Source organism: Sceloporus occidentalis, unplaced genomic scaffold (assembly GCF_023333645.1).
Source record: "Sceloporus occidentalis isolate IW3139 unplaced genomic scaffold, rSceOcc1.0.p SCAF_6, whole genome shotgun sequence".
Taxonomy (NCBI): domain Eukaryota; kingdom Metazoa; phylum Chordata; class Lepidosauria; order Squamata; family Phrynosomatidae; genus Sceloporus; species Sceloporus occidentalis.
The window spans coordinates 105,382,774-105,624,639 of NW_028316986.1; the positions used below are offsets into that span (position 1 = coordinate 105,382,774).

The 241,866-nt window shown below is 40.4% G+C and overlaps 2 protein-coding genes across 6 annotated transcripts; one reads left to right on the forward strand and one right to left on the reverse strand.

Moving 5' to 3' along the window:
• Positions 1–54,192: 54,192 nt before the first annotated feature.
• Positions 54,193–148,168, reverse strand: FIG4 (FIG4 phosphoinositide 5-phosphatase). The gene is made up of 23 exons (XM_089530592.1): positions 148,012–148,168; positions 134,353–134,451; positions 132,231–132,354; positions 130,091–130,247; positions 127,653–127,703; positions 126,458–126,606; positions 123,639–123,767; positions 120,486–120,586; positions 119,363–119,525; positions 116,514–116,611; positions 103,022–103,155; positions 102,303–102,419; positions 98,041–98,086; positions 96,575–96,723; positions 94,940–95,106; positions 83,811–83,949; positions 79,089–79,147; positions 76,224–76,371; positions 74,175–74,258; positions 71,375–71,570; positions 60,967–61,049; positions 59,293–59,379; positions 54,193–56,422 (listed from the first exon to the last, which is right to left on the reverse strand). The coding sequence occupies exons 1-23, from the start codon at positions 148,072–148,074 to the stop codon at positions 56,245–56,247; spliced, it is 2,721 nt and encodes a 906-aa protein (XP_089386718.1). The 5' UTR covers positions 148,075–148,168; the 3' UTR covers positions 54,193–56,244.
• A 32-nt stretch (positions 148,169–148,200) lies between these two features.
• Positions 148,201–240,045, forward strand: AK9 (adenylate kinase 9). Of its 5 annotated transcripts, none has more exons than XM_089530589.1 (41): positions 148,201–148,280; positions 150,656–150,780; positions 152,681–152,744; positions 156,460–156,512; positions 157,060–157,156; positions 159,076–159,188; positions 160,226–160,417; positions 162,866–162,991; positions 163,447–163,521; positions 165,193–165,291; positions 165,754–165,893; positions 165,973–166,153; positions 171,206–171,350; positions 181,027–181,140; positions 184,026–184,094; positions 185,677–185,837; positions 187,455–187,611; positions 189,152–189,266; positions 189,875–189,930; positions 193,247–193,375; positions 194,974–195,048; positions 201,315–201,392; positions 202,735–202,941; positions 206,242–206,387; positions 207,170–207,382; positions 212,124–212,411; positions 218,272–218,393; positions 220,829–221,048; positions 222,342–222,401; positions 223,371–223,583; positions 225,900–226,118; positions 226,864–227,077; positions 228,177–228,378; positions 231,133–231,279; positions 232,898–233,118; positions 234,078–234,274; positions 235,151–235,320; positions 236,099–236,197; positions 236,299–236,401; positions 238,302–238,416; positions 238,899–240,045. In XM_089530589.1, the coding sequence occupies exons 2-41, from the start codon at positions 150,664–150,666 to the stop codon at positions 239,105–239,107; spliced, it is 5,721 nt and encodes a 1,906-aa protein (XP_089386715.1). In that variant the 5' UTR covers positions 148,201–148,280; positions 150,656–150,663; the 3' UTR covers positions 239,108–240,045. The 5 variants fall into 5 exon arrangements, with proteins under 5 accessions (XP_089386715.1, XP_089386713.1, XP_089386717.1 ...); XM_089530587.1 differs by lacking the exon at positions 148,201–148,280 and adding an exon at positions 148,310–148,392; XM_089530588.1 differs by lacking the exon at positions 148,201–148,280 and adding an exon at positions 149,575–149,709.
• The last annotated feature ends 1,821 nt before the right edge of the window (positions 240,046–241,866 follow it).

Below are 241,866 nucleotides of genomic sequence, written 5' to 3' on the forward strand. Positions count from 1 at the left end.
AGGAATTGGCCCCAGGAGGAGAAATTTAAAAGGATGAGAAGTTGTTGGAAAGACATAATACTAAAACTAATACTAATATCTAATATTTTAATAAAACAACAAAAATGCATTTGGAAATAATTTCATGGAATGTAAATGTACTGAAATCACTCCAGAAAGGGTGGGGGCAACATTTTAAAAACCCCAAAATGAAATTATTTATCTCCAAGTGATTCATAGAAGAAAAAGAGATTGCAGGTTTTTGAAGAATAGAAATGTGGGTCTAGAGTTTCTATCTGCAAACAAGGATAAATGAAATGGAGTAGTCTTTTATATGAAGCAAACATTTCAGTCTAAACTGATTTTTGAAGATGGACAAAACAGATGTATAACAGTGGAAATCAACTGGAATGGCAAAGCAATGGGTATTCGTACATTTATACATTTAATGGACATTATAGCTCCAATAGTGAGAAATCATCATTCAATTAAAATTTATTAAGGAACACACCTGAACTAGACCTATAAAATCTGGTTTGCATGGGCAACTGGAATGTGTTGCTGATCCTAACAAAGATAAATATTCCAGTAAAGGTGTTAAGCAAGATCAAGGGAAACTACTTAGAATTTTCTTTAAGTATACAGAATAATTTGGATTAATAGACTGTTGGAGATATTTACAGCCAAACTGTAGAAGTTATTTTGTCAGAGCATGACTCCTTTTCTGTAATAGATATGTTCTGGATTTTTCAGAATGTGGCTAATAGATTGTTAAAGTTGCTGAGTTAACCCAAATGATCAAATTAACATGGATTCTAAAGGCTAAGCCAACTGAAGACTTTTTGAAGAACTGAAAAAAGTTTATGGATCTTTTGAGCAATTAAAAATGTAATAATCTGTGGTTATTTGTTATTTCAATAGGATTATTTAGTTGGATCTGCAATGGCAGAATAATGTTTTCTCTTTTTATTTATTTTCTCATTACAATCTGAATTGGATCAAAGCCTCAATGTGTATTAGTTGTATATCTCCCCCCTTCTTCTTTTTTCTTTTTTCTTTTTATTCCTTTCTGTTTTTTATCTTTGAATGTATATTATTTTGATTGTAAGTTAGACCATTTGTACTAAAAGATAAAAATTCATCTCCAGGGGGAAAAAGGTGACATTGTCAAGTACACAAAAGGACAAGCCCTACTGGAATAATGATCGATATGGCTTCTGAAGAGGCAAGTTCTTTCTCCCTAACCTTGTAGAGCTCTTTTAAAATGTCACTCAATACGTGAAGAGAGTGATCTGATAGACATTGTTAATCTGAACGTTTCAAAGATTTTTGACAAAGGCCCTCACCACAGACTCTTGAGAAAACGTAGCAGTAATCTGACCAGAAGAGAAGTACTTATACATTGGAAATTTCACTGAACATGATCCAGAGCAAATATAAAAGTGATGAATCTTGGGGCTAAGAAATCTTAACGTCACATATACATTGAAGTGATCTGAATGGACAACCAACCCCCCTCCCCAAAGGATCGTGAAATTGTGGTGGATAGGTCAATGAAAATGTCAAGCAAATGTGTTTAGCTGATGTAAGAAAGAAAAATCTCATGTTAGGCAAAAACAGAAAAGGAATAAAAAATAAATCTGCCATGTCATATTGCCATTATATAAATCTAAGGTGTGACTGCACTTGGAATACTATATTCTAGTCACCACACTTAAAATAAAAACCTTGTAGAAGGGGGAAAGTGGTGCACAAAAAGGCAACTAAGAACAAGAGCAGCTCCCTTGCAAAGAAGGGCCATAACATGAGGGCTGTTTAGCTTAGAGACATGACAGAGTGATATAACATTATACATAGTGAAGAGAAAGTGGATGGAGAGATGCTTTTCTCTCTTTCTTACAATACTAGACCCTAGGATTATCCACTGACTATCAAGTGGTAGATTCAGATAAATAAATGGAAATATGTCTTCTCACAAAGCACAGTTACTGTGGAGTTCACTACCACAATGTGCAGTGATAGCTACCAACATTCATAGTGGGACTGGTTGGATTCAAGGTGGTTGAAGGTATCAGTATACTTGTTGTGATGACCCACATATTCCCTCCAGCATCAATGGGGATGAATCATTGCATATTAGTTACTTGGGAGCATGAAGAAGAAGGTGTGGTTACAGACACATCTTGCCTGTGGGCTTCTCATAGGCATCTTGTTGGTCAGTGTATGAGCAGAATAATGGACTGAATGGGCATTCAGTCTGAATCCACATGGCTGTTCTTAAGTTCTAAGATTCAAGAGTGAAATCTACTACTTGTAATGGTAGTGGCAGTAAAAGTTATTTGTCTCAGTGCATTCATTGTGTTACATGTGTTTACATTAAGCTAAATTTGCCATTTTAATGCCACTCCCTCAGTCTGCCATCGTTTGGGGTCCTTCTTGCTTAGTGAGTCATGGCTGAGCATAGTTCAGGACCAGGGACAGCTCTCTTGCTTAGCCAAGCAATGCAGCACAGCTCCCCCCCACCAATATACTATTTTCTTCACTGAGTGAAGAGTTTATAATAGACACTTCAGGCTGAAAAAAAGACAGCAGGTCCCCACCCTCCCACCTGGAACATCTTGAAATATGAATAATAGTGGTATGCACAACCATCCCACTTTCACCTCTGGTTGGCAGGTTTTGGAAGCTTTCGTGTTGGTTCAAAGACTTTCTTTACAGTAAAAGAAAAAAGAAATACAATAAAAGAAAAGACATTTCTCTCAAACCATTTTTAGCTGTCTTTTCAAGTTTTCACCAGAACTAGCTAAAGAGAGCTGTGCTCTTAGGCAAAGCAGAAGTGTGCACTGCTTACCTCCCTTTAAAAGACATTATCTATGCATTTTCATTATTCCATTATTGACACTCTGGATGTTTAGCTTGTCAAGTAAAATCTCATCTAGCTGTTATCTTGATACTTCTCTCTCTCTCTCTCTCTCTCTCTCTCTCTCTCGTTCTCCATCTAGTCACTCCTGGTTTGTTTTTGTCATTGCTGGTTTTTTAAAAAGGCCTTTTGGGCCTCAGTCTCCATGGAGAAATCAGTTCAATGGGTGTTCTCTAATTTCTATTAACTATGAGATTTGGCTGTGGCCCTGCCTATGATGGGAATAAATATCTCTCTTAAATTTGACCAGTTCAGAATTTCATTTGGGTTATTTTCATATGAATCTACCAACATTCTGGTGATATAGACTTCAATCAATTGATTCAGACTCAAGTTGCTTCAGTGACTCAGCTTGGACTCACCTTGGCAATAAATGATAAACTAACCAGACCTGATACACTGTAATAAATGATATACTAACCAGAGGTGCAAGCAGAGCAAAGGCACTAGAGACCACATTGCAAACCTGCAATGGATAATAGAGCACAACAAGGAACTCCAAAAGAAAATCAGTACATGTTTTATTGACTACAGCAAAGTGTTTGACTGCATAGACCATGAAAAGCTATGGAATGCTCTTAAACACACAGGAGTACCAACACACCTAATAGTACTATGTGTTTACTATGTGTTCTGACAGTAGCCTCTTGTCCTGAGTACTGCTGTCAGAACAGAGCATGGGGAGGGCAGCTATGAAAGAACTAGAAAAGGCCCTCAAGAGCAAAGATATATAACTCAGCACAAAAGTCAGAAATGTACAAGCAATTGTGTTCTCCATTGCCATGTATGGATACAAGAGCTGGGCAATTAAGAAAACAAACAAAAAGAAAATAAATTCATTTGAGATGTAGTCCTGGAGAAGAATGCTGAGGATATTGTGGCCAGCAAAAAAGACAAACAAATGGGTCATAAAACAGATTAGGCCTGAGAGCTCCATGGAAGCCAAGATGGTTAAACTGAGACTGACCACATCATGAGAAGAAAAGGCACATTAGAAAAGATCAATATGCTAGGAAAGATGGAAGGAAAGAGAAAGCAAGGAAGACTCATCTACAGAGCAGCCATGAGTCGAGATCAACTCGAGGGCAGTTATAACAACAGAACCAGACTTGACTTGCCACTTGTATATTTTTAGTGACCAGCTCGCTGGTGTCATTCACTTTGAGCAGCAGACAAAACCTGCCCTCCCCCAGAGTGTGGGACATGTTTTTAGAGAAGAACACAAATATGTTAGACAATGGGCTTGAAGTGGAAAGTTCCTTCCAAAGCTTCTCAAAAGCTTTAGAAGGCTCCTCCAGTGTGTGGTGGTGACCACTTCTAAGAACACTTCAACCTCCACCTCTAGCCCATTGCCTTACACATTTGTTGTTTCCCTCTGAGAAACATGCTCTGCCTCTTTTTTTCCCCTGCTAACACGTGGCTCTCAGGCTTGAAACTTGACTTGAGAGCATCTTGCAAGGACTTGGGACTTGATATGAGACTTGGAATAAAAGACATGAATATATCACTGCAAAATTCATGTATCTTTATGATTGTGATAGAAAGAACTAAATGTTTTAAAAATTCAGATGTGGGAGAAAACAGAACAAATAGGTGGCCCACCTGTGTGATCCTGGTGATACACTTACTGTAGGACTGGGCGGCATCTGGTTTGGCTGATAAATAAATTTGTTGCAGGGGAAGAATATAGCACTGACTTGTATTATTTTTCAATGAAAGTAGGTAAAAGAGGGATTAGGCCACAACAGTGATTCCTTCTCTTTGCACTGTGGTTAATAGCTTTCATTTTTGCACCTGCTTGATTCAATAACTTCTTGTAGAAGTTTGTTGCCCTCTTGTTACCTCAGCATCTCTTGAAGTGGGCAGGCACAATTGGTACCCAAGCACTCTCTGTCTCTACAAGTCCCAGAAATAGAGTAGGCATTAGAACTGCAAGGGCTCTTGGCCTTGTAACAGTTTGTTCTGGGGATGAGACAGAGCAAGAATGAGTAGTGGTCAAGTTGCTGACAGAAATGTGTCAAAAAGGGGTTGCATCCAAGAAATAACTACATGCACTTGCCCATGGATGGGATTTTGTAAGGAAGAGATGACTAAAAAAATGCTGTTTTGTTCCATGAGATCATCCAGCCTCCCCCTTTCAATTAAGTTTTCCCTATGGACTCCATTAAGGCAATATTTATTTTACCTTTCAGATGAAACAATTATGTTTTTAAGTGAGAAGATAGTGCCCACTGATGATGAACAAGACAGGGCTAGCTTTATCATTAGGCAGAGTTAAACAGGAGCCTGAGGAAGCAGATACTGTCTATCATTAAAGGGCAGCAAATGTGTAGTTGTCTAACAGGTTGTTATAATTGTTTTATTATTGTTAGGAAGGAGGAGAAGTGTCTTTGGATTATTTGATTTATCGGCCAAAATAACTTGGCTGCTTTTAGGTACTATGTACCTTGAGTTAGGTTAGTCTGCCCTTTGCTGCTCCACCTTAGGCAAATAATGTCTTAGGCCATCCTTTGCCTGAGAATTTTGATGCTTGCTATACTGAGGCAGAAAAGATGATATCAGTAATGAATGACAGAGTGGGTATGCAAGAGGGAAAAGTAGCACATAGTTTAGGAAGGAGTACTGTCCATCCTGCTTTCTATTCAAGTCAAACCTCCTAGGACTTCAGCTAGTCCAGACAAAGTGACTGTTTTGAGATAGGGTTCAGCACTTGGACAGGCCCTTTAACGTCTGCATGAGAACCACTCGCTGCCACTGGCAGATGGGTACTTAATCTCAAAAGATCACCAAAGCTTGGAAGAGTTATTTTTTTGGGGTCCCAGTCCAAAACCATTTGGATTTTTGAAGTCCTGGAGATTACTAGATACATGCCCATAGATTTTGTAGCATGTGTGGGCAACTGCTAGAGATTGACACATTGGAGAACTGCATCTTTCCAGCTTGCCCTCACCCCCATTTCTTGGTGGATTGGGGTTTTTTTCCTTCTCCAAAATGCCTAATGAGCATGAGGGCAATGCTGGATTTTTTTTTTTAGGGAAGAGGCAAACCACTTAGGCCCAGGACAAGCCTCTTTTGCACAGGGGGTCAAGCAGAAGTCAACCAAACTTCCTGATGACTCCCCCTACGAGCCGCCCCGCACACTCAGAACATCCGGGAAGAACTTATTGGAAACCCCATCGTCCAAATACATCTCCTCTTGCCAAAGGGCCTTTACAATAATGGCCCCACAGATCTGGAACAGCCTTCCGGAGGAGCTCCGCCTCATGATCTCTTTGGAAACATTCAAAAAGAGATTGAAAACCATACTCTTTTGCCAAGCGTTCCCCCCCCCCCCGAGGAGTGATGTCTGAATGACCAGTATGCCTGCCGACAATGATATTCTGTCTTACCCCTGGATGTTGAATGCTGTTGGATTGTTGTATTTTACTGATGTTTGTATAGATGTACCATTTTGTGTTTTTATAGTGTATTGTATTGCATTGTATGTATTGATTTTAGTAGTCTGTAACCCCACTTCGATCCTTTGGGAGAGGCGGGGGAACACAAATAAATTATTATTATTATTATTATTATTATTATTATTATTAAATATTGTGAGTTGCCCTGGGTCTCATGCTGTGAGATATTTGAGATAATGAAAAAATCAATAAATTTCTTTACTGGCCCTGAAGGAGCCAGGAATTTGGATGATGATGATTTGGGAAAGGAAGAGAAGGGAAGGAGGGAGGGAGGGAGGGAGGGAGGGAGGATGGATTTAAAAAACTGAAATTTCAGGAAGGGAATGATTGGGTCCAAAGGTCCTCAAAAATAGCCTTGAAGGCTGCATGAAGCCCATAGCATGCATGACACTTTCCCCACCTCTGTTTTATCTGTTATGAAGCTAGCTTTAGAATCGGGTTGTAGTGGTACTTGGTTCTTGGAACTCACCAAGAATATTCATTCTTAGATGGCCAGAGGAGGTTACTGTCTTTAGTTTATCTTTTCCTGACTTGATAGATGGCACAAAAAATGCATGTGTAAGTGGACCGCTCCTCTGTACCTTTCCTGCTTATTGCAAAAGGTGTTGGGCAGCAGACCTGAAGGGGTCTTATTGGCTGCTCAAAACAGTGGAATCCACAAGAGTGTTGTTTAGAATGGACAAAATGACACACTTGAGTTGGGCAATTGGGAATCTGCCAGAGACTGGCTCAGTTGAACTTTTGAAGCTGCCTTACAGTGAATCAGAGCATTGGTAAATCTCGCCTATACCATCTTCTCTGGCTGACTAGAGCTTGACAGATGTTTTATAGACCTGTTATTTGGAAATCTCTTAAATGGCAAGGGCATATACTGAACTTGCAACTTGCTAATATTTAAGCTATGACACTTTCCAGAAAAAGAGATCATGTCCCTCAAAGTAGTATTAACTGTCTACATTTGGAGCCCTATGGGACTACATGGGTGGGGCAGGCAGGGAATGAAGGAATAGAAACAGGCTTCCCTTGCTAGTCCAGAGATATTAGAGCCTGTTAGCAGAGGACCTGTTACACTAGTATCCAATATTGTTCTCTTTTCTGTTGCTTGGATACTGCAATGATTCACTTTCATAGGTATTTCAGAACACAGACAGACAGGTAAAGAATGATCTGCGATGGAGGTGACTAACTTCAGAAAACCAGCACGTTGTGGCAGTGAGGTGTGCAAATCAAGCAGAGTGCAAGAAAGTGGCAGAGGCTGGATCTTTTTTGAACATACAATTCTTCCTCTCTGCTTGACTTACAGACAAATTCTGCAAAATGTTGCATAGCTTCTTTGTGTGACCAAAGCCAGCTCTGGCTTGCTATGGTGGCTGGAGAACTGAGAGAGTCTATTTCCTTTCATGCTGTGCACCACTTGTATTCTGTAGAAAAGGAAGCTAACATGACACAGCATATTAAGCTGTATGTCACTTCCATGGAAAATAAGTGTGAAGGCTGTCAGGCAGATGGTAGCCTCTGGCAAAAAAAAATGCAATGAAATAAAGAAAACAAATAGACCAAATTTCCCAGCAATCAGGAAATATGTGTTCAGATAAGTGCATGATGTTTCATACAGGAATGGAATGTGAAATGAAATGACAGGAACTCAGAGTGTATAGCGTCTCCCACCACAGGTGTCATAAACAGCTGAGCAAGTCTCCAAATAAGAAAATTGTTTTTAATTTGTAAAAGCAACTGAAATATGCAGGACTAGTTATATTTATATATTACAGAAATTTCAGACATAACAGTCCTTTCATTCTTGTGTATCTGATTTCTCTAAAAACAGGACTTGGAATATTATATTATATTAATTTGGTTCCATTACAATGCCCAGGGCATTATTGTACCACTGCTCAGTTATGGATGGTTTCAGCATGTCATTATATCAAGAAATATCCCGACAGAGTAAATGTTGCTGCTGGTTACCGTAGTTCTTGGGTGACTTTAAAATATTCAAATTATACTTCTATTGTCCTAGAGCAATGCATGGTAATTTCTAGCACCAACATTTTATTCCCACTCAGAGAATACTTTGTTTTCTTTAAAAACACTCCAGGACATATTACAGCATGGTGTAGTGGTCTGCGTTTTGAACTATGACTCTGGAGACAAGGACTGAAATCCTTACTCAGCCTTGGGTGACCTCAGACAAGTCACAGTCTCTCAGCCTCAGAAATTCCTTCTGAACCCTTTGTATATTTTTGCCAGCTTTGTTGGGGTCAGATACCAATGAAATTGCATCTTATGTAATTTTCCCTCAGAATATAACTAGTTGTGTACTTCATTCTTATCCTCCAATTTTTTTCCCATTGAACCAACGGTAATGTGTGTTGAATGTCTTGTGCCCATCTAGACATTGCTACTTTAATATATTCTTCCTCCATCTCTTGGGTTAACAATAATTTATAAAATTTAGCTATTTTGTGAGGCTTTTTTGAGAGGAGTATCTCATTGAATTTGGATTTGTTGACATCAAAACCAGGATCTGCTTTATCTAAACCAAATCTTTCTTTTAGCTGCCTATAAGTAAACCAGCTTATGTTCAGTCCTTCCTTAATAAGTGTTTCATGAGGTTTCAGATTTACATTATTTGTTGCCTTATCTATTGTCAGAAGATGATAGTAATTAACCCATGTCCTTGGCAGAATATTTTGGTTTGGGTGGAATGCTTCGTTGGTGGAAACCCATAAAGGGATTTCAGCTAACAATCTAGATTTATATTTTTGCCATGTTATTATCAAGGCTTTCCTTATACAGTGATTCTTAAAGTCCTGGTTTGCCTTTAATTTCACGTAAAAAAGATAAGCGTGCCACCCAAAAAGATTGTTATATCCCTCCAGCTGAAGTAACAATTTATTTTCCAAAGTACACCAATCGCTTAACCATTCCAAGCAACACGCGTGAAAATAAAGTTTAAGATTAGGAATTGCCAAACCTCCGTTATTGACACTATCCTGCATTTCCTTCAGTCTAACTCTTGCTTTTTTTCCTCCCCAGATAAATTTGGAAATATCTTTATGTCATAATTTAAAGGGTTTTTCACTGGTTAGGATGGGAATATTTTGGAACAGATACATATACAAAGGGTATGATCCTAAATGCTGGAAATGTAGGGAAGCGCCTGGTTCCTTCTTCCACCTTTGGTGGAACTGTAATCACACACACACAAAAAAAAAAAATTGGAAACAGATTCACGAATGGATACAGCAAATAGTGGACTACAAATTTCGGCAGGAACCAGAATTTTATCTTTTAGGAATGATATCTGACGATAACTTAGATAAAAAATATGGGAAGTTATTATTTTATTTAATTACAGCATCAAGATTAGTTTATGCCGTAAATTGGAAGAGTAGGGAGAACATAGATTGTAACAATTGGATACTAAAGGTGTTAGATATGGCAGAAATGGACAAACTTACCTGTTTGGCACAAAGAAAAGAAACTGCAGAACAATCTGGAATCCCTTCCTTGAGTTCCTGAAAAAAAAGAAAAATATTAAATGTGATTTAGATTAGATTAGAGTTTGTTTGAATTACGCTAAAACCTTGTATAGATGTAGATTGCACAGATAATGTTTATGAACTAATATTCTGTTTCTTTATTTTATATTAGAAGATGTACCCTTTTAACAGAGGAAATGAAGAAATAAAGGAAATTATATATAATTTTCTGAATATATAATGTTTATTTTATTATAAATACATATCTCTGTATTTAGATTTTGGAAGCATTTCAGTTGTACTAATCGTAAATGAAAATTTCCGATTCAAAAGGCGGAAGACAGTTCCTTTGAAGATAAGAAAGATGAGTGCTTAAATTGTCTTTAATTTTCATATACAGACAAGAAACAGTGTATTAGTAAACTTCAGGAAGTCAATTTTATATGTTTTATAGTAGATGTTTAGGTGTTTATGTTTGTTTGTCAGTGTTTAGGTTAGGGGTTAGTATATTGTATCAAGTTATGTATGTATGCATGTATGTATGTATGTTATATCATGTGTATTGTATGCAACCATATACTGAACTGTATGTATATTGTATTTTTAATTTCATAAATAAAGTTATAATAGTAATAATAATAATAATAATAATAATAATAATGAAATTCCTTCTGAACCAATCTTGCCAAGAAGCCCATGATAGGTTTACCATAATTGGAAATTTTGAAGGGACACAACAAAAACTATCAAGAAAATGCAACTTGACTTTGCAACTACATTATAGGAACAAACCTGTACTTCAAAGTATATGCGTAGCATTGATAGGAATAGCACAATGTATGATGGGCACAGGAAAAAAGTGCCTCACCCTTAGTCCATGTACCTCATATCCTGTAGAACATCCTCTCTCAACCTGGTACCCTCCCAATATTTTGGACTACAGCTTCTATCATTCCAGCCAATTTGCTGGAGGTGTGATCAAGGCTGTGCAGACTTTAAACACATTTGTAAAAATATACAAGAATGGCTGCTTAGTTAATGAGATGTAACTGCGGCCTGAGACAGACGGGCTGAAAGGGGCATGGCGGTGGCGATACTAGGGTTCAGAAGTGCGCAGTAACTACACACTCCCAAACCCTAGCGCATGTGGGTGCTGCCATGATGGTGTGACCCCGCCCACACAGGCTGCTCATCCATGATGCGTCCTATGCGATTTGTTTAAACGGCGTGTCACACAAGACACATCACTACACCGCTGGAGGGCATTTATTGTGCCCTACCAGCAGCGCGAAAAGGAGTTCCATTTCAGAGCTCCTTTTGGGCGTACCCATCGTTGGCACGGCAACCAAACAGCCGTGCCAATGATGCAGAGGAGAAAGGGGTGGCCCCTTTCTCCTCCTTAGTGCAGGGGTGTCCAGGGGAATGAAGCCCCAAGGACATCCCTTTTCCAGGCCATGGAATTTTGCTGCTTCTCCGTGGCCCAGAAAAACACCGGATTGGTGCCACAGGGTTGCCAGTGAGGCTGCCCTGGCCCCAATCCAGCGTGAAAAGGGGCGGATGCAGGCCACCCTTTGGGGTGGTCTGTACCAGGCGTACGTAACATCTCCTGCTCTGAATGCCCTGCCAGCCCACCCTAAGAGAAGCAGCCACATCAGGAGGAGGTAAATTTAACCTCTGATTGGAACTCATGGAAGACAATGTTTCCTCTCCTTCCAACAAGCAAGGCTGCAACAAGGACTTGCAACAGGGAGCCTGCTTCTGATGGTCATAGCCTCAATTGATAGTGGTGTGTGTGTGTGAAAATATTATCTTTCTTGTGCTCCATTTGGAAGCTCAGTGGACCTTCTTTGTACAATCTGGCTTCTGGTTGTTAAAGTGGGCTGGGGTGGCATTTTTATAGTCATACAACAATACTATAGTTTCTTCCTGAATAGAGAACAATTGTGAAACTGTAACTCTAGCAGTTACAAGTCTGTAACTGCAATTCTAAATACAAGCCATAAAATATTTTTGGTTTCAGATGTTTCACACTTAACAATAATAATAATCCTTGTTATACATTACATGCAAATCCAATGGATAGGGATGATAGGACTTTCAGTCCATACATGTAGAGGGTGACAGGTGGGGGGGCTGCTGCTGCTGCTGTGGAACCACTTGAGAAGGTGGAGATAAGTTGCTGCTCGTGTTTTTAAGTGTGTAAAGGTGTTTACAAGCCCATTTTGCCTTTGAATGCCTCAGCACATCAATGTTGGCACAATTACTGAATGAGCAAAACAGAAAATGTAACAAATTAACTTCATGTAAGCATAAGCCGGAAGACTGCATTGCAAGTCACATTTTAAAGAGAGTGATGACAACATAAAACAGCTGAGAACAAAATCATTGCTTTGATACAGATTGAAAATGCCTAGCACAATTGCAGTGATAATTCCTCAAATTACCATTTCACTACTAGCTAGGGATGGGTAAGGATTTTGTTTGATTCATTTTTTGATAAGAACTTGTTAAAATCTTGACATTTCTTGGAGCTTGGAAAGAGCTTGTTAAAGTAATAGTTGTTACCAGCAATAGATCACTTTCAACAATTGCCCCCTCCCCACAAATACAATGATGTTGTGGTTGGGTGTTCTTTTGTTTTTGAACAATTTATAAAATGTTATGCTTTCTTTGGGGGGCTGGGAGATTTGTTGTATCGTTACAGATGAAAGGAATTACCTCCTATTCTTTACATTTTAAACTAGGGTTCTGCACATGACCTAGCTGTTTCCTTCCACTTGAAAATAATCACTAGCAGAAAAGCATGACCCAGAAAGTGTGGACAGCTGCCAGTCCTGGAGAGGGGCAATCTCTGAGAATCTGGCTAGGATCTTGATGGAAGAAATGTCTCCTGCTTTCTCCTTCCTCCCAGCACCCTGTGTCCCATTCACATTGTTCTGGAAAGAAGAGAGTTACAGGGGACTTCTTTGGCCTTGTCAATACAAATCCCTATCGAACCTCAGCTTGGTGGCACTGGAGCACACCTCCATAGCCAACATTTTTGCACATGGGGGACTCCAAGCTGTAATCATACAACGGAGAAAAAAAGAACAGAGGACAGAGAATTTGCCCAAGCCCTGGACAACATCAGCGACTGAACTGGGTTAAGATGTACTAATGGCTAAATTCCTTTCCTTCCTTTCACAAATCATAAGAGCTGAAAAAATATCAGTCATAAGAAGAATAGTTACATTTTTAAAGCAGTATCAACAGCTACCAGGCCTGTCTGGTTTTTGTTTTTTGTTTTTACATTTACCAATTTTTATATCTATATCTATATATAAATCTATATCTCTATATATTTAGATACTGTATATGATATTAGGTTTGGATTTGGTCTTAATTATATTTAGAGTAGACCTGCAAAAATATATGGGCCTGAAGTCAGTGATTTGATTTCAGTGGGTCTGCTCTAAGTGTAAAGAAATTTGGATCTAACCCATAGTACAGCCATGGACAAATTGTGACTCTTCGAATGTTGGACTCTCTTCATCCCTAGCAGACATAAGCAGTGATGAGAAATCGTATGAGTTGCAGTCAAACAACAGCTGGAAGCCCACAAATTGCCCACTATTTAATATTTATATCACATTTCAAATCAGTTATGGTTGTACTCCTTTCAGTCCTGGTGCATTATACAAGTTGTAGTCCTTTCACTGATGGTGGAAAATCTCAGGTCCTTGGGCTGAATCTAGCTCTCTGTGGTTCCAAAAGTGACATGCCCTCTTCCTTACAAAACCACCTCTCAGTGGTTTTCACCTTTGATACAGGTTCTATGCGCCAAAGTATGTTCAACAGTTCTGTGTCCCACACAGACATTCTACTTTATCTTTCTTGCGCCAGTCAGTAATCAAGGCAAAAGCACAAGACCAAGCTACCTTGCTATAGCAACTTCCATAAGTCTCCTGAGGACTCTATCATATGAGGCTTGAAAAGTGGAATTAGAGTAAGATAGCAGCATCTGTGATGGTACCTTACCACATTACATTGTGGCTGTTCAGTAGCCTGTCTGTGGCCCATCCATTGCTGGAGCACTCCTTCTTACTTATGGGCAAAATCCATCAGTGCCTCCCAATCGCATTGCTTTTGCACTGCTGAGTCATGTGTGATAAGTTCATTCCGAAGCAGTTCCAATATGCTTGCTGTCACGTGGTGCTCCTCTCCCCTTCTCCCCCTTCCCCCTCACTATTCCCAAGCAAGCTGTATTGTTTTCTTTTAAAAAATGTTTTAACTTAATGGATTACCATGATTGCACAATTGCATTTTAAAAATAAATAAATATAAATATAGACCAAAAGGCTTGGCTATGGTGGCTGGCATGAAAAAGTCAGAGGCCAGGACAGAAACAGCACCATGATGATTTGGAAGAGCTATGTAGTAAGAGTGTCCCCTGCCCAGTGGCGTCACTAAGGGGGTGAAGACCATGCTTGGTGACACCCTAATGAGGAGTGACACCACTACTCCTCAAGCACTACCTTTTGGCAGAAATGGGCTGTGACATACATCTGCTTCTGTTTAAAATGCTGTAGGAGATGGTGGGAGTAGAGTGAAGCTCAGTGGGAGGAGAAAGGAGAGGACCTAGAATTTTTAAAGATGAAAATTTCAAATTTCAAAATTTTAATTTAATTTTCTTTAAAAATTAAAATTTGAATTTTAAAATTCTTTTTAAATTTTCTTTAAAAACATCACATTTTAACCAACTCTTCACTATGTATATGTAAATACATTTAGGTTGTATGTATGATATTGTAATTTGAAGGTATAATTTTAATTCTGCTAGTTGTTTATGTCACAACTGTTTACATTTAGTGGTATATGGGAATTACGATTTACAAGTAACATTAGTGCAAAAAGCACTACTAAGGATTCTGTTTGGTGTAGTATGGGAAGAGATCAATCGAGGAGGGTGACACCATGAGTTACCAGGTGACACCAACCCTACTGATGCCATTGCCCCCGTCAGTATGTTTGCATTTGCTAGACTAATGCAGTTGAGGCACCTTACAAGCCTAGTATGATAAAATCCTGAGTTGCTATATAAAACAGAGCAGAGAAGTCTCAGCTGTGTATACACTTAGAAGTGAGCCCCATTGAGGTCAATTGGGCTTGCTCCTAGGTGAGCAGATATTGGATTGCTGTTTCTCATGCCCATTTAGAAATGTAACATCTGCTACTTCTTATAAAAGAGAAAGGAAACAGGAGGAGGGGGAAGGAATGTAGCAGCACCTTTAAGACTAACTGGTTTTTACTTTTGCATGAGCTTTTGAGGATATAAATCCACTTCTTTGTATGCAGTACAGAGTGATAATAAATGCTCAGGTATAAAAGTCACCAGGTAATTTGAGGACACATCCACACACACACAAAGCATATTTACACAGTTGTGGGAGTGGGGTGGAATGTAATAGGACCCAGAAGGATGCAAATCATGATCCTTTACGCTAAATTTTCAAAAGGCTGCATAAGGTGATATGGGTCCTTCATATCTTTAGAGTGGTCAGTTAGTGCAGATGTGTGCAAGCAATAAATCTACAGTGCGCCCACACCATACACAGGCGTTCTATATGCGGCTTCCTGCTTACATGGAAGCTGCACAACAATATAAACAATGGGGTGCACGTGTGCACCGTGCTGCCACTGCATGCACGTGCCCCATTGTTTCCTATAGGGCGCGAGCATACGTGGATTTTTCCTTATGCGGGGGGGGGGGAGTCCAGAACAGATCTCCAACATAAGGGGAGGGCCCACTGTACTTTCTCCAGGACCATCTATCCTCCACTGCTCTGTTTAGGACCTGTAGATTCATAAATTATGTTGATATATTGTTCAGATCATATTTTGGTATCATGACTCTTTTTCTTTTCCACTTCAGCTTTACTCTTGATTTTGATTAAACAGTTCTTGATCTGTTCCACTGTCAGCACCTGGTCTATTTTTGACCACAAGAATAGAGCTTACCAAAATTCAGTTTCCTTGAGTTCAAAACCTTCTTTGAGAAGATTTCTTTTGTTACAGTAGCAAAGACTTTTGTATGCATATATGTATATGTAGTGTACCATGAAGCCATTGCCTTTGTTCATACATGTTAATGAACTGGAATTTGTAAATATAAAGCAATTCAGCTGGTTCTCTTTGTAGTCTTCCTATGTAATTTCCTTGTTCAAGGAAATTGCTTGGTCAAGTGATTCCTTTAAATTCCTGTATGTGAAGGAAGATTGAAATGTTCTGCAATTGTTTTTGGGCTACTACCATTTGTGTCCATTCTCTTGTAGGGAGACTGTCCTGTTTGTTTGTATGTAGAGTGTAGAGAGGCGCTGCTGACATAGAATGGCATATATCACATTGGAGGAAGAGCATGTCTGATATTGTGGGTGATGTTATTAGCCCCTATAATATCACTCCCAGAGTAGATGTGTGGAAAGAGTTAACATCTGAGTTTGTGGCAGAGTCTTGTCCCTGTATTACCATCCATGTTATGTGTCCTATTGCAAGTTAGTAGATGTTTAAGATTCAGAGGCTGTCTGAAAGCCAATAAAGGCCTGCCTCCCAGAGCTTATGAGAGAATTGTATTATCCTCCACAACTGGTCGTAGGTTGTTGATAATGTGTTTGAGTGGTCTCAGCTGAACGCTGTAGGTAACCACTAGAATTGTTCTGTCATTTTATGTTTTTGTCTGTCCTGTAACAGATTACAAAACTGAGGCTGTTGTGCTTCGGACACATCATGAGAAGGCACAGCTCACTGGAAAAAATAATAATACTAGGAAAGGTGGAGGGAAGCAGAAAGAGAGGAAGGGCACATGCTACGCTGGGGCGTAGAGAGATGAGCTGTGTCCACTATGACCACATGCAGAGTTGATCCACCTAGACAGGATGTCCAGAAAAAGTTCTCTGTGAGAAGTCTACAAAGACTTCGAGCTGCAAGGAAAAATTTCTTCCGACACAGGCTTCAGCTTTGAGCTCCCAGCTTGTTTGTTTTTTGAAGGAACAAACCTTGGACAACAGGGCTTTAATCTTTGTTGCATAAACTATGTACAAAGACTGCACAGAGTATCAGACAACCGTCTTGAATACTCACAGCTATACTAACAAAGTGCTTTGCCAGCCACCGAGCATAACAACACAACAATCCAACAATGGAGATAGTCACCTTCTCCCTTTTATAGGTGGCCTTCTGTGAAGTCATGATGTGACAGTCAAGCGACCAATGAAACCTTGCTGGTTTCATACCCAGTCCCTGTTGCATCAAAACATTGCCCATGATGCATTGCTGGCTGACTTCACCTACTTTGCATGTTGCATCAGACTTCCCATGATGCACAGCTCACCAAGTGCTGACTCATGCACCTGCCACTTGAACTGTAATAACTTCAGCTCCAGTTCCTCCCAGTGGTCACATCCATGTCATTTTCACAGGCCAGTGTGGAACATGGTCCGGACAGGCTAGATGACTTTGCAGGAACTAAGCAGAGCAGTGGGGGACAGGGAGTTTTGGAGATGTCTCATACACAGCATCAGCATGGGTCAAGATCAACACACGAGCAGTTAACAACAGAAACACAACAAATAGCATATTACCCATGAGTATTAATCTTGCTTTGTTGTTTTGTTTCTTCACCTTAGGGGGTGCTATAAGTTGGAAATTATTTCAAGGTACACAACAATAACAAATCATATCTATTTAGAAATCATCCAGAGTAGAGGCCTTGTTGAAAACTAGCATTCTTGACATGCCCTTTTATCAATGAATCTCTCAATCTGGACTTCCAAGAATTTATAACTGGATTTGTGTTCCCAAATGCTACGATTTTAGGCAGGATGATTTTGTTTGCTGAACAACAACCATGCAGCTCAATACCAACAGCACAAACTCATGCATACTTAGTCAAAAGTAAGCCAAAGGGTCTTCAGTCAAGCTCACTCCCTAGCAAACATGTATAGTATTACAATTCTAAAATTTTAAGTTTCATATCTACATTGGTGAGCTGACATGGTTTAGTAATTTGAATGTTGGACTACAACTGTGGGAGATCAAAGTTCACTGGGCATTTTAGGTGACTCACTCTCCCCTGGCCTAAAAGGAAGGCAATGGCAAACCCTCCTGAACATATCTTGTAATAAGTTCTGCTTACGATCAACATAAGACAGAAATGCCTTGAAGGTGCACAACAACAGCAAATTCAGAATAGTTGTGCATCAGAGTGTGGTCTGTGGAAAATCTGTGCCACAATGAATAACTTTATTGATCTTTAACATTCCATGGAACTCTTTGCTATAACAGAGTAATGTTGCACATATTTTACTAGAGGTGTTTCTTTTGAAAGAGGGAGCTGTTTTTGGAACAGCTCCAATGTCCCAACTATATAAATCAGATCTTGACCTTCCTTGCCTTGCAAGAAAAGGTAAGCCAGTTTTATTATCTGTAAGGTAACTCATTTTTACTATCTGCCATATTGCAAATGGTATTGAAGCTAAGAGTGACTTGCCCAAGCATGTCTAGTAGTGGGTTCATAGCATCAGTGAGATTCACATCAGGAGCCTTTTAATCTGTATTGCGGTAAAGCATGTCAGTCTTTTAATAGCTATCCTATGTCAACTTCCTTTTTATATACCTTGTCTCTGTAGGGTAAAGACAGAAAATGAAGAATTCTATCCTGCTAGCAACTGTATAATTTCAGGTCTGGCTCAAGACAAGAGTATTGGGATGATAATCAGTTTGTCTTATATGATCTTAAAGGGAAGCAACAGTCTATTTACCTAAGTCACCTTTGAGTGCCTACAATTGCTCCACAATTTTTCAAAATTACAGTGTCTTGAAACAGAAACCTTGGCAACATACACTCTAGAAACTCAAGTCAGATGAATAAGAAAAACACCACTGCTGTTTCTTTTTGCAGTACAATTTTATATATCCTGTTCTTTACCAATTAACATGTCTGCAGTTCACAAGTGTATAATGCAACATGTTTATCATGAAGCTATGAGGAGACTAAGGAGATTATCGCATGGCAAAAAAAGAGAGACTTACCCCTACTGGGAGCAAAGTCAGGGCATGCATCATGTAGATGCCACTCCCGACTCCAGCCCCAGGCCAGCCAAAGATGCTGGTTTGCACAGCACCTTAGTCTCTGGAGCAGCAGAAAACATGGTTAATATTTCTTCCTCCTATTTTCACCCCTGCTTCTATGTCCGAGCCTGCTTGGGATATAGTTGGTTATGGAATACAGTCGGTAATTTTTGCATTAAAAATGCCACCAATGCCATCAGACAACTGCATCCTGGCTGCATCTCAGTTCCCAGCTGCACTCAGCTGGCCAATTTGCAATCATGGGAGCTGGCTGAGTGCGGCTAGGAGCTGGAATGCAGCTGAGATGCAGTCACCTGGTGGCATTGGTGGCATTTTTAAAGCGATAATTCTGGCAAGGGTAAATCGCACATTTTTGCCATGTGATAATCTCCTAATTTTGCCACTCAATATATGGACATTTGGAAAAACACTGATAATTTTTAGTGGATAATGAATCAACCAAACAATATGCTGCAAAGCATTTATTTATTTATTTAATAAAATGTATTACATGTTAAAAAGCATATATTTAGTCAAGTTTGTTTTCACCATTTTGATTGCCTTTTTAAATGCATGGTGCAACTGTGAATTCTGGATTGTCTTCAACCTCATTTGCAGTAATTATTAATCCCTGTTCTGCCTCAGCCAGAAACCTTTCCTTTTACCGATACTTTCAACAATGACTTCTATTTGCTACCAGCTAAATCAGTAACCGCAGCCAGGCTCTTTCTTGCCTGCATTCCTGAGAATTATTTGTAAAACCTCCCATCAGCCTCACTCTCCCTATGATACCAGCTTGGCTAAGAGGCACATTAATCTAAGCATATCAATGTTTGGCTCTTTTGCAAGCCTATAATGAGATGCAACACACTTCATTTCAGATAAATAATGTCCTTACTATGAACAAGGTTAATATCAGAGACCTATGCTCAGTTTTATTGATTTCCCTTCTCTTAAAAGAGCAAGACTTGGAAAGGAAGTATCCAAATGTAGTTTTCTCCCCTTTCCAGAATAAAACAAATATTTCTTTATGCTATTCTCCACATGTCCAAACATCTCAAAGTGTTGTGGAGGAATTATTCTACTGAAAAAAATATCCCCCCCCCCCCCCCCCCCAGAAAACAGACTTTCTGCAAGGGATTTTCTGCAAAGGAAACCCATTTCCCATGTAGAAAACAGGGCAGGGGCTTGTGCACAGATACACACACACACACAGAAAACCCATGCATTTTTCTCTGCAGAACAATTATTGCAGAACATTTTGGCATGTTCAAAGAGTAGTAGAAAATTGTGCAAAATGCTCACTAGTCCATTATTCTTCTGATGTAGTTTCCTAATAGTAGAAAATCCTGTTTTTTAACTTAGAAATAAATAATTACAAATATTCTTTCCATTTCTCTGTGTGTATTCGACTTACTGAGCCAGTGTGGCATAGTAGTTTGAATATTGCATTAAGACTCTGGAGACCAGGGTGCAATTCCCAGCTCAGTCATGAAACCCACTGGACGATTTTGGGCAAATCACACACTCTCAGCCTCAGGGGAAGGCAATGGCAAATCTCTGAACAAATCTTGCCAAGAAAACCCCAGGATACGTTTGCCTTAGGATTGCCATATGTCAGGAACAACTTGAAGGCACACAACAACAACAACAACAACAACAACAACTCAACTTATTAACGAACAGAACATATAGTCCATTAATAAGCAAAACATTTGGCTTCTGCCTTTGTCAGTTGTTTAAAATAAAAGTGAGTGAGTTTTTTGAATATAGTAACAAAAATTCAAAAATGTTAGCAAGATTAACACAAAAGAAGAAAGAGAAAAAGTTGATAGGGGTTATAAAGGATAAAACAGGAAAAAATGTATGTTGATGAAAGAAAAGATAAGGATATTTGAAGAATACTATAAAGATCTATATACAGCAGGGGATAGTTCAATGGATAAAATTGAGGAATATATAGAGAAATATTGGAGAATAAAAATAGAAGAAGTGGATAAAGAAATAATGGAACAACCGGTTTCGAAAAAAGAAATAGAAGAAGTGATAGATAAGGTTTTTTTAATTAATAAATTTTATTTCTTAAAAACCAGCAATGCATTAAATAAACATAACACCATTTTTGTACATTTACAACCAAATACCATAGTACATAGAAACAATACAATACATACATTTAACATCACCCCTTCCCAATATTATCCCCTCCCCCCCCCTTACACAGAAGAAACAAAAAAAAACCCCAACAAAATATCACATACATCAAAACAAACTCATCAGTCATTGACAAACACAAATAAAATTTCCTTCCTGGATTCTACTACGTGCTTTCTTGAGCTATGATATCTTTTTCCTCCTGCTAATTCCAAATATCATTTTAAGTACTAGTTACGTAACTTGATAAGTTACGTAACTTGAAGTGATAGGTAAGTTAAAAGGAGGGAAATCACCAGGAATGGATGGATTGGGGCCAGAATATTATAAAACTTTTTAAAAGGTTTTAATACCTAAATTAGAAGTGTTATACAATAAAATTTTAAATGGAGAAAGGATCCCACCATCATGGGACCATTCAATGATAATATTGATTCCAAAACCACATAAAGATTTGTCAGACCCAGGCTCATATAGACCTATATCCCTTATAAATCAGGACGCTAAAATATTAACAGCCATAATGGCAAAAAGAATGAATAAGTTTATATATAAATATATTCAAAATGATCAATGTGGATTTGTACAAGGAAGACAAATGTCAAATTTAATAGGAAGAGTATTGAATAAAATAAATATAATAGAAAAAAAATCAGAAAGCAGGAATAATGGCATTAGATATTTATAAAGCTTTTGATTGTGTGGAATGGCCAGCATTAAAAATAACGTTAAAGAAATTAGGTATGGGAGAAAAGTTTAGAGGATTGATAGATCAGTTATATCTAAATAATACAGCAGTAGTAACAATAAATGATGGAATAACAGAACAAATTTCAATTTCTAGAGGTACAAGGCAAGGATGCCCTCTTTCCCCAGTTTTATTTGCAATAATTATTGAAATACTGTATTAGCAAATATTATTAGGGAGGATGAAAATCTGGAAGAAATTGGGATGAGAAAACTGAATAAGATAAGTTTATTTGCAGATGACACCTTATTAACAATTAGAGACCCCTTGGAAAAAATGAATAATGTGAAAAACCATTTAAAGGAGTTTGGAGAAATGACAGGATTACGAGTTAATTGGAATAAATCAGAGCTAATGTTGTTTAATTATTCAAAAATGGAAGAACAGAAATATTTAAAGGATGAAAAGATAGATGTAAAGGTAAAAGATACAATTAAATATCTAGGAATAAAAATTACAAAAAATTTACAAAAATTAGAGGATCAGAATTATAAAAAATTAAGAATAGAAATTAAAAGGAAATTAGAAGAATATAAAAATATAAAATTATCATGGTTCGGTAGAATCGCATTAATAAAAATGAAAATTCTGCCTAAGATCAACTTTTTGTTCAGGATGTTGCCAATACAAATATCAGATGTTGAAATTAAAAATTGGCAAGTATTAGTGAATAATTATTGTAACGGGAATAAAAAAGTAAGGATTAATAAAAGATATTGGTATAAACCCCAAAAAGAAGGAGGTTTGGGTCTCCCAAATTTAAAACTGTACTATAATGCAAACCAAATAAGACAGGGGTAGGCAACCTTTTTGAGCCGGGGGCCAGGTTGCTGTCCCTCAGACAACTGGGGGGCCGAAGCCGGGGGTGGAGCTTCCAACCCCCAGGGGCGGAGCCACACGCTGGGGGTGGAACTTTCACCCTCCAGGGGCGGAGCCGCATGCCGGGGTGGAGCTTCCACCCTCCAGGGGCGGAGCTTCCACCGAAGCGTCATCATCATCATCACCACCTCCACTACTATCATTGTTACAGCAGACCTTTCAGCAATAAATGCACCAAAAATACACAGAAATGCACTTTGGAAAGTCACACTCCTCCTCCTCCTCTTTCTCATTGAGAGGGGATTTTGCACATAGAACACCAAGGGCAAGTAAATAATAATAATAATCATAATAATATTAAAGTTACAGGCACGGAAATTGCTAAAATGCAATTCAAAATTAAAGGCAGCAAGCATGCACTGGCTCAACCCAGAAAGGCAAAAGTAGTTGGTGTAGCTTCAGCTAACCCCCTCCCCATGAACCAACTTCTCTTGCCTCGCTGTGGCTGTGGCTCCCTAGCTCCCTTTCTCCCTGGCTCTGCACTCCTGCCTCCTCCTCCTTTTCCTGCTCTTAGGGAGGAGGAGGAGGGCGGAGGGCGAGGTGGAGCCTGCTGCAGGCCCATTGCAGCCCCTGGAGCCCTGTTTGAGTGCTCCAGGGGCTGCACCGGGCCTCCTAGATGGGCGCCGCCATTTTGTTTTTCAAAATGGCGACGAAGTCTCGCGTGACCTTTGCCATCCTGAGATCACGTGAGACTTCGGCCGCCATTTTGAAAAACAAAATGGCGCCCAGAGCGGCGGAAAAACGGGGCGATCGGCGGCAATCGGCAGCAGGACTGCGCAGGGGCTGGTGGGAAGGCCTTGGCGGGCCGGATCTGGCCCGCAGGCTGCAGGTTGCCTACTCCTGAAATAAGATATATTATAGATGGAATTATAGAGAAAGGGGACTTAGATTGGTTAGAGATGGAAACAACAGGAATAGAGGAAAAATTGGAAAATATATTTTTTAAAGAATTTACTATGTGTCCGGGAAAGCAGCCAAAGAGCTGATAAGGCAGCTAGTTCTCAAACAAACAAACCCCCTCCCAGCACAGCAAAGTCAGTGTAAGCTACACAGTCTTGGAGATTCACAGTAGTTCTACCAAAAGGGATTACCAAGAGAATTGTCAGACGGTCCGAGGTTCAGGGCAACAGATAGGCAGGTCGATAAAGCAGTCCAAGGTCAAGGTTTCCGGGTAGTCAAGACAAGAAGCCAAAGGAGCCAGAGACAGAGTCTTTCCTCTAAAAGAGTCAGATATCCACTGGCAAAGAACCACACATGCTCTAGGTGCTTAAGAAGGCAAGGAGCCGGCCTTCAGCTGTGTCTGATTACGAAGACGCTTCTGATAAAGCCTCCGAGATCTTCGAAGGCCCTCTCTTTCTGCTCGACGCTCATTGAAGGTAGGCACACTGCCCAGATCCTCCTCCATGTCCACAGCCTCGGCACCAGGCAAACTTGACTGCTGAACCTCTGGAGGGGCCATAGACTCTGCTCCAGCAGAACTAGGGCCAGCCTCTGGCTCCTCCATTACAGGTTCAAGCCCCAGGGGCTCTGGCTCCTCAATTACAGGTTCAGGTCCCAGGGGCTCTAGCTCATCCTCTGAGTCCTCCAAGCCGTCCTCCAGGCTGGGCATGACACTATGAAAGAAATGAAGGAAATAGAAAACCCCTTTTTAAAGAATATACTAGAAATTTGGGGGGGGGGGGGGAATAAAGAAAAATTAATGCCAGCCATCTCACCATTAACACTAGTTATAATGCTAAAATAATTTCCAATAAATTTAAAGGAAGAATTAGGGAAATTGGTAAAAGGTCAAGAAATATATAGGATAAAAGAATGGATGAAGATAATGAGGGAGAAAGAGAAAATAAAGGAGAAATTGCAAGGATCAAAATTAACTTGGTATAATTTTATTCAGTTGAAACAATGGACAAAAATTATGAGGAAAATATTGGAGAGATTAGAGAATATACAAAATTTGATCAGGCAAAGAGAAAGTATAGAGGCAAATGAAACTTTGAAAGGGGTCACAAGTGAAATATATAAATTATTATTAAAATATAATGAGAAAGAAGATTATCTTAGGACAACATGGGAGGAGGACTTGGCACAAAAAATAAACGTCCACGAATGGGGGGGAAATTTGGAATCAACGCCATTTAAAATTTTATTCTATACGAATAAAGGAGAATTATTATAAAATAATTTGGAAATGGTATTTAACGCCTGTAAGGTTAAGTTATATAAATAAGAATTATTCAAGGTTATGTTGGAGAGGGTGTCAAGAGATAGGCACTTATATGCATATATGGTGGGGTTGTAGAACTGTAAGGAAATTTTGGCAAATGGTATTTGAAGAGATAAAAGAAATAACAAAAATTGATTTAGAATTTTGTCCAAAGATAGCTTTATTATCTTTATATGATAAAACTAACTGCACCCAAGTTGTAAAGGATTTAATCACAAATTTATTAACAGCGGCGAGATTAATGATAGCAAAAAAGTGGAAAGACCAGGGAGATTTACAAATCGAAGATTGGTATAGAGAGATATGGCAAACAGCAATTAATGATAAGTTAACTAGTGGAATTAAGTTTAGAAGAGGAATAATCAAGAGAAATGATTTTGAAGCAATATGGAAAACATTTGTACAAAAGGTTTTAGTAAAAGAAGGAGGTGTCTTACCACCAGAAGAAGAGCTACAATTCTGGAGGTAGAGTAATAAGAAGATATTAGGCTCTGGTGATGGGGAGCACTTGGGGGAAGGGGGAAACGGGGGGGGGGAATTATGAAAAGTATATGATGAAAAGAAATATGAATTAGATTTAGATAAAGTAGTAAAGAATGGAATATAAAGGGATATATTATATGTATGGGGGATATTATGTAAAAGTCTTTATATATTATTGTAAGGCGAATTAACCAATATTTTGTTTTATCAATTTATTATAATAACATTTATTAATTTCATTCTACCAATAAATATTTTAAAATGGCAAAATAAATAAATAAATAAATAAATAAATAAATAAATGTGAGTTTGTAACCAAGGTGGCACTTTAGGAACTCCATCAATAACAGTCTTAAATGGATGATGTATTGTCCTCTAAGTTGAAAACATGTGGTGTTAAAGTGCTGAATCTATGTAGCCAGAATTTTCCCCTTTTGCCTAAAATCCTTGAATAGATGGCACCCTGGTTCCAGACAGTGACAAATCAGAGAGGCTGTGGTGTTCTGAGTTGGCATTTTTGGTCAGTAGGTGCTCAAACTTCCTGGTCAGGAGGACTGCAGACTTGTGATTCCTAAAGGATGTACCTAGCTCTATGGTTGTTTAAGCCATGTACTGAAGATGGCATCTTGTACTTCTCATACAACTTAAATAAGATTACAGAACCAGTATTTAGTTGATATAGTTGTCCTGCCAGTTACTGTGCTCCTAAAAGTGATTGCCTCCTTAAGGTACATAGAGGTGATGCAAAAGTTGGAATCACAAGGGTGTGATTCAGAAGTCAGATTGATAGCTATTGAAAATTATAACAGGAGGCATGCGGTATAGAAATGTACTTGTTATTGCTATTGTAGACCAGGATCCAAAACAAACTTCTACTTGCCATATAAGACAGGAATGGACAACAATTTGTTTATTTGTTTAATTTATGTCCCCCTTTCTCTCATCATGGGATTCAAGGTGGTATACAGTATCTAAAAAACACAGTACAACTGTTACAGTTCTTAATGCAAAAGTTAAAAAAAAATTAAACTGAATCTGATGCTAAAAACACAAGTTAAAATTACAAATAAAAGACTGCATTAAAAAAATTAAAACAGAATGAAATAATAATAATAGTAATAGTAATAGTAAAAGCTCTATCTGTTGCAACATACTAAGAACAGAATACCTCCTTAAATAAAATGGTCTTTCCCTGCTGGCAGAAAGACTACAGGCCAACCAGATGCCCTAGGAAAGGGAGAGCAGCCACCGAGAAGGCTCTCTCTTGTCCTCACCAGACATACCCGGGATGGTGGTGGGACTGAGATCCTTCATAGATCTTAAGAGTACAGGCAGGCTCATATAAGGAAATATGGTTTTTCAAATAGTCTAGACCTAAGTTTGTAGGGCTTTAAAGGTCATAGATAACACTTTGAATTCTTTTAAGATACAGATCAGCAGCCAGTGGAGTAATTTCAGCAAGAGGGGTTATATGTTCCCTATAACCTGCAACCTGGCTGTAGCATTTTGGATCCACTCGAGTTTTGGAACAGTTTCCAAAAATCCCATGTACAGTGTGTTACAGTAATCCAAATGGGATGTAGTAAGGACATATGTCACTGTAGTCAGTTCTGACGTCTCAAGAAATAAGCAGACTTTCACTCCCACCTCTTAGCACTGCCCTATATTCCCTAAAGCCTTGCATACTTGTGAACGTGGCCATCTTCAGGTCTCAGGAAGAAATCCTAGAAGTCGATTCTTTATTAATAAAAATGAGATTGCAACCTTATTTTGAATAAATGTAAGAGTGAATCTAGGGAACAACAAAATAGATCAGTACCAACTCATTCAGACTACCTGGCTACATTTTCCAGGAACTGAGAGAACTTCAGTGTTTGACTAAAATTTAATCTAATCCCCTTTTAAAGCTTTTTAGCTTTAAGGGGGGATTAGATACAGTTGTAAAGGCCAACAATATGAAAAGGGGATTAGAACAATTCAAGATGAAGTTCACAACAGCTATTGGTTACAGTGGCTATATATATCTTTCAGGATCAGAGACAAAGCACTACCCAGCCCCTGGGGAACATCAGTAGAGGAATGCCAGTGCCCTCATGGCCTGCTAGTGGGCTTCCCAAAAGACATCTGGTTATCTGCTGTGGGAAAGAGGATGCTGGGCTAGACAGGCCTTTCATTTGATCCAGCAGGGTTCTTATTTTCTTAAGACTCATTCCTTTGTTATATGCCATGCCTGGCCTTTCACTGTGCACATGCAACACACAGAGAGAGCATAAAAATTCATTTGCTGTATCATTTGAAAAGCACCATGCCTACACTATTTTCCACCTGTGGTCCAAAATTAACCACTTTCTCAACACAACTGGATACTGGGTGTGCACTTAAAGTGCTCTGATCTAAGTCAGTGTAAAATACACATAAAACCTTTCCAGATTAATCAGTATGTTTAGTAACATGCTGACATTTGCTCTGCCTTCAATTTTATCTTCCTTACAAATATTCTATAACACCGAAACAGTACTTTTATTGGTGACACTAGGATTTCTATATTATCATTTACTGCATATTTTCAAAGAAGTTTGCTTGTGGTCTAGTTAATACAGGATTTTGTATAACTACTTCTGGTTTGGTTAATACAGAATTTTCTCCAGACACCACCTCCAATTTCATGTTAGAGAGCAAAAACCTCAACTGAGTACCATGTAGGTTTTCCTGCCTGCTGAAGACACTTTTTGCCTCCTAGAGCCTAAATACCTGAAAGGCACCAGACCTTGACTGATCTTAGAACCTAAACAGGGCCAGCCCTGGTTAGTACTTGGATGGGGGATCACCAGTGAATACCATGTGCTGTAGGCTATATTTCAGAGGAAGTAACTGGCAAAACCACCTCTGAGTATTCCCTTCCCAAGAAAACCCTGTGAAACTCATAAGGCATGTGAAGGCACATATACACACAATGCAGAATAATAAATAATGCTCCACATAAATTTAGGTTAAAGTGCATAGTATACCCAAAGCCAGACAAATTTGTTTGGCACAAGAATTCCATAAAGCAGCTCTTCCCTTCTCTAGCAATAATAGCAAATTCAATAGCTAACAATTTGCTTTCCTTCCCTGCCATCCAAAACCTAACTGGTTGCCTTGCTTTGTCTTATGATAGGGCCAACCTTTCCTGTTAAGGAAAATGCAACATGGGACATACAGTAGAAGAAATAAAACATGTATGTGAGAGTCACTATGACTAAGCAAAAGCAATTAAGAAGCCACACAGGTGTAAAACCTAATGTAATTTAGAAGTCCTAAATGCCAAGGACAGAAATGTAGAGTGTACAATTGAAAACACCTGAGAATCATTAAGTGTACAAGGTGAGATGATGAAATCCTTAAGTATGGGTTGAACTATGAGAACCAATCAAAATGGATGTACACGCCCACTGGGTGGAAACTGACTAAGTGGGTGGTGTTTGACAATGGCTATAATAATTGCTATGTTTGCCAATGTATTTTGTGGGTAGTTGTGAGTAGTTTGGAGTATTGGAGATTGTGATTTGTGAGGGCATTAGTATTTGTTTATAGTAGAATAAAGTAGATCTTTTATATAAGACTACTGAGTTGTCTGGTGTCTTGAGTGAAGATACAAGAGCCAGCAGGATCCTGGAGAAGTGTGAAGACTTCTGTGGAAGAAGAGTGAGAAGGCTTGGAGAGTTTGTCAGGGTCTTCAGCCTATTCTCTGAAACTCTGCTGCTTTGGAGAAAAGCATTAACCACTGGCCAATCTGGTCAGCGCCGGTGCATAACAAGGTGGTGAGTTAGAGCCAGAGGTGAAGAGCTACAACTCCCATCATCCCTGACATTTCCTGCTCTTACTGCTGTCCCCAGGCTTGTATGAGTATAGGCACATGTGAGCTGCGAAAACTGGACATACTGTATGCACAAACATATTTTCATGGAAATCAAGGATACCTGTATAGGTTAGATACAAGTTAGAATTTGGCTGGGGCTGATGCTCCCAAAGAGACTATTTTCAGAGAAATTTATTTTGTGGATTGTGTGTTTTTGTTGACTGGACAAAGAACTGAAAAGCAGAACGTGTGCAAGGTTTCCTGTCATATTGTAAATGATGGTACAGTACTTTTGTTAAAAGGAAAAATATTTTACAGTTCAGTTTTCAGCATCGGTTCAGTTTTCAGATTTTGCTGAAAGCTTCTCTGTGGTTAAACAGTTACTAGTGCAAATGATAATGCCTCTATTGATGGTGCAATGAACAAAAAAAAAATTACACACATAAACTGCCACCTTGGCTACAAACTCACTTCTGTTTTTATCTTCAGATGAAGCACAAGCTAGTTATATCAGGACAGATAAAAAATGGATTTATACCTAGTAATTTAGTAGGTTAGATCCAGGTTTAGTCATACATAGACAGGACCCACTGAAGGCTGTGTCCTAAATTCAGGATGGGCTTTAACTGGTATGCTGGTTCGGGCTGCTGGGAGTTTCAATCCAACAACATCTGGTCTTTTCTAACCCCTGGCCTAAAGGAAAGGTTGCTTACCTGTAACTGTAGTTCTTTTGAGTAGTCATCTGTGAACTCACACAAATGGATCATCTGCACCTGCACAATTCATTATTTGGAACCTTCTTGCACTATTATATAAACATTTTGGCAGTAGCCCTGCCCTCTGACCAGCCACTTTGAGAAGCACTGTAAAGAAACAGACAGTCCTTTCTTCTTTGAAGAGTAGCCATACAAAATGTCTCTGAGACTTGCAGAATTCTGCACTCTTGTTAACATAAAAGGTCAGGGCCCTTCTCATGTCAAGGCAATGAAGAGTCCATTCCAAATAAGATGTAGTATGCTGTATGAAAGCAGTCAACACAGTGTTCTGATGGCTCCTGCCAGCATTTTTGCATTGCAATTGACCATATATCTTATGGGCTTTGGTTTGTAGAGTCCCTGCTAACTGCTTATCTTTCTTAGGGATCTTAGCCAGTAGGTGAGTCATCTTCTCCCAGAGACATTCCTGATATTCCCCCATAGGGACCTCATAATGAGCAATTCTGAAAGAGAGGGCAGAGGTGGAATAAGACTTCTTACCCATGACTTCTATCATCTTTCTCAGATGGAGTGGTGTCATTGTGTTTCTTCTGTACAGACTTAAAGTGGGTTGCCTCTACAACAATGGAGTTTGGCTTCGGATGGTGTAGAAACCAATCTGAACCCAATTAAAAGACATGTTTGTTGTTGCTGTTGTTGTTGTTGTTGTTGTTGTTGTTGCTGTGTCCCTTCAAGTTGTTTCCAACTTATGGCGACCCTAAGGCAAACCTACATGGGGTTTTCTTGGCAAGATTTGTTCAGAGGAGGTTTACCATTGCCTTCCCATGAGGTTGAGAGGATATGAGTTGCCCGAGGTCACCCAGTGGGTTTCATGGCTGAGCTGGGAATCATACCCTGGTTTCCAGTGTTGTAGTCCAACACTCAAACCACTATGCCACACTGGCTCTTAGGACATGATACAGTCCATCAGTTTTCTTAGAGGTGAACTGTATGGTGGAAGGGGTAGTCCAATGACTTTATCACACCAGGCTCTTCTGCTAAAACAGTGTTGTTTCTAAAAACACTATGTAGTTGGGATTGCTTTTTTCCTGTCACACCATGGCAACCTTTTCCGGGATTGCAACCTTTGTTTCAAAAGTTTATCACATGCATCATTTGGGACTGCCCATGCAGTACTACCTAGTACATCCTTCATGACATCATCCCCACTCATTTTCTTAGTTTGGCATATGTGCGCATGCTCTCGCGTGCACACACACAGATGTACTTCACAGAAATATAATTTTAAAAATATATTTTTAAAAATCCTGGTGGGGACTTCCTGAGATAGATCAGACTAAACTAGCTGCTGGTTTTTATCTACCAGAGAAAGCTGTAAGCAACAAGAGCAGCCAAAACAGGGTTAAGGAAATCAATGCATTCTAAACTTAAGACTCTTTTCCACTAACATTTCTAGGTGTGTGTGTGTGTGTGAGAGAGAGAGAGAGAGAGAGAGAGAGAGACTCCAGAATTGTGCTATACTGGCTGCAAAAGGAGGTGGTGTGAAGTGGGGCAATGATCAAAAAATTGCCTCCTTGGATTCTCTCAAAAGCACCAGTTGGGGGAGCACAGTCATTTGCCAATGGATTGTTTTCTATAGGGGAAAAATGGTTTAAAATTTCTCTATTACTTAGTTAATTGTAAGGAAATCAGATTGAATTTTCAACTCCTCCTCCTTCTCACATGGTCAATAGGGCACCTAAGTCACACTATGAACCACTCAAAATTGCAGTTAAAGCAGAATTGAACTATTACGTTGGAAATCATAGCAGAACAGTAGCAGGAAAGGAGGTCATTAACGGATTTTTGCGTTAATAAAAAGAAAGTTTCCAAATGGTCTCCCAATGAGAGAACAACAGAAGAACATGATGTGATAAGTGCCAACTGAAGATCCTATTATCTTGATGTAATTGCAATTTTCTTGCTTCATGTGACAAAGTCCCAAGACCTATAAGCAGCCTTCAGAAGGGAGGGAAGTGACAAAATCAATGCCAGTTTAGATAGTTTGTTCTGAATCTATCTGTAAACTGGGTCAGATGGTCCACTCTCTGATTGCTTAACCTCCAGTTCCAAGGCCTGTGCCATCCGCAACACCTGCTCTGTGAGGTAGATCTGTGTAGAGTCATGTCCAGATAAAACCAGCTAAATGTAAGCTAACTATGGCACAGTACAGACTGCTGAAAAATGGTGGCCTGACGGTGCCTGTTTTTCTTCCGGAGGGAAACCGCAGCCGCCAAACCAAGCAGCTTCCCTCTGGTGGAAAAAGAACCCGGGAAAAAGAACCACAGGCGCAGCGTAAAAAGAGTGCCACTCGCGCACTCGTTACATAAGCGCACGTGGCAACATGCAGACACCATATGGTGCTTATGTAACAATGGCGGTGTCAGTGTACACAGGGCGCCACCATTGTTACGCTGTCAATACGAACTAGGGTTAGGGACCGTGTGGTTGCCATGCGGACCCTAACCCTAGTATCCACCCTAGCACGCCGCTTATTGGTGGTATGTACCGGGCCTCTAGCAACAGTTTTACAGTCTTATAATTTTAGTATTATTAATTAAAAAAACATACAAATATGAAAGCCAATATTCTTTTACCATTTACCATTAATTTTTGAATTAATAATACTAAAATTGCAAGAATGTTGCTATAGTTAGCTTATATTTGATGACTATTGAGTAAATAGGTATATTTCTGTCCCCCATGCTATTTAACATTTACATGAAACCGCTGGGAGAGATCATCCGGAGACACGGGGCGCGGTGTTATCAGTATTTTTTTTGTTTTTTTATTTATATACCGCTACTCCAAAGATCATAGCGGTAAACAGCAAGTAAGCTAATTAGCAAGTAAGCTAATTTGCCCCCAACAGTCTGGGTACTCATTTTAGTGACCTCGGAAGGATGCAAGCCTGAGTCGAGCTTGGGCCCTTTTGCTGGTCTTGAACTCGCAACCTTGTGGTTTTGAGTGAATGGCTGCAGTACAGGCATTTAACCACTGCGCCACCAGGGCTCCTTAACCCAAATATGTTTCTCTGTGTCTTCGACTGATGCAGTGACCAGGGATGGCATCTCTCCTCTAGATGCCTGTCTGGAGTCAGTAATGGGCTGGATGAGGGAAAACAGACTCAGACTGAATCCAGAGAAAACAGAAGTACTCGTGATAGGTTCCCCGGGTCCAGGGTTGGAGATTTGTCCACCAGTCCTGAATGGGGTCACGCTTCCCCTGAAGGACTCTGTTCGCAGCCTGGGGGTGCTCCTGGACTCGTCGCTCCACCTTACATCTCAGGTGGACTCGACAGTCAGGAGTACTTGTTATCAGCTTCGGCTGACACGCCAGCTGCGACCCTACCTGGGCCGGGGGGACCTTGAAACGGTGGTACACGCTCTGGTAGCCTCTCGGTTGGATTTCTGTAATGCACTCTACATGGAGCAACTCTTGTACCAAACCCGGAAGCTTCACCTAGTGCAGAATATGGCAGCCAGGCTGGTCACTGGATGTTCCAGGACCAGCCATATAACACCTGTCCTTCAAAATCTACATTGGCTGCCTATTCGCTTCCGGGTGCAATACAAGGTGTCGGTTATAACCTATAAAGCCCTAAATGGCTTGGGCCCAGGGTACTTGGAGGACCGCCTCTCTCCATATAATCCGCCCTGCACACTCAGGTCAGGCTGGAAGCAACTCTTGAGGGTTCCAGATACAAAACATTCTATGACTGCACAGAGGGCGTTTTCTATCTCAGCCCCGCAGCTCTGGAACTCTCTTCCCAATGAGCTCCACTCGACCACCTCCCTCGACCTATTTTGGAAGAGATTAAAAACCTTTCTCTTCCACCAAGCTTTCCCTCAGATGTTGTAATGCTTCCTCTCCCTCCCTCTTTTGCACTTGTACTTCAGCTAGGTTTTTGTTTTTTTTGGTATGGTTTTTTAATCTGTATTTTCATTATACTGTTTTTATCTTGTATTTTATCTGTTTCCTTTTGTATATTTTATCATTATGTAACCCGCCTTGATCTCCAAGGAAAGGCGGGATATAAATAAATGATTTATTATTTTTATTATGATGATTATTATTATTATTTCAACTTAACATGTCTGGGGTTCATTTATTCTATTTGTATGCTCATTACACTGGGGAGTGGGGTTTTATGTTGTAATCTTGTGAAGTATGCTGCTGCTGTATGCATATCCAGTATAATAATGTGCAGAAACCCATAATGGATTAGGAGATACACAGGGCAGAACCACAGCTAGAAGCCTGTTAGATGTTGTTTCCTTCAATCTTTTGATTCACTTGACTGAGGCAAGGAAGTGTAAAATAATAAAAGTTTTTCATACTTTGTTGATATTGAACAAGTTTGATGCATTTTTCAAAGGAAAAAAAACAAGCTAAAAATGTACATTTCTCACCTGCAGCCCTGTGACAGCCTAACTTTTTGCAGACACTGAAAAAGAAAAAAACAGAAACACACACATTTCTAATCAGTTTGTGACCTACTGTGCAATAAATGGAAGTGAGGTATATTCTGTCAAGCACAAACAAGGAACAAACATTTTCAACTACATTATATCACTAGTAGAATGTTTCAAAGTGCCTCTTGAAACTATGGGAGAAAGAATTCCAAGACAGGGTTCATGTAGTGGACATTATCAATATAGAAGAATGCCAGCAGTGAGGGATATCAGTGAATGAAAAGGAAAGAAAAAGGAAATCAAAAGTCTGGACTTGGGATTGTGAGACTAGACACATTTATAAAGCCACAGATTTTGATGTGGCACCAAAGAAATGGTGGTGGAGATTGGATATCATACAGAATAATTTTTCACGTGCCCTCCTAAAAACGCAATATAAATAATAATAATAATAATAATTTATTTATTTATTTATTTATTTATTTATTTATTTATATCCTGCCTCTGTGGTGGAAATTCCTTGTTGAAATAAAAAAGCTATAGAAAGATGGAGTCACCTTTGTCAGCCAGAGAGATGGTTTTTGAAATAAATGCTTGGAGTTTAGAAAAACTAGAGCAAAGGAATAATGAGTGCATCTTGACCTGGATGGAAGCTGGCACCAGTAAAAAAGACATAACATAAACTACTGAGATAAGGATACATTGTTGATGTTCAGAAGCAAGGTTAGGAGGAAAGCTACTAAATTCCTACAGGAGGGGGTAAGGAGTGATGATGCAGTTTTAATGTATGCATGTATTTCTGTTCTGATTGTAAGAATTCTGTATGTTTAAATTGTAATTAGCCAATCAGGTGTATTGAAGAAGCTTCTTTGTCTTGAATAATATAAAAAGAGCCATTTTGTCTTGTTCGGGGCCTCAGCTTTTTGGAACTTGAATTCCACTGAGTTCAATGTTTTCCTTTGTCAACAATTGGAAATAAACTTATGGATTTTCAATTACTAGGTCCTCTTGCCAATTCTATTGCTCTGTCAATCCTAGATTTTTAAGTTTCCTGAAATTTCTGTTACACCTCTCCCTATGGATCGAAGCGGGAGAACAACACAAGTATAAAATTACAATTAGTTAAAATACATTCTCAAAATAAAAAGAAAAATGTAAAACACATCAAAAACCTATACATGTGCAATATCAATATCTGATTCCCCATACATGTTCCGAGTGGAATGTCGTCTTAAAACTGTTATAGCAGGTATGGGGGATAGGCTCGCCGGAAGAGATCTGTCTTAAGTGCCTTCTTGAAGGCATCTAAGGTGGTAATAAGATGGATCTCCTCCGGCAAGCCATTCCACAATCTGGGAGCCACCACAGTGAATGCCCTGTGGGAAGTAGATCTTAATCTGGTCCTCGGGTAATCCGATAGATTCTTCCCTGTTGTTCTGAGAGTGTGGGGCAAATTGTGTAACTTGGGCTCAAGCCATGTAGGGCTTTAAAGGTAATAACCAACACTTTGTAGTGGGACCCGATATTGACAAAGTGCAGGTATAGACAATAAAGGGTGCAGATTACAATATGGCAAACACATCTTAAGCAATTTTACATTTGACCAGACTTTAATTAGTAATATACTTCGAGGTAACAAGAAAACAGTGAACAAGGGAAAAAAGAGAAGTGTGACAAAACAATGTACAGAGTTGAGAGTTGATTTCAAGGTAACTATGGAAGCATTTGTTCTGTTTTACGATGTATTCTCTGAAACCATGAAAGGGTATATATCTCTAACATGGTGAAACGGAAACTTGCTTTTTAGCTTTATGTAAATAAAAATAATTTTTTTAAAAAAAAATAACCAACACTTTGTACTGCGCCTGGAAACTAACTGGAAGCCAGTGAAGAGATCTTAAAACTGGTGTTATATGGTCAGACCTAGGTGTACCGGTGACCAATCTGGTTGCCGCATTTTGTACCAATTGAAGTTTCCGAACTTGATACAAAGGTAGCTCCATGTAGAACGCGTTACAGAAATCAAGACGAGAGATTACCAGTGCAAGGTCCTTTCGGTCCAAAATCATCATCAACATCAGCATCAACAACATAAAGCCCTATATGGCTTGGGCCCAAGTTACTTGAGGGAACGCCTCTCCTTACATAATCCGCCCCGCACTCTCAGAACAACAGGCAAATACTTATTTGAATATCCTAGGGTGAGATTGTCTGTAACTCACCAACAAGCATTTGCAGCTACAGCTCCTGCATACTGGAATAAACTCCCTGAAGAGATTTGTCTCAGTTCCTCCCTAGATGTCTTCAAGAAAGTGTTGAAAACTCATCTGTTCCGCTTGGCATACCCTCCTGACCCTTTATAGAGAAAGATATCCTCCTATCCTCTAATTTGAATTGCACTTCAAGATGTTTCATCTGTGATGGTTAGATTTTAAACTGTTTTTATATGACGTTCCAATGAAATGTATTTCTGATTGTATTTTATATTGTAATATGCTGTAATGTACATCTGTCTTGAACTTGTAAACCGCTTCGATCTTCCAGGAAAAGCGGTATAGAAATAAAGATTTTATTATTATTATTTATTATCTCACCTTTCTCCCAATAATGGGACAAAGGCAGCTAACAACATTTTGAAACAATACAGATTAAATGTTACCATGTAATAACTCAACATATGTTTAGGCAGCTGATCAGTCAATTTGTATTGGCTTCCCAGCATGCAGAGCCTGGGTTATGTCAATACAGGCTTCAAATAATATAATGTGTTAAGATGCTATTAATGTTTTTTCCCCTTCTTTTCCTTTTATATATTATATTATACATACTCACGTCAGCAAGAATGGTTTATGCAAAACAATTAAAACAAAAAGAAGCACCAAATTTGGATGATTGGTTAAAAAAAGTTTAGAGATGATTGAACTAGATAAATTATCTCTGCTATTAAAATGAAGGTGGTCCGAAGGGTGGAAGAAAGACTGGGAATTAATCAAATTCTGTAAAGGTTATTGGCTCTAATTATTTCAAGTGACATAATCTTATGTAAAGAAATTATAAAATTGACTAAGAATATATATATGTAACATCATTGTTAATGGATGAGAATTGTTTTGAAGATTTTGGTAATTATTATATGAGAAGGTATAAATGATGTAGAAAGCTAAAAGATATTTTGATATTAAAAATATGGATAAGAATATTAAGATGTAACTTATAATAGTAAGAATAAGGTCAGAAATTTGCTCAAATAAGAACCAAACAGTAAGAAAAGAAAGCAGGGGGGAGGGAAGGGGGGGAAGGGGGGAATGAAGTTATGCAACACAAGAAAATGGTAATAATAACTAGAGATAACAATGAAGATAAAATTCTGAAAAATCAGTTTCTGTATTTTGATGATGATGTTGAATTCAATATATATATATATATATATATATATATATATATATATATTAACTAAGATGTAAATTGAACAGTATAACAATAAATAAAAAGGAAAAAATAAATAAAATACTATTAATGGTAAGATCATGTGAACTAAGGGGCTCAACAGACCAGCCATTAAAGCTGGCCTGGGGGTGGAGTTGGGGTGAGGTGTCCACATGATGCATACCCTGACTCTGCCCCAGGCTAGGATGATGCCACGTGACGTGCCTCTCCACATGGCATGCAGCATCACAGCAGTTCTCTGGCTACATGATGCAGTGCCAAAGGAGTACAGAAAAGCCAATGTCAGTAGCTATGGCGCCCTTTCCAGGGTGCAAAATGAACCCGCTTTTTGCAGCTCCTTTTTGCGCTGTGGAAAGGAGAAATCAGTTGCCACAGCCCCAATCTGGCGCAGATAGAAGTGGCTGCAGGTCGCTCCTTAGGGACAGTCTGTACAGCCTCTCAACCTTTCTCTCATCTTTATTATAATCTTTTGTCCTCTCTTTTGTCAGCTAAATACTTTTAAAAGAATTCTAAGTAGGGATACATTTAAACAAATAGAATTCTAAGTAGGGACACATTTTAGTATTGGGCACCTCCAGTTGTTTTTACAGTGTCTGGGTTTCTCAACTCGTAAGTGAAATTTGGATCACCACTGCTTAACTGAAAGAAAATATTTGGCAACTAGGATCTTAAGGATAGGTGGAGAGTGTAGCAGTTAAAAAGCATTACCAGTAACAAGCTTAAAGATACAATGTAACTGTTACTACCAAGTTGTAGTGAGTCTGCTTGCCTGGTGCAATGAGCCAAAGAATCACACATGAGTAGAAAACACCACCAGTTCAATCCAACTGCGTAGCTGAGGCCAGTCAGGTGAACATTTTTTGTTACAAGCAAGTAAGCATTTACACAGCACTCTACTGGTTAGCTACTAATCCTCAAGACCCATCTTGTTTTCTCCCAAGTTCCTCTGAGCTGACTGCAACTATATCTACCACTGTGCATGTGACACCCTGTGCCACGCTTCATTAAAATATTTAGGGGTATAGTTTTCACCTTTGTGATGTCAATAGGTCAACAAAGTTTACTTGAAACTGCAGTCTCATACTAGTCTTGGCTGGTTTTAACTGTTCCAGGCTTGCTCTAGCCTACAGCAATGGGAGGTACAGCATGCCTGCGCCATACACAGAATCACCATACGCGGACTTGACATCACACGGATGGTGAGCCCCCACTAAATGAATGGCATGTGTGCCTGTGGCACATGCACAGCACGGTGCATGGGAGCATGCCGCCATTGAAAACAACAGGATTTTAGGTCTTGCAGTATTTCTTTTAGGGGGGGGGGGGGGCAGAACGGATACCCCATGTAAATCGAGGGTCCACTGTACTACCCTGCAGCAATGGGAGGATCTGGTCCCTCATCTGCACCTGGCATTCTTCCTCTCAAGATGGGCATCATAAGTGCAGTGATTAGTAGCTGTAGTAGTAGTAGTAATAGTAGTAGTATTTCTGTACTGCCTCCCAGCCTACAGGGGTTCTCAAGGAGATAAACAAATAAAAAACAATTAAAATACAGTGGGCCCTTCCCTTATGCGAGGGATCCGTTCATGACACACCCACCCCGTGTAAGCATAATACTGTGTATGCGGGGGAAATACCATTGCCTTTTCTGGTGTGTGGCTTCAGTGTAAGCCTACGTATGTTGCAGGCGCACTGTAATACCAAATTTTTTTTAAAACACATTAAAATAGTCTTTAAAAACACCTAAAAGCAGTCTGAAAACAATCCTAGAATCCAGTTTTGACTGGATTTAAAACATTTAAAACAGAAATTTCAAACACTGAATACCATGCAGAACAGCACTGTTTTGGCTGCCGATTGAAGCTTAAAAGAGATGGGGCCAGACTCAGGGGCTGTACAGACTGCCCCAAAGGGGAAGCCTGCAACCACCCCTTTTAGAGCCAGATTGGGGCTTTGGCAAGCGCACACCATGGCCCTGATCTTGCCTTTCCGCAGTGCAAAAAGGAGCCACAAAAAGCAGCTCCTTTCTGCACCATGGAAAGGGCTCCATAGCTGCTGGCATCACAGCTTTCGGTGTTCCTTTGATGCTGCATCACTCTGGCCTGGGAATGGAGTTGGGGCATGTGTCATGAAGATGCCAAAGATGCCAGTCTGTACAGCCTGTAACTTCCTTGAGAAAGAAGTTCCACAGTCAAGGCACTGCTGCAGAAAAAGCCCTGTTATGTATACTTGTCAACCTAACTTCATGAGGTGTTGGGAAATGCAATCGGGGCTCCTCTGAAGATCAAAAATTTCTGGCAGCTCATAGGGAAGAGGCAGTCATTCAGATATCAAGGTCCCAAGTCATTTTGGGCTTTGTAGGTCAACACCAGCATCTTGAATTCAGCTGGGAATCAATCTGGAAGCCAGTGAAGTTCTTGTAAGACTGGTATTATATGTATACCTGACACCAGTCTAGCTGCTGCATTTTACACTAGCTGAAGCCTCTGAACACTTTTCAAAGGCAGACCCAGTCTAACTGGGAGGTAACTAAGACATGGACCATTGTGTCCAGTTCTGCCTTCCTGTGGCCAGATCTGTCTAATAGACAAATGTTTGGCCTCACCTCTCCAAGAAACCTCTCCACATCATCATGTTGAACAAACTGAAACTCATCCATCAAAACCAGACAAGTATATGCTCCAGTTTCCTCCTGAGACTCTACCTTCAACATGGAGTCCAGGTCAGAACGAATACAAACAATTTTCTCCACCACGCATTTTGAAAATTCATCACTGCATTTATCTGAGATAAATGCATTTATCTGCACTTGATCAGCAGCCTGATGTCTAGGATGTAATAGCTCTTTAACTACCTGGAAAAGCTGCTCTGAAAAAGATTGAGCTGGTGTAATAGAGGCAGCAAAGAATCTTTTTTTTTCCTGCCCAGACTATTGCAAAGTAGGTTTTAAAACACCCATGTTTAGCCAGATAATCCTAAATCTTTCTTCACTATTGCTCTCATCATCTATTGAAGTGCTTCATTGCCACAAGCTCCTCAGAAAACCAAGAAGTCCATACAGACTGTACAGAGTGGCCATAAAGGTCAGCATGGGGACGGAGTGGGAGACTGGTTTGCATGGCCCACGCCCCAACTCTGCCCCCATGCTGGCTTGATGCTGCACACCCCACCACATGGCGGGCAGCGTCATGGCGCTCCTCTGGCGCTGTGTCCAGACTGATCATTATGATTCCTCTTCCCCACCAATTAGATCTTGACTGCTGCTGAATCTGAAAATTTGGTGGGTGTAACTGTGTCAAGGCGACACTCTCCTCTTCAGTTAACCAGACTTCAGTTATACATGCAAGGTCAGCTTGCTTGTCTGGGATCAAATCATGGATCATACAGCTCTTCCCAGTCACTGACCTGGCCGTATGCAGTAGCACTTTGTGACTGTGACACTTTGAGAGGTTAAGGTAGGCACCTAATGATGTCATAGCATCATTTTAAATGAATTTGTTTCTGATTTATAGGGAAGTAATAGGTGGCAGAAATTATCAATGGAAGTACAATTACTTTCTATTGAAAGTGACAAAAACTCAATTTCAGGTAAAGCTTTTGGTGTAGAAAACACATTCAGGGGTAACTGTCTTGGCCATGTAGCAATGTATAATAACATCCCAAACCACAAATATTTTTATTGGGCCAACCAAAATGCACAAAATACATGTTGCAAAGTACAGGTTAAGAGCAGACAGTGAAGGTTTGCCATTTGTCTTTGGGACAAAGTTGGCATCATGGGGCACCTGCTGAGCCCATGTCCTAGGGCAAAGTGCCTGTTCCTTTAGCATCCTAATGCCATTGGCATTCCTCCAAGGTATTGCTGCCAGCCCACCTGCCCTCTGTGAGTGAGCAAGGGAAGACTGAGAGGGAGGATGATGAGCAGTAACAAAATAGACTCCAGAGGAAGAGGCAACCCAATGTGCAGTGGAAATCATGGCAAGAAAGAGGAGATTGACTCAGAGAGAGCATTTTCACAGCACATAAAGTTGCTTAATCCCAACTCAGACCACTGGATGATCCCCTTCAATATTGTTTGCATTGATTAGTAAACAACCCACAGACATAGCTATGGGGGGAGGGCAAAACAAGAGCATTGCCACCCAAAATAAAAATAAGAATTTCCTTCAGTTACCAAATTTCTAGCATTTCAGAGAGTGAGGCACTGAAAATCATTCACACCTAGAATTCATATTTGCTGTGTTCACATTATCTTAATAACTTTGCTCTTTTTCATTGGATACCTAAAATGTATTTCTAAATGCCCAGCTGAAATGTTAGGTTACTGCAGTCTTGGAAATGTAAAGATTGAAGGAAACTTTCATTTGGGCTGACAAAATTCTTAAGAGGGAAAACACCCTCATGCTTCCCCTACCCCCAAGTGGGCCACCAGGTTTCAGGTGGCAGTCTTTTGCAGCCCTACATGGAGATGCTGAAGAATGAACATGGCATCTTTTGTATGCATTTTTGTGCTTCCCCACCTCTTAAGATCAGCCTTGGAGGCGCACTTTCCCTTCCTCAATTTAGGCCAAGTAGAATGGTTTTAGAGGATGACAATATAAATGGTCCACAAAACAGAAAACGGGTCCTATGAGGAAAGGCTCAAGGCACCAGGCATACTTATTTCAGAGGGAAAAAAAGATTATGGAAAATCAAGGTAGAAAAGTAGAAAAGTATCCAACTCATAGGCTACATGCAGTTCTGTGGCCAGTTTTGCAGTTCCCAGAAGCATTACTATCAAATGGATAAATAGATGGGTGGGTAGGTGGACAAATGGACATAGTCAAAGGAGAACTGAGTTGATTCTCCTTCACAATAAGTTGTGTTCCCAGTGACATTTTCTAAAATGCCCCCTCCTTTTCTCTTCAACAGACTTTTCCGGTTCTGGCAGAGCCACTAGCTGGGCCAGAGAGGGAAGGGGCTCTCTTTACCATCTGGCCAGCAGAACCAGAAGGCAGCCGCTTCCCACCAGCACTCCCCCCACTCTGAGGTATCACCCAGTGCAGTCTGAACCCACCGCAACCTCCTAGTGACATCATGTGTGCTGTCCCTGCAATTTGTGAAAGCAAAGAACAAACTTTTTAGTATGCTGGAAATAGATGGGTCCAGTTTTGATTTGGGGGTTTCGTCGATGGGATGGCTCAGTTTCATGAGGTATATAGATTTGGATTAAATTCAGTCTTAATACTCTTTATCATATTTTATATTAAAGGCTGAAAATCCAGGCTATTATGAATGCTATAGTTAGGAAATTAAATCCAAGAATGCAACATTATTCTTTGCTAAATATGTATGACATTATTGCACAAAATATGCTGCAAAGAAATCAAAAATTGTTCTGATGTTGTAGATTGACAATAGGCTTATTTGTAGAAATCAAGGTGAAACAATTGTTGTTTTATTCCGGTAAAACTATTATTTCAATTAGAAAAAGAATCCTTGAGCTATATTTTAATTTCCTGGCAGTTAGAGAGAAGTTTCAGTTTGATTGGCAAATAGTAGTTTATCTGTGCTTAATTATTCCTGCCCACCCCACAGGTTAGTTTCCTTACTAATTGTAGTAAGTAATGTAGAAACATTTTTCCTATATGGACCCAATATGTTGGGGTCTATATTGGCGACTAAAGTCTTATTTTTAGTCACCTTTATATTCCACCTTTCTTCCAATGTGCTCATGTTGGTACACATGATTCTTGTTGTCCTTACAACAACGCTATTAGCTAGGTCAGGCTGAGAAGGAATGATTAACCCAGGGCCACCTAGGCTGCATCCACACTGGAGAAATAATCCAGTTGGACACCACTTTAACAGGCATGGCTCAATACATGGAATTTTGAGAATGGTAGTTTGTTGTGGCACCAGAGCAGAGCTCTACCTTTCCCGGAATTTCATAGCATTGAGCCATGGCTGTTAAAGTGGTGTCAAACTGGACTGTTTATCCAGTGCAGATGCAGCCCCAGTGAAAACAAGAAGAGCCATACTGGACCAAACCATAGGGCTATCTAGTTCAACATTTTGTTCACACAGTGGCCAAATAGTTGCCTAGGTGAAGCCTATCAATGAGACATGAGTGCAATAGTGAAATTTGCAGCTCATTGGAGAGTAGAAAGTGGATCTCTCAAGCCCTAATAATCCAACACTGGAACTACTTCTCTACATTGTTAGTCTTTCCGTTTGTTGCTCATCCACCTCTCTGTAGACATGCCACTTATTGAATAAAATCTATGCTTTCCTTCCTTGAATTTTTGGTTAGCTTGTGATGCCATTCATAATACTTCAGTTCTCCTTCTCCTTAAGAAAGCCTTTGGTTTAACATGATAACTTGGCTTTTCTAAACAAAATTCAAAGTATAGGTATTAATCTTTAAAATACATGCATTAATCTTTATGATCTAGGTATGCAGAGGACCAGTCCACTCACCTATAAAGGCGGGGACAGACAAAATGGTGTGCACGCCCAAGGTGTGCCCTGTGAAACACAATGTCCGGATACTTTCACCTTCATAGGCAAGGCAGCTGGTGACCAGGGAGGGGACATCCCTGTGCTAGGAATGGCCATTTAGGAAATAAGCCTCTTTCCCCATGCTTCCAGAGAAGCAGCCATGCCAATCTTGTTTTGCCTCAACATACTAAAATGGCTACTTTTCTGGAAGATATCACATGAAAGGCATCAGATTTAGCTGTTTCCCTCCATTTAATAAGAAACTTGCCTAGAAATAAAGTGACACTATATTTATCTACAACAGAACGAAGATGAAAATTCCAGAATTGTCTGTAAGAGATGTTACATTCTTTCCAAGATGCTGATTTAATGCATCTTTTAATGCTTCTGTTTGGTCTGGATCTGGCTACAAGCAGCCAGACTAGAACAGGTAGTTAATATAAAGAGCTAAATCTCAGGCAGGGCATCCTTCACTGACCTAAAGGAACACAAAATAATTTTCTATGTGTTTCTCAAAACTGGGGTTTAAGAATTTAGGACATGTCTAATTTCTGACTTAATAATGGAAACTTTTTCCAAACAGACTGAAGAGGGACCTCAGAAGAACTGAGACTTCATGTTTCCCAAATACCTCTCTTCGGTTAATATAGTATGTATTCCATTCTCATTAGAGAGATGTATCTAGACAGATTTTTTTTTCTTTTCAGAGCTCAAATTGCAGTATTATTTTGCTGCAATGATACTTTCAGTCAAAAATGGTTCATGTAGTTTTGCCCCAGGATGCTCTCTGTTCAATTGTCATGCTGGCACCACTGCTTTTTCCCCCCATTACATCACTGACAACCTCACATGACTTCTCATAGGAGAGGAATGGCCATTGATACCAAAAGTTTAGTTCTTTCATAGTCTACATTTATAGAGAGTAGCAGAAACTGCAGGGAAGATGTTTAGCAGGGGAGGAGAAATAGGCAAGCTTGGTAGGGATGTGTGGCAGTAGGGGTGTCTGGACTGTTCAATTTAATTTTCACATTACAACTTTTTAAAATCACCTAGTTTAATACAACTTTTCCATTATTTGAATTTTTGAATTGTCCCCAAACTACTGATTTTGGATTTGCCTTTTCATTAATAAAAGCCTTGCCAGTCTAATAGACCATATAGGATCATAACTTTCAGAATATGTTTTTAAAATATTCCCCCCACCGAAAAAAAACCAGCCTTTTTCAGGGAACTGAGCTAAATTTTATCTTTTTATTATGATGGAGAAATATCACAATGTATTCCACCACTGCATATTTTAATAGTAAGGGCCTAAATACCCTAAAAGCACCATATTCTGCCTGATCTTGGAAGCTAAGCAGGACCAATCCTGATTAGTGCTTGGATGGGAGCGTTCCAATGAATACCAGGTGCTGAAGGCTATATCGCAGAAGAAGGTACTGGCAAAACTACCTCTGAGTATTCCTTGCCCAAGAAAATCCTATGAAATTCATAAGGACACCATGAGTCCACAGGCAACTTGAAGGCACATAAACACACAAGGGAAAACTGAATCAAAATCATCTTTTGGCAGCTCTCATTTTACAATGAACACTTTGATGTACATTAACATTTTTGTTACACAATAAATCCAAATTTATCACTTGTTCAGTGGCGTGTCTAGAACGAGTATCAGTAATAGACTATTATGGGCAATCTGTCTGTTTTGGATTCATCTGGTTATGGTTCTGCAAAAAAATTCTGCAGCTGCATAATCTTCCCTATTAAAAGAAACAATTTAAATGATTTTGATTACATAGCTTAGACACAAAAGATAACAAAGCGGGAGGATGAGTAAAGTTCTTTTAAAGAAAGACATTGCATAAGACCTATCAAGGAATATTATGCACATTCTTTCAGAATCAAACGCAGTCATTTTCTAAGCTATGCAGGCAACAGCAGCTCAAAATAGCTGCAATGGCATGGTGCTTTGGATAGTTTTATAACATATTAGTGTATCAATTATGAATGTAACTTTCTCAAATACTGTCCAGGACAAACCAACATTGCTATTTTAAGAAATTATGGTTTCCTGTTAAATTGTTAACTAAATGTACTTTCCACTGAAATGCTTGGGTAAACTATAATGATGGACAAAAACATCCTAAAGCAGGATCATTGCCTCTCAGGTCTTGGGCACAGTGAAGTGGCTGCCTTGAGAGGCACATCCTCTGAACTGGAAACAAGGTGTGGAATGGGAAAGCTGTGAGCAAAGTGGCTGTTCAGCCATTTCAGAAGGGCTGGAGAGCTGGTACAAAAGCTGGCAAATCACCAAATGATGGTGTCATGGAAGAAGAGGTTATGGCTTTCTGGGAAACTGATGAGGGACATCATAGATTGGGACTCCAGAAGGCTGGATTTAGCCCAAAGGCCTTGAGGTTTCTCACTGCTAATTTTGCTCAACCTGCTTCTCAATGAATGTACCGTGGTACAGGATTCAGCTAAAGCAAGTTAAAGACCTGCCACCCAATGCAGTTTGTCCCATTGTTAAATAGCTCTCTGTTGGAAATATGTATTTATGAGACTTCAAGTCTTGTTGATTTATGGTGATCCATGAATTTTACAGATGTTTGAAATGGAAGAAATACTTAAAGGTAGATTTCTCTGAATATAGCTTACAGAACTTGGTGGTTCACCCAAATGAGTACTTAACGTGTCTGATCCTGCTTACCTTCCAAGATCAGATGGGATTTGGTCCCTTCAAGCTTTCCTCCAATATTCACCCAGTGGCTTCTAATTCTTCCCTTGGGAGCAACCAAGTAAGTCCCTCCTCCATCCCCACTGCAGCTGCTATGGTCCCAGAGGGAGAGAAAAACAGGCAGTGTCTCCTGGACGTCATTCCCTCTCCAACCGTCTCTTCCTTTTCCTTATGTGTCATGTTTTAGTTAGATTGTAAGTCTCAGGGCAGGGAACTGTACCATTAAGTTTGTAAGCCACTCTAGGAGTCTTTTTGGCTGAAGAATGGGATGCAAGCACTCATAAATGAATAAACAAACTAAAAACAGGTTTGTCCCACAGCATTTGAGAATTTGAAAATGACTCTCAATCTCTTTGTCTCTAGGCTGAACATATTTCTCTCTTCCAACCATTCTGGTTTCCAGACCACAGACCACTCAACATTTTGTTTACTTTTCTTTGTGTGTGTGTTGTGTGTGTTCAAGTCATTTCCAATTTTTCAACCTCCTTCTTAATGTGGCCTCTCAATGTGGCCAGACTCAACGTAGAAAGAGTGGAACTCTTATATCTCATGACCTAAGGCGCATTCAAATTATGCAGTTAGAGCACTTTGATTTCACTCCTGTGGCAATGTCCTATGAATGTTGAGATTTAAGGTCTAGGAAGGGGTATTTAGAATTTTCAGCCAGATAGCTCTACTGTGTCACCAAACTACAAACTCCAGGATTCAATGGTTAAAGTGGAATCATGCTGCTCTAATTGCAAAAGGCTCCTGGAAATCATGCTTCTATTAATGTGACCCCAAAATGTACAATTTCTCCCCTTGCTTTTTTTTTAAAGCAGCTGCATGACTCTGGAGATTCTTGCTTGGCCATGAAACCCACTATGTGACCTTGAGCAAGTCCCATGCTCTCAGCCTCAGGGGAAGGCAATGACAAACCCCCTCTGAACAAATCATTGTCAAGAAAACCCCATGATATGTTTGCTATTGGTTCGCCATAAGTTAGAAATGACTTGAAGTCACACAACAGAGAGAGACACATACACTACACTACTGGCAGTTTCTCCACGTACATGGTCCAAGACAGATCCTACATTTGTGTCTTGCTTTGTTTCTTTGACCCAAAAGCATGACTTTACATTTGTCTCTGTTAAATCCTGTTAGTGTCAGCACATTGTTCCAGCCTGTCTAGGCCCTCTTGAATCATGATCTGGTCTTCTGGGGTGTTGTCTATGTCCTTTAGATTTGTGCCATCTGCAAATTTGAAAATTAACACTTCTATGCCCTATCCAGTTGACTTATTAACATGCTGAAGAACACAGGATCCAGTAAAGAAAATGAGGAGAAATAAGTTTTGTGCTGAAGCTATATTGATATTGGCAAAGTATACAATAAGAGTTAAAATGTGATTGTGATTATTTGTTGTGTGGCAAATAATCATAGTGAAGCAAAGCTATGGCAGTACAGAAATTATGTATATATTTTAAAGGACTAGAAAAATACCAGTTCCCAAATATATGTGTAGAGACTTGCACACTGGTAGCTATTGTTCTTTTGAACCCCTGCCCCTTGCTTGTTGATTAGTACATCCAGTTTCTGTTCCAGCTTTATTACATTATCTCATCAAGGCTTCCCAGGCTGACAAAGCTGGAAAATGAAATTTAAATGTTATTTTTACATCTTGGGTCAGGTAAGGCAATGATCACATGTCCCTTCAAGAGAATATAATCATGTTAAAATGTCAGTTTTCACGGCTCTTCAGAATACTTTGGCTGAATCTACAAGGTAGATTAAAAGGGTTAATTCCTCTCCATTCCTCCCTGATCAATTGTAGAAACGTAAGATCTACAATATATGCAACTGCAAAATAATAAATATCTTTAATTATTTAAACTCATTCTATAAAATCATTTTGTTCAGGAATCACTTGCAGAAGAAATAAACTACCTCTAATTTTGAAAAGGCACTTGTAACAGGCAGCTTCTACCTCATTATATGTTTTGAACTCATTGATGGTAATATGTAGATGAGGTCACACATGGGCAGCCACTTTCTACTTCTGTCCTCTGTTTCCTTATATTTTTTACCCAGGACTTATTAGAAATCCAAAATGGTAATGGCTTCAGGCATCAATGTATAAAATACGTGATGAATACAGTTCTTCAAAGCATTCATCTAGACACCTTTTCTCTCACAGACGGGAGATGAAAAGTGGCATTTCTGAGAAGGTTGCCCTGCTTCTCAAAGAAATAATGGAGTTCAACACCTGTTTAACTATCATAGCTCCATGCTATGGAATCCTGGGATTTATAGTTTGTTGTGGCACCATGGTGCTCTGGCAGAGTAAGCTAAATTTCTCACAAAACTGACACAAAACAGATGCAGCCACAGAGTTTCCAATCATATGTGTTGTGCTAGTTAAACAGATTCAGCAGGTTTTTGAGTACTACATTTACCTGTAAGCTTGCAATTTATTTATTGTATTTGTTTATTATTATTATTATTGTAGTTTTTATACAACATAAGTCAGTAATTAACAATTAGTCATACATCATACATAATCTATATACTCTCTATCTATACAACATTTTCTTTCTTAAATTTATTTTACATCTGCTCTCTTAGCAGCATTTACCTTCCATTCTAACTCATTATTCATAACGTTTTTAAATGCTAAATTATTTTTCCATTCTGCAGTGCGCCCGTGTTTTACGTGGGCACACCATACATACGCAGCTTTCAGCATATGCTGAAAGCTGCGCCAGAAGAGCCTGTTGCGCATCCCGGAATAATTAATGGGGTGTGTGCCCATGGCGCACATGCGCTGCCATGCTACCACATGCCAAGGCACAAGCCCCATTAGTTCCTATGGCGCGTCAGCATACATTCATTTCCCCTTACGTGGAGGGATCCAGAATGGATCCCTGTGTAAGGGGAGGGCGCACTGTATTCCCATTCTTCAATATAATCTTCATCTCTTATCCAGACGGTATAGGATTACTATGTTTGTTTCCTTCATTTTATATACTCTCTCTCTCTATATATATATATATATGCATATTTATTTTGAAATATATATATATATATATATATATATTTACATTTCATAATTTCTTCTTATCCTTTTTCCCCACAATGTGGATACTTTCTTCCATTTCTCCTCATTTTGTTGGGTTGTCTTTCCATTATCATACATGGATAAACTATTCATAACTATATTTATTATATTTGAGAATAATTATTGCTCTACTCATTTTTTTTCTCCCTCCCTTCCCATAACTTTCAGGTTTTCTTGTGGATTGAAAACAGAAGTGATCCAACAAGTAAACTAGCACATGCTACCTGTTCTCTTCTACTTGGCTCTTTTAACACATAAGAAGGGGCAAACTAGCCACATATCTTCCCATACCTTCTACTGTCCTGATTTGTCAGGGACATACCTGATGAGTCTTCTCTGGAACCACTCTTTCAGCTGCTTTTAAAATATCTGTTTCCATCTCCTCCCCAACTTTTCCTCTTCGCCTCCAGCTTACTTACATTGCTGCAAACTGAGCACCCTTCTCAGCAGGCATAGGCAAAAGCAAACTGCTGCAGCCTCTCCTGGCTTGTGTGTTCTTCCTGATTAATAATTTTTGCCATCCTGACCACACTCTGATGTTGCTTGGTCACATTTGTCCTTGTGAAATGTTGGAGACTATACCTTCCATCCATGGTGCATTTATTGTTACATGCAAATCAGAACTCCTGGTTTGTCTCTCCTCAGAGTCCAGAAGTCCAGAAGAGATCATGGTTTATGGTTCTGGCTTATCTGGGCAAAGGCAAGCTGGAGTTTCTGATTTTTACATGATAAACTTCCCATAACTGGGGCATTTATTTGTCTTCTCCTACTTGCAGGAATAGCCAAGCTGCAGACCTCAATATACGACTAGAGCACAATAAACCAAGGTTTTCTGGGAACCCTATGTTAATTTTACATTTAACCTGGCCCTTTATTGTGCATCATCCTGCAACTTACAAGGTCCTGAAATTTTGCAGGCATGAACTGAATACAGGAAATATAGGATGGGAGTAGCCAAATAATGTTATTCACTCAGTTCAAGTCTGAGAGATAGCCATTAAAATTAAACGTAGGTAGAGGCAGATAACAAACTGATTTACATTAACCCAAGTATCTTAGGATTTATGGGAGAACAGTAACTACTGTGCCACAAAATGCTAATTTGTATGACTGTAGGGAAGAAGCAGTTGTTTAATCAAAATAAAAATCACCACTATGCTAAATTGCTGCTTAATAGCAACTACACCAGACAAGTCAATTGCTGAGACCAAAATTGGCCAGTATTGGAACAAATGGTAATTGCCTATGCAAGCAGGTAGAACAGCCAAAGGCATGGCAGAACAGAGATCATTCCAATCACAGCCTTTTCAAATGCAGCTAAGAGGAAAAGATTCTGTACTATGGCAAAATGAACATTTGTCAAATGAACAGTAATAGCTGTATTCAATTTACTGGGAGGAAACACAATCATGTATACTGATATTTTCGGAAGCTAATAATGGTTAACACATACTTGTAGAGATCTTCAATTTCCACAGAAAAACTAAACAAAAACCCCTAACCCATACTCAGTATTCTGAGAAGTTTATACTTGATGATGATAAAGATATAAAACCTACATAAATTGTATTTTTACTGCCGTATTTTTCATTTTTATCAGTTGAACTATTATACTATTATTCTGAGTTTCAGTGCTTTTCCAGGGCAAATATACACATTCTTTTACAATTTCTTACATTGATTCCCTATGTAGGAAACCACTCAGTCTGTACCTTTTAAAATAGCATTCCACTACCACATCTCTTAAAATGTTTAAGTGCATGTTTTAAAATGTAGATTAATTTCATAGTGCACAGAATGAATCAATGTGAGGAATGGGGTTCTATTGACTTTCTTCATCATGTTAATAAACTAACTGTATGTTTACAGAAAATTAACCTAGCAATTAGCCACCAATTTGCTAGCACATCCCCTTGCCACCTGGGGTACCAAATTATGAACTAATTTTGCAGTTTTAATGCAGCAAGCTGGACTCTCCTCAAAACGGAGGCTTCTGCAACCTTGCCTTACAGATGAATCCATGCGCTAAGATTTTTTGCTTCCTCCTTGAATCGACTAGCATAGTTTCTTTCACGTAAAAGCACACATTAAAATATGGTAAAGAAATGGGACAAATAAAGCACTCTGGTGCTTATTAACAAAGCAGTGAGTATGGTGTAAAAAAGTATGCCTCCCCGATTTATTAAGAACGCCAATTTGTGGATTGTGACTGCAGACAAAGCAAGCTGTTATTTTCCAAGCACAGGGACTGTTGCTGTCCCAGAAACCTACTTGGTTTTCCTGGGAAGGAGTAGGAAGTCCAGAAGGGAAATCAGGTTGGCTAGTGGAGGGTTGGGCTCAGCAGGAAGTGAAGTCTTCACTCTGGTCCACTCCTGCCCTATATAAGCAGCATCACCCACACCAGTAGTCAGCTTCAACTATTGCTTCTAGCCCTTCTCTCTGTTTTGAGGGTTTTATATAGACAATTGTCAGAGGTGTCACACTGCTAATATTGTCACAGCTTTGGGCAGTTTTGGAATGAAGGCACAGATCCAGTTTGGTAGAAAATACAGCCCATGCATTTCCATCTCTATCCCTTACTCTTTTTGATCTTTAAAGAAGTCTTTAATTAGAGTCCTATAATGTAGCCAATTTATACTTATTCCTTGTTGCTGCAATTGTTCTATTGGGTTTATTTGTACTTTATTATTGCTTGTTGTTAGGCATTCTTCATATTTAATCCAACTGTAGTTCCCCTGGAATTCATTTTTGTGATGAGCCTCCTGGGGGAGGTCCATCTCGGGATTTTAGTCTAAAAAAACTTTTTGTAACTTTTCCAAACTCTAAATATAGCTTTCCTTAGCATGTGGGCATTAAATTCTTTATCCTTCTGGTCATAACATAAATGTGCATGCCATCCAAGTTTCATGTTTGCACCCTCTAGGTTTAATAATTTTTGGTCATCTAATACAATCCAATCTCTGGCCCATAGGAGTAAACATGCGTTGTAATATAGTTCCAAATTAGGAAGTCCCAATCCTCCATTCTCTTTTCTGTCCTGCAACACCTTAGTTTTTATTCTTGGTTTCTTCCCTTTCCATAAGTAATTGTTTATATCTTTATTCCATTTCCTAAATACAGTTTTGTTCAATAATATGGGAAGGGTTTGAAATAAAAATAAAATCTTTGGTAGGACGCACATTTGGACTGTTGCTATTCTTCCTAATAGTGATAGGTGTTTATTATTCCAATTATCTAACTAAAGAGGAGTCTCTTTCAAGGGACCTGGGAATGTAGGTAGTGTAGGAGCATGGGTAAATAAAAGCTTGGATTCAGATCCATGCTGTGATCCAAGCCTATTCAGTGGTAACCAATAAAGTTATGACTTTTTCCATTCCAGCAAAATGCAATCTGTGCTCATTGTTGCTAAATGCAAAACCTCACAGTCATCATTGGCTCTGAAAAACACAAAAACTGTCAGCAAAAATAGTCAATGGACTTCAAATTCTGAGTATTGATGACTTACTGCTATGAGCAACCAGATCCCTCCTTTATTAAGATCTTGAATAACTCTTTTTTTTCTCAGGACCCAATAGTGATTTAAGTTAATGTAATAATTCTGGGCTTTGATCAGTTCAGTACCCTTCTTGTTGTTATCTGTCATGAGATCACCAATGTTGGCTGAGCATTGTAGGACAACAGGCTTCTCATTTTCTTCTTTGAGTAGGAAATATACACAGATAGACTAGGAAAATGCTCTTGGTTTTAGAGAAAAGATTAGAATGGTCTGAACATTTGGAGCTCATTTGTTGCCCCATTTGCAAGGTATTGATTTCAAATGTGCTTAGCAGGCTTCAAACCCTTATTAACAAACAGCATAACATCACTGCGCTGCAGAATTTGTTTCAGCAAATAATTAAATGGGGAAATCTATCTACCTGTAGCTTTACAAAGATCTCTAATTCTATGAAACAACATTTATACATTTCCATTTTCTTTGTATAAGCAGTTTGATATGTTGCACTTTATTTTTGTTCGACTGGTACATCTATTAAATTATTTACAGAAACAAAATGTAATGTATAGAAAGGGCCAACTCTTAGAAGTCAGCCCTATATATGACTTTTTAAAAAAATTTAAAGAAGCATTTTTGACAAATACAGAAAGAACAATGATATTTTTACATTACAGTACGGAGTAGAAAAAGGTAAATTACACGTAACATCTTTCCTTTTTGTTAGCAATCACTCCTGTGCTTATGGAATCTGTCTCTACCATTTACAACTAGGCAGAGTTTTGTAAAGAGAAATGGAGATCATAGATAGACAAGTATCAGAGCATGTATACTCCTTTAAAGTAATTCACCATTCTTTTTTCTTTATAAAGTAAATGTTTGGTTACACTGTGTTTGGCTTTTCAAAATTTAAAATACTGCTATATGCTCTCTAAATGAAACTCAGGAACATCAGGAATCTTTGGAATGGGCAGATTCAACTGAGATCTAAAATATCTTAAATGAAGTGATACGGGGTTCTTGAAGAAATAATCAGCTGAATACCCCCACAATCGCAAAATTGTTCCTGTACTACCTGCTTCCTACTAGGATATTATTTATAGCATCATATACGGTGCTTCTCAAAGCAAGTGCCTATTGACATGCCACTTGTTGCTTGCCCTTGAAAACACAATCTGGCTGTTACCCCACATGAAATAGGTAGTAGCTTACTAGAGGCTACACCTGGTTGCCACCTATGAAATCCTGTCCCAATGAGGACATGGGAAGGCTTGTGGGAAGTCCTTCAACCAACCTATTGGTCTCTTTCCATGATGCTTCTGCTGTAGCAATAAATCCCTGCTACTACACTTCACAATGTTTTCCTACAAAATGCCATTTGAGGTCAAGATCATTCTTGTGGCAAAAATCTAATTAGTAGGTGGCAGCCTCCTTAAAAGAAAGAGATTCTGCAGGTGTAAGTAGTGGCTTGTGGAGAATCAGACTAATTTGGCTTAAGAGTAGAGTGTAATTTAACTGCTTAATGTCAAAGTAAGACACCCATTAACAGGAGGAAACAGAAATCCAAATATAGAGTGTTTCCCAAAGAACAGGAAGCTTATGGGGAAGAAAGAAACTCTTTACGTCAGGTGATAGATATGCTGATTCTCTTATTCCTTGATCTACTATTAACATAATTTACATATGGGGCAAGAAAACACTTATATTCTAGAATTACAGCCTTTCCACAGACAAACAGGCACATAAATGCAGTAATCCATCTCTCTCTAGCCACAGCATGTTCTCAGCTTTATTACCTAATCACAAAACACATCACTGCTTTATCAAATGAAATTTTAATGACACTCAGCTCTGACAGGGAAGCTTTAGAAATTACTTGGCAGCATGCAATAATGTTTCTAGAGAGGCCTCTGGGAGGCTGCCCACAGCGGCTAGTGGGAGAGGAATGGGCCAAACACCAAGTGCCATTTCTATTCTCAGTATGAATACTTAACCTGCTGGCTCTTCTTCGTTTCCTGCTATCAAGGAAAATTCACCACACAAGTTTTTTCAAATGTCCTCAAATCAGGCCTTACAAACATCTTGCTGCAAGTATCTCATACCTGCTCTTTTCTCTCAAAGTATTCTGGCTGAAACAAATACTGGATACATAAGTTCCTAATTAGACAAATTCAAAAAGGCTAAAAACTTCAGAATAATAGAAAAGGAATTGCAACCATGCCCACTGAATGTGTACCTATTTTCTTCACTGTTCATTTAAGCTGACTCACACAATATACACAACTGAGAATAACGTAATGTGGGCACTTTCCAGACCATGTCAACATCCATCCTCTTTGTCATTTCAAAATGTTGGATTCTGTGTTTTAATATACACTTAATTCACATAAGAAAATACAACAGTGCTGCAAAGTCATACACAACCCTTGATATGAGAAAACTATATACACAAGAGGCATCCATGGTGCATTCCTGCTGACAGCCTTTTCAAGGCATTTTGGGGACTGAGTGATACAGTGTCCAGGGGAACTGAGCATAGCCATTTGTTCACATATATCTGTTTCTAATATATTCTCGATACAGAAGGATGTCATCTTTTCCCAGAGGCTGCATGATGCCCTTTGCCGCCTGGATATGAGCATGAAAGATCTCAATAGATTTTCTGTCGACTTTAGGAGGCTGGACTTCATAAATGTTGTCCTGGGAGAAAGCAGAGATGTGTGTTCTGGAAAAGCAACAAATACATAAACAAACAAAAACAAAGAAACAGAAAAACAAACAGAGATAGCATTAAATTAAAATGACAAGTCAGATATTCTACCTATGTATATACAAGGTGGGTGAGTGATACAGCTTATATGTTTTAGGGATTTTTGTGGTGGGACATGTTTATGCAGCAATTCAGAAGACACTTTCCTGATTAAAGTGTATTGCACTGAACTCTGGTGCCCCAAAAAACTCAATATATAGGACTGAACACTGGGAAGTAATGAGGAGGGCTGAAATAATTTCCTGGGTCTTAATGGATTTGCATCCATATTTTTCAGGCTCCATCTTCCTACTGTGGCACCTCATAGTCTCCAAAAATGTCTCACTGAAAGTGAAGAACACATTTGAGAGGTATCCAGTGCCATATGATGGGAACTCTGTATGCTGGAATGCTTTAGATGGGTGTTTAGAATCTCTGTATCTCTGTAAATAAGGTTTACATTTTCAGAGTTATTGTAACAATTCTCTTTATGTTATAAATTAACAGATGAGAAACTACATTTACTTTTCAATGGTTTTAGTCCATTTATTTCCTTCAACTTTATTTAGCTATTAAAATGTGTTGCAATTTGCATACTGTATGTTTTACTGCAAGAAAATGTGAAATATTTTATCTGATGGTATCTTAGAAACAATAGCTACATCTAAGCAGAAAAAAAGTCATGTTTTGGCAATAAAAATTACATCACACGTACTGTTCTAATAGAACTCTGTAACTGTATTTTGCTCTTTCAAGACTTTCCTTAAAATATAAATTGTCATGCTGCATGAAGACAGGAGAGGGGAAGGTTTATATTGTGTGTGAAGATTATCTATCTCCCTTAAGGGAAGATCCTATTTTTTCTCATAATGGCCAACCAGCTGTTAATGGAAAGGCCACACACGGATTATACAATGAAAATGAAATATTCACTGACATTATCAACTCCCAGTCACACTGGCTTAGTGCAATCCACAGCCTCTATGACCAAAGAGGACAAAGCATGCATGCAACCTCAACTGAACCTGAGTGGCTCAGATGAGAAGCTGCTTCGAATCTTCTCATATCTGTCCACAAGGAGAAGAGAAACACTTTGATCACTGATTGTTGGTAACAATGGAGATACTCTCTGTTTAATTCTGAGAGGGGCTAGGGCTGCTGAAAGAAACCTCTAAGGACTGGATGTGGAAATGTCACAGGCTGGAGTCAGCATGAGAATTCCCCACCTCTTGTACTAAGGATGACATAAAATACTGCAGTAAGCTTATAGCTTGTGTGTGTGTGTGTGTGAACACAGCAACTTAGGTACAAAAGGAACAGACTGGGAAACCTTGAAGAAAAGTGAACATACTTTGAAAAAGAGCTGTCTTGCTTGTGACATGTATACTCTTGTGTGAGAAATGAGTTTGTAACTTCAAAATCTTGGCTATGTCTTTCATTCCTTTCTTTCCTTTATCCTCCAAATTCAGTCAACTGTCAAATCATGTCATTTCCTTTACAGCACTGCAAAAATACTGCCCTCTTTCTATCCCCTTAGCAAAAACTTTGGTCATGCTTCAGTCAGCTTTTAAAACTGCTCCTTCTGGTCTCACATTCTCTAAGCTTTGTCCCCTCATATCTATCCAGCACTCTTTTCCCTTGCTGACATCTCTGCTTAAAACCCTAGTGACTTCCTCTTTGCTCTCCTTTATAACTGATGCCAAGAATGCTGTAGTAGCACTGAATCATTGTCTGGGTGCAATAAAGGACTGGATGCAGGTGAACAGACTGAAGCTTAATTCAGACATGACAAAAGTGATATTGGTCAGTAAGAAAAGAAACCTGGGACTTGTTCTGGATGGGGTTGCTCTCTCTCTGAAAGATCAGGTTCATAACTTGGGGGTGCATGGGGACTCAGCACTGTTCCTGGAAAGCCAGGCTACTGCAAGGCCAGGAGTCCCTTTAACTTGCTTTGGCTGGTGTACCAGCTGTGTCCTTTCTTGGGGAAGGCAGATCTAGCCATGATGGTTCAAGTCTGAATGGGCTAGTGCAGCAGTTCTTAACCTGTGGTTTGTGTATCCCCACAAGGGGTCTGCAAAGGTTTGAAGGCAACAACATGACAGGAGCCAAGGCAAAGGCTGGCTGAGCCTGCAAATTACCTGTCACCTGGCCACTCGTCTGCAGGAAGGAGGTGGGCTGAGAGCAGCCAAGCTGGCAGCCAGCCAGCCAGGCTTGCCCCTCTCTACATCTCTCCTCCTTTCCATCCTGAAGCAGTCCAGTCTCCTATCAGAAATGCTTCAACATCTTTCACAGAATCTTAGAGCTGAAAGTTTTTGGCTTTCACATGTCACATTAGATTTTACCAGCTGTTTTATGCCACGCATAGAAACAGAGCAGTCCTGGAAACTGCAGGGTCCCATTAAAATACAGTGGAACCTTATTATACGCGGGGGATCCGTTCCGGATCCCTCCGCGTATAAAAAAATCCGCCTATGCTCGAGCCCCATTGTTTCCAATGGGGCTTGTGTGCGGTGGCGCGGCGGCGCGCAAGGCGCAACGGGTGCGCGCGCCCATTCAATTGAATGGGACGCGCCGCCCCTTCCGCCCCGTGCGCGCCGGCGGCTTTGAGCGCCTATGCTCAAAGCCACCTATAAAAAGACCGCGTATGCGGAGGCGCCACTGTATATTGATTGATTGATTGATTGAAATTTTATTTATATACTGCCGTTCCTATGATCACGGTGGTTTACAAAACAGAATACAGAATGAATATGAATACTCCACTGAACAATAGTTAACCCAAGAGAGAAGGAGATTGGGAAAGACACTTTAGAACAATGTGAATACATAGAATGACCAGTACTTACAAATTTATAACCCCATCTAAGTGTCTAGAACAAAGAGATTGATGACTCTTGTCTTGCTTGTGTTGACTCTGCCCCAATTGAACAAACCTAGGAATAGAAGCAGAAAAAACACAATGGGAAAAGAACTTTCTGAAATAATGAAGATAACATGTCTCTTGCAGACTCTGTAAGAGCCATGCAGTTTTTAGTAAGGGACATCAAGTTCCATTAAGGACAGCTGGAACATACATACCCTTTCCCTGAAAATAATATTATTGGTGAGTAATGCTGAAGTTCTGTACTATTTTTTTTTTAAATGCTGACTTTAGTGTAGGTAATTTGAAAACTTTTAAGGCTTCTTTTTTTAATGAAGGTCACTGAAAGCAAATAAGATGGAGGACAGTATCACTATAGTTAATTGGTGGTTGTTAATTGGTCATTGTATTTACATCGTGACTCTGACCAAGGACAATATCACACCACACTGTTATTGAGCTTTTGTTCCACTTTAATGCTATATGTGCCTCCATTGGAATTCTGGAGTTTGTAGTTTTATGAGGCCTAAAAGCTCTCTGGTTGAGAATGCTAAAGGCTTCTCACTAGAGTGCAAATCTCCGGATTTCACAGGAGGCATTCATACTTGTAAAAGTGAAATAATAGTGTTGTAACAGAGTAGTGTGATAGTGTCCTTAGCCAGAGTCACAGATTGAACAACCAAACAACTTATCATGGCACACATATAACCATTCTGTGAGCTCTACATTTCTAATGTCCTAACAAAGGGTGAGGAAAATTTGACATCTAATTTTCCTCCTCTTTCATGAGATGAGAATCAAAGAATGCAAGGGAATCTTACATGTGTATAGTCTATCACCCTGTTTCATAAAGGAAAGACAAAGCTAGAATTTCCCCAAGAAGACAACCACCCAAGTCTGTGCTTGAAATTCTTGAGAGTGCAAAATATACACATATCTATTAATTTATTGTAGAAAAAGTGTGATATAATACTCCTCACCATACAACAGGGCAATAGAGTCAAATGGCAAGTTTAATAGCTTGCTACATTTTATCTGGAAAAAAGGCCGGCCTTGGCCTAAAACAGACCAGTGGAACCTAAAACCCTAATGAAATTATGTTCATGGACCACAGAAAGCACTGGGGGAGGGGAGCTCTCAGTAGATTTTAAAAGCCACCAATATGGGGCATGAAGGAGGTATGGTCCTCCTAGGTCCAGGAGGATTATGTAGAAGTTGTCCACCTCTGTCCTAAGAGGCAATATACAACAGTGGCTAGGAAGCAGGACTGGGAAAATCTGGCCAGAAATCCTTATTGTAACCTGAGGCCAACTGCTGTCTCTCATTTTATCTGTCTCACAGGATTGCTTTAAATATAAAAATAGTGTTGGTGGGAGACCTGAGCTCCTTGGAGAGAGAACAGGATCTCTTTTTTTAAAATTAAAGGGTGCTGCACAACTTTTCACACACACACACACGCACACACACACACACACACACACACACACTTATACACAGCTGCTGCGCACAATGCAGCTAAAAGGTAAAGATCTTTATAAATCCATTGATTTTAATGGCAAAGATGTTAACACATTTATAGACAGTCCCCCTGAAAAAAATAAACTTAAATAAGCACAAACATTCTCTGTCAGCATCAGCAACTTAACTGGAAACATATTACCTTGTGTATATGCTGAGATCATCTTCTGAAGGGGATTCTGAGAGATTAATCCCGTATACATCTTTTGTAGGCTGTACTACATTCTGATGCAAAAACAAAACAAAACAAAATGTGTAAAAAGCTGGGAAGGAGAAATCCTAGTAGCAATCAGGTTTGGACTTCTTGGATTATTTAAACTTTTATACTTTGTTTCTCCTAAATGCAAGGTGGTTTCCAAAATAGTAATATTAAACGTTAGCATTAAAACATACACTGGGCCATTGATATCCATGAGGTTTGGTTCCAGGACTCCCCTGAATACCAAAATCCATGGATACTCAAATCCTATTATATACCATGACATGATTAAATTGTGTCCCTTATATAAAATGGTAAAAGGGTTGCTGTTTGAAATTTTCGAGGAATATTTTTGAGCTGAAGATGGTTGAATCCATAGATGAGGAGGGCTGAATGTATTAACGTATTACGTGGTAACGACCATGTAACGCAATAGATTCAGCAGCAACAAACAACCACAAATTCCTCTTCAGCAACTGCTGCCTTTTCAGAGTATGCCAGTTTTATATCTTAAAAGTTGCTAAAATGACTTCACTGTCTTCTCAAATTATTGCATAAACTATCTTCCATGAATCAAAAATTCTACAAAGAATGAGTAAGTTTTTCAAAATGTTATATTTCTAACTACATTGAAACAATTTTTGATGAAGTTCAGAACTTGTCCTCATCATATTGCAAATCGGAATGGGAATCATGAGGCCCTCCAGATGTTGTTTCTGTAGGCATTCAAGTCATTTCCGATTTGCCTTTGCCTTCCTCCACGGCTGAGAGTATGTGACTTCCCCAAGGTCACGAGTGGGTTTCTATGGCTGAGTCGCAGTCCAATGTTCAAACCTACACCATGCTGGATCTCCTCTGGATGTTGTTGGACTGCAGCTGCCAGCAGTCCCAGCCAATGATGAAGAATACTTATTTAATACTTAATAATAATAATAACAACAACAACAAGAACAATTTATTTATACCCCACTCTTCAGCCAAGGCTATCAGAGCTGCTTACAATTTGTTAATTAGACATTTCCCTGCCCTCAGGCTTACAATCTAAAAAAGATAAGACACAAAAGGAGAAGGGAATGGCGGTAGGGAAGGGTAAAAGTCCAGCAGATCTGCTCTCCCTCGGAAGCCTGTTAGAGCTGGCTTGCCTTCCTCTCCCTCAAGATGGTGGATGAAGGGAGGGACTTCTTCCTTTCAGGCAAGGCCTGTTGGAGCTGGCTTGCCTTCCATTCCCTCAAGATGGTGGCTAGAGGGAGGGCTGCATGATAACCACCCATAAGGCTTTCTTAATCTTTTTACCCCAGACAAACCTTTGAAATAATTCTCAAGCCCCAGGGGAACCCCTGCATGAAAAATATTGTATCGCTAGCTAAAAGACATTGCTTTTTCAGTCATGATCTCTCTTGCAGAATCCTGGACTTCCAGGGAACCTTGGTTGAGAATCCCTAGTTGAGATTCTTCCATAGGTACATGATAATTTCTCATTTTAAATTTTGTGCCTGATAAATTAGGCTGTTACATACAAAAACTCAGGGGCACAATTCACCAGTAAGGCTCCAAGGATTGATTAGCATTTCTGGTTCAGTCTTTATTAGCTTATACACAGAGATTTTTGCTTATACACACAGATGTCCATCAGATATTATATTGTATCTTGAAGTATATGGATAGACAGAAATGGAGTTCATTTTGATGCCTGAGGTGAAAGATATGATTCGAACACTCCTGTTTCAGACAGTGAACAGTATAAAGACCAAGCATGCCCAGTCATACTGGCCTCTTGTGAGAAGTGAGAAATTAGAGTATTTTGGAATAACGCACAGCTAGTTTACTACAATTGTAGTTAGGAGCACTCCACACTGAAACATTTTGTTGGGAATTCAACTTGTAAAAATTGTGTAGTCCTCAAACTATCGTGCTGTCACATTCCAGCAAAGTCTTCATTTTGCATTTCTAAATGCCTGACATAAAAAGGTGCTTTTCATTGAATCAGGTGGTGCTTTAAAATGTTTTATTAATCTGTGATATGTCAGTCAATTAGTATAATGGAGAAAGATGGGGTATATATCTAATAAAAGAAAAAGAAATAAAATGCCTGTCACAAATAAATTTTGAAGTCTCTGAGATGAAAATGTTTATAGATGCTATATCATCCAGTGGAATATTTTATGCTCTTTCAGTTTAGGTCTTGAACTGAAACAAATCCCAGCATATTGGAGGACAAATATTGTCTCCATCTTCATAAAGGGGAAAGAAGAGGATCAAAATAATTACCGTATATACTCATCTGTAAGTCGAAAAATGTAAGCCCAAAAAGGGCTCCAAAATCCAAGGTAGATGTATATGCAGATCAATACAGTAATAATCTCCGTGAGCCTTGGGAAAGCTGTAGAGAATGGAGGGAGGAGATAAATCGGAGGTCTGTGTCCCCCTTTTTGCAAGCCATCAGCCTTGGGGAAAGTTGTGGGAAAGGGAGGGAAATCTGTGTCTCCTTTTTTTGCAAGCCATCAGCCTTGGGGAATGTTGTGGGGAAAGGAGGGAAATCGGAAACCTGTGTCCCCCTTTTTGCAAGCCAGCAGCCTTGGAGAAAGTTGTGGGGAAGGGATGGAAAATGGAGGTTTGTGTCCACATTTTGCATGCCCAGATGGTGACTCTTGGGAGAGGTCCAGAGAGGGAGGAGAGAGAGTGAAGTGGTGTTTCCCCCCCTCCATTTAGATTCTTTGTTACATGCCCCTGAGCTTGACCCTCAGCTTATCCATGGGTCATATCAAAATCCATGATTTTGCCCCCAGAACCTGCCCTCGACTTATACACAAGTATATACAGTACCATTCAGTCAGCCTAACATCAATACCAAGCAGGAATCTAGAGCAGATGATGAAACAGACAGCCTGTAGATACTCAGAAAGGATGTGATCAATCAGAATGGAACCTGATCCAATGTGGACCTATGCCAGCTTCCACCCTATCACTGATCACCTTGTCAACTGGTTATAGAAGGTGATATTAAGGTGATTTAACTTGTAGCAATGAAGACTTACCACTCTGAAAGAGGGATGTTAATGTCTGACCACCAACTAATATTTCAGAACAATGTGCAGTTCTTTACTGGAATATCTGTGCACCTGTGTAAAATAAGACTAATTCCATGGTTAGGCAAGTGGGAGAGTGGGTTAACCTTTATCTCGCAGACATCAGTAAGTCTATGCAGATGTGGGGGTCTTTTCTACTGGGAAATGTCATGATCACTAACTGTCTAATGGGCTTCTCAAAAAGAAGTCAGGCCAGGGTAACCTTATTTCTTTTTCTGACAGAGTTACAAGCTTGGTAGATGAAGGGAATGCTGTGGATATAATGTATCTTGATTTCAGTATGACCTTTGACAGGGTCCTTTATGATATCCTTGCAAAAAAGTTAGTAAAGAGTGGGCCAGAAAATGCAACTGTTAGGTTGATTTGTATTTGGGTTGACTGACTGAACCCAAAGGGTGTTCACCAATGGCCCCTCTTCATCCTGGATAGAACTGACTGGCAGGGTGCCACAGGTTCTGTTCTGGGTCTTGTGCTATTCACCTTCTTTATCAATAACTTGGATGATAGAATCATGCTTATCAAATTCGCATCTGTAGGCTTATCGAATTTGCAGATGACACCAAATTAGGAGGGCTAGCTAACAACCCAAAGGACAGGATCAAAATTCAAAATGATTTTAATAGTTTAGGGAGCTGCACCAGAACTAACAAAATGAATTTTAACATGCAAGGTACTATACTTAGGCAGAAAAAAAATGAAATGCACAGATATAGAATGGGTGACACCTGGCTTGACAACAAACAGTACATGTAAAAAGGATCTCAGAATCTTAACAGACCACAAGCTAAACATGAGTCAACAGTGTGATGCAGCAGCTAAAATAATCAATATGATTTTAGACTGCATTAACAGAAGTGTAGTGTCTGAACTGGGGAAAGTAATAGTGCCATTTATTCTGTTTGGTCAGGCCTCACCTGGAATATTGTGTCCAGTTCTGGGTTCCACAATTCAAAAGGAGAAAGGCTACCAAAATGGTGAAAGGTCTAAAAACCATGCCCTATTAGGAATGGTTTAGGGAGTTGGGTATGTTTAGCCTGAAAAAGAGAAGGGTAAGAGGTGACATGAAAGCCCTGTTTAAATATTTAAAGAGATGTCATACTGAGGATGGAACAAGCTTGTTTTGTATTGCTCCAGAGAATACGACTTGGAGCAATGAATTCAAACTACAGGAAAAGAAATTCCACCTCAACATTAGGAAGAACTTCCTTACAGTAAGAACTGTTTGACAGTGTCATACGCTGCCTGGCATGTGGTGAAATCTCCTTCTTTGGTGGTTTTTAAACAGAGGCTGGATGGCCATCTGTTGGCAGTGTTTTGATTGTCTCTTCATGCATGGAAATGGGTTGGACTGGATGGCCCTTGTGGTCTCTTCCAACTTTATCATTCTATGCAATGTATCTTTGGTCTTTTGTGAAGTACAGTACACTAGAATAAAACAACAGTCTCCTGAATTTTGTAATGATTGTATTGCCCTTCACGAGAAATTGCAGAACTGCAAAATAAGCATAAATTAGTTGCCAACATTAAATTCCAGTTCAGTGTTGAATGTATCAGTGTAAAAAGCCTTCATGCTCTAATTTCATCCTGCCAAAAAGTTTGTTGTTGTTTTTTTCTTTTAAATTATTGGAACAATTTTTATTTTACTGTATCTTCTGTATGTTCCTGTCTACTACCTGTGACTCATTTTCCCCACTCAATCACAGTTTGTGAAGGAGGACAATGTGAGCTTGCCAGGTAATGGCTCAAGATAATTTGTGCCATATTGTCAGAAACAGATCAGAAGCTTACACAAGTAAGAAAAGGCCAGAGATCATATCAAGTCAACTGCCAAGTAGACAGAAGAGCAACACAGATTAACAGACATCCAACTGAGCTCAGGATGCACCAAAAGAAAAGATTACAATTTCAAAAACCAGTTGGTTCAGCTTCCAAGATCCCACTACATAACCTGATTATTTAGTGGGTGAGAAGAGGACTATTGCTTGATTTCTCAACAAGCATTCTCAGGGGGACCATTCATGGTGCTTTTTAGGAGAATAGAGGTTAACTGGGATGATGTATATGTGCAAAGAAATGCCCTTCTAGAGGACAGCAGGGATTTGTATCCAATTCGCTGCTCTTTTAAAAATCAAATTATCTAAAGATAATTTATTTTTTATTTAATAAAACTAATCTAAACATAAAATATCTACTAAATCTACCAGCAACAGAAATTCCTATTAGAATCTTACATGCCACTTTCTGTCACAAATAAACTGCCAATTCAGTACTAGCTTTTGATATGTTTTGGTTATAAATATTATTGTAGGGACTGATGAATGTACACTCAAAATCATTCATACCAACATTTCAGTTGATCACAAGACTTCAGTCACGACAAGAGAATAGTAATTGTTTCTATTTCTAGAACTGAGTGCCTGTGATCTTCTGTGGGGGGAGGATATTGTTGTGTTTATTAGCTAAGTTGTGGTAAAGTGTTGTAATACATGTGATGTATAGTAGAGGTGATAAATGAAGGAGCAGTAGAGAGAAAGTGAGAGCTGGGTCTGTCAAGGTTAGGGATAAGAGTCTGTCAGGGTCAGGAAGAGGCGCCAGCAGAGTTATCAAGAGTCAACAATAGGGATTAGTTAGGCCAGTCAATCAGGATATGAGTTAGAGAGAATGTGAGAGATAGGAGAGTCAAAGTTAAGAATACAATGTGAGGGATGTCAGTTGGAGTTAGATCGTTAGGGCCACACAGGTTTAGATGTTTTAAACAAGTAACAGTTACTTGTTTAAAACATCTAAACCTGTGTGGCCCTAACGATCTAACTCCAACTATGTTGAATTTCTGTTTAATCAATTATTTTTTAATTATACACTTGTGCCCCTAAGAATGCTACATAAGAGTTATTGAAATTCAGGAGTTCAGACACAGTGTTTGTAGAGGCAGCAGTTATTCAAATATAGTGGCGTCTGGTGATAGCATTAGACAAATAAAATCGCACACATTATCCATGAAGGCATCTGAACAGTCCTCACATTTGATGCCATAGCAGTGGGGCAGGAGAAGGTCCTCACATTTGGTGGCAGTGATGGAATAGACAATAGCCCACAGTGTTCTCGACCCTTTGACTAGAAATCTCATGAACGATGACAACTGATGGTCCTTTTTTAAATCTTTGCCAGATGGTTCAAGAACTCACCAAATGAACAATATAAAACACAGTATGGCCGACGGCATATTATTTTTTATCAGAGTAACTTGTACATGAAATAACCACTTCACCTAAACCTAATATTCACAGTATCAAGTAACCAAGAAAAAGATGAATTATGGATTAGACATCTTTTAGACATCTCAGTGGCTTTCGATACCATCGACCATGGTATCCTTCTGGAACGCCTGAAAGAGTTGGGAATTGGGGGCACAGCGCTTCAGTGGTTCCGTTCTTACCTCTCGGGTAGATTCCAGATGGTGCAGCTGGGGGACTGTCATTCCGATAAGAGGGAACTAACATCTGGTGTCCCTCAAGGAGCAATTTTGTCTCCCATGCTATTTAACATTTACATGAAACCGCTGGGCGAGATCATCCGGAGACACGGGGCGCGGTGTTATCAGTACGCTGATGACACTCAAATATGTTTCTCTGTGCCTCCGACTGAAGCAGTGACTAGGGATGGCATCTCTCCTCTAAATGCCTGTCTAGAGTCGGTAATGGGCTGGATGAGGGAAAACAGACACAGTCTGAATCCAGAGAAAATGGAAGTACTCGTGATTGGTTCCCCTGGCCCGGGGAAGGAAATTTGTCCATCTGTCCTGAATGGGGTCACGCTTCCCCTGAAGGACTCAGTTCGCAGTCTGGGGGTGCTTCTGGACTCGTCGTTCCGCCTGACATCTCAGGTGGATGCGACGGTCAGAGGCGCCTGTTACCAGCTTTGGCTGATACGCCAGCTGCGACCCTACCTGGGCCGGAGGGCCCTTGAAACGGTTGTACATGCTCTGGTAACCTCTCGGTTGGATTTCTGTAATGCGCTCTACATGGGGCAACCCTTGTACCAAACCCAGAAGCTTCAGTTAGTAGAGAATATGGCAGCAAGGTTGGTTACTGGATGTTCCAGGACTAGCCATATAACACCTATTTTACAAGACCTACATTGGCTGCCTATTCGCTTCCGGGTGCAATACAAGGTTTTGGTTATTACCTATAAAGCCCTAAATGGCTTGGGCCCAGGGTACTTAGAGGACCGCCTCTCCCCATATAATCCGCTCCGCACTCTCAGATCAGTCGGGAAGCATTTGTTGAGGGTTCCGAAGACAAGATACTCCTCGTCTTCACATAGGGCATTTTCTACCTTGGCCCCGCAGATCTGGAACTCCCTTCCTGACGAGCTCCGCTCTGTCTCCTCCCTTGACATGTTTAAGAAGAATCTTAAGACCTTTCTTTTTCGACAAGCTTTCCCCCATGTGTCTTAATTCCATTCTGTTCTCCCCTTGATATGCAATTGGGTGATCCAGCTAGTTTGTTTTTCTGGGTTTTAATATTTGTAAACTTTTTTATATAATTTTAATTGATGATATGTGTTATTGATTTGTTTTATCGTCTCACATTTTTGTTTTGTGTTGTACACTGTTTTGACCAAATTTGGAAAAGCGGTTTATAAATAATAAATATTATTATTATTATTCCTGTATAAATCGAAAAAAACTTCCCAAAAATTGTCCCACGGGCCAATATGTTAAATAGTCTCTTGCCCAGCCCATTTGTCTCCCAAAAGGACAGCTGGGTTGCAGAGGAGGATATTGTCTGATGGGTTTCTCTCCAGATAGAATAAGAATCTGAATGAGAAAGTAGTTAATTTGGGTTTATCACACGCCACCATTCTGGCAATGGGCTATGAGAAAGCAAAATGGGAAATACATCAACCAATTATAGAGAATGAGTTGCAACAACACATAAAAGCAGCCACTGTATGCCCTGATTTCAGAGACAACGGCAATGCTTTTTTGTTAGCTAACCATTTGAGTCTTCTAGCCCTTCCAAAACATAGGATAACATTCACTTTAGCAAAATTTAACGTTCTACCTTCAGCCTTATTGGAAGGGAGATACAATAATATTCCCTATAATCTATGCATATGTCCCTGTGGAACTGGTACAGTGGAGACTATAGGTCAAGTATTGTTGTATTATCCTTTTTATTATGGCTATCGCCATATTTTTATTCATCCAATTCTTACTCATTTTCCTGGAGGAACTGATGAATTTTATATATTTTATTTGCTGGCAGATCAGTGCCCAGTAATAACAACAAGAGTGGCCAGTTTTTGCACAACAGCAATGGTCTGTGATGTTTATTGATTGATTGACATTTGTGAAGTTTTCATCAGTTGGTAGTAATAAATCTACATTCATGCTACCACCTGTCTTCTGTGTTCATTCCCTCTGCCATGTTAAAAATCCAGTGTATGATTTAAACTTGCTATGCTGTCTCCTATTATTGTGTTTTATAAATCTTCATTAACATCCCTAGATGTTGAAGTATTATAACGGTTCTGAAGTCTGTGCAAAAGTATGATTTGGCATGATTAGTGTTTAGATTTGGAAATTCTTTATTAAATTATTATTATTATTATTATTAACCTTTATTTATGAAGCGCTGTAAATTTACACAGCGCTGTACATGCAATTTTTTAGTTAGACGGTTCCCTGCCCTCAGGCTAACAATCTAAAAAGACATGACACAGAAGGAGAAGGGAGTGGTGGAGGGAAAGGGTAAGAGGTCCAGCAGTTCCTCTCAACCTCCGAGGCCTGGACCAAGGCAGATGGACAGGAGGGAGGGCTTGGCTTCAAAATGGAAGGTTAATCATTATCCAGGGAAAATACATACTCACAAGTAGGATAATACATATACAGTACATAGCAATTCAGGAAATGGATCAATAAACAGTCAACAACAGAACATCAGATAGTAAGTGACAATTATGCGATGTCTGGGAAGGCTTCTCTGAACAGGATGGTTTTCAACTCTGTTTTGAAGCTGGTTAAAGAAGTGATGACTCTTGCTTGTGGAGGAAGAAGGTTCCAGGAGTGAGGGGCAGCAAGTGAAAAGGGGCGAATCCGGGATGGGGCAGAGGAAATCCTTGGCTGAGACAGGAACCCTTGACTACCAGAACGGAGGGCCCAAGTGGGAAGGTGAGGAGAAAGAAGGTCTGATAAGTAAGGAGGGGCCAGTCCATGGAGGGCTTTGAATGTCGACAGCAGGAGCTTATACTGAATGCGGAAAGGGAGAGGGAGCCAGTGAAGGGATGCCAACACAGGAGAGATGTGGTCAGAGCGGTGGGTGGAAGTGATAATGCGTGCAGCTGAATGCTGGGCAGAGATTAAAGGACGGAGGTGAGAAAGAGGAAGTCCAGCCAGGAGGACATTACAGTAATCAAGTCGTGAGATCACTAGGGCATGGACCAGGATCTTGGCAGTAGAGGGAGAGAGATATGGTCGGATTTTGGCAATATTGTACAAAAAGAATCTACAAGCCTTGGCTGTGGTCTGGATCTGAGGGATACACGACAGAGAAGAGTCAAAGATAAAGCCAAGACTGCGGGCTTGCTGGACTGGTTGAATGGAAATGTTGTCCACAGAGACAGAAAAGGAGTGTTGAAGGTTGGGCTTAGGAGGAAAGACAAGAAGCTCCGTCTTGGACATGTTGAGCTTCAAACGCCGATGGCGCATCCACTGTGAGACAGCTGTAAGGCAAGACGAGACTTGCTGTTCAAGCCTTGGAGAAAGGTCAGGGGCAGAAAGATACAGCTGGGTGTCATCGGCATACAGATGGTAGGAAAGGCCAAAAGAGCTGATGAGTTTTCCTAAGGACAGTGTGTAGAGAGAAAACAGAAGGGGACCCAGAACCATATTAAACCATATTTCTGTAACCAGCTAATACACTATTAACCCATTTTTCTTTTGGAGCTCAATTACCTAATTTAATTTAAAACCCTGATACAAATAAAGTTCTTAACAGTAGTTTTTAAGTTTGAAATCTGATGAGATATAAAACTTTCATTTTATCTGCTTCCGAAGGCTCTATTCCAATTTTATGGAAACACACACACATTATTTTTAAAAAACATATTTGATGATGTTTCTAACTGCTGAATGAGAAAATCTCAGGTACACAAAGCAAGTCAGTCATATATGTCTGAGCAACCTTAAGTGCATGGTAAACACAGCTCCAGAAAAAGTACACTGAATGGAGATCTATGTGTATGTTAAAAGTATGACTTACTTCTGTTATTTTGGTATTATCTCCTGTATCTGTCATTTTCACTGGTGTTGAACGTTGTGATACAGCCCCCTCATCTTCTTTATCAGTCCCAGAATCATCCTCGGAACTGCTTGACACAGCTTCCTCACTGGGCGGTGGTGGGGCACTAGCAGCTGTTTTACGCTGCAACACAGTTTCTTCTCTATTACTTTTGTTCCTAAGAAAATCAGAGTAATTATGCATTACCGTTTCTTTTGCTACAATTACCATTAAACAATAGCAATGCAAGGGCAAGGAAAGGAAAGTTCTCTCTCTTAGGTGAGCTCAATGTCTAGATTTGTCTATATTCCTCAATAACAGATTGAGAGTGAGGCCATAGGGTTGTGTGCTCCCTTCTTATGTTGCTCTTCCAGGTTTTCTTCTCCCTTGAGCAAATCCCATCACCCAACCTTCATCACAGGTAAAGTTTATGCCAGCACAGGCTTCAGCAAATCCCGAAGAAATCCTGAGGAAAGAATGATAATTTGTGCGGAGATGGGAAGTAACAAATTAATGCCACTGGCTACAACAAGATAAGCAAGGAAATAAGGGATCTATCTTTCCAAAGTACTGAAACAAGAAATAACATTACCTGTCTTCATGTAAGCAACAATATATTTTAGTTATTCAGTTATTTTAAATATTATTTGAAGCCCAATTTTAGTAGCATTTTGACTTTTTTCTCAATGTCCTTTTTGAATTGTGGTGCCCAGAACTGGACACAGTATTGCAAGTGGGGCCTTATCAAAGCAGAATAGAGTGGCACTATTACAGTGCACCCTTGTTTTACGCGGAGGATCCATTCCGGACCCACCCGAGTAAAACAAAAAACGTGTATGCTCCAGCCCCATTACAAGCATTGGGGCTTGTGTTTGCGGTGGCGTGTGCGTGCCATGGGGATGCACGCCATTGTTTTTCTGGCACATAGCGCCAGAAGAAGCAACACTGCTTTCAGCGTATGCTGAAAGCAATGTATAATGCACCAGCGTATGACGCGAGCGCACTATACTTCCCTTGATCTAGACACTATACTTCTATTGATGCAGCCTAAATTTGCATTGACCTTTTTAGCTGCCGCATCGCACTTTTGACTCATGTTCAACTTGTGGTCTACTTGGACTCCTAGATCCCTTTCACATGTAGTCTTGTTCAGCTAGGTTTCCCCCATCCTATATTATTATTATTAACCTTTATTTATAAAGTTCTGTAAATTTACACAGCGCTGTACATACAATCTTTTAGTTAGACAGCTCCCTGCCCTCATGCTTACAATCTAAGAAGACACGACACAAAAGGAGAAGGGAGTGGTGGTGGGGAATGGGATCAGGTCCAGAAGTTCTCCACCTCCGAGGCCTGGACCAAGGCAGATGGACTGGAGGAAGTGCATCTATATCTATGCATTTCTCTTTTCCGCCCTAAGTGCAGTACCTTACATTTCTCAAATATGGATAAACTGATATCAATCAAAGCAACTGACATTTTCTCCATCAATTCTACAGTTCTACTGTTACTGTTGACATAAGAACCACCTAATGGGTTAAAAATATGCTTCACTGAACTTTAAGGGAGCTCAGAAAAAGTTGACGAAACACGTTTTCTGATAGCCTTCACATTTCTGGGTTTTGCATTAATCTTGCTGCCAACAGCAGATATGAAGAACAGTCATGCAAAAGGGAAGGTTTGGGAAGGGAGCACACAAACCTGCAGACTGCTCCCAATGATACTGAGTACAGTCACCCCCAGAACTCGTGTGGAATCTGTTCCGGACCCCCCCCCCCCCTTACAAGTTCCAAATCTTGCACATATTCAAGACCCATAGGCTTGAATGGGGTGCATGCATGTGGGGCCCACCCCCCGCCCCATTAAGGTTAATGGTGGCCTTCCCTCCGTGGATTTTCAAGTCCACAGACTTGGAGGGGTGACTGTATATTACTGGAATCATTGATTATGAAATCTGGTGCAATACCACTTTTTGTTCCATTGTTGAATCAGAGCTTTTGGCCCTGTGCTAACCAAGGCAAACATTCTCAGAAAGATCACAAACATGAAATAAGATGTGGAGAAGGATGAAACTCGTCTTCCTTCCACTCTTTTATTTATATTCTTCACAGAACTAATGTGCAATTCTACCTGAAATGCTTGAGATTTTGATGGAAGCATACAAGCAACATTTCATGGCAAAACCAGTCAAATGTATTATCATCCCACACATGAGGAAAACTAGACCTATACAAAAGCTGAGATAAATATTCATTTTACAAAGGGCAATGCACAGATGCCAGGACAGAGAGAGGGTTATGTAATTACCAACTTTCTTCTGCTGTCTTGTATTTCCCACTATGTGACAAAAGAATTAGACAACAGAATAATTGAAAATTTGTATCTTTGGCACTGAAGCAGAATTTTGCTACCACTATAGTTCAATTTCATCAACAGGAGAACAGAGTGGGGAGAAAAGTCAATGATACAAAACAAACTTCATTGGCCAGAGTCAAAATAGAATCCTTCCCTCCTCTTCCTCTCTTCTTTTAATTCTTGTTGAAATCTGCAAGACTCTCTTAATCCAAAGATCATTCTTTCATATGGATTTTACACATGAATTTTACTCAAATTTATCTATAACTCATACATGCAGAAAATATTGGCCAATTTGATTCATAAAGGTAACCTAGGGATTTCATATCATTGTACCTAACATTAATTCAAGATTAGAAAGTGCATAAGTGAGCAAACAAAACAAAATAACATACATCAAAGAGCATGAAACCCTTGGTATTCTTACCCCAAAACAGATTTTCCAGTTTCATCAGGTTTGCGTACAGTAAATGGGCTAGGATCAATGCCAACATTCTTAGGCATAAAATCTCTGAAGAAAAAAAAGGGGGAAAGCTTCAGTTACCTCTACAAAAGTAGTTTCTTACTAAATAGAACGGCTACATAGCCACAATTTGATAGCCAGTGTGGATTAAGAAACACAATTTAAAATCTATGGCCTGTTACAGACTGCCAAAATAAAGCTGCTTCGTGTCTCTTTGGAGGTATGCTATTTAAATGATGCATGGGTCCTAAGAGTCTGGAGGTCGCGCCAAAGCCACACTCCATTCCTAAGCACTGGAGGGCAGCTTTGGTGCAGCTTCCGGATTCTTAGGATGCATGCATCATTTAAACAGCATACCTCCAAAGAGACCCGAAGCAGCTTTATTTTGGCAGTCTGTAACAGGCCTTTCTGAGTCATTAAGTTCAACAGCTTTGGGACATTAATCACCTTTACTTTTTAAACTGTGCAGATCCTCCCTTTTTTCTTGGCTGATTTCTTTTTAATTGCCTTTAAAGTTGCTTGATATTTTAATTAATCCATTTTATATTTTAATCTTTAGCTATTTTACTTATCTTTTTGTCAGTTGTATTGACTTCTATGAAGACACAGAAATCAAAGAAATAAATCCCTCTCAGCCTAACTCACCTCACAGAGTTGTGAGGATAAAAACAGGGAAGACAGCCATCTATACTGCCTTGGGCTCCTTGGAGAAAAGGTAAGACAGAAATATAACAAAGAAATTACTCGTTACTAAAAAGTAAAGCAGAAACAAACCAAATTGTGTATGGTAAAAACATTTTTAAAATGAATATTCAGTACTTATACCAATATTTTTATGGGAGTGTAAATAGTTTTTTGTGGGTTTTTTGGGCTATGTGGCCATGTTCCAGAAGAGTTTCTTCCTGACGTTTTGCCAGCATCTGTGGCTGGCATCTTCAGGGAATGCTTAGCCTGGAAAAAATTGGGTGTATATATACTGTGTGAGCCTGGGAATGCAGGAGTGATTTGCATGTGTATTGTTTTGTGCTGATGTCCGAAAAACCCACAAAAAACTATGGATGCCGTCCATGAAAGCCTTCGACTTTACACTGGAGTGTAAATAAATAAACACTAGGAATGTAAAAAAGATAAAAAGAACTTCAAGTGAACAATGCACAGATGAGTGAAGTTATGGGAAATAGGACTATTGCTAACTTAAGAAGTGTTCAACCTCAGCTTGAATTGACCTAAATCCCCTCACATCCCCCCTAAATCACCTATTAATACTTGGGCTAACTATCTGAAAGACACGTTGTACATTTATTAAATGGTGCTGCTCTGCATATATATAAAAAAACTATGTGTAAACACAGCTTGAGATTCCTTCTTTATAGCTAGGCAAAACGACTAGGTGACCCTGCACATGCACTCACAAAGAAATAGTATCTGAAAATAGCTGTACTGTGGAGGCTGTCTGCACATCTGGATTAGCATCTTAATGAATTAGACAGAATCTCATAGGTGTCTGTAGGCATATAAGCTCCCCTAAGGAAGAGGTTGGACAATGGAATATGGAATTACCATATTAATTCAAAGCTGTAGAAGCAGAGCTGTTCACGTAGTGTCTTTGTGTATGATTGTGCAGGGACATAATGCATGTGTATTGTGCATGGTTGCAAATTTAGATTACTATGCAGATGTGCATTCACATTTCGTTACAAATTTAGTTCTGCAACCTTCCAATTCATTAAGTACATAGCTACTGAGTAATTCCAAGAATTTAAAATTTTGCATTTACATAACCAATGGATTAGATCTCAGTAAGTCCAGGAAAATGAGATAAGAGCATACAGATTTCTACACAATTCAGAAAAAAATGTATTTGAATTTAAAGAGCCTATTTTCACCTGAATAAGTCTGCAAATGAATTTACACTACTTAATAAAATTCTTTAAAGAATTTGGTTCAAGTTGACTTTTGAAATTAGAAGAGCTGACTCAAAATGTTAGATTTTCAAAAATAAAATGGACATACCGTATTGAATTAGTCATTGCCAAGCAAAAGGTTTCATCAAAACTGCTAAGCTCATAAGGCCGAAAAAATTCATTATGAATGTCAACTTCTTCATCAAACTTATGGAATTTCTTCACTATTAGCTTCCTTCTGTTTTCAGCACATGATACTAAAACAAACACACACACACAAAATCTAGTGCAAAAGGATATCCCATGAAAAATTTAAAAGCAAGTACATCTCACAGTTACATATAAGTAGGGATGTGCATGTATTCACACAAACATAGAGAAGTTGTTGTTGTTAGTTGTTTTGAGTCGACCTCAACTCATGGTGACCCTGTGAATGAGACGTCTCCAATACCCCCCTATCCTTTACCTCTCTGCTCAGGTCTTGTAAATTCAGGCCCATGGCCTCCTTGATTAAGTCTATCCATCTGGCATGTGGTCTTTCTCTCTTTCTACTGCCCTCTATCTTCTCCAGCATCATTGGCTTTTCTAATGAGCCACACCTTCTCGTGATGTGGCTAAAGTACAACAGCTTCAGTTTCATCATCTTGGCTTCCAGGGAGAGTTCAGGATTGATTTGCTGTAGGACCAAGATTTTGTCATCCATGGTACCCTCAGGACTCTTCTCCAGCACCAATTTCAAATGAAGTAATTTTCTTCCTATTTGTTTTCTTCTCTGTTCTGCTTTCATAGCATCCTTACATAGTACAGTGCGCCCACATCATATGCGGCCGCCTTTTATGCCTTTCATGTATGGTGCGCCGCATGCACATGCACAATTTTCAATGGGGCTCGAGCATAGGCAGAACCTGCCTTACATGGCGGGGTCTAGAATGGATCCCCCGCGTAAGGCAAGGGACCGCTTTAATGGGGAATACAATGGCTTGGACAATTCTAAGTTTAGTGTTCAGCTATATATCTTTACACTTTAGGATTCTGTTTAGTTCTTTCATAGCTGTCCTTCCTATTCCTAAACTTCTTCTGCTTTTTTATCTGTAGTCTCCGTTCTAATAAATGTTTGATCCAAGCTATGGGAAATCTTCATTTCAATTTCCTCATTATCCAGGTTGAATTTATGTAAATCTTCAGTGGTCATTATTATTTTTCTTTATGTTTAACATTAGGCTTGCCTTTGTGCATTCTTCTTTGACTTTCTTTAGTTATTGTTCCAAGTCTGTGATGCTTTCTGCTAGTAGTATGGTGTCATCTGCATATCTTAGGTTGTTGATGTTCCTTCCTCCTGTCTTCACGCCTCCTTCTTCCATGTCTAAACCTTCTCTACATATCAGATTTTTTTTTTTTTTTTGCATACAAGTTGAACAGAACACAGGCTTTTAAATATGCAGCTAAGATATTATGAACTGCAAATTTCTTACATTTGATTATCTTTACATTACCATATATACTCAACTATAAGTCGAGAAATTTATGTCCCAAAATGGACTCCAAAATCATGGGTTGACTTATATATGAGGCAATAAGTTAATACTGCTTATAAAGTTCCTAAAGTTCCACCCTTCCTTCATAGCCAAGGAATTTTAAACAGCTCCCTGTTTGAGTCCCCATGCGTGCTCTCCTCTCTGTGCGTGTGTCTTATCCTACAGCCTTCCTTCATAGCCAGAGCTAACAAACAGCTGCTGAAACAAGGGAGAGAGGGAGAGTTTGCTTCCCTGTTTGAGACCTCTGTGTGTCTTATTGCTCAGTCTTCCTTCGTAGCCAGAGCTAACAAACAGCTGGTGAGGCAAAAGAGAGAGAAAGTACGTGCTGAGACTTGAACCCCGTTTTGCAAGTCATGAGTCTTGGAAATGCTGGTGGTAAAGGGAAAGAGAGAAAAAGTGTGTGTGTGCCCCAAGGTTTGTTTCCCCATTTTCCATGCCGAGACTGTGACCCTTGGGAGAGGTCCAGAGAGGGAGAAGTAGGGAGGGAAGTGGTGCTTTGTTTCCCCCTTTAGATCTTTTGTAACGTGCCACAGTGTTTGACCATCAACTTATCCACGGGTCATATTAAAATCCATGATTTTGGCCCCAAAAACTGCCCTTGAATTATACATGAGGTCGATTTATACATGAGTATATACAGTATTTGTTTACCTGACCAATCTCAGCAGTAGGTTAAAAGACATAAAGAAAGCAATAACTGTACTCAGGACAAACCTATTAGAACATCACTTTGTGTCACTAGTTTGACATTCTCTGAAACAACTCTTATTTGTCAAAATAAAAATGTATTTATTTATACACTGTTTTTATTTGTAACTATGAAATGGCTGACAAAATAGAAGAGTCCAGAAAGGCAGAAATATAGCCCCCAAAGAGCAGCAATACACAGCATAATACCAATTTACTAAGATGAGCTGGAAAAAGTGTCAGGGCATCATACTCCCATGTCCTCCACTGTAGAGGACTGAATGGAGACTGATCCCCCAGCACATTTGTGTCTGCAGGACCAGCTGCATTGAGGGCTAGAACGACTGGGCCACACTGTTCAAGTCCCTGCCAGTGCCATGCAAGGCTCCACTGCTGACACTGATACTTCGTACTTTAGGTACAAGGGCCATAATTTTATTTTTATTATTTTTTCATTTGTATAATTATGATCATTTTATGTCACTGCTGAGAGAAAACTGTACCCATTCTTTCTTTCTTTCATTTTATTTTGCCATTTACCCAGTAAGGAACCTAAGGCAGCTCACAGATAAAAACATTTCAAAAACTTTACAATAAAAAATATATCTAAAAATAATTAAAATCATCTAACTAAAACAGTATAAATTACATAAAATATGCAGAAGTTAAAAAGCATAACTAAAACACATACCCCATATAAAAGCCACCCTGACACGATTCTTTCTTTAAAATAAGGGGAAAAGAAAACTTACCTTCATCATAAGGCAGTGGTAAGTATTTCAGGACACCTGGAGTCCACCAGAAAGTGTAGCTTTGGGTATGAAGGAAAAAATACTCTTTAAAAAAAATAGGTACTAAAAGATCTCCTGTTCCTGCATACATCATCATCCCATCTCTTTTGAAGCTCCTTTTGGTTGGAACTGCCTCCTAGAATACTTGTACGATGTACATAATCCTTTTAAATCCCTCCTCAAAATCTACTGCTCTGATCCCTCATGCTTTGCTGGAACTAAATCAAGCATGTCTAACTGAAATATGTTTTCCCATTTACCTTTATCATGACTGCCTTTACCGCCCTCTATTGTTTCCTTGTGTCAAATTTTGGATTGTGAACCCCTTCAGAGAAGGGCCTGCCATCTTTTCTTTTTTCCAAAAAATACATTACCTCAAATATGGAAGTAACTAAAAAGAAAAAATATGGACAGCATAGAGCACAGCAGACCTATGTGATCTAACATTCTGCTCACACAGTAGTCAATGGGAATTCCAGAAGCAAGGCATGAGAACAAAGGTCTTCTCCTTCTGTTCTCGTGCAGCAACTCCTATTCAGGGGGATGTTGCTCCTGACACATGATGCTGCATATAGCCCTCATGCCAAGTAACTGCTGATAGGTTCATTCTACATGAATTGGTCTAATCATCTTCTGAAGTCATCTAAGATGGTGACTGCCATAGATGACATTTCCTTTCCTTTATGTTGAATCCCTCACCACTGCCCTGAGTTTGAAGTATGAAAAAGAGAGAGAGAGAGAGAGAGAGAGAGAGAGAGAGAGAGAGACTGATTTTCTATCCATTTTCTTTATGTTGTTGTTCTTGTTGTTGTTGTGTGCCTTCAAGTCATGTATGAACATATGTAAGGGGGAGGATGGTGACACCATTATTCACCAAAGCTAGGCTCTTGAGAAGCTTGAAAGGGGCCAACAAGAGGGTGGGAGGTGAGTAACACTGGCTGTAAAAATGTTTTGGTATATGAATGAATGGAAGAAAAGCCAACTAACTTATGGACAGGTGTATAGCTTACTCTATGCTTGCAACTGGGAATTATGGTAGTTCTGTCTACAGAAGGCATACTGTTAACTTATGGCATCCCTAAGACGAATCCATCACAAGGATTCCTTAAAAAGAATTTGTCAGAAGGGAGTTGCCTATGCCTTCCTCTGAGGCTGAGAGTGTGTCACTCAGTAGATTTCCATGGCCAAGCAGGGACTGAAATCTTGGCCTCCAGAGTCACAGTATTGGCTCCTGCTTTCTCTATACTGCACTTAATTTTATATGCCCTGTTACAAACCTTATTAGAATGTCTTACATTGTTTTAAATTAATTCTATTTTTAATAGGATAGTTTACTGATTTTAAACTTTTTAAAGTTATACTTTTTTTTTACCTGCATTTTTGTTTTAACCTATGCCATGGACTGCCCTGGGTCCCACATAGGAGAATAAGGAAGCCATAAAATAAAATAAAAATAAATTTATTTTCCCTTTAAGCACCAACATTGTAACCTTTCCTCATAAGGATGTTGCTTCGGCTCTCAACCTTTTTGGTTGCCCTTTACCATATTTTTTCCAGCTGCATGGTATCCTTTTTGAAATGTGGTCTCCAGAACTGCAAGCAGTGTTCCAAATAAGGTCACACTGAGCACTGCAATAGTAGCAGCTTTAATTCCGCACCTTTTCCCTAATGTGTACTAACATGGGATTTGCCTTTTGCATAGCTGTAACAAAACTGGCTGACAGTTTCACTGAGTTATCCACCTTAACTCTCTTTCCTGCTCAGCCATCACCCCATTATTTTATCTATGAAGTCATGATTGTTCACCCCACAACACGTCAGTTTAAACTTGTATGTATATATGAGAGTGTGTGTGAGTTTAATGACCTCCCCTCCTACATGGAAAAAAATTCTTGGAGGGGCAATTTCTCTTTTAATTTAACATTCTGAATGGTGTTGTGTCATCTACCAACATGGACACTTTACTTTACCTCCAGATCATTCACAAATATTAAAAAGCAATGGTCTTTTTTACTTGAGGAAGTCCATACTGCTTACATTTCTCCTCTGGGAGACTGGTTCTTCTATAATTTTATTGTACTTAAATGAGATTCACAAATGATATCTGGCCCTACATGGGGATTCTTTTCACTTGCTATGAATACAAGGTGTGTCTCCCTTATCTGAAATTCTGAAATACTCCAAAATCCAAAATTGTCTGCATGGATGGTTGAGACAGTAACTGCTTTGCTTTTTAACAGTTCAATGTACACAAACTTTATTTCGTGCCAAAATTATTTAGAATATTGTATAAAATTACCTTTAGATTATGTGTATAAGGTGTATATGAAATATAAATGAATGCTGTGTTTAGACTGGGTCCTATTTTCCAAGATATCTCATTATGTACACATATGCAAATCCAAATCTAAAATACTGCTGGTCCCAAGAATTTTGGTTAAGGGAGACTCAACCTGCATCTAAACACCCTTGGATACTCTTGAAATTCTCTCTGCCATAATCAGCAATGGAAATGCTATTCACATAAACATGGAATTGGATTGTGCTTCCCCTGTCTAATGGTTGTAAACACCATGTAAGTGTAATAATTATGAAATTAACTTCAGTATCCTGCTGTTTTGTTTGACTGAAAAATAATCTGGTCTAGTAACCTAAATGTAAAAAGATGAAACTCTTTCTTGGCTAGAGGATTTTATAGTCTCAACTGTGTAATAATGCCTTTATGAAGAACGTTCTGTAGAACCAACATAGCTATATTGATCTGCACTGTAGATATCTATTGGTCTCAAAAGGTCTGTGGCAACAGCTATAATACTGAGCAGTTTAAAAAGATGAAAAGTTCAAAAAAGAGCCACAAACTTGATCAACTCAGTTTGACTAAAAAAATTTACCAAATCATGGTTCTGACCAGTATTTAAAACTTGGGTTTCCAGTGACAATTACATTAACAATAGTGATTTTTTAAAATGCCTTTTGGAGGTGAGAAAAAAGAGGAGAATGTCAGCTGGAACATTTAGAATGTGGTAATGAGAAACTACAGTTATCTTATTTTATCACATGCCTTGTCTGAGCTGATTGTGGATCAGAAACATAGGCAGACAAAGTTGGATCTACCACCCCCAATGTTGTCAGGCCAGATATCAGCATGGTAATTTAATATCAAATCCCAAGTGACAGAGTTCTTTCCAATCATTGGTGAGCATACAGTAGCATTACTCAAACACTTGGTGTAACACTGAAAGGGCAACTAGAGTAGCCCTAAACAACAGAAGGTTCCACCCTTCCTGGCTAGGCCTAAATTCACTGTACTTGATCCATGCTTTTGTATCTCATTCATAACGACTGTAAATACAATTTATTTGGAGTGGTCCTAGGAGACAATTGCAAGCTTCAACAGGTGACCTCCCACCACTTTTGAAATGCCTTGTACTCTCATAGAAAGGGTATTTTTGAGTCCAATTCAAGTTCTAAGCTTTTCAGATGGGGGGCTAAAGCACAATCAGCTTCAATACCTAGTCTCCAAGGAAAAAGCAGAGAACAGATTTTTGCTCAATAATGATTTATATGTAAAATCCATTACCAACATATTTCTATGTATCTGGAGGCTACTTACTTTTTCTGGTATCTTGTTGTTTTTCATTTTCTGGTCCTAAAACCCTGCAGAGACTGGAACTGACACAGTCAAGGAATTGTCTTTTTCACTCAAAGCCTTTATGCCAGCCACAGCCTGGACACTAGAGTCCACATAATATGCTGTCATTATGCCAGGTTAGAATGAGTAGTAGTACTGAGTACCTCTAAGTTCTGGCATAGTCTGTTTATTGATGATGATGCAAGGGTTTCAAGCCCTTTAAAATTCTGACTCATGTTTGCCTGATTTCTTCAGAAAAGTTAGTAGTTGTTTAAATGGTTGTTGTGTGATTTTGTTTATTAATTTTATTCCATTTGTATTTTATCTATGTTGCTCTGATCTCTCTGTGAGAGTGGCCAAGAAAGGCTTTAAAAACAAGACCTATATTTACTCTTCATTTTGAGTGCTGAAGCATATACCTAACCAGATTACAAAAATCAAAGTCGAACAGTGTCAGGAATCTGATGGCTCCTGCCATGAAAGTGGTTGCCATTTTGCTGTTGTATTTCTTTTGAATAATGCTACTGTTTATGCTTTACAGAACTGTTAATTTGCATATAACATAGTGGCAGTAAAATAAAGCCATTATGGATATATAAAGGGGGTTTTGTGGTAGTGACTGCATAAAATTAATAATTGCCTGGATGGTAATGAACGGATGTATGGGAGAGGATGGTGGTACAGTTATCCATCAAGATCAGGCCTGTGAGGAGCTTGAAAGTGGCCTGGAAGAAAAGTGTAAGGCAAGAATGAATAACACTGGTTAAAAAAGTGTTTTGGAACAAATGGGAGAAAAACCTACAGACCTATGGGGTGGATGCATTGCTTACTCTGTGCTTGCAGCCAAAGGAAGTGGACAGTTTTTGACAAACAGGTGGATTTTTATCCTCACCCCACCCCAGTGTCCTCACAAATGCAACTAGGATCCTTCCACGTACTGGCTCTGAATGGGGACTAGAAGAGACTGTTCTTTCACAAATGCTAAAAATATAGCTGAGACACGTGATGATTGCCCATAATCTCTTAAATTACATTTGAAAGAGTCATGCTACCTTCGCCTTGCCTGAAGAAGATTCATTGTGTCCTTCTGGTGCAAGTAAAAATCAGTAGGAAGCTCCCAGAGATGAGGTTTCCCTTCTTCAGGCTGAAATACTCCCAGGAACAGATTAATTGAATCTTGCCTGTCAGCATCTAGAAGACAGAGTCACGATTTTGAAACTTAATTTACAACACATGTACATGCGCACACAATTATTTTACTCATTTTTACCATCTGGAAAAAGGCGAGCAAACTTTTATTATTTATTTATCGGATTTATATCCTGCCTTTCTCCCAAAATGGAATTAAAGGTGGCTTTAAAATGGAATTTAACTGGATGTCCTTCGGATGTTCTGGACTGCAACTGTCATGTTCCCAACTAATGTGGGCAAAAATTAGGGCTTCAGGTTGAAACATCTGAAGTATACCTAGCCCTTCAATCTTAAGGACTGAAATTGGTTGTTTCAAACTTCAAGCCTAAAGGATTTATCTGTTCAGTCAAACCTGTGGATGAATGGCTGTGTGCCTTGTAGTGGCATCACCATGGGGGTGTGGACTGCATCAGGTTACACCCTAAAGGGGGGGGGGTGACACTACTGGTCCTCACAGAAACAGGCTCTGGCATTCATCTGCTTCCATTTAAAATGCTTTAAGAGATAGTTGGAGCAATTTTCAAAAACTTATGCTTTTTAATTTTTTTAAAAAAAAACATCACATTTTAACCAGATCTTCACTCTATATATGTAAATATGTTTAGGTTGTGCATGTGATATTGTACTTTGAAGGCATAATTTTAATTTTGCTACTTGTTGATGTCACAACTGTTAGCATTACATTCAGTGGTATATGGGAATTATGATTTACAAGTAACATTAGTGCAAAAAAGCATTACTAAGGATTCTGTACAGTGTGAAATGGGAGGAGGTCAATGGGGTGGGGTTACACCATGAGTTACCACACTGGGTGACACCAACCCTAGTGACGCCACTGGTGCCTTGTAAGTGAGTTTTCTCACTTATGATGATTCTAAGGCAAACCTGTAATGGTGTTATCTTGGCAACCTTTGTTCAGATGTTTGCTTTTACCTTTCTTTCAGACTGAGAGAATGTGACTTGCCCAAGGTGACCCAGTGGGATCCTAGGACCAAGCAGGGATTCAAACTCTGATCTTTGGAATCATAATCCAAGCTCAAACCACTACATCATGCTGGCTCTGTGGCTGAATGGTGTACCTGTATATTTATGTGCATAGAGCCATTTCCATCTAGCCCATCTCCCCATTCTTCATATAAACTACTGGAGGAATCCTTTCTAGTCAATATAAAATAAGTTGTATTTGCACACCTCCGTGCATTTTAATTGCCTGTAATAACTAATTATTTGTTCCCCCTATTCTGTTGAACCCTCTGTTAATCCAATAAAATGTTGCAGGAGGAGAGAGAAAAACAGGCAGAAATTTCTGTTTGGGGGGAAAGAACTATAACTTTTTGTGACACACATGTCCAAATGTGAAAACACAACCCTTATTCTGTTGTAAAATTTATCTCACCTTCAGAAGCTACCAAGTTCTGCACATACCTGCTTCCAGAAGCCAATTACATGAAATTGGAGCAAGGACATATAACTACAGTAGCCCTTCCACATTCCTTGGGGTTAGGGGTGAAAGACCCCATTGATGTGAAAAACTGCGAATAAAAAAACCACTATTTTTTTTACCTAAGAGAACACCTCTCTAGGAATCTCCAGGTCCTTCAGTGCAACTCTATGGTCAACATCTGCCAGAAGTTGATCGCAGAATCATGTTGGAGGACCTACAAATGCCTAGAGAAGTGTTTTCTCTAGGTTCTCCTGCACAACTCCATGGACAACTTCTGGCAGAGTTGCACTGGAGGACCTAAAGATTCCTAGAGAGAACATATTAATCAAAACCACAAATAATTAAAGCCGCAAAAATCAAAGCCACAAATGTGGAGGGCCAACTGTATTTCAGAATAGAGTTATACTATACATTACAAAAGGAATATGGAAAAACATCTTTTTACAACAGGTGTTGTACATTTCTGTCATATATTTCCCTGTTAGCTGACTACTGACATGATAGTTTTCTCTTTTGTTTCTCCTTCTTATCCGAACCTCACTGAAGTACTAACAGCCTCCTACAGAGGACTTCCTCTCAGATCTATTTACATCCATCTCCAAACTTACTTTAAAACTTGAAATTCAGCTTTTACTTGCACACTCTTTTCTCATGCCACTGACTGTATAAACCTGTTTCAATCATTAACTTTCCATGTAAAGATGAGCACACTCTTGTACATGTTTCCTCCCATCCCCCACCCCCCACCCCAATTCCTTCTTAAGTTAAATATTTGCATCTGGTGTATTAAAAGCTATGTGCCCAATTCTTATTTCTTCCACCTGGCAATCAGCTAGAAGGATATACTCTTCAGACTCAATATAAATAGGTAAGATATGACATATGAAACACATATTTAACAGACTATTAAAGCATTTTAAAATTTCTTTAAATTATTATATTGTTTATACTAAACATAGTGTGGAGGATTCTACTGAAAATTCTGTCACAGATATTAAATCCCCAAATTGTCAAAGGCAGCATTCATACCAAACAATGTTTTCTAAAGGTGCAAAAATAAATTATGCTATCATAATTTCTTTCTCTATAGCTTCCCTCCCATTAGTTTCTAAAACTAGTACTTATTTAATATAAACATAGTACACATTCCAAATCCATTTAATGGCTCACTTATTAAATGTAAAGTACTGTTTTTTTTCCAGAGTAGTCCATAAACACACACATTATATTGGTTATAAGCTACACTATTAACAAACATGAGAAATTATTTTTCACACCATACTTTAAAGGCTAGATAACTTGAGATAAATTATTAACAACCAAATGTCTTGGTAGATGTAGTTTAAATATGACGAAGATCAGTGTGAAGTTCATTATAGACCTAACGCTGCATTATTGTTAACACAGATTAGGGAAGGATATATATGGGAATCTGCAGCAGAAAAAGGAAAGACAAAAGGATGTAAAAGTAGTGGGTGCTCCAGATTTTTAACCAGAGTTAAGCAGCCAGGAAATATGTGAAAAGAAGAGTGAGCCTGTCTTTCTTTTAAACCTCGGTGGTGGGAGACTACAGCCATCCATATATTGCAGACTGTAATACCTAGCATTCCTTTCCACTGGCTACTCTAGTTATTTCACTTCCAAGACCCACCTGTTTTAAACAATGGCCACTGAGAAAGCAACTTATAAAGCAATACATGATTAATCTAGAGCTTGGTCGAAAGCCAGCAAAAATGAAGAATAACAATTTTAGAGAACTTAACTTCAGGATGGGAAGCTTGCTGCTGAAACCACTGGCAGCCTCCGGATCAAAGGAGGAGAAGTTTTAGGCTCCATTCACACAGCAAAAATAATCCAGAATGAATCCAGGACAAATCCTTGTTGTTCATACACATCCTGAATGCACTCAATGCACTGGCGCCCCGGGGGGGGGGGGGGGGAGGGCTGGTAAAACTTAACCTGGGATATTTGATACCGGGTCTCCACCCCCCCACCCCAGTTTTCCTGAAAGATCTGAATCAATCTGCATCTGCGGCAGTGTAAATAAGCATCTGAATCTATTCCCGTGTAGTATTCAAGGGAATGGAGGTAGCTCTATTTTATCCCGAAACAATAGCATGTATAAATAACAAAGGGATTACAATGACTTGAAGTGATTCACAATACCAAAACAAAATGGGAACAACAAACCCAATATGCATCAGCACAGTGATCCGAATCTCCTTGGAACAAGTATGAATGACCCCTCAGTTTCTTCCATAACACTCTATGAGCCAGTATGTAGAGAGATTTTGTAGCACTTTTGAGACTAAGTGAAAGAAAGAAGTTGGCAGCATGAGCTTTTGTAGACTAAAGCCGACTTCCTTGGATGCATAGGCCAGTCTGTGCCAAAACTAATGCCCATCAAGCTTGCATTGGCTGAGGAGGAGGCAGCTTTTCCCCATCTGGTTTTTTGCCCCCTCTCCCCAATTAACTTACAAGAGGAAAAAATTAAGGATGACAGGTCCAGGGATGGCTTATTTTTCCCACCTTTATTGTGGACATATGGGAGTACAGTCGGCCCTTCTTATACACTGATTTTTTATACACGGATTTAAGCATACACGGTTTGAAAATGTTCAAAAAAAGTATAAATTTCAAATATCAAACCTTGATTTTCCATTTTTATAAGGGACACCATTTTGCTATGTCATTTTATTTAATGGGACTTGAGCATACACAGATTTTGTTATCCATGGGGGATCTTGGAACTAAATCCCAGCATATAACAAGGGTCCACTGTATAGGAGAGCTTTGGATCCAGTGTACCTAAGGTTTATGTTAGCACAGGCCTATCTCCATCCTCCTCCTGTTATGAGAGACCACTGATGGGACAGGAAGGAGAGCAGCAAATGTTTTTGCTATTGCACAAAATGGAATCTTCTCTTTGCCTGCAGAGATTCAACTATCTCACAACCACCTTCCCTGGGACATTAGAATTGTTCCTTTAATAAAAGTGTGTGTGTGTGTGTGTGTGCTGGGTGTGTGCGTGTGTGGAAATCAAATTTTAAAAAAAGTTAAACCCCATCTCACTGCATTTATAAGCCTCCTCTCTTTCCTTCACTTATCAGTAATTTCAGCCTTCCTTTCATTTTGGGTGTTTTCTTTGGAATCCCCCCCTCTTCAAGAAAAGAGAGACCAGCCTTACATGAACATTAAATTAGCAGAGAACTAGTTTTGGGGAATGGGAAAGTGTAGACCACAAGGCACCCTCCAAAATTTTAGGAAGACTTTGCTTTATTATTATTATTATTATTATTTACAAGATTGCCCTAAAAAGCCGTTCAAGGAACATGGGAGTCAATTATCCCACTTTCTCCACCTGGCTGATTTAGGTGCAGGAAAGACAACAGGTGAACTGGACATTAATTTCAGATTCACTTCTTGTTTTAAAAGAGATGAAAATGGTCCTGCTCCCTGATCCAAAATTTGGGAGGCATTTTGGACCAAAAATATTTTTGTTAAAAAGGAGGGGGGGTGAGTGGAGGGGGGTGCCCCAGCAAAGATATATGGCTTCCAATGTCCCTGCAGGTCAATGAGCCCTCCCCCACTCCTGACTATTTTGCATCTTGGCATAGAGAATATAATTATAGCAAGAGATATGGATCACAGAGTTATAAAAATATACAAACTTTTAAAATTCGACTGATGTTATATAAATAGGAGAAAGACTGAGTGAAACAGTGTATAAGAGTTGCCTCAAGCATTATGGCCTGTTAAAAGTGAAAATAAGTTACCAAAATAATGGTTACTAACAAAAACAGCAAAGCTTTTTTTTAAACAGTTTAGTAAAACAAAACAATGCAAGTTGAAGCACTGATGAAAACGGTTGTACTTTTCACCCTTTCCATTTAGCAACAGATGTGAAAAATAAACACTACAGTTAGGAAAATCCTGCACAGCATTTAAAAAAAAACCATCACTGTACCTACGTGTGCTATAGCACATTTTTTGTATGCTATCTGTGGAAAGAGACATAACCAGACCTAATGAGCTGAAGTAATTGAATTTGCCTAAACACTTCAGTGCTCTCAAACAGCCAAAAAAAAAAAAAAAACCCTCCACAAAACCTCAAATACCAGGCTTGTAACTAGGACATAGTACACCAAGATTAACAGGATGAAGTAATCAGATCATCAGCTAAAGGAAAATTGACAGTCCATTCCTGTTTCTGCGATAAATGAGCTGTTTTAGATTCCACAAATCTCTAACGTAAAATGTGGTATCATTAACATCCAAATTTGCAGTGGAGCATTACTCTTTCTGTACAGATCAGAAATACCACTTTAAAATTAGCTCTTTCAATATACTTTTTAACATTAAATGAAACAACTATTAGATATAAGTCTGTTAAGATGTCCACACTTTCAGCACTTGTTTAGACCCTTCTGGCTGTTTAAAAAGGACACTTGAAAAAATAACAACAACAGATATGACGTAATTCCTTGTTTTAAACACTATAGATATGGTGCAACAATCTGAATTTTCTTGGTTTGGTACCTAACATTTTTTAGTATCCACCCAACACTTTGAAAGCCACACAACCCTGTAAAGCAACTAGCTTTAACTAGTGATGGACAAACTCTCCTCTGCTTAATTTGGGATTGGCCTAATACTGATAAGAGAATCACTCTATATAATCACTCATTCTAATTTGTGTATGTTGCATTTCTTTTGTGAAATTCTGTACATCACCTGTCTAAGAAGCAAGTTGTAACTTATGAGCATATCACTTTTTCCTTTTGGATATTCTAAGCTGAAATGCTAGTAAGCTTCATACCAGATGGAAGGCCATTCAGCTCCAATTATAAGTGCATTTTCCCCAGTGAAGGGAGTCATGTAGTTCTTACAATGTTGTTGAGCTGCCACTCCCAGCACTCTTTAGCACTGTTGACAATGGCCGATGGGAGTTGTAATCCAACAATACCTGGTGAGCTACACTTTGTCAGGTTTAATGCTAGTTTTGCCTGCTTCTTCCCTATAATAAAATTAATTTATTAAGTGTTTTATCTAAACAAATGTCACTTTTGCATCAAAGAGATTTACTGTATTTTCTGGCGTATAAGACTACTTTTTAGCCCAGGAAAATTTTGTCAAAAGTCAGGGGTCGTCTTATACGCCGGGTGTTGTCTTATAGGGCTGAAGCTTCTGAGCCAGACTGGAAAATCTGCGGTCACCGCATATGGTGGGGGGAGCTCAAAAATGGCAGCGGCTGCATACCCTCCGTATGTGGTGACCGTATGAAAGTAGGAAGGGCAGTGCTGTACAAGTATGGTAGAAGAAAAGCTTGGAGACAGGGAGGGCTGGGCAGGCAGGGAGAGCTGACCAATCCAAGCAGGCTTTGTATACAACAGGTTTTCCTGCTAAGTACCTGCATGTCATAAGCATTTGAATTAAAATTACCATATTGAAATCAAATCTGATGTTTTTTTAATTTTTATTTGATGTGCGCTGGAAGAGGGATAGCCTTATACAGCGAGTATATCCCAAACTCTATATTTTAATTGGAAAAGTTGGGGGTCGTCTTATATGCCAGAAAATACGGTATTTTAAACTGTCCTATGGTTTGCCTGTCCTACAACTGCCTGCTCCTAGAGCAAGTCCTGCCTGAAGACGTACAATTTTAAAAAGGTGACACAAAGAAAAAAGACTGAGAGGGAGGAGGAAAGACGCAAAATCTAGTACTACCTCTGAGTCAGAAATTCCAGCAAGCAGTGGGAATACTTTTTATGCATGCACAGGTTGTTTTAGATCTTAACCAATATTTTAAAATCATTCCACAGAGTAAATAGGAGCTGGCTAAAATGTCAGCCATTATGCTGTTCACTAAGAACAGGCAGAATTTATCCAGTGTTACATTGCCTTGCATCCAGATGACATGATAAAATAGACTTTATTTTGACAAGAAACTTTGGCTCACACACTGCCTTCTCCTACCTGGTACATCTGCAAGAAAAGAACTGAAAACTTTTGCACCAGATTCAATCAACCATGAATTAATATTCCATCCACAAGTAACACTGCATTTAATCTTAACTATGTTTGGTACAACTAACCATCTTCAAAACCCAAGATTTGATGCACTGTTTCCAGTAAGCATTAGGTTTATCAAGTTCTGATTACATGATAAACTTTGATTAATCAAATGTGGAAGTGAAAGCTTTTGAGCTCCTTGGGGCCACAATGGTTGGGGTTGAGGATTGGTAAAATAATAGGATCCAGACTATAGCACTGGCCATTCCTCTTCAGCCCCATGGCCATTAAGTTGTGGAGTGCTGCAGGATTCCATCTTCTTTCCCTATGCTGTTTAATATCTATATGAAGCTGCCCTTGTTGCTGGAGTCAGCTGGGGCTATGTGGGTACTAGGTCTGCTAAGACAGAGACTTTCTGGATTGGTGAGTCTTGTGTTTGATAACTAGGTAAACAACCTGCCTTAGCTAGGATTGCAGTCTCCCTAAATGAGTCATATGGAGCTTGGGAGTACCCCTAGATCAATCTTTGTTACTAGAGGCCCACGTCCAGTCTGTGGCTCAGAGTATTTGGGATCAACTCCAATTCTGCCTTTCCTGGACAGTGATAACTTGGCCATAACAGATCATACACTGTTATCTTCTCATTAGATTACTGTAATACGCTCTACAAGGGGCTTCCCTTGAAGATCATTCAGAAAGTACAACTACTGAGAAATGCAACAGTATTGCTGACTGGGGTATCATACAGGCAATGCACAACACCAACCTAGAAGGAATTGCACTGGCTGCCAATATGCTTTTTATCTCAATTCAAGTCACCTAAAGGGCTTGGGACCTTGATACTTCCTGTCTGAGTAGTGAGTAGTGAGATCTAACTACTATCCAGCTCAATCAGGACTAGCCTGGAAGAAGGAAGAGCCCTCCCTCCAATCCATCTGCCTTGGTCCAGGCCTCAGAGGGAGAGAAGAACCACTGGACCTCATCCCCTTTCCCTCCACCATTCCCTTCTCCTTTTGTGTCATGTCTTTTAGATTGTAAGCCTGAGGGCAGGGAACTGTCTGATTAAAAATAATTGTAAGCCGCCCTGAGAGCCATTAGGGCTGAAGGGCGGGATATAAATACCTAAATAAAATAAAATAAAAATACATAACTAGAGGGACACCTCTCTGTATCCCACTAATGGGAACAATATCAGGAGGGAGGACACAGCAGAGGATCTTTTTGCCTGTGGCACCCCACTTGTTTAATGCTTTCCCTGAAGGCACAACTGATTCCAACATTGGTTTCTTTTTGATGTCGGCTGAAAACATGGGTTTACGTTAAAGCTTTTGGGGCTTAATTTACTTTCAAACATGTACAGTACATGTTTTTAAAGCTCAGCCTTTTAAAACTCTTTTAACTCTTTAAATTGTTTTATATATTTTTCTCTTGTATAAATAATAGATTAATTGCAATTTGGAATTGTTTAAATTGGGTTATATTGTTTTATCTGTTTTACCTGAGATGTCATGATAAAGGAGGGGAATAAAAATATTTTAATGTGAAGTCGAAGGTTTTCATGGCCTGCATCCATGGTTTTTTGTGGGTTTTTCGGGCTATGTGGCCATGTTCTAGAAGATTTTCCTCCTGACGTTTCGCCAGCATCTGTGGCTGGCATCTTCTCTGAATAATAATATTTTAATAAATAAATAAACAAACCTGAGGTTCACCTAGTTTAGTTCCCATCATGGTGAACCACTGTCTTGTTTTAGTTTAACCACAATGTCCTACCCCTTATGCCTTAATGCCATGCGTGTGCTACTGAATTTATAATAATAATAATAATATGTTTTATTTATAGACCGCTATTCCGCAATGATCATAGCGGTGTACAGTAAAATCGTAAGACAATACAAAATACAGTTAAAGGAGGGAGAAGTCTCATCCTTCAAGCAGTCCAAGATGTTGCTGGTCTGCCTGATGACTCCCTCTGAGGCCGAGATGACAGTTGAGGAGGGAGGGGCCTCTTCCTTCAGGCAGTCCCTGATGTTGCTGGTCTGCCTGATGGCTCCCTCTGAGGCCGAGATGACAGTTGAGGAGGGAGGGGCCTCTTCCTTCAGGCAGTCCAAGATGTTGCTGGTCTGCCTGATGGCTCCCTCTGAGGCCGAGATGACAGTTGAGGAGGGAGGGGCCTCTTCCTTCAGGCAGTCCCTGATGTTGCTGGTCTGCCTGATGGCTCCCTCTGAGGCCGAGATGACAGTTGAGGAGGGAGGGGCCTCTTCCTTCAGGCAGTCCGTGATGTTGCTGGGTCTGCCTGATGGCTCCCTCTGAGGCCGAGATGACAGTTGAGGAGGGAGGGGCCTCTTCCTTCAGGCAGTCCCTGATGTTGCTGGTCTGCCTGATGGCTCCCTCTGAGGCCGAGATGACAGTTGAGGAGGGAGGGGCCTCTTCCTTCAGGCAGTCCTTGATGTTGCTGGGTCTGCCTGATCTCTCCCTCTGAGGCCGAGATGACAGTTGAGGAGGGAGGGGCCTCTTCCTTCAGGCAGTCCTTGATGTTGCTGGGTCTGCCTGATCTCTCCCTCTGAGGCCGAGATGACAGTTGAGGAGGGAGGGGCCTCTTCCTTCAGGCAGTCCTTGATGTTGCTGGGTCTGCCTGATGGCTCCCTCTGAGGCCGAGATGACAGTTGAGGAGGGAGGGGCCTCTTCCTTCAGGCAGTCCCTGATGTTGCTGGGTCTGCCTGATCTCTCCCTCTGAGGCCGAGATGACAGTTGAGGAGGGAGGGGCCTCTTCCTTCAGGCAGTCCTTGATGTTGCTGGGTCTGCCTGATCTCCCCTCTGAGGCCGAGATGACAGTTGAGGAGGGAGGGGCCTCTTCCTTCAGGCAGTCCCTGATGTTGCTGGTCTGCCTGATGGCTCCCTCTGAGGCCGAGATGACAGTTGAGGAGGGAGGGGCCTCTTCCTTCAGGCAGTCCAAGATGTTGCTGGGTCTGCCTGATGGCTCCCTCTGAGGCCGAGATGACAGTTGAGGAGGGAGGGGCCTCTTCCTTCAGGCAGTCCAAGATGTTGCTGGGTCTGCCTGATGGCTCCCTCTGAGGCCGAGATGACAGTTGAGGAGGGAGGGGCCTCTTCCTTCAGGCAGTCCCTGATGTTGCTGGTCTGCCTGATGGCTCCCTCTGAGGCCGAGATGACAGTTGAGGAGGGAGGGGCCTCTTCCTTCAGGCAGTCCAAGATGTTGCTGGTCTGCCTGATGGCTCCCTCTGAGGCCGAGATGACAGTTTAAATTTAAATTTAAGCCTGACCCAAATACTATGTATACTGTCAGAATCTTGGCTTGACCCAATTTTAGTTTTATAATAAAAAATTGAAAACACTATGTGGCCAGTTGGAAAACTGTTTTTTTTAAAACAGTTCTTATTTTGTCCAGACTGACTGCTATTGGTAATTACTAAAATGCAACAAGGGAGATCTTTATGCAGGGATTCTGAGCAAGCAAGCAATGCGAGCAGGAGATCTCAGAAGGCAAATTCAGTTTCCCTGAACAAGAATGCAATTTACCTGAAAAAGCATTACTGTAGTATCTTGAAAGAGTTTGCATAATATCTTTAGAATGCTGGGTCCAAGGAGCTATCTTTCTGTAGGTTTTTACTCGATGAACAAGTTGAGAGCCACCATACTGGAGGGACAGTGTATCCCCATGATCTTCATACAATTCTTCAAATAATCTAAAACAGGGAGAACAGGGTGAAGAATCCTAACATGTATGAAATGTTAGTATACAGATAATTTCCTAGACATGCAAGAATACGTCAAGACAGATTCATACTTCCAAAGAGGGTGATGTGGTACAGTGACTCCGGGGCTATACCACATCAGAGACAATCTTCTTTCTATGATCCAAAATTAAACATTAAAACATCTTCAAATCTGTAAAAGCAGGAAGAATATCCTGCTATTAACTATGCAACTTAGGAAAACTCTTGGATCTACCTAGAACATTAAATCACAGTAGGCTCTCCGCTTACGCGGGGGATCCATTCTGGATCCCCCTACGTAAGGAAAAACCTGCATATGCTCACGGCCCATAGGAAACAATGGGGCGCGTATACACAGTGGTGTGCGCACCACAGGCGCATGCACCATTGCTTTTTTTGTTGCATGGCTTCTGCGTATGGTGGAAGTCGCATATAGTGCACCCGCATATGGCACAGGTGCACTGTACTATACTTAATAAACAGTTTTGTTTCACTGATGGTGCTGTCTATTATTTGACAGACAATACTTCCTAGATTGTTGCGGTTTATGCGTCCTTGCAAAGAGCTTTCTAAAAAAAACACTATGTATGTAAAGATGCCAATTTCTCTGACATAATCAAAGCAATTATGATAGCAATTAAGAAACAACTTTATCTATGCAAAATACATAAAATATATTTTATCAAACTTTTATATATTACAAATATTGACATTGTAATATTCAAATTAAAAACACTTAACATTGTAGAGAGATCCTGTAGCACCTTTAAAACTAACTGAAAGAAAGAAGTTGAAAGCATGAGCTTTCATAGACTTACAGGTAAGCCTACTTCCTCGGATGCATTTAAGGAAATATGTCCAAATGCATCAGAGGAAGTAGACTTAAGTCTACGAAAGCTCATGCTGCCAACTTCTTTCTTCCACTTAGTCTCAAAGGTGCTGCAAGATCCCTTTGCAAGCTGATTTTTCACATTAACACAGCTATATATTTGATTTCTACTTTACTCTATAGGCAAGTTCTTAAATCTATACCTTTTTTTCATAGAAATCAATAAGGGAAGACATCATAAAATGTCTCCACTTTATTTTTAACATTTCTCAGCCAAATAAATTGATTCAATCAGAAAAAGAAGGTAAATGAAATCACATATTTATTATTATGATCAAAGAACAGTCAGGAAACAACAAACATAACAAACAAAACAAGGTAGACAATGATATAAAACTAAACATAAATCAAGGATACATGACTGAAAGAATGAATCAGATTTGCAGAAGCTGCCAGGGAGGAAGAAGTCAAAATATTCAAGCTGAACTTAAATGACACATAGAAGCAGGAAAAAGTGTCATCAAAAAATAACAGCAAAAAAAAAAAAGAAAATGCTAAATTTATATTAATCATTGCAAGGGAGGGGGGACTCCATTGTAAGAATCTTACCTAACAGCATCTGTATCAAACAGAAGGTTGGGTTTATCAATCAGTCCTAAGGAATAAAGCTGATAGGCCAAAGCACATTTCCCAACCATAAACTGGGCTGTGTTCGTGCGATCTAGGCAGTCTACGCAATTAGTTCGAAGAACTCCTGTCTAAGAAAGAAATTTAATATATACAAGGCCTATAATTAATTTTAAACCTATTAGTATAATATCAAATTATTCTTCAGGACATAGCCATGGAGGAGGGAGTCCCACAGCACTAACTGGAGCATGATTGAGAAATCTGTGCACATGGTTCCCTGTTGCAGATTATCCCACATTTCCTAATCACAAATCCATGCAAATTATTTGTGCAGATTGAAAATTTGTTCAGCGGGTACAAGATTACTTGGAACATAATCTATGGTTATTTTTTTAAAAAATCCTTTGCTGTGTTTATTGATAATTAATTGCATCCAAATCAACTTGTAAATAGGGGCTCCCACTTCCTTCTATGAATATTTTACTTTCTGCTCATGGAGCAATTCCAGCCAACTAAATAGGATTTTTGCACAGTTTCACCAGTGCCTAAAGACTGATCAGGCACACCACTTATTTAGTCACAATCTAGTCTTTCAATTATAGTGAGATGTATTGTGTTTTTATTTAAAGTACAGTAACTATTACTAATTTTTATACATATATATAAATCAGCACATGACAGCTTTACACAGATCTGTGTATTTTTTTTCTACTGATGCATTTCCTCCTTTCTTTTAATGTGCACATAGACACCCTACTGACATAGGCCCAAATCCTACTGTTAGTCCTGATTAGAATACAACCCACTGAACCAAATTACCACTAATTCGTTGAATCTACTTTAGTTGGCACTAACAAGTGGATTTAGACCATAGATTCCAATACTTGCCTTGGAACTGCACTGACAATATGCTACAGTGCTGTATCACCACTGGTACTGTGGACCCCCCAAAAAGATAAATAAATTGGTCTGAGAAAAATTAAAATTTGAACTCTCGGTAAAAGCCAAAATGACAAAACTGAGGCTGTAGTCCTTTGGACACATCATGACATGATATAACCCACTGGGAGATATGACAATGCTTGGTAAAGTGGAACACCTTGGGAAAAGATAAAGGCTGCATTTTAAGTGGATAGACTCAATCAAGGAAACCACAACCAGCAGTTTACAAGACCTAAGTAGGGCTATTGATAATTTTGGCTTCTGGAAGTCTCTCATTCATAGGATCAACATGAATCAAGGCTAACTTGAATGCAAAAAACAACAAAAGAGATATTTAGGAGCAACTGCTTCAGTGGCATGATTAAGGTAATTACTACTAAGAAGGTAATCATGCAGAAACACGACATTGATCTATGTCAAAAAAAACACTAAATAGTTAAAAAAAAATTACCAAAAAACAACCCATAATAACAAGAGTTTAAAAAGTAATTCCATTACAATACCTGTAGACGGCCAGTGGGAACCACAAATCCTCCTAGCTCATTCCACCTGTAAGACAGAACACTATATCTTACAAAGCATTCATACTGTAAGAATTAAGGTTAATCTATCCTCACTCAATAAAACAAAATCCCATAGGGCAACCCCATATCAATTTATAGCTCATGTACTGATTCCAAGGAGAGGTAATTCTATAGAAACATGGTTCTTGAAGACTGCTTTAGTACAGAAGCCTTGAGTGGCTGCAGTAAATTTCAGTCAGAAACTTTGATGTATACCCAGTTTTGGAAAGGGGCAAAAGTATCCAATTCTACATGGATACTGACTATAGGGTAGACTTACGTAGAGGAAAACTCAGGCGGGTTACACACCGCCACTAAAGTACGCGCAGAGCGCGTAAAAAATGACGGCGTCCGTTCCAGACGGCCGCTGCCATGAGGACGTCACGGCCGCGCCACCTCTATACAGGGCGGCGCGGACGTGACGTCCTCGCTCCGCGCCAGGGCGCCTAGTGTGCCCTTAGCGCGAACCAGGGAGGAGCTCCGTTTCGGAGCTCCTTCCTGGTTTGCGGCGCCACTTTGCTTCGCTGGGCGCAGCCTTCAGATGGCTGCGCCCAGCGAAGTAAGGGAGAAAGGGGCCAAGCAGCCCCTTTCTCCTCCTCCCCACTGCCGCGGGGTGTCCTTGGAACTTGAAGCCCCAAGGACACCCCTTTTCAGGCTGCGGGGAAGCGGCGTTTTGCCGCTTCCCCGCAGCCTGAAAAGCGACGGATCGGGGCCTCAGCGGCTGCCGTTCTGACAGCTGAGGCCCCGATACACCGGGGAAAGGGGCGGGTACAGCCCGCCCCAAATAGGCGGTCTGTAACCCGCCCCAGTTAACAATAACTTTAATGTAAGATTAGTTGTCAGTTCAAGCTCAGTGTAGGCCCCACTGGCTATACTAGTGATGGTGAACCTTTTACAGACCGAGTGCCCAAACTGCAACCCAAACCCCACTTATTTATTGCAAAGTGCCACATCCCTCTGGCTTTCTAGTAAGAAACTCTAGCAAACTGTGTGCTAGGGTGACAGCATGTGTGCCCACAGAGAGGGCTCTGAGTGCCACATCTGGCACGCGTGCCATAGGTTCGCCATCACTGGGCTATACAGTCCTCCCGCCCCATACACAGGCTTATTGTACACGGACTTGAGCTCAACAAGCCTGGGAGGACAAAATGGCACATGCGTGGGAGTGCACTGCCACTGAAATCAATGGGGCTTCAGATCCTGTGGGATTTTCTCATACACGCGGGGGGGGGGGGGGCTGTCCAGAACGGATCCTCCACTTTCCTTATGATTTGCACTTTGGTGGCCAAACATATAGATCTATGCTTTTGTAACATTTTGACAATAGCTGGGAAGGTAGGCCACTCTACTTTCGTTTTTTCCCCTTTGTTTTGCTGTTCTTGCATGCTCAGTAAGTAATTCTGGCAACAACTGCTGTTTAGAGTTCCATTATTTTACGTGCTCAAGCTTTATATTTACTGCAGACATGCTGCTACAACCTGGCACTATATGTTTCTCTAGCCCTCCTTCATGATCCTCACAATGCTAAGGCTACTAAAATCAATCCCTCCCAACTAACCGGAGGACAAAGACAAAAAGTGATATTTGGGAGCATGTAAAAAGACTTTGTAAAAAGGTGCTTCTTTGTCAGAGGCTTTGTTAACTGAGGTATGCCTGTATAGATGTAGGTCTGTTTTACTTTGGGGGAGGGGATCAATTTTTATAAGGCAGTCTGAATATTTAGAAAACTGGACACCAGGGTAGATGTTACAGTGTTTCAGATCTTTGCAAACTCAAGGGGTTCAGGTTGTCCACATCCTTACTCCTTCACCTTACTTGATGCTAAGATAAATCATGGCTTATTACAGGGCAGCAAAGTACAACTCTAGGAGTACATGTGCACTTTCAGGATGTAGCTCAGTATGTTCCTGCTTGTCCTTCCCTGGGACAAAATGGGGAAATGCTTCCTGGAAAGGCCACCCTACCCTATCTGGTTTTTTTAAAATCCATTTTAAAAAAAATTAGAAGAGGACTTCCATCCAGTTCTGGTTGTTCTTTGCCAATTTTGCAATCTATGTGGCAACCAGAGAGCTACTGAGGCAGAAAACTGGTCATTAGCGTTGCTGATGTTGGCCCATGCTTAGTTTGCTGAAATGGGAACAAGCTAAATCAAGACTCAAGTGGGGGAACTTGATGACATATTGACAAGGGCATAAAATTAAAAGTGGATGACTGGGAAATAATTAAGGTTGCATGAGTCCTAATACAATTTTCAGTATGAAATAGTCAGGATTCCTAGAAAGAAAAACAAATGAGCCACATTTAATGAAACTGTTTAGTTACCACTAATAGCTAGTGTGGGGTAGGACTATAACTCTGAACACCAGAATTTGAATCCCCATCTGGCCATGAAAACCCACTGAGTGACCTTGGGTAAGTCACACTCTCTCAGGCCCTCTGAACAAATATTGCCAAGAAATCCCTGTGATAGGTTTCTCTTAGGGTTACCATAAATTGGAAATGACTTGAAGGCACACAACAACAACAATTTACTCCACTGACTTCCATGAGATGTGACTAGGATTCAAATTTGTTTCTTTGGTGTCTTCATTCACAAAATGAGCTTCAGATTGGATAAATCTGTATGATCCCAAAGATAATCACCAATATACACAGTAAGAACACAGCAGGAAACTTACCCAGTAGTTTTTGTGGGTTTTTCAGGCTATGTAGCCATGTTCTAGAAGAGTTTATTCCTGACATTTCGCCAGCATCTGTGGCTGGCATCTTCAGAGAACGTTGGCACAGAAGAAAGCTATACACACACACACACACACAGAGTAGGGGGAAATTCCATGTTAATCTGTGTATTGTTCTGTTGTTGATGGCAGGGCCTCAGGGTCAGAGGATATGCAAAGGAGGATTACTGTCTGCTAATTGGGGATCATTATTTGCTGGGTAGTTTCTCATTTGCATTTGCCGAGTCCTCATTTTGCTATTGTTCAGAACTGGTGGCCAAACTTTGTTCACTTTGAGGGTTTCTTCTTTCCGGTTGAAATTATCCAGATGTTTATGGATTTCAATGGCTTCCCTGTGCATTCTCACCTGATAGTTGTTGGCAAGGTCCAGGATTTCAGTGCTATCAAACAGTATTTTATGCCCAGGATGGTTTATAACATCTTCTGCTAATGCTGATTTTTCCAGCTGACTCATTCTGCAGTGTCTCTTGTGTTCCTCGATCCGTGTTTATACACTGAGTTTGGTGGTCCCTATGTAGATTTGTCCACAGCTGCATGGTATGCGGTAAACTCCTGTGGCTGTGAGAGAGTCTCTCTTGTCCTACACTGAGCTCAGCATTTGCTGGATTTTCTTGGTTGGTTTGTAAACCATTTGAATGTTGTGTTTCTTCACCAGTTTCCCTATTCTGTCTGTGACTCCTTTGATGCATGGTAAAAATACCTACCCTTTGGGTGGTGGCTTGTCTTAACTCCTCTGGGTTTTTCTCGGTCTGCCAACCCTTCTGATGTCTGAGCTGGAATAACCATTAGCCTGTAGAGCCCAGTATAGCCTGTTTGTTACCCAGCAGATTGAAAAATCATAAAGACAAAACCAATGTGGGACAGATTCTTAAATAATAAATTACTGTTTTATTCTCAATTTAGTTCACAGCAGCTGTTTGTTAAGGTTTGAGGCATGGTTCAAAATAACACGGTATAGCCTCACTGAAGTTAAGCTGGTCTGGGTGTGTCTAAGCTTGAAAATACCTAGGAACCTATTTATACTGCTTTCAGTTTAAGGGAAGAAAAACACAGTAATGCTGCAAGTAACATGAAATTTTGATTATTGATTTAGACTACTCAAAACACCATAAAATCAACATTCCTGAAGCTGCCAGAAAAGTGTAATGGTTTCTGCTTTACAACTGATTTTAGACTGATTGATTGTACAATGTCAACAGTGTTAGAACTGTTTGCCATCATCTGCCAGTTAATCAAAAACTGGAAAAAAATGAATGGTAAAGAAATTTCTGTACTACTAATTCATATAACTGTATTTTATGTCAAATAAAAAGACAGGTTATTCTTCATTATTATAAAAATAAATGAAGCTTAATTTCACATTTGATTTCCATTTGGTTGTTAAGGACACTAAATGGAACTTTTAAAGTATTTTAACCATCTCTAAAAATGATTACACTCAACACATCTCTTTTATATACGTACTTTTCATCTGGGCGCAAGACACTACAGTAGGAGTCAGGACGATTAACAAAAAAACCAGTTTTCTTCACCACATTCTCCGCAATCACGTTCAATCTGTCAAGGACGTTACAAAGTTTGCTACACGGGAATAAAGGAAAAAATGTATTCATGTTCCCCTGTGTTAAATTGTCTTCAATTATTTCACTTCTGTTTATACCATATTACATAATAAAACTCTCTTTGCATGCACTAAAGAGAACATAATATTTTGATACAGACTTTTAAAAGGGATAAAAAATGCTTGGAATTGACACATTTTCAATAAAATCACAACCTCTTAACTATTTATCTCTTCGGCAGAACAAAGATTTGTACCAATATCAAAAGAAAAGATCACTAATACTCAGTCACTGTTAGTCATCTAGACATGTTGGATAAGCCATCCAAAAGAAAATGAGATGGGACCATGTAGATTTCTGAAGTGCTTTAAAGCCTAAGATAAACAAAGAGTCTGATTTTCAAACACTGCCAACTAATACGAATGATTCACAGTCCATTTAGATGACCATAAAGCACTGAATGAAAAATGATGACATGGAACTCCATGTCCAAGTTCTACAAAATGCCTACTCTAAACCAACTGGGCTACAATGTACACAGTGACACTAACAATTATCAGGACTCTCCTTAAATGTTGCTTTCAATTTTCGGTGCTGCTCTAGAGATAAGAAAACACACACCTCTTTGTATACTTGGCCATATCCCAAGGAATATATACAATAGCATGTTCAGGAGGTAAAAACTGATTGAGATAAGTCACAGCAGCAACAAGCTCTTCACTCAGTATCCTTTCATGTTTTCTTTTTTCACGCTCCTTCAAAGACAAACATTATATAGATATTATATGCACTTAGCAATTTTTTTAAAAAAAAACCTATTGTTAGATACAATGCTAAAATGCTCACTGTAAGACAGGAATAGTATGTGCTTGAATAAGTGCAGACACCCTTTGTGAAGGGAACCACTAAGGATGTTAGAAAGTGAGTCATTGGCTCAAACCTGCTCATTTTGTTCAACTAGAAAGATAAAGCATGGGGGACCTATTAATATATTTTTGTTTCAGATGTATGAATGCAAACATGAAAGTTCACCATGCTTTAGTACGTAGTCCCACTTGTTTTAGGGTAAATATTTCTTTGGTTTTGTTGTTGTTGCTGTTGTGTGCCTTCAAGTTGTTTCCGACTTATGGCGACCCTATCATGGGATTTTCCTGGCAAGATTTTTTCAGAGGAAGTTTGTTTTTGCTTCCTTCTGAACAGAGAGTGTGTGACTTGCTCAAGGTCACCCAGTGGGTTTCCATGGCTGGGTGGAGATTGGAAGCCTAGTCTCCAGAGTCATAGCTCAATGCTCAAACCACTACTCTTGTAAACTTTGTGATCACTTCTCTTCTGTTTCTGCATTTTCTACAGTAACTCTGAAGTAATAACTATTGCTAGAAAAACATGAAATTCTCATATCAGAAACCAAGCACCCAATATTTTGGGAAATCTTGAATGTTGACAATTTGTGGGGCTATTGGGGTAAAGCACGTAACAGTAAGAGGGTCTAGGAGTAAAAATTTGAAACTGATCTTTTCCCAAATTCAAGCTTTACTCTGTGTTTCAGAATGAAAAATCTTGTTAAAATGCATGTCATGGAAGACACAGTTATATATATTTAAAAAAAAAAAAAAAAGCTTTAACAGTTCTTTCTAGATCATCCTAAACAAGCAAATATCAGAACAAAGAAATAAAGATTTCATTGACATTTAAAGAACCCCCCCCCCCCCCAAAACATACTTAAATTAGAAAAGCTTCAGGTTATTAGGAGACTGATTTAACACTCAATCACGTGCATAAAAAATACTCCTTGCATTTCCATATGAAGTATGAGAAGAGAATTAATTTAATATCCTAGTACTGAGCGCCTACAGAGAAACACATTGTTAGCCACACTCCAAGAGCCCTGTGAATAAAAGCACATAATGATTCACATGGCACAAGCACGTGAGCCTAGATACACATTTCAGTTCTAACGCAATCTAAAAATATAAGATGCAACATCAATTTGTTGTCACCTATTTCTGTCATTGTTTACAACAGCCTCATGTTCAGCTTCTTAAAGGCACATTTCCAATTTTTCTTTTTAAAAAATTCTTTACACTTTATCTAATAGATCTGAAAAATCGAACTATTGCATTTTTACAAACACACATACAGATAAATTGACAGGCTGGAACATTTAATAATAGTGCCAAAGCATTAAAAAGAAATTTTAAAATTTGATAGAAAAAGGTAGTTATTATGAATCACACCAAATCCTTGATTCATTAAGAGGATCAGGAATGAAGAACAACTTCTTGAAAGTCACACATTTGCTCCTCTGCATATTTTAATGACAGAACCACTGAATGTATGAGTTGTACATGAGATTTTCACGGCATATAAGTGGAGCCCTACAACAGCATGGGAGAAGAGCATCCATTCAGACTGACACCCATTCTATTTGCTTCTTCACTCCTCATTCCTGGTTTCTTTCTCTTAGAAAGTCAGATAGCAACATGTGCCCACTAAGCATAGTTTGTCTTCACTGGACTATTTCAAGAAGTTCCTCACTTAGGTCTTTTTTAAGAAAAACACAACTAAATGATTTTTATACTTCTGGCTACATCAAAACGATCTCAGGATCAATACTTGGAGAACTGAGATTAATCTAAGTATATGGAATTGGGATTCTGCACTTGATTTGGCCTGGGAGAAGTTTGAAGGGACAATTTAAATAGATTTGACCTTTGCTGCAACACAAGAGGAATGGTCAAATTTTAAGAATTACATCCAACCCTATAGGCCTGCAACAACTTTCTCCCATTATGGGGCTGCAAAGAGAGGGAACATGGCATTTTGCTGCAGGTGGAGCGGCAGACAGGCGGAAACAATGATAAATAGAACCAGAAGAGACAGTACAGCTGCCCCTCCGTTTTCATAGGGGATCTGTTCCGGACCCCCTGCACAAAAATGGAAACTTGCATATATTCAAGCCCCATTGGCTTGAATGGCTGGGCGCTTCCTTGCACGGCCTTGCGCATGTGCCATGTTAGCCAATGGGGCTCACTCCTCCATGAATAATCAAGTGAAAGTGGAGGGGCAACTGTTCTCTAAAATTAAAATAGGAGAAAGGCTCCAAGAGAAACCCATTTCAACTGAAGGGAAACTGAGGCAAACAAATTAGTCTTTCATTATAAGGGAGAAGGGAGGAGAGGTAGGAACCTCAGGGCCACAGTACAGAAAAGCACCTCTTTGGATCCCCACTTTTCTGTCTGTCCTGAAGAAACCCAAACTGATCCCGGGAAGAGAAAGAGTGCCACAATACAGAAAAAACACAGAGAAAGCCCTATCCTTATTTTGAGTTGCTGAATAGAGCAGAAACGATGGTGTTGGGCACCACAACATATAAAACCTATTTCTTTGAACACACATCAACTTGATCTGGCCTAGAAAAATCACAAAGTACAGTATGGTCCAAAACACACTGCAGAAATAATCCAGTTTGAGACGCCTTTAACTGCCCTGGCTCAGTACTAGGGAATTGTAGTTTTGTGAGATATTTAGACTTCTCTGTTAGAGAGCTCTGGTGCCACAAAAAACTACATTCCAAGGATTCCCTAGCACTGAGCCAGGACAGTTCAAGCGGTCTCAAAATGGATTATTTCCACAATGTGTTATGGACCAAAGACATACTGAAGCAAAAAGACAAATAATTTCATCAGCACTTTCACTCTAAACAAGAGTGAGAAGACTAAGCACTACATACAGCACAACATGCCACTTCTTCAAAGCCACATTTTCTTGCTCTAGCAGAAATGTGAAAGACTGGAATAAAACAAAAGGGGGGAAAGGAAAGGCTGAGACTAGAAGAAGAATGAAAAAGAAGAGAAAAAAGGAAAGAAGGGCACAGTGAAGAGATGAGCTAAATGGAAAAACAAAAAAGAGTGAAAAGCAAAATGAAAATGAAAATAGAAGGTCTCAGCAGATTAATGGAAATGTGTGAGCAAATGGAAGAGTAAAATAAATAAATCTCCTGCTTGCTGCCCTCAAGTGGAAATTAGTGAGCAGTGGGCGGCTTCTTCTCACTCCTTGTCTCTCCACTCACAAGCAAAGCAACATTTTCACCTTTATATGGACAAACACCACCCTAGCGTGCATCCTCTCCCATTCACTCCATAAAGCAAAACTCTTTAGAAGATAGCTAAGATGTACTACACAAATACCAGGTGTCTGTACCCTCTGCAGCCAGTCTTGATTTCTTCTTCAATATGGCTGCATCCCCCCCCCCTCCACTGCCCCAACAGTCAACATTATAACCACTGAATGCTTATTGGGGCCTTTTCTTGAGGCTTTTCCTTTAGTTCCTTCCCCACCCCATAAAGATTTTGGGGACATATCCATGCCTTACAGTTACTCTGAGTCTGCTGATATCTTCCTCATTAATGGGAAATAGGTAATGCCACCGTGACTATAGCTCCACAAACAGCTGGAAACAGAAGGAATGATTAACATATATGATACTAATAATACTTTATACAGTGCATTTTTGCTCTTTGGCTTCTAGCTTTGGAGCTTGCATACAAGTTTTGCAAGCTCAGATAAGCAGGTAACTAGAAATGGGTATTCCCATTTCTAATGTCAAATTTATGCTGTTTTTTATCTTCTGGTGTAGAGACTGTCCTGTTTGTCCAATGTGGAATGAAGGCGGGGGGAGAGAGAGACAGAGACAGAGACAGAGAGACAGAGAGCATAGAATATATCACATTAGAAGATGAGCAAGTTAAGGCAACTCTGACGTTATACATGTTTTTATTAGACCCTGTAATGTTGCTCCCAGAGTAGATGAGAAGACAGAGTTGATAGACAGGTTTGAAACAACGTCTTATATCTATATTTTCAATCATGCTATATGGTCTTTGTAATGGAGTAGGGCACACCCAAAATTGAGTTACAGAGCACTTCAAACTTCCCAGACATTCTGTCTCAGACCTTTAAGTAGTCGTTCCTGAACAAGAACAGGAACAATATTGGAAATATTGGAAATAGATGCTGCTGAATTACCGTATATACCTGTGTACAAGTTGACTTCATGTATACGTTGAGGGAATGTTTAGGGCCAAAATCATGGATTTTGATATGACCCGTGGATAAGTCAAGGGTAAAATTTAGGGGCATGTAAAAAAGGATGTAAAAGGGAAAACAGCACTTCTCTCCCTCCTTCTCCTTCTCCTTCTCTAGACCTCTCCAAACCACCTAACATAACTTCCTTGGTTCTAGAGAAGAAGGTTTTAAGATCGGATTGAGAAAGGAAGGAACTAGAGGGAAATGGGGTGTTTGTTTGGTAGGGAGAGAAAGTTAACATCGGATTCAAAAGGGAAGGAACTGGAGGGAAATGGACTGTTTGGTGAGTAGACAGATCCGGAAAAGGAGAAAGATGGGGAGAGAAGGTTTTAACATTGGATTGAGAAGGGAATCAACTCTCTCTCTCTCTCTCTCACACACACACACACACACACACTCCTGCCTCGGCAGCTCTTTCAAGAAACCACTGCCAAGACACGGAGAGCGGGGCATCAGTGGTGCTTCTTTCAGGACCTTTCTAAGCAGTATTACTGTACTGACCTATATATAAGTTGAACTAGGATTTTTGGGTCATTTTTGGGGGATAAATTCTTTCAGTAACAGTTGAGTATATATGGTATATATCAACAAATTCCAATCCACCCGCAGTAGTTTGAGCAGATAAAATTATTTATTGGCACATTACATAAACACAGAGAACGATTTTCCTCGTGTTTGCTTAAAGACACTACACCCGCCCCTCCACATTTGCGACTTTGAACTTTACGGATTTGATTATTCATGGATTTTATTAATATGTTCTCTCTAGGAGAACATATGTTCTAACCTGAGAGAATACCTCTCTAGGAATAACTAGGTCCTCCAGCACAACTCAATGGGCAGCTTTAACTAAAAGTTGCACTGAAGGACCTAGATGCTCCTAGAGAGACCACTCCACTAGGCATTTGTAACTCCTCTAGTGCAATTCTATGGTCAATGTCTGCCAGATGTTGCCACAGAGTTGCACTGGAGGACCTAAAGATTCCTAGAGAGGTGTTCTCTCAGGTTAAAAACGTTGGCGGGTTACAAACGGCCCTCAAGGGGCCATTTTCCCGCTGCCGCCATTTGCTGCATAGGAAAGCCCCAGCAGCCAGACCGCGAGGCTTCCCCGCGTAGAGAAAAAGGAGTGCCGAAATGGCGCTCCTTTTTGGAACGCGGAAGTGGCGCCGCAAGGGGCGGAGCGCGCCCTCGCAGCGTCACTTCCGCCGTGACACGTCTGGACGCACAGCGTCCAAGACGTCAAAATGGCAGCGCCCATGTGGATGGGCGCCACTATAAAGTCCGCGCTCCGCATGTACTGGGAGGAAGGGCCGTCAGGAAGGTAAGAACCTTCCTAACCCTAATACGGCCCTTCCTAACCCTAGTACGCGCGGAGCGCATACTTTATGGCGGTTTATAAACCGCCATAGTGTTTTTGTTATTTGTGGGGGGGTTCACATTCACAGGGCTCCTGTGCCCCTAAATCCAGTGAATGTGAAGGGAGGAGTGTATTTTATTGGTCCTGCACCCATACAAAGGCACTAAACAAAGACTATGTATATATTTACCTGCTTATCTGAGCTTGAAATGCAACCCCTGTCTCCTATCTGCTGAATTTATCTAATACATTAAAGCAGCATGGCTCGCAACAGAAGGAGAATGTAAATGAAACAAAGGAATGCAACCCCTGTCTCCTATCTTTGTCCTTTTAACCACTATTTACAACCACAGTTATATTCATACTTACCACCCTTCCAACATACAATCAGCCCTTTGTATCCACGGACTTGCCATCCGCAGGTCCAAGCATCCCAGATGGCAAGTCCGCATTGTCCTCAATAGTGGTGATTGCATGAACCATTAGGGACAGCCCCTGTTGTCCCCTGGTGGCTTATGCATGTGGCCCCAGTGCCATTAAGCTCCATTATCCCACCTTTTCCCAGTTTGTGATTCAAGGCAACTTACCAGTTTAAAAAAATACAACTAAAATGGATAACACACATAAGTTAAAAAGTATAATTAAACTATTAAAAAATTTAAGATCTATCAAATCCCTAAACCATGAAAAGAAAAACAGTAAATAGAAAATCTAGCTCTTCATGCCAGGCATTTCCGCTTGAACAATCAGTGTTTTAAGGCCTGCCTAACCAAAATGTTCACCTGAATGTAGAAAGATGATCATGTTCATATGACAAAATACAGTCCTTCAAATGCACAGCACTGTAAACATTCCTTATTCCACCCCTCTTTACAACTGCATTTCTGGAGCATACAGTTCTCTGCCCATTGAAATAGAAAGCAACATATGGGGGGCATACAGACCATACATTCATGACAGTTTGTACTGACTGGGCAAAGACTGGCCAGTGATTTCCATTGGGCTTACTCAAGCCTCTATCTATCAATCCTGCTATCCAAGACTAGTTATATGCCAAGCCATTCTAAAAAGCATGTACTGTATAATATGTTTGATCTACAACTTTGTTATTGTGTGCCTTCAAGTTGTTTCCGACTTATGGTGACCTTAGGAAAAACCTATCACAGGGTTTCTTGGCAAATTTCTTCAGAGGGATTCTGCCACAGGAGAGGATATATATCCACAGAAGAAGATATAAAAACTGCAGAGCAAAATTAATTATCAAAATATCAAGTAATAAGATAATTTTATTTAATTATTTCCAGAAATTTCCATAGGGATGATGCTTTATTTAAAACAAACCAAATTAAAATGTAAGTCAAGGGACTCTTTTCCAAGGCTGGATTTAAAATTTTAAAAATGTGATTGCTCTTTTACCTCTAGCTTACAGAATCATAGAGTTGGAAGAGACCTCATCTAGTCCAACCCTCTGCCATGGAGGAATACACAATCAAAGCAATCCTGACAAATGGGCTTCCAGCCTCTGTTTAAAAACATCAAAGGGAGGAGACTATGAGGCAGCATATTCTACTTGCATTGGTTAGGTAGATGGTCAATTGACAGCACTTAATCTAATTTTAGTACAATAGCAAATGCTGACTTTCTCTAACACATTAAGGCAGCATTGCTCACACAAGAAGGAGAATGTAAATGAAACAAAGGAATCTCAAAAGGAGAATAGGTTTTGTTCGTGTGTGTTTGTGTTCCTTTCATGTCCCTTGCTTTCAGTAGCACAGATGAAATACTAAGATAAATATCTGTAACCAAAAGGCTTCAGATATCTTCCATAAAAGCTAGTAAGAGCATCACAAAGTTTTGGTCATCACAAACCTTTTCCTGTCATGAGCAACAGAAATTTTATTCACATGTTGGTGCTACCTTACAAATTTCTTCCATCTGTTGCTTTACTGTTTTCCAGCTATCTTCAGGATTGGCTTCAGTTATTTTACTGCAGCTTTTCATCTCATTTATAGTCTTCTCTTAATCTCTTTCAGTTTCTAAAGAACTATGACAAGAAGCACCTGGGTTGACTCCAAGTCCTCTTCTACCAGATGGATACAGAAATTTGGAAATGTCACATCACTCTTTTAGCTATAGTCTCTTGGTTTGGCTCTAAGCATGCTATACACATGTAATTTAACCATGATTGTATTGGCTAGAAAAAGTGTTTACCTAGTTAGGTGATAATACTGTACTATCCACGCAAAGATACTATGCACTCAGCATTGCTAATCAGCAAATGAAGGATTCTAGAATGTGGAGGAAAAACCATCACTAGCAAATGGCAGTGATTTAAAGAGTTATTTTACTTTTCACCTACTTCTGGTCTCTTAGGTCCAAAACACACTACAGAAATAATCCAGTTGGAGATAGCTTGAACTGCCCTAGCTCTGTGCTAGAGAATTCTGGGAACTGTAGTTTATCGTGGCACCAGAGCTCTCTGACAGAGAAGGCTAAATGTCTCATAAAACTAGTTCCCAGAATTCCCTAGCATTGAGACAGGGCAGTTGAAGAGATCTCCCACTGGATTATTTCTGTAGTGTGTTTTGCACTTTAGATGAGAAGTTCCCCTGATTAACTGGTTTACTCAGTCTTATGACACCCCTCCTTCTAAAGCCTCCAAGATTACACTATTCACTATTTCTTACAACACTTTAGGGCTTTTCAAATTTTGTATTTTCCTATTTTCAAACATTTACATTGCCTCATGTTTTGTAAATGTATTCTTAAGTCTGATTGGGAAAGTAGAAATTAGCAGAAGAAACAATCCCTTTTAAAGCAGGGTTGAGCAATCTGAAAACCTGGGGCTAAACATGACCTTCCTGGTCTTCATGCCCACTCCCAAACTCCCTCAATTTTGGGTGGTTTTCCACCTTTTGTAGATTCTTCCCATTCTTAAGGGCTGAATTTTTTCTCCTAATGCTTAGTCACTGATAGTAAAAGCTTAAACTTAAAATATGGTTTGAGCCTCAGGTCCAGCCAACTATTGAAAAGGGACCCATGAGAACATTTCAAAAATTGAATTCAGCCCTCAGCCTGGCAGAATTTTTCTGCTCTAGTTGTAGATTCAAATCATGAGGCCTCCCAGATGTTGTAGGACTACAGCTGCCACCATACCTGTCAACACAGGCAATGATAAGGAATGCCCAGAGTTGTAGTTCAACAGTATCTGGAAAGACACATGGTCCATACCCCTGTTTTACAGCACTGCAGCAGAGAAAATGAAAAAATATTTTACCAAGAAGTTCACCTCTTTTTCTTTGTACAACTCATTGTGCTTGAACTCAAGCACAGGGAACAGTTGGTTGTTTTAAACAGCCAGTCCCTGTACATTCTTCCTTTATTGCACCATGTTCTGTTTTAAAGCATCAGTGAGGAACTTCATATCAGTTACATGTATCTGTTTAATTTATTTCCACAGCATTTTGAAATAATGGCACTAATGATTTTTCTCCCAGGAATAGCTGCTAATAAAAACTGGCATAGACTGAGCAACTGCAGCATTAAAATATTCCTATAGTACTTGCATATCCTCTTAGACAAATGTTTTTTGCAATGCTGGATGGGTTATTGAGCAGCTATTTTGAAAGAGGTCTAGAACAATGAAAGAAAAAACAAATTAACTATTTGGGTCATGAGGCTAGTTTGATTCCCACTGCAGAGCTTCCTCTGACTATCAAAAGGCTATTTTGGTCAAAGGCTATAAATTAATGTGGGACAGAAAGAAAATGCACAGTGCACTATATACTGAAGATTACTGAATTACCAAAGAAAGCCAGAAAATTCAGATTTTCAACTCACTAATGCAGTAATTTCAGATAAATTTTATCTAAAGAGCTTCCAGAATCGAGGCTGGCTCAGAATACATTTTTAAATAAGCATCACTATGTAGTCACCAGATTATGCTAATTGCTGAGTTTCAGCAGAGGTTTCGAAAATCATAAAAAGTAAAATACTGGCAGAAAGTACCTTAAACTGCAGGATCTATTATCAAAATGGGAAAAGTGACAGAAATCCAGTTTACCATTCAGACTTGCCAACTGGCTTTCAGAAACTATGCCCTTTCCAATGTCTTAAGATTTTTATAACAAAGGCAGGGATGTAGCCAGGATTTTGGGAAGGGGGTTCCAGACTAAGTGCCACCATTATAATGGGGCTTGGGTGTGACGGCGTAGCAGCACAGACCATTCATTGTATCTAACGGAAGGGGGGTTCGGACCCTACAGACTACCCCCCCGGGCTATGTCCCTGACAAAGGGAACCTAAAAAATATCACAGTAAGGAATAGTGGAAGGGCCATATTTTAGTGACAGAGTACTTGCTTTGCTGGCAGAAGATCCTAAGTTTAATACCTAACATTTCTAGTTAGGGCTCAGAAAGTCTTCTCTTTGAATATCTGGAGAGCTACACCAGTCAGAGTAGACAATAATGAACTAGATGAGCCAACAGTCCTACTTAGTAGCTTCATTTAGATACCTCTTCCTTCTCTTCTTCAAGCACTCCCCTAACTAGATAAGAACGTGCTACTTCTGTTTTTATATAAATTAATGTCCACTTAGCATTCCTCAACTCTTATAAGCGACCAGTCTTAGCATTCTAACCTCTAACAGAAGACAGTTAAGATATCCAGAGCTAAGTAAAGAAAATACCTGAACCGAGGAGAATGATAGCAGGATACCTAAAGGGCATTCTCCAGATCACTTAGCATAGCAATTTCTGAACAAAGTCCTGTGCAGGTGCATCACCCATATGTATAATGTGTAGAAACCTTGAAGAAAAATTCAGTAGTGAAGTTGATGTGTTTCATTAAAACACATTTACAAATAATTAGCCTGCCCAGGTTTCAAGGTGATAAACCATGGTGAATCAAACATGGAACAAAAAGCTACTTGTCACTGTACTGGAGAAGGAGCAGAGAGAGTAACAAAGTGTCTGCAGCCTAGGCCCACAATGATAAACCAAATTTTACCGTTATATCTACAAACAACCCATGTAAGATTTTTCTTGGTTGGTACTTCCATCATTTATATTTATAGTGGTAGTATCTCTTTCCAAGGAATGTATCTCCCAAGGGAGTAGTACTGTAAAGAATTATTCTCCTTAACCCTGGATGTCATATGAAGATTGAACTGTTGTGAAAAGTGAAGTGTTTTCTCCAAGCATAATTTGCCCTCAATAAATGATACTCATATATCATTCACAGAAATAAATGTTGGTAGTCACCATGAACAGTTACCTCTGATGTGCAGAGGAGCAATCCATAGTCATATAGATTGTGTTCTCTTGTTCTAATTACAGAAGGAGGAGTACTGAATTTTATTTTCATTTACTCTTCTCTCTCCTCACTCAGTTTTTTTTCATAACCTTGCCAAGTTTCAGTTAAAATACAGAAAAGAGAGGAAAGTAGCAAATAGGAAGATAAAGATATGAAACTTGCACATAACCAAGAATTATGTAGAAGACATCTATCCTAAGTGATGGTGGATTGCTGCTTTGTACATCTGAACATTTCTAATCCCACTAATAAGTACAAATCCTTCACTCTTTGGATGGTGAACAGGAGCAATATACAATTGCACAGATTAACAGCTGGACAGCTATGGCTGCCACCTGCTATAGCACCACTTATAAAACTTACAGAACAGTACTTATTTTGCAGTATCTGATAAAAGATGCAGTAAACATATAAGATGAGTGGAATGTACCTTTAGGGTCTACCAATATGCACACACTGCTGGCATGGATTGCAACAAAGAATTAATTATCTGCTTAAACATGTTTTGAAATTTAGCACAATCCTCAAATCCTGCAACTGACAGTGCCAAAAACAGGTTGCTTAAAAGATACTGGTGGTTGTTGCAACTGAACAATGTTAAACACTATGAAAAAGCTGAAATGTCTGCTGTAACTATTTGATTATGTACTTCTCATAGGGAAATTCCAGGCTCCAACCCCTCCAGTGGTACCCGACCCCAAAGAATGCTGATCGAACCCTGCAGTTGGCCTATAGGAACACAAATATGCTACCTGTACATTTTCCTGTACAAGTTCTGGTCAACACAATTCAAAAAGGATGTGGACAAGATGGAGCATGTCCAGAGAAAGGTGACTAAAATGGTGAAAGGTTTAGAAACCATGCCCAATGAGGAATGGCTTAGAGAGCTGGGTATGTTTAACCTGGAGAAGAGACGGTTAAGGGGTGACATGATAGCTATGTTTAAATATTTGAAAGGATGGCATATTGAAGATGGAGCAAGTTTGTTTACTGCAGATCCAGGACCCGGGGCAATGAATACACACTGCAGGAAAAGAAATTCCATCTCAACTTTAGAAAGAATTTCCTGACAGTAAAAGCTGTTTGACAGTAGAACACACTCCCTCAGAGTGTGGTGAAGGTTCCTTCTTTGAAGGTTTTAAACAGAGACTGGATGGGCATCTGTTGGAGGTGCTTTGATTGTGTATCCTTGCATGGCAGAATCCAATTCTATGATTCTATTATTCATTTGCAAGGGGCAGGTGACAGAGGAAAGGCTGGTTGCGTAAGGACAGGGAACATTTATCTATTTCAACATGGTTAAAGATATTGATAGTCCCAACAACCCACTGAATCAATGAAATTTACATAAATGTTGACTCATCCTTCAACAACTGATTCAATGTGTCTACAAAACAATTCAGCCTTTAGATATGATGTTCTCTAACTTACTAACATATTTAGACTGCTCCACAAATTTACACCAAAAAATAGATAAAACCCTTAAAAGGGTACAATAGTACATATTCTATGGCTGTATCTGCATTGCAGAAATAATGCACCTAGACCTCGCTTTAACTGCCATATCTCAATGCTATGGAATTCTGGGATTTGTAGTTTTGTGAGCTATTTAGCCTTCCTTATCTGAGTTGGTGCCTCAACTACAAATCCTAGAATTCCACAGCATCAAACCATGACAGTTAAAGTGGTGTTAAAGTGCATTATTTCTGCAGTGCAGATGCAGCCTATGTAACACTGTATTAAAATGTATCATCAGAAAAAAGATCTACTGAGCCTGGCATGTTACACTGAAAAAGTCTAGTATTTGAAAACTGTATCTGAAAGTTCACAATCTTTTGAAGTTGCTTTTCCTTGAAACTAAGAACTGGGCTAGAGGAGGGGAAAAGAATTAGCAGCCTTTCCTTACAAACAGACAGCAATGGATTCTTCTTAAACATAGCTTCAATCCAGCTACTTACTTATGGAATTTCAAAGAGATTTACACAATTTTACACAAAAGATTTAAGAGTCCATGAGGCAATATTTTATGTACAGAAATGGTTAATAAAAGCATATTTAGACATCTAGAAACATATCTATAAATTCAAACAAAAGACTATGTTGATCCCAAATACTTTTCCTTATGGTATTTGAAATTCAAAAGTCTACTGCACTAAATTCAGTTGGACCCTTTAGCAAATTTGTCAGTTCTGAAAACACTTTTCCCCCCAAGACCCCAAAATAAAATATTTTGTTTAATAGTATCTGAGAGATATTAAGACATGTAAAAATAAACACAAGACAATAGATATAAGTCTTAACAAGATCCATTAGTTTGATGAATTGTAAACATAAATCAAGAAAAATTGATGTTTTACCTTCACAAGATTCAAAATGATGATTGGGGAGCCAAACCTCTGGAGCATCTGATCAAAATGAAGAGCAGCTACATGTGCATATGGGTCTGCCTGATCCACTAATAAAAAAGAATTATTATTAGAATTATGTTTACAGGAGCTTGTTATTAGAACTCACTTCTTGTAACAAAACTACAAAGCAGAGAGAAAAAACACATTATCTATTTATTTATATGTCTGGCAGCATTTTTTGCTTCTTATCTATTATATTTTGAAATAACAATTCCTGACATATTATTATTGATAGTTACAAACTCCAGAGCTTTAACTGTGAAGATCCCAGGGGGAATGATAAAATGAAGTGAAAAAGAGCAAGATTTACAGGTAGCTATCCCTCTTTGACTTTTCCACATTTTGTTGTATTACTGTCTGAAATTGAAATGGATTTAATTAGCATTGTTATCACTTGATATACACAAGATACACAACACTATGTGGGTGCAAAATATTTGTGTTCTGTTGCAAAAGTTAAGAAACACAAATTGGTGCTTGTTGGTTTCATAAATATTTATAAACCTCACCCCACTTGGTAACACTTGGTAGAAGCCACTTTTTGCAGCAATTACAACTGCAAATATTCTTGGGTAAGTAAGGGCCAATGCAGACCGGCACAACATGCCAGCTTGGGGGAGGTGTCTGAGCGTGGCGTTTAAATGCCACATGCTCTGATTCCAATCTCAAGCCCATGTCACACCGCCTGCCTGACCACACAGTGAGCAGCTTTGTGGTGCTCTGGTGGCATGGCGTTTATATGCTGCATGGTGCAGGAGTATGCCAAAGCCACAGCGGCGGCAGAAAAAACACCTTTTTCCAGTGCAAAAGGGAGTGGCATTTTCCACTTCCTTGTGTGCCACTAAAAAGCCAGAGTGAGGCTTGTGGTTGCTACGGCACCCACCTGGCTTTTTCAGGGGCAGCATCACGCAACCCCTTTGGGACAGTCTGCTTCATCTCATAGTCTCTATCAGCTTTCTTTAGCTGATCCTTTGGATTTTGCCCATTCTTCTTGGCAAAATTGCTCCACATCTGTGAGGTTAGATGGGGACTACTACAGAATTCCACAGAATTTCTTACATTGTTACTAAAGGGATACCAACCTTGTGGAGCAGATTTAGGGGGCAGGTATATTGGAGTTGGCAGGAGAGAGAGGAAATAGCCAAAAATGGCCTGCTGACTGATTCTTCTGATGGACTGATTCCATCAGTAGGGTGATACCAACTGGATGCAATCCACTTTACTCTCTTTACTCTCTTTCTTGAAGGATTTAAAAATATATGATTCATCACCACCATGGTTTGCATCTCTCTGCTTCCATCTCTCATAATTGGTTGGTAGGGGACAGGGCTGACAACAGGGCATACCTTATTGCTCTTTGATGGCACAATAAAAACAGAAGTAATTATATGCCTTATAAGGTCTAATTTGGTACTTAGGAAATGTTTGATAGACATTCCTAGTAACGTAATAAGAAAGAGAAAGATGAAGTGTTGATTCTTCTACTTAAGTCTTTGGTAATAAATAATAAAGACAGAAATGTTTTTAAAAGTTTGTTAATTGCACAATCAATGCACCATGTGGGAAATTTACAATTTCTAATCATTTGCTATTAATAAAACTTTTAAATCTACTTCATATGAAGATCAGTAGAAACCGATGCCTTATGTCATAAGCTTTTTTTCTCAATCACATTACACACATCTGTGATCATCATTAAGTAATTATACAACTGACTATTATGACTTCAATAAATAGAAGCAGTAAAGCAACCTATAGCCAAGCAATAGTATGAATGCCAATGGTTTTGCTGGAGTCACGTACTTTTCTAAGAGGAGCAGAAAAGGAAAAGAATTCTGATGTCTTGTACTGAAATATCATCTCATTTGACAAGATAAATGCTTCAGTTAAAACAATACTGCATGATAAGTGAATGAACAAGGTCAGCAAACAGGGATGTTTTGGACAAGAATTTAGCAGCAGAAAGGGGAGTCCACAGGAATGAAAGATACTTAGAATGCTTAGTGCCACACTGTGACAATTGTTCCAGTGACCTGCAGGTCACTTTTATATCATGTAGTCCTACCCAAGGCCAACAGAAGGAAGTCCAAGCCAGCACCTCCTTGGAAGAGAAGGTGACAAGACTTGAGGCCCATCTCTTTATGCCTTTGCTTCTTAGGAAACGTGAAGCATTTTCAGATGAGAAGCAGAAGGCCATCCTGAAAGACAGATGGATGGGTGCAGCTTTCAAGGAACAAAGTGCAAGAGGCAGGGGAGTGGAAGAAACAGTCCACATTCTACAAAGAGAACCAGAAGACATTCTGCAAACTTGAGCTGTTTAACCTATTTCAGACTTCTCACATGGTGAGTGACCTTGTGCAATCTCAAAATGGAACACCTCCCTTCCCTGCCCTCCACAGAACAGTGAGGAGGATTCTCAAGGCTACCTGCATGGAAGAATTTAACCACCAGCCAAAGAAACTGTGGAAATGACTGAAGATGCCCTACTGAGAGTCAGTAATCTTGACAGTGCATTGCCCTCCTAATGCATTTAATCAAGAAGTCGAGACTCAATACGCAAGGGATTATTGTTCTCTCTTGTTGATTCATTTAGGTAATATTAAGCTCTGGATTGGTCATACAAGAATCCTTCCTCTTCTCACATGCCCTCCCAACCCAAAATACATCTCTCTTTCTTTTTCAAATGTAGTCATAGCTGTAGTTGCAGCAAGCAATTAGCTAATAGGCTCTCATGATTTGATCTGATATTATGCATTAGTTCTAGCTGTTAAATAACACCATTAATATATTGTACATACATGTAATTGGTGGTTTTGGCATCATAGTTGAAATATCCTGAGACCAATATAGAGGAACAGAACCTCGTACTTGAACATAAGATGAATAGCTCCCAGCAGAAAATGACATCACTGAAGCATCATAGAGTATTTGTTCAGTTTCAACTTCATTTGCTACATCGCCCTAGACAAAATAACAACAACATATTACTTCACCTGTTTAGCTCCACTCTCAAAGGTTAACATTATACTACCATTAATAAATCTAAATTTAGTTAGAGAGGAACTAAATATGACACTTGTATTCATGGCATCTTAGCACAATCCAACTTTAATGGGTGTAACTCAAAACCTAAACAAATGTGCTTCAAAAAGGATGGCCTGTACATTTCAGTTTTGTTTTCTTCTACATAATAGCGTTCTTTAGCTCCAAATCCATTATTCCTTCAGACCAGAATCTGGTAGCACCATTAAAGCCTGTGGTTAGCCTGGTTCTCTTGTAGTTTCTGATAAGGCTGCCAGATGGAGATATAAACAGGGTTTCACTTATATATTCATTCTGTCCTGGGATGAGGCCTCTTGTAAAGTAGCTGGTTAAATAGATTAACTTTAGCAAGTGAGCATGGAAATTCAATTCAGTAGAGACTGTTACCTAAGACAATGCTAATACTGAGCAATTTCTTAGGCAGATAACACTTGGCATTTCATACATCCAATCATTATCTGGGACTTCCTCATGAAATAAGGGTCTACATAAGACCAAGTCCTACTGTAATTTGTCAGTCTGTTTTATCAGAGAATTCCAAATATGCAAATAAACATTTTTATGTGAACATTCACACTGTCATCATGAAATCAGAGTATGACTGTAATCACATTCAAAGCCTGGAGAAAATATATTGTAGTTAAAATATCTGCATCTAAACCTTAGATTCCAAAGGTAATATTTACTTGTTCTTTTGGGTTTTTCAGTATAGTATGACTTTTCCAGCAGATATGAATATCTTATATAAACTTATTAAGAAATGCACAAAGTATAAATACTCTGAAGTGAAAAGTCTTTGGGGACTTATTCTCCTTAACAAAAATATGTCTTACACACTCCCATCCACAGTGGAAAAAAATGGATAATCATTTATTTTACCTCACAGTTTGCTCCTCTCTTTAGAAAGCGTGTTCCAGCAAATTTACTTGATCTTCTAGCTATCAGGGTGACATACACAGGACGACCATATATGAGCAGTTCTTGGAAGTAAAGTTAAGGGATCACCGAATATATGTGATTCACATTCTCATTTTCCTTTAACTTGCTTTTAGCAGATACATATAAACAAAGCAACTAAATTGTTCTCATTTCGAAAAGAACAGGGTGTTCTCACAATTCATCAACATGCTATTTAAATCATTCAAATCCCTTTAATAAAAGGAAGACAGATAGAAAGGTAGTTTTATTTATAAATAAATAGACACAATTTTTTTCTTCTGTTTAAAGTCTGTACAAATCTGCATTTCCTTCTACCATAATTAATTATTTTCAGGATACGAAACAGGAAAAGATTCCTCAAAGTCACACAAGAAGGCCATGTTATCAATCTCATGCCTCATCTTACTTTAGCTCCTTTCTAAAGCCAACTTTTAGTAGTGCTTCCTATAGAGTAAAGACAGCAAACCCGAAACACACATAAATTATTCCTTTATATTCAGGGGCATCAGACCATGTAACATACTTTTCATTTTGGTATTTCTTCTCAGAACTTCAATACAGGCATTGGAAATACAAGAAATAAATAGATGACTGTTTGGAGCAAGTATTGAAAAGTTGGCTATTACAAAATACCATACTGTAGGGGAGAATGCTGTGCAGGGAAACCCCCACTGTTATTTCCAATTAAGGAAATGACAGCAGGGATTCCTTCCTCCTGCCTTCCTCCTGCTACAGATGATGGAAGCTGAAAGATGATGACTCAGGTGTCTCTGTGGGTTAGTTCTGACCTTGCATGGGCAGGACCCTCTGTGGACTAGACATTCTCCCTATCAGGCAGTGCAAACTCTCTCGATATACCACTGGCACATATATGAAAACTCTGAAAAACTGAAATAATTCTGTACCCTGACCTATGAATAGAAACACACCATTCACCTCTACAATTCAACAGCTGAGCAAGAATTTTCTGTAACATATATTTAATAGCCTAAGCATTTACAGATGGGCACAGTCAGTAACAGTGATCTGCTGCCTGCCAGATTCATGGAAGTGGTTGAATGTGCAAAGATCCAACACAAACAGGAGCAGTTTGTTCCATAACCTTATCTGTAGAATATAAGAAGTGGACCTCAGACTAAATTGGAAAAAGAACACAACTTTAAACTGCTTGCATATTTATAACTGATAAAACTTCATGTTTCTCAATGAGCAGTTGAATTTATGAACAGTTCTTATAGACAGGTTGCTCCTTTAATAATAAAAAGAAGAGATCCTGTGGAGCTGGAAAACAGACAATTCTGTGAAATTTTTCTATATCAAGATTAATTTTACAGCAGCCATGCTTGGTTCCAAACACAGGACTATAAGCACACATTAAAGTTTACCTATGCCCATTTCTAATTATTTTAAATCCTTTTCACAGCTCACTCTAAAGAAGATAATCTTTTTAATCATTTCAGTGCATGGTCATATGAAAAGCATTCATGATAATGCATATTAATAATAGTAAAAAGAGAGCAAAGGACTGTTGTTATTCTGTATAATTGTATGTGATGTGTGAGCTCTGTAATTGGCATGGACATTGGTATTTGCTGCTCGTTTTTCAGCTGGCAAAAAGGCAGATTGGGGCCACAGCGTGAGGTTGCTGCGGCCCCAATCCAGTTTCAGAAGGGGCGGCTTGTTTTGTCTCTTAGTCTACCTTTAATGTTTCTTAAATACTCCCCCTGAATCGCCAAGAGAGCTGGGTCTGTTTAAAACAACAGTGGGGAATGTGTGCAATCCCTAAACTTGTTGGACTGCAACACCCATAATTTCTTATCATTGGCGGCTATGCTGGGTTAGGGGTAATGAGAGTTACAGTCGAACAATATCTCGAGGGCCATGCATACCCCACCTATGATTTTTTTAAAAACTATTATTCTAAGACTAGATGAGCTCCCAAAATTTATACTGAAGGGGGGGAGGGGAAGGAGCCTATTTTCAGGATTTTTATATCCTAAAATAAGAAGTATTTAACAAACAAGCCCAAGACATGTAGTTATCACCTATCCCAAAAACCTGTTTGCATGAATATATTAAGAATCAGAGCATAGGAGTTCCTGAATTACAAATTTCATACATTATAAAAACATTCTCTTTTGCGTGTAGGTTTTGATGATACATACCCTATCACTGCTCAGAGTTCAAAATCCCTGCAGAGTTCAAAATCTACAGATACCACTATAAGTAAGTCAATAATGGATCAAAATAATATTTTATACAGAGGGTTGTACAGTGCTGTTCTTTTTTTCACACATTTTACCACAGATTAGATTGTCATATCCAACTTTGAATATGGAGTTGCAGAAGCAATTTCATTTGCAGCCTCTTACTCTGCCTTTCACATTGTTCAAACTTTGGAGCAGGTTTGGGAGAAAGCAGGGGTTTGCAAAGGGAATCTGCAAAGATCTCCTGCTTTCAATCTTGGAAGCCTTCACCAGTTTAATAGCCTTCAATGAACAAAGGGAAAGCATTGGGAACAACCTAAAATATTTTAACTTAGAATTTAAATAATATAAATAAGATTTCATTTATTTTGGTGTATGGTTGTTCCAGTTCCTCTATCATGCTATGTTTTCAACAGTAATGTATTTTTTTTAAATAAACCTCTCAGTTTCCTACTATCTGCTCCAAAATGAATATGGTCAATTATCCTACTGAGACTTAATTTCAAAGTGAAGCTACATAGAGACACAGTCGACATGGTAGGTAAATAAAGGCTTCATCTGGCCCTTATTTCTTCATTGGCACTTCTACCCCATGCACAATTTCTCGTAACATGCATGCTCAGAATAAGAATTGTCCTTCATTGTGTTTAATTATCTATGCAGCAGATGAAAGCTAAAAACTCATGTTCCCACTTTCCAGCTCTTAGATCCAAGAGGTTCTTTTTTTCAAAAAGACAGCTAATTAATCTGTGAATTGATTTAATCAGCGTATACAAAGAAGCTGAGCAACAACTGTATTGTATGTTACCATAAATTCATTTTAATTTCTAGAATTGCAATTTGCTGTTACTGTAATAAACACTCATCTGTAACAGTAGAAGGATACTTGACTGCCCACAAAATCCATGAATAATATACAAGAGCCAATCCTGATGAACTGCAGTTTTGACAATGTCCAGCAATTTCCCATTCCACACATATTTTCTGTAAGGTTCACTGCAAATTCCAAATACACCTGAAAAGGGGATGCAAATTAATAAGAAAGCATGTGTGCTCAACATGGTCTATTTCCAGGATGGGGAACATGGGACCCTGCAGATGCTTGCTGGATCATAACTCCCATCATCCTTCTCAATTGGCTATGTTGGCTAGGGCTGTTGGAAGTTGTTGTTGGAAGACACCACACATCCCTGATTCAAGTAGACAGATTCTTTCTAGCTCAAATATATGTATTTGGGGAAGTATCCACCATATATACTCAACTGTAAGTTGATGTAATGTATAAGTCAAGGACAGATTTTGGGGCCAAAATTAGGGATTTTGATATAACCAGTGGATACATTGAGGGTAAAAGTTAGGGTCTCGGTACCCTTCCTCCCCTTCCGCAGCCCGGCTGTCCATTTGGAAAACAGCCAGGCTGGGAGGAGGAGAAGGGAGGGCAAACGTTTGCCTCCCAAGCCTTTCCAGCCCGGTTGTCCCTTCGGAGACAGCTATCCTGGAGATGAGGCTTGAAGGGCAAGCCTATTACCATAATGGCCTGTGTATAAGCCAACCCAGGTTTTTGGGATCAATTTTTTTGCAAAAAAAATTCAACTTATACACGAGGATATAAGGTATTTAAAAAATAGCTAAAGAACAAATAAAAGCCTTTTCTTAACCACTGCCTCTGGGTATTTTTAGGATGCTATGTGACCCATGAAGAAATAACCTTCAATAATTTGAATCATTACCATATAAACAAAGCAAACAGACATGATAATAGATGCATCTGCTGGATTATTATTGGAAAAAGGACCTGGATGAATTTTGATCTGACCTAGAAGTGTTCTTAAGTTCTTAGACTACAATGTTGGTAATATGTATGTGCTATAATAGTGATGAGAGGAAGGGACTGTGTTCAGAGAGTTTAGTTCCCTTGGATGAAAGGATATGAAGGAAGGCCCCTCTTTCTATCCTTTCTACAAATACTGGTTGGAATCCAGGTAATACCCCTTTCCTAATGGAAGGTTTCCATTAGAGGAATGGGAAAGGAGGGGAACTGGTGGAATGGAAAAGGAAATGATTCCCTACATTAAGTCTGCAGTGGTGGATCACCCAATATTTTGAACCAGATCTGAGAGGGTATGGGGAGGAAATTACCCATCCCACTTTCTGCTGGTGGAAACCTGTTGGTAGAAAGACACTGCTTATATTTCTGTATCATGAGAGTTGTTATAGGCAGTACTTTTCCAAATTGATAGGAGGCTTCATAGATTTATTATTACTGTTCACAAACCTATAGCATTCCAGGACAGTGACTAGAAGAGTTTCGCACTCCACTTTCACAATATCATGAGGCAAGAAGTGATAAATAGAAAATTGTTCACACACTTACTTCAGTAACTTGTGAGAAGTGATAACTTGAGATAAAGAATTTATTTCAAACATTTTATATTACTGATTAAAAAATGGAAGGCTGAGTCTTAAATTATGAGTGTTCCTAAACATGACAGCTCAAAGATACACCACCACTACAAACTTTTCCCATGAATATTTGTCACAGTTGAACTAAACAGCAGTACCTATTACCATTATTTATATCCTAAATAAGACATTTTTGTATTTCATATGTTGGTTCAATTATATCAAACCTACAAGTACCATATATACTCATGTACAAGTCAATCTCATGTATAAGTCGAAGGCAACTTTGGGGGCCAAAACTAAGGATTTTGAAACAACCCATGAATAAGTTGAGGGCAAAACCTTGGAGCTCAGTATGGGGCTCCTTGGATTCGTGACAGCTGTTGATGTTTCCCTGCAACACTGGACAGAGGTCACTTCTCTGCTGTGATGGGGAAACATCAAAGAGCCACCATTGCTGCCATTTTTCTTTCCCAACATTGCAAAAGTCCACCAGAGACAATAGAGGGGACTGGTGCTTTTTTATGTTCTCTTACGACAGACTACAGAAAAGCTCAAGCTCAGTACATCTGAAGAGAGCCTACCTTAAAGAAAGCACTGACCCCCTGTGCAACGGAAATGTCAAAAAGGCATCATGGCAACAGGGAGAGCAGAGAGGGTTGGAGCTTCCCTTAAAGTAGGCTATCACAGGATGGACTGGGCTCTTGCCATACCAGCTGAATCTGGAAGCATTAGGGAAAGTTTGGAAGCAGCTTTAAAAGAGCAAGTGGAGCGTTGCAGCTCACTTTGTTGAGGAGAAATAAGAAGAAAAGTAGACTGAGGGAGAAAGCATCAACCCACTCCACTCTTCCACCGCAGCAGGGAAATACCCAAGAGCCAGTGTGTGTGCAAGTGTTAGAGCAGATGTTACAAAAGTTGAGAAATGGCACTTTAGCAGACACAGGTACAAAAGTGACCCATGTATAAATCAACCCAGATTCTGTAGAGTTGATTTTTTTGGCACAATATTTTTACTTATACACAAAAATATATGGTAGCTTGATTAATAATTTGTCTAAAATATGAGCATGACCACTTGTTCTCATGAATTATACTTTGTTACCAAAATAAATAATCAATTATTTATAGAAATCACCTTGCTCAAAACAAACATATCCCTAGCTATAATTGGCACTTTACATAATCATTTATTAATTTGAGGCTGTTAAAACACTAGCCTGATCAATGAAAAGAGTGAGATCTTTCAGCAGTTGAAGTAATCCAAAATAAGTGAATGATTGCTTCTATTTCAGTCATACTCACCACTTCCACCCTGAGTTGCAAGTCCTTCATCTTCAAAAATATCAAAACTCTCCTGTCGAGTTTGAGTTGTTTCTGTCCTGAGCACATCAAGAGGCATTCTCAGAACAGTAAGGTTATACTGGAGAGAGTGGGATAGATCATAACTGTAGCTGAAATCCAAATGAAACAATTATAACATTATAAAGACATTTCTAAAACCTCACTTTAGATATAGGTTTTCAAATGTACAACAACCTACCTTCAAGTATAGTGGGGCTACAGCAAATCCTTCTTTATAAATCTGGATTTGCTTTAAAAATGTAATGTAAACTAATCCCACATACAAGAGCAGAATAAGTGTGGCGTTACTGAAAGCATCTGAACTCCTGTCCAATCACGACATAATAAGAGTAACTAGGGCCAGTCTCTCAATCCTGTTGATCTTCCTAATGTTTTATCAGAAAATAATACTTTTATCACATGCCTTGAGTTATGTAGGATGGACAAAGTTTTAAAAAATGAAGTCCAGCATTTCTGGTGTGCACAACCATGGGCCCTCTCCAGCAGTGGTTCTACATAGCTTTAATTCTGACTTTAACATTGCTTTAAATTCCTATGACATTTCTCTGTATTCCCATTCAATCCGACCACTGGGAGCAAATTGAAAGACTTCTTGGGTCTTTCATTTTAAACTCCTTGACATTTTAAACTCCCAATGGTGTCAGTGCACTTTCTCCAATGACACAGAGGTGCACTTCATGGGGTGCATTTTGCCAAGCTTTTGCTTTTGTTTTGGGGGATTTTTGCTCCCTCCACCCTTTAAATAAACACAGGAAGTGAACCAGAACTGGTTTTCAAAAAAAACTTTTTGAGGGTGCTGGGAGTCCTGGGCAACCTGAAAATGGCCATAAGTTGCATTTTACCCATTCCTGACCTGAAAAGTCAGTAAAAGAGTTTCCACAAAGAGAAATATTTCTGATTGCTATCCAATGCTGCAATAAGTAATTCTAGCTAGAATTACAAGGTTCTTATATACAAAATTGAGTCATACTTTGTTTGCAGATATCTAGTATATAATACAAATGTTGGAAATATCTTTCACTCATTGTTAATAAAATATAATTAAATACTGTTTTCAACCTCCTTCAGAGAAAGACTTCCTCTGCAACACCACAAACAAATATTTCAACAACCACTTAAAATTTTAAAAGCATACCTGAAATAAAAATTGCTAGACAAATCCACATTCTGAAAAATTCGAAGATATCTAAAGAAATATACACAGGATATTAAAATAGTATTCTTATACAGAAAGTTTATTTAAACCTAACATTTTGGCCACTCCACCAAGAGTAAATCATGCTAATGCTGCACCAAATGACTCCTGTGTAACTAATTTATTCTTGTTTTCATCTGTTCTTAATATGCTTGCATGCTTACAATACTGGTTTATGACCTAACATATTAGCTGTAAGAATAAAGGTACTAGATGAAAATGTGATAGCTATAGATCAGCTTGAAACGAAAACGTATGGGACAGAAGCAGCCACCAAAAATTTGTGCTGATGACAAAATATCAGTCAATGTACATGATCAGTCTACATGAATGTAAATTGTATGTATGTGTGTGTGAAAAATGAAAATGCATAAAAATAAAATGCTATTTATCTCATAATAAGGAACCAAGGCAATTTACAGGGTAGAAGTAAAACAAAATACAATTAAATTATTATGTTACTTAAGTTTGAAAAACCCATTAAATAGATTATTGTATTAAAATATTTAAAATATGTATAGAATATAAGATAAAGGTATAGCATATCCTATTGAAAAACCTTTCTGCCACACACAAAAACTGTAGAATAAGAATTTCATTTTGTTGATACTGCAGAGAACACTGTCATTTATGTAATGCATCAGCTCTGCATAATTTCCAATCAGAGTTGGTAGTCTACTGAACGCAGCCTTCCTTGAATATCCACAGCAGAGATTACCAACATCTGTATACATGGCAACCAATTTTACAAAAAGATATTTACAGAACAAAATGTATTCTACTGTTGGTACAGACCACTATTATAGGGCTTCCTGACACTACCATAATGTGATGAATGACATAAACTGGCATTACTCCCACTCTCAACCACAACATTACTGCCATCATAACAATTAAGTACAGTACTAAACCTGCCTTAGGCAGATGTGCCAAGACATGGTACAAAATATATAAAGGTATTTTAAGAATAGAAATATTATTTTAGAATAAATATTCATTTAGTATTCCTGGTATGTCCATTGTTATCTGCTCCCTTAATATACTATCATACCAAAATTTTAATGGTGATACAATACTAAATTAATGATGCTTAGAACAGTATATAAAGTTCCACTCCCTATAATATTAAAAGGTAACTACGGGTTGAAACAGACAGCCCTGAAGGGGTGGCTTGACGTCACCCCTTTGACTACTGGATTGGGGCCACGGCAACCACATGCTGTGGCCCCAATCCAGCTTTTTGCCAGCCCAAAAAGAAGCAGCAGAAAGCCACTTCTTTTTGAGCCAGCAAAAAGCTGGCTTTTCTGCCATCGCCAATTTTCACCGCTCCTGCAGTGTGCAGCATATGAACACCATGCTGCCAGAGTGCCGCAAAGCTGCCCGCCATACGGTCAGGCAGGCGGCTTCACAACGGCTTCCTGCTGGCTTGGGGGGGGGGGTGTTGTCAAAATGACATGCCCCCAAGCTGCCGCAAAGGGGCTGTCTGTTTTGCCCCACCTGTCAGATTCCTCTCTTGTTAATTCACAGGTATGGTATGTCTGTGTACGTCTGACCTTGGTGGTGGCTAGAATTTCAAAGAACTGAGCTCTCCAGTAGAACTATTTCCTTTTGTCCAGCAGCCAGTGCTTCAGATCCAGCTCTTACTTAAGCCTTAGGTCTCATTTCTCTTGAGGGCTATCACTACCCACAAAGCCTTTCCCTCTGTACTTTTTGGACAGCCACTCTTCAGTGAATTCACCTCGTTTGCACACTGCGTTTGGTGGTTCCTATGTAGACTTGTCCGCAGCTGCGTGGTATGCGGTAAACTCCTGAGGCTGTGAGAGGGTCTCTCTTGTCCTTGGCTGAGCAAAGCATTTGCTGGATTTTCTTCGTCGGTTTGTAAACCATTTGAAGGTTGTGTTTCCTCACCAGTTTCCCTATTCTGTCTGTGACTCCTTTGATGTATGGCAAAAATACCTTCCTTTTAGGTGGTTGGTTATCTTCCCTCATCTTGGTTTTTCTGGGCCTGGCTGCCCTTCTGATGTCTGAGCTGGAGTAACCATTAGCCTGTAGAGCCCCATCCAAGTGCTTCAGTTCATCTTCTAAAAAGTGGGGTTCACAGATCTGTTTTGCTCGGTCTACCAGTATTATTGTGCTTCTTTTTTGTCCTGGGACTTCCCAAAGACTCAGAAAAGGCCAGGAAACTCATGTATCTCAATTTTGGATATTGATCTAATTCAACCAGTGAAATTTATTGGCTTCAGATTCTAGAGATACAAATAGGATAGCAGGATAAACCAACCGGCTCCATCTGAGGGCATTCGGAAAATAATCTCTTATTCTCCCTGTGTAATCTTACCTTAAAGGGCAATACAACATTGTGAACAAGAATAATTTACCTTGCTTCATCAGGGTGAGTCACTCTTACAGAATCATTTGGAATGTAGATCATACTTGTATCTTCTATTTTATATATTGCATGTCCTCCAATGTCTGCCATCTTTCTCCTCTTTGTAATTAACACAATGTAGTAACCTTCTAAAAATCTGACAAAACCTATAAGAACCAGAGTAAGTTACTTCAACTCAATATATTGCTAGAAGGCTAAAAGTAATCACTAAACATTTCCAAGTTTCCAGTAATGATATAATATTTTATAGCACCTTAGAAAATTACAAGAGGAAAAGTTTATCATTCATAAACTGATCTCTGTTAATTTACAGAATTTTGTTGCAGTAATATGCATTTCCTTTTATATTTCATGCTAAATCATTAATGAATGTAAATTAAAAAGTGTATTTCAAAAAGGCTTCTTGCCTCTTTATACAATTATTTATTGGATTCTTAAGGCATATTTCACCTAGTCAGTTACTGGGGTGAGCGATGGAAACTGAAATATCATTTATCACTGTCTGGTACTGCAGTATGGCTACCTGTGAAAAAGCTAGGCAATTATTTTTATTTTTATTTTATTTTATTTTTTGGTACTTAGTCTCTTTAGCTTCCACATGGGAAAAAACTTTTTCAGTACTGCAAGATGCATAATTCCAACCTGGCAGAATATATCCAGTCTTATAGACTTCAGATTGTTTAATAATATCTAATTCTCACAATACTCTAACATTCTATGACTTGACTTGACATATCAGTTAAACTTTTCATTCCTAGAATATCATTCCTAGGTATCATAGCCATATAACTACTTGTCAAACAAGGATTCTGGCATTTGGTTTATTATTGTGGTGCAGTGAAAAAGGATGTATTGTGATTGTATATAAATTATATCCTGCAACATGAATGCTACATGCGCTTATTTCTATTTGAACTGGACTGTTTTATAAAATCTTCATTAGAGGCTCTGTTCTCAGTGAATCCACCACTTTCAGAGTTAGAAAGGAGACGTAAGGAATTTTCACTCTAGCAGTCCTGGAACACCCCAAAAGCCCTCTCCAGCAGGTGCTGAAAAGAAAAGTTTAAACTGTGAGCCTATACAAGCAGTCAAGATTTATCTGTCCAATTTTGGTGATTTCACCTATTTCCAGGCCAGCAGCCCAAAGACGAAATCCACAGAGGTAACTTTGCAAGTTACTGTGGTAGCATGGTGACCATTTCCACGATGTATCAGCTTCACAAATGGATTGCAACATTTAAATACTGTTACCTATGTGGATTAGCCTAGATATGATAAAGAAATGCACCAGAGGCCACAAGAAGCTTGGGGTTACTTGTGCAGAGATTCTTCATGAAGCCAATGAGACACCAATGAGAAATATTTTTGGCAGCTTTAACATGGTGCTTGTAATTTATGAAACAGTTCCAAAGTTGTCTTAAAATGTTAACGGAGCATTATACGCTAATGGTGGGTTCTAATGTGTTTTCCATAAACAACAGCTATCAAATCCAAGATATTTATGACGGATCACTCATTCAAATGCTCCAAGTAACTACAGCATATTTCAGTTTAAACTTGCCAGGATAGAAAAGTTATTTGTTGTGATTTTACAGTGCGCCTGCATCATATGCGGGCACGCTCTATGCGGCTTTCAGCATAAGCTGAAAGCCATGTGGGAGAAAAGGGGCGGTGCATCCCATAGGGATGAATGAGGTGTGCTGTGCCACCGCATGCACGAGCCCCAGTCATTTCAATGGGGCTCAAGCATAGGAGGTATTTGTTTTATGCAGGGGAGTCCGGAATGGATGCCCCACGTAAAGAAAGGGTAACTGTATTTTTTGTTGCTGCTTTCCTAATATCTCTGCTTGCAATTCCTTTGTAATCTATTTTCAAACCCAATAAGTACATTGAGTCTTTTTACTTCCTTCAGCCATATCCTTTGCAAGTAATACATATTACACAATCACAAGAAATAAAATAGTGAGCCTGATTTTTTTTTAAAAAAATACACCGACTGCAAGATGAAACAGGTGTATACACCACTAAATAAAACATACTAAAATTTGTAAAATTAAATTAAACCAAGATTCAAGGCACCATATTAGAACTTATAGCCGGCTGGTAAATAAATGAACAAAATGTCTTACCTACTATACCAAAAGCAGAGACAGCACGTGATAATCCAGAGGAGCCCTTCTGCCCAATTTTTGTCCGGTTACCTAGATCTAAGCGGCCAAGCAGTTCTCTCACCTCTTGCTGAGTATACACATGCTGAAAATGAAGGTATTCAATCATCTAAAAATAAGATCCTTTACAAATTGCATTAAATATTTACAGGTAGTGATCTCTACAAAATTAACAACTATCATAGAATCATAGAGTTGGAAGAGACCACAAGGGCCATCCAGTCCAATCCCTGGCCATGCAGGAAATCTCAGTCAAAGCATACCCGACAGATGGCCATCCAGCCTCTGCTTAAAGACCTCCAAAGAAGGAGACTCCACAACACTCCAAGGGAGTGTGTTCCACTGTTGAAGAGTGAAATACTATATACACTAGCAAAGTGGGATAGTCCTCATGCAGTTCAGCCTGCAGTCTAACATGTTATGTGTTTTCTTTATAAATTTTAGGGACAAAACATAGAGTTCACTCAGATAAGGGATGTAGCTGGGGGGAGGGGTCCTTGGGGTCCGGACCCCCCCGCTTCCATTAGAAAAATGAATGGTGTGTGCTGCTGCGCTGCCGCACCCAAGCCCCATTATAATGGTGGCATTTAGTCTGGAACACCCCCCCTTCCTAAAATCTTGGCTACGTCCCTGTTCAGATTGCTAATTTAACCCTAATTAACATAAAGCAGCCTTGATTTTTCTTACAATTTACTTGGACAATAGTCAAAACACTCTTTAGTGTGCTGTATATATTCATGGATAGGTCAATCTCATATATAAATCAAAAGCAGGTTTGGGGGCCAAAATTATGGATTATGGTATGACCCATAGATAAGTCCAGGGTAAAACTTCAGGGCTCACCATGAGACTTCTGAGATCCACAACAGTTCTTTGGCTTTTTTCCACTACATCAGACAAAGATCACATCTCTGCCGCTATGGTAAAAAGACAAAGAGCTGCCATTGCTGTCCTTTTTCTTCCCAAGCATTGCAGAATGCTGGAGATAATAGAGAGGATCAGTGCTTTTTAAACATTCTCTCAGGATTGACTATAGCAAGATCTCAGTCTGTCTGGAGACAGCCTACCTTAAAGGAAGCACAACCTGCTCTCTCTCCCTGCTGCAGCAGGTAAATACCAAAGAAGCACCACTGCTATGAGGAGAGTGGAAGAGATCAGTGCTTCTTTTAAGGTAGGCACCCATTCTCCCTGAATGGACTGAGCTCTCCCTGTATTTGCAGCCCCCAAAAAGCTCTCAGAGGTAAGTTTGGAAGCGACTTTAAAGGAGCACGCGGAGTGTCCTGGCTCATTCTGCAGAAGATAAGAAAGAAGAACAATGGAGTGAGAGAAAAATCGGGGTGTGTAACAGATACTGTATGGAATATGCCTGTTTCCCATGGCTCTGGAAGGTGGGAGAGGATTGAAGTGAGAGGAAAGAAATGAATGTGGGAGGTTTTGCAGGAAGAATCTTTCTAGACAGAATCATTAAAAGAAAAAGAGTCTGAGGAGCTTTAATTCCTTCTGACAGACTTAAATATTAGATTACGCATTTGATTAAATATTTGGCTGGCATCTTGTTCAGTAATTACATCATCACAAACAGGTCTTACAATATCATAATCATATCAGCTCACCTTTATGGTCACTGTATGATCACAACAACCAAAAGTATCACCAAATCTTACTCTGGAGCCCTGAAGCTCCTTCCAACACAGCCATTTCTGAGGTGCTGGAGAGTGAAGCTATAAGTAATGTCATGGTTGTCAGATGTACTGAGACATACTGTTGTGACAGGTTTCTGTATCTGTCTGTCTCAGCCAATCCCACTACTAGATGAAAGCCGGACACCCAACTCTCCAGCACCTAAAAATGGTTTTGTTGGAGGGGAACTGTGAGAATTCAATAGTAAGATTTTGGGGGGTAGTATTGAGAGATGCCATAGCTATGTCTCTGTAACTACAACTCCAGATGAAGAATCTCAGCCATTTATATCTCCTGTTTTTATGCATTAAATTGTGATGGCCTATGGCTATAAACAATAAAGTTACAGATTACAGTACTAATGTTCTTCTCCCAACAACATGTCAAATTATGAAGTACTCACCCTGTCATCAATAACAACTAAATCCTTTGGTTCTGTGCGATCAATTTTCAAAACACGATATTTGGTTTCTGCATGATTGCTTCCAACAAGAAAATACCGCTGGTTTTTTTCCAAAAAGAAAAGCAAGAGACATGTAATGATAAATGTGGTACAAAGCTAAAGAAACCAATGTAATTATGATTACCAGTACAAACTTGATTAACACAAGTTACAGACAAAGAGTTTTGGGGCATCATAAACAAAGACATTTATCATGGCTTAAGTTTTCTGGACAATGTGTATTTTGCTAGGTCTGCATTGAGATAATGGCAATTTTGTGCTCCAAACAGAAAAACACATGCAATTACAAATTACCATTCAAATTTTAAAGTATCTAGAGCACAGACTGGAATTCTTTGACACCACAAGATATTTTAGATTTTAACTCCCATAATCTGAAACCATTTGTCATATCAGACAGGGCTGATCTCTGCTCATAATAATTCCAGTGGCAAGTAGCATGTCATCCTTACACATCCTTATTCAGAAACAAGTCCTACTGAGTTCCATGGGCATACTCCCAAGTAAATAACTTGCAAAGAAAAAAGAAGTAAACTTCTAGAAAATGTATCAAATAGATGCACTACTACAGGTTTATAGCTATTTTTCCAACTTCCAGAACAACAGAAATGTCTTTATTTTCCATCTCCTGAAGTCGTTCGTGAAGTAGTTTCAGAAACAGCTCATATCCAGAGATATACAAGACCCTCTGTTCAAAACACACACACACACACACCCAAAAAGACTCTCTTACCATACTTTCCCCCTAGCTGATTAGTACAACTTTACTCATGGCCGTTATGCAGTACAGACTGTGTGCTATGGTGACGTCATTAGATAATGCTAGTCAGACTAGGTGCCACAGTACGGCCTTGACTTAAAATCTCGAGAGACATACCAATGCGAAATTGATACTTTACTATTTAATTCTCCCCTAGAAGTGAATTTTGGAATTCCAAACTGCTCCCCAAAAAAAAATCTTACCCCAAAAGATTCATCGGTTTTATAGAAACATTCATATAGCCCAATCTCCCAAGATACTGTCATCCAGAACGCTAATTCGAAAAATCAGCAGCAGCTTCTGAACCGTTAAGATCCTAGTATGTACTCTGATTTCTCTGGAAGTCATCTTTCAGAGTTGAAGAATATGCTCCACTTCCAATATTGTTGAACTCCAACTCCCAATCTCCCCTGTCAGGATGGTCATTCCCCATGATAGGGTCACCTTAAGGTCACCATAAGTTGGAAATGATTTGAAGGCACACCACCACCACCAACAGCACAACAACATGGACGATCTGCAGAGATTATGGGAATCTGAGTCCAACTCAACCTGGGGCATTATAGGTTCACCTAATCTATACAGTGTATACAGCCCCTATAACACGTTCTAATTGCAGCTGACTGAAAGTGCATAGCAGGGTTATAGGGATGGCCCTAGAAGAGAGACAGGCAGCATCCAATGATCTGGGGCCTTTTTCTTTCTTTCTTTCTTTTTTTTTTTTTTTTTTTTTTTTTTTTTTTTTTTTTGCACTCAGGAGCACCACACATACACACAGAAGGGTAGAGCTATTACCCCATTTTACAGTTATACTGTTGTCTACAAAAATATTGAGCAGTTATGATGGGAAAAGAAAATGGTAGCTCTAAGGAAGCAATTTACTTAAAGCATGCATCTAAGCACTTTCATTTATGATTACTCTCAACTACTGCCACAATAAAAAGCAGCATATCAATTCTGTTAGCTATGAAGAGAGAGAAAAATACAATTGCCCTATCCATTCTACTAAATTTAAAGGAAAAACCTCACTATTTCTAATTGCCTACAAACAATCTACTCAGTTGATCACATTGAGCACTCCAAGAACATAGTCTAGATACAATGGACGGTCAAGAGGAGCTCTTTGCAAACATCTTCACTGGAAACACAAAGGTACTCGACAATACTGTTGTGAACTGGTCAGCAAAGTTGTGCATCTGAACCAGAGCTCAGAAATGTTTTTGTGACTATACCACATTACCCAACAATATAGGCACTGAGGTACATGGGGAGCTGTAGTCCAAAAAGTAACTACCAAGTTCTGGTTTGAGCTGGCTTATAAATTGTTTTGGATTAACCAGCACTATACTTGTCTCAGAATTACAAATTGTCCCTGTGTCATCTGAAATATACTTGAGATAGAACTTTCCCTGACAGTGTGATTATTTAAAATTGACTCCTTGTTCTAAAATGGGATTTTGTTTGTTCGTTTGATCAAAGGTTACATAAAGCAACAACTTGAATTGATTGAAATGGAAAGGTTTCTCACAGGAAACTAAGCACTCGTGAAAAGAGACTTAAAAGATTCGATGGTGTACATTAAATCTACCATCAGATAATCCCTAAAGCAAGAAAAGCAGCTGAAATAAATATAAAGGAAAGAAATCTATGCTTCACTTCGGCACTTTTGTCTTGTAAAATTAATATCCTAATATTACAAGGTATTTATGGTACCTCTAATACAAAAGGCAGAAACCTCTTTGGATAGAAAAACATACTCATGGTTTGTATAATTTGTTGTATTTCCTATTTCCAGGATCCCACCACTCTGAATAACTATCAGCCAGGGACGCAGCCAGAATTTTGGGAAAGGGGGGGGGGGGGTTCCAGACTAAGTGCCACCATTATAATGGGGCTTGGATGCGGCGGCACAGCGGCACACACTATTCATTGTATCTAACGGAAGGAGGGGTGGACCCCACAGATCCCCCCTTGGCTACGTCCCTGCAGCCAGTCCCTAATATCCCATTTTTGGGCAAGGTTCTGGAGTGAGTGGTGGCCTCCCAACTCCAGGGCTTTCTGGATGATATGGATTATCTAGATCCATTTCAATCTGGCTTCAAACCTAGCTATGGGGTGGAGACAGCTTTAGTTGCCTTGGTGGATGACCTATGCAGGGAGCTGAACAGGGGCAGTGTGTCCCTGTTAGTCCAGATGGACCTCTCAGTGGTAATGAATCAACAGCGCCCATTCCTTGAGACATCAGATTTGACTGTGGTGACACATCCCTTGATTACATCCCATTTGGACTACTATAACACACTCTACGTGGAGCTGCCTTTGGAAACTGTTCAGAAACTTCACAGGGTTCAAAATGTCACAGCTAGAATGCTGACCAGGCTCAGTGATAAGGAGCATATAATTCACTTGTTGAAACAGCTTCACTGGCTATTGTTTCATTTTCAAGCACTATTCAAAGTGCTGGTCATAAGACCTACATAAAGACCTACACAGCTTAGGTCCAGAATATTTGAGAGACCATATCTCCCCATACGAACTTGCCAAAGCCTAAGATTTTCAGGAGAAGGCTTTCTCTGGGTCTCACCATTATCACAGGCTTTCTTGGTGAGGACACGAGAGAGTGTCTTCTCGATGGCTGCTCCCATCCTCTTGAACTCCCTTCCATGGGAGGCTAGGCTGGCCCTCTCCCTGCTGGACTTTCACTGGCAAGCAAAACTTTTTTTATTCAGACAGACTTTTTAAAATAATGATAGGGTGGCTTTTACAGGGAGTGTGTGTTTAGTTGTGTTTTTAACTTTTGTATGTTTTGATGTTAACTTTGTACTGTTTTAATGATGATATTTATTTATAGCCCGCCCAATCACAAGGAATTGTTTTTACATTCTCATTGTAAAATGTTTTTATCTCGTAGGTCTCCTTGGGTCTCTTTCTGGGAGAAAGGCAGTATAAAAATGAAATAAAATACAATGAAAACAGATAGAGGTAAAATCTCATACTAAATATGAATTAATGGTTCTGGAATAACAGAAGGAAAAGTGCATTTACAGTTGGGCCGAGCAACCTGAAACTCAAAGACTGCTGTTCTAAGGTCTGAGATGGAATGCTCCTTGAACAGGGTTCTTGAACAAACAAAAAAACTACAAAGGAAGATTGGAAAGAGAAATAGAAGAATTGGAATGTATCCACAGACTACAGTCCATCAGGAATGGACTGAACAGAGATAATGGTTTCAAGGCACACTACACGCATTTCAACACTATCTCACACTCATCCTCATGAGAGCATCCTTGACCAGTTCACCATGCCCCCTTGTCTCTTTCCTAGGTCCAAAACATACTGCAGAAATAATCCAGTTTGAACCTGCTTTAACTGCCCTGGGTCAATGCTAGGAAATTCTGGGAACTGTAGTTTTGGGAGACATTTCGCCTTCTCTGTCAGAGAACTCTGGTGCCACAATAAACTACAATTCCCAGGATTCCCTAGCACTGAGCCAGGTCAGTTAAAGTGGTCTCGTATTGGATTATTTCTGCAGTGTGTTTTGGATCCTACACTACATTCCAGTACTCATTCATATGGTTATCTCCTCTCCTTGGCATAATGCAACAGTCTTCCTCCTGCAACAGGACCATCGTAAAAATTGAACTTGCCACTTCATCTGCATATGCACAAGGATCTGAATTTGAATTGACATTGTCATACACAAATGTCTTATACAGGTTTGTCTCTGGATTCTCTGCTCCAAACATGTATCTGAGGAAGTAGGCTCAAGTCTACAAAGCCCATGCTACCAGCTTCTTTCTTTCCCTTAGTCACAAAGATGCTACAGATCCCTTTCCATACTGATCCTTGGGTATTGTTAAAACTAACAACATCCATTGCACAGCTATAAATATCTTTAAGAGGCATCCATTACACCCATAATGGGAATTATATCTATTTTAGCATAGACTGACTCTTTCTCTTACCAGTAGAATTTATCAGCATGTCTGGGCAGTTTGTCAGTAATCAAGAACAGTGTGGCTTGGAGACTATATTGCCAATTATCTTCTTGACTTCTTTTATTCTCTGCCTACTCTATGAACTGTCCTATCTAATCCAAGCACTGATGCTGTCTCATTGAGGCAATCCAATCAACACAAATATAAATAAAATAATAAAGCCAATCAAAACAGAGATCTTAGATAGGACATCACTCCTGGTCCAGCTGGAGTCTTTAGCAGCCTAAATGTATCAGCCATGCACTTGCTAGGAAATTAATTAAGAGTAAAATCTGCTGATAATTCAATATTTATTGAAATGTGGGCACTGTCATCTCTTTGTTCGTATTTGACTAAGTGTTTTGCCTGGAATTAGCCTCTTTGTTCCCAATAATACACACATACACACACACTAATACATATAGCTTTCTGCATTATATCTTATGCTCTATATTTCCTACTCTATAGGTTGTACTCTGTACACTACACAGTCAGCACTCCACATTTGTAGTGTTGACTTTTTGTGGCTTTGATCATCTAGGAATCTCTAACTCCTCCAGCACAATTCTGCTTGAAGGTGACCAGAGAATTGTGCTGGAGCACCTAGATATTCCTAGAGAAAACACTTGTCTGGGCATTTGTAGGTCCTCCAGCATGATTCTATGATCAACTTCTGGCAGATGTTGACTATAGAGGTGTATTGGGGGACCTGGAGACTCCTAGAGAGGAGTTCTCTTAGGTAAAAAGAATAGTGGTGTTTGTTTTTTATTTGTGGTTTTTCCAGATTCATGGGGGGTCCTTCACCCTTAATCCCAGTGAATGTGGAGGGACCACTATATGTGTATTTCCAGCATCAAACGTGGCAACCAAATCAGCTCAGCCTACTATCGTGACCAGGAGAGCACTGCAGATGTCATTTCCCATTACTCCAATCTCCAGCATCTCAAAAAAATTTTGGTCAGTGCACTGCCAGGCTGGAAAGGAAAGTTTTGGAGATCATGTTCAGTCATTAATAACTCTAAACATGAATCCCCAGCAATTATGTGATCCCAATTGCAACAGTTATGAGATCCCAAGTACAGGGTGTCAGCAATATATCTGATTAAACAGAATGTCAGATATATATCTGACTGGTGGACTCTCAAAGACCAGTTAAAAGTTTTCCATGACTGGATGAATAGTGGCCTTGTACAAACAACTAATAAAATCTCATTTTCAGTTAGATGGTGGATTATCATAAACAAGCAGACTTCTCTTGTCTAATTAGCTAAAGACAAGAGATCAATTAAAATCTTATATGATTGGTAATGATATTGTATCTCCTGAGATCCTGGCAGTATTGCCATTGAATAGAAAGTGTAAACAACCTTGGTGTGAGCTCTATAAACAGAGAGAAGATCCCTCTGTTCAGGGCAGGTCTTTGACTTTGATAAGTACCATTCTTGGTAATGCTGATGATAGTTAGACTAATAGATACTGTAATGTAGAATAATGCCTGCCAGGAAAAAGAGATAACTGATTCCTGCGTTGTGAGTTGCCTGTGGAAAAGTATAGATTTATCCATACAGCCTTATTAGAAGTATGACAGATGATACAGAGAATTCCTCATACTATAATTTTACACACACACACACACACACACAATTCCTTACCAACATTAAATCTACATGGCTGCCTCTTTGTGATGTTTGTCAAAATGAATATAGTGTTTCAGTGAGATGTACAGCCAGTCCTCTATATTCACAGAGTCAGCTTCCACAAATTCAACCAACCAGTGATTAATTTTTTTTAAAAAAAGATCCAAAAAAGGGATACATTTTGAGCTGTTCATCATTTTATATTAGAAACACCATTTAACTGCATCAATAGGACTTGAGTATCCATGGATTTTGGTATCCATGGGGGTCCTGGAACCAAACCCCAGAGAATACCAAGGGCCCACAATAAGAGGTTTGATTCCTTACATGAAATGACAATATATAAAAATGTGCCTAGACTGAAAAGTCTATGTTCCTCCCTGAGGGAATGGAAATGTATTTGATTAATTGATTATACCAATAAAACAACCTAAAGGATACCAAATTGCCTGCACATTCTCCCATAGTAAATAACCTGAAATTCCAATACTAAATATTATTTAAGGAGAATGTTGATGCTAATCAATACCATTGTTCACAAACTGGAAGCCTAGGTACTCAGAAAGTGTCTAGAAGTAACCTCAGATCAATACAGGTTAGCTAACAAATGGCAAAGAACCCTCATTCTTTCAGATAAAAGAAACAGGAGTGGGAAGCCACATGGGCTTCAGGTGGGTGGTTGTTCACTTTGGCCTGTTACAGACTGCCAAAATAAAGCTGCTTGGGGTCTCTTTGGAGGTATGCTATTTAAATGATGCATGGGTCCTAAGAGTCCGTAGGTCGCGCCAAAGCCACACTCTATTCCTAAGCACCGGAGTGCAGCTTTGGTGCAGCTTCCGGATTCTTAGGATGTATGCATCATTTAAATAGCATATCTCCAAAGAGACCCGAAGCAGCTTTATTTTGGCAGTCTGTAACAGGCCTTTGAAAAAATAAATTGGATTTCTAACCCAGATACCATCTCCTACAAGCTGCCTGGCATCATCATCATCATCATCATCATCATCATCATCATCATCATCATCATCATTTCCCGCACTTTTCTCAGAACTGAGACCCAGAGCAGCTCACAACATTAAAAGAACAATACAATTAAAAACATAGAAAAGTGATACATTAAAACAGAATTAAATTGTTACTATATTAAAATAGATTTCAGCAAGTGAGAAGGAACTGATCATCCTCGCCACCTTTCTGGCTCTCTCTAACAATTATGTTTGCAAAGTGTTCATGTTATTTTACAACATACAGTAAAATGCAGCACTTAGTGCTAAGCACACTGCATAACATTACATGCATCAAGAACCACATAAAGGTATATTACATGATGTTTTCAGAAAGATAAGTAGAGAAAGTATAATTTTTAAAAGACTGGAACAACCATTAATGGGCTCCATAAAAAACTGTCAAAAAGAAACATTTAAGAGTACTTTTTAAAAGCCAAGGAAAGAGGAACAATGGTCCAAAGCACACTGCAGTAGTAATCCAGTTTGAGACCACTTTCACGGCCATGGCTCCATGCTGTGGAATGCTGGGATTTCTTGTTTTGTGAGATATTTAGCCTTCTCTGTCAGAGTTCTGGTGTCATAATAAACTACAATTCCCAGGATTCCCTACAACTGAGCCAGGGCAGTTAAAGCAATCTCAAACTGGATTATTTCTGCATTATGTTTTGGGCCGAAGGAAAAAAAGATGAGGAAAGCAAGCTCTACAAACACAGGCTTAAACCTGCGGAGGATTGCAGACAATTTGTGTCTGACCTCTAAGGCAGGCAACCCTCAAACCAAGTTTTTGAAACAACCCTCAAAAACAGAGTCTATTCAGAGAAGCACTTTAAAAAGCTAGCTCACAGTTCATTCCTTATATATAATCATTTTTACAGATAGTTTTGTTCAAAACATATCAACTACCTCTTATTTTAAAATATCCAGCTAAAATTTAAATTTAAAATAAAAGCATTTTAATTCAACTTGTTCAGCTATTGATAATCTGTCAAATGCACTGAGTAAAAGGTGGGCTGACTATGAAAATACAGGACTGCGGAGAAAACCTTTCCCATAGTCAAATGCTATAAATATAACCAAAGAGATCATATGCTATGTTATTGGATTTACGAAGTTTCTTCATTATAAATCAACAACAGAACAATACACAGATTAACATGCAAATCACTTCCTCTCAACAAACAGTATATATACCCCTCTCTCTTCTATGCCAGCATCCTCTGAAGATGCCAGCCACAGATGCTGGCAAAACGTCAGGAAGAAACTCTTCTAGAACATGGCCACATAGACCGAAAAACCCACAGAAAACTATGCAGTTATAGCACAAATATTTTGCACCTTCACAGTGATGATTATCTTGTATACACCAAGGAGTAACAATTCCAGGTAAAACTATTTCAATTCCAAGTTGTAAGACAACAAAATGTAGAAAAGTCCGGGGGGGGGGGGTACTTTTGGAAGACAAAAGACAAGGCTGCACAGTGATGTATCTTGCCAGACATTTAGACAGGAGTAAAAATGGGCTGAAGGAACCTGTTCCCTCCTTGTACAATAATGTGACTATATTTCAACATAAAATTTCAATATTCAACTCTGCCTGCCTGCCTCAACCTACAAAGGAAAATATCCACAAGTATTTAGCACAATCAGTCTTCCTTGTTGTGCTGTTTTTTTGGGGGGAGGGGGCAGATTTGTGTATTTCTACAAATCTTCATAATGATACAGACACATGAACACATATACATTATCTAGCTGTGCAACCTCCCAGATATCACTGAACTGCAATTCCCAGCATTCATTGCCAATATAGCCACTGATGTGAGAGTTGAAGCTGAACACAACTGGAGAGCCACACAATTATCAGAAGTCTTCAGGTGACGGTTTCTAACTTTTACGTATACTATTACCCATAGCTGGACTGGCAGTCATCCCAGATAAGCAGATGTTTGCCCCTTAACTACAGTATATTTTATCTCCAACATAACCTATCACTAAATAAACTTAATATATCCTAGATTCAATCTATGCTACTTTACAAAGCTTCAGATTACAAAATGAAAAGAAAGCCAAAATAACTGATCACTTTCAACAGACATCTGTGGGTAAAAACATGTACAAACAGATGTTTGACCCAAAGTCATCCTGGTTTTTCAATAAAGTGTAAGAGGGAAAGCAGAAGTGCATAGGTCAACTTTTTTAAGTTGCCCTTTGCTAAGCAACAGGGAGATTTTCTAAAATGGAGTAAGTCCTGTAGAAAGAGATGAGAAAAGTCTACTGATTGGAGAAGTAAAATGCACCCAAATGCTATTTTACCCACACTGTCCTTAGATGGTTTTCACTGAAGCAGAATGTATGATTCATATCCACTGTAGTACAAAAGCAACAAGATTTGGGGCCGACTAATTTCCATTCATCTGAAGAAAAATGAGTTTTGAATTGACTTCTGACATTCAATAAAACTTCTATAACACCTGTACTTAGACAAAACTACACTGAATTTGCTTAGTATCTTATTAGAATCTACAGATCCTTACATTTGGGGTCTACAGCTACAGAACACAGAATTTTCTAATTTACAGTCAGTTAAAGTTACGTAACAGTATGCATATTTAATCCAGCAAATAGACAAGACTGAAAATTTAGTTGCACAAGCCTAGAAAATGTGTACAGTTGGCCCTTGGTATCCACGGACTTGCCATCCATGGATTCAAGCATTCGTGGACTGCAAACCCACATTGTCCACAATATCGCATGCACATGGCTGCACCACCATTTGAGACAGCCCCCATTGTCCCCAGTGGCGGTCCATGCACACAGCCGCACTGCCATTAGAGACAATGAATCCCATTGTCCCTAATGGCAGTGCAGCCATGTGCACACACTGCCACTGGAGACAACAGAACATAAACATCCACTTATTTTGGTATCCACGGGGTGTGTGTGTGTGTGTGTGTGTCCAGAACAGATTCCCCACAGATATCGAGGGCCGAATGTACTTCAAAGTCAGTACCCAAAGAAAACAGAAAGATATGGAGAGTGGTGTCTATTTTACTTTACCTAAATCTTTCATAAGAAACCAGAAGGATCATTCTTCAAACACCACATTGATTAAGCATTAAATAATTCAAAATATCTAAAGTATCCTTCCCACCCAATCTTGCTTTTCCACAATAAATATGTATTTGTTTATCTCACAACAATATTCTTCAGCAAAAGGGACAGGGTATTTCTCCTGTTCTCAGATCATTCTTCTGCTGCTCCTCACAAGCACAGTATTTATACCAAATGTTATTCTACGATTTCTTGTGAGTAAGCACCCCAGCCTGCAAAGTGGCTTGAAAGGTTTGCGGACATATTCACGATTAGATTCTCAAACACTGGAGCAATTCTGCATCCTAGAAAGTAGCGTGCCCATCTAGTGTATTTTATGTGGGACTCACTCTCCTGCCAACAGAAGTGGAACACTTGTCAATAGCTGCACCCAAGATGTGTAACAAACAGGACAATTGTCATTGAGAAAGTCATCTGATAGAAACACGCCCTCAGTTGTTCCATGGATTTTTGTCATCCTTCTTTAGGAGAGGAAGAATACACAGGGGCATATGAGTCTGGCTAGATCAGATCAAGGGTCCATTCAAGTCAAGCAACCTGTTTCTAACAGTGCCAAAATTGATGCTTCTAAGCAGTCTGCACATAACACATGAAATCACCACCATTCACTTTAATCTTAAATGACTGGTATTCAGATGTATTGTTGTTGTGTGTCTTCAAGTCATTTCTGACGTATGATGACTCAAAGGCAAATTTAATACAGGGGTTTCTTGGCACGATTTGTTCAGAGGAGGTACACTGCTTTTTAATCTGGAGCCTCCATTGAACTATCGTGGACAGCTTCCCAGAGTACAAAATACCATATTTTATTGCTAGCAAATACAAGCCACACACACCCCCTTAACATGTTGGTTGTGATACTATTGCTCAGTGCCAACTTTGTGGTTCAATATGTCTGACCACCTGAGGAAAGAAAACATGATGAAACAAGTCTATGATTCTAAGTACCTTAAAGCAGAAACCTTTGGTGAGGACAAGTGAGAGTGAGTATTTTCAGTAGCTGCTACCAGCTTATGGAGTTCCCTCTCATGGGTCCAAAACACACTGCAAAATATATTCTAGTTTGACACCGCTTTAACTGCCCTGGCTCAATGATAGGGAATTCTGGGAACTGTCGCTTTGTGAGACATTTAGCCTTCTCTGTCAGAGAACCCTGATGTCACAGTTCCCAGAATTCCCTAGCACTGAGCCAGAGCAGTTAAAGCAGTCTCAGACTGGATTATTTCTGCAGTATGTTTTGGACTATGGGAGGTTCAATCCAGCAAAGACCTTTTTATTTAGGCAGATCTTTGGCTCTTGATCTACTGTGGCCTTTCACTATTTTTAAAATTTGTTTTAAACTGTTTTAATTTTATTGCTTTTGATGAAATTGTGTATTTGGGTGTTTTAACCTTTGCATTAATAAGTTTTGGCTGTCCTCTATTTCATTTTGCTAGTAAGTTGTCCTAGGTCCTGTGCCACAAGAAAGTAATGATATAAATTAATAAAAATAAGTAAAGCTTAGCTCAGTCTTTCCCAAACATGGGTTGTGACAGCTATTAGGCTGAAATCATGGCTGGGGAATGTGACCCTCCAGATATTCTTGGACTGCAATCCCCCATTATACCTTGCCCTGGCCTAGTGAAGCAAGGGCTGATGAGAGCTACAGTCAACAGCATCTAGAGTCACATGGTCCTCAGCCCTTGCCATAACCTATGATAAATAAAGTTATAAGCCACAGTGGCCCAAATTTGTGAACACCCTCCAAAACCTTCGGATGTGACAGTAAAACTGAAGGATGTGACAATAAAAGTCCCACTTTTACAAATCACACCCGATTCTGCAGGACATCACCCTAAATAAGCCTCAGCAACTGCTGCCACACCACAGAATTAATCCAGTTTGACACCCCTTCACCTGCCATGGCTTCATGCTATGGAATCCTGGGATTTGTAGTTTGTTGTAGCACCAGCGCTCTTAAACAGAGAAGACTAAATCACTCACAATCCCAAAAATCCCAGCATTCCACAGCATGGAGCCATGGCAATTAAAGCAGTGTCAAACTGGATTGTTTCTGCAGTGTGGACACAGCATAGAAGTAAGCCTCACTGAATATTGGGGGGGGGGGGCTCTCTGCAGACACACACAGTGTGTTCAGAGGGCTGATGAGATATTCAGTGGGCACTAGTGGGTGCCTTTCCTAAATACTGCTTCTCAGTCACTGGCCATCATGGCATAGTGGTTAGAGTGTTGGACTATGACTCTAAAAACCAGGGTTTGATTCTCAGTTTGGCCATGAAACCCACTGGGAGACTTGGGGAAGTCACACTCTCTCAGCCTCAGGGGACAGCAACAGCAAACCTCCTCTGAACAAATATTGCCAAGAAAGCCCCAAGATAGCGCAATTCCCCACTATCTTAGGGTCGCCATAAGTAAAAAATAGAGCCAGCATGGTTTGAGTGTTGGACTATGACTCTGGAGACCATCCCAGCCATGGAAACCCACTGGGTGACCTTGAGCAAGTCACACTCTCTCAGCCTCAGAGGATCCTCTTTGAAGTGGGCTTGCGGCATGACATTCTGCAACATTTGCTGAACTGGACACTGTTTATGTCTTTTAACACTTTGCACTAAAACGTGCGATGCAAAGGCCAGGAAGTTTCTGTTGTTGTTGTTCTTTACAATATATTCTGTCTACTTGCCCTTTATGGAAACAAATGGCAAACCTCCTCTGGACAACCCTTGCCAAGAAAACCCCATGACAGGCTCGCCATATGTCGAAATGACCTGAAGGCACACAACAGCAACACACCCTCCAAACTTCCTTTAAGAGATTTTATACTTCAGCTCCCAGGAGCCTCAGCCATGTTGGCCAAGAGTCTGGGATTCTGGGAGTTGAAGTCCAAACTCTCTTAAAGGGCACAGTTTGGGGACCACTGTTATAATATAAAGGGTTCAGCGGTGGTCTCCAAACTGTGCCCTTTAAGAGCATTTGGACTTCAGCTCCCAGAATCCTCAGCCATGTTGGCCAATAGCGTGGGGTCCTGGGAGTTGAAGTCCAAGATGCCTTAAAGGGCACAGTTTGGGGACCGCTGGCCCAAAGCGTGGGAGCGAAGGGCGGGCGCTACTTACAGCTCTGGTCTCGTACAGCACCAGTTTCTGCACAGAGCTGATGATGGGGGCCGCCGCGGGCATGGCGACCCCTGGGCAGGGAGGGAAGGGGGCCACTTAGGGAGCAGCTCCCGCAGCAGAGCCAACACACGGCCCTTCCGCAAGATTCTGCGCAGTCGCAGGAGAGTGACGTCAACAAGCAGGGCCGCGGCATGGCTCCCCTTGACGCCACGGCGGCCATTTTAGGTGAGGGAATGACGCAGTCCCACACCGGGAAGGCATAGAACAGGGTTAGCCTCGCCTCCTTTTCAGAGGGGGAAGGTCTTGTCGCTTATTATGAAGCCTGCAGCCAAAAGAGAAAACAGCGTTGAAAGGCTGCATCCACACTGGAAAAATAACCCGGTTTGGCAGCGCTTTAACTCTCTGCCTGGATCAAGGCTATGGAATTCTGGGAGTTGGAGTTTGTTGTGGGGCCTAGAGCGGTTGCAGGCTTCAGGCTAAACAGTATTTAGGGTGTTTGTGAACTCAGTCTGGCCCAAGGAGGACGATGAGGCACCATAAAATGGAGGACATTCGAGAAAAGCTAAAAACGCCTCTAGAAATGTAAAGTCTATGCTATGGAATCCTGGGATTTGTAGTTTTCCAAGAGTGCTGGTGCCTCACAAAACTACAAAACCCAGGGTTCTGTAGGATGGAGCCATGGCAGTTAAAGCGTAGTTAAACTGCATTATTTTGACAGTATGTGTGCGTTGTATGCCTCCAAGTCCTTCCCAACTTTATGCCGACCTTAAGGTTTTCTTGGCACGATTTATTTCAGAGGGGGTTTGCTATTTCCATCCTCTGAGGCTGAGAGAGTGTGACTTGCCCAGGGTCACCCAGTGGGTTCCCATGATGGAAGGGCTGGGAAATGGATCCCTGGCCTCCAGAGTCGCACATTGCAGAAATAATCCAGTTCGAGACCGCTTTAACTGCCCTGGCTCAGTGCTAGGGGATTCTGGGAAGTATAGTTTTGTGAGGCATTTCGCCTTCTCTGCCAGAGTGAGCTCTGGAGACAACATAAACTACAATTTCCAAAATTCCCTAGTACTGTATTGAGTCAAGGCAGTTTAAAGCGTTCTCAAACAGGATTATTTCTGCAGTGTGCTTTGGACCCTATAGGGCCTGAACAACAGCTTGCCAAAAATAATAATCCAGTTTGAGACCACTTTAACTGCCCTGGGCTCAATGCTAGGGAATTATGGGAACTGTAGTTTTTCTGAGACATTTAGCCTTCTCTGTCAGAGAGAGCTCGGGTGGTGCCACAATAAACTACAGTTCCCATGCTTCACTAAGCACTGAGCCAGGGCAGTCTGATCAGGCCCCTTAGTGCCACACTCGGAACCACTAGCTCTTTCTAATAGTGTATAGTAGCAGATGCGCTTTAAAACACTTCAGGTGGAAGCTCCAAAGCCAAGAGCTCGGCCCCGCCCCTTTCTCCCCCCGCGTGGTTTTGGTCGTTTAACGGCTTCAACGGACACGAGCCGCTTTTTCAAAACAAGCCAGGCCGCGTGCGAGCGCGCCGATTGGCTGAAGGGAAAGGGGGCGGTCCCAATAGAGGCGGGGGCGGGGCTCGGTCTCCTAGGTTACGAGGAGACACAAATCACTGCGGCCCAGTGATTTCAGTAGAGCCCCTTTGAGCCCAGATTGTGTCCAAGGGGAGGCTGAGGGACCCACCGCGCAGTGAGTGCTCCCCGGGTGCCTCCCTTGCCACTTTCTCTGGCTCAGCTGCCTCCTTTTCCTCTCCCTCTGAGGCCGCATCCGCGCTGGGGAATTAAACTTTAACTGCCCTGGCTCAGTGCTATGGAATCCTGGGATTTGTTGTTTGGCCTTCTCTGTCAGAGAGAGCTTCGGTGCCACCACAAACTACAAATCCCAGGGTCCCATAGCACTCAGGCAGAGCAGTTAAAATTGGGGGGGGGGGGCGTCAAACTGCATTATTTCTGCAGTGCATGTTGCAGCTTTTAGGTTGCATCCACACTGCAGAGATAATTCAGGTTGGTACCTGTTTAACTGCCATGGCTTTTTGCTGTGGAATCCTGGGATCTGTAGTTTGTGGTGGCACTAGAGCTTGCTCTATAAATCATACATAGAATCGTAGAATCGTAAAACTACAAATCCTAGAGTTCCATAGCACTGAGCCAGGGCAGTTAACGTGGGGTCAACCTCAATTATTTCTGCAGTGTGGATTCAGCCATAGTTACTCCTGCTGGAATGTGTATTTATTGGCTCCTGATTCCTTGTATTATTATTATTATCATTATTAAGCTTTATTTATATAGCACTGTAAATGTACCATTTGCAAGACAGTGTGGCCTGGAGGGGAGGATGGGAACCTTTGCTTTCCCCAGGTTTTGGATTGCAGCTCCCACAGATTTTCCACCACTGACCAAATTGACTGGGTCCTCTGAGAGTCGAAGTTCAAAACATGGTTCTCCACCTTTTTTTGCTGTAGTTCAATACAGCCTCTGGGCTGATAAACATGGCTGCCAGGATTTACTTAAGTGTCAGTGTGATTTAGCAATATAGTTAGTTTGTAGGTTTAAGGGAGCTTGTCAGTAAACTATACCTCTGATCTGCCAAAGTCCTGGTGATCTGACCAAGTCACACTTTTTTCTTCCTAATACAGGTTTAATTATGGCATCTCAACAGGAGGAAAAGCCCTACCCTTTTGTAGATATATATGACGAAGATGAAGCAGACCGAAACTTTCTTCTGTCTAAGCCTACGTGTTTCGTCATCCTTGGAAAACCAGTAAGAATGCTCAGTCTGACTATGCTATCCCTGCAGAGAATCCAGTTTGATTCCCAATCCAGTTTGTGTTTACTTGGAAGTAAGTTCTGTTATGCTCAGTGAGGTTTACTCCTAGGCAAGTGTGCAAATAGTTCATCATAGGCACACATACTTGAGGGGAATTAAGCCCCACTGAACATAGTGGGGTCTTGCCTCTGTGCAACCACACACTGCATTGTTAATGAGCTTAGCACCACAAACTTTTTCTCATAGTTAATAACTGCTTTCTGATTAATTGACTTACATTTTTAACAACATTCCAGTTTTTCAGAAGCACACATTTTTCACAAGAAAAACTTCAGCTAATGGATTTTGTAGGTTGCTACAGATATTCCATATCATCCTTTTTCATAACAAATCTGATTGCTGATCTTCATTGTGTGTGAATGTTGGAAGAGATAAAAATAGCCTGTGGAGACTGGTTTATCCATGCCACTGCTGCACTGAAAGATTTCTGTAGCAAGCTCCATGCCAGGCAGAACAATGACTCAATATGCTACATCTCATGCTGTGGTGGCAATATGAAGCCATCGTGTCAGGAAGCAATTCCCATGTGCAGAGTTCCAGTGATGAAGGTACCATGTAAATTGATATTTAATTCTGAGTAAGACAAACATCACAGTCTTACTTGAAAGTAGGCCTCATTGCTTTTAAAACAACTGACTTCCAAATAAGCACATTTGTATATAAGCACTTTACACGAAAAAGCAAGTTGCACTTATTTATATGGGATTTAGTTTTGTCCTAAATTTAAGATTAGGTTGGCTGAAGCTTAGGCCTGTTACAGATTGCCAAAATAAAGCTCCTTCAGGTCTCTTTGGGGGTATGCTATTTAAATGATGCATGGGTCCTAAGAGTCCGGAGGTCGCACCAAAGCCACACTCCATTCCTAAACACCGGAGTGCAGCTTTTGGTGCAGCTTCCAGATTCCTAGGATGCATGCATCATTTAAATAGCATACCTCCAAAGAGACCCAAAGCAGCTTTATTTTGGCAGTCTATAACAGGCCATAGATACTTCAAAACCCTAAGCATTTTCTCCCACTAAGTGAATGGAGTTCATTAGAGAGAATTGTAGAAAGGACCTTGTGGGGCTTTGTCACAGTTCTAAATGTATTGGCTATGATTCAGCAAGCCAAAAGCTGCATATGCTGCAGATGTTTGGGGTTCTCTTTGACTAAACTGTTGTTGAAACTCTCTTTGCTGAATTTCACAAGAAGTTTATAGTGACTTAGAATTTGTGTTGTTGGGTATTTTCAGGTCATTTCCAGCTTATTGTGATCCTAAGGTGAACCTCCCATGTGGTTCTCAAATCAAGATTTGTCCAGAGGGGATTTGCCATTGCCATCCTGTAAGGCTAAGAGAGTATGACTAAAGTCATCTGTGGCTGAGTGGGGATTTGAACCTAGGTCTTCCAGAGTCTTAGTCCAATACACAAACCACTACATACTGGCTCTCTAATTAGAATAGACCCACTGAATCATTAGAACTTACACAAGTTTTGATGTGCCAAGTTACCATTGATTCAGTATATTCACTCTAATTGGATTTAAGTCAAGAGGAAGCTTTGTGAAAACAGATCCAAAATCAGGGCTGCCAGTCATCTGGAGTGCAGTGTGAAATATTTCCACATGAGGGGCACAGTTCAGAGAAAGTGCAGGTGCATACAAGAGCAAAAACAAGAGCTAATATGTCTATGTCGTGACAGCTAGTAACATGAAAGTGCAAATGGAAATTCTAATCACCTGTTAGAGTAAAGATCAATATTTTATTAGCTGTTGTCTTTCCATTGTACTTTATTACTTCTGAAATAACATAAGAGTATTTTAACATTAAATAATCATTTTGTTTGTTTATTTAAGGGTGTTGGAAAGAAAACATTAGCTAAAAAATTGGCCCAGTTTTGGAAGTGCACGCTCATAAATGGTAAATATTAAAATGTATTAATTTGATATTTTTCATTCCTTGCATTTTTGAATTATTTCTAAGATCCCAAAGCCCTATGCAGTAAATAAAATTACCTACACTGTTTTCCATAATTATTGGGGCAACTGCCCTTTGTGCCACCTTCTGGGTGGCTTGGGAGCACAGCATTTACATGCTGCTTGCTCCCAAGCCACCCAGAAGCCACCTGGATGTTTACAGAGGGGTGGCTTCATGATGCTCCAGTGGTGCGGTGTTTACACACTGCACGCCACAGGAGTGTCATGAAGCTGGCTTCCAGCCACAGCACAGACAGAAAAGCCAGCTTTTTGCTACCCGAAAACGAAATGGCTATTTGCCACTCCTTTTTCAGGTGGCTTCAAGGCAGATTGGGGCTGCAGCGTGCAGTTGCTGCAGCCTCAATCCAGCTTCGGAAGAGGTGGCTTCAAGCCACCCCTTCTGCTGGTCTATTTTGCCCCATACACTCTTTTTTCAGAAGAGGATGAAGTGTTATATAGATAATATGAAGAAACATTTAGGGAAGTGAGAGAGAGTGTAGCCCAAGATCACTCATGGCCAAGTGAGACTGCGCCTTGGTCTCCCCAGTGTCGGCTAATGTGAAAAACAATAGATCGTGAAGGGATTTTTGTAATGATTTTTCATTTTCAGGGATGTTGAAGCGCCCTTGCCTATCTTTGTGTGCAATATATAAACTGGAATTGGATACATTTGCTCCTTCTGATGATAGAACAGATTTTGTCAAGTAGGTATTCCCCACCCTACCCTAGTAGTGCTCTGCACACTCTCAATCTGTTCCAGAACACTGGAAAACCCTTTGGAGTACATAGGAAGCAGGGAGCTGCAAGAGAATGAGGGGAGAGAAAATTGCTTTTAAGAAACCATGGTCATGCAGATTAGCTCCACAATATCAGAAAGAACTCCCCTCTTAATGGATAGAGAAAAGATATCTGTTTACCCCTAAACTGTGAGGCCTGAATGGGCGTCACAATGCAGCCCACCAGGTGCTGTTGGAGTGAAACTACCGGCATAGTGGCGCATGCATGATGTCTCCGCATCACCCCAGGCCGCTTATGGCGGCCTGGGTGCGGTGTGGGAAGGAGCTCTGAAACAGAGCTTCTTTTGGGAGCCGCTTTGTTCCCGCAGCAACCAAACGGCTGCAGGAACAATGCCGGAGAAAGGGGCTGGGCAGTCCCTTTCTCCTATGGCTCTGGCTCCTGTGGTGTCCAGGGGCATGAAGCCCCAAGGGCACCTCTTTTCCGCGATTGGGGCTCCGCACGGCTGCCGGTGAGGCTGCCCTGCCCCCAACCCGGAGGCCCCAATCCAACCAATTTCCACCCCAAATAGGAGCAGAAAAGTCCATTTCTATTTGGGGTGGGGGAAAAGTGCCCCTTCGCCTGGTGGCTTTTTGCTGGCTCTGGGTCAAGTGGCATCTGAACGCCATGCCCCCAAGACACTGGGAAATGAGCTGGCATGTAATCACTGGCGCAGCTTCCGGGCGACTTGGGGGCATGGTGTATCTAAACACCACACCCCCAAGTTGGCTAGAAACTGGTTTTACTGGGCCATCTGTTTCGGCCCTTACTGTCCCAAGTCCCAGTCCAGGTCCTTAACTACTAAAGATTTTGTTGGAATGCTACTTCTTTATTTCCTTTAGGAAGCTTATATAGGGATCGACATTCCTTTATCCTTGGGTGCAGAATGTACTTTGGATAACTGATTGTGCATCTAACAGCTTTTTGACAAAAGAATACATTACTGCTCCAATTTTTCTCACCCCATTTCTCTTCCCCCTACCATCCATTTATTAGTCCAGGAAGCATGGGGCGGATGGAGTCCTGTTCTAGCATCTTTAGCCTTTGTGAAGCGATTTAAGGGAAGCATACTTTCTCTCTGGTGTGTAATTGGGCAACCTCATCACTTTAACCACTTATTGTTATTTTCAATTAAGATCTTCCCAGGGACCAGTATGCCCCAAAGAGAAAAAGGTGTTCATCTCCTGGTGATCTTGCTTTTGAGAGCAGTTGTTTGACTTAAATGTGTAAGATTGAATTGAGAGTACATCACAGCAAGGCGGTGATTGGATTCTTGCTCAACTCAGGGCTGATCTGGCAGGACTCTGAGTAAAATGCTAAGTCTGTAAAGAGAGGACTGACCACTTACCCAGTTTATTAGACAAAGAATAGTTTATCTGAAATTCTGCTGAAGAATCACATTATACAATTAGACTTAAGATTTTCAAACTGCAATCTGATTTTCCATTCAATCTTAAAGAAGGGTCTTATGTTAACTTTGCTTTATCAATTGTTTTCTTTACACATTTTGGGGTTTCATCAACTAGAAAAACATGGGAGCCCTCTGGTGGCTAAAACTGCAGTTCTGATTGTTTGTCAAAATCATGGTCAAAATGACATAACCTAGTTAAAAAAACCAGCCCTAATTTGCAGTTCCACCTGGCTGCTATGAAGGGAGAGGTAGCACTGGGGAATGGAAGGAGTGTTTATCCTTTTCCTCCCACACTGTTTTCTCTTTTTAATAGTGGGTTTTTCACAGCCCTGTTAGAACATTTCAGTTGTATTTGCTTTCTCGTAAAGCTGCAGTGTGTGTTTTAAGATATATATTTTAATGCATATTTAAATAAGTGCATTCCACATTTTTAAAAAATGATGATGATGATGAAGATATCTGTGACAAAATGTTTTGTTGCTTAGCCAAATGTGTGGTTATTTGTTCTCATTGTTAACTGTTGTCAAGTCAACTTCAACTTATTGCAAACCTATGAATGACAGACCTCCACACAGTTCAACTATGAAATTACTGACCTTAAGATATAGTGGTGGCTATCAAATGGATTTTAAACAAGTTTACTTGACAACAGTTCACAGCAAGAACAAATAACTAAAGCAAGGTATAATTTTACCCTAATAAATAAATGCTTCCTGTCTTCTGCTTGTCTTATTCACTTTATTATTGAGGGAAAGAAGTACGTATGTATTTGTGTGCATATGTATTAGGTTTCTATCCTGTTTTCTCCACAAAAATTGTACTTAATGTGATTAATAAATGAAATAAGTACAGTTGAAAACATAGAACAGGCTGATGAGCACAGTGTTAAACGTAATTAAAACAAATTAATTAAAATGCAGGACATTTCTAGCACATACCCTCTTGCAGCTCATCTTATATGCTTCTGTGGACTAAGACTTTAAAGTTGGTCTCCATAGTTTGTGACATGCAACATCACACAGCCCATAAATTGTGTATATGTAATGGTCATGCTTGCTTTGAACACTTTGAAATATTAAAAAATAAACTGTCTTGTGATAATTATTATCAGAATTATTAAAGGGATTTCAAATATAGTCAAGTGTTATGTTGCAAGGACAGCTTAAATTGCAAGAATACTTCATGTTATCCATGGTTTCTTAATGATGTTCAATATGTTGTGATCACGTGGCCTCCATATTGTGAGGATATGTACAAGCACATTTCTATATTACACTGCAGGGTGATTATGTAACAGGGGTGTATATTTGGAATCTCTTTAATTAACATCACAGTAATTCTGTGTTACATTTATTGCTGATTAATCACCCTTTAAAATAGTTTAAGATCCATTATATAAATTTGCTTCATATATCATGCATAAATCATTGCTGAGACAGTTGCAAACTTCTTTATGGTGTGTCCTTTTTAAAAGCTTCAGAGCTTATAGAGGAGAACATGACAGCAGAAACAGAATATGGAGTCAAGGTAAAGGCTTTTTTGTTTTGTTTTTTTGGGGGGGGGCTTCTTTTGCTTTCTGATTTATTCTTCTTTAAACCTATGGCTCTCTCAAAGTAATGCCATAGAAAGCCTGGTTCATCTGCATAGTGCTCAAAGCAGTGGATTAATGTGTGATTCAACTGTAAGACAATAGAGAACTGGAATGGGAATGTAGGCAAAAAGATTATAGCTTTGCTTGCAGCTTAAAGTTCTATCATCTCCAATGAAAAGAATCCTCTAGCAGGTGAGTTCACCAGAGACAGAGAGGCACATACATAGAATCATAGAATTGGAAGAGACCACAAGGGCCATCCAGTCCAACCCCCTGCCATGCAGGAAATCTTATTTTAATAAATAATAAACATAGTTGAAAGAGCTTTGTTAGAGACCTTTTAGAGAGCCACCATCAGTTGCAACATACAATATTGGGCTAGATGGATAGATAATCTTACCTGATAGCTTTTTATATTAACTGTGTATATCTTCTTACATAAACACAGTATGATAATACAATGTTGTTGTTTTTTTCCTTTAGAGTAAGGAATTGCTTTTTGAGGGTCAAAGTGTTCCTGAAGAATTGCTTATAAAGATGCTTCTGAATAAACTTGAATCTCCAGAGGTTATGCACTTTGGTATATGTTTTTTGTTTATTGAATATGCTCCCCATAGTCCTATAAATAAATCTCCTTCTTTTTAGGCAAAATATATAGTTTTGTAATTTGTGTATTAGGTCCCTGATAGCTCTGACCATAAGGAATGCATTTTGACATTATTTATTAGAATAATAAATGGAAGAGACCTCAAGGGCCGTCAAGTCCAACCCCCTGCCATGCAGGAAGACCCAATCAAAACACTCCCACCTGATAGCCATCCAGCCTCTTTTTGTAAAAAATACAAAACAAAACTCAAAGAAGGAGAATCTACCACATTCCAACAGAGTGCACTTTAATATTAGAAATCATCTTGGAAATGTTTTATTGCCAGGTAACATAGAAATCTTTTTTTAAAAAAAATTACAAATATTCCATATACTGCACTTGAGGGTTCTCCTCTTATACTGCATATTTTGAGACCTTTGTTAAATGCAGGATACATTTTTCAACTAAGGGAAAATGGTACTCTCTATGTTTTGTACTCATGCAAACTCACACATAGTTTCAAACATGGCCCCAGTTAACCATTTTTGTGTCACACGAAGCAAGGTAATTCTATGATTGTGGCTGTTCTCATACTAGATGTTTCTTGAACAATCCTTCTTGCCAAACAGCATTGATCACACACTTGTTATTTTTAGTGAGAGAAGAAACTGTCATTGGGTTGGATCCACTAATACGCTTCCCAGTGACAGAAAGGTAATAGAAGACTTTTGATAAAGAACAGCTGTTCCACTGCCTGAGCGAGAAAGAAAGAGTCCTGCTAATTTTCCTCTCCCTGTGCTGTTTGCTAAGTCAAGTTGTGGGACCTTCCAGAACAGTCTCCCAATCCTCCAGAACATTTAGCAAGCTAGGGAGAGGGCAAGGATGGGGGCAAGGGCAAGGAGGGGCAGAAATGGTGGACATTGCTTCTTCTCTTTCCACCAGTATGAGTGTACTGAATAATAATAATAATAATAGGATTTATTTATATGCTGCCCAATCACTGGGAATCCGGGCAGCTTACAACAGAGGGGATAATAGACGGTTCCCTGCCCTCAGGCTTACAATCTAAAAAGACACCACACAAAAGGAGAAGGGAATGGTGAGGGGGGGAGGGGATCAGGTCCAGCATTCTTCTCTCCCTCAGAGGCCTGGACCAAGGCAGTTGGACTGCAGGGAGGGCTATATACATCAGGATAAAACTTTGCAAGGATAGAATAGTTAACTCTAGGTGTATTTTTTATTTGTCACTTATAGACAACTACCATAGTGGTAGTATTTAATGGGTTGTATATTCAGAACTGTTTTATGGTTTACTGTAAATCAGAATTTACAGACTTTGAAAGTAACATAATTGTTACTTGTTATTGTGTAAAGCAGTCAGGGCTGTTACTCCATGAGGCAGTCACCTCAGACAACAGAGCTCAGGGGGTGGTAAAGACACTGTCCTCCCTCGCCACTGATCTCAGTGATAGATAAGTCCCCTGGGTTTGGAGCACAACCCCTCTTGACCAAGGTTAAAAAAAATAAGACCCTAATTTTTCATGCCACTTTTAATATTTGACAATGATGCTTGTAAGGATTCTAGAATCCATCTTCTTAGTGGCAGAGAGCACGTCCAGTACACTTGGATTACCCTGAGTACAGTCACTTGTGTTTTAATTCAGCTTGTGATAGCTATAACATACCTAGTTATGTGATTGGAACTATGCTCAATGAGAAACAGTTGCCCTTGCCATAGGGAATTGTTTATTCTTCTTTGTGGCAAGAAGAGAACAGAAATCAGCCACTTTTTATCTTGTATCATTTTTAATTAAACATCCATAAATAGCTCATGCATACTGTAAAGTGTGCATATTTTAAATATTTTAGTTGAAATATTTAGAACAATTTTTGTTGTTGTTTGTTTTCTGCAGGCTATGTTCTATGTGACTTCCCTAGTCTTTCTGAGGAATTCATGAGTATACCGGAACAGATAGAGAGAATTAGAAATTTAAAATTAAAACCAGATTTCTTGATTAATATTAAGGTAATGTCAGTTTCTGATTATTTCTTAGCCAACTTTATACTTAACCTACAAATGTGATTAATTGAGTAGGAGTATAGTATTTGATTTCTATATTTTGTGTTATGTGTGTTGCATGCCTTCAAATCATTTCCAACTTATTATGCTGGCTATTGGCTGTAATAAATGAACTGGATTGTTTCCGACTCATGGGAACCCTAAGGCAAACCTATAATGGGTTTTTCTTAGCAAGACTGGTTCAGAAGAGGTTTGCCATTGCCTTCCCCTGAGACTGAGAGCATGTGACTTGCCCAAGATCACCCAGTGGGGTTTCATGACCAAGCTGGGTATCGAACCCTGGTCTCCAGAATCAGTCCAACACTCAGCCCACTAGGCCACACTGACTGCTTGTTTCAAACATTCTGACTGCTTCCACAACTAAAGCAGACTTTTTTTCGGGTATGGAAATCAGTAGTGGCTTGGAACTTTCAGTTTAGTGGAAGAGTGAATTCACTCTTAGCTTTAGGCCAGATTTTAAAGGAGCTATCTAAAGTAGTGACCCTATTTCAGGAATAAGGTTCAGCACCTTGGATAGCTCTTTTAAAATCCAAACTGAACATCTCCACCAATCACCCATATCTTCTTTGACTAGCCAAGCTCCACCAAAACGCATCAATATTTTTTAGATCTTAAGAAGCATAGTGGGCCTGTAATATCTTCTGGGGATTGGTTCTAGGCTCCCCCATGGATACCAAAATCCATGGATGCTCAAGTCCCATTATATACAAAAGCATAGTAAAATGGTGTCCCTTATATAAAATGACAAAATCAAGGTTTGCTTTTTAGATTTTTTATAATTATATTTTCAAGCTGTGGCTAGTTGAATCAGTGGATACAGAATCTGTGGATATGGAGGGTCAATAGTACTATGTCAAAGCACACATAATGGTTATATTTACCAAAACTTTGAGAGTCGAGTTACAGACTTGGAAAGGATCCTGTAGGGTTATTTTTTTATCAATATTCATTGTATAATAATGTTTCCCCCTATTTTTAACTAGTGTCCTGACAATGATTTGTCCAAAAGAATCTCTGGACAAAGACAGCACCCAGAAACAGGACAAGTATTTCAAAGGGAAGAGTGGGATCCTGATATTATTGAAAAACGTAAAAAAAAGAAGAAGGAACCACGCAAAACTGTAGAAGAGGAGGAAGAGGAAGAGGAGGAAGAAGCAGAAGAGGAAACAAATGAGGTAGCTTACTGTGGTTTCCTGAAGAGGTATTACTAACTCACATGGATGAGGATTACAAATGTTTGCTGTAGAAATGTGAGTTATGAGTGTTTTCTGATCCCTGTGAGAATTCCAGTTTATTACACAATAGAAAGATGCCCCATAAACAAAGTGTTTCTGTGTTCAGAATTAAGTGTGTTCCATCCAAACTCATCAGAACCAGAAAAAACAAGGTGAGGTGAATAAGAAAAAACCAGATAAAAGAAACGAAAACCCATACACTTCTTGTGTTGTGAGGTATTTGCTTACTTACCTCAATGGATTCTAGTATATCCCTTTGGAAGTAATTTCTATTCCTCCTGAATGGAGTCGAACCCCTGACAACTAGATTATGTCACTACTTCTTCATTTCATCATGGGTTGCTGAAAAACAGCATGGCCACTTTTTTATTACACTTGCTAGGACTTAAAAGTGCAGCAACTGCAAAAATAAATAGATCTGTTGGGACATTAGCATGTCAGGCATTTTTTGAGGGGAAATATGCATCTGGCAAGTGGCTGAAATTTGAGGACATGTTTATAACAATGCAAGTAGCAACATCATAGAATGCATGCATGGATTTTGCAATAAAGTGTGACTTGGAAGACTAAAGTATCACATCATAATAAAGCTTTAATGTAGCTTTTGTTCGATCTAAAACAACCATCTCAGCAAAGCCAGTTTAATAAGTGTTATTTTGTTTCTTTTCTAACAAACAGGCTGTGGGATCGGAGTAGATGGAAATAATAGAACATTTAGATTAGGGTTAGCCATCATGCACTGATGCTTACATAAGTACAGCAGGCCCTCCCCTTATACGGGGACTCCGTTCCGGATTCCCCCGCGTAGGGGAAAATCAGCATATCCTCATGCCCCATTGAAAACAGTGGGGCACATGCTCACAGCTTGGGGCATTGTGCGCGCCACTGGCATGCACACCATTACACTGATTAGTGTGTGGCTTCCGGGTAAGATGGAAGCCATGTATAGAGCGCCCACGTATGGTGTGGGCACACTGTATAAGCGGGGGAGTGTTCTGCCCAAAAGATGAAGGAACATGTGATTCAGTGTCTTTCTAATGATCCATTAAGAGATGTCTTTGTTGTTATTGCATGCCTTCAAGTCATTTCTAACTTAGGGCAATCGAAGACAAACCTATCATGGGGTTTTCTTGGCATGATTTGTTTCGTAGAGGTATGCCATTGCCTTTCCCTGGATTTCATGGCCAAGTGGGAAAGCAAAACCTGGTCTCCAAAGCCATAGACCAACACTCAAACCACTACCCATCTTAATTAGTGTCAGTACATTAGTGTCATTAATGCTTACATTAATGTCAGCAAGATCTCGGTGATCATTGTAGATGATTTATTAGCATGAGCTCAAACAAGAGGAGAGTAAGGGAAAGTTATATAATGAAAGAGTAGTACAGTGGAGCCTTTCCTTACGCAGGGGATCCGTTCCAGACACACACACCCATGTAAGGCAAATACCAGTGGGGCTTGTGCTTGTGGCAGTGTGGCGTGTGCCGTGGGTGTGCACGCTATTCATTCAATTGCAGCGTGACTTCCATGTAAACTGGAAGCCACATATGGTGCACCTGTGTATGGAGCGGGCGCACTGTAAATCAGTCCTCCAATTTGATGTTCAGGGATATAGGAATGGCTTGGAAGTCAGGATACTGTAGTAGGAAAGTAATGTAGAAATAGCATCATTTTGATAGGTGGAAACCATCAAAATTCTAAGCTGGATTCTCTGCCTTTGTAAAAAAACACTACTTACCTTGTCTTCAAACATTGAGGGCCATGCTCTAGTGTTTCCAGTGCATTATGTACACAATAGAAGACACTGAATGAAAAGCTTTCTCACTTATGGAACAGAAAATCCTTTGGAATTTTGGGAGTGGACTGTGGACTATACAAATTGATCACTGACATTTATGTGATAGTAAAATGCCACATCCTTCAGTATAAAACGTTATATTGTTGTCAAGTTGTTTCCAGCCTAGGTCAACCTGTAAGGCTAACGTAACACAAGGGTTTCTTGGGCAGATTTGTTCAGAGGTGGTTTCCCTTTACTTTCCTCTGAGGGTGAGATAATGTTACCCAGTGAGTTTTCAGGGCTGAGCAGGAATTCAAAACCAGGTCTCCAGAGTCTTAGTCCAATGCTCAGACCACTATATCACACTTGGATACTGCCGTGTGTATTACTCTGTGTTAAAATGCCATATCCTTCAGTATAAAGCATTATACAAATAGGGTTTGTGGGTTTTTAGCTTTTTAGTTTTCATCATCTAAATAATAATTTGTACAGCTGTGCAAATGTTCCAAGTTGTAGCTTTTTATAATGCCTGAGGAGGAGTTTTACGCAAGCATGCTGTAATCTACTGCTGTAATGATATGTAAAGCTATGTAACATCTCATCTCTTCTAGGCAATATTTGATCAGCTCATGTTGACAGAAATTTTACCAATTTTAGTACAGAGACCAGAAGATTTTTTGGAAAATGTGCAAGAGAGAATTGCCATCTATAAAGATACCATGCTACATCCTCTGGAGGTAAGAACAAAGTGGGGGCTATGCTACAAACTGTAGAAGGAAGAAAGTATCTAGATAATAATTTCTTTAATTTATGATATTGCTGATTGCCACAATCCTAGCACTCTGCCTTCCCTTGTTAATTTCTAAGCTTGGTGTCCTGTGAATGACAAAATTACATCAGCATGATAATACCCATTTGTGTGAATGCAGCCACATGCATTCTTAAAAGAATCCTTACATGATAATTATCAGACCTGTACATTTTTGGTCAAGTAACACAGGAAACACTAGTGCAGAAAAATGTTATATATGTTAACTTTTAAGGATGTCTACAAAAGTATATGTGAAAAGCCAGTTGCATAAACTGCTTTCAAATGTGTGAATCAGCAAATGAAGTGGAAAGAAAATCAGATCTTGTCTGACTTTTTCAGTCAATTACCAAGAATCTTCTATTCTGCTTTTTAAACATCTAGGAGTTAATGGCTGAGCAGGATTCCCAGTATCTTTTTGAATTAGATGGAAACAAGACTGCAGAAGAACTTTTTACAGTAAGTGAACAGGAATTACTGCATATTACCTTTATAGAAACATGATTATCCTTACTGCCTATTCTGCAGCTTAAAAATATATCTGTTTAAATGGCTGCTTGCTCTCTGTGTGTCATCAAACAAAATTGATCAAAATATGATTTCATTCAATATTGGTAATGGTCTGAGCATACAAAACACTTAAAGTGTGATATTGAACTAGTGTTACGTGAGTCTCTGAACCTAGGGGTTTGCCTTCAGTTTTAAAAGTGAGCTCATAGTCTCATCACATAAAATCCATGCTTGGTTTTCACCCTGTCTCATTTCAGCAGTTTAATTTAGAATTGATAGAGGAAGCCTTGGTTAGAACAAATAAGTCAAAAACCCCAATGATCCCTTGCAAGCCACCCAGAGATCTATCAGTAATCTCTTATCACTTCTGCCTCCCTGTACAGTACATGTATATGCTTTGATCTAGAATCTCATTAATACAGTGGTACCCCGGGTTACGAAATTAATCCGTTCCGCGGAGCCCTTCGTAACCCGAAAGATTTCGCAACCCGAAAAAGCCATAGGCGCTAGCGCTAAAAGCCGCGATTTCGTGTGAAATAGCGCCGAAAAGCACCAAAAAAAATTTTCGCAAGCCGAAAAAAAAAACGTAACCCGGAACAGTTTTTTCCTATGGGATTTTTTCATATCCCGGGAATTTCGTAAGGCGGTGCTTTCGTATCCCGGGGTACCACTGTATTCTGGTGTGGGCTCACATAAGTAGCTCTCATGTATCCTTTCTGTCAAATGGAGCTGAATCTCTCTTTCAGAAATAGACATTATCCAGATTACTCCTTCCACTTGCTTCACAAGCAGAACTATACAAATCAGTTTGTATATAGCACCCTTTAGGGCAGTGGTTCCCAACCTGTGGGTCGGGACCCCTTTGGGGGTCGAATGACCCTTTCATGTGGGTCGCCCTAAGGCCATTGGAAAACACCTATTTAATTACAGTTATGAAGTAGCAATGAAAATAATTTCATGGGTTTGGGTCACCACAACATGAGGAACTGTATTAAAGGGTCGCGGCATTAGGAAGGTTGGGAACCACTGCTTTAGGGGAAGAAGCTTTCCCCAGCTCATTGCTGTCTGCTTCAAATCAGCAGGGCTATCACAGAACAACTGCTGCATGAAACATTTTGAAGAGCACCTATGGATTCAATCCACCATGTGTAATGGGAACGTCCACAGTTTCTCAGTTATCTTTTCAAAAGTGGAAAGCCTAGTATTTGTAAGGTGCCATCTCAAAGGTCTAAATACGCTAAAGGCACCAGATCCTATTTGATCTGAAAGTAATCAGAGTCAGCTCTGGTTAGAACTTGGATGGGAGACATCCATTGATTGAATAACAGGTGTTGTAGGCTATATTTCAGGGGATAGAACTGGCAAAACCACTTCTGAGAAAATCTTATGAAATTCATAGGGTCACCATAAGTCAATAGGCAACTTGAAGGCACATACACACACACTTCATAGGAGGCATTTTTTATTGGACCAGGTTACATAGTTAATAGAGATTCTTGGTGTCTTTTGAAATGTATTAAAGCAAATTTCAAAGCTGTCTGTTCATTTCAAAACACATATATGATAGTAACTGAATATTTCAATGGCAATTTTTTTAAAAAAAGTTGTTGTTTTCTTTAGTCAGTAATACTCCGCCTTCAGTCCATGGGCCTCCGAAATGGAGCACTTATCACCAAATTGCAAAGTGCAGAGGAAGAGATGTTAGATGGACTGGAGAATGTAAGTATTGCATTTGTGTGACCAGTTGCTTTTAGTACTAGCATCTGAACTCATAAGAGGGGCGTTGGAGTTAATACAATTAAGAAATTTTTTTTTGCACTTAGGTTCAAACATATGACACTATTGGAAGAATATACAACTGACACAGATTTGTCAGTTTGGCACTGTTCATTGTCCCCTAGAATTCAATTCAATCTATTTGCCACCTTTCTAAAGTAAATTTCCCAACAATTGAAAGCCGTCTTCTATCCACAGTTTTCTCCTTAACCTTTAATAAATTGTGTAACTGTAACCATGATTATGTAGTGCCATTCATAACGCAAGGTTATTTTTCAGCAGTCAGTGGTATAGAAAAGCAGAACAATAATGTTTGCAAATGACTCAACATAAAACAATCTGATTTGTTGTTGTTTTTAAAATGTACAATTTACACATGCTTTAAGTGTTTTGTTTTATTATCAGGATGAACTTTTTCGAGTGCTTGCAGCCTATAAGCTTGTAGCACCAAGATACAGATGGCGCCGCAGCAGATGGGGAAGGGCATGCCCTGTGGCTTTAAAGGGTGGTGACATGGTCATGGGATCACCAGATTTTGCCATTAGGTAGGCAAAAATCCTGAATATATTAGTATAAGCTCTGTCATTCTAAGCTTGTAATTCCATGACTTTGTTTTCTTCTTAGTTTTTTAGGTAAAATGTACCTTATGTCATCTGAGGAAGCACTGAAAGAGTTTATGCTAAATCCTCGCCCCTACCTGCTGCCACCTATGCCACTTCCACCTTGTAAAGTCCTAGTAATTGGACCACCATTGTCGGGGAGATCAACTCTATGTGAACTGATTGCAAACCATTATCAGGGAAAGGTGGGTGTGAATTAATTTCTGTATCTAAATTACCAAGACTCACATTTAAACATCATTAGAATTATATGCCTTGTTTCAAGCTTAAATGCTGGTTTTCCAAAAATGGAAATGGAGCTCCACCCTTACAGTGTGTGTGAAAAGGGAACATATTCCTCCAAGTTTCGTGTCAGTGGATTGGTTGCTTTTTAGCTTCCACATCTAATTTCTGATTTTAACCTTTGAAGCTCTCTAACGAAGGATAGCATTCATATGCAACTTTTATTCTTTATTTAATTTATATTGCACCTTACTTCCAGCAGAGGACCCAAGGCATGTAAAGTGGGAAAAAAGACCCAAGGCATCATATAACAAATAAAAACAAAGTACATCTAAACAAAAACCTTACTAGTACAAAAGTTGAAAAATTAAACAACCAATTTTATTAACAATACAAAGTTAAAACACTTTTAAACATATTTAAAATATAACAGAGCAGTAACCCCTGCACACCCATTGAAAGCTCCTTCTGCCACAGCAAGTTAAAAGCCAAAGCCCTGCTTAAATTTTAAAAAACATATGTGACTGCCAACATAAATAAAGCAAAGTGAACCAATGGAACCTCTGATGGGATGAAATTCTATAACCTGACCATAGCCACTGAGAAGGCTCTCTCCCATGTCCTCAACAAACATGCCTCTGATGGTGGTGGGATCAAACTAAAGCCTTCCCTGGAAGATATTAAAACTTAGGCAGGGTTATATAGAAAGATGTGGTCTGAACCCAAGCTGTGTAGGGCTTCATAACCAGAATTTGAATTCTGCCCAGAAGTTAACTGAGAAAGAATGAAGCTGTTTCAACAAGGGAAGCAGCCTTAGTCTGCAGCCTGGGCACAGCATTTTGGATGCACTGAAGTTTCCAAACAGTTTCCAAAGGGATATGTCATTGCCACCAGATTTGACATCTCAGTTAATGGGAATGGGTGGTGCACTAGTTTTAGCTTTGCAACTCACTCCTGGTCACTGCCAGAACCTGGGCATCCAGGTTCAAGTCTGAATCCAGGAATTAACCCAAACCAAGAACCTGAAATTTCAGGGGGAGTGTAATCTCATCCAGCACAGACTGAATCCCTGTTCCCTGATCTGCCTCTTAAATAACCAGGAGCATTATCTGGTTTAAGCTTCAGTTAGTTTGCTGTCATCCAGTCCATTGTTAAGAGTAAACACTGATTTCACATCAAAATAACTTCCTTGGAGTTAGATGAAAAGGAGAGAGTTGGGTGTCATTAGCATACTACTCTAAAACCCTGGATATGCTCTCCCAGTATAGTATAGGGGACAGCATAGACAGCTAAACAGCATAGGGGACAAAACTGACAGAACAATGGCCAAGGACTTAAATAGGACTCCCCCGGCACCATCTTCTGGGTTCTTTCCAGAAGGACTAGAACAACTTTAAAACAGCGCCCCCAAATCCCATCCCAGAGTGGTGTCCAGAAGAATACCATGTAGAACAAACTAAGAGATCCAGCAGAACCAACAGAGAAATATTCCCCCTGTCCAGTTCCCAGTGTAGACCATCCACCAAGATGGCTAAAGTTGTCTTCATCCCATAACCATGCCTGATGCTAGATTGAAACAATCCATTTCATCAAGAAGCCTTCACGAAGAGTCATCTACCCACCTTAGCGATAATAATCAGGGAAGAATGCTGCCATCAGACAGGATTGGGAAAACTTTCTCAGTGATGGGAAGGGTGTGAATTCATTTGTTGGAGGTGTGTTTTATGGTCAGCATTTCCTGCCTTTGGAAACACTTCAACAATAGAAAGGCTAAAGGCATAAAGGAGAGGGATGGTCTAGTGCTCTCTTGGCAAACCTGTGGCACACATGCCCTCTCTAGCACATGAAGCCATGTCAGAGGGCACGTGGTGGCAACGGCAAAGAGGGGCGGAGAGGGGAGCATGGCCGATCCGGCTCCTTGCTGCAGCCCAGTTCTCCCGCAGAAAACTGAGCCATGACAAAGAGGGGCAGTCCATGACCCTTCTGGGTGGAAGTCTTGACCCTTCCAGCTGCGAACCCCACCCTGAGGCACCTTCTCCCTCTCCTCCTCTTCCCAGACTTGGGTGAGTGTGTGTGTTGTATGTCTTCAAGTTATTTTTGGTGACCCTAAGGCAACCCTATCATGGGGTTTTCTTAGCAAGTTTCATCAGAGGGGGTTTGCAATTGCTGTCCCCTGGGGCTGAGAGAGTGTTAGTGAGTTACCATGGTCAAGTCAGGATTTGAACCCTGGCCTCCCAGAGGACTAGTTACAATAAAAAAACAACTCCATTGATGTAATTATACTGGATCAGTTTGAATTGGTGAGTACTGATGACATGACAAGCTTCTTGGTAGTGTGAGGAAAACAATCTGCCCTCTTGATCCTTGCCCTTTGTGGCTGGCTGTCCAGATGGGAGATGCGTTGAGGATGTTTCTAACAAATCATCAATGCATCCTTTAGGGAAGGTCATGTTCCATCTTGTTTGAAGGAAGTGGCAGTCAGGCCACTCCTGAAAAGACCTTCCCTGAACCCCCTGGAAATGAACAACTATAAACCAGTCTCTTTACTACCTTTCCTTAGCAAGGTGATCTAGAGGGCAGTTGCTCTCCAGCTCCAAGTTGTCTTGGAGGAAACCGATTATCTAGATCCATTTCAAACTGACTTTAGGATAGGATTGCCTTAGCTGATGACCTTCGTCTGGGCATCGATGGAGGTAGTGTGACCCTGTTGGTGTTACTAGACCTCTCAGCAGCTTTTGACACAATAGACCATGACATCCTCTTGGCTCACCTGACAAGGTTAGGAATCAGAGGGCACTGCATTGCAATGGCTCCATTCCTTCCTCTCAGGCAGATTCCAGAGGATGATGATCAGGTATAACCACTGTACAAAGAAAGAGCTTAATTGTGGTGTCCCACAAAGCGCCATCCTGTCCCCGATGCTATTTAATATATATATGAAGCTGCTGGGAGAGATCATCCGGAGGCATGGGGCAGGGTATTATCTGTACACTGATGACACCCAGATACATTTCTCCATGTTTCAGTCTTCAGCTCGGACCTCAGATGGTGTCTCTCCTCTCAATGATTGTTTTAAAGCAGTAATTGACTGACTAAGGGAAAACAGATTAAAACTGAATCCAGACAAAATGGAGGTACTCACAGTAGCGACCCCAAACCCAGGTTTTGGGATACAACTTCCAGTCATCTACCCACCTTAGTGATAATAATCAGGGAAGAATGCTGCCATCAGACAGGATTGGGAAACGGGGTCACACTCTCTTCAAAGGACTATGTTCACAGTCTGGAGATGTTCCTAGATCTGTCACTCCAGATGCCCAATCAGATAAATGCAACGGTCAGGAGTGCCTGTTATCACCCTTTCCTGGAAGTTGGGGACCTTAAAAGTGGTGTACTGGCTGGTAACCTCCCGGCTTGATTTCTGTAATGCACTCTACATGGGGGCTACCCTTGTGCTTGGTCTGGGAACTTCAGTTAGTACAGAATATGGCAGCCAGATTGGTCTCTGGTACAACTAGAAGAGACCATATAACCCTGATCTTAAGATCACTTCACTGGCTGCCCATCAGTTTCTGGGCCCAGTACAAGGTATTGGTTATCACCTTTAAAGCCCTTAATGGCTTGGGTCCAAACTATCATCAGGACTGCCTCCTTCCATACAATCGACCCTGCGCACTCAGGTCCTCTGCAACCTATAAAAACTAGGTTGTCTGCAACCACCCAGAGGACCTTTTCAGCAAATGCTCCCAGATTATGGAATGGCCTGCCGGATGAGATCCATCATATTACCACCTTAAGCTGTTAAGACTGATCTCTTCTGGCAGGTCTTTCCTGAATAGGTACCCGGCCATCAAAGGAATATCCAACCTATTGACCCTGATCTCTGCTGCAATCCATTGTTTGTGTTGTTATTTATTTTATCATTGTAAGTTAAGTTTTTAAATCGTTAACTGTTTAATTGTATTTTAAGGGCGTGGGTGTGGGAGATATGGAATGCATATTTTAATGCTGTAAGCCACCCCGATTGCGTTATGCAGAAGGGTGGGATAAAAATATTATTATTATTATTATTATTATTATTAAACCTGTTACAGGATTTTCTAAGCATGATTTGTTTGGAGGGGGGGTTGCCATTGCCTTCTGAGGCTGAGAGAGTGTGATTTGTCCAAGGTTAACCAGTGGGTTTCTGTTTCAAACCACTACACTACGCTGGCTCTTGTTGGCCATATAGCAAAGTACAGTAACATCCAAAATCCACAAAATAGTGATATTCAGCCACTGGTGTTAGGGCTGTATCAGCACTGCAGAAATAATCCAGTTTGATGCCAATTTAACTACCAGGGCTGAATGCTATGGAATCCTGGGGTTTGTAGGTTGGTGAAATATTTAGCCAGAGAGCTCTGGTGCCACAATAAACTACAGTTCCCAGGATTCCCTATCACTGAGCCCGGGCAGTTAAAGCAGACTCAGAATGGATTGTTTCTGCAGGTTTTTGAACCTCTGACTTCAGCTGCATTGACTGTAGCCTCATTAACCTGTTTACTCTCCTCCCTTTCAAAACGTCCTGCATTTTGAGCAGAGCTGAGAAGGATGGATTTAAAATTTATATGAGTTAAGTTTTTTATTTTTTGTTTTGAACTTTTATTTGGCCAGGTCCTCCATCTTTTCTTTGTGTGCTTCCCCCCAGAGGTCCCTCCCCCTAGAAGCCCCACTTCCTAGAAGTCCCACCCCGGCACCTGGTGACGGTGGGAATGTCACTGAGTTTGAGCACTCGGTCTCTAAAAGGTTCACCATCACTGATCTAGTGGGCAAAAGTTACCTTTTCCTTTATGAGTTCTTATACTTTTCCTTTGAAGTTTGGAAGTAGATGTACCAGTTGAGTCAAGAACCATGGGAAAGAAGAGTTGCTTAAACAACTTTGTATGTTTTTAGATAAAAGGGAGGGGGATAGCAGCTATAGATATATCTCCCCACCTTGCATTTTCTACAATTTAATTTCCAGTGGCTTTGCTTAGGTTCTTGAAATGGAGGCCCTTCTGAAAACACAATATGAAGAAGCAAGAATAGAACTCATTGAGCAAACTCGTATTGAAGCAATAGAGGCAGGCATTGCTAAAGTGAAAGAAAGACTGGAAACTGAGAGGCTGTTACAGGAACAAGGTATTCTGTATAAATTTGAAGATGCATAATTGTTTGTATCATCTTGGAAGGATATCCCTCAGGCCTTCCTATGATCTAAATGAAGTGAGAGGATGTTACTATATATATCTGTCTGTCTACATCTATCTATTATTGCATGTATCTGTTTATTGACATTCCATCCCACTAACCAGGTGCCCTGTCCCACCGTTTTCTGGGTTTTGAGTGTGCTTATCTGAAGCTGGGTGGATGGAAGAGATTAAGGAAACTGTTCATGTGCTGCAAACTCTGTTGCTTAACAGTCTCCCTTTCTGAGCTAGTTGGGAGCATCTCAGGGTTGTTGTTGGAATTCCCCCCTCCTCGATCCTGTAATAATAATTATTATTATTACTATTATTTATATTCTGCTTAATCGCAGGGAATCCAAGCGGATTACAGCATTAAAACAAATACAGTAAAAAAGGTATATACAGTGGATCCTTGTTATACGCTGGGGTTTGGTTCCAAGATCCCCCGTGTATAACAAAATCCGTGTATGCTCAAGTCCCATTAAGTATAATGACATAGCAAAATGGTGTCCCTAATAAAAAATGGAACATCAAGGTAAATTTATACTCTTTTGGAACATTTTCAAACCGTGTATGCTTAAATCCGTGTATAAAAAATCCGTGTATAAGAAGGGCCGACTGTATTAAAAATACCCAGATCCCTATCTCTCCCCCCAGTTATAAAAACATAAGCAACGCTTAAAAAAGGTTTAAACCAAAAGGACATTAAAAGCAATAATGTAAAATAACAATTAAAATAGATTTTGAAGCAGGGGCCAAATAGGATAGAGATGAAGATGGAAAAAAAGAGGAGAAAGGGTAGGGAAGGAGGAGAGGGAGGTAAGCAGGGGTGGTCTAGTCTGGAAAGGCATGCCGGAAGAGATCCGTCTTAATAGCTTTCTTAAAGGTTTCCAAGGTGGTAATCTGATGGATCTCGTCCGGCAGGCCGTTCCAGAGTCTAGAATCAGCAGCTGAATGTAGTGCTGGAGGGTTTCAACATCCATGCTGAGACTGCCCTTTCAGGAACAGCTCATGACTGAATGTCTGCTTTGACAACCATGGGTCTGTCCCAAATTATATCTTGCCCTAACCATGCTTCTGGGCACACTCTGGAGCTTGTTTTCTGTACTGGGTATGATGAGTGTGATCTGGGAGTGGAGGGAAGATGTATAGGTCTGTTGTCATGGACAGATCACCACCTGAGGGGTTTAGACTTGCTGGGACTCAAAACTTCTGCAGGGGTAGGTGATCCATTAAAATGGTCTGCTTTTGGATCTGGATGAATTCCTGATGGTTCTTGGGGAGCTCTCTGCTGTCTTGACAAGTGATCCTGTCAAAGTCTTGGCCAACTTCTGGCATGGAGAAATGGACAAGTTGATGGACACAATTGTTCCCTAGCATGCCCTCTCACATAGTAGAGCCAAACTGCCTCCTGGTTTTCCAGGAAGCTGTTGATGATGAAAAAAATGAGGAGGTGACTAGAGTGACTTTTGCAGAAAACTCAGGGTGAGTTTATCTGAGAGGTTACTCTGAAGCAATGCAGGCAGCAAAGGCAAATTTCTCTCTGCCTCTGTTGCATCTCCAAGGAGCCAGCCAGCAGAGCTGGTTTCAGTGATCAGTGGTATTTTACACCCAAGTGCAAGAGAGGAAAATCTGGACCATTAGCCCACTGTGAACAATTTGCCTGCCGTTTTGCAGATATAATCAATCAACTGCTATAAGTGATATAGATCCAGTAGATGTAATTTTGGCCCCTGCTTATCCAGTGATAACAGATACTTTTCAATTTGCTATTCTTGAGGATGTAGACAGGATCCTTGGAGAGTAAAAACCATCACATGTAGGTTAGATCCTTGCACTTCCTGGTTTATTAAAAAAGCTAGAGTGAGAACTAGGTGAGTAAGTAAAGGGAGTGGTTAATGCCTTGCTAAAGCAAGGCAGAGTTCTACCTTGCCTGAGGGAGGTTGTTAAAAAAGGTTATTTATTTATTTGAAAAGCCCTCACTGGGTCACATAATTCTGGATAATCATCAGCCAGTCTGTAACATTCCATTTTGGGGCAAGGTTCTAGTGTGTAGTGTCTTCCCGCCTCTAGGGATTAGACGGACTATTTAGGTCAATTTTAATCTGGTTTCAGGCCTTGTTTTGGGACAGAGATGACTTTAGTTGCTTTGGCTGATAACCTACACCAGGAGCTAGACAGGATGAGTTCTCCTGGACCTCTCAGCAGCTTTCAATATTATTGATCATATAATATTGGGTTGTGTTGCTGAGATGGGACTTCGGGGTACTGTTTTACACTGTTTTACAGTGTTTGCATGTTTGCTGATATATGTTTTAATCTAGTCTTAATTATAGAATCATAGAATCGTAGAGTTGGAAGAGACCACTAGGGCCATCCAGTCCAACCCCCTGCCATGCAGGAAATCCAAATCAAAGCATCCCTGACAGATGGCCATCCAGCCTCTGTTTAAAGACCTCCAAGGAAGGAGACTCTATCACCCTCCGAGGGAGTGCATTCCACTGTCGAACAGCCCTTACTGTCAGGAAGTTCCTCCTAATGTTCAGGTGGAATCTCTTTTCCTGTAGCTTGCATCCATTGTTCCGGGTCCTGTTCTCTGGAGCAGCAGAAAACAAGCTTGCTCCCTCTTTAACATGACATCCTTTCAAATATTTAAACAGGGCTATCATATCACCTCTTAACCTTCTTTTCTCCAGGCTAAACATCCCCAGCTCCCTAAGTCGTTCCTCATAGGGCATGGTTTCCAGACCCTTCACCATTTTTGTCGCCCTCTTTTGGGCACGCTCCAGTTTCTCAATGTCCTTTCTGAATTGTGGTGCCCAGAACTGGACACAATATTCTAGGTGGGGCCTGACCAAAGCAGAATACAGTGGCACTATTACTTCTCTTGATCTAGACACTATACTTTTATTGATGCAGCCTAAAATTGCATTGGCCTTTTTAGCTGCCGCATCACACTGTTCACTCATGTTCAACTTGTGGTCTACTTGGACTCCTAGATCCCTTTCACACATAGTTTCATTCAGCCAGGTGTCACCTATCCTATATCTGTGCATTTTATTTTTCCACCCTAAGTGCAATACCTTACATTTCTCCGTGTTGAATTTCATTTTGTTAGCTTTGGCCCAGCTTTCTAGTCTATTCAGGTCATTTTGAATCTTGATCCTGTCCTCTGGGGTATTAGCTATTCCTCCTAATTTGGTGTCATCTGCAAATTTGATAAGTATGCTCCCAATTCTGTCATCCAGGTCATTGATAAAGATGTTGAATAGCACTGGGCCCAGGACAGAGCCCTGTGGGACCCCACTGGTCACTTCTCTCCAGGATGAAAAGGAGCCATTGTTGAGCACCCTTTGGGTTCGGCTGGTCAACCAGTTACAAATCCATGTAACAGTTACCTTGTCTAGTCCACATTTTACAAGCTTGTTTGCAAGAATGTCATGGGAAAGCTTGTCAAAGGCCTTACTGAAACCAAGATATACTATATCCACATCATTCCCTTCATCTACCAAGCTGGTAATTTTATCAAAGAAAGGTATCAGATTTGTCTGACACGACTTCTTTCTCTGAAACCCATGTTGACTTTTTGTGATTATGGCATTGCCTTCTAGATGTTCACAGACTCTCTTTTTAATGATCTGCTCTAGAATCTTTCCTGGGATTGATGTCAGACTAACTGGACGATAATTGTTGGGATCCTCTTTTTTCCCCTTTGTGAAGATGGGGACAACGTTTGCCCTCCGCCAGTCTGCTGTGATCTCTCCTGTTTTCCAGGAGTTTTCAAAGATTATTGCCAATGGCTCCGATATTACATTTGCCAGTTCTTTTAATACCCTTGGTCCCGGAGACTTAAATTCATTTAGATCAGGGGTAGGCAACCTGCGGCCCGCGGGCCGGATGCGGCCCGGCGAGGCCTTGGGACCGGCCCCAGCCCAGTCCTGCCGCTGATTGCCGCCGGGGCCTTTGGCCTCTTATGCGCAGGGGCAAGGGGGGCAATTTGTATAGATGCCTCAGAAACATGCATTTATATTAACATTTTTTAAAAAATCAGCAAAATTTTTTGCGTGTCTTCCACTTTTTTTAAAAAAAGTGTCCACCATTTGACAATGTTGTCCTACATTTGTCCCGGTTTATTTATTTATTTAATTTTTTTAAAAAATTATTTAATTATTTATTTTTTGGCTTCGGCCCCCCAGTTGTCTGAGGGACAGCAACCCAGCCCCCGGCTCAAAAAGGTTGCCTATCCCTGATTTAGATTAACAATGCGTTCCTCTACTATCTCTTTACTTATTCTGTGCTGAAATTCCCCTATTCTGTCCTCTGCTCCATTATCCTCAGGTTGAGCACCCTTTTCCTTTTCTGAGAAGACTGAGGCAAAGAAGGTGTTGAGTAATTCTGCCTTTTCTCTGTCCCCTGTTAACATTTTGCCATCCTCTCGACGCAGTGGCCCTACCATTTCCTCCTTCTTACTTTTGCTGCGGACATATCCAAAAAAGCCCTTTTTGTTGTCTTTAACCTCTCTAGCAAGTCTGAGTTCATTCTGCGCTTTAGCTTTTCTGACTTTACCCCTACACATGCCTGCTATTTCTTTGAATTCCTTTTTCGTGATTTCCCCCTTTTTCCATTTCTTATACATGTTCCGTTTCAAACTTAGCTCGGTTGAAAGTTCCTTAGTCATCCATCCTGGTTTCTTGAGACACCTCCCATTTTTCTTTTTCACTGGAACTGTTTGAAATTGTGCCTTCAGTATCTCCCTTTTGAGAAAGTCCCATCCGTCCTGAACTCCTTTATCTTTTAGTATTTCTGACCATGGAATCGCCCTCAATACTTCTCTAAGTTTACTGAAATCCGCTCTCCTAAAGTCTAGAACAGGGGTAGGCAACCTTTTTGAGCCGGGGGCCGGGTTGCTGTTCCTCAGACAACTGGGGGGCCGAAGCGGTGGGGGAGAGCTTCCACCCTCCGGGGGCGGGGCCGCGTACCAGGGGTGGAGCTTCCACCCTCTGGGGGCGGGGCCACATGCCGGGGCGGAGCTTCCACCCTCTGGGGCGGGGCTTTCTCTGCTCCCTTTCCCGACCTCCAGCTGTCTGAAAGACAGCTAGAAGTGGAGGGGGGGATTGGGAGAGGGGGGTGACAGGCGCGGGCCTGCTCCTCCTGCCCTTCCTTGGCCCCCAGCTGCCTCCCAGAGAACCAGTAGGGGCCTATGAGGGGCAGGAACAACAGGTGCATGGCCCCTGCTCCTGTCCTCGGGGCTTTGCCAGGCCTGAGGTGTCCTCTGAAGGACATCTCTGGGCTGCCAAAGCCCCGTGGGGAGGAGGAGGCGTGTGCCTGCCCTCTCCTCCTTGGCCTCTTCCTTCGGCCGAACGGGCTCCAAGGGGCCCTTTCGGCCGAAGGGGAAGGCCGAAAACACTCTCATTGTTAAAGCAGACCTTTTAGCATTGAAAGCACTGAAAATACACAGAACTGCACTTTGGAAAGTCACACTGTCTCACCTTCAGAAAGACTGCATGTCCCACAAACTGACATATCATCATCACTACCACTCTCATTGTAAAAGCACACTTTTCAGCATTGAAATCACTGAAAATACACAGAAATGCACTTTGAAAAGTCACACTGTCTCACCTTCAGAAAGACTGCATGTCTTCTTCCTACTCCTCCTCCTGATCCTTCCTTCCTCCTCTTCTTCCTCATTCCTCCTCCCTCCCTCCCTTCTCCTCCTGCTCCTTTCTTCTTCCTCCTTCCTCCTCCCTCCCTCCTTCTTCCTCCTGCTCCTTCCTTCCTTCCTCCCTGCTCCTCATCCTCCTCCTGCGGACCCCCTCCTCCTTCTCTCCAGGCCCGCGGTTGTGGAGCAACCGCGGGCTTGGGGAGAAGGACGAGGGGGACCCCCACCTCCCTCTCCCCAGGCCCCCGGCACCACTGCCTCTCCCCGCACACTGGGAGGGCCAAGGCTTCCCCACAGGGCGGGGGGAAGGCCAGCGCTGGCTGCCCCAGTGCTTTCCCTGCCCCTCAGGGAGGGCAGAAGCTGGCCCTGAGGGGCAGGTAAAGGCCAGCCCCAGCGTCCCCAGGGCTTTCCCTGCCCCTCAGGGAGGGCAGAAGCTGGCCCTGAGGGGCAGGGAAAGGCCAGCGCCTGCTGCCCCAGCGCTTTCCCCGCCCCTCAGAGCGGGCAGAAGCCGGCCCTGAGGGGCAGGGAAAGGCCAGCCCCGGCGTCCCCTGCGCTTTCCCCGCCCCTCAGAGAGGGCAGAGACCGGCCCTGAGGGGCGGGGAAAGGCCAGCCCCGGCGTCCCCGGCGCTTTCCCCACCCCTCAGAGCATGCGGAGGCCGGCCCTGAGGGGCGGGGAAAGGCCAGCCCCGGCGTCCCCGGCGCTTTCCCCGCCCTTCAGAGCGGGCAGAAGCCGGCCCTGAGGGAAGGGGAACGGGCGCGGCGGCGGCGGCGGCAATCGGTGGCAGGGCCGGCCTGGGGCCACTCCTACACTGCCCGCGGGCTGGATGCGGCCCGCAGGCCGTAGGTTGCCGACCCCTGGTCTAGAATGTGTGTTTGACTATGCCTGGCTTCTCTTTTCCACTGTATTACAAACTCCAGGAGAACATGGTCACTTCCACCTAATGATCCCACCACTTGCACCCCATTAACCAAGTCATCCTTGTTGGTTAGGATCAGATCTAAAATAGCTGACCCCCTTGTTGCCTCTTCCACCTTTTGGACAATAAAATTGTCTTCCAGGCAAGTGAGGAATTTGCTAGGCCTTGAGGATTTTGCTGAGTTTGACTTCCAGCAAATATCAGGATAGTTGAAGTCACCCATCACTACTACATCTCTCCTTTCTGACTGCATGGTCATCTGTTCTAGAAAGATATCATCCAATTCCTCAGTCTGACTTGGGGGTCTGTAGTAGACTCCCACCATAACATCCTTGTTGTTTCCCTCCCCTTTAATTTTTATCCAGATGCTCTCCACCTGGCTTCCATGATTGATGTCCTGGATCTCTTCACTGGTGTAAATATCTCTGACATATAGTGCTATTCCTCCTCCTTTCCTGTTTGGCGTATTTCTCTTAAAAAGGTTATACCCCTCTATTTCCACATTCCAATCATGAGACTCATCCCACCAGGTTTCAGTGATGCCTATTATATCATATTTGCTTTGTTGTACTAGGAGTTCGAGTTCATCTTGGTTATTTCCCATGCTCTGTGCATTAGTGTAAAGACATTGCAGACCATGGGTCCCTTTTACTTGCTGTCTATGCAAGTTTTTTTGCCTCCCACTGTTGGGTCCTTGCACTTTTTTTCTTGTTTCCTCTATGTCAGTTTGACTATTTTCACCATCCCTTTTGCCTTCCTTAATATTGTCTCCCTTCCCCTCGGAACTCAGTTTAAAGCCCTCCTGATCAAGTTCTTGAGACTGTTGGCAAAAACATTTCTTCCAACTTGCGTGAGATGCAACCCGTCTGTTGCAAGAAGTCCCTCCTCATGGAACCGCAGCTCATGATCGAAGAATCCAAATCCTTCTCGGCGGCACCATCTGCGGAGCCAGTTGTTCACATCTGCTATTTTCTTCTCCCTTCCTGGACCATGCCCTTCAACTGGCAGAAGAGACGAGATGACAACCTGTACATCCATTCCTTTCAGCTTCCTACCAAGCGCCTTGTAATCCCTTTTGATGTCCTGAAGGCTGTGTCTTGCAGTATCATTAGTTCCCACGTGGACCAAAAGGAAGAGGTATTTGTCAGTAGGCTTGACCAGTCTTGTCAGTCTCTCTGTCACATCACGGATCTTTGCACCTGGAAGACAACACACTTCTCGAGACATCTTGTCAGGCCTACAAATCACTGCTTCTGTACCCCTCAGCAAGGAGTCCCCCACTACGACCACACGCCTCCTCCGAGGCTTAGCAGCGACTGTTCCCTTGGGTGGGACTCTCAGGCTCCCCTGCTCTGTCCCTGAAGTCTGTCCATGCTGCTCTTCTTCATCCTCCTTGATAAGGGAAAGAGCTTCGAATCAGTTCTCTAGCTGCAAGCTCCCAGAACAATCCCTTCTTGGCTTACTTCTCTTTGTGACATTCCTCCAGCTGTCTGCCTCCTGTGTATGGCAAGTGACCTCTTCCACCCTAGCATCTTTGTTTGATCATTTAATCTTATTTTAACTTTTGTATCTTGTGGATGTTTACTAATATGCATTTAAATTTGTTGTAAGCCACTTTGTCTCCTGAATTGGGGAAAGGTGAGATAGAAATAAGAAGAAGAAGAAGAAGAAGAAGAAGAAGAAGAAGAAGAAGTAGTTGTTGTTCTTAAACAGCAAACTAGTAATTTGAGTGCATAATGTAGTAGCACAATCCAAGAAATTTATGTTACTCAGAAGTGTATTTAAGGAGAACTGTCTCTATATAAGATGTATACTCCCAGGTTTCCAACACTACTCTCTGTCAGCAGAGAGGCTCTCTACCCCTGCGTAACCTTTCTTGGACCAATTGTTACGAGAGCAGCACTTTAGATTTCTTTTAGCATGTATGTTGTACAGTTGTCCCTCCATATTCGCTAGGGTTAGGGGACCAAGACCCCCGTGAATATGGAAAAACCGCAAATAACAAAAACACCATGTTTTTACCTGAAGGACACCTCTCTAGGGATCTCTGGGTCCTCCAGTGCAACTCTTTGGTCAATGTCCAACATACACTGACCATAGAATGCCACTGGAGTAGCTACAAATGGTCTTTCAGTGCAACTTTTAGTTAAAGTTGAGCACACAGTTCCACTGGATGACCTAAACAGTCCTAGAGAGAACATATTAATGAAATCCATGAATAATGAAATCCCCAAATATCAAAGCCGCAAATATGGAGGGATGACTGTATTTACATAGTTTGTAGAGAACATTGTGCCATAAACAAAACTAATCTGAATACAATTGTGCAGTACCACATATTGGTGCTGTACACACTGCCCCAAAGGGGCGGGTCTGTGGCGCTCCTTTTATGTCCGTGTTGGTGGCAGGGCAGCCTCACCAGCAGCCCTGCGGCCCAATCTGGAGTTTTTCCGGACCACAGAGAAGCGGCAAATGGGAGCCCTTTCTTCCCGGCGTCATTCCCGCAGCTGCTGTGGGAATGAGGTGGCTCCCAAAAGGAGCTCAGTTTCAGAGCTCCTTCCTGCGCCATGCCCAGGCTGCCATAAGCAGCCTGGGGCAGCACGGAGACATCATACATGTGCCGCGCCATTTGGATGCAGTGCGTGTGTGATGTAATAATGGCACCCCCATGCAGATGGGAGGCTGCCATGATGACACCATTGCCACATATTAGGATTGTGGGGCGTGCGGACGCTCCATCCCGACACAACTCTAGTATGTGGCTAGGCCGACACAAAGCGCTGGTCTGGACCAGGCCACTGTTCACATCACTTTTCATAAAGTCGATGTTCTCTTTATCTTTAAAATTAATAAATAAATAAATAATAAAAATTTTATTTATATACCGCCCTTCCTCAGATCAGGGCGGTTTACATCATTTTAAAACATCATCATACAACATTAAAAACATTACAATAAAAACAAAAAGCACCGAGTTAGCGAATTCCTCTCACAAAGGAATACTTTTCTTAGGAGAGTTTATTCATATTCAGTTATCTTGTATTTGCCAGCTACTCAGGAATTGTCTGAAAAGGACCAAGAGGAGGAGGAATATGAAGAGAGCGCTCAGATTGATGATAAAAGTCCAGCCATGCCCAGTGATTCAGTGTCTACTAACCAAAAAGGTGATATAATACAATGGAGCCTTGTTCTACACTGGGGTTTGGTTCCAAGATCCCCTGTATATGCTCAAGTCCCATTAAATATAATGACATAGCAAAATGGTGTCCATTATAAAAAATGGAAAATCAAGGTTTGATATTTGAAATTTATATTTTTGCTTGAATCCGTGTATAAAAAATCAGTGTATAAGAAGGGCTGATGGTAATGTGGTTCTTTCATAGTCTGTAAGAGATTGAGGAAGCTATAAGGCCCTCACATCTTCCTCTTTATTGAGAGCTTATCCTATAGATCAGTCTTTTTCGAACTTTCTCCTGGAGCTGCAGTCACGATTGCTGCAGTCACAATTAACATTGACACAGAAATGTACACACAACTTTTAAAATAATTTTCAGAATTTTCACAGAACCCCTAGAGTACCAGAGATCCCTGTTGAGAAACCATGCTATAGATTATACAAATCCTATGATTGCACTGCTTTGTGCAATAGCATAATCCCTGTGAAACATAGGCCAGTTACAGACCGGCACTTTAGTGCGTGACGAGCACGCACTAGGGTTACAAAAGGGCGGTGCTTCCGCACCGCCCTAACCCTAGTGCGTGCTCGTCACGCACTAAACGGTGGCAGCCCTTCCATACGGCCGCCGCCATGAGGACGTCACGGCCGCGCCGCCTCTAGACGGGGCGGCGCGGACGTGACGTCCTTGCTCCGCGCCAGGGCGCTTAGTGCGCCCTGAACACGGAGCAGGAAGGAGCTCCTTCCTGGTTTAGTCCACTGGGCGCAGCCTTCAGACGGCTGCGCCCAGCGGACTAAAAGAGAAAGGGGCCAAGCGGCCCCTTTCTCTTCTCCCCGCCGCCACGGGGTGTCCTTGGGGCTTGAAGCCCCAGGGACACCCCTTTTCAGGCTGTGGGGAAGCGGCATTTTGCTGCTTCCCCGCAGCCTGAAAAGCGGCAGATCGGGGCCTCAGCGGCTGCCGTTCTAGCCGCTGAGGCCCTGATACTCCAGGGAAAGGGGCGGGTCCAGACCGCCCCAAATGGGCGGTCTATAACCCGCCAAAGTCAGAGTAGGGAAGTCAAAGGCTTTCATGGCTGGCATCCATAGTTTTTTGTGGGTTTTTCAGGCTATGTGGCCATGTTCCAGTTTCCATATTGTACAAAATTCATACAGCATTATTTGAGTACAAACAAGAAGTTGTGTGTACATTTCTGTGTCAATGTTAATTGTGACTGTAGCAATCGTGATTGCTGTTAATCGTGACTGCAGCTCCTCCCCTCACATGTGATGGTCACAATGTAGCTTGTGTCTACCTCCCACACACAAACCCCCACACTATCTATCCATTAAGGAAAATCCAATTATGCAAGGGCAAACTACCTGACAACATATGTGAAGTGTAATCGATAGATATTTTTAATAGGTCGCACTGATTTTCAATGTTAGTCTAAAAGAAGGCAAATTCTGACTATTTATTCTACCTGAAACTTCAGTTCAGATACGTCCCTGATTACTGGCGTCTGTTCAGGTAGCATAAATCAGTTACAAGTAATTTTTAGTGCACAGTAATATACCTTGGAATTTTGATCCCTCTGCAATACAATATTCTGAAAACCATGTAGCTAGAGCCATTATAAGCTTCAAATGTGAACTCTTTACACTCACCTGGAAATAGCCTACGTTGAATTCAACTGTACTTATGTCTGAGTAGATATATGTAAGACATACTGTAGCTTTAAAGTAATGTTTTCTAAACCTATAACAGCAGAGTTACATTTATTTATATTACTCAATTAAATTTAAGTCCACTCTGGACTTTTACATCTGAAAATGTTTATCTTAGCATCAAAGTACACATCACAACAGAGATGCCTGAATATCTTAATATAAAGACATAACTGGGCATGTCTACACAGACCAAATGAAATGATTTCCTTCTGTCTTCATAGTGACCTGTCTTCACGTTGCAGGGACAAATCCCTGATTTAAATGTGGACTCTCTTCACAACAGAAGGCCAATTCCACACTGAATCCACCCTATGCCTCCATTAAGACAGTTTAAAACTCACCTTTTTGATTCAGATTTTGCAGAAGTGATGCTGGGCAGCTTTTTACATGTGTGTCCCCACTGTGTTTCATGGTAGTAGCACCACTGGTGTTTGTCACTCCCTCTGAGGTCAGAATAAGATGCCCAGCCATGCAATCAACACTGGGTGCTATGTTTCTGATGTCAAAGGGAATGACTCGCAGCACCAGTGCCGTGTGAGTAGACAGCTGCCCAGTGTAGCTATGGAGTGTGGTGGTAACGGGGAAAACCTAGGGCTGTTGTGGGGCCAGAATGACCTGGAAGCAGACTGGAGTATTCTAGCCAGTGTAGATAAGCCCTTAATATATCTCTTTCTTTAAAAGACATTTTCTAGTTATAGTAGCAGGAGTTAGGGAGTTGGATCAGGATTATGACACATAAACAGAAGCTTCATTCTTTCCCTTAGTGCTGTTTTCATGATCAAAATCCCCCCACCTGAAACTACTATTTGTCCTGGTTAGAAAGACATATGTATTTTCATATGTTTTTCCTGCTGGGGCAAAAAACTGTTGCATCTCCTCACTCTCCAGTCGTGATTGGGAAATCTCTACCCATCATTATCTACACCCCACATATAGTCATAAAATGGTATTCTCCTTGTCATTATGTTTTATGTGTTTATTGTCTTTTTCCTTTGTATGTTTGTTTTGAGGTATTTTAGATTTTGTAGGAATGATAAATGTTTTTTATATATGTTTTAAATGAATAAAAATTATAATTAAAAAAATAAAATGGTTGGTTTTAGGAGCAGGAATGCAATACATGTGCAAAAAAGTTTTACACATTATTTCCCCCTTCTACCGCTATAGGGAGTACTAGTATAAAAGAAGAAGATGAAACTGAAGAACTGTCTTCATCCCAGACTGCAGTTCAAACTGGTATTGTTGATAACTACATTACTAATAGTAAATGTTTGTAAGGAAAGTTGTCCTGGTAATAGTAGAATGTATTTATTTGTTTGTTTCAAATATTGATGCAATATTTTTGTACAGGCCAAACATTTCTCAAAACAAATTATAGTGCTGTTAAACCAAAACTTCAGTAAAGGTACTTATTTAAGGGGAAATGGGAAACTAAGGCCAGTTCTGCATGGGTCTTTGCGGCACCCCCATCACGTGCTAGGGGTTGGCCGAGGACCTAGCGTCCATACCGGCCTCACCCCTAGCACGTGACAGGGGCGTAAAAATGGCTGCGCCCTATACACATGGCGCCTCGTCGCGTCATTTCCGCGATGCAAGAAGAAGCGCTATTTTGGCGCTTTTTAGCTGTGCCGGGAAGCCTCGCGGTTTGGCCGCTGGGGCTTCTCGGCACAGCTAATGACGGCGCAGGCAGAGCGCCGCTTTTCGGCACTCTGTAACGCGCCTTAGCGCCCAAACAGACAGGTCAAAATAAAGCTGCTTCGGGTCACTTTGGAGGTATGCTATTTAAATGACACACACATCTTAAGAAGCCAGAAGCTGCACCAAAGCTGCACTCTAGTCCTTACCTCCAAATAGCTCCCAAACCTCCAAAGTGTCCCAAAGCATCTTTATTTTGGCCTGTCTGTTTGCGCCCTAAATTCCTTTGTACAAAAGCCAGGAAAAACTATCGGACTAAAGCTAGTGCAAACCAAAAGCCCAGCTGACTTCATTTGGAGAGTATATTGGAAAGGCAGGCTCAATAACAGAGTAGATCTTATCCTGGATCCATTCTGTCTTAATTAAAATGATACAGAGATTTGAAGAAGGGCTTCTGATATAATAAGTCTTAATATCTGGGCAGACTCATGCAAGAAGATATTTGAGGTATTCTGATCCTGAAAGGCATAAATTATCTTGGTTCTGAATGCACCTTGATTGGGGAGACAGCTTGGTGACTGGCATGATGGGTTCCTAATCCTGCCTTGAGTTAGTAATCTGATTAAAATGCTCTGGATATATTAGAGCAGTGTGGAGAGGTAGGCATATATCTCCAACAAAGAAACTTTCAAAGAAGGTCCCAAATCCCCTAAATATGTTTTCAAAAACAGGAACAGCCTACCTTATTTTCTTACTGGAAAACCTTATTTTCTTATGGGATTTGCCTGCTCTCACTTAGAATCAATACTAAGTCAGCATATTCTATCCTTGTTCTTTCGGTGTGTATTGAGGGGCTCAAGGGAAGGAACACCCCAAAGTGACCTTTGTCAGAATGCTGGGTATCTTTGAAAGTTATAAATCCTTGCCTAGATCAGGAGTTTGCTTTCCTCCATTTTTTCCCAACTTAATACCATCTCTAGTTGTCTCTTGTTCTTCCTATGTGCTTTCCTTTTTAAGTTTTTTTATTGGTTTGCTTCATATTTTTGCCTATGCCTTTGGTATCATGCACAGTTACATCAAAAATTAGGAGACTAAAAGCCTTCTGTCAGCCAAACAACACTAACTGCATTTCATTAATTGGTACCTACATGGTTCTGTATTCACTTTTGCATGTTTATAACAGAATTAACAGAGTCCTCAATGAAGCAAACAGTATCAGATGTATCTCCTGACCACCCTGATGTTCAAGAGTTTGTACAGCAAGCTATAGAAGCTGCAATGATATCTCCAATATTGCTGCCACCAGAAGTATATGCTGGAGTATTGGAAGAAGCCATTGCAGCGGTAAAAAAAAAAAAAGCTCCAGTATCAAATGAAAGATATAGTTGTAAAAAACAATTTTAATAATTTGTGTTTTTATATATTTTCATTTTAAATTCTGTGTGTGACATAGATAGCTACGGTAACATAAGTAATACATTAAACAAAGAATATTATAATTTAGATTGTTATAGATAATAATTTAAATATGAGATCTAATGTTAACATAGTATTAGGTTAAAAAAAGTTTCATTCTGTAGCAAAATGTTAGAATTAGCTGAGAGCTGCCAATTTGTTAGAATTAAGAAAAGCTAATAATATTGTGTCATCTGCATATCTTAGATTGTTGATGTCCCTTCCTCCTTCTTCTAAGTCTATGCCTGTTCTTTGTACTGTATGATGCTTTCCACGTACAAGTGTCCAAAAATGGTCCAAGGATATAAAATTTATTTTGTGCAGTAGTTTAAAAGAAAACCTGTATAAGATAATCATAATGTATGGTTAGTTACCATACACTATCTTATACAGAGTCATTTTTAAAACTACTGCACAAAGTATATTTTACATCTTTGGACCACACATTTCCTCATACATCCATATGGACAATATGCACAAAGATTTTGAACCATCTTATGATTTACTCTTTTACCTGCTCATCTTCTATCTCTAGTTACAGAAGCCATTTATTCTATGGAATAAATTCTGTGGAAGCTAGTATGTGACTGTGATGTCATATTTCAGCCAATATACTTCCCTTGCTAAGGTTATTTCCACACTCGAGTTTTTAACACTGCACAGTTATTTTTTAAAAAAATCATTGTTTATTGTGCAGGCCAAAAGCATTGATTTACGAAAAAGAAAACATTGTTCTTTGTCTATTCACACACACAAAATGACACAAAAGAGGTTTGGGGGAAAGATGGTTGGGGTGGAGAATCGTGCACATATCTCTGGAATACAATAATTTGAAAACTATATTGTCTGGATGATTTTTAAAAGTGAACATAGGCTGGCAATTCCAGAGAAATGAGCTTGTGTGGAAGCAACTCTGGATTGTGAGAATCATACAAGTCACTATTTTCTTCCTGATAGATAGTGTACTGTATATGCTCATGTATAAGTCTAGAAATTTTAGTCAAAAAATTGGCCCCAAAAACCAGAATCGACTTATCCATGGGTCAGTTTATGTATTGTACTTTGGTTCCCTTTTTATAATTAGAATTATTCTCTGGTGAAAGGCAAGAATATAATCTGTCCCCTCTACACTCTCATCCATCCAGCCTTTAGTGTGAATACAAGTAGTTATGCCTCCTGGAATTTTGTAAGTTCTTTGGCATCGTTTTCTTTTGCTTCATCCTTTAGAACTTTTGTTACATGCCCTTAGGTTTTACCCTCAACTTATCCATGGGTCATATCAAAATCCATAATTTTGGCCCCAAAACCTGTCCTCGACTTATACATGAGGTTGACTTATAGTTGAGTTTAGAAGGGGCTCTGGTGTGGTTTACAAGAATTCCAATGCACACACAAAAATACAGTCAAAATAACTGATATTTCATTGTGTCATTAGTTTAACAATTTCCTGGCAATTCTGTATTTCAAACCATTTAACATGTTATTAATTGTGGTGTTTTATTTCAGATTTCTGAAACAAATAAGGACAGATACCCAGAAGCTGCAGCTAAAGGAGGATGGGTAATAGATAATTTTCCTCCACTGGTAGAGCATTGGGCAGCTTTGTCAGAAAAAGGACTTCTTCCTGATCTTGTGATTTGTTTAAAGAATGTTGAACAAAATGGTTGGTGCTTTTTAAGAAGTGATCATTCTAAATCAAAATGTATTTTATTATGTATGACTGCATGTGACAATGGGGTGAGGGAATCTTTGGTTCTCCAAACATTTTGGACTACCTTTCCCACAGTCCCATGCCACTGACCACACTGGCTAGGCCAGTAGTTCCCAAATGTTGATTTGCCCAGAAGTGTCAGTTAGCCTGGCCAATAGTCAAGAATTCTGAAAATGGAAGTCCAAAACACTTAGAAGACCAAAGTTGGGAAACTACTGGGCTAGACTATATGAGACATAAGGCTCAGTATGCAAGAAGTAAAATACTGTACACAAATGCATCCACATACATACACCCCTGTACACAAACGCACACACATTTCCACAAACTAATACAGTCGCCCCTCCTAATTTGCGGATCTCGGATCCATGACCTCGATTATGTGCAGAGGGGCGACCTCCATTCATTCTAATGGTGCATGTAACCATGCCGCGCCCTATTGAAGTTTATGAGGCTTAAATATGTGCGAGCCTCCATTTTCGCCGCAGAACAGATCTCCCACACAAACAGAGGGACAACTATATAGTTCCTTTCTAGTATAAGGTTTCATTCATTAATATGTAAAATACTGCACCCTTAAGTCTCTGCTTGTGTTTAGAAGGGGCTCTGGTGTTTTAATATTTTCCAGGTTATGTCTTCGTTTCTGATTGTCCAGAGAAGGAACTAGACAAGATCCTGAAGTGTAAAGATAGACCATTAAATACTAAAGTTACAAATGTCCTTGTTATCGTACTTCCAGTTTCTATGTATGGCTTGAAAGCTAGACAGTGAAAAAAACTGATAGGAAGAAAATTCATTTGAAATGTGGTGCTGGAGTAGAGTTCTACAGATACTGTGGACTGCTAAAAAGACAAATACAATCGTCCCTCCTAATTCGCAAACTTGGAATTCAAGGATTTAGTTATCCACAAGGTCTCTCCTGACCCCTCCCATGCCTGAAACAGTTGATCCAGGCATCGGAGGGATCAGGAGAGAGTTCGTGCGGCCCCTTCTACCTCCCTTCTGATGCCCAGATCGGGTGATCCAGGCATGTCTCCCTAGAAGCCAAGATGACTAAACTGAGATAGTGATACTTTGACTATATCATGAGAAAACATGACTAGATAATACAATAATATTTGATAAGGTAGAAGGCAATAGGAAAAGAGGAAGACCACGTTATAGATAGATAAACTCAGTCAACGAAGCCACATTGCTGAACCTGCAAGACCTGAGCAGGCAGTTGATAATAGGGTTAACAACTATGATGGGGGGGGGGGGGGAGAGGAATTTAAGCTTTTAAAAAACATTTACTACCTTGAAACATCAAAAAAGTCCCCCTAAAAACACTTCAAAAACATTCTCTGTTACTAAAACATGCTATTATTTCTTTCCAAATGTGAGGAAAGCATAGCAATTTTTTATAAAATTTAGTTATATTTTTTTAAGGTCTGTAATTCCTAAGGTGTCCATGGTGTCTTATTCCTTTTTATTCTGTTCTATTACATTTCAGGAAGGATGTTAGTAAGTCGATTGTACCAAGCAAGTAAAGAAGAAATTGATGCAAAGATTATAAAGAGACTAACAGAAGAAGCTTTAAAGAAGAAACAAGAGGAGGAAGAAACAAAGTAAAACATTTGAAAAACACAGTATCATTATTTAATTATAAGTCGTACATAATAATAATAATAATAATAATATTTATTTGTATCCCGCCACTCTGTGTATTGGATCGAGGTGGGTAACAACAAACAAAAGAACAATAAAAACACTACACAACAAGCCACAAGTAAAAACATAGCAAGACATATCAAATTCTAATTCCCTATCTCCCTCCCACCCTAAAATAGCATCAAAAACAACAATTCCCAGTAAAATAGTCAATAAAATCAGTCACGAATATATATTGCTGTGGCTTAAAAACACAGTGTTTACTCTAAGTATTATTCATGTGCCACGCTAACAGCAAAGTCTTATTTATGTCTACAGGCATAAGTGCTATTGAGTTCAGTGGAACCTACTTGCAAGTAAGTGGGCTCCAATGAATTCAATGGAATTTACTTCTTAGCTATGTACAGGATTGCACTATAAAGTAGTATTTTAAGATGGAAGATTTATCTCATGGAAGATACCAACTGTTTAATGTACTGAAGAGATTTTTCTATTGTCAGATATTTGTTAAGATATTTCTTTGTTTCAACCGTATTGTACAATCTGTGCTATCTTCTTTTTGCAGAAGAGAACTACAAGAAATGTTGAGATTGCAAGCTGAAGAAGCTGCTGAAGATAGAGGTAAAGAACTTGAAGCTGATGGAACTAGTCAGCTCACAGGAACTAGTCAGACATAATTGTTGTTGTTGTTGTTGTTACAATAGTTGTACAATATTATATGTAAATGTCAGATCATATTTTATTGACATCTCTGACCAATTTCTTGTTTCCTTTTTTTTCTATTGGTAGTTGAAAAGGATACTTTTGTTCTCACCAGAATAATCATGGTTAATGTTTTTAGATGATATCCACATTATATTAGTTCATGTTTCATTTAACAAGGATTGTAAAGATTTATTATTGTTATTGTTTTTATAAAACACCTAATAGTATGCACTGTTGACACAAGTCAGTCCTTGTCCACTGTTTTATAAACTAAAGTACATGACAGGTGGGAAGGATGTAGAAAAACTTACAAAATGAATCCCCAGTTTTTGAAGTTGCAAAATTCTCATCACATTGTGTTGGTAAAAATTAAGTTAATTATATATGCTCCTTAAAATCTACTCCAATTCTCGGCAAAGCAGAGGAAGTGAGGTTTTGATGGCCATGTCACCCATTGCTGCAGGTAGCCTTTGTAAACTTCACATATTTGGAGTGTTCACCAAAATAGAATATGCCAACAAATAGATAAACACGAGTATGCAGAAGCATTTAAGAAAGCAGTTATTCCATAGTACACAAGCACACATATTTATTTTAATGGCCCAATTTCCACAACAGGAAGTGTGTTTATTAATAAGGTAAATGGCCACTCTGCTGGAGTCATTAAAATAACCTCCCTTAATCCTATTGGCCCCACCAGTTTGAAAAGAGCTGGAAGGCATCCCAAGAGATAATTTAGTCCAAACCTGTCTCATTAGAATATCTAGTTAGATAAACGTGCTTTCCTTCTGAATATGTAGATCCTGTGTGGGATGTAAGCTGCCATCACATACAGAATAACAGATGTATATGGTTCATGTCCAGGTTATTTGGCAGATCTATCTGCCTGTATGAGCCAGCCCCGGCCCTGAGATCCTCAGGAGAGCCTTTCTCTCAGTCACTCCCCCATCACAAGTGCAATTGGTGGAGACATGAAAGAGGGCCTTCTCAGTGGTGGTCATACCAGCAGCTCTGCCTCCTGCATTTAATCTGCATTAAACTCCGACCAGACACCCATGCCTTACCTATCAGCTGTGGCATGTCTCACAAATTTCACTTTAGACTGGGTGATTAGTGACACAAAGCCACTGTTGCACTGGTTATAAGGGGAGGCCCCCACTATGACATCTGACAAGAGCTCAGATTGTTTGCAGCTCCAGGAAAGGGGGCATTCTAAAGCTGCTCACATATGGAACTGTTCATTGTATTGAAGCCAGGCCATCTCGCAGGAACTAGTGTATGCCTTCATCATAATCTCCTGGTATTTAACCAAATCCTGGGCCCTCTCCAACTGTGCCTCAATAACTAACCCCATGTATATAGTCCATTGCACTATCCAATTAACAAAATTCCTCTCCATCTTGGGGTGCTTAGACTGTTCTAGTTACCTCGGGAGGTTCAATAGAACTCCATCCTTCATCAGGACTCGAGGACCCGGTTCTCTATACAACAGGGAGAAGATGCCTACATAATCTCCCTTCCAAATACACTCTTTTTTGGCTGGCTGAAGGTGTCCCCTCAATGGGAGAGACACATCCCCATAGGGGTTACATGCTGAAGCTCTTGCCACAATTCACTTCAGAGGTGGCATGGATGGGGTAGGTTGGTTAGCAGTAGCTGTCCCACCCAATGATGATGGCTGGGCAGTGTCCTCAGGAGAAGGCTGCTGCAAGGCTGCCAGCTGATAAATAATAATAATAATAATAATAATAATAATAATAATAATAATAGGATTTATTTATATACCGCCCAATCACTGGGAATCCGAGCGGTTTACAACAGAGGGGATAATAGACGGTTCCCTGCCCTCAGGCTCACAATCTAAAAGACACGACTCAAAAGGAGAAGGGAATGGTGACGGGGGGGAGGGAATCAGGTCCAGCATTCTTCTCTCCCTCTGAGGCCTGGACCAAGGCAGATGGAACGGAGGGAGGGCTTGTCTTCTTCCAGGCAGGCCTCTTGGAGCTAGCCTGCCTCTCTCTCCCTCAAGATGATCAGGTGGTGTCCCAACCATCTGAAAACTGGGGGACCCTAACTGATTAACTGCTTCAGGAGATTATTGTCTACCATCCCCTCAACAATTGGGGCAGGTCCCTTGGGCCCTCCTCCACCTGATGTGTGGCCCCACTTTGGCCTCTGGATGCCCACACAACAGCTGACCATCCCTGGGAAGGTGCCACCCTACCAGGCATACCTACAGGTGGAGGATCACAGGGCAGACTGCCTCCATCCGATTGTTGATTAGCCACAATCTGTGTGCCAGCCACCGCCAACGACACTTCCAGACTGTGTTGGCCCATGCCCACCTGCTGCTGCCAAGGGCACCATGTTGCCCCCTGTGCCATGAGGCACCCCCAATATTGCCCCACTGGCCTGATAAGCATCTATAGTTTGTGGCATGAATATATATAAACCGGCCACAGTAGGCCGGGTTGCTGCAAGCGCCGCTGCTCCCTGCATTGATGGAATAACCGCTTCCTTCATCAGTTGTAGGACATCATCCAGTGCCAGCTGACCCCCACTGGCGTTGTTGGTGCCACCCTCCAGCCTCACAAGAGTGGCCAATCACGCAAGGCCTGGGAGCAGGACTTCCTATCTCGCAAGATGGTCCAAGGTTTCGGGAGCTCTTGCAAGATCTCCCAAACCTAGCAGTCCCATGCAGCTGTGTGAGACCACCGGATGTGGCCGCCAGTACCAGCCTCAAATACACCTGGTGCCTCGGGGATTCCTCCATGATGCAGCGAGGTGGTCCTTATGTAGTGTGAGGAAATGTAAACTCAAAGTTCTGTAAAACAGCTAAAAGAAAAAATAGTTTTTAAGGTCCATTTAAAACATCTCAAGAGTGATTTGATCCCAGGAGAAAGAATTCTGCACTGCGGAACTGCTGCGACAAAGGCTTGCCACTAATGGTTTATCTAGGCAAACATCCCAATTTCTTCTTGATTTGTTATAAATAGATTACTATTTTAGTGATGATCGATATCGTTGTCCAAGACTTATTTGTAATTTTTCCTCAGAATAATTCTGTGTTCTGTTACATACCTGTGTAAAGTTACATCAAGCACAGAGACCTAATTTTGTATTTTCTTGTGAATATGTAGAGCCCTTCCTTACATGATTTATAACATACCATATGAAGGTGCAAAATGGCTTTTTAACTGTTGCCATGAGTAGATTTTTCTTATTTTTACAGAATCCATGGACTACCTAGAGCAGCAATCTCCATCTGAATCACAGTCCAAAATTCAGTTTGAGACTGAATCAGGCCAAACAGTACAAGCAACTGAATCTACTGTGTCTAAAGAGGAAGCAAAATCTAGAGGTTGGATCTGTATAGTAGAATAAACTCTTTGCTGTTTGCTTTGTAATTTTTTCTTTTCTGCTGGTTGAACAATGTAATAATGTAATAGTTATGCTGTCAAAACACCACTGCTGGGAGACATCCAAGCATTCATCTTACTTTGTCTTCCTTTTTTGTTTGTTTGTTTGACAGCCAAACATATTGTTCTGTATAGTTCAGTTCTGACATTCAGGTCACTGGTAGTATCTTTCATATGCCCAGCCCTTATAATTGTGCACATACACTAACACACAAAGGGAATCTTCTATAAACTTACAGATGACACTTAAATTGTGTGCATGCACTGTATGATCTACATGATTCTTCAGCCATCCCAAAAGGCATAGATGGCAGGAACTGAACTCATATCACAAACACATGTCAATGAGTCATACCAGGCCACATCCACAGCATAATCAGTTGCTCCCAAGCAAGGGAAGTTGCCATGGGCCCAGATTTTTTAACCACTGTTGTAGTGTAAAAATAAAGCTTTGTAAAACAGCTGTGTCTGGCTGTGACAATGCATCACAACATTGTATAACAATTATGTTCGACCCTCCACATTCACTCTAGTTAGGATGCACCTTTCCGGCTTCTTCCTCCTGAGGGGGTAAAGCCTAGGAGGAAGGAGGAGGAGGTATGCGCATACACAGCAGCCCTGACCTCGCAAATAATCAAAACCACAATTTTTCCCCTGCAAATGCAGGGGGAGAACAGTGTTCCGTATCAAATGCTTACTTGTACTTAACTACCCCAGCTCCATTGTTGTCATTCTGCCAAAGTTGTCATCTCACTGCAGAAGTTTGATGCCTGAGCTATGGCAAAAAAAACAACAACACACCTTACTTTCACTTTAAAACACATTGCACAAGAACTTTGTACCACCATATCTGGAAGATTTGACTTTTGGAAACCAATCTCAGAATCCTCCAGTTGGGAGTTGTAGTTCAAAAAAATTTTTTATTTATTTATTTATTTATTTTTTGCTATGTCTTTTTTCTAAGCTGCATCATACTTTAGTGAAACATCAAGGAAAGTGCTTTAAAATAAACAAGGCTCATGCTCCCTGCAAATTTTATTTTAAAGTGAAATTACAGGACGGAATTCTTGAGGCCATGTTGCCAGCAAAATGTGGCAATATGAGTTTACACTGATTGCACTCTTTAAATACCTCAAGGAATGCCACCAAGAGGAGGGTGCAGGCTTGTTCTCTGCTGCTTCGGAGGGTAGAACTAGATGTAATAGTTTTAAGTTACTGGAGGGTAACATTTGATGTAACCTATTGACAGTGAGAGCAGTTTGGTAATGGAACCAATTGCCTAGAGAGATGATGAGGTCTCCTCTGGATGTCTTCCAAAGGAGGCAGGACAGCTATCTGCTGGGGTTGTTCTAGCTGGAGGTTCTGCAATGAGTGGGGAGTTGGACCCGATGGACCATAGGGATCCTTCCAACTCTATGATTCTATGACTTTGCTCACCTTTTTTAGTTTTACTTTTGATAACAGTCAGGAGGGTGAGGAATCACAGTTAAATAATGAACCCCAGTACACTGACTGCATACTTTTATGTCTCCAATGCCAGAATCAGAATTAATTGAAGGTCAGCCTGAAGAACAGAAATCTATAGATTTGAAAGAACATGAGGAATCTAAGACTGGTGAGATTTGTGCATTTAAGTAATACTTTTTTTTTTAATTTGCCTGTTTGTAAAATATATTTCATCTCACAGATGACCATGAGCTATCAACATTGTTACTGTTCCTGTAAACATTGAGCTTGTACTGTATCTAGGCTCTGGAACTAATTTATACAACACCAAAGTTTAGTTTAAGGTGACCTCAGTCAGGAGCATAGTCACAAAAACAGTCAGGAAGATTTTTTCTTTCTAAGTACTATCAGCTAGCTACCATCATGTATACAATGGTGGGCTCCAATCTAGACAGAACAGTGTGTGCGTGCCTTCAAGTTACTTCTCAACTTAAGGCAACCCTATGCATTCTTTGTGGTTTTCTTAGACAATGAGACAGAAGGTTAAAAGAGAGCCTTTCTGGTGGCCACTCACAGACTCTGAGATGCTCCCATAAGAGAAGCTAGGCTTGCTATCTTCCCTCACAACACTTTCCATGCCAGAGACAACCATCATGCTAATTTTATTTATTTATTATTATTATTTATTACAACATTTCTATCCCACCTTTTATTATGGGATCTCAGGCAGCGTACAATATAAACAGTTTAAAACATGTCCAGATTAAAACAACATTAAAACAATGATTAATTTAAGCAAGATAAAAACATAATAAACATAACAACAGTTAAAAACATCTAAAAAGTTGCAACAATTTGAAGCCATTTACGTGTATATTTAGAAACAAATTACTCTATATACTCATCTGTAAGTCAAGAAATTTATGCCCAAAAATTGACCCCAAAATTCTGGGTCGACTTATATACAGGTTGATATGGTAATGCCGATGATGGCAGCTCATTCAGTGACAAACACACACACACACACCTTCCTTCCCACTTTTCCTCAGTGCCTGGGAATGGGCTGCTGGAAGCAGAGCGAGTACAGGGCGATTTTTTATTTTTATGGGAGCAACAGTTGATCCAGTCACAAACACACCCCTTCCTCTCCACTTTCCCTAGTCCAGCATGCACGCATGCACACACTTTCTCTTCCTCCCTGCCTTAGCTCCTTACATTTGGCTCTCCCCCCAACTAACTCTTCAACCCCCACCTTCTCCTCATCCTCTGTGAGAAGGCAAGCCAGCTGCTGCAGACAATTGTGGATGGACCAACTGTAAAGAGCTTCCATTCCAGGGAGAATCTACTGTAAAAGTAGGTTTCTTGGCAGGATTGAATGGGCAGAGGGCGTCTGTGACTGTTTAACCCCACTCCAAGGAAAAATTGGCTGCAATCAAGGCTCTTGGGTGCTTCCTCACCACGGCACAGAAACAGCCTCTGTTCACTGCTGTGGAAATCCTGAAGAGCCACCATGGACCTGAGGAGCCTCAAAGTTTTACCCTGGATTAAGCCACAGGTCATACCAAAATCCATAACTTTGGCCCCCAAACCTGCCCATTATAGTTGAGTATATATGGTAGTTCCCCAAAGCATTTGCTAGAAGCCATGGTTTGGAAACCAATGCTAGTGCTAGTTGGATCTCCAAGGGGAGGGCTTTCCTCAGTCAAGGCACCATAGCCAAGAAGACCTCTTCCATGTCCATCCACTTCATACTGTCCCCACCAGCAGGACACAAAGTGGGGCAGGCTCCTGCATTGCCCTCTCACTATGATAACCAAGCACCTAAGATCATGATAACAAGGTATGTAGTTCTAGGCTTAAACCCAAGACACGCCTAAAAGAAACAAAAATTAACTGAAGTTAGAATTCTTATTTGGGGGACAATGATCCCATGTTATCCCCTCCCCCCAACTGTAATGCTGACGAGTGGGCAGCCTATTGAGTTCCTGGGCTGGTAATGCAACCACCCGGCCCCTGGCATATGCTCATATGGTGTTTAGTGTAGAACAGGGGTAGGCAACCTTTTGGAGCCGGGGGCCGGATTGCTGTCCCTCAGACAAGTCGGGGCACCAAAGCCGGGGGGGTGGAGCTTCCACCCTCCAGGGGCAGGGCTGCATGCCGGGGGCGGAGCTTCCACCTCCACGGGTGGAGCCACACACCGGGGGCGGAACCTCCAACGAAGCCCCGCAAGGAGGAGGAGGCATGTGCCTGCCTTCTCCTCCTCGGTCCCTTTCTGGACAAACACCCCCAACCTGCATTCTAAAACACACACAACAGCACATTTGTGCATTTCACATGGCTTTACTTAACGTGGCCTCTTGCATATTTCAGAGGCTTATTCCATAACCAAACCCCTTGGGTTTAACACTTAGCATGGTTTAATATGGCTATGCATATTGAACATGTCAAGGTGGTTTCACCGTTCTTGCACCAAGTGTACTTCTCAGAAGTGTGTACTTGGTCAAGGGACTTTGGTTTTTCTTCACTGCGCATGGGTTTGTAAAAATCACAGCAATTTACATTGGCCTTGCTTCAGAGGCTTTCTGATATCAATATCACCATTAAAGAACCAAAAACACACAGAAAAGGCACTTTGGAAAGTCACACTCTCTTGGCTTCAGAAACAGTGCATGCATGCCTCTCAAGCTGACTCATCATCACCATCACCACACTATCATTGTCAAAGCAAGGGAGACTTGTTAGCATTAAAAGCACACAAAACACACTTTGGAAGGTGACACTCTCTCGGCTTCACAAACAGTAGTTGCACGTCTCTCAAGCTGACTCATCATCACCACACTATCATTGTCAAAGCAAGGGAGACTTGTTAGCAATGAAAAAGAATGCAAAATAAAATTAAAAAAACCATGTAGCCTCTGGCCACTCACCACCTTCTCCTCTTCATCCTCCTGCTGCCCCCCACCTCCTCTTCCTCCCTCCTCTTCCTCCTCCTGCTGCCCCCACCTCCTCTTCCTCCTCCTTCTGCTGCCCCCTCCTGCTCTTCCTCCTCTTCCTCCTCCTGCTGCCCCCACCTCGGAGGAGGCAGAGGAGGAGGTGGGTGGCGCGGGGCTGAGTGAGGCCCCGCAGGGAGGCGGGGGAGGCGCCGCGGGCCCTGCGGGGAGGCAGGAGAGGGCCCCGTGGGGAGGCAGGGAGGGCGCTGCGGGGCCTCGTGGAGGGTGTTGCGGGGCCTCGCAGGGAGGCGAGGAAAGCGGCGCGAGGCCCCGCAGGGAGGCAGGGAGGGCACCACAGGCCCCGCGGGGAGGTGGGGAAGGTGCCGCGGGCCCCGCGGGGAGGCGGGGAAGGTGCCGCGGGCCCCGCGGGGAGGCGGGGAGGTGACGCGGGCCCCGCGGGGAGGTGGGTGGCTCAGGGCCGAGTGAGGCCCCGCAGGGAGGCGGGGAGGGCGCCGCGGGGAGGCGGGGAAGGCGCCGCGGGCCCCGCGGGGAGGTGGGGGGAGGGCACCGCGGGCCCCGTGGAGAGGCAGGGAGGGCGCTGCGGGGCCTCGTGGAGGGTGTTGCGGGGCCTCGCGGGGAGGCGAGGAAAGCTGCGCGAGGCCCCGCGGGGAGGTGGGGAGGGCGCCGCTGGCCCCGCGGGGAGGCGGGGAAGGTGCCGCGGGCCCCGCGGGGAGGCAGGGGAGGCGCCGCGGGCCCTGCGGGGAGGCAGGGAGGGCACCGCAGGCCCCGTGGGGAGGCTGGGAGGGCGCTGCGGGGCCTCGTGGAGGGTGTTGCGGGGCCTCGCGGGGAGGCGAGGAAAGCGGCGCGAGCCCCCGTGGGGAGGCAGGGAGGGCACCGCGGGCCCCGCGGGGAGGCAGGGAAGGAGCCGCGGGCCCCGCGGGGAGGCGCCGTGGGCCCCGTGGGGAGGTGGGTGGCGCGGGGCCGAGTGAGGCCCCGCAGGGAGGCAGGGAGGGCGCCGCGGGCCCCGCGGGGAGGCGGGGAAGGTGCCGCGGGCCCCGCGGGGAGGCGGGGGAGGCGCTGCGGGCCCCGCGGGGAGGCGCCGCGGGCCCCGCGGGGAGGCAGGGGAGGCACCGCGGGGAGGCCCCGCGGGGAGGGCGCCGCTGGCCCTGCAGGGAGGCGGGGAAGGCGCCGCGGGCCCCGCGGGGAGGCGGGGGAGGCGCCGCGGGCCCCGCGGGGAGGCAGGGGAGGCACCGCGGGGAGGCCCCGCGGGGAGGGCGCCGCTGGCCCTGCAGGGAGGCGGGGAAGGCGCCGCGGGCCCCGCGGGGAGGCGGGGGAGGCGCCGCGGGCCCTGTGGGGAGGCGGGGAGGGCACCGCAGGCCCCGTGGGGAGTCTGGGAGGGCGCTGCGGGGCCTCGTGGAGGGTGTTGCGGGGCCTCGCGGGGAGGCGAGGAAAGCGGCGCGAGCCCCCGCGGGGAGGCAGGGAGCGCACAGCGGGCCCCGCGGGGAGGCAGGGAAGGAGCCGCGGGCCCCGCGGGGAGGCGCCGCGGGCCCCGTGGGGAGGTGGGTGGCGTGGGGCCGAGTGAGGCTCCGCAGGGAGGCAGGGACGGCGCCGCGGGCACCGCGGGGAGGCGGGGGAGGTGCCGCGGGCCCCGCGGGGAGGCAGGGGAGGCGCTGCGGGCCCCGCGGGGAGGCGCCGCGGGCCCCGCGGGGAGGCAGGGGAGGCACCGCGGGCCCCGCGGGGAGGCAGGGAGGGCACCACAGGCCCCGTGAGGAGGCAGGGAGGGCGCTGCGGGGCCTCGTGGAGGGTGCTGCGGGGCCTCGTGGGGAGGCGAGGAAAGCGGCGCGAGGCCCCGCGGGGAGGCAGGGAGGGCTGTGCAGGGCCTCACCCTTTGCCTCCTCCAGCCCAGGCCGCGCGGCCCTCTTCCTCGTCCGCCGCCATTTTGATTTTCAAAATGGTGGCAAAGTCTCGTGTGACCTTTCCCCTCCTGGGAAAGGTCACGCGAGACTTCGGCTGCCATTTTGAAAATCAAAATGGCGCCCAGAGTGGCACGGAAACGGCAGCAATTGGCAGCAGGACTGCGCAGGGGCCAGCGGAAAGGCCTCGGCGGGCCGGATCCGGCCCACGGACCATAGGTTGCCGACCCCTGGTGTAGAACATAGGACCATCTTGATATTGATGCCCTAACTACTTTTCGGTTGCAGATCTTTAACTGTGGAACTAACTTAACTTTCCTACTCTAATGATGAACTAAAATAAATATCCTGTAGCCATGTGAAGTAGAGCATGCTGAGAGATAGTGGGTGTCCTATGGTCACCCAATGCATTTAATGGCGCTGTGGGAACTTGAACCTGGATCTCCATCATCCAGGTCCAGTACTTTAATCATCTTTTTATTTTACATTAAATAAACATATTTCAAATCAAATTCATAACCATGAATCTTACATTTTAATAAATTAGGTGTGTTGCTGAAAGCAAGAGGTTTGTAGGACAAGGTGATAAAAATAGGGTTTGCATTTTTGCTAGCAAGCAAGGAAAATATTATAAAAATGTACTGAGCAAAAATGGTTCTCTTTCTATTGCTGGAAGTTCTAAAAAGGCAACAATATAGTTATTCCAACTGCTGGCCACCATTCATGCAGCACCTCAGTAGTCTAGGTCTGTATCAAAGGTCTAGGTCTAATACTAGTATATAGCTGCTACCATGTCCACAGACTCACCAGTTATTTCCCTCTGGTAACTATTGAGGATTCAACTTTAATCTGGTACTCAGAGAGGAGACAAGTGAATGAGTAGCTGTGTTGCACCTCTCTCCCTCTCATACAAGTGAGAGAACTGATTCTAGAACCAAGGGTAGCCTCTTCTTCAGGAATGAATGAGAGGACATATGAAAGAGTAAGGGGGACAGAGCAGAAGTCAACTCTTCCAGTTTATATTTATCATCAGCAACAACAATTACTACTGCTTCTCCTCAGTAGTGGTTGTACAAGGTTCAGAACTAATGGACTTCATGGGGCTCTGGAACTGCACCAATCACTCCTTGATGTTGGTCTCTGGTGAAGACCAAGATAAGTTTTCAAAGATATTCATGTATTTCACATACATGCACAGTCATCAGTAAACATGCAGCTTGAAGGAGCTGCTCTAATTTTAATGCAGTAAGTATCTTAGAATTATGTTTATGTGAAACATGAATGCCAACCCACTCTGCTTATAACATACACTAGAATCTACATCTTGGAGTGTGTCAACCCTTTCCTCAACCCTGTACTTTTATATTACAGTATTGTATTTGTATGCAAACTTCCTTTAATATTTTGATATCTTGTTGAACTTTTACTTATAAATAATGTGCAGCAGTCATTTGGCCTGTAACTGCCATCAGCCCTGCACAACATGGTCAATGGTAGAGGACTGTAGGAGCTGTAGTTTAAAGCAACTAGAGGACTAAATGTTCTACATCTAAAATGTGTAGAAGGAATCATCACTTTTTGTCTTCTCACAGAATCAACAGAACACCTTGAAAGTGAGGAAAAATCTGAGTCACCGCCTGAAAAACTGAGAAGCATTGCATCTGAACTAGGTTAATTTTTTTTTTCATTTACTCCTTCCATGCTGCTGTCGTTACGTTATATTTAGCCAGAAATATAGCTCTTGGTTGCTATTTAAATTATAATTATACAAATTATTTGCTTTGTTCAATTAAAACAAACAGATTATGCACTTGAATTGGCCTGCTAGGTTATTGAATAACTGCATGCAAAATTATTGGTGTTATTGGAGCTCCATTCTTCCCATCCTCGGGAGTACTGCAGACAAGGCAATAAACCTGGCTATTGAAAAATGTAATTAGAAAGAAAAATGAATCATATTACACAGAGACCTGAAAGAGACACACCAAATAGAACTGCTTCTGGCCTTATGTTCCTTTAGATTACAGAACAGTAGAACTCCAACTGTACAAAAGAGTAGGCATAGGAGTTAGAGAGCTCTTACACCAGTTCTATATAGCATTCTGAATGGAGATATGAAGACTTTCTTCTTTGTCTTGTTAGCTCAGTAGAAGTCACATCCTCCCACTCCACTGCGTTACCTTCCAGTGCCTAGAGGAGGAGTGGAAGAAGTGCAGCCTCTGTGGCCACATTTTCACACCTCTAAAATCCCAACAACTTTCCAGAAACCCCAATTCTTTTGAAAAAGATTGATTTTTCAACCTACCCTTTCCCTCAAAATAGCTTTAAATGCTTCAAAATACAGCAGTTTAGCCCCCACAACTCCCAAGAACCCCTCATACCTGGAAAGGCTGACATCCAGTCACTGTGGACTTTGGGAAGTGTACAAGGGTGAAAAATAGCCCCCACCATCCACAGCTGTCCAGTCCTGTTCTGGAATATGGGGAGAGATATGTGCAAGTACATAAATCGAGAACAAAGATGAATTCTTTTGTCTTCACCACAACTTGCCAGGTGTGCACATGTGGCTGGACTGACACCTGTTGCATGTGATTAAAGTCTCAAACAGATGGCCCGAAAGGGCCACCGTTGGGCCAATCTGGGGTGGGGTGTGCAGATGACGCCCCCCCCCCCCGGATCACTCAGAGCTGCGCAGAGGCCACACCGGGGCCGCCAAATGTGGCCCAAAACTGGCTGCAAAGGAGCAGTTTCTCACCACTCCTTTTTGCAGCCCATTCAGAATCATGGGAGCAGGCGTCCTCAGGACCACAGCATCTAGCTGCCACGGTCCCATACTGGTCCCATGGCGATCAGGGCAGGAGTGGCCTCTGGCTGCTCCTACTGCCCCATCTGCTTTGCCCCAATGAGAGCAAATCTTGAGGCTCTGGCAATGCCTAAACATCAGAAAAAGAAGCACTCATATAATTCATACAGTTTTAAATGGTTTCTTGAAATAAAATTTTATTTGTTCAGGAGTCAAGATGCCTGAATATCCTGAAGATGGTTTCCCAGATGTGGTAGAAATAGAGCCACTTAAAAAGAAGATTATTCAATTTATGTTAAGTTGGCAAAAAATGGAGGCAGCAATTGCAGAGACACCTTTAGTTCAGACTGTTGAATTAGAAACTGAAGAGCAAACTCCAGACATGCTGTTTAACCGGAGCATTTTAGCTATGGAAAGTAAGTAATTTCCTCCAATTTTTACATTCATTCTGAATCAGGAGACTTTGAAGATAGAAACTATTTTTTAAAATCTAAAAAAAATGGGTGATATTAAACTGCAAAAAGATGAAAGTGTTTGATGGGATATTTTAATAAAGTTATTGTTAAATTTTGATTTAAAGATAAGTGTAAAGAATATTCCTTCCTGCCTGTAACTGAAAATAGTATGTTATCAACAGTTTTTAGTCTTTATGGAGTATGTACTTTGCATCAATAACTACCAATTGGAAAACAGGAAAAGAAAAAAATCTTAACAATAAATGTGCATACATGCAACTGAATAATTTTCTTGATTTTTAATATAGATTTTTTTAAAGAGTCAGTTTGTTGGCTTAGGCATGCTCTCTGCTTGCTCCTTTAACTTATCATTGTCATGGTAGAGGAAAGGAGCATAATGAAAGTCAGCTGGTAAGCAGGGCACTGAGACACAGATGCCTATTTTAGATCTAGCATAATGGGTTTTGTTCTCCCACGTGGAAGTGGGGCTAGAAGAACTGTTTGGATGGGGAAGACTAGAAAGGAGAGATCCTTGCAATAGGGTTGTCAGGTGAAATAAGGGACAAGGTTCCTGTCTCATTATTGGTTGTGTAGAAGAGAGAATTTTAGCATGTTTTGCTTGTCATGCCTGAAAGGGCCTTAAAGTGTTCAACTTATGCTAAGAACCTTTTACTCTCTGACCCTTAGCAGGTTCTGTCATGAGTGGAATTGCGTGATTGTGATATTTGAGGCAGATCATTTTTACATGGGTCTGACAGCTGGGGAAGGAGGCTACTTGCTTCAGAGTTTGAGTCTAGAGAATTACTGAGTGATGCCCCAGCCTTGATAATGTGATGGTTAGAAATAAAGTGGACTGGGTTGAAAAGATGTGGCTTGTAGGTCGCATACAGCCCAGAATCCCAACTGCCCCATCACTACTCATTAATTCCTGCCACCGTGCTGCCAAAATTTAGTTAATGTTTTTTGGGGGGAAATGAGTAGGGTGCACATACATTTTATGAAAGCCAGTTAACATCTCTGGAAGTTTTCATCAGCTTCAGAATAATGTATATAGGTGGGTTATAAACCGCCATGAAAGTACGGAGTCAGTCCGTACTAGGGTTAGGAAGGTGCGGTGCTTCCGCACCCCCCTAACCCTAGTACGGACTGAGTCCGTACAAAATGGCAGCTCCCCTTCCACATGGGGGCCGCCATGACGATGTCACAACCGCGCCGCCTCTATACGGAGTGGTGCGGACGTGACGTCGATCCGCGCCAGGGCGCTTAGTGCGCCCTTTGCGCGGACCAGGAAGGAGCTCCGTTTCGGAGCTCCTTCCTGGTTTGCGGCACCGCTTTGCGTTGCTGGGCGCATCCTTCAGACGGCTGTGCCCAGCGAAGCAAGGGAGAAAGGGCCCAAGTGGCCCCTTTCTCCTCCTCCCCGCCGCCGTGGGGTGTCCTTGGGGCTTGAAGCCCCAAGGACACCCCTTTTCAGGCTACGGGGAAGCGGTGTTTTGCCACTTCCCCGCAGCCTGAAAAGCGGCGGATCGGGGCCTCAGCGGCTGCCGTTCTGGCAGCTAAGGCCCCGATACACCGGGGAAAGGGGCGGGTACAGCCCACCCCAAATGGGCAGTCTGTAACCCACCATAATTTTTGCATGCCTTGTTTGAAAGCAGAACTGTATATCTCAGGGATCATGGAGGCATTGTATTACTAAAACTTCCTGCAGAAAAGGCAATGTGACCTTTGGAGGTTAACCTTCCCAGCAGTACAAACAACATCAACAACACTTTGTTATATTCCAGAGACCCAGTAAGTTAAGTTTCGCAACATATAATATAAATTAGGAACATAAGTAGGGTTGCCATAACCCGGTGGGGGGCATGAATTTCCCGTTTTTGGACCGTTCTGCATGGTCACGCCACAGTTTGGCGTTTGTTCCGGGTCTGCCCCCGCTCCTGGGCTTTGTTACCGTGCCTTGGCTGCTCTTGCCTTGCCTGCTCTTTATTACCGTGCCTTGGCTGCCTAGGGCTCTGTCGGAGGTTGGAGCTCCTCCTATTGGGTGGCAGGCTGGCCAATAGCAGAGCAGTCCTTTCCCTGCTTCAGGAGTCTGTGATTGCTGGGAGGGGGCAGGGCTGTTCCAGCTCTCTGACCCCATTGGCCACCCAGCGGAAAGAGAAGGAGCTCTCCTTTGTTTACTTCCTGCGGCCACGTGGGCCAGCGAGGGACTGAGGTGGCCAGCAGCAGCTGCTGAAGCAGCAGCAGCAAAAGCAGCAATGAGAAAAGCAGCAGCAGAAGCAGCAACAGCGGCAGACTGAGGCAGTAGAGGAGAGGACCAAAGGGGCCGGGGGAGGGGGGGAACGTTTTCGGCTTCCCTCAGTGTGAGTCAATTTGCAAAGGGACCTTCCATGATTATCATCATCATTATTATTGTTGTTGTTGTTATTATTATGCAAAGACCTAGCTGTGTGAGTCAGTTTGCAAAGGGACCTTCCATGATTATCAATATTATTATTATTATTATTAGCATGCAAAAAGCTAGCTGTGTGAGTCAGTTTGCAAATGCCCCAATGTGCTTCGTGTGTGTTTTGGAATGGGAGAGGGGGGGTTGGCCAGAAAGGGAATTACATTTCTGGCATCTGTCTAGGAATAATGCCAAAATGTCCTCCATTTTGATCATGCCTAAGAAACATGCATTTATATTAACATTTTTAAAAAAAGCATCAATTTTTTCGCATGTCCTCCATTTTTTTAAAATGTGTCCTACAGTTGAAAATATTGTCCTACATTTGTCCCGGTTTGGAGGTCCTGACTTATGGCAACCCTAAACATAAGAAACAATGAAGTTGAAACATACAGGTAGAGCTTATTTTAGACATTTTCCCCTAGTACACTGTTGCTACAAGTAACGATAGATCAAAATTTCATTGCTCCTTGTGCTACACACATTAAGTTTTCATCCAAGTATGTCATCATTATTATTCTTGGAGTATGAATACATCTATACGATTACAGGCCGGAATGTAAACAATCTGACATCCACTGCAAAATTGTATCTAATCATCTCTCACTTTTCCAACAGATTTACATGTACATAGCTTATGTTTTATGTATAATTTAAGCAGATGATTTATTTCAGGAAAACATGGTAACCAACCAGTTTAAAAAAAAAAAAAAAAAAAGATTTGTCATAATTTATCTCTGGTCTTGATTGTGTAGATCTTTACTTTTTAAAAAAGAAAGTGGGAAAAGCACTAATGGTTTTAAGTTGAAAATCTGTAACAGAACCTTTTAAGTATCATGGCTGGGAATTAAGTCCTGAAGATGAGGATGAAGAACAAGAAGATTTGCAGGCTGAAGCAGAGGCATTGGCAGAAGAGGAGGAGGAGGAGGAGGATGAAGATGAAGATACTGATGAAGAAGAGGAAGAGGTAAACAGTGGGTAAATTTGATACATTGTTTATAACTGTAATTTTAAAACCATATTCTTGAAACTAGAGCATTAAAAAAAACCTTACTTTCATCCAAGGAGCTCTAGTGCCTCAGATTACAAACCCCAGGATTCCACAGGATGCAGCCATGGCAGTTAAAGTGGAATCACAGTGCTATATTTCTGTAGTCTGAAAGGGCCCTTAGTGTATATATCCATCCCAGTCCATGTTTGCAGAGCACAAAATTTGCTTATCCAAACCATTTGAATTTGTCACCTCTGCACTAGGGAGTACTAGACTGACTGGCTGCTATATGTTTACATTTTGCTGAGATTTAAAAGAACTTGCTTGTACTACTTATTGCCAGCATGTTACTCCATATTGTTGCAATCAAGTGAAAGCTTGCCCCAAGTAAAAATAATTCTCTGATCACTGATCAACTCTTCCAAGAATGCAAAAATCATTGTGCAATCTTAGCACCAACGCTTAGTATATTTAGTCAGATAAGTCAGAGCCTTATGAGAAGGAGAAGTGTTTGCTTGGCTCAGATGAAGCATTCTCCTTCATCACCCCATCTTCGCCTCGCTACTTGCCAGTTATCAGCACTGTCAGAACTGACAACACTGATCACATCTTAGGTGAAGGCCTCCATAAGTTTTATAGTGGATATTCAGCCTTTTATTTTATCGGTTTTGCAGATCATGATCAATTGGCTGGACTACATATATAGATTCATCATAGTAATACTCAATGCTTTATCTGAAATATTTTGCGGTTGTAAGGATGAAGAAAAAGTTGCTATGAAGAAGAGACATATGGGAGACACCAAGCACTTTTGTCCAGTGGTTCTGAAGGAAAACTTTATCCTACATCCAGGATTTACTGAAAACACAGCTAAATATAAAGAAAAATATTATTATTTTGCAACTCCAGAAAACAGAGATAATTTTTTGGAAAAACCTGAAGAGTTTGTGTCTCACAATGAGCCGTTAAAAGTATGCAACATTTTGAAAATATTTTCATATGTCTATGTTATATAGATAAGATGTTAATATTGACTGTGGTTCACCTATTGTTTTGGCTGAATGTGTATTGTGGTGGGATAACATCTGATATCCTAAAAGAATGGCAACACAGCCATTGGTATTTGTATCATAAAATAAAGGAGAGGTTTAAAGTGGATATGAAATTAGAAGGAATTCAGGTTAAAAAATCAGAATGGGAGGAAATTATAGAAACAGATGCAAAAAAGATGATTTCAAAATGTTACAAACTGCTATTGAAATGGGACCCGGAAGATGAGATAATAAAAATATGGTTAAATGGGCACAAAATGAAGGGCATAATATAGATCTACAACATTGCGAGGATATATGGAATAAAAAACTGAAATATACACCAGTCAAGATATGAAAGAAAATGTGTATAAAATGATATATAGGTGGCATTTATCACCGCAAAAAATGCTTTTATGTATAATAATAATAATAATAATAATAATAATAATAATAATAATTTATATTCCATCTTTTCCCAGGGGAATCAAGGCGGATTACAACAGAAGCATAATAATAAAATATAAAAATAAAAGTTCAAAATTAAAAACAATCTTACATCCCAACCCTCCCCCCAAAACATAAAAACATAAACCAAAGAACAATAAAATAGAAATTAAACAACAAAAGAATTAAATAAAATTTTAAAATTCAAGTACAAAATATTTGTTTAAAATTTTGGGTAGATTTGAGGCGGGGCAAGTATCTTCCTCAAGGGGGGAACGGGGCCAGTGATGTCAGTGATGTGGAGGCCAGTCTAGGAGGGTTAATCTGGAAAGGTCTGCCAGAAGAGATCTGTCTTAATGGCCTTTTTAAAGGCTTCTAGAGTGGTAATATGATGGATCTTGTCCGGCAGGTCGTTCCAGAGCCTAGAAATGGCAGATGAAAAGGTCCTCTGGGTCACCGCAACCAGTCTGGTCTTCTTTTGGTTGCAACAGATTCTTCCCAGAGGACCTAGTTGTGCAAGGTGGATTATGTGGAGGATGGCGCTCCTGCAAGTAGTCTGGCCCCAGACCATGTAGGGCTTTAAAGGTAATAACCAACACCTTGTACCTTGCGCGGAAACTAATTGGCAGCCAATGAAGAGATTTCAGAGCAGGTGTGGTCGGTTTTCGATGTACCTACAACCAACCTGGCTGCCATATTTTGTACGAATTGAAGTTTCTGCACTTGGCATAAGGGTAGCCCCATGTATAGCACGTTGCAAAAGTCAAGAGGTTACCAGCGCGTGTACCACTGTTTCTAGATCACCCAGCTCCAGGAAGGGTTGCAGCTGGTGTATCAGCCAAAGCTGACCATCACATCTATCTGTGCTGTCAACTGGAGAGATGAGTTCAGGAGCACCCCCAAGCTGCGAACACAGTCCTTCAGGGGAAGTGTGACCCCATCCACAACTGATGGATGAGAAACCTATTCCCGGGTTAGGGGTCCCTATAACAAGTACCTGGATTCAGCTTGAGTTTGTTTTCCCTCATCCAGTCCATTACCACCCTAAGACAGTCATTCAGAGGAGAGATGCTATCCTTAGTCACTGCAGCAGTCCGAGACATAGAAAAACATATTTGGGTGTCATCAGTGTACTGATAACACCCTGCCCCATGTCTCCGGATGGGGAGTGGCTTCATGTAAATGTTGAAAAGCATGGGAGACAGAATGGCGCCCTGAGGGATGCCGGATCTTAACTTTCTTTTAGAAAAGAAACTGTCTCCCAGCATCACCATCTGGAACCTGCTTGAAAGATAGGAATGGAACCACTGTAGAGCAGTGCCCTCGATTCTCAGCTCTTTCAGGCGTTCCAGAAGGATACCATGGTCAATGGTATCAACAGCCGCTGAGAGGTCTAAGAGCATCAACAGGGTCACACTTCCCCTATCAGTGTCCAGACAGAGATAATCAACTAAGGTGACCATGGTGGTCTCAACTCCATATCCTGCCCTAAAACCAGTTTGAAATGGATCTAGAAAATCACTTTCCTCCAAGACTGCTTGGAGTTGAATGGTGACCACCCTCTCAATCATCTTGCTTAAGAATGATAAAAGTAACACCAGACTGTAATTATTTTTGTCCAGGGGGTCGAGGGAAGGCTTCTTTAGAAGTGGTTTAACCTGAGGAAAGCATTAATTATATTCTTAGTTGCATCTCCCCACTGGATGGCCAACCAAGACAGGCAGGGATCGAGGGAGCAGGTAATCTTTTTCATACTGCCAAGGAGCTTCTCCACTTCCTCGGTACTCACTGACTCAAACTGATCCAGTATAACAGTATTCACGGAGGCCCTGGATAAATAAAAATTCTAAGCCCAATTGCTGGAAATGCTCTCATATCTCAAGTTTACTCTTCCACATGTGGTAGGTATGCCCAGTAGCAAAAAAAAAAAAAATGGGAAAGAAATATATTAAATTTTGAAAATGAATGTAAACATAGAGGTATCCCTTACACCGGAATTTTTTTTGTTGGGAATGGTGGATGAGAAAGCAGGGAAAAAACATGGAAAGTTACTTTTTTATTTATTAACATGTGCCAGAATGCTATTTGCACAGAAGTGGAAAACAGAGACAACCCCAAAGATAGATCAGTAGTTAATAAAAGTCTTCGAAATGGCAGAGATGGATAAGATGATGTGTTGGGTGAAGTAATGTATTAAAAAAGCTAAGTAATGTATTAAACAAGATTTGATTATTTGAAAAAAAGGTGGAAAGATGTCATATTCAAGAGGTAATGCGAATCTGGACCTATAAAAGATCATGTAATGATAAACAAAAGAATGCAGAATAAATATAAAAAGTATTTGATAGATAAGAGGGAAACATATAAGAAGGAAAAATGGAAATAGGATGTTTCTCAAGTTAATCAAATCAAGAATTTACTCAAAGATAAGATAAAGAAGGTCAAGCAGATAATCATAATCAATATTGATGCAAGCAACAGAAAACAAGTTACTGTATAGTTTGCACAGCTAAAAGTATTAAGATAAAATAATAAAAATTAGAAGGGGGGGAAAGAGAGAGATCCTGGGCAGAAGGAAGTCAAGTATTTATGTTACATGTTTTTTTTAAAAAATGAAATGCAAGTGTTTTGTTAATATGTGTTATACAGTATGTCTTATGTTAATTGTCATATATGGATATATGTATATCTGATTAAAATTGAAATAAAAACCAGTTATTAAAGAGTGGCAATACAGATAAAGCCATTCAACTTTCCCTATGAAATGCAAAGATAATTTTTCTGTATAGTATCACAAAAATGCAGCAGAATAAAATTGTCAAATACAGTGTTGCTGTATGGTAGATTTATGATTTGAAAACAGTTTTCATTTAAAATAGCCAGGACAGCTGTGCAATAGTATGCTGAAGAATTAAAATATTTCACTCTGAAAACAGTGTTAATGCATAATAAAATCACGTAGTCTGTTGATGCTAATGCCTATTTTGGTCTTTTCATCCTCCTAATCATAGAAGTATCTGGCCGCAGCAGCTGGACCTAGGAATGTCCTAGTCAACCTTTTCAGTTTTCTTTATTTTATTTTATTTTATTTTTATACACATTATAAAAAAGCAACAAATGAACTCAATATAACTTATTACAAATTTCAAATATTTTGCTTTATACATATGTACTTCCCTTAGTTTTTCATGCTAGTTGAGAGTGACATTCAATTCATTGTTCTAATATTGCAACAATTTCTGGGGTTTTTTGACAGTGCTCTGGTCGCTAACCTGTCAAATAAGTGAGGGACTAGTGTAATGGATTTCCAGCTGCTGAATCAGCTAGTGCCCCCACCACAAACTTGAGTTTTGTTCATTCAGGGGTGAAACAGACGGGCACGAAAGAGTGATCCGAGTCCACTCTGCTTGAAAGTGGGTCGGAACCCCACTGTACACATGGCCTGCTCCCAAGGTGGGCTGTGGACATAGGGGCCAACTGGTGAGTCCAGAAGTAGGACTATCTTGGCTCCTTTTTGCTCCAGTCCTAAGGACCAAAGTGCAGGTTCCAGCCCCTTAGGAGGCATGCATTATTTTAACACCATGCCTCCTAAGCAGCCAGAGGCTGCTTCATTTGGCCTGTCTGTTCGGGCCCTCATTCTTAAGTCACATACACAGGCCTTCCCTCTTATGACACAAAAGACATTCAAGACTTTAAAAAGGATTTTTTTTCAAAAGAAGAATATGCATTGACACTAGTTACTACATGCTACAAACAACTTTACAGTATAATATAAAGAATCCTTATGCACAAAAGAAAATTTAATACATTTGCTAGCCAGAAAAGTTCCAAACCTTTAAAAATAAAATAAAACCTGAAGTGGACATCCAGCAAGTTCTGGCTTCATGTTCATTCCCTATCATTTCCAAAAACATAACTGTACTCCAAATATGAAATATTCAAGGCATATATTTTAATAGTTTTCTTAGACTAATATGTATTTGCTTAGTCACACTTGTTTTAACTAAAGAAAAATGTGGGAGTGTATTGAATAAAGGAACAAGGATGTTTTTAATTCCTGTTGTATTTTTTTGTTATCAACACTGAGTATATACTCTCAGCTTATAATATACTTTTGAGAAGTCTGTGTGATTGTCCATACCAAAATATTTTGTACTTTTCAACAAATTATTGTAGTGTAGAACCCTACTGTCTTACAACCTTAATAATTACACTGACATTTTTTCTGTTTTAGGCTCCTCCGATACGGATTTTTCTTTTAGGGTCACATGGGGCAGGTAAAACGGTCTGTGCTCGTTGGTTAGCGGACAAACTAGGCATTTTTCACATTCAGTTTGAGGAACGGTTACAGGAATTGATCATGATCAAAACAGGACATAGAGTTGGAACAGAAGATGAAGAGGAAGAGGAGGAAGATGCTTCAGCTGGAATGCATGAAATGGTAGAATCCACTCCAGCTGGTCCTGACAGTATAACTGAAACTGAATTTGAGAGTGAAGATGACAGTAAACGAGTCCATGAGGTAATACTGTTATAACTTAATAGTCTCCAAGGGAAAGTAATGTTATTAAGGAACAGTTTACATAATGTAGTGGTTTCTGTTTACAGCCAGAACAGAATATACCAGCCATTTTGATCAGTGGCTTTAAGATAGCCTGCCAGTCTTTTGACTGATTACCAGTCTTTTTTGATTCATGAACTGGTATGTCTGCAAGGTATACCACATCTGCATCCACAGCTGCTCTTTTAATTGTGCTAAACTATAGAAGGGTATCTAGCTCTTCTTTGGTAACTGTTGTCCATATGTCAGCTTCCTCGTTGAGTAAGTCATCAGTTTCTTCCTATTGTGCACAAGATTTCCATTTTCACGAGACAGTAGAGTCACAGCACAGGTTTGCCTTTGGCTGAGCAGGTTGAATAGCTCAGTGCATTCTCTGTAGTCTCTTTTAACTGATAGTTTATCTGCATTTGCATATTATTCTGGCTCTGTCTTCTCATCTTCCACTACTAGCATGTTGTTGTAGTTGTCTCTGTTCTTTGTGTTGTGGATTAGCCCATTGTTGCTGCTGCTGCCCTGTTGCTTCAGTCTGGTCAACATTTAAAGGTGCCCCTTCTGTTCAGTGGGGATTCTCACATTCATCAAAGTTGACAGCCCTGACTACTGTATCTTTCACTGTTAGGTGATCAGTGATTTTGTATTCTTTTGTCTTTGTGAAATAATCTGCCAGTATTTTTCCTTTGTTGTCTTGTACATTTTGGACCTCTGCTATTATGGGAAGTAGATGTAGTCCCACGGGTGAGGGTCTTGTGGTTTAGTTTACACAGTATCTTGTTTGTTACTTTGATTGGTAGATAATTTTCTACATAGGTAACTATAAATGCCACCTCTTCATAATATTTATCACATAATTGGCATTTTTATAGTTCCCTTTTTATGACTAACATGTTCTTTAACACCATTTTACTGTGTGTTGTAAAAGATTGTAACCTGGTACTCTGTCCCTTGCTCCAGATGTATATTCACCCATATTGTTTGTGTGAGGAAGCTGTGGCTTTCTCAAAATGGCGTTGGTTCTGCTGCAACATATCTTTAATATATCCTTTTACAGCATTTTACTTTTCATCTTTAAAAAATATACCACTGTGTAATTATGAAAAAATGTCAACTAAACCTATAAACATACTCTTCTCCTTACTAAGACTTTTGTATTAGACTACAGATACCACTATGCATTAAGTCTATGAGTGCTTTGTCTTCCAGTCACTTTCCTTTGTGAAGCTGGGTTTTAATGCAAGGTGTGCACCTACCTTCTTCTTTGTAAGCTGCAACCTTCATGCCTTTGCTACTTTCCCCTTTGGAAGGCTTTTAACTTTTATTTTACAAGTGTTGTTGTAGCCAAAATCTGTGGTACCACCATAGATGCGTGTATTCTTTGCTACATTACCATTTTCACTTCTGCATTCCAGTTCATATGGCCTTACAGTGGCTACTGTAAGGTATTTGCTCTCTGCCTTTTACTCTTCTATGTTTGTTAGAACGTGCCAATTTTGTAATAAATATTATGAAGAAGTGATATCTACGTAGAAAATAATCTGCCAGCCAAAGCAACAAACAAGGCACCATGTGAACTAGAGCACAAGACCCCTACTGGGGATATTCCATAATAGAAGAGGTTCAAAATGTACAACAAAACAAAAATTTTGTTTCTCCATCGGTCTTATAGAGCCTCTTGCACCTTGAAGAACTGTCCTTTAAAAAAAAAAGCTATAAGCAGAAGATTTTATGTCTTGAACAAGTTGTTCCATGTGGTGAGTTTTGCCTCTCATAATCCTCAGAAGAACCTGCTTGTAGTTCCCTAAATTAAGCCTTAAACTTTGCTTACCTGGAAATAAGCCAGTACCTATACAGCTGTGTTACTTAGTGACCAAGAACATGGTAGGATACCATTATCACAGCTATACAATACACTTAGTTATTGCATTTATTATGCTTTCAATCCATTTAAATTCAAATCTGCATCCCTCATCTGTGACTTGACTTACTGACAAACATTCATTTTTTATTTCTGATACAAATAAAGTATCACTAAGCTGAATTTTCACGGGGCCTTCAATGTTAGGGCGTAGAGAGGCAAGCAGACCACTTGCAGAGTTGATGCACATAGGCAGGACGCCTAGAAGAAGGTCTGCGAAGAGCAAAGGTTCTACGAAGCCTCACAGCAAATTTCCTTCCACACACAAGCTGCCGCCTTGAGCTCCCAGCCTGAGGAAATGAATCTGCAGATAGTGAGACTTCATTCAACACAAGGGCTTTTAATTTTTGTTGCCAACTATTTACAAAAATTACACTGAGTATCAGACAGTCGTCTTGAATACTCTCTATCATACAATCCAAAAAAGTGCTTCACCAACCATTGACCAAAACAACCCAGCAACAGAGATAATCACCTTCTCCCTTATATAGGTGGTCTTCTTGGCAGTCATGTGACAGTCATGGTACCAATGAAACCTGACTGGTTTCATACCCAGTACCTGTTGCATCAGAATATCGCCCATGATGCACTGCTGGCTGACTTCCCCTACTGTGCATGTTGCCTCAGACTTCCCATGATGCACAGCTCACCAAGTGCTGACTCATGCACCTGCCACTTGAACTGTAGTAACCTCTGCTCCATTTCCACCTAGTGGCCACATCCATGTCATTTTCTGACCAGTGTGCCACATGGTCCTGACATTCAAGAGTACGAAAGCTTGACATCCAGTTCCCAACTCCTGCCACTATTTGCTCTCTTATCAGCAACTAGCAGAGCCCCATTTTCCTTCTGTTCTAGCTGGGGGGAGGAGAACATTTAGATTTCCACACATATGTTTAGAAGCTCCCAAGTCAATGTAAAATATGCTTTGTATCCTCTGACCATGTGGATTTGCACATTTGTGAAGAACCTTTCTTTCTACTTAGCTTTTTTATCTTTCTGTAGCTCTGGGCAATGTCACTTCCTTGACTGCCATCACCTCAAAGGAAACATTCCTTGGATTTTAATTTACCACTCATTCTCTCTTGCTTGGTTTTTCCTGATTGCTTTTCCTCTGTCCCTGATTTACATTTAAATGGCTTGGCTTTGAGGGGACAGTGAGGAAAGCTGTGCTTTCATCTGTGAAGCTTTGATTTCACAAATACTGTATTTCTTTTGTGCTGCCCCATAACATCATTTAAGGGCTTTCTAGATCTTGGTTTTCAGAAGTATCCATGAACTTTGGAAGAGATCCAGTAAAAGGTTCTAAAGTTGCTCCTCTGCTTCTTCCAGACTCTGTGCCAGTTATTATTATCTCTCTACATGGCTCTGAAACAGTTTGTACTGTTTCATTTTAAAGTTAATGAAACACCTGTGTCAGGAAAGAATTTATCCCCATCCTGTCTTTGCATTGGCTCACATTAAGGAGTCCTGCATTTCTTTGGCTGATTTCAATTGTTTATTATTATTATTATTATTATTATTATTAAATTTATTTATATCCCGCCCCTCTACAGAATGCAATCAAAGCGGTTTACAAGAATTAAAAATATATAATCTAGATCCCTTAATCCAACCCCCCTTAAAATACAATTAAGCAATATGAGAATTAAAACATACTTAAGAAAGACAATAAACACAGAGAATGACTGAAGTGAGATTGGAGTTCAGCAGTTAGATTTTCCTGCTGGTGGCTAGGGGACTGTTCAGGGAAGGCCTGCAGGAAGAGATCCACCTTTACAGCTTTTTTGAAGCTGTTCAGGGTAGTAATATGATGGATCTTGTTCAGCAGGCCATCCCACAGTCTGGGAGCAATAGCCAAGAAGGTCCTCTGGGAGATCATAGACAGCCTTGTTTTATAAGGCTGTAGCAGATTCCTCCCAGAGGATCTAAGTTTACAGGGAGGATTACATGGAAAGAGGCGGTCCTGGAGATAGGTTGGACCCAAGCCATTTAGGGCTTTAAAGTAATAACCAGTACCTTGTACTGGGCTCGGAAACTGATGGGCAGCCAGTGAAGTGATCTTAAGATAGGTGTTATATGGTCTCTTCTAGATGTACCAGAGACCAGTCTGGCTGCCATGTTCTGTACTAGTTGAAGTTTCTAGACCAAGCGCAAGGGTAGCCCCATGTAGAGTGCATTGCAGAAATCAAGGCGTGAGGTTACCAGCGCATGTACCACTTTATCCTGGTGTTGGGACTGAAGGCTACTAACCACAAATTTAAAACAGTATAAATTAAAAACAATACAGAAAGCATTAAAATATAAAGTTTAAAAAACAATTTAAAAATGAAAAGTTAAAAATATTATGCACTAAAAAATTTAAATGTATCTTTAAAAAAATACCTACATACAAACCTTAATATTTGAATTATACAACATTTAGAAGCCAACCCTCTTCAGTTTGAAAGTCTGTTAGCACATTTTTTTAAATCTGCTTCTGAAAGGAGGGCAGGGATGGGGCCATCCTGGCCTTACTAGGGAGGGAGTTCCAGAGCCTGGGAGGAGCCAAAAGAAGGCCCTCTCCCTTGTTCCCACCAAATGAGCCTGAGAGGGTGATGGGACAGAAAGAAAGGCCTCTCTGGATGATGCTAGCACTCTAATGGGCTCATAAAGGGAGATGTTTCCTTCAAATAACCTGGACCGAAGCCATGTAGGTCAAAATCAGCACTTTGAATTGTATCTGGAAATGGACCAGCAGCCAATGGAGTTGTTGCGACAAGGAAATTGTGTGCTCCTGTAGCCAGCTCCAGTTAATAACTTGGTTGCAGATCTTTGGGCCAATTGAAGTTTCTGAGCACTTTTCAAAGGTAGCATCACATAGGCATGTACCACTGTGGCCAGATCCATCTTCTCCAGGAATGGGTGCACTTGGCCCACTAGCTTTAACTCTGCAAAAGCACTCTTGGTCACTGTTGATATCTGGGCTTTGATGCTCAGAGCTGAATCCAGGAGTACCCCCGAACTGCAAGCCTGTGTTTTCAGAAAAAGTGTAATTCCTTCTAACACTGGATGAATCCTTATTCCCAGATCTGTCTTTTAACTGACCAGGAGTCCCTCTGCCTGGTTGGGATTAAACTTCAATTTATTTGCCCTCATCTGGTTCATTACAGCTGCCAAGCACCAGTTTAGCACAGAAACAGCTTTCTTGGAATTAGGAGCAATAGAGCTGGCTATCATAAGTGTACTGGTGACACCTTACTCTAAAACCCTGGATAATCTCTTCCAGCAGTTTCACATAGATGTTAAATAGCATAGGTGTCACAGGCGGCAACTATCTCACCAGCTGCCACCAATTATGTGTGGAAACCCTTGAACTCAGATCTCTCACAAATGATTTACACAAAACTCTCTTCAATTGCCTGTACTCCGGGGTTTTGAAATCCCAACAGCTTGGCACCAATTTTCAAATTATAATTACACACTCACCTTTGAAACCAGTACAGAACAACAATCAAATAGACTGAATAAATTATTTGCTGTTTTCAAATTGCTGTATTTCCTATTATCATGCAATTTTGTTCTTAATGAGAGCAAAATGAAAAACAGTACAGTAATTACTTTTCTTTACAAGATTTCAGCTTTTCTTCTTTGAAATCAAGTTCTTAAACTACTCTTCATATAGATAGGATTTTTGCATGTCTAGGTGTCATCCATAAAATTATATATTGTGAAACTGAAAAACAATATATGTAATTATATTGATTTAACAGAAGCAGAATGAGAAGAAATTCAAGCATTTTACTTTTAGAAAAAGGCACTGAGTAAAGAAAATGAATTGTGCATAATCCTTGAGTTTGATACTCTGTTGTTATTTGCCAGGCAAAGATGGGAGCTGATTTTTACTTGTATTTGGGATCATTTTAACAGAAAGAAACACAGTTAACAGATGAGGAAGAAGCAATCAAGGCAAATATAACAGATAATGAGCCCATACCCATGGAGGTTCTTGACACTATTGTTCTTGATTGGTGGATGAAGGAACCATTTCGGTAACTATTGTGACCTCCTCCTTTTTCTTCTTGTTCCTGCGAACCTATAAACACTTATGCAAGTCAGTCCCAGTGGGATTTAACTGCATAGATGTATCTAGGACTGCACCACCAGGGTCCCAAATCCATTATATCATATGGAGCAACTTTTCCATCTCAGCCTCTGCGTCCTTATTTTATAAAGTATTTTAACATAGTTTTCATTGCATGCAGTGTGTAACACAGGTGGGCAAAAACAAGATCTGAATCTGCTGCTAGATCTCTCGATGACTTGCAATAGATTGACAAGTATTACCACTTCTTAACAATTTATTAATGAAAGCAACAAATTTACTCCTTTATGCTCTAAATTACACTATCAAAATAAAATCACTCAAAATAACCTGGAGTGTGCCTGATGTAGAAGGATTTAGACTCAGTTCCATTTTGATATACTGTACATAATATATTGTTGGTTTAGTAATACTACATTGTGAAGTTTGTGTCTTTTACGCCAGGATTTGTTGGTTGGATTGCAGGTGTTCAGTGCAAAAACAAAGGAAATCCTTTAAGCTGGAAGTCTGCCTTCTGTTCATATGCTATGTACCATATAAGTTGTGGGCAGATTTCTGGTATCTGAGGTCTTCCAGTTTCCCCACTGCAAATCATTAACTCATAGGCTACAGTTGCTAGGAGATGGGTGGAACTGGAAGATTTTTTAAAAAGTGGCTCAAGTGCTAGAGCCAGTTAACTGCTGCAAATCATGAGCCATATGTTCTCATGATATTCATATATATATATATATGTATGTATGTATGTATGTATGTATATATATATATATATAAACATTGAGTACTACAAATCAGAGATTCTAACCACCTAAATAAATCTGAAGAAGGATGTGTTGATTTTAGACACCTGGAATTCTTTGGAGTAATAATGTTGGTTCCTCGGATACTTAAAACATGCTTTATTGTTCTCTACTTCCTTTCCTATCAATGCCATTGGCCATTTGTTCTAGCCTTCCCAGAGACACAGTAGAAAACCTGGCATGGACTATCAGTACACTTGTCCCTCCACATTCACTGGAGTTAGGGGCACAGGGATCTTGTGAATGTAGAAAAACTGAATATAACAGAAACACTGTGTTTGTACCTGAGTTAACACATCTGTAGGAATCTCTAGGTCCTTCAGTGGTCAACATCTGCCAGACATTGACCATAATAGAATTGCACTGGAAGAGCTACAAATGCCTAGTAGAGTCTTCTCTCTAGGAATCTCTAGATCCTTCAGTGCGACTTTTGGTTAAAATTGACCATAGAGTTACGTTGGAGGACCTTGATATTCCTAGAGAGAATATATTAATAAAATCCATGAATAATCAAATCCGCAAAAGCCAAAGCCACAAATGTGGAGGGACGAGTATTCTTTGTCCAGGACATTCTAACAAACCAGGCCTGGTTAAAGACTGCATCTGCTGCAAACAATACAGGACAGGGACAACTTTCTTCTTATTGCTCTGCAATTCAAAGTCAGAACTCATGCTGATCTGCTGCAGATCATCTTGTGATCTACCTTCTGCCCACCTGTGCAGTATGTTATTTATAGGTTTGGTTAATCCACTATGGACATAATCAAAAAACAACATTGTTTCAAGTGCATTCGGCTTTCCTTGATAAACCCCCTATCAAAACAACAATAATCTTTTTGAAATTAATTTTAGTTTTAAAGGTTGTGATATAATTTATGTTTTCAAAATTAAATATGTTGGAATTGATTGAACATACCCAAAGTAACTCATTAGATTAGGGCTGTGTAACCCTTTCGGACTTAAGAGCTGCAGGTTGATGCATGCAAAAATAGGTGCTTGAGGGAAGCTAGAACCCCTTCCCTGAGTCATGTTACTGTTTTCAGATTGCCATTAGCAGCAGATGCTTCAGATATGGAAACAGAAAACCTGCCTGAAAGGAGAGACCAGGATAGGCAACAATGACCATAAGCAGGCTGTGGGTTGTGTAGCCTTGTTTTAGATCTTGGCCCTTCATTGACTTGAAGCCACTGAAATATGGAATTTTATTAATGTCACTAAAGCCTTCTGGAGATGTATTTAGTATTCTCGGGCCTGGGACAGACAGGCCTGAAGCGGCATGCCGCCACCAATACAAGAGTTCCGGAGCATGCAGCAACCACGCGCTCTGGAACCCGTCTGTATGAGCGGCAGCATCATGGCGGTGTCCCATCCACACGGGCGCCGCCATGATGACTTAAGGAACGCGCAACATACAGACATCGCTGTGTGTCGCTTATGTCAATGGTGCAGCTAATTACTTTTTCCATCCATCTGTGCCTTCCCTTTTCTTATTGGGGGAGGGGTGATATTGTTGACATTTTCTCAAAGGAAGGGTCCATGGAATATTGAGAGTTACATTTTTTTTTCAAATATTGTTTTAATTTAGATCTACGGGATTTGTATTGGATGGTTTTCCCCGAACTGGAGATGAAGCTCAGTACTTAGCAGAGCGTATGCTTTGTCCTGATGTTGCAGTCTTTCTTGAAGCTGATGAAGATGATGTTACTGACCGACTTCTTCCCATGCGGGTGCAAAAATGGCGTGAAAAACAAGCTAGGAAAATGGAAAAGAAGCAGCAAATAAGAGAAATGAAAGAAAGAATCAGAGTAATTACTAATACTGCTACCAGTTGTACCACTACTACTGTTACTATTCATTTATTTATTTAAGTTTTTTTTTAACCTAGAAACTGGATCATGTATAAGCACCAGTATGGAAGAGATTCTCAAGCAAGACCAGCTGCTAAGTCATAGTTAATTTTAAAGAAAATAGTGTGTTGGTTCAGACAATTTTAGGACCATTCTGAAAGATGGAAAGGTAAAGCCTGTAGCACATAGTTATTATCCGTGTTTGGGAAGGTTACTTTTGTAGACTACAGCTTCAAGAATCTGTCAACCAGCACTGCCATTGGCCATGCTAACTGGGAGATTCTGAAGGTTGTAGTACAGAGAAGTAGTTGTCCCAAGCTCTGAGAAGAATAACTGCTTTGGCTTCTGGAGCCTAGCTCTCCAAACGAAATATCACAGTCATTTCACCTGGTTTTAAAAACTTTCAATATAGCTATGGAAATTCAAATTGCTCATATGTGAACATAAATTCCAGTCTAGTTCTCTACATATCTGCTCAAAAATACATCCTACTGAGTTCAGCAATACTTAACTTCCAGGTAAATGCTTGTTGGATTGCAACCTTAAACCAAATTAGAGACCCTGGCACTGGATGAATTTCCGGTTTCTATTTGGGTGTTTATAGATAGGTGCAAACACTGGTTCCTTACAAAATGTACACCCAGAACAGATAGACAAAAAGTGCAGACTTCAGACTGTTTCAGGGGTGTGGCATTTATATGACATATGCCCTGAAAGCAGCTGGAAACCATGCAGCGCCCTTGCCAACCCAGAAAAGCCAGCACAGAAAGAAGTGGTGAAAAGCTGCTTCTGTCAGTAGCCAGATTTAGGGCTGCAGTGGCGCATGTGGTCACTACAGTCCAGGCATGACTGGGGCTGGCCCAGTGCAGCCCTTTTGGCCCATCTGTTTCAGGCCCATTTATCTTCAGATGTTTCCCCCAGTTCTTGTCTTCCGTTTGCATCTTAACTCTCTCATAACTTACCCTTACCCTGTTATTCACCTTTTCCCACATGAATCTAATCAACTCTTACTGGGGGCAACTGCTTAAGCCAAGCACAACCACGCAGGGGCTGCTTGTCTTGTTATTTTTTTGCTCAGTGCAATTGTTTAGAAGTGTGGGATCTTTAGATCAGAAATTCTGGGTGAGCTTTTACAGGTGTCACCAAATTTGATCTAACAGTTAAAACCTTCTCTAGTATTTTTGTAGCATTTTGTTGTTGCTATCTGCTGTCAAGTCAGCTTTGACTTACTCTCACATCTTTTATTAACAGGCTGAGCTAATTGCCAAAAGAAGAGCACAGCTTGTTGCAGAAGCAAAAAGGAGGGGAGAGGTAGGAAAGACGCAACTGTTACAATTAAATTTAATAAATATAATGTATTATAACCACATTACACTGAAAAGTATAGGGTCATTTTGTATGAATACTTTGAATGAATACTTTATTATTACGGTCAAAGACCAGCATAAAAGAAACAAAACAACAACAACAGCATTAAAACAGTAATGATAAAAAAATAATGTATTAATGATGATACATTAGTATTACATTAAAAACAACGCTGTAAAATCATGCATAGGGTTGGTTACAGAACTGGGTGCTTTGCTCTTTTATGATCATTTTGTATGATAAAAAAAAATTGCTCTCAGTGTGACATTTGAAATGCTTATAAAAATATAATTGTGCCTAACAGAACTGATGGGGAAAGACTGTTTTTATTGTAGATAAAACCTAGCTTTTTGGTTTCAACAAAAAAGCCTAAATGCTTTACTTTAAACTAAGATTAAGCAGACTAGGAAATCCTCTGACATAACTACACCATTGTGGTCCCTCTCCTCTCCCACAGTGGAAAATCCCTCAACAGATTCAGTTGTGGTGGCATTCAGTTGTGGTGGCATCTTCACATAGGTATGCTTCAAAACAGATTTTGGAAAATTTACTTTTTTGGACTAAAGCTCCTAGAATTCATATGTTGGGTGTGGTTTCTGGAATGTGACATCCAAAAAAATTAACTTACCAAACTATGGTCCAAAACACACTGCAGAAATAATCCAGTTGGAGACCATGCCAGGGTAGTTAAAGATAAAGAATGGTGTGCACTTGCCTAAATCTGGATCCCACCCAATGAGAATTAAATTTGGCTTAGGTGTGAATGTTGTGTGCATTTCACACTGCAGCATTTCTGAATATCAACAATGTGGAAATAATGAATTAAGGTGAATTGCAGGGACATTGCTGTCAATTCTCTTTTACAGAAATCTTTTCAGAAATGATGCATTCATTAAATATTTTATTTTGTAGCATAATATAAGTAGAGATGAAGGTGAGGTCCTAGATGAGGAAGATGAAGATGAGGAAGAAGATATTGAAGCTGTTCTGGAAGAAGAATTTCCAAAAGATGAGGATGAGGGTGAAGATGAGGAGGAGGAAGAAGAGAGTGATGCCATTGATCGCATGAAAACTGAAATTGTGGAAAAATATGAAACAGATATTTCTAATTTGCAAACTGTACAGGTAATTGTTTAATTATTATATTCTGCCTTATTACATGCTTTAAAATATTAATTTTCCAAATTAATTAATTAATTAATATTTCTAAAAATGAGATTTCTGGAATAGGATTCTTTTAAAATTTTCAGTATTATATCCATTTTAGCAATGAAAGAAAAACAGGCTTCCAGAGTATAACTAATTAAAGTAGCCAGTCTCATTCCATATCTGGTTGCCCAGTAAAAACCATAAGCATGATAGTTCAACACAACAGGGTATAATAAAAGGATATTTGTCATAGGCTTTCTGGTCATATTTTTGAACAAAGGGTTCTAGAATATCCCCAAATAAAAATACAGTGCGCCCTTGCTTTACGCAGGGGATCCGTTCTGGACTCCTCCGCATAAAGCAAATTCTGCAAATGCTCGAGCCCCATTTAAATGAATGGTGCTTGTGCACGCGGTGGCATGGCAGCGTGCACACACCTAATTACTCCCTATGGGACGTGCTACCCCTTCCTCCCCACACAGCTTTCACCATATGCTGAAAGCCGCATAAATGTTAATACATTGGTCCTAAGCATGTTTACTTCCCTTGCTTTCAAAGGAAGGTATGATTACCTGTTCATTGTTAAGAAAATATCTTAGTTAAACTATCTGCATTAATAAAAGAAAATGTTTGTGTGTCATAATGTCCATTTTTATTGTTTGTTTGTTCGGGGGGGGGGGGGTTGGTCATTGTCTAACTTGCATTGGCCAGTTTCAAGTCAAAATCCAAAAGGTATAACTTCATAAGCAAAAGAAAGCTCAGCCGTAATGCATGGAGAGCATTGTGACATGCATTTTTGACAGTGTTTTTGTTATCACTAAGGTCTTAAACAGACCGCCAAGTTAAGTCACCTTCTGGGCAGCTTGGGAGTACAGTGTTTACATGCCACACATTCCCAAGCTGCCTGGAAGCCACCCAGCCACTCACACAGGAGTGTCATGAAGCTGGCTTCCAGTCATGACGTGGGTGGCAAAACCAGCTTTTTGCTGCCCGAAAAGGGAGCGTCTCTTTGCCACTCCTTTTTCAGGTGGCTTCAAGGTGGATTGGGGCCACAATGTGTGGTTGCCGCAATCCCAATCCATCTTCAGAAGGGGCAGCCACCCATTCCACCCGTTTATTTCACCCCTAAGTTTCAATGATCAGCTTCAAGTCAACATTCCAAGAGGGGGACTTGCTATAACTTACCAGGAATTATTTTAAACGCTAGAAAGGATAGCGCTATGTGAGGCACTCTTGCTAAAATTCCTGAGACTGAAAAATAGTAGGGCAAAGGCACTGCTATTATGATTTCTGAGGTTTTAAAAAGTACTGTTTACATATGGACACCAAAGACTTGAATCAGAATGCTGAACTGAAGTGGGTGAGTCTGTTTCTCTGAAGAACTTAAATGGTTCAATAGGATAGTGGACCCATTCTGTTTCTTGGAAAATGTATTGAAAGTATAATTTTCTGAGTATTGAAGCTATTCTCTTAGGTCAGAGCAGATTCTAGAATATATTTCCTATATACACACTGTGTTGAGATGGTACAAGGACCACAGTCTTGGACTGAGTTATGAAATGTGGATGATGCTGTCCAGAAAACCAGTTCAGTATTTTTGGTTTGTTTGTTTGTTTGCATGCCTCTTCTAGCTGTCAGAATCAGTTGTCTTCATTTACTCATATTTAGCTTTCTGCAAAGTCTGAAAATAAATATGGGGTTTATTTATCTTCCTTTTGACATTACACTTAAATTTTAACTTCAGTCTCGGAGCTGTTGCCAAAACTATTTCTTTAAAAAGCATAATAATTCAACTGCCACGCATAAGGATATGATTTTATAGAGATGTTTCAATGTAGTTATAACTACAATGAAAAACATTGTACTGAAAATGAGTTATAACATCAGGCCATATAAAGACTTGAGTCAGATATGCACCACACTTACTTCTAGAGATTTTACTAAGACTTCTATAAAACAGCTTTATCTTTTGCTGCTTGCCACAATTAAGGCTGGCATATGACAGAGAAATGCAAATGGGTTGATAAATCTTCTGTGTGATAAAGAGTAAATTGTTTTATCTGCAAGAATTGTATTATGCTTTCACCAGTTTGTTGTGGAGATACAGAGAGAAGGTAATCAGCACCAAGGCATAGATCTTGGTTTGTGTGATCATTACCTTTCCTGTGCAGTGGGGATACTTAATCCGTTGTAGATATCTCTTTCACACCAAATAAGCAGCCAGCCCTCTGATTTATAGTAGTACCTGGACATGTTACTGATTTCTGTCTTTTTGTTTTCCTTTGTTCTCAGGAGGAACTTGACAAATTGTTGATACCACAAATAACTATTAGTTGTAAGCGGAAAATTCACATTGTCTGCTACCAGTTGTATAAAAAACTGAAGGACCTAGTGGAAAATCGTGAAAGCATTTTTGAGAAATGCTATCCATTAAGTTATTCCCTTGCACGCAAGATGATAGTTCTTTCTTATAAACACCCAAGCAATTTTGGTCAGTGGGACCCAATCAAGGTAAAAGAGAAATCAAGGGTGGGGTATAAATACCATAAATAAATAAATATTCCTTGCAGTTCCCTTTGCAGTGTTTGGCAAAATGGGTGGTTAAAACTATTATACTTTCCTATCAGTTGGTGAAACTTCTCTTCTGTCAGGCTCTATTGCAACCACTCCACTACAGCCATGACCACTTCTTTGGCATTTATGAAGAAAGTCAGGTATAGCAGCAACAGAAAGCCCTCTATATTTCTAAAACATTATCACTAGAAGCCAGGGCTAGCAGATTCTTTGCTTAGTACAGTAGTGTTATTATCCACCCTGCCATAAAATGTCTCCTACCTGCCTTTGTTGCAGTGAGTTTTTCAGTCATCGACCACATGTGTGATGCACAGAGACCATTTTGAAGAAAAATAGGTTGTCTAGCTGTGACTGTTGTTCTTTGAATGGTATTCTGTGCATTCACAGAATCCATCCATTTGCCCTTGGTTACACATTGTTGGTTACCAGTCTTGCTGCCAGAGTGTCAGCTGGTATTGAACGTAGCACAAAGTGTCTTATGCATGTAAGGAAGAAGAGACGCAGCTACCACCAACAATTCAGTTACCTAGAAGATTTTAAAAGTTGGCTCTGTGCCAGCATAGAACCAAATGTGTGAATGTACAGATGATTCATGGACTGGTCACTGGACTGCTCACTTGTACTTCCTTTACTGATGAACAGACTACCTTTCTGGACCCCACTAACTCTTCCTTTATTTCAGCTATTTGAAGGAGATGCTATCAAACCTTTCCAAAACCAGGATACTCCAAGCTTTCCTGCTCTCCATCGCAACTGTGTTTATTTTTTTACAAGCAAAGAAAATAGAGAAGTATTTATGAAAAATCCCATCAAATATCTCCGTCAGCCTAAACCAAAACCCACAGTGCCAGTGAAGATTGCAATTGTGGGACCTCCAAAATCTGGAAAAACAACAGGTAAAATTCTAATTTGACCCACTTGAATCTGCACATTTTAAGTTATTAATGGCCTTAGAGGCACATTATTGCATTTTCACACTATTGCATTTTAAACATACCAGTATCTCTGTTCTACCTGCTACGGAACAGAATGTTAGACAGTCACAGTGCCACAAGGAAGAAGAGTTCACACAGGCAGAGGTGTTTTCATTATGACAAGTCACCAGTATAACACAGGTGGCTTCCCATTGGGAATCACTTTGTGTCTTGCACCAGGGGATCAACTTTATTACAAGTTCCAAATAGCTCCAACTGTACCTGAACTTTCCCACCTGCTCTGTGGCCTTTTTAGAGTTGCAGGTGCCCTGTTCATGAGTAGATCTCTGTTTCTCAGTTTTGCTTGGGTTTTTAAAATTAATTTGTTTCTTAAGTGAATGGTAGACTCTTCTTACAGGCTTACATAATATCTAATACACTGATGAGACTTGATAGCAACAATGTAATTAAGAAGCACTTTGGAAGTCTGGGCAACCATCTGGAGCATATTTTCAGGTGGCTTCAAGAACTTGTAAGGAGAAAAATAATATAGGGAGGAGGAGAGTACCATACTAAGAGAAATGTAGGATAATAAATAAATAAATAAATAAGAATGGAAGTGTTGAATTTAGGTCAGGAGTCATAATTTTTAGAAAAAGTGAGCTTGATGCAAAAAGAGTGGTCAAAGGATTGGAGCCATTCTGATGTACCCCACAACTTCCATTCATCCTTTTATGGCCACTGAACCTGCTCAACCCTCCTTATGCTGAACATCAGAGAGACAATATTGGCTATGGGGAAAACAAAAAATTATGTTCTCTACATAATTTTTGCCATTAGGTTAAGGGGAGAAATTAAGGAAACCATGTGGAATTACTCAGTTTTTAACCTCAGGTAGTGCTGGTGCCGGAGGATCTCTTCCAATAGGCTAGTTTTGCTTTTAAGTTTTGTATTCCAGCAATATCTGCAGCAGTTTAAATGATCTCCCCCACTCCCAATCTTGTTCCTTATAGAAATTAGGACCAGTATGTTGCACCAATGCAAATGTATACTTCTCATTGATTATAAACATGTTTTGCAGTTGCCAAAAAATTTGCAAGTACCTATGGATTAATGCGTCTTTCCATGGGTGATGCCCTCCGCTGGATATTAAACAATCAGCCAGAGACTGAGCTAGCCCTTGTACTGAAGTGGCACCTTCATAAAGGATTGACTGCGCCTGATGAACTTGCCATAAGAGCTCTAGATACCGTATTGATGGATACTGTGTGTAACACCACAGGGTAAGGAAATTTCATTTTAATGGTGGTTTGTCATCTCTCAGTCTCCTGCTTATTTAAAATAACTTCTACAGGCTACAAACGTTTTTGCTAGCATGAAGTTTCACAAACTCTATACACATATAATATAATGAAAATATCTTTTAAATCACTGCATGAAATTGCCAGTAAAAAAATTAGCTGGCCTTCTGTGTATAATTTATCAGAGAGTAAATCTCATAGTGGAACTTGCATCTAAGCAAATATGTGCATCTCAGAAAATATGTATAAGACCTGCTTTGTTAGTGAGGATATCGTAAACATCAAAGAAGTATTTCTGGTTAAGAAAAAGAATGAAAATTGGTTGCTTCTTGTAAATTGGCTTGATTATCTATAAAAATGCTAACATTTAATTAAGGTTCAAAAGAAAGAAATAAGAAGACAGGACCATCTGAACAAATATAGATGCTGGTACAGTACTTTATATTGGAATAATTTTCTCAAACACACTTGTATCCAAGGTATTTTCTTCATAGTTATCAACTGATAAAATCTCATCAACTTGCCACCTGGAATCTTGACAGCTAATTTGAGTTGCTGATTCTTATAACGAATTTATCATCATTTAGGACAGAGGATTTTATCCAGCGGTATTCACCTTGCACAAACATAAGACACATAAGCTAATTTATAGTGAGCCTCCAGTTTTCACCAACTTCCTCTAGTAACTGTAGCCCTTTGTGCCAAATCCCCATATCATGTATTTTACTGTTCCAGAGATCCCTTAGCACTCAGGAACATTATTTCAATGGGGTTATGGTGCATGTAGGATCTGGGGAGGCAGGTGAAATGTGGATTATATGTGTTACATGCTACTGGAGCTTTTTGCTCATGCAGAGCCACAGTTACATGTAATGCTATGAACAGATGCCCGCTAACTGAAAAATACCTACTTGCATTACTACTAATCAATTTTAATGCTACTCAAATGTAAGGAATTGTGTATATATGATCATATCCTTTTCTAGTTTCTAGTTTCTTTCATGCTCTCCATAATATTATACCCAGATGATTTTGAAGATAATACATTTTATATTATACACTTTGAAGAGTATAAACTTTATACAGTGCTACCTCGGGTTACGAATTTAATTCGTTCCGCGGCGCCGTTCGTAACCCGATACATTTCGCAACCTGAAAAGGCGCTGGAAAGCCGCTAGCCGCGGCTTCCGATTTGAATTTCGCGCCGAAATTAATTTCGTAACCCGAAAAATCTTTCGTAACCCGGAACAGTTTTTTCCAATGTAACTTTTTCGTACCCCGGAAATTTCGTAACGCGGTGAATTCGTATCCCGGGGTACCACTGTATATCTGTATAGTTCCATTGGGGATAATGAAAAGTGAATATCCTGTTAGGCTCTGTTTGCCTTACTTCAGAACGTTGGCATATATTGGTTTAAATCATATTGCTTAGTTGCTAAAGTAAACTCACTGACTCAACTGTTGAACAAGAAATCAACATACAAGTAAATCCCATTGGTTCAACAGGTTTACATAGGCCCCATTCCCACTGGGCAAAAGAAACAGCTTATATTGCTGCGATTCTGACTTGGATTTTTTTTCCGAGTCGTATTGGAATTTGGTCCCTCGTTCCCATTATGAAAGGGGGCAAACGGACTCGGCGTTTTTTGACCCATGTTCTCGTTCCCATTGAAATTTTCTCGGTTGTAATTTGAAGCGGACTTTTTTGCTCCCTGTTCACATTGCCCTTCCGGAACCTTAAACTATCAATCAAATGCCTAAGCACTTGATGTCACAGCCAATCAATTGCTTAGGTGCTTTTCCCCTCTGGGAAAGGGAAAAAGGACCCTCTTTCCCCCCAAGTTCCTTTGCCTCCCCAGCTCTCCTGTGTCTTCCCAGACTCCCTCTGGGAAAGGGAAAAGGGAGCCTCCATCCCCCCAAGTCCCTTTGCCTCCCCCATTGCTCCCTGGGCTGTTTGGGGGGCAATCGAGCAGGCATGTAAAAAAAAGGAAAAATAATAGTTAAAAATGGTGTTCAGTGGGTCTCCCCACACGTCAATCTATGTATGTGGAGCAAGGGGGAGGTTGCAGGGGGGGGCGTAATGTGTTTACCGTATTTGGAGGTCAATGTAGCAATTTGCTGTTTGGACACCCGACAGAGCGCCTAAGCGATTGAAAGCTTAATTTTTTAAAAAATAAATTTGTCTACACATGCGATCGCCTTACCCTGCTTCTCACTCCACCGGGAAAAGGCTATGCAAATAGGAGAAAATGGTGCCGGTAATGCAGGAAAGAGAACAAGCGGGTGACACCCCCAGGCCAGCCCCTTGAGCACTGCTCCTCCCATCCCCAAGTTCTCGAATCAGACACCCTTGTCGTTCCCATTCATTTGCCCCGAATCGGGCTCAGGAGGCGCAGGAAAAACCTCTTAAAATGTGCACTCTTTTTAATCCAGTTTATCAACCACTGATTCGGGTTTTCCAAGGCAAAATCGAATACATGGGGATCAGATCCAAATTCCAATGGGAACGAAATCGGCGCAATGAGGATCAAATGCGCACTCAAATGGGAATGATGCACCCATAATTCGATTCTTGATCTGCGTTATAAGCCAGTGGGAATGGGGCCATAGTTGGTAGTAACAGGAGGATTCAGCCCATTATGTGTTTCATTAGCAACAGTTAATGGTACTGGAACTGAAACTGCCCCAAAATAAATCTGAATTCAAATTCCAATTTTCTTCACTTTCCTTCCACAGATTTGTTATTGATGGATACCCAGTAACAAGAAAGCAAGTCAGTCTCTTGGAAGAAATGAAAATTATTCCTGTAAAAATCTTTGAGTTACAGATTGATGTGAAGGAGGTTCTTAGAAGAGCACTGCTGGATAAACAAACTCCTGAAAGGTACTATTAACTAAGGGCATAAAGTAATGAGTCTTTCAAAATACAGTGGTCCCTTCCCTTACGTGGAGGATCCATTCTGGACCCCCTCAAGTAAGTGAAATCCCACATATGCTTGAGCCCCATTAAAGACAATGGGGGCTTGTACCTGCGGTGCCACACAGCGCACACACCATTGCTTTTTTGGCACGCGGTGCTGCTGCTTCCAGCACCACTTCCAGCATATCCCATATACTGGAATAACCTTCCGGATGAGATAAGGCTTAGTTCCTCTCTAGATGCCTTCAAGAAAGCCTTAAAGACTCATCTTTTTCAGTCAGCATATTCTCTTGACCCTCATTAGAAATTATTGCCTGTTGAAAGATGTTTTTTATGACTGACAGATGTTATTAATGTTCTTATATGTGAATTTAAAGCTGTTCTTAACTATATGTATTCATGTTTTTCATGTACTTTGCAGTTGATGTATTATATATTCGTATGGTATAAATTGTATCTGATAGTGCTGTGAACCGCCTTGATCATTGCGGAAAGGCGGTATACAAATAAAGTTTTTATTTATTATATTTATTATTATATGCTGGAAGCCACGTAAGGCACTGTAACTCCCTTAGTAATGTTCAAAACTTTTTTGAATGTAAAGTTTTAAGGAGATTTTTTTACAACAAAAATGCCAGTAAACTATATCAGAGTTCTCATTTGCAATTTCACATAGTTTTTCCAGTCATCTATTCCTGTTGACTACCACCAGTCACCTAAAATATACACCACCCTTCTTATGTTAGTGGCTGCCAATGGTTTTTTGGAATCTTGGCAATTTTTATAAGAGCTGCAAGAGCTGAGTTTGCCAGAACTTGGAAATATGCCCTAGCAGTTTCATTTTATGGATATCTTAATAGAACATGGTCAACTGCACCTGCAGAAAAATTAACCAACCATTTTCATGTGATTACATGAGAAATGAAGGAAAACTAATTGGTACACATTTTACATGTATTTAAATGCATTTTCATGAACTGAATGTTAAGATGAACCTCCAACTACTCAATTGGATTTTTAGTGTAACAGATATTAAAGATTGTTATAGATGTAGAATAGCTAATAATAGTTTTTTGTGGGTTTTTTGGGCTATGAGGCCGTGTTGTAGAAGATTTTCTTCCTGAAGTTTCACCAGCAGCTGTCGCTGGCATCTTCAGAGAATGCTGGCATGGAAGAGAGTGGGGTATAAATAATGTTGGTTGAGGAGAAGCGATTGCAAGTTAATCTGTATATTTTTCTGTTGTTGAATGACAAGGCCTCAGGACAATAATAGATTAACATGCAAATTAACATGCATATTTAGATCATTTATGGGTGATTTGATAATGTATGTACATGATAAATGTTGTTATCAACTTTTTTAAAAATTGTGGGATTATAAAAATAGAGGAAATAAAACCTTTGGTACTAATAGCAAAAAGGATCAGAAGCTTCTATATTTGCTCCCCCAGTGTTTTCAGTCTGAATTATTTGTCTGTCTGCACCTAACCTAGTTGCAGGATCATATAGAAAATGTGCCTAATATTTTTTAGAAAGCAATCTGGATAATGCTTGTATTAATGCTCTTGTAATTGCTTCTCAGATATCCTTATCCAATGCACAATAGCTCCCATATTTTTTCTGTCAAGAATTCCTGTTACAAAGCACAAATTGAAGAAATCAGACCATACTATGAGGAACAGCACCAGAATTGGTACGTGATTGATGCATACCACAGCAAATGGTGGATCTGGGACAAAGTACTTCAGGAAACACAAGCAATAACTAAACAAATTCAGTCGTATCTAGAAAGAATACGGCAAGGTGAGCAGGGAATCTTGTTTTAAATAAATGGGCAGGTGGTGCTAATGCAATTGCTGTTTAAAATTAATTCTGTTGTATTCAGATTTCTTTTACTTAAAATCAAAATCAATAGTAACTTCTGACAAACACAAAGATCTTTTGGAAGAAGTTCATGACCTGTTCACATATTTCTTACCAAGAGGAATACCGGAACCCTTTAAGAATCCCAAGCTAACATGGTGTTTTATTCTGGCCCTATCTTTTGCACATTGTTTGAATGTATTATGTATTATTTTTCTGATGCTATCCCTTTGTGCATGTTTGTTTAGAATAGCATCAGAGGGACAGATATTGGGTTTTTATCTAGCACGTGCAACTGGTATATATTACAAATTCTTACTTTTTCCATTCTTCCTATTGAGTAGCAATTCTCTCAGAAGGGAGGGAAAAACACCACTTTTTGAATTGCTGATGAGCATCAATATCCAATCTAATGCAAGTAATATCCTCAGGATGACAGTTCTAATTTTTTTTATGCAGAGAGACATTGAATAAGCTTCTAAGTACATTTTTCAGTTTTTAAACTGATGAAAAGCCATTTGGATAAAATCTAATGATACTTTAGTGTTCTCTGAATAAACAGTCCACTTAGCAAATGAAAATTTTCAGTAGCAAATGAAAGACTATACTGGTAGTATAGCTAACATCTCCAAAGCATACTAATTAATTAATAATGGGTAGTAAGTTTATATTTTATCCTCATAAATCTTTTCTTGGTTTAAAAAGTCCACAATCAATTCTCTTATTCTTCACTATCACATATCAGATTTTCCTGCAGCCCAATCTATTTACAAATATCAATTTGCCATTCTGATAGTATGTGATACAGCTTTTTCCATTTTCACCAAGTGGTCAAATGAGTATAATCTTCCAAATACAGACTATCACACAGCTGACAGTGTTGTATCCATTGCTAACAGGAAAAGCAGCTAGTATAGCTGATATGTGTATCATGCCAGAAGAACTGCTGTCTCGACTAGGAGAGTTTGGGCAATACTGTCCTGTCACCCTTGCAGAAAAGGGAGAACTTGTTGATTGTTCTGAATCTCCATCGCTGCAGTTTGCAGCAGAGTTTCGAGGACATTACTATAAAATGGCTGGACAGGAGGAACTGGATGTAAGTATCAAAGCAAGCAGATCACATACATTATTGATTTGGAAGACAAGCAGGCACTGCCAAAGGGAATATATAAACAGAAATACAAAAAGCTGGTGTCATGTAGTAGATAAACGTGAGAGCTGGAAAGTCTATTGAAATTTCACCTCTGTCATGACTCAATAGCTGGCTTTTAGGCAAGCCTATCTCTCTACATTTCAGTTCCCACCACTCTGTCTGCAATATAGCAATTAAACTAATTTTCTGAATTCTATGTGAAGTAAATTAAATACTTTAAAACATTTCTCAGTACTAGAAATTATTGGTAGGACCTGGCTAAAAGCATTGTTTACTTTTCATAAATCTATATTAAGCCCATTGCATTATTGTAGCTTTTTGTCTGTCACATTTTTGTGTTTTTAATAATCTTTTTGGTCAAAATGATTCCACTCAAAAGAAAACTCAATTGATAGTTCTAGATTTCCTTTCTAAAAATTGGCACCTTTTCCTTTTCAGAACATCGAAAGTAGAGTTGAAATAATTATGATGACTTTGAACAAGAAAGGCAATACCCAAATATTTGCCTTCCTTTTGGTAGCCTCCCATCTCAAAGCCTTCCTTATCAGCAAAAAATAGATTTGTGATTCCACCTACACTGTGTATTAATTGCTAATTGGATCCTGTCCTCTAAACAAAAACTTCATCATGTCTCCATAATGAGAGCACACAATTTACAGCTTGGTAATAAATATTATGTAGTAATAATACAATATAAGAAAGTAAAAAGATACCTTTGCTACTTTAAAAAATTAATAGTTTCATGAACATTCTGGTTATCATTTAAAACATAAGCTGGTGCTTCTCCTTAGAAATGTGTGGTTTTTTTCCCCAATGCAGAAATTCCTGAATGATCCAGAACGATATGTTCCCCCATTAGCACCTCATGCTCTTCCTCTCCCACACATGCTACCAAAGAAATTGACTGCAGCAGATGTGAAGGCTTTATTTCCCATGCAAGCCGAAATGCAAGGATACTGTCCAGTCACTTATCTTGATGGGAAGCAAAGGTAAGGTTTTTGTATTTCCAAACATTTCTGTGAACTTACATAATGAAAAAATACAAAAATTTTCTTCTACACCATTTCCCACAGCAAAACCACTGTAAGCTTATGACTAAAACCTAAATTTGGTGCTAGTCTGAACTAGAACAGAACCATTTCAATCAATATAAATTACATAAATATTGTTAAGAAGTTGTCATTGATTCATGAATCTAGTGTGTGTGTTTTTTAGAAGTATCAATTGTACTCAAGCCTTACAAATTTATAATAGCATGGGTTTCCATAGATTAAAGCTATTATAGTCCATAGGTGTTAGCTATTATCTTTAAAGCTATCAAAGGCTTAGGATAGGATGGGAATCATGGAGCCCCCAAATGTCATTGGATTGCAAGTCCCATTGCCCTAGCCAGCACAACCAGTGAGGAAGAATACTGGGAGCTGGAGTCCAACATCTTAGTAGCAGTGACTGTTCCTAGTATTTTCAGTCAAAATGCTTTATGTAGCAATTCTAGCTTCTCTTTTTCTGTGGTATAAATAGACTAAAAATCAGGTGGAAAATATGGGTGGATGACAAATGGAAGACAATGACATCTGGCTCCCCTATAAAATTCTATGAATGAGGGAGGAATTGAACATTACAAACTTTGTCTGGAAGCATCTGAGAATAAGGTGGGGTTTTTTTTAAGATCCCTCCCACAGTCTAAAGCAAGGAATCAAGGTATAAATAAGACAGAGGTGATGGTGATGATGATAAAAATATATTTGTTTCACTATCTCTTTTTAGATATGAAGCTCTAGTACGTGGGGACATTGAATATGCCGTACTTTATCGCAAGAAATTATACATATTTGAAAGTGAAGAAAAACTTCAGAAATTTATGAGGTACTAAGAACATTAACATTATTGTTATTCTTTAATATTGCTTTGTTTAAATACTATAAATATTCTTTTTATTTTGAAGCTCATGAATTTTGTTTTCTTAGATTACCAGAAAAATACTGGAATCAGACACTTCCAACTAAACTTCCCCCTTTACAGGAGCCAATACTGCTGACAGCTCTTCCTCTGACTGGATATCTTGAGCAGGTTGTTGTTTTTGTAAAATGTGATTTAATATTATTTACAGTCATATTAAGATTGGCTTACGGGAAGGCAGAGTCCAAATATTAATATTTTTGGTGCAGGTGCTATATTCTTCTCCATTCTTCTTTGTAAAAAGTATAATTCATCATGTATAAATTGCTTCTGAGTTTATTAATGTTAATGAGAATTTGCACTGTTCAGATCACATCCTTTTCTCTGAGTTAATTTTTATTACATTGGGGTTTTAAATATGGCTCATGCCTGCCATACATTTTCTAAAGTAATGGTTGTAACAAAGACATTCCAGGGGCCATTCACACGTCTTTTTTTACCAGAACGATGTGAATCACCTCACTCACAGATTCCAGGTTTGTTATTCACTCCATGGAACAGCATCTTTTGACAAACAGCATCTCTTTGGGTCCAGTTGCTCTCTTCTACTGGCATCCTTCTCTTGCCTCCATAAGCACTGCCACCCCTCAGCCGGGCAGAGGAGCCTCTTCCTACCTCTCGACAGGCTTGGCATCAGCCCACCATCCCTTAATCCCCATCTGCTCCATGCTATGGAATTCTGGGAAGTGTAGTTTGTTGTGTGTGGTTGTGTGTGTATATCTGTGTCCCCTCAGCTTCTCCCTCATTCCCAGTAATGATAACACAACCAGGGTGAGGGGAAACCCAAAAGCTAGACATGTGTGTGTGCGTGTTTTAAAAAGGCTGCCACCAGTAAATAAGGGCCACTACTTGTTCTGACTGAGAAGCCACGCTTCTGCCCACTGAAGACTGTTCTTAATCATTCTTAGGCCTCCCTGGGTTCCTGCCCTCAGCCTCAGAGCCTGCTTTTTTGGCAGGGAGGGAGATGAGTGACAAAACCTAAACCAGAGTTTTCCCTCCCACTTTCCCTCTTTTCTCCCCTTGGTGGCTGTTCCACTACCATGATGTGAATGATGGGGGGGGGGGGGGAATTTGGGACATAATTTTGTAAATATGGATTTTAATATGTTGTGAGCCACTTTGATTGTCTTGTAACAGAAAAGCGGGATATAAATAAAAGTTTTATTTATTATTTTATTATTTATTATGATGTGGGACAGTGCAGATCTTTTAGGAAAACTGAAAAAAAATCCAGTATCAATTACCATGGGGTAAGTGGAGTTTTTAGTACCCCCAGACCCCCCCCCCCAAAAAAAACCACCCTTAATTGGATATATTCAGGATGTGTGTGAACAATAGAGATTCATCCCAAATTCAACCTGGATTATTTTCATTGTGTGCATAACCCCCTAGAAAGTGATTTTAAAGTATTTAAAACTGCACTCCTACAAACACTTATTTGAGAGCAATACACATTCAGCTCAGAAGGAGTGCTGCGCAGTAGACATAGATAAGATTATGCTTCAAGTTACTATACATCTACTCTTCCTCAGTATAGTATGTTTTAAGATGAATCTCATCTACAATCATCCATTTTTAAAATCAACACATTTTTAGAGGAGGATAAGTTGCTTACTGACTACCCTTGAGAAATAGCCGCATCTCTGTAATAGCTGGTCGACATTCATAATGAAATAAGAACTCAGATTTGGAAGAATATAATATTAAGTATTTTTTTAAAATCTATTTTGTAATGTTTCTGAATATCTTTGGGTATTCTCCAAGTTGAGATATGGTAACAGTTGGTGTTCCTCCTCACCCTGTGAGCAGGTGATTTGGATGAAGAAGTGAGATACCTGTTTGTCAGATTTAGAAATGATACAAACCTGGAAGACAGTGGAAATATCTGAGAGGCTAACATCAAAAGCCAAGAAAGAGTAGAATGTAACACCAAGAGTGTAAGAAACCCATATTTATGGAATAATGTGATTAACTAGATCTACTAAAATGGATGGTATTTGTATGGCTCTAGGGTGTGGCAACTGCTCTGATAAAAGCAATGAATGAAGTAGGGTGTTTAAAGCCAAAATTTCCATTCATCAGTGTGAAAAGGACTGCTCTGCTGTTCATCGCCTATCATTTAAAAGGTACAGTAACATATGAACTACATGACTTAATAAAATAAATCTTGATATCGAAATGCAAGCTGACTAAATTTCTTTTTTCATAAATTATGATGTAAATATATATTGTAGTATATATATAGAAGACAGAAGCCACAAGTGCCGTACCTCACAAAGCATAGGGCCCAAGGCATTAAGAAATCCATAGGAAAGAAAACAAGACACAGTCCTGACTTTTATTCCTATTGTTGGAGAGCTGCCACTGCTGCTTGCACTTCAAGGAATAAGAAACATTTATCTATGGAGCATAATGGAGTTAAGCACAGTAGCAAAATTCTCAGTTTATAATAAGAGCCAACTGCATCACTAGTATCAATAACACACAAATATGGTTTCAGTGCAGGAATTGTGTGGGCACTTAATTGTTTCCAGAAATCATTCTATATCGTGATGATGGCAGTATCAATTAATGCATAAGGTAATCAATGTTATTTAATTTCTCCCAGCGTATAACCCCAGAAGTTCTGATTATATACGAAAGAAGTACAAGAGGAAGTTGGAACAGTTTGTAGATCACTGTGAACTTATCCCGTATTTGGGAACAAAAATGACACAGAAATACAAGGACCCACAAAATCGACCTATTGATTTTGATCACAAATTACAGACCTTTTTATCTCTCAAAGATGTAGACCCATCTTCTCAAGAGTTTTGAACACTGCACAATAGAAAAAGTATGGTATCTACACATCTGAAAGGTTCAGCTGGCTTCATATTTGTGGAACCTCCTTTATAAATGAAAGTGAACTAAAGTCATGTTAACACTTCCTACATCATAAATAATACTGTAATGTAGTTTCATGCATCTTAATATGAACTTTTGCAAAACTTTTATAAATGTAACACTAATAACTGACACAAGTACTCACAAATTTCCACTCAAATCTAAAAAGCTTTCATAGGAAATAAATTGTAGTATTTCAACTGATCTTATTCTAACTGAATGTATATCCAAGAAGGGCACAGCCATACAAGAACTTCATAATATTATCTTCTAAGAGTGGAAAAATGAATATACATGGGGCATTTGATGGTAAAATCAAGAGCATTTCTTAAACACTGTTGGGCTCCCAGCAGGGGGAGTAGTATTTGCCATTTCTTTCCTACTCTTTTAGTGCTTCCTTTGCTCTCCCCACATTATATCCCAGTCTTCTCAAGTTTTTTTCCTCTGAAGTTGGGGCTGGGGAGCTGCAGCAAGACTTGCATGTGGAGGGTTAAGAAATGCAAAAGTGGATGTATAGTCTCCAAGGTCAGACCTCACTTCCAGGCTTGGATCAATGGTTTTGATCTGATCATTGGCCCTTGCAAACACTAAGATCAGAGCTTGGAAAAATATGGACAGGATGTTCTGGGAATTGGAGTCTTCATAAGTAACATTTCTGAACTATGTGCAGTATTGCAGCTTCATTTTCTTAAATGTTTTAAAGTGCTAAAACTTCCTTCAATGTTCATCTATTGTTTTTAAGCTGTTTTTACTGTTCTTTATGTTAAACATCTGGAGCATTTATTTAATTGCAGTCTTTAAGAGAATGCTTGGCTTATTAGTGATATGTTCCTTATTTTCTACCTATTTTTACTTGAAATAAAACAATATTCAGCTGTACCTGTTGCATTCTTCTGAAGTTTCCAAACTATTATATGTTTTTGTTTTGTACAATTTCACAATATCATGCAATATTGTCCTCACTACTCCACACATACAGTCTTCCAAAAGCTCATTATAACTTTTTCATGTGTAAAGGTGGCCTAAGTAATAAAAATAATAATAAATCGTTTATTTATAGCCCACCTTTCCTTGAGATCAAGGCGGGTTACAACATCTTGGTGACAACAAACGATAAATATAAACACAGCAATATACAACAATTCAAACATTAAAAACAAGAATTAAAAACACAAATTAAAAAACCATACAAAAAAACTAGCCAAAGTGCAAGTGCAAAGGAGGGGGGAGAGGAGGTGTTACAACAACTGGGGGAAAGCTTGTCCGAAGAGAAAAGTTTTGAGTCTCTTCCTAAAAAGGTCGAGGGAGGGGGTCGAGCGGAGCTCTTCGGGAAGTGAGTTCCATAACTGCGGGGCTGAGATTGAAAACGCCCTCTGTGCAGTCACAGAGTGTTTCGAGGATGGAACCATCAAAAGTTGCTTCCCGGCCAACCTGAGTGTGCAGGGCGGATTATATGGGGAGAGGCGGTCCTCCAAGTACCCTGGATCCAAGCCATTTAGGGCTTTATAGGTTATAACCAACACCTTGTATTGCGCCCGGAAGCGAATAGGCAGCCAATGTAGATCTTGCAGAACAGGTGTTATATGGCTGGTCCTGGAACATCCAGTGACCAGCCTGGCTGCCATGTTCTGCACTAATTGAAGCTTCCGGGTTTGGTACAAGGGTTGCGCCATGTAGAGCGTGTTATAGAAATCCAACCGAGAGGTCACCAGAGCATGTACCACTGTTTCAAGGTCCCCCCGGCCCAAGTAGGGTCACAGCTGGCATATCAACCGAAGCTGATAACAGGTACTCCTGACTGTCGCGTCCACCTGAGATGTAAGATGGAGCGACGAGTACAGGAGCACCCCCAAGCTGCAAACAGAGTCCTTCAGGGGAAGCGTGACCCCATTCAGGACAGATGGACAAATCTCCATCCCCGGGCCCGGGGAGCCTATCACGAGCACTTCCGTTTTCTCTGGATTCAAGCTGAGTCTGTTTTCCCTCATCCAGCCCATTACTGACTCCAGACAGGCATCTAGAGGAGAGATGCCATCCCTGGTCACTGCATCAGTCGGAGACACAGAGAAACATATTTGGGTGTCATCAGCGTACTGATAACACCGCGCCCCATGTCTCCGGATGATCTCTCCCAGCGGTTTCATGTAAATGTTAAATAGCATGGGGGACAGAATGGCTCCTTGAGGGACACCAGATGTGAGGGCCCTCTTATCGGAGCACACGTCCCCCAGCTGCACCATCTGGAATCTACCCGAGAGGTAGGAACGGAACCACTGGAGCGCAGTGCCTCCAATTCCCAACTCCCTCAGGCGTTCCAGAAGGATACCATGGTCAATGGTATCAAAAGCCGCTGAGATGTCTAAGAGCACTAACAGAGACACGCTACCCCTGTCCATGCCCAGACGGAGATCATCGACCAAGGCGACCATGGCAGTCTCAACTCCATAGCCCGCCCAGAAGCCAGTTTGAAATGGGTCTAGAAAATCGGTATCATCCAAGACCGATTGAAGCTGAATGGCAACTGCCCTCTCGATCACCTTCCCCAAAAAAGGCAGCAGTGAAATAGGCCGATAATTATTGTGAATCAGGGGGTCTAGGGAGGGCTTTTTTATCAGCGGTTTTACGATGGCCAATTTTAAGCTGGATGGAAAGCGCACTTCCCTGAAGGATGAATTAATTATGCAACGCAA

Excerpts from the sequence above, each read along its gene's own strand:
- FIG4 (XM_089530592.1), bottom strand. The coding sequence starts at position 148,074 with ATGCCCGCGGCGGCCCCCATCATCAGCTCTGTGCAGAAACTGGTGCTG. Across the intron at positions 116,612-119,362 it reads GCCAAAACCACCAATTACAT|TGGATCAGGCAGACCCATAT; the intron begins GTATGTACAATA and ends CTTTTTTATTAG. Across the intron at positions 96,724-98,040 it reads TTCCCACTGGCCGTCTACAG|ACAGGAGTTCTTCGAACTAA; the intron begins GTATTGTAATGG and ends TTTCTTTCTTAG.
- AK9 (XM_089530589.1), top strand. The coding sequence starts at position 150,664 with ATGGCATCTCAACAGGAGGAAAAGCCCTACCCTTTTGTAGATATATAT. Across the intron at positions 202,942-206,241 it reads GAGCATTTTAGCTATGGAAA|AACCTTTTAAGTATCATGGC; the intron begins GTAAGTAATTTC and ends AATCTGTAACAG. Across the intron at positions 226,119-226,863 it reads GTCAGTGGGACCCAATCAAG|CTATTTGAAGGAGATGCTAT; the intron begins GTAAAAGAGAAA and ends CCTTTATTTCAG.